Below are 251,164 nucleotides of genomic sequence, written 5' to 3' on the forward strand. Positions count from 1 at the left end.
CATAATACCCTCTAGGTCTGTCCATGTTGTCACAGCAAAATTTCATTATTTCTTTATGACTAATATCCCATGTCTGTCTGTCTGTCTGTGTGTGTATGTGTGTGTGTGTGTGTGTGTGTGTGTGTGTCGCATCTTCTTCTTTCATCCATCAGAAGACATTTAGGTGGCTTCCATATCTTAGCTATTGTAAATAATGCTACCTTGAACACAGGGGTGCAGGCATCTTCTCAAATTAGTGTTTTGTTTTCTTTGAGTAAATGCCCAGGAGTGGAATTGCTGGGTCATACGGTAGTTCTGTTTTTAATTTTTTGAGAAGCCGCCATACTGTTTGCCATAGCACCTCCACTAATTTACCATCCCACCAGCAGTGCACAAGTGTTCCCCTTTCTTTATGTTCTCACCACCAGTTATTTGTTGTCTTTTTGACAACCACTATTCTGACAGGTGTGAGCTGATACCTCATTGTGGTGTTGACATCCACTTGCCTGATGATTAGTAATACTGGCCATCTGTATATCTTATTTGGAAAAATGCCTGTTCAGGTCTGCTGCCCATTTTCAGAGGGGTATGTTGAGTTGTATGAGTTCTCTGTGAATTCTGGATTATCTGGTGCATCATTTGTAAATTCCTTCTCCTTTACTCTAGACAGCCTTCTTGTCTTATTGACAGTATCCTTCATTGTGCAAAAGCTTTTTTGTTTGATGCAGTCTCATTTATCTTTGCTGTTGAATCCCGTACTTGAGGAGATACATCCAGAAATAAAATTGATAAAAGACTAGTGTCAAAGATGCCTGTGTTTTGTTCTAGGAGTTTTATGGTTTAAGGTCTTATATTTTAAGTCTTTAATCCGTTTTGAGTTTGTTTTACATGGTACAAGACTTTGCATGTAGCTGTCCAGTCTTCCCAGTAACAATTATTGAAAAGACTGTCTTCCCCATTGTATATTCTGGCTTCCTTTGTCATAAATGACCATATAAGCATGTGTTAAAAGATTATGACTCATTGTATTTCCATTTTCATTTGTTTCCAGGTATTTTTTTCATTTCTTCTTTGATCTCCTCAGTGACTTACTGTTGAGTAGCACATTGCTTAGCCTCCATGCACTTGTGTTTTTTTCATGTAGTTGATTTCCAGTTTCATAGCGTTATGGTTGGAAAAGATGCTTGATGTGATTTCAGTCTTCTTAAAATCTACTGAGACTTGTATTGTGGCCTCACGTATGATCTCTCCTGGAGAATGTTCCACGTACACTTGGGTAGAAGGTATATTCTGCTGTTTGTGGATAGAATGTTCTCTATATCTATTAAGTCCACTTGGGCTAATGTATCATTTGAGGCCAGTGTTTCCTTACTGATTTTCTGTTTGGGTGATCTGTTCACTGGTGTAAGTGGGGTGTTAAAGGCTCCTGCTGTCATTGTACGACTTTCAGTTTCTCGCCGTCCATCCCTGAGCTGTGCACAGTGGCCCAGCGTGGCCTCCTAACCCCTCACCCTGGGCAGCATGGCTGCAGCACCCTCTGCCCCCAGTTTATGGGGAACCTGACTAAAACCCCCCTCTTTGCTCCCAGCTTGCAGACTCGCTGGTGCCCATGGAGATTAAGCCTGGCATTTCCTTGGCAACCGTCTCGGCTGTGCTGCACACTAAAGATAACAAGCACGTTCTTCAGGTATCCTGGGGAGGCTGGGCTGGGCTCCAAGAGGAACCTCCAGGGCCTGTGGGGACTGGAAGCCTTCCTCCTGAGAAGGTGCCGGCATTCCAGCCAGCCCGCCAGGACAGTGTAGAGGTCAGACTTCCTGAGGGTTCTGATCTGAAGGAAAGGGCACTACTTATTTCTCTGGCTACGTGCCTTGGAGAGAGAAAAGGGAGGAGAAACGATTATTCATAGGGACGGCGCCACCCACCATTCTAGAGCCATCACAGTCCCCGGAGCATCGGCTCCCCCGGTGGTGCTCAGTAGACAAACTCTCCTCAGGTGCCCGTCCTGAGCCCGCAGGCGTGAGGTGGGAGGGGAGGCAGACCCAACAGCAGACGCAGCCCCTGCCCTCGGGGGCCCTGAAGCAGTCAGGCCAAGGGCTGGGAACCTGGGGAGCCCCTGCAGGTGGAGGGCATCTCCCCCCAGCCTCACGCCTCACTTCAAGGCACATTTGCCACCTTGGAGGGCAGCTGTGTGGGCCTCTGTCTGCCCTCTCGTGAGGAGAACCCCCTTCAGGGCTGGGCTCTGCCACTGTCATTCCCCAGGGTTGTGTGCCCATAGCAGCCACTTAGAGCGCTGGGCCCCGGACCCGGTCCTCACCAGCCAGTGTCTTATTTAGGCCTCACAAAGCTCTCTGTACTATCACCGTTGTCAGGGCAGTTGTTCTGCCCTTCATTTTCTTGACGGAAGGACTGTAACTGGTCAGTGTGGCCCCACAGGCTCTGTCCTCAGCCCTGGTACTACTGCTCCAGGTCCAGCTGCCAATGTGGGTTATTAAGAATTTACTTAGAGAAGAGCCTGGAGGGCTACAGCCCACAGGGGTCACAGAGTCAGACACAACTGAATTGAGTTGACTGAAAATTAAAAACGGGTCTTGCTAAAAGGAGGTATCTTTGCCAGCTAAGATAATGATTCTGTGGCTAGGTGACTTGAGCTTGTGTGTACTGTGTGGAGATCAGCTGGAGACGGAGACCCTGAACAGGGCACAGCGGCACCGGGGCAGGCCCTGGCCCCCCCAGGAAGAGGGTCCCGCGGGTGGCCTGCACCGACCTGGGGCTCCCAGGTCATTTCTTAACGAGACCCCTGTTTTCCTCCTGCCCAGCCTCCGCCCAGGCCCGCCCAGCCCACTGGCGGCAAGAAGCGAAAGCGGGCAAGTGATGACATTCCAGACTGCAAGGTTCTGAAGCCTCTGCTGAGTGGCTCCATCCCCGTGGACCAGTTCGTGCAGACGCTGGAGAAGGTGAGCGCTGTGGGCTTGCGCATGTGCTGTCTGACTGCACTGGCGTCCCTCCCAGGAGCCCGTGCGCTGTCCCTGCAGCATCTGCCCACCCTCGGTCAGGGCGGGGCCCGAACCAGGCGGGAGCTGCAGAGTTAAGAGGGGAGCTGACCTTCCTCCCCCACCCCCACTACCAGGCTGCCACAAGACTGCCCCCCAGCCCCGCTTCTTGTGGGAACCAGAACGAGGAGGGGCCTTTCTTCAGAAACATAGCTGTGACATATTGGGCAGGGGGCTGGCCAGGAAAGGATCTGCCCCCTTAGGGCCCCACTTTTGTATGAGAAGACCCTTTGCATGGCCGGCTCAGAGGAGATGCCAGTGTGGTGTGGGCAGAGGGGTCAGGATGTCCTGATCCCCGGAGCTCAGGGAGCGGGGCCAGTGGTTCCCAGACAGGTAGTGGGAGAGAGAAGCAGGCGGTCATGGTGGAGGATGGTGGTCCCTCCCCCAGCTCCTCACCCTTCCCACTCTTCATCCCTGGTGGCTGCTGGAATAGATTTCATGACTACAAGTAAGAGGAAAAAGAATTTATTAACCTGAAAGTGTTTTGTAATTCTGGCCTCAGTCACAGGGCTTCAGAGACCACTCTTTTGGCATCAGAATTAGAGAGTCCTTGACAGAAAAGAGGAGCAGTTGGCTAAAGACAGTATTTTTCATGCTGCTTCTTGTGGGAAGAACTGCAGTTAACACTAAAATCTATTCCAGGAAAAGAGATTTTCTTCTAAGTTGGTTACTGCCTTTTGTCCAGACTAACTCAGTAGCTAAGTGCTTTCCAATCTTAAAGGCTTTGTCTTTGTTGGGAATTTTCTCCACTTGTCATTTAATCTTCCTCAAAGGCAGGGCTTTCCCCGAGTTGTTGGGCTCCCCTGACCCCTAGTGATGTGGGGACACCCCCTGGGGACCCCATGTGCTATGCACACACCAGCGTTCCTCCTGACTGTGCTGCGCCCTCGGCTGTACTGATGGGACTCACGCTTCACTTGTTTCTTGAAAACCTGAAACACCTTGCTTTCCCAGAAAGATCTTATTTACATCTGGCTCTCCCAGGAGTTGATCTCTAGGACCCGACTATCTCCCACTCCAGTTTCTGCCCCCATCTCCTCCTGCAGGAGGAACATCCCTTTCTGTGCCAAAGACGGAGAACCTCCCTCGGCCATGGTTATTACCTATGTGTGTCCTTCTCAGACAAATCACTCTTCTTTCCACTCTGTTTCTTTCTCAGCTTTACATCTGATGTGTAAGGAAATTCTCAGTTAGCACTGGAGGGTCCCTGGAGAAGTATTTGATAGACTGCTGCATCTTCCCCTTCGGGAGGGACTTGCCAGGTCACAAGGTCACCGGTACCTGTGATGAGGAAGGCATCCTCCTGGGACAGGGTGGAGCGTTTTTACAGGGACCCCAGGTGTGGCTGGGAGGTTGGGATGGAACACCCAGCCTCCTGAACCCAGGTGCCTGGATGTGCTCCTCAGATGATGCACAAAAGCTTAAGCAGGTGGTAGGAATTCTGTTGTGTTTTGTATGAGATTTTTGCATGGTTGGGGGCTTCACCTGGAATTCTATTGCGGTAGTAGGTCCTGGGACTGCTCTGAAGAACTGTATTGAGTCCAAAATGCCAGTTTCTAGAATGTTCAGTGTAGCCAACGCTGGAAAGGAAAGTGAAAGTGTTAGTTGCTCAGTCGTGTCCGACTCTTCGCAATCCCATGAACTGGAGTCCTCCAGGTCTCCTGTACTGCAGGCCAAGTCCATCCTTACCGTGTGAGCCACCAGGGAAGGAGCATCTCAGACACTAAAATGCCCTCCTGCCCCTTTTCTCTCGGTGCAGCATGGCTTCAGCGACATCAAGGTGGAAGATACAGCCAAGGGCCATATTGTCCTGCTGCAGGAAGCCGAGACCCTCATCCAGATTGAGGAAGACTCGACCCATATCATCTGTGACGACGACGAGGTGCTCCGGGTCCGCCTGCGGGACCTGGTCCTTAAGTTCCTTCAGAAGTTCTGAGGGGAAGGCCCGTGCCACCCCCACATCCCTGGACCCCTGCGTCCTTCACCGCAGCTGCCAGCCCCCAGCGGCAGAAGGGAAGACCCACAGCTGGCAGGTCTCGGTGGTGGTGGGCTCTCGCTTGAAGAATAAAGAAGCGGCTTTTGAGATACCTTCTCAGGAGTTGCAGCCAGAACCTCGCAGTCTGGCTTCTCAGCACTGTTTGAGAAGCGAGCTCTCCCTTTAAAATTTAGGCGTGTGTCCTTCCCAGGCCTGCATAGCCAGGCAGGTAAGGCAATAGGCTGAGGAGGAGAGAGAGTCACAGCAGCTTTGCATCGGGTCAGTGGTGGGAGGAACACGAGAGATGACAACTGTGGCCCATTTGTCACAGTTTCACAGGCCTCAGGCAGAGCAACTGGTCTTTAATTTTATTTTGTTTTATTGTCTGTAGTGCTGTACCTAGTAAGAAAGACGATGCCAAGAAATTAGCAAAGGTTCATTTTGGTTTTATAATGTGAGCTCATTTTGTTAATAAAATTTATTTTTTATAGAAGTAGCTGTGTTCTGTTGAACTTAAAATTTATGCATTCACTTAGCATCTGTGAAAGGATATGAAAATATACAGAACTGAACTTGGCAAACTTTAGTTTGGTGTGTGCATTAATGTATTTCTTCAGTTGTATACAAGGGTGCTTAACTTGACCTGAGCTGTATCTGTACGGGAAACAGCAGCACAGACTGCTAACACTGACCTTGGCCTTCCGGGGGAGGGCCTGAACTAGGCTCCACTCGCCCGTGTCACTGCCCTTCCCACAGACTCTCCGCATTCCCCTGCGCATTAAACTCAGACGCCTGCATCTACAATAATGGAACTGCTTGCAACAGGTATTTACCAGATTCCATCTAGTCTAAGCTAGCATCAGTTGTCACACTCAGGCCAGTTCTGTACGTATTAAAATGTGGGGGTGGGGAGTAGCGCTCAAGTCTTAGAACTGGCTACAGCAGAAGCAACGCCTACCATCTTTTCAGACTGGTTGAAATTCAGTTGGAAGTCAGTCCTCCAGCCTGGGCATCAGCAGAGCGTCACAGTGGGCTTGAGTGACCCAAGAACTGTAGCATGTAAAACTCTACCTGCTCAGGTTTTACAGAGAGTTGACTGTCAGTTCTGTCTCTGAAATGGCCCTGTCCCTGGGAAGCAGTTCTTCCTTAGAGAAAGGAAAACACAACTTCATTTTTGCCATCTCCAGCTGGGCCAGCCTTGGTTGGATACAGCCATGTTTCCATAGGTTTGTGCTTCCCAAGGTACAGGTCACTCCAGTCGAGGGGCCTCAGATGTGTCCACAATAAACAGTGGGGGAAGATGAACATTGCAACAGATGGACATGCCAGGGCTATGAAAATTTAGCTTGTTCTTAGGAGAGCTGTAAATATGCAGCACATGTAGGCATGCTTCCTAATAAAATTCAAGAGAGAAATCAAGGTAAGTTTTTTTAAAGTTTTAACATCTTGAAAAATGCAAAAGCAGTATAAAATAGAAATCAAATGGTTGTTTTCCTTAAATGTCCTCTAACAGTGAGTGACAGGTCCAGGAATGGCTTGGATTTGTCCAAGCTGGATTTCTGTTAAGGGCTTAAGTAATCCCAAGGGATCAATTCCAAGGTCTTAATCTCGAGAGAGGGTCACTAGAAAGACAAACAGTATGTGAATGTAAATTAGTTGATAGACTGATGGGTGGGAAATAATTAAGAAATTATGAAGGTTTCAACTATCATCACCACCTACTTCGTGGCAGAAGCCTGTCAGGAAGACACGAAGAATCATTTGTTAGAGTAGAGAAACTCTAGATCCTGCCCTGCGGAGAGTTAGGAGACAGCAAGTATGAATAACTGCCTAGAGCTTGGGTATCTGGATACCAAACCAGACTGGTGAGAAGATGACCCAGAAAAAACGGTGGGACCTGCTGTCGGAAATGCAGCCCGTTGATACCAATCTGGGGCAGAGGGTGATGTTTAGAAAAATGTTTATAAAATCCTAATGATTAACCTAGTGATTAGTAATTGAAAAGCCATGAAAAACAGTGAGGAGGAACCTGGTTTTCTCATTTATTTTGATCTTTCTGCAAAACAGCATCTATTGCTGTGTAGCAAATTATCCCCTAATTTAGTAGCTGAAAACAGTGAACATCTAAGTGCTGGATAAGGAAACTGAGGTACAGAGGGTGACTTTCCCCAAAACCCATCGCCAGCAAGTGGTTGCTGCCTCACTGTACCGTCATATGTGACCACCAGGGATCACGAGCTGGCGAAGAGGAGACAGGCCTGTTCGTTCCTTTTTAAGTAAAGGTAACAAACTACTCGTCTTGACCCCTGGACGGCTTGAAGCTTTGGGGCCTCACAGTTGTCCTGTTAAGGCAGAAGTTGGCTTTTTCAAACTACAGGCTTACCTTGGAGATATTGTTTGTTTGGTTCCAGACCACGACAATAAATCTCTCAATAAAGCAAATCACATGTATTTTTTCATTTCCTAGTGCATGTAAAAGTTACATTTATATTGCAGTCTATTAAATGTGCAAGAGCAGTTTTTTTTTACGTGTACAGACCTTAATTAAAAAGTAATGCTGTTGGGGACGTGGCACTGGTAGGCTTGCTCGACACAGGACCACCACAGACCTTCAATCTGTAAAACAAAACGCAGTGCCTGCAGAGAACAGTGAGATGAGGGTTGCCTGTACAATGACGGCATCAGCAGAAATGAGAGTGAAGAAACCTCCAAAGCTGTATGATCACGTATTCGTGTAAGCCCAGCAGCCTGGTGAGGAAAGGGGGCCCAAGTCCAGTGTTTCCCCAACAGCCACGAGGAAAGCTGAGTGCCGTCTCACCATTTCATGCCATACTGTGAAAGCAGAAAACGTCCAGTGCTCACAAATTCACCGCTGTGGAACTGTGGGTAAATAACGTTACTCTTTCAAACCTGGTAGTTTAGTCACGCAGTAATGTCCAACTCTGCGGCCCTATGGACTGTCACCCGCCAGGCTCCTCTGTCCATGTGCTTCTACAGCCAGAATACTGGAGTGAGTTGCTATTTCTTTCTCCGGGGGAGGGGGGGCGGGTAGGCGGGATCTTCCCGACCCAGGGATCGAACCTGGCTCTCCTGCAGTGCAGGCAGATTCTTTACCACTGAGCCACCAGGGAAGCCCCACATTGCGGTAAAAATAACCAATTACAATTCTGAAGGAAGATGCCACTGAATTATGGAGATAGGTAGTGTAGAACTGAGCCAAACTCGTCTAGTCTTGCTGAAGGCTGCAGCCAACACTGTTCCTAGGTCACATTTTAGACTTAATCACATCATAAAAGCATTTTACCATCTATAGATTCAATGCAATTCCTCTCAAGATTCCAATTGCAACTTTCAGAGAAGAAAAAACTCAAAAATTTGTATGGACGCACAGAAGATCCTGAATAGCTCCCCAAAAAAGAGAAAGCTGGAGGCACAGTTTCTAATTTTAAGCTTAATAAAAGCTCATAAAAACAGGCACATGGGCCAATGAAACAAAACTGAGAGCCCAGAAATAAATGCACACATATACACACAGTCAACTAATATCTGACAAGGGAGTCCATGAGACTCAGTGAGGAAAGAACAGTCTTTTCAATAAATGGCATTGGGAAAATTAGATAACCATGCACAAAAAAATGAAATTGGTCCCCCTCTCCCCTTATACCACTCATAAAAATTAACTTGAAAGAATAAAGACTTACATGTAAGACCCCAAACTCTAAAAGTGTTAGAAGAAAATGGGGAAAGCTCAGCACTGGTCTTGGCAACAATTTTTGGCAATGACACCAAAAACAAGCAACAAGGGAAAAATCAACAACTGGGACTACTAGCAAACTAGAAGGAACTTTTTGCATAGCAAAGGAACCCAACAAAATGAAAAGGTGATCACATGGGAGAAAATATTTGCAAACTATCTGATAGAGGTTAATAGCTAAAATATATAAGGAACTCATAGAAATCGATTGCAGAAAACCACCTGACTTAAAAATGGGCACAGGACTTGGATGCACATTTTCCCAAAGATATGGGATGGCCAGCAGGCGCACAAAAGGGGGCTCAACATGACGAGCCATTAGGGAAGTGGAAATCAAAACCCCAGTGAGGCACCATTTCACACGTGTCCGAATGGCTACTACCAAGAGAGGGGAAATACCAGATCTCATCAAGGACGTGGAGAAAAGGCCCTCGTGCACTACTGGTGCGGATGTCACCTGGTGCAGTCACTGTGGAAAAGAGCACTGCTGTTCCTCAAAAAGTCAAACATAGAACTATCGTATGACCCAGCAACCCCAATTCTGGGTATATATCCCAAGGAAATGAAAAAATTACCTCGAAGAGATTGGTGCATCCCCATGTTCACTGTAGTAGTAGTCAAAATAGCCAAGACATGGAAACTGAAGTTTCCCTTGATAAATGAAAGGGTTTTCTAAAATGTGGGATACATGCACAATGGACTATCAGCCATTAAAAAGAAGCGGTTCCTGCCTTTGACAACAAGACGGATGGACCTTAAGGGTTAAATGAAAGGAGTCGGGAGAAAGACCAGCATTGTATGCTCTCACTCACGTAGAATCTCAAAGATGAGAAGAGTGGCGGTTGTCAAGGGCCAGATACAAATGTCCGGCTAGAAGACGGGTAAGTTGTAGCATCTAAGGGACAGCATTGTGACTATAATTAACGATGCCGTATGATATGCTTGAAAGCTGTTGAGAGTAGATCTTAAAAGTTATTACCACAGAAGTGGCAACTATGTGACAGGACAGAGTTAACCTTATTGTGGTAATCATTTCTCAGCGTAATATGCATATCAAATCATGGTGTACACCTTCAGCTTATATATGCTATATGTCAATAACATCTCCATAAAACAGGGGGGACTTACATGTGTTAAACTTCAGCATTTTTTGAGTCATAGAACCACAGATCTTTGAGAGGTGTTTTGCCCACATCTTATCATTAAGCACAAAGAATATTTCTTCTTTCTCTTATATTGTTATTTGAAGCCACTGGGATCGGGGGGAAGAGACGAGTCCTCTGCATGATCACTCTTACGCTAGCAGAATTTATCCTTTACACTTCTCTACAATAAACCATGGCAATATTTTCTAAGGCAGTTTATGTCTTCATGGCATACAACTATGAAATCAGTCACAAATGAAAAGTAACTGCAATTCACATACTGTACAGTAATTTGGGGTTACCACACACATTATCAACTAAAGGTTTCCTAAGGTCATATAAATTTTTAACTAGATTACAATTTTCACAATACTTTCAAAATAAAGACCTTTGATGTTAGGGAGCCTTTTCCAGTCATCTGTGGGCCCTTCTGCCCCTCTGAGCATTTATTAACACCTGTTATACCCTGAGCATTGCCTTGTCTCTGAGGACTTAGCTCACCAGAACAGACCGGGTACAGGTTCCTCCCAAACTTCTCCCAAGGATACAGGGGCCAATTTCCAGGGCTATGAGCAAAAGAGTACTTACACAGAAAATCTTCAGTGCATGAAGCAGGGCACCAAAGCCAGTGCTCTGGGACAACCCAGAGGGAGAGGATGAGGCGGGAGGGGCATTCAGGACGCGGGGGACACACGTATACCTGTGGCCGACTCATGCTGATGGATCACGAAAACCATCACAATGTTGCAATTGTCCTCCAAACAATTTAAAAAAAGAAAATCCTAACAACTACTAGAATTAGCAATATAATAAGTAATTAAAAAAAGAACTTTTTAAAAATCAGCAGTTCCACTCATAATCCTGTGAAAAGAGATACTTAGGAATAAACTTTTGAAAAGATGTGTAAGATCTCTACACAAAAAGCCTCAAAAATTTTGACGATAGAAGTTAGGGAAGATCTGAATACATGAAGAGAGAACAGCATGTTTATGGATTAGAGACTCAGTATTATAATATTTCAATTCTACCCACTGATCTACAGATTCAATATAATCTCATCAAAATCCCATAACAGCAATAATAACCCAGTTTTTAAAAGCTTTTTAAAAAAATTTTATGTGGACCATTTTTTAAATCTTTATTAAGTTTGTTACAGTATTGCCTTTTTTTTTCATGTTTCGGTTATTTTGACCATGGCATGTTGGATCTTAGCTCCCCAACCAGGGATCTAATCCCCTGCCTTGGAAGGCAGAGTCTTCTTAACCAGGGAAGTCCCCAACCGATATTTTTCCAATGGGCAAAGGACTTGAATAGACATTTCTCTGAACAATAAATACAGATGGACAATCAGCACATGAAGAGGGACTGAACATGGTCAGCCATTAGGCAAATGCCCATCGGAGCCTGCGTGAGGCACCACTGCAGCCTCCTGGGATGGCTGCGATTTTAAAATTACTAATCATGAAACAAGTAGTGGCAAGGGTATGAAGATACTGAGCCCTTGTGTGTGGCTGGTGGGAGTATGAAATGGTACAACAGCTGTGGGAAAGCACTTTGGCCGTTCCTCAGGAAGTTAAATATTGAGTTACCGTAGGATCCAACAATTCCACTCATTGGTAGCTACACAAAAGAAATTTGTACATCCATGTTCATAACAGTATTTACAATGGCCAAAACATGGAAGTAACCCAAGTATCCATCAACAGGTGAATGGATAAGCAGTATTTCATGCTATAATTATTTGCACACAAACAAGGAACCATCGTCCAACCATAAAAATGAATGAAATTCTGATACATGCTATAGCATGGATGAACCTTGAAAATATGCTATATTTAAAAAGCCAGACAAAAAAAGCCATAATGCTCTATGATTCCATTCATATGTTTGTCCAGAATAGACAAATTCACAGAAACAGAGGCTGTGTCAGGGGCTGAAAGGAAGGGGAAATGGAGAGTTCTTGCTTAATGGACACAGCCTTTCTACCTGGGAAGACAAAGTGCTAGAAATAGCTGGTGGTGATGGTTAAACATCTCGAATGTTCTTCCTGCCGTTATATTGTATACTTAAAAGTGGCTAAAATGTCACGTGTGAATTGAAGTTAGGACACATCCTCTTACCATACACACAAAAAAATTCAAGATGATGGGTCTGAAGACTTAAACATAAGATACGACACCATAAAACTCCTAGAAGAGATGATAGGCAAAGAATTCTCATCCCCATCAATCCCACGCCTGGGCAAATGCCCAGACAAAACTAATCCAAAAAGATACACGCACCTCTATGTCCACAGCAGCGCTGTTCACAACAGCCAAGACACGGAGATAGCCTACATGCCCACTGGCTGACGGACAGATAAAGAAGGTGCGGTGCACAGATACGGGGAATACTACTGAGCCAGAAAGATAACGCCACTTGCAGCAACACGGATGCAACTAGAGAGTACCATACATGCCGCATGAAGTCAGAGAGAGACAAATGCCATCTGTCACTGATATGTGGGATCTAAAATACAACACAAATGAGCCTATCTACGAAATAGAAACAGAAGATATGGTTGTCAGAGGGAGAGGTTTACGGGAGAGATAGCATGGGAGGTTAGCAGATGTACGCTATTATATATGGAAGAGAGAAACAAGATCCTACTGTACAGCAAAGGAACGACATTTAGTATCCTGTGATAAACCATAATCAAAAATATTTTAAACATATATATATTATTAATTGAGTCCCTTTGCTGTACAGCAGAAATTAACATGGTAAATCAACTATACTTCAATTAAAAAATAAAAGAGGCTAAAATCATTTTAAGTTCTATGTATAAGAAGTTTTTTAAAAATTTAATTCCAGCAGGTTAGAAAAAAATTGACAAACTAATTTTAAAATTTATATATAGAAATACAATGTAACTATAAACACTCAAAGCAATTCTAAGAAAGATAAGCAAGTTGGAGAATTATGCTACTTTTGTTTCAAGACAGACAAAAAAACTACATTTATCCACACAGTCTGGTATTAGCAACAAATCAGTAACAGAAGAGAGAGCTCAGACAGTCATTATGTTGTCAAGAAAGGCCCCAATCAATTCACTGGAGAAAGGAAATTATTTTTTAACAAGTGGTGCTGGAACAGCTAGATAGCACCCCCCAAAAAAAGAACCTTGACTACCACCACACACCATACACAAGTATTAACCTGAGATGGAGCCTGGACTGTACAGCTTTTAGTGGAAAAATTAAAAAAATACCTTCATGACTTGGGTTAGGCACAGGGCTCTCAAGTCACAGAAAGCAACAAAAAAGAAAAAAAAAAGTTATAAATTAGATCTCAGCAAAATTAAAAGCTTCTGCTCATCAGAAGATACTGTAAAGAAAATGGACAGGCGACCTCCAAACTGGAGGAAACATTTACAAAGCACACATGTGACAATGGGCTCCAGCGCTCTGTCCTCCAGAGGTTCACAACCTGGTGTGGGAGGCACACCTACGACGGCGCCGGGCGGCCACCGCAACAGGAGACAGCGGCAGAGAGCAGGTAAGCAGCAGCTTAGAGCAGGGTGGGCTTCTTGAAGACAGTGCTTCAGCTGAGACCTGGATGAGCTGGCATTACAAGTGGAAACGCAAATCAAAACCACAAAAAGGTACCATTGCACACCGGTCAGAAGGGCCATCATCAAAAAAGCCTGCCAACAATAAACGCTGGAGAGGGCGTGGGGAAAAGGGAGCCCTCCTGCACTGCTGATGGAAATGCAAGCATGGATAAAACCACTGTGGAGAACAGTGTGAGGTTCCTTTAAAAACCAGGAATAAAACTACCGCACGACCCAGCAATCCCACTACTGGGCATATACCCTGAGGAGACCAGAACCGAGAGAGACACACAGACCCCAGTGTTTCCTGCAGCACTAAGGGCAACAGCTGGGCCAGGGCAGCAGCCTGGCTGTCCACCAGCAGATGAATGGATAAGGAAGTTGTGGCACATACACACACTGAAATATAACTCAGATATAAAAAGGAGCGCACGTGAGTCAGTTCTAACGAGGCGGATAGACCTAGGGCCTGTTATACAGAGGGGAGTCAGAAAGACAAAGGTAAGCAGACATCAACGCACACACAGGGCATCTTGAAAGATGGTACTGATGGTCCCATGCGCAGGGCAGCCAAGGAGACGTAAAGAACAGACTTCTGGACTCGGTGGGAGGAGAGGGTGGGGTGATGTGAGAGAACAGCGCTGAAACATATACATCACCAAAACAGATAACCAAAGAGAGTCTGATGGATGCCCGGGCTCTGCGGCAACCTGGAAGGATGGACCAGGGGAGGGTGGGGCGTGGGAGGCTCAGCATGGGGGGACACACTTATGCCTACCGCCAATTCATATTCACGTATGGCAAAAACCACAATACTGTAATTCTCCTCCAATTTAAGTTGGTTTTTTAAAAAACAAGTGGAGAAACAGCCACTAAGAACATTCCAGTATGTCACCCCAACAGTCCACATCTCTTGTGTGCCAAACAGTGGGCTCTTCCCATAAATGTTTAGTTTCAACACGTCTTCAGGATGTGGGCACAAGTCTTACCATTTTATAGATGAGAAGTTTAAAATACAACGTGTTTCCCACCACAGTTTAATGGGTTTGAATCCAGTATCCTTAAACACACTTTCTTAACCAGTGTTGCAAATATTGTGGAATCTTCTATTTCAATGACAATAATATCAACCACTAACATTAACCACTTTGGTTTACCTTGTCAAGTCCAAGCCAGAACTAAGTAACTTGGGAACAGAACCCAAGTTAGACGTGTAACCTCTTCCTCTAGTTAAGACCCCCATTTCCACAGCCTTGTGCAACTCCAAGTTTCCCTGGTCCTGGGACAAGTTGTAACAAGGAGATGGATGGCTGGAAGAACGGGACCCTGGCAGCCACAACTCCAGACCTAAGCAGGCATCCCCACCTGATATGACACCATCCTTCCCCCTCGCCTGCCCCAAACCTGCCTCATCAGTTGTCAGCCTTCCTTTCGGAGGAATGCTGGGCTCCGGGCCCAGGCATCCTTAGGACTGTTGCTGTTCAGTCTTCCAGTCACGCCCGACTCTTCGCGACCCCGTGGACTGCAGCACACCAGGCTTCTCTGCCCCTCACCGTCTCCCGAAGTTTGCCCAAGTCCGTGTCCAAACTCGCAACTGCCGAATCCAGGAGAGAAGCACCCCAACCCAGCGTCTCCCTGGCTTCCCATCCTCCTTCCTATCTCCATCTGTCTCCTAGTCTGTGGCTCAGTGTTTTCTCCACAAGGATGGCTCCGATCCTGTGGCTGAGCAGAAGCCTGGGACCACAGGCAGCAAGAGTTAAGCACCAGCTAGATGCAGGTGCTTTTCATGACCCCTAAGTCTGGCGGGGCCATTATAAACCAGCCCCCTGCTCTGGGCGGGAGAACACACAGGGAGCTCCCTAGCACCACGCCACACACATTTACACGTCACCGTGAGGAAGGTGGCAAACACGGGCCCCGTGCCATCCCACGTCCACACTCAAACCAGTTCAGTGACACCTAAGTTCCTCTCGATCTAATCTAGTGACCCATCCTGGAAACGGACACTAGAAATGGGCAAGGCTGCCCATGCCCCCTGACAGCATCACCTGGGCTCAGGCACGCAGGCCACTCCAGGCCCAAGGCAAGCACAGCCGTGCAGGAAGGGCCACAGGCTGTGCAATTCCTGGAACCAGGAGGCACCTTCCCTCAGATCACTCTTCTGTCCTACAGAGAAAAATCACAAAAGACCTCCAAGCTGCTTGTAGTTTCCATTTTTTATTTTTATTTTTTTACAAAAACCCAACGTAAGACCATTGTGCTCATGACTGGAGAAGGGGTGGGGAGGATGGACATGGTGTGAGTATTAGTAGAGCTTGCCCCTCCAGAACATGAGCACTGCAGAAAGGAGCGCCCGCATTCACACCGGCAGGCCGCTCCGGAGGGACTCCTCCTCGGGGCACGGCGCCCGGGCCCTGCTGCAGCGGCGGCGCACACAGGCGGAGGCCCACGGCGCAGGTCTGGTGGGCGCCTCCCCTCAGGTGGGTGTCTCTCGGGAGAGAGCAGACTGGCCCACTGGGGAGCAAGGATGCGCTGGGCTCTGCGAGCGCAGACGGCAGTGGGCGTTCACGGGACAGCTGACACGTCTCGTGTGTCTGCAGGGCTGTGCCAGGCTCCAGGAGTCAGCCAGGTGGCGCAGACAGCTCTGGACTCCTCAAGGTGAACAACAGGCATCAAAGGCACTGGAAGCCTGGATCTGGGCAGCCCCCTAACCCGCCTCGCAAAATGTGACGGCTGTTTTCTGGGAGACCCGACTAGGCCCCCGAGAGCCCTGCCCCCGCCTCTCGCCGTGAGGAGTGTCCTTTACAGACGCAGCCCGTGTCCACCAGAGCCTGCAGTCCCGGCTCCTCCAAGTCAGTGCCGCGCGCAGGTCCAACGGCGCCCCTTGTCTGTGCTGACGTCACCCCCCCCACCACCCTGCAGTGCCCTGTGATGCCATCCCCCACCTCAGAGCACCAGCTGCTCCGGATCTGTCCTGACACTCAGGGACCCCGTGCCCTGGCTCCACCTCGGCGGGTCCTGACACAGCTACTTTCTCACCAGGGACCCCATGCTCAGAGGCAGTCCAGGGGTTCCTCACATTAAGAGAGACAAGATAAAAATAGCAGCCACATTTATAGCTCAAAACACCACACTCTTTGGCTTCCCAAAGGGAAGAAGGCTACTGCTAAAAAGAAATCAAGTCCAGGGTCAAAGAAGGAGTAATTAGAAAGTCAGGAGGCGGGGGTCTGGACCCCTTGGCTGGGCTGCCGAGCAGCAGAGCTCATTTCCTAGGAAGCAGCCTCGGCAGGGGAGACACAGGGAGATGCCAGCAGGGACGTCAGAAAGACACAGCCCGGTCCTGCCCACCAACGGGGCGGGTCCCTCAGGTCCAGCAGCCCTCCAGGGCGGGTGCTCCCTTCAGGACAGAGCTGGCCTCAGGTGACACCTGAAGAGGACCCTCTGGGGGGCAGGCAGGTCAGAGAGGGATGTGTCCCCTGGAAACAGGTGCATGGCAGGTGGAGGTCCGGGGAAGAGGGAGCTGGCTTAAGGCATGTGCGTGCCCAGGACAGGCCCGAGCTTGTGTTCAGTCACTGAGGGGAACCTCCTAGACTCAGCCTCACCGGAGGAAAGGGGGGTCCAGAAATAACGGCAGAGGTCACGTGCTACATCCCAGCCAACGCCAGTGACACCACTCTCTTCAGTTCCCCTACTGCTGCCACCACCAGAAAAAAAAAAAAAAAAAAGTTAGCTTCCTTCTATTTCAGCCCAGGAAAAGAGAGACTGAAACCCACAGGGGGAAGTGGTGATATGGGCTGTGAACACCTGTTCAATTTCAGGCTGGATTTGAGCTTAACCCAACAAATCCTATCCTCCCATCATTCTGACATAGACCAAACCAACCCGGTGGCGGGGCCTGGCACCCACCCGGCGTGAGGGTTCTAGGAATTACAGGATGTGGGTCCAGACGGGGTGGGGAAGGTGAATTTCACCCAGGTATCATCCCAAGGCAGGTGCCTTGCTGTGGCTCCCGGCCAGCCGGGTGGGGATCAAAGGGTGCTGTGCTCACTTGCTCTGAGCTGGAGAGAGTCGGCCGACCTGCAACCAACCACTCAGACCCCCCTGAAGTGTAGCGGCCAGGCATCTGCTCTCTACGTGAGAGAACCTTCAGGAAAGTCTGCAGCCAAAGCACAACAGGTCTTTAAAAGGAGGGTCAAACAAAATGAACCATTTGGGGGTCTGTCTGCGGTCTCGGGCCTTCCTGTCCTCACTCTCAGACAGCGGGGCAAGGGGAGCCAGGCCAAGTACACAGACAGCACAGGCAGCAGAGAGTCCTTGGCCCACCCGTCCCAGGCAGGGAAGCCCAGCTGCCCCCAGGTACGCAGGCCCTCCATCCCACCGAGAACTCGAGTGCAGGACAACTCGAGCCACAGAGCGCTGCTGGCAACAGGAGGCGGGGAAGGAGCCAACCCACAGGTCTTAACTCAGGCAAGACCCCCCGGGGCCACGCCGGCCCTTTCTCGATTCTGCACACAGGGCTCCTGGGGAGGATGGAGACCATCTTTAACGATGAGCCAGGTACAGGAAGGCCAGGATCCTTCTCCACCAAAATACAGACCACCACGGTGGGACCCTCACTTTGTGAGATGGGCAGAAACGCCAAGCTCCCCCTCGAATACATACATATGTATATGTCTGTGAGTGTGTGTGCATATATCCGTATACACCCACATATACACACACACACATATGTGTATATACACACACACATATATAAATAAACCTTGAATGGCAAATCTGAACTTTTTAAATAATAATAATAGCTGTTAGTGAATTAAAACACCACGAGCCAGCTGTGCGGGGCTCCTGAGCTGTGTGAGTGACCCCCAGAGCCCCCGTGGTCCTCAGTGTAAGCTATCGTCAGTGCCCTGTTTAGCGAGCCCTGGTGGCCTGGGACCAGGCTTCCGGGCCCAGGGCCGCCAACTTCCAGAGCAAGGCAGCCCGCCCCTCCCGCCTCCCTGCGCCTCTCCCGGCAGAGGGCCCGGCCCGACCCCGGCGGGCGTCCCTCAGGCCCCCCAGTGTGCAGGGCCGCCAAGCCGCCTCCCTCGCTCTGCTCGTCCTCTCCCGCCGTGCAGCGCCCCTAGATGAACTTGAAGCACTTGGTCTTGTCGTGGGGCAGGCGGGTCTTGAAGAGCACAGAATCCACGCGGAACTGTGTGTACAGCAGGGGCATGTAGCCGTACACCTTGACAAAGAAGTTGATACACTTGTGCCGCTCGTGGAAGTGGGAATCGTCGTGTGACAGAGCCTGAGGGCATCCCGGACATCGGAAAGTCCACCGTGAGGTCACCTGGAGCCGGGAAGAAAGGGCAGAGGGTGAGAACCGCGGTGCTGATATTGACAGAGACGCCGCAGCTCAGTCTATGAGGCCTCCGTTTCCATGGCGACGACGCAGAGCCCAATGCCACGCTTACTCACAGAGTCCTCTTCCTGCCTGGGACATACTCAACATCTACACTGTTGGTAAGGATGTGCTTTCCAAATGGCCCAGACTGAACAGATACTGAAAGCCTTGAAGTCTCAGTGTTTCTTATCTCTGTGACTCTACTTCTAGTATTTCTCCTGGTTGCACAGCCAGATGTTGTAGGTACACAGTCGTTCATTTCATTCATGTTTTTAACAGCAAAATACTGGAAAACTACCCATCAAACGGGGACTAGTTAAATAATTATAAAATACTACATATCCATTAAAAAGAAGTTTAAGAAAGTCATATTTAAAGACAAGGGAAAGTGATCATATTATAGTTTACTGGTTATTATGATGATGAATTTCAAGCAATCAGCAATGTATGCAGAGTAATACAACAGCTTCACCATCAGCAACACAGCAGGCCAGACAATATAAGCCCCCTCGGCAGAGAATGCCCGAAAGGGCAGGATGAAATATAGAACCCATCCCTTTAAATATACTGGCTGAGCTTGTAATGAAAGAAATGAAATCCTCAGAAGTCAAAGGAGTGAGAAGGCTTGAATCCAGAGAGACAGTAGGAGCTCCAGTCTTCCTGAAGCTGGGGCAGCCACTGTCATCAAATCAGATCAGAGACATGCTGAAGCCCTGGGACCCAGCGGAAGGCCACGTGGGTGGGAGGCAGCCCCAAAGAGCAAGGTGGTGAAGCACTGCTTCCTTCTCAGTCTGAGCTTTAAGAGGAGGAAACATCCCCTCTGAGAAACTATAACCTCAAGCCGGCCTCACACAGCTGAGGCTACAATTTCTGTCACCCGTGTGTCCCAATGTGCTAATTTAGCGTGAAGAGGTCTTAAGCAGGGGGTGAGCCCAGGCACACAAGAGAAACAAGTGCAAGCCCCCTCAGATCCAGGCCTCAAAGAAGTGCCATAAGTAGCATCCAAAGAATATGACCTCACAGTCAAAACTCACACAACAGGGATGGGTCACGTGAAGGAGAATATGCAGAAAGAAACAAGAGAGCCAAACGCTGCACGACACCAGGATCCTCAGACAGAGACAGTGACAGTAAATGGGCCTCAGACGCACAATCAAATGCTGCAAGAGCACTCAGAGTCTGATGGAAGAAAGGGACTGTCAGAAAAAGCCCGTGCGGATATGAAAAGGAACCAAATAAGGACTCCCCTAGGCGGTGGTTAACACCACGCTTCCCATGCAAGCAGTGCAGGTTGGATTCCTGGTGAGGGAACCAAGATCCCACACGCGGCATGGCACAATCAAAACAAGAAAAGGAAAAAGAACCAAATAGAACAATAGAAATGGAAAGTACATAAACTCGTTGTGATCATCATCTCATGATGGTTTGTAAGGCAAATCATTAAGCTGCATGTCAATTACATCTCAATAAAACTGGGAAGAAAAAGAAGTACATTGAATTAAATCAGATACTCAGGGGATGGGTGAAGAGAAAATTAGTGATAAAAGTATACTAAAATTATTCCCAGAATGGAAAATACTGCACAAAAGCTTTAAAGAAACATGAAAGCAAGATGAGGAGACAGGGAGGGCTTCCCTGTGGCTCAGTGGTCAAGATTCCGCCTGCCAACAATGCAGGAGACACGGGTTCAGTCCCTGATCTGGGCAGATCCCACAGGCCTCAGAGCAACTAGGCCATGCGCCACAAGCACGGGGCTGCGCTCTAGAGGCGGGAGCCGCAACTGCTGAAGGCCGCACGCCCGAGAGCCCGCGTTCCGCAACACGGTAAGCCACCACAGCGAGAAGGCCGGGCGCCGTGACAGGAGAGCAGCCCCCACTCGCCACGACCCGAGAGAAGCCTGAGCGACAGCGAAGACCCAACACAGCCATAAACAGATAAATAACATTATTTAAAAAAAAAAAAAAAGACTGAGAGACATGGAAAGAGATAACTGCATGATTCCATTTATTTAAAGTTGAAAACTGATCCTGGAACAGAAAAAAGCTATCATTCCCGCAGCTGAGCTCTCCTTCCTGCCCTGAGCTGAGCCACCTGCCTCCTGGGGCCCACTGCACACTCTACCCTTCTGGATAGATCTCTGCAGGAGGGCGTGTGCAAGGCAAGACACTCCTGAAGTACAAGATTACATTAGAGGGGACCTGTCTTAGCAGATACAAAAACTAATTCTAAAGCTAGGACAATTCATGTGAATTTGGCACGTGAACAAACTGGACCAGCAGACCAGAGTAAAGAACCTTTGATCCACGTGCACAGAGACGTCTGCTGGGTGGCCTTCCAGCACTGCACGCCCCTGGGTATGGATGAACTGAGTGTGCAATGGACGCTGTTTAGGAGACAAAAATGAAATCGAGGCCCTAGCTCACATCATACACAAAAATCACTTCCACAAGGATTAATGATTTAAATACAAGGCAAAACCCAAAACTTTAGAAGGGCATGGGGGAGAGCCGACTTAAGACTCTGGGGCAACGAAAATACACTAGTCACAAGCATCACCACTGACTGACCTCACCTAAATGCAGAGGGACACATACAGTCTGATTCCGTTTACATAAAGTTTAAAGACACCAGCCACTTAGAGATGAATGAGGGCGTGAAAGTCGCTCAGTCGTGTCCAGCTCTTTGCGACCCCATGGACTATACAGTCTATGGAATTCTCCAGGCCAGAATCCTGCAGTGGGCAGTCTATCCCTTCTCCAGGGATCTTCCCAGCTCAGGGATCAAACCCAGATCTCCCGCATTGCGGGCAGATTCTTTACCAGCTGAGCCACAAGGGAAGCCCGAGAATACTGGAATGGGCAGCCTATCCCTTCTCCAGGGGATCGTCCCAACTCAGGGGTCAAACCCAGGTCTCCCACATTGCAGGCAGATTCTTTACCAGCTGAACCACAAGGAAAGCCCTAGAGATGAATACATAGCAGTAAAAACGCTTTTCTTTTTAAGGGAGGAGGGGAAGGGGGTTTTTAAAACTAAACTCAGGGTAGCAGTTATCAATGGAGGGAAGCAGCAGGCTGGGATTACCGAGGTACATATATAAGAAGCTGGTAGTGAGAATGTTAAACTTTCTCAGTTTTAGTTATCATTTTTATTGCATGGCTATTTGTTTAAAGAATCAAAGGACTTCCCTGGGGGTCGAGTGGCTAAGACTCCGCTCTCCCAATGCACTCTCAGGATCCATCCCTGGTCAGGGAACTAGATCCCACATGCCACAACTAAGATCCAACACAGATAAAGAAATATCTCCAAAAAGAATCAAGTATGGCTATGTATGTATGAAACATACACTACCATTGGTTTAAAACATATGAATGAAACATTATGCTTAAAGGGGGGAAGAACATAACAAACAAGCAAACCCACCAGGTTTGTCAAATATTGACACTTTGTCCTATTTGTTTTAGGCTACACATATATTTTTCTTTTTTTGCAAAAGAAACAGAATATTACGGAGAGTTAATCCATATGCCACCCTCCCTCCCTCCTTTCCTCTCCTGCAATGTCATGGGGAACAAGACCTTCAATTATACTTGACAAAACCAAACTTTCTTCAAAATCAATGTCCTAATGTACACACCCACGAGCCCTGATCAACATCTGCAATTGCTACACATCCTTACTGCCATCTAGTACCATCACACTTTCATTTCTGCCCACTTCATGTGTATAAACTATATCACATTGTTTTAACTTCCACTTCCCTGATTATTACGGAAGATTAGTATCCTTCCACATGCTCATTAATCATCTAGGTTTCTACTACACAGAACTACTTTTTTACATACTTAAGGCATCAACTGAGTAGTCTTCTCCTTTGGAAATCCTTTATCTGGGTATCAATTCTTTGTCATGTACCAGGACTGCCAATGTCACAGTCTGGATATAGTTTTTTGAACAAAGCTTTCAACTTTAATACATTCAAACCAATCAGTCTTCTCCAGATTTTGTACTTTTTCTCTTTGTCTATATCACAAAAATACTTCTGTATTTTTTGTTACAGGTTTTAAAGCTTGCTATGAACATTTGGTTTATTAACCCATCTGGAATTTACTTTGTGTATGGTATGACATATACTTCTGTTCCATCCAGAAACCAGTTATTCCCAAGAGGCCACCTTTATCATCAGTCAAGCTTCCGTGCAGGCGTGGGCCTGCGTATGCATTCTGCCCTGTACCACTGACTCTGTCAGTCTCTGCGCCAAGACCACAGGCACCTGTCCTGATTATGTACTTTAACACCAAGCCACGCTTTCTGATGGCAAGCTCCCCTCTTCCTCACTAGTGCCTTAGCTATCCTGGCTCTTTGCCTTTCAAAACAAATCTGAGGATATGTTTGTCAAGTTTCACTCCAAGCCAAATTAAAACAAATAAAGTGTCCTACTAGAATTTTTTTCTTTTTTGATGGTGTGATGGTTAATTTTATTGCCACCTAATAGGATTTTGATTAGAGTTACACCAACATTTTAGACTTGGGGAGAACCGCTATGCTGACCATATGAATGTGGATGTGGTCTCCACCTCCACTTATTTAGTGGGTAACCTTGAGAAACCTGTGTGCAGGCCAGGAAGCAACAGCTAGAACTGGACATGGAACAACAGACTGGTTCCAAATAGGAAAAGGAGTACGTCAAGGCTGTATACTGTCACCCTGCTTATTTAACTTATATGCAGAGTACATCATGAGAAAAGCTGGGCTGGAAGAAACACAAGCTGGAATCAAGATTGCTGGGAGAAATATCAGTAACCTCAGATATGCAGATGATACCACCCTTATGGCAGAAAGTGAAGAGGAACTAAAGAGTCTCTTGATGAAAGTGAAAGAGGAGAGTGAAAAAGTTGGCTTAAAGCTCAACATTCAGAAAACGAAGATCATGGCATCTGGTCCCATCATTTCATGGGAAATCGATGGGGAAACAGTGAAAACAGTGTCAGACTTTACTTTTTTGGGCTCCAAAATCACTGTACATGGTGACTGCAGCCATGAAATTAAAAGACACTTACTCCTTGGAAGAAAAGTTATGACCAACCTAGATAGCATATTCAAAAGCAGAGACATTATACTTTGTCAACAAAGGTCCGTCTAGTCAAGGCTATGGTTTTTCCTGTGGTCATGTATGAATGTGAGAGTTGGACTGTGAAGAAAGCTGAGTGCCGAAGAATTGATGCTTTTGAACTGTGGTGTTGGAGAAGACTCTTGAGAGTCCCTTGGACTGCAAGGAGATCCAACCAATCCTTCCTAAAGGAGATCAGTCCTGGGTGTTCATTGGAAGGACTGATGCTAAAGCTGAAACTCCAATACTTTGGCCACTTCATGCAAAGAGTTGACTCATTGGAAAAGACTCTGATGCTGGGAGGGATTGGGGGCAGGAGGAGAAGGGGACGACAGAGGATGAGATGGCTGGATGGCATCACCAACTCGATGGACGTGCGTTTCAGTAACTCCGGAAGTTGCTGATGGACAGGGAGGCCTGGCGTGCTGCGATTCATGGGGTTGCAAAGAGTCGGACACGACTGAGCGACTGAACTGAACTGAACCGAACCTTATCTTACTACTGACTTCAACAGGGACCTTCTAAACTTTCACAATTAAGTGTGATATTTGCTATAGTATTCATGCAGTCAGTGCTGCGTGTTTCGCTTAGCTGTGTCCAACCCTTTGTGACCCCGTGGACTGCAGCCCACCAGGCTCCTCTGTCCATGGGATTCTCCAGACAAGAATACTGGAGTGGGTTGCCATTCCCTTCTCCAGGGGATCTCCCTGGCCCAGGTGTTGAACCCCAGTCTAACACACTGCAGGAGCCACCAGAGAAGGCCCTATACAGTCAATAAATTCTGGAAATTCTCATATTGTATTTTCAAGACTGCCCCTCCCATCTCTCCAGTCTTCCCTTTCTGGCACTGTGTCAGACTTTACAGCCTTCACATCTCTTCATCTTTCTTATTTTCCATCTCTCTGTATCTCCATAATACCTTCTCAGAAATGTATTCACATTACTCACACATAATCTACTAGGTCATTAACTTTCTCTTCAGCTGTCTTATCCCATTGACAAAGACTGTCATTTTAATAACTATAATTTTCAGTTCCAGCAGTTCTATTTAGGTTTTTAAAATCTGCATGTTCTATTTTCTTTCTGAATATTTTTTCCTGAATAATTTTAAAATTATTATTACTATGATAAACTGAGAAAACAATTAAAATGGGATGGCCCATCCTGTTAATTCCAGCTGAAGAATACTCACCACCCACAGCCAGTATTAGCCATCAGAAGTCCAGCTGCCAGAGTTGAAACTAAGGAATGATCATGACCACAGGCCAGGGCGCCCAGGCACACTCACACCAGAGATAAAACTCTGAAGGAGTCATGACCCCCAGGGGTCCCTTCACAGGACTCCACCATCCCCTGCCCGCACCCTCCCACTCCTGGCAGTTCTCTGGACATCTTCCAGGTTACAGACAACAGCGCGTCACTTACTACTCTCCCCATCAGCTTTGACTGCAGCAGGAGACGGATGTCAAGGGCTTAGAGAAGGAAGGCTGTCATCAAACCACATCTGTGTCCAGTATTCTACTCTGTTCTCCCTGTACCTCATCTCAGATGCCAGCACTCAAGGGAAAAGTCTCTTAATAAGACTTTTCTGCAAATGATTCCACTCTGGCACAAAAAGGTATTTATACTGCTTTTATAAGGCATTTTCTCCTTATATATGTTCCTTTTATAAAGGTATTTTCACTGAAGCAGTGGTTTCCAAATAAATGTTTTTAATCATGTAACCCACTACTAAAAAAATGTTGTGATTGCAACCCTAGTACATTTATTTTTTAAAAAAATCTATATATAGGAACTTCCCTGGTGGTCCAGTGGCTACATAATATACATAGAGAGAGAGCTGGGAGAAAACTGAGGGCAGGAGGAGAAGGGGGCAACAGAGGATGAGACAGTTGGATGGCATCACGGACTCAATGGATGTAAGTTTGAGGAAACTCAGAAAGACAGTAATGGACAGAGAAGCCGAGTGTGCTGGAGTTCACGGGGTCACAAGAGCTGGACATGACTGAGCAATTAAGCAACAACTATATATATATATACGTGTGTGTGTATGTGTGTGTGTGTGTGTGTGTGTAACATAAAACATACAAAAAATTAAGAAGAATAAAAATCATATAAAGTGAAGTTTGAACACTTACTAAAGCAACATCATGGATTGTATTTTACACAGGAATAGTTCAAGTAATTTAGTCTAAGGAAAGTTCTGCTTAGTAATGGTAAGGAAAATCCTTAATAGATGTTGAGAACTTACTCGGCATTAATATTAAGACACTTATGTATCCTCTCTCTATATCCTTATCCCATAAGCCATCTCCACTTGTCTTCTCAATGCTTTATGAGTTTTTTACCCTTTAATCTGAATGAAGTCTATTTACATTCTAGATCTCTCCTCTTCAAAAAAATAATAGTACACTATTCAAAGCAACAATATGAAATTAACTCTGTGTGGTTTATTTAGTCAATACTGTCAAGATATTAACGTACTGAAAAGAATAAAGCTATACCTAAAACAGTCGTGCCTTCTTAATTATAAAGGGAGGGGACAGTGAAAATTTGAAGTATTTAAAGCAAAAAAAAAATTACTACTTTATAATATAAAATAGTATATATACCTGATAAAGTTAGGTAAATTAATGAAAATACTGAGTTCAAACTGGTTCTATAATATGAAGTAAATAACTGGACCCAGAATTTGAAGACAGGCTCAACTTACTGAGCCTCTGACTTTAAAAAGTCATTCTAATTTTTCCAGTTTTCACTTTTGTTGTTCAGTCACTAAGTCATGTCTGACTTTCTGCGATGCCACGCTCCCCTGTCCTTCACCATCCCCCCGAGTTTGCTCAGATTTATGTCCACTGAGTTGGTAATGCTATCTAACCATCTCATCCTCTGCAGCCCCCTTCTCTTTTTGCCTTCAATCTTTGTCAGCATCAGGGTCATTCCACTGAATCTGATCTTCACATCAGGTAGCCAAAGAATCATGTATACCATAAGCAAATTATTTCCACCTCACTCTCTACACTGGAGAGATGTTTAACCAATTAAACATTGGCCTAATAACAGAACAAACATGCTTCCATGAGGATGAAAAATTCACCATGTCTGTGAGTGCTTAATGTGACTGATGGTATTATTAGGTACCTAATCACTCAGATACTTTAAATTTTCATGAATAATGTCTTATGATCTACTAGGGAGTTTAATTAGAAAGCAAACATCTGGCTGGAGTCCTGTCCCTGGTTACACTAGAAAGGATAAATAAGGAACAGAAAAGTGCGCCAATCATTAATTTCTTTATAAGACCTTTGCCTGCCTTCCTTAGAATTCACAAAGAAGTATGCTTTTTTATCATCTACTATCAGATCTACCAGTGTACCTGGAAAACGTTATCTTATATAAAAATACTATCATCATTCAGAGTTTTAAAAAAACACACACACACACAATTTGGTGCATTATTTTGCTAATTATTCTTCTCTTACGAGGCTTTAGCAGAAGGCTACAGAATCTGAGAAACTACAGGGTAACCAGGAGTTAAGTTATAACCCTGAGCCACACTTGGCAAAAGGCTGAATAGGTATGAATGAATGCATAAAGCCCCAAGTGCTTCTCTATTTGTCTGTTATGCTTTGTTGCTGGAATAAACATTCTCTAGTTACCACTCTTGCTTAAAACTAAAGATACAGTTTGACCGTCATTATTTGTACAGCCTAGTGGCTACTTAGTCTAGAACTTACATTCAAAATGTACAGTAAGAAGAATGAAATATACACCAAATTATTATTTACTCATGGCCCTAATGATATCCACGAAGTTAAAATTATTTTATAAAATTGAATAGTACGACTTTTTGATGATAATAATATAAGGACATCAGGTGTGCATCCATAACATCAAACACTGACAGAGCATAGTCACAAATACCACTAATTGGCCCTGACAGACTCTCCAGTATTAACTGTTGCGAGGCCTTTACCGTAGCCCTCACCAGGAGAGCTCCCACTTGTCTGAATCTACAATGATGACAGAGACAGTGACGGGACCGGTCTTTATGTGCACCAAGTATGAAAGTGGTAACAGTCTGGTCAGATCTATTCACCAACTCAAAGACAGAGAAAGAACTCAAATTTCTACAATTTGGAGGGTACTTTTATTTTGTATAAATACCTTATGAAGAACTTATGTGCCAGGCACCATTCTTAGAGTTTTACACACCTTAACTCAGAAATTCTCACATTTTGGGCACCAAGGACACATCACCTCCCATTCTGGTTTGGCAATCTGGGGAAGCCTATGGACCCTCCTTAGAATGCTTTTAGACACGTAAAATATAAGAAATTACAAAGGAAATGGCAGAGGATGAGATGGTTAGATAGCATCACTGACTCAATGGACATGAATCTGAGCAAACTCTGGGAGATGGTGGAGAACAGAGAAGCTTGGTGTGCTGCAGGCCATGGGGTCACAAAGAGTCAGACACGACTTAAGGACTGAACAGCAACAAAGGAAAGAGGTAATACTGAAACACAGAGACACATGTACTCTTTTAAAAGTAACACCATCTAGGGAAAAGTTAGTAACTGCCATAATTTCAAAGAAGTGAGGAAAGTTGACAATACTTCACAATAAACATAATGTGATAGGAAAATATCTATGACTTCTTTTTTTTTTCCCCCTCCCCCCTCTATCTATGACTTCTGGTGAAAAATCAGTTACCACCAATCCTCTTATGAATTGCAGCCTGCTTTATAACTGATAAAAGGATAAATTCCAATTCAAGATCAGTGAAAATTAAAGATGTAACATTTCCCCATTCAAATTCCAATCACTGATTTCTATCCATTTACACCCGAGGAAGCGAAGACCCTCATTAAACCCTGAAGTGATCCTATTTGGCTGGTGGCCTCATCATCCCGTTTTACAGATGAGGACTCTGAAGTGCGGTGAGTTACGCACTGCACGACTGCAAAGTAAGTGAACTGGGTACACGTGCACCCCAGTCCCGTACACGGCGGGGCCCTACCTTGATGGGGGGTTTCCGAGTGATGTGGGAGACGAGGAAGTTCATGGCGATGTCCTCACAGTTGATGTACTCATCCACCATGTCTCGGATGGCCTGGGGCATCACGTAAGAATACAGGTAGGCATAATACTGCCGGGGTAGAGACAGAAGCACATTCTGTGTTAGAGGCCACAGTTCTTTGCCTTTCAGCAAAAATACGCACAGGGCTGCTAGGGAGCAGGTTGCGGGGTAGGCTGGGTGTGGCAACCTCCAGGAAGCACCACTGGCATTTAGGGAGGCGGGTCCAGGGATGCTGAACACCTGCAAGGCAGATCTTCCACACTGAAGAATTAGCCCATCCAAACTGCCATTATCACCCTCTTTGAGAATCAAACCTTCATGCAGTCTCCTTGGTACCACAGTGATTCTGCAACAACATAAACATCTAACAAATTCGGTTGGACACTCGTTCAGCTGAACAACGTTCTCTGTGACAAAGCAAGTTACGGTAAGCGAGGGGGAAGGTCCGGTTATCTTCTCAGACCTCAGTAAGTCACTGAGTAATGAGATGGCAGATCCTGCAACGCCGCACTTCTCAGTCTGGGCACAGGCTAGCCCTGCCCGGAGCCACCCTCATCCCTGGCCCACACTGTTCACAGTCTCCTGATCAGCCTCCCTGCCGCCTTCTTGCTCCCTCCAGTCCATCCTCAGCACAGCAGAGCAATCGTGTTAACACATGGACGTCCTTTACTCCAAACCCCTCAATGGCTTCTCATCTCACTCAGATTAAGCCTAAGTTCTTTAAGTGTCCCACAAGGTCCACAGGTGTGCACTGGCTCACACCTACCAATGAATGTCGACTGCTGAACTCTCAGGGATTTTAGGAATTTTGTTATGAAAAACAGCCATTATTAAAAATAGAATTACACGTACTTAAAATTAAAGGGCTTCCCTGGTGGCTCAGCAGTAAAGAATCTGCCTGCCAATGCAGAAGACGCAGATTCTACCCCTGGGTTGGGAAGATCCCCTGGAGAAGGAAATAGCAACCCACTCCAGTATTCTTGCCTGGAGAATCCCACGGACAGAAGAGCCTGGCGGGCTACAGTCCATGGGGTCGTAGAGTCAGACACAACAGCGACTACATGACAACTGAAAACTAAATACATTATATTAAAAGCCAATAAACACCTAAAGCTCATCACTTATTTAACCAGTTAACACAGTTATAATTATTTATTACACTTACCATCATTTTTTTTTTTACTTTTTGGTTGCACTGCAAGGCAGGCAGGATCCTAGTTCCCTGACAAAGGATCGAGCCCTCGCGTCCCCCGCAGTGGACGTGCAGAGTCCTAACCACTGGACCCCCAGTGAAGTCCCACATTTACTGTCTTCTTGAGGCTGTTCACGCCTATTATAACTGTCTGGTGAAAGTACTAGGTAACTTGCATGTAACTGCTCATCTCTTCCAAAAGCCATGTTCAGTGACTCATGTTGTTAACCTGAACTCAGTCATGGCAAGAATATTTACACCACAGAAGTGAACAAACGCCATAAAACACAACAAATGGTAATCGAGATCTGTTGCAATACGCTGATGATGAATGAACAGGTGAGGTGTCCAATAAAACTGACTTATGTATCTTTTTACCTTAAACGGTAAATCTATATAGCAGAACAACCATAAAATTTTTGTACCAAACAGTGGTTTGCTGGTTATCTTGTGACAAAATAATTAAGATGGTGAACTTAAAAGATGAATTATACACCTTTCTTTTACAAAAAGACAGGTTGACCCTTTAACTGGCCACTGCCTATCATTAGCATGCTAATGAGAATATTTATTAATTAAAAACAATCCATATCTTTATCAAGGGAAACATGACATTATAAGAAAAAAGAACTGACTTAAAAGTATATGGTGAAAGCATTATGAAAACAAATATTTAGAAGTATTTCCACTATTATATTATTTTTATGCCAAAAATAATTTTTAAAATACAGAAAAACTTTGTAATCTGTTTAAAAATCTTCTTAAAGTTTCAGTGAATTTAGAACCTACTCTAAAATATAAAATGCAATTTCTGCTCATTAGTTTGCTTAAAAAAATTGAATGGCTCCACAGAAGATGAAAATTCAATAGTTTAAACAAAATGCTACCAAATTGGTAGATAAGCATCAAGACTTTGGAAGCAGGGCAATAAGGTATTTCTTCCAGGGACAGTGATTAAAACGAAGTATCAGAAATGTGCTTAATTTAGAAACAGACCAATTTAGAAACAGAACACTGACCGGCCAGTACACAAAATGTCAAATCAAGATTTTAAAAAATCATAATACATGTTCAGTCATATTGCCTTCACTAAAATTTAAGAATTTACTGAGACTATTATTTTGAAACTGTTTCACCTTTATCTCAACCATATAAAAATTTCTGTAAGTATGGTAGTATAGTACACATACTATAATTTATACATACATATATTTGTAAGGTACCAAAAGTTTTTACGATAGGCTCTTATACTAAAAAGAAAAAATAACTTGATTGCTCTAGACTAGGAAAGACCAACTTAGTTTCTTCCAAAGGCCAAACAAGGAAGCTTTTTGGGGAAAAGTTCAGTTTGAAGTACTAGGGAGAAATACAGGAATATCCTGAAAATAAATTTACAAGTAAAGCTCTCAAAGAAAGGCAAGGCTAGAAATTACCAACTTACGGATGCTAAAAAAAGCCACAAGAGCTTGAGAGGACGTAAGGAGAACACAAAACAAGAAGAGCACTAGGCAATTATACATAAACTAGACAACCAACAAGCACCTACTGTGGGGCACAGGCGACTCTCCTCAGTATTCTGTAATAGCCTTTATGGGAAAAGGATCTGAAAAAGAATAGCTACGTGTGTGACACGTGTATGACATGTGTAACCAAATCACTTTGCTGCGTGCCTGAAACTAACGCAACACCGGAAATCAGCCACACTCATAAAGCCACACTTACATAAAGTAAGAATCAAACTAAAAAAAAAGAAAAGCGCTAGACAGAAGTAGAACCCTGTGAAGAAGTGAAGTCGCTCAGTCGTGTCCAACCCTTCGTGAGCCCATGGACTGTAGCCTACTGGGCTCCTCCATCCATGGGATTCTCCAGGCAAGAGTACGGGAGTGGGGCACCATTGCCTTCTCCAGGAGACCTTCCTGACCCAGGGATTGAACCCGGGTCTCCTGCATTGTAGGCAGACGCTTTACCGTTTGTGCCATCAGGGAAGAAGTAGAATACTTCAATAATTATAGGGAGACAGGGTCCTGGCTGGGTTGCTCAGGAGAGCACGGAGTGATCAGGATGATGGGCCAGGGGTTAACATCTTTGCTGACCATGAAGGGATGACTTAGGAGGTCGGCAGATGGAGCAACAAGACAGATACGACGAGTCTCAAATGCGATGTCCCATGACAAGCGAGAAGCGATTGTCAAGAAGAGTCGCCAGTGAACAGTGGGAATGGTTCTCTCTGCCTGGCTCCAGGGCACAAGTGTGGGGACATGAACAGTCTCAGTCACAGTCCCGGGAAGGAATACAGGAACAGGCTGGAGGGCAAGCACTGTCCTCAGGGAAAAGTCAGGCTTCAACCAGACCAAGGAGACAGAGGAGGTATCCCGTGAAGTGGGGGTACAGGCAGTTTGGCCATCCCAGAACAGGGGCTCTTCACAGCCCAGAGAGGGGACCTGGGAGGGAACGTATGTAGCAGTCCCATCTGTCATTTTCAATTTTCTAGAAGCCACAGTTTTAAGAAATAAAAAGAAACAGTAAAATTAATTGGTAACATATTTTAATTTAACCCAGTATATCCAAAATAACTGTACTTTATAAAATAATTGCACATACAATCATTCCCTGTTGGCTCAGATGGTAAAGAATCTGCCTGCAATGCAGGAGAAATGGGTTTGATCGCTGGGTCGGAAAGATCCCCTAGAGAAGGATACCCACCGCAGTATTCTTGCCTGGAGAATTCCATGGACAGAGGAGCCTGGCGGGCTACAGTCCATGGGACGGCAAAGAGTCGGATACAAGTGAGCAACTAACACTCACTCACCCGACATACAATCAATATGAAAAACTAGTAATGAGATAGTCTACACTCTTTCTTTCATGCTAAGTTTTCCAAGTCTGGTACGTACAATACTTTACACTGAGAGCACATCTCAGCTCTGACCAGCCACCTTTCAAGTGCTCAGCAGCTACATGTGCCCAGGGGCTATCTTACAGAACAGACGATGAGTCAGGAGCAAGAAAACAGAACAGTTTAGCAACAACAGTACAAGAGAGGAGTAATGACTGGAAGGGTCTGCATCCTAAATATTCAACAAAAATCAGGACATGGAGCAACGTGAAAATTAAAAGCTCTAAGGAATCCAACAGAACTTGCAGAGCCTGAATGGACAGAAGCGGCTGAATCAGGAGAGCCATGTCTGGAATGGCTGTGGGGAAACTGGAAAATGTTTTGCCCCAGTGCTCTCAGTTGTACAGAGGGAGAGCCAATGCTCAGGAAGATAAACTGATTTTCTAATGGCCAATGCGGCAGCCTTCCCATCCTGACTTTATTCTAGAGTTGCTATAATCATCTCGATCACTGTCTTTAAAGATGGAAGTACTGTAATTCTAGCAAGCCAGGGATATGTAAGAAGCATCAGGAGAGGTATCTTTATTTAAAGCAGCATTTCACTGCCACACAAAGGCTCAACTCTGACCGAGGCATGCCAATCCTACCGGCCCTCTCTTACCTTGTGGAAGAAGGCAGCACCTGTCAGCACCATGGACAGCTCACACGAGTAGTTGGAGTTGTAGAGCCAGGACTGGTGAGGGATGTCCCACGCATGGTAGCGGCCAGGGAAACCCACAATGCGGTCCCGTGCTTCTCTCCACACCCTCGTAAAACACAAGCATATGCACACACCTGAGTACAAAGCTCTAGGGTTATCAGAAATGTGCAGAATTATTGCCTCCATTTTGCAGGATCTCTCTTTTTGAGCTGTTACTTCTTTTTTCTTTTTAATTTTATATACCAAATCAATCACAAACCAAACAGAATAAAAACAAAGTATCACCCATAGTTTCCTTAATAAGCACCTGCTTATCAATCCTCTAACTTTTGATGCTGGTGGCCAGCATCTCTCCAGCCGTTGCATAAAGAACAAGCTGGAGAAACACGGAAAGGCTCTAAGGAGTCTAAGGCATTTAAAGGTCTCCAGGATGGGGTAAGTACAACAATCTTCTGAGAAGCAGGAAGAAGATAATTTTTATATCTATTTCTTTTTAATATTATTTAATTTCTTAAGCTTTAGTTTTAAAGATTATAACATACTAGTATGGGAAGACATGTACATAATTTATGTACATTGTATAGTATACTTAACTCCTCTTTTACTGAGTGACCCTGATCTAACCACAGGAGACTGCTGCCTAGAGTTGGGTGCAACAGTCTAAAATTCTGATTGGAGCAGAGCTGAGGTGGAAACCTGTACCATGAAAAGCAGTGGTCTACAGAACCGTACAAATGAAAGACTTCGTAAATGTAAGAAATAAGTTGGGAATGTTTCCAGGATAATTTTCTAACATCTCCAAATTACCTTACCTCTAGGTAAAGTACAACAAATAAAATCAGTTTCATAGGCTGAAATCCACGGTCCTGCAGAAGTGCTTCAGGTGTACCATAAAAAAGGATCCATCACCTCCTCCCTCCACCTCACTCCAACAGAGATTCAAACTGCCTAACAAAGTCCCTCATCACCCATGAACCCTCAGCTCCTAAAGCACACAAGATTTCATTTCAAGAGTCCCGCTCCTGTTAAGTTTGAAAGCAACTAACCTAGCCCAGTGGGCTTTCCAGGTGGTTCAGCAGTAAAGAATCCACCTGTCAATGCAGGAGATGCTGGAGATGAGGGCCCAATATCTAGGTTGGGAAGATGCCTGGAGAAGGAAATGGCTATCCCCTCCAGTATTCTTGCCTGAGAAATCCCAGGGCAGAGGGGCCTGGCAGGCTACAGTCCATGGGGTCACAAAGACTTGCCCACGACTGACGATGCATACACAGACACACACAGACACACACATACACACAGTCTAGCCCAGAAGATGAGAAATTACAACTTATATCACAGCACGGCAGCCGTCTAGATGGGCGTTCCGCCACATCCCACCCAAACCCCTACCTCTATCCTCGTTTACCTCCTAACACAGACTTCCAAACACTCACCTAAAAAGCTATGTTTTAATAATATATTTTGACAGTTACAGAATATAAGGATTGTTAATAAATACCAACAGCATATTCGAAGGCTATTATCAATACTCTTAAAAATACTGATCCCTTCAAATGCCTCCAGGAACAGAAACCTACCTTCCAGTCCATGACCCCTCACTGTAAAACTCACTCTTTTTAAAAATAAAGTTTATTGAGATATAAATCACATAGAAGACTCACTTGTTTAAAAGTGTATGATTCGCTGGGTTTATTATTTAATATACTCACAAAGCTATGCAACCATCACCCCTTCGGAGTATTTTCATAACCTATTAATAAAAGAAACTCCATAACCACTAGCAGCGTAGCAGTCATTCCCCACTCACCCCCAACCCCCAGTCTCATGGGAACCACTAATCTACCTTGTGTCTCCACGGCTCTGCTTGTTGCAGACATTTCACATGAACGGACTCACACAGTACATGAGCTTTCGTGACTGGCTTGTTTTACTCAGCCTGTTTTCATGTTGTAGCACGTGTCAGCACTTCAATCCTTTCTGTTGCCAAGTAATATTCCACTGTATCGATATACTACTGTTTGTTTATCCATTCATCAGCTGAAGGACATTCTGATTGTTTATACTTCTCTTGTTTTAGCTTTTTTGACAACTGATTTTTCTTTGGTGTGTGGCAAAACACACATAACATGAAATTTACCATTTTAATTATTTTCAAGTATACAGTTCAATGGCATTAAGTATATTCCCACTGTTAAATGATCATCACAATCATTTATCTCCAGAATGTTTCCATCTTTCCAACCTAAAACCTGACCCATTAAACATTAACTTGGCATTCTTGCCTTCCTTTAGTCCCAGGCCCCCGCCATTCTACTTCGTCCCTATGAACCTGACTACTGTGAGTGCCTCAGATAACCTGAATCATGTTTATACTGACTCTTATAAATAATGCTGCTATGAACAGTCGTGGACTATTTTTGTACAGATACGTCTTTTCAATTCTCTTGGGTCTCTTTATCCATCCCTTAAAAACATACTATTTCCTTCTTTGCTACATAAGCTGAAGTTAGCCAAGATCCACATTATCTTTTGCCAGAGGGACAGTTTCTATGGATGTCTTTATTTATTTATTCTAAACCAAAGTACATCTGATTTACAATTTTTAGGTGCACAGCAAATTGACCAAGTTATATATATTATTTTTCAGCCTCTTTTCCATTAGAGGTTATCATAAGATATTGAATATAGCTCCCTGTGCTACACAGCAGGTCCTAATTATCTATTTTATAGACGTGTGTGTGTCAGTCGCTCAGCCATGTACAGCTCTGCAAAATGACACATGTATAGTAGTGTGTATCTTTTAATTTCAAATTCCTAAATTTAGCCCTCCCCCCATTTTCCCCTTTGGAACCACTAAGTTTGTTTCCTACGTCTGAGTCTATTTCTGTTTTGTAAACAAGTTCACTTGCACCATTTTTTTTAGATTCCACATGTAAGTGACGTCACATGACATCTGACTTTCTGTAACTTTCTTCACTTAGTGTGATAATCTCTAGGTCCATCCATGTTGCTGTAAATGGCATTATTTCACTCTTTTTATGGTTGAGAAATATTCCACGGTATCTATATGCCACATCTTCTTTATCCATTCATCTGCTGATATCAACATTTAGGTTGCTTCCATGTCTCAACTACTGTAAACAGTGCTGCAATGAACATCGGAATGCACATATCCTTTCGAAAAGGGAACCCTCCTACACTCTTGGTGGAAATGTAAATTGGTACAGCCACTATGGAGAACTAAAAAACTAAAAACAGAGTTATCTTATAATCCAGCAATCCCATCCCTAGGCATACATGTGGAAAAGATGAAAACTCTAATTCAAAAGCAAAGTTTCTAGATCAAAGGATGCCCAAACAAATGAGAAAATGCTCAGGGTAATGGAAGATTTGGAAGTAGCGTCAGAGATAATTCACTTGTCTTATAACCAGAGACTAAACCTCAAATTTCTAATGATGGTAAGAGACTCTTAACCACTTGATAATAAAAAGGCAGAGGGTCTGAGCAGACATTTCTCCAAAGGAGATGAACAGATGGTCACTGAGCACATGAGAAGATGCTCAGTGCCATCAGTTATACGGCTTCCCATTATTCTCTCACCACTTGGAAACCTGGTGACAAATGGAAAAGACCAAAAATCTTTCTAAATCAAGAACCACAGAAGATAGCAAACACCAGTTATCTTAACAAGCTTCCAATTCGTCAAAGCAGGACTGCTTATCTAATCGTTCTCCGGATCTAGCGCTGATCGGCAATCCTCCTGTTAACACCCCATGACTCTGTCCACAGCCTCCAGTCCCTCAGGAGGCTCTCAAGTTCATCACGCTGTATCGGAAACACCCCACCTTCCCGTCCCTCCCCGTCACCATCAATAACAACAACTGTGATGGCAAAGGCCCATTTCTGCTATCATCACATGGCTTTTTTCCTTTCATAAAATCAAGGCAAGAGAGCTGGTTACTTATTATTATGGTAATGTGAAATCCAGTGGGATTTTCACAACTGCTAACAACAGATTCTCGCCTCAATAACATAGTGGTAGGAGGAGGTCAGAGGAAATGAGAGGCTGGGTGAGGGAGAGGAAGAACAGATGTTCCACTTTGTCAGAAATGTGCCAGGTAACCACACATGGGCCTAAGACAAATACAGCAGTAAAGCTGCTGCTCCTTTCATCCAAGCGTCTGCACTTACCCACTTAAAGCAGCCAGGCTCTCAGTGCCCGAAACAAAAGCACATCCTGGATCTATACTTCGTTTGAACAAGATCCCCAAGGATATCTACTCCAGTGCTTCCCAAACTATGTGGCGAAGAAGTTAATTTTCCCTGGGCTTGTTCGTGCTTTTGTAAAAATACAATAAAAATGAATTGCATGGTTTCTTAAATATAACACCAAAAGGACAAGTAACCAAAGAAAACCTAGACAAACTGGACTTCATTAAAATGAAAAGTTTTGTGCTTTGAAGGACACCATCAAGAATGTGAAAAAACAACCCATGGAATAAGAGGAAAAAATTACAGATCATTATCCCGGATAAGGGACTTGTACCTAGAATATACAAAGAACTCTGACAACTCAAAAACAAAAAGACAAACCAGTCATGTACACACTGCTATATTTAAAACAGAAAACCAACAAAGACCTACTGTATATCAGGGACCTCTGCTCAATGTAATATGCTAGCCTGGATGGGAGGAGACTCTGGGGAAGAATGGATACACATATATATATGGCTGAGTCCCTTTGCTGTTCACCTGAAACTCCCACAACATTAACTGGCTATATCCCACTACAAAATAAAAAGTTTAAAGTTTAAAAAAAAAAAACAGACAACCCAAATAACAAACAGCAAAGTATCTAAATAGACATTTCTTCAAAAAAGATATATAAGTTATTCCTAACAGACAACCCAAATAACAAACAGCAAAGTATCTAAATAGACATTTCTTCAAAAAAGATATATAAGTTATTCCTAAACATATGAAAAGATGAGCAATATCCTAAGTTATTATGGAAATGCAAATCAAAACTACACTGAAATACCACTTTGCATCCAGTAGGAGGGCTATAAATAAAATACAGAAAATATCAAGTGTCGACAAAGACACAGAGAAATCTCAACCCTCATTCACTGCTGGTGCAATATAAAATGGTGCAGCTACTCTGGAAAACAGGCTGGGAATTCTTCAAAATGTTAAACCAAGAGTTACCATATGATCCAGTAACTCCACTCCAAGGTATGTCTCTATAAACAGTCATATAAAAAAGCATGTGCATGAATGTTCATAGCAGGATTCACAATAGCAAAGAAGCAGAAATGACGCAAGTGTCAAAAAATGGACAAATAAAACGTGTGTGTGTATGTTCAGTCATGTCCAACTCTCTGCGACCCCACGGACGCAGCCTGCCAGCTCCTCTGTCCGTGGGATTTCCCAGGCAGGAACAGTGGAGTTGGCTGCTATTTCTTTCTCCAGGGAATTCTAACCCAGGGGTCAAATCCACATCTCCTGCACTGGTAAGCACAATCTCTACCACTGAGCCACCTGGGAGTCAACAAAATGTGTCCATCCATACAGAATGAAGCACTGACAGGTGCTACAAGACAGATAAACTCGGAAAACACTATGTTAAGTGAAAGAAACCAGTTACCAAGGAGCACTTATTATACGGTACCATTTACATGGGATGTCTGCAACAGATACATTTACAGAGAAACTAAGTACATTAATGGCTGCCAGTGGTTTAGAGGAGGAGTTGGAGAAAAACAGAGCATGACTGCTAATGGGTGCAAGATTTCTCCTGATGGTAATGAAGGTTTCTAGAACCGATTATGGTGACAGCTGCACAACCTTGTAAATACACTAAGAGCCACTGAATGGGACACTTAAATGAGTGAACTGTATGACGTATGAATTACAGTCAATAAATGTTTCTCAAAAATGAATTACAAGAAAAATGTTCACACTTGGATGTCATGGTAAATGTCAAGTTATTTAAAGGCTTCTAAATGTCTACCCTCAGTTTCTGACCTTACCTCACTCTGGACAGGAAATAAGCTGTCCATGAGTCAGCGCCAGGACTGGACACACTCTGAGTGGCCCTGATCGACTCTGTTCTCTCATCTGTACTATTCCTTCAAAGTGAGATATTTAAGTCCTGGGGCTTCCCAGGTGGCACCAGTGGTAAAGAACCCTCCTGCCAATGCAGGAGACCTAAGAGATGTGGGTTCAACCCCTGGGTCGAGAAGATCCCCTGGAGAAGGGAATGGCAACCCTCTCCACTATTCTTGCCTGACAATCCCATGGACAGAGGAGCCTGGCAGGCTACAGTCCCTGGGGTGGCACAGAATCAGACACAGCTGAAGCGACTTAGCACACAAGATGTCTCAGGTACTACCAGCTAAGAAATTCATTTGGCTGCCTCATCCAGGTTTTAAGTTAGTTTCCTGTCACTTGCCAACAAAAGCGTTTCTCGATTAAAAATCAGCTCCTCACCGAAACCCAAACATGATTTCATCATGGCGGAGGTGAGCGTCATCATCAATAGACAGGATGGCTTCTGTCTCGATTCCATTCCACGGCAGGAATCGGTTGTTCAGACTGTTCTTCTCAGTACGAACCACCTGTAAAGAGAAAGGAAAAACACTGATGATCAGTGCTGCACCGCAGAAGGCAAAACCAAGGCTGTCTTTAGGTCAAAGGAGACTGTGGCTAAATATACTGAAGTGAAGAAGAACTAAAGAGCCTCTTGTTCCAATATTCATTGGAAGGACTGATGCTGAAGGTCCAATACTTTGGCCACTTGATGTGAAGAACCGACTCATTGGAAAAGACCCTGATGCTGGGAAGATTGAAGGCAGGAGGAGAAGAGGGCAACAGAGGATGAGATGGTTAGACACAGCATCACTGATTCAGTTAACATGAACTTGAGCAAACTCTGAGTGATACTGAAGAGAGTGGAGCCTGGCATGCTGTGGTTCACGGGGTCCCAAAGAGTTGCACACGATTCAGAGATGCAATAACAACAACAGCAAAACCAAACTGTAAAATCTAGCATACCTCTTACAGGAATAAAAACCACCTTATAACTCAGCAAATTCATAAAGACTTCACACTGTAACCTTTATTCATTTGCTAACTAACTTTCCTGGGAAACAAGCTAAAGCTGAGCATTATTTTAAGTATGCAACGGACACGGTTTAGGGATATTAAAAATAACTTTCCCAAGAGAACACAAAGTGGCAGAGCAGAACTGAGGTTATGATCCTCAGCTCTGGAATCCCCTTGAAACCCAGCTCAGAACTCCCTGGAGTCTGTGTCCTTTCTGAGTCCCGATTCAAGGCCTTTCTTTTCAGTCTAAAACAACAAAGGCGAGCCCGTCCAGCTGGGGTTAATTACTTTGCTTCTGCAACTGCTCCCTGCATCGCTGACTACACTTACAAGAGCCTTTTCTTTCCAGGTGAACCCGACTCGGTAAAACTAAGAGCTCTGTGTCCAGAGAAATTCCGCATTCAAAGAATCTCTACCCCAAGTGACAGACATAAGCAAAGCTGTTTCTTCCCGAAACAAAGACGCAGTGCTCAATCGCAAGAGTTGCGTTATGATTTTTAAACTTATTTAAATGTGCCTCCCTGGGAGGCTTCCCCAGTGGACTTCCCTGGTGGCTCAGACAGTAAAGCGTCTGTCTACAATGCAGCAGACCCAGGTTCAATCTCTGGGTCAGGAAGATCTCCTGGAGAAGGAAATGGCACCCCACTCCAGTATTCTTGCCTGGAAAACCCCATGGACAGAGGAGCTTGGTGGGCTACAGTTCATGGGGTCACAGAGAGTCAGACACGACTGAGCGACTTCACTTTCACTGTTTTTCTTTCAAATGTGCCTCAGATAGTAGCTACTACTAGTAGTAGCTTTCTTATTCACTTTGACTCTGAAACTCGAACAAGGATGAACAGACTTGAGTACTCTGACAGCTCCTTTAATTTTATGGTTTCTATACCAATTAATTCATTGACTAACTAGTAAGGACTCATTTTATTCTCAAAAGCCAGAAACAAAGAGAACGTCTTGAGTAGCCATCTTTCTCGACAGCTGGGAAGGGACATCCTTCTTGCAATGGGACACCTGTACTGAGGCTCAACTTTCCATAACGTGATGACTGTAATTTTATCCAGGGTCTAAAAGCTGAGTGTGTGTGTTCGCTGGTTGGTCACTTTGTGCAGCATGTGGGAGCTCAGTTCCCCAACCAGGAACTGAACCCATGGCCCCTGCACTGGGAGTGCAGAATCTCAGCCACTGGACCACCAGGGACGTCCCTGTGAATGGTTTTAAAGGTCCTCCCATGACCTTGTGAGCACCGTCTCTCCAGCTTAAAATCCTTTCTCTCTTGTTCCTCCACCCCAACTATTCTGCCCCTGAACACCCGGCTCAGACGTCTCCTCGCTCACCAATATGTCAAAAGTACTAATAATCACTTCTTCTATGTTCTTAAAGCAGAGACCTCACATTTCAATTAATTCATTCCAGCACACTTAGAATCCAATTAGTTCAGAGCCAGAAGGGCCTCAGAGATTGTTCAGTCAACTTTTACTTTGCACATGGACAACAGGCCCCTCACAGAGCTAGACTCCTAACTCAGGCCTCCTAACTCCAAATCAGTCTTTTTCTGGTAAACTTAGGTTAAACTTGTAAGTCTCATCTAGCTAAGGCCCCATGAAAAATGCACTATTAATTTGTGTACTATCAAGAAATAAAAATGCTGCCAAATAAGAAAATTATGAAAAATAGTTCATCATTTAGACTGTTTACTCTAGTAAAGAGCTTTTTAAAATTTCAACTCAGTCCCAGAGGAGTCCCTACCAAGTCAGCACAAGGGGAAGTTAGTAACAGATTTGCTGCTACCAACAGCAGACATCAGGGGCAAAGCAAAAGACACTGAAATCCATCTTGCCCTGCAGCACTTCTGAACAAGATAAAAATCTCCGAGCTTATAGCCTGGACCTCCCTAGCTTGGGTTCAGCAGTGACAGAACAAGGGCACTGAAGCCCGGGTCAGGAGAAAGAGAGGAACAAGCAGGGGGAGGCGGCCAGGTGCTCAACCCCCAGGGAGGGGAGGGTGGCCACCGGACCAGGGGTCAACCGCCAACATCCAGCGACGGTAAAATGCCATCTGAGGCTTAAGACACACCCAATTTCAGAGATGCGGAAATGTAAAGTAACGCCCACCCTGGGTCGGTGGACCTCAGCAGTTGTGCACTGTTAACACCTGCCCCCACAAACTACCCCGGGATCTTTCACGTTACTTTCCAAGCGCACCCAGCATTCACTCAACACAGACCGGCAATGCTGCCAGTTCAGCGGAACAGAGCTTTCCCTCAACCCTAACAGGGAATACACATCGCTTAAAATGAAGAAAACAACGGTAAAACATCCGGTTACTGAATGTTCAATTATAGGTTACCAATTCTGTGGGTCAATCACCAAGAGGACTGTCTATACCACAATTAACAATTCAGGGGCTTCCCTGGTGGCACAGTGGATAAGAATCCGCCTGCCGACGCAGGGGACATGGGTTTGACCCCTGGTCTGGGAAGACCCCACGTGCCATAGAGGAACTAAGCCCACACAGTACGACTGCTGAGCCTGCGTTCTAGAGCCTGCAAGCCGTACCAGTAAAGCCCGTGCCCCTGGGGTCTGTGCTCTACGAGAAAAGCGTCCCCAGTGAGAAGCTCTCACATCGCAAGGAAGCGCAGCCCCACTCACTGTAACTACAGAAAGCCCATAAGCAGCAACGAACACTCAGCAGAACCAAAAAGAAAAGGAAAAACAAAAAAAATCCAGCAACACAGCACAGAGCTCTAGTACTCAAAGTGTGATCCCAAGGTCAACAACAACATGGGCATCACCCTGGACTCCGTTAGAAAGGCAGAATTGCCAGCCTTCACTTTCCCTTTTCACTTTCACACACTGGAGAAGGAAATGGCAACCACCCCAGTGTTCTTGCCTGGAGAATCCCAGGGACGGGGGAGCCTGGTGGGCTGCTGTCTATGGGGTCGCACAGAGTCGGACACGACTGAAGCGACTTAGCAGCAGCAGCAGCAGCAGCAGCAGCAGCTAAACCTACCAAGCCAGGACCTGTGTTTTAACAAGATCTCCAGAGTGAGTCCTAGGCACGCCGCACTTTGAGAGGCGCTGGGACAGAGAGGAAAGCGTGGCTTTGGAGTCAACCAGAAAAACGTGAGTTCAGATTTCAATTTTATCACTTACTACACGCATGAACCTGGGTAAGCAACCTCTGTGCTGAGTCAACACAGCACCATGTTGGGCGAAAAATGGGAGCTACTTACCAGCCACACTTGACAACACTGCAGTCAACTCCTTCATCTAAAATTCAGAAACAACAACAGAAACTAAAACCATCATGCTGTGATACCTAGAACACAGCCAAACTTTCTGTCTCATTACAAAGTGAATCCAATCAAGAGGACCTGCCTGTCCTGTGGAAAAGCGAGACGGAGCGGAAGGTCTCTTATCAACTGTGTGTTGGCCTAGATTTCACATTCAGTTTTTTTAGCAAGTTTATCAAAGTTCATTAAGAGGCAGGGCCATTAAGAACAAGTCCTCTGGATTCAGGAATACAGCACGTGTTCTGTCTCAGCTCATCCTGGCATTACTCCTCGGGGCTGGGCAACAGCAAGATCTTCAGGGTAAGGGAGCTGAATCGGAATAAAGGAGAAGGTTTCCAGGGTTCAGAGACACAGAGTCAAGAACGGCGGCAGCCCGCTTGTGGCTAACCCGCGAGAAACTCCGGTCAGCAGGTCTGCTGTAAGGATTCTCAGCGAGGAGTGGCTGTGACCCCCAAGGGGCAAGACAGCATCTGTGCACACGTTTGGTTGTCACCACTGGGTGGCCGGCGGCTTACTTGCACTTAGTGGGCAGAGGCCAGGGATGGTGCTAAATCTCACACTGCACAGGGCTGCTCCCCACAACAGAGAACTATCCAGCCCAAATGTCACTGCGCCATTTTCAGAATCAACCACCAGGAGAGAGCAAAGCCAACTCTGAATACGTGTAATTCATAATGTAAGCAAGTCCCCTCTTTCTCATAACCAAAAAGAGATTTCTGCCTTTACAAAGTTCACAAATACAAACTAAAATCAAAGGGTGAGGGGAGGGTGGGAGGAGTAAAAGCTTTCTCTGGGACTTTCCTGGTGGTCCAGTGGCCAAGACCTCAAGCTCCCAATGCCGGGGGCCTGGGTTCAATCCCAGACCCCACATACCACAACTTACGGTCCCACATGGCACACCTAAGACCCAGCACAGCCAGATAAATAAATTAAAATTTCCTTTTAGAAAAAGCTTTCTTCTACCAGTTTTGCTTCAGAGCTGTAGCGCTTAATGGCTAGACAAAAGCTCAGCAAATCAACCGTTATCCACTCTGGCACCAAAATCAGAAGGACAAAGAGATTCAAGTATCTGTAACGCAAACACGCAGAACAGCCTGGGCCTCTAAGGATCTGACAAAGGGCAGATCAAACGCGAAAGAAGTGAGTCAGCCAGAAGTAAGGTTTCATGTTCAGGAAACATTCTCACTTCTGTTGATGTCGTTTTCTTTCAAATTAAAACAATGCTCCTCCCCACTCCCTCAACACTGGCTATTTTTTTTCACGCCTTATGACTACAGCTTAGTGACTTGTGAACATGAAGACGGACCTTCAAGCTATTGATCTAACTACTGGTATGGCACTAGCCAGAACATACAGGGCACGTGCTGCCATACAGAAGACGCTCCACCAGTGTCCACAAATGAAGACACAAACAGGAAGCAGGACCTAACCTAGCCCAGTCCCAGCCATGTGTTCAGAATAGGGAATAAAGACTTGAGAAGTTTATATGTCAACTATAAACACGGATTATACTGAAACCTCTTAGTATCCAATCTAGTTTTCTAGAGCAAAAAAAAACAAAAATCCATCAACCTACACCAGTCAAGGTCAGGAGCAGTGGTCCCTAACACTCTTTTTCCTGTTTCACACACAATACTCGCTGATGATGGCTCCCTAGTCCTCTATTCACCTCCATTCATGAAGGTGGCCGTCTTCTCACCACAACAGAATAGGGCAACAAGCACAACCTAGACGCCTACTATATGCAAATGCATGAGGTGTCTGCTTCATACAAAAACATACAAAAAACAATCAGTATCTTCAGTTAACATTCAACCTGGGTTCTGAGGAATTCTGGAGTTTATGAATGATACAAGAACTACTACTTAAATAGAATCCTTTCTGCCAATATGTGAACTAACCATTTGGGTTCTAAATTCAGGTAGAATCAGCAAATCCACGTTAATGAGCCAAGTATCAATTCACCCAGTAAGTATTTAATTAGCTATCATGATAAGTCCTTTCCCAACTAGTAGCAAATAGCTCAGTATCTGGGGGCTTCCCCCATGGCTCGGGGGTCAAGAACCTGCCGGCAGTGCAGGAGACATAGACTCAGCCCCAGGTCAGGAAGATTCCCAGGAGGAGGAAACGGCAACCCACTCCAGTATTCTTGCTGGGAAAAGTCCCACGGACAGAGGAGCCTGGCGGGCTAGCCAGCAAGAAATGAAGCCTTTAACGGCCCAGCTGGCAGAGGCCCAAGCCTGAACTGTAATGACTCTTGAGTTAACACTGCCGGTTTCTCCTCCAACCTTCCTCAGCAGACTCCTGGGGCAACAGGACTAAAATAACCACCCTGGCATGACATTAAGTTCCCCAGACAGAACCTGCCTTGTTCAATTCTAGTATCAAGGACTGGGAGAGAGGGGGAAAAGGGCTGAAAAACCACCTCGTATCTCCACAATCTTCTCTTGGGCAACATAGCGCATTCTAGCCTCATCTCCAGAGACCTTGGAGACTCCCACAGCAGTGCGATACACTTCTCTCTGAATCACCATCTCCACCATGACTGCCCCATCCAGGCCACCAGCACCCCTGACCTGGGCTCCTGCAATAGCCTTTCAACTGTGTCTGCTCTCTCCCCCACCATCCCACAGTATCATATTTCTCTCTGCTCAAAACCCTCCCCTTGCACCCTCACACACTGAGAATAAAACCTTCAGTCCTCACCAGGGCCTACATGTGCTGCCTCTGTCTCCTCCGAGCTCCTCTCAAGCTCTACTCTGGATCATTCCACCCAGGGTACACAGGGTCCCCCTGCCATGGCCTGAGCACAAGCTTCCTGCACTTCCTGTTCTCTGTACATCCCCCCAGGATTAACATGGTCCATTCTCCCACTTCCCTCAGGCTTCTGCTCAAATGTCACCTCTTCAAAAAAGTCCTCCTAGGCACCCTATTTAAAGGAGCTGTACCCTTTATAGAGAAGAGAACTAAAAATTAAGAATGGAAGGACTCGGCTGTCAGGGACCTAAAAACAAGCGCGTATACAGCATAGAGATGGACAGTGTTTTCAGCGGGCAAGACTACACGGTGAACAACAAAGTCCCCTTTGGAAAACTCCACAAGGACCGATTTTGATGTTCTCATTTCCACAGGATGCTCCAACAAGGCCACCTATGTACTCTTTTCCAGAATGTAAAGCAGAGTGAAAAAGATGTGTTAGTTGGTCAGAATAAAGTAGTGACTTGAACCAATATTCTGGGTGAGGCTGTGTATCAGACACCAGCTGGAGGCTCCTGCCCACCCAGACGCAGCCTCCTGCTGACGATGATATTAACTCTGGACAAAAACACCAAAAGAGCATTACCTGAAGACACCAGGGTGAGCAGGAGGCGACACATTACGAAGGGGAGCCAAAATTTAGGAAGGAATTACTGACATGGGGAGAATCACCACTGCTTTCACCTTGAGCGTAGACCAGAGCTGGTACCAAGGAGGATAGCTTAAACTTGCATATAGCACCCAAGCTGTTCTGGCCTGAGGAATAAGAGGGAAGAGCCTGGGGCAACCACAACTCCTGGAAGAAAGGGGTTGCAGCAGAGAGAGACCAGATAGGAGACTCCAAGTTCTGTGTATAAACCGCCCGGTCTCCAGGTCACCCCAGAACCATGTAGTCTTTCTGCTGTTCACAAGCAGACCAGCTACAGACAAAAAGGCTGAACTAACATTTGTGCTGCCACCCAAGAGAACTTGCTGTCCAACCAAATTAACTTCCGGCTAAAACTAAAAGCTCAACACTTTTCAGAGAAATAAAACAAAATCCACAGTCTTCGCAACATTCACAATTTAATACAAAACTGTTTGCTGTACAAAGAACCAGAAGAACATGACCCCTAATTACAATGAATACTCAACCCATATGTTGGAATTAGCAGGCCAAGATTTTAAAGCAGCTAACATAACTGCGCTCACTGAAGTGAAGTAGGGACTTCCCGGGTGGTCCAGTAGTTAAGAATCTGCCTTCCAATGCAAGGGACGTGGGTTCGATCCCTGATCAGGGAAATGGCAAGGAGCAAGAAAGCCCGTGTGCTTAACTACTGAGCCCCTACGCTCCAGAGCCCCTGTGCCCCAACTGGTGAGTCCATGCACAGCAATGAAAGATCCCACGTGAACCAATGAAGACTCCACGTGCTGCAACTAAGACTCAATGCAGCCAAATAAATAAAATACATTTTTAAAAAAAACTTTTAAACGAAGTGTTTTCAGAATGGGAAAAAATGAAACAGGAAATCTGAGGAGAGAAAAAGAAACTATTATAATTTTTAAAAACATGGAAATTCTTAAACTGGAAAACACAGTATCTGAAATTTAAAACTGACTCCATAAAATAAAGAGCAGTGGTAGACATCAAAGTCAGTAAACGTGATGACATATCAATAGAAATTATCAAAGATAAAAAATGATTTTTAAACAATGAACAGAGCTGCCAAAAACTGCAAGACAATATCAAAATGCCTAGTATAGCATAATGGACAAATAAAATTGTAAAATATTTTTTTTAATGCCTAGTATACACAGAATGAAGTCCCCAAAGTGGAAGAAAATACCTGAACAATATTGAATAAAAAACTCCCCAAATATAATTTTAAAATACATAAATTACTAGATTTAAGAGCCTTGTTGTTTAGTTGCTAAGTGTTGTCCCACTCTTTGAGACCCCATGGACTGTAGCCCACCAGGCTCGTCTGTTCATGAGATTTTCCTGGCAAGAATACTGGAGTGAGTTGCCATTTCCTTCTCCAGGGGATCTTCCCCACCCAGGCATCGAACCCACATCTCCTCCACTGGCAGGCGGGTTCTTTATCACTGAGCCACCTGGGATAAGCCCTTAAGAGGCTAAGTGAAACCCAATCAGAACACAGATCAAAGAAAACCACATGTATAGAAAAAGTCTTCAAAGTGGCCAGAGAAAAACAACACACTACCTATGGGGAAATAAATATTTGAGAAATCACTGACTATCACTACCAACAACGGCAGCCAGGAAACAGTGGAAAATCTTTAAGATGCATGAGAGTGCTGACTCCCCCCCAAGAAGGGAGCTTTTCAAAAGGCAGGCCTTCAAATCCCCTGGCCCATCGCCACCCTCCCTTTGACTTCCATTAAACATTCATGTCATTCCACCCAAGGAGCTAAGGAGCCCGATTCGACTGCTCACAAATGAGCAAGAGACAGAACGATGCCTCTGCTGCAGCCCTCCCTACCATCCAGGTGAGAGACCCACTGCAGCTGGTGGCACGTACCCCACCTCCCTGTGGGCAGGCTGTCAATTCGCCCAGGCCCCACCCGACCTCAACTGAAATTCTCCTTACATAAAGCGTTCCGGGCAGGAGGGTGGCAGTGAAAATCACACTTACTCTCAGCCAGACCCACAGTAGCTTCCCCCTTGCTATGTAAATAATGGAAAAGAGAGAGGGATTTCACCACAGACCCCAGTAGGTACGCCTGAGACAAGCCTGCTCTCTACCTGAACACCGGGGGCTCAACAGACTTCACAGCCCACAGAGACAGCATGTGTGCCCGCTGCTATGATGGCACCCTGAGAAGAAGAGACCCACAGACTGCCCAACATGTTCTGAAGTGGCAAGTAGGCTCCTGGGTTGCTTCTTTTAGCTCAAATCATCTTCCCTGAAGGAATGGAACCTGAAAGACTGCCTGGTCATCTTAGAGAGATCTACTGTTAACTAGAACAAAATGAACAAAGAGGTCACGTCTGCATTTTCGGTGGAAAACCCACTCTGAGATGGCTCCTAACACTACCTTTTCCCACCGTGGAGGGCCACCCTCCCTCCCAGCCTGCCCTGATAGCTGTGTGCCCCAGAGGGCGGCAGCTCAACTGCTGCCCCAAAACCCTGCCTCTCTTACATACTGAATAGAAAGCAGTCCAAATATTTAGAGAATGGGGTGAAATCTTCCAGCTTAAAAGAGTTTCTTCTTTTTTCACAGGAACTAGGAGGAAAAAAAAAAAAAAGTGTACCACTAATACGGATAAGCTATTCAGAGCTGCCCCCGGCCTGGAGAGTTTCTGGTCCTTTCTGACTAAGCATGGTATTGCTGCAATAAGTGGCTCGGTAATCAAGAAAACGACTTATTTCCCGCCAGAATTAAAATGAAGGACTCATTCTGGCAAGCGCTCCGCTGCACTTCAGACACTGTTAACCGTGGCAGCATCAGCTTCTCCACGCCGCTAACAAATTTACAGAAAACTCAGCAAAATGGAAAACACAGGCTGCTTTGCTAATGAACAGCATCGACCTTTCACAGAACGTTGTTTTTTTTTTTTTTTAATTTTGATGACATTCAAAAAGTTGTAACTAGGAAAGAATATACGTGAAATGTATTTAGGAAGAAGTCTATAGAGAAATCTATAGACTTTTATAAAGCTTTCTTAATATACAAAATAAATTCTGGGGTCAAAAGTTTGCAGAACCCTACAGTCTTTGAAGAGTCTCTGATTATAAATTCAATTAAATAAAATACAAGAAAAGATTAGCAGCAGTAGGAAGAAAGTAGCAGCATTTGTTTAAAAAAAAAGAAAAGAAAACAAAGATTTGTACAAGAGAAGAGAGGTAGTAACAGTTATGACACAAGGGAAATTAAGTCGTGGGTACAAGGAGGTTTATCAGTGAAGTGAGTCCTTAACACAAGCAGAACATCCATGCTGACTTCCATCTCCTTTGACATGAAGGAATAAATAGGAATCAAATAATTATTGAGCACTTTTCCAGTATATTAAAAAGCAGAGACATTACTTTGCCAACAAAGGTCCGTCTAGTCAAAACTATGGTTTTTCCAGTGGTCATTTATGGATGTGAGAGTTGGACTATAAAGAAAGTGGAACACCAAAGAATTGATGCTCTTGAACTGCGGTGTTGGAGAACACTCTTGAGAGTCCATTTGACAGCAAGGAGATCCAACCAGTCCATCCTAAAGGAAATCAGTCCTGAATATTCATTGGAAGGACTGATGCTAAAGCTGAAACTCCAATACTTTGGCCACCTGATGTGAAAAACTGCCTCAGTGGAAAAGACCCTGATGCTGGGCAAGATTGAAGGCTGGAGGAGAAGGGGTTGACAGAGGATGAGATGGTTGGGTGGCATCACTGACTCAATGGATATGAGTTTGAGGAAACTCCAGGAGTTAGTGATGGATAGGGAGGCCTGGTGTGCTGCAGTCCATGGGGTCACAAAGAGTCCAACACCACTGAGCGACTGAACTGACCACTTGTATTATCTTAGTGAAAGAAAGAGAAAGTCGCTCAGTCATGTCAGACTCTTTGTGACCCCATGTACTAATCAGCCCATGGAATTCTCCAGGCCAGAATGCATGGGTAGCCTTTCCCTTCTCCAGGGAATCTTCCCAACCCAGGGATCGAACCCAGGTCTCCAACACTGCAGGCAGATTCTTTACCAGCTGAGCCAACAGGGAAGCCCAAGAATACTGGAGTGGGTAGCCTATCCCTTCTCCAGCAGATCTTCCCAACCCAGGAATCAAACCAGGGTCTCCTGCATTCCAGGCAGATTCTTTACCAACGAGCTATCAGGGAAGCCCTGTATTATCTTAGATCCCTCTTTAATCCTAAAGTCAAAGGACTTAATTATCAAAGATTACAAAATGACTATTTAATCCTAGGTCTCTATTGTGCCAAAACTCATCCTTTCCTATATACCATGATGCTGCTTAGAAAATATTTCATGTGAATTAGCTCCTCAATGAAATAAATATTTTAAAAACTGGTCTAGCCTAAACGTTCCCCTTCAAGGCAAATTCTTCCTAAAAACGACCAATTTTCTTAAGCAAGCGTCTAGCAGTGGTGGCTCATCAGACTTCGGCCCTTCTTTGCTGCCTTTTCTGGAAAGTACCTATGCTGCATGGTAAGCTGTTGCCATGTGGCATGAGACTTGTTCTTAGGCCTCACATTTAAGAGAAATGGGTGATCTCCCATTTCTAGACAGACAAACTTACAACAGAAGGTGGATAAACAAAGTACTCAGAACTAAAGCTCTATCCTGCATATTCAGCTATTACTTTTCCTGTAGAATACGTCATCCTAACCATAACAGAGAAGAGTTTTATGAGAATGAAACTACAGAAAAGGTCCAAGGTCTCCAATTCCTAAAATATCAAACCCCGATGCCAGTCTCCCAGAGGACTTGCAGACAATCCTGTGAAATGGAACAGGTCTCCTTCCTAAACCCTTTGGGAGGTGATTAAAACCGCAGCTCCTGGAATCAGGCACACTAAAAGCTCAGCTCCTCCACAAATGCTAATCGTGACCTTGGGCAAAATAATTAACATGTCTAAGCCTCAGTGTCCACAGAAGAAATCATACTAGCTCATTGTTACTGTAAGTTCTATCAACTCTAAAATTATGAGTGCTTCTTAAACATCAGCTTTTCACTATCATTCTCATCGTCAGCCCCTTTGTAAGGGCAGAGAAGATGTCTATGAGGTCGATGACAGGGTTTTGTGAACCTTCACAGGGCCAGTATCAGTCTCCCTATGGGAACGTCTTAGGGCCCTTTGGAAGTGAGCAGCAGAGAACTGGCAAGACGTGAAAGAACTGAAATAGAAGCAAGGGGAAAGAATCTGAATAGGTTTTTTAAAAAAAGCATCTTTACGGGAAAGAGATCAAGAATGAACTAGCCTCTGGTGCAGTAAACAGACCACTCTCGGCTCTATCATTACCATGATGGGGACCCCAATGTCAGGCCACACCAGGTCCTCTGACGGCAGCTTGGGAGAATTCCACACCACCACGACCTTGTTCAGGTAAGGGAGGCCGTTCAGCCTCTCTAAGGAGTTCATGAGCACCTCCTCCCGCTCGTAAGTCAACATTACCACCGTGAACTGCTCCCGAGGGACGTTGCCTCCCAGCGCCGCCTGAAACTCCTTGCCGGAGCCCCCGACCCCGCCGCCAATGGGCCGGAATCCGGTCCCTGAGCCCAGGAACTTGGCCTCCGAGGGCAGCACGGGGTCGAAGGGCGTGTGGGGGAAGAGATGGAAAGGCCCCGGGGCGGAGTTCCAGCTGCGGTAGAGGTCGGTGACGGTGAGGGTGAAGTTGCGGAGGTACTTGGGCGAGGCGTAGGGCGGCTCGGTCTCCACCGGGCCCAGGTCCAGGTCCCCGGTGTCCGCCATGTTGGGGTCGGTGCCGGCCGCCTTGCCCGAGCGGTGCGGGATCTCGGCCGCCGCCTCCTCGCGGATGGGAGCGGCTGGGATCTGGATGCGCGTCCGGATGACGGCCAGCACGGTGCTGAAGATGCTGTCCGTGGTGGAGAAGTAGGTCTCCCACAGGAAGCGGCCCTGGCGCCGCATGGCCAGCAGGTCGCTGTCCGAGAGGCTCCGCAGCAGGAAGTGGACCTCGGTGACCCGCGGCTTGGGCACCACCAGCGCCGCCTCGCTCCACTGCAGCACGTCCTGGTAGGGGAGCTGCACGTGCTCCCCCAGCACCACCGGGACAGCCCCGACCTCCAGGGCCTCGAAGAGCCGGGTGGCGCACCCCGAGGACACAAGCAGGCGCGGGTCCCCCGGCGTGATGATGAGGGCGAAGGTGGAGAGCTTCAGGAGCTCCAGGCGGTCCTCCCGCTCGCCGCACAGCGCCCACTCAGTCGGCAGGCTGGCTCTCGGCGGGCTCTTGCAGGTGAATTCCACCAGGACCTGATCGAGCTTGCTGTCCTGGACAGCCTTGAGGGTGGCGATGATCCGATCGTCGTAGTCGGCCGGGGGGTCCCCCTCCATCTCCTCCTCAAAGGAGCGGGCCTCCTGAAGGCTGGATCTCAGCGACTCGATCTTCTCGCCCTGGAAGGTGAAGAGGTATTTCCGCTTCACCGGCACCTGTGGTGGGATTTCCATGAAGTTGGGCTCCGACATGGCGTGGACTAGGGGCGACACCACCAAGTCAAAGCCAGGCCGGTACTGGGCCGCATAGAAGGTGGACTGGGCCACCATGGCCCGGCCGGTGCTGACGTTGTACAGTAAGTTCTGGGTGTCCAACTTCCGAGACAGGCTGATGATGACGTGGTTGTGGCCGTCCCTCCGCCAGTGCGGGAGGGAGGACAGCTGCTTCTCCAGGTCGGCGGGCCGCAGCACGGCGGGCTCTTGCATCTCCCCGACTAGGATCACATACAGGCAGGCGATGTCCGCGTTGTCGGTGACGTAAACGTTGGCTCGGGCCGTGGCCTGGAAAGCCTGCTTGACCAAGGGGTCCAGGTAGCTGCCAAAGGCGAACTGGTCACTGTCATAAACGTAGACGGGGAAACCAGAGGTCAGAGGGCACCGGGAATAATCGAAGCAATTGTGCAGCCGGCAGCCCCGCTGGGCCTTCGGGGGCGGGAGGCCAGCATCGTCCTTCTCCGGGAGCAGGCGGATGGGCAGGGAGAGCTTGGGCTGGTTCTGCGCCATCAGCTCCTTGTAGGAATGCTCTGTCTGGCTGATGACGTTCTTGAGCTGAAGCAGGTCCTGCTTGGCATTCTCGATGCTCTTCTTGCAGGCCTCAATCTTCAGGTTCAGCTTGGCGATTTCACTGTTCAGCTCCTGCCGCTTGGCTTCTAGCTGCAGGAGCTCCTCGCTCACCGACTCGCGGATGCGGCAGAGGTCCAGCACGTGCTTCACCTCGCAGAGTTCGCTGCCAGCCCGTGGGCCGAAGATGCGCTTGCCCGCCTCGTCTGCCTCGTCCAGGGTGGTGAGATAATAGTGAGCGATGAGGGGGAAGAACACCAGGATGATGAACAGCGTGAAGCTGAGCCACGTGAGCCGGATGCGGTTGGACCAGCGCAGCATGCAGGTCTGACCTCCGTTCCCCGCGCCCCCATTCCGCAACATGGTATAGCCCGTCATGAGTCCCTCTGCGGCTCCTGCCCCCGCTGGTCACGTTGGCTCACTCGCCATAACCACGGGCTTGTAGTGGGCCAGGCTCAGCCTCTTCTCACTCAACACGCTTTCCGGAGAGTCAGTGTGCTCCCTGGACAAGGCACCAAGTAGAATGGAAATTTCATCTTCCTCAGCTGTGACTGAAATGGTCTCTGACCCTACTCCAGCAGATTCTGAGTTCTAGCTGTAGGCCAAAGAACATGTCCTTAATCTCTGTCAAAAGGCAGAGGGTACCACATGGTTGTTGAGGTGGGAGGGAGAACCCTGATGGTGGAGCCGGGGAAAAACACCCTGGAATCAGACAGACCTCCTCAACTGCCATAGCTCTTGCTCCTTGGTTTCGCTGACCAACACACATGCATAGTTACTTGTCACAGTTATAAGGTAGCTGGTTAGAACAGAAATAAATGCCAGCCTCTTAACAGTGTCACTGCCAACACGCAGGCCTGCAAAAGAAAGAGAAGTGTGTCAGTCTTGAAGACCTTATGCTCAACAACCTTGCTTCCCCACTTCTGAAACTTCCTAGAAAATGCCTAAATCTTTTTAAGACGGAACAATGGTTGGATCACTGGTGTGTGCCTCGCAGAACATTTTAAGTCCAATACAGGTTTTATTTTTTGGCATGGATATTGTACTTGGAGTTATTAATAGTAAGACATGGATTAGGTAAGTGCCCAAAAGCAGTTTCAGACACACCCACTTTCTTCCTATTAGAGCCCTATAAAATGATTAGCAGCTACATTCAACAGAGGGCAAAAATGTTCCTGACAACTTGTTATTTGAGACTTAGGCATCCTCGTGAAACAGAGAAACACCCTCCTATTTATATTCATTACTGACAGGAAAATTGCCTCTTTAAGTTTTGGGGAAAAGCAAAAAAAAAAAAAAAAAAAAACCACCTCTGTGAGGAGCTCCATTTATTATATTCAAAGTGGGGGAAAAGAGCTGAAGAGAACTCTCTGGATCTTCACCAGCAGTGGGTGCAGTAATCCAGAGACAAAAATGTATTCCCCAGTTTGCTTCTCATTTATCTTCTATATAAATAGTAACTTGGTCTTTCAGAAAGAATGCTGTACTTAGAAATGGGGGTATTATTTCTTATCTTTTACAGAGATTTGCTGTGAGACTTTAGGCCTCAGGTTTCTAATCTCCCAAAACAGAGATAAATGCGTGGAGATAACAATACACTGTGTTGCTATAAAAATAAAGGGCGATACTTCAGGTTAATAAATCTTGAACCAGCATTCCCAGTCCTTTTTTCTTACCAAACTTTACTATCACAAGTTATAAAAGTTTTGCACTTGCTTTCTCCTCAATTTCAGTATATCTAGAAAAAAAAAAAAGAAAAAAGGGCTTCCCTGGTGTCTCAGATGGTAAAGCGTCTGCCTGCAATGCAGGAGACCTGGGTTCGATCCCTGGGTCAGGAAGATCCCCTAGAGAAGGAAATGGCAACCGACTCCAGCATTCTTGCCTGGAAAATCCCATGGTCAGAGCAGCCTGATAGGTTACAGTCCATGGGGTCGCAAAGAGTTGGACACCACTAAGAGACTTTACTTCATGCCAAAAATACCTCCAATTTCCTTCATTCATTTCCTTTAAAGAGTATTCATCATACTCTTTTCATGTCTAAGACATGCTAAGTATAAATGTGGGAGAAGCTAGGATGTAAAATAGTCTTTGACCTCAGGGAACTACTTTTAGCCTAAAAAGACACAGACCAACAGCAAGGATACTACCCCAAGACAGTATAAAATAAGGGGTATTTTATGGATGCTCAGTCACTCTCTCTAGCTTCCACCTTTGCTAACCATGTATAACTATTAAATGTTTGATAGAGTCATCTCTCCTTTTAGATAAAAATAGAAAGTGATGACAATGTTACTAAGAGGTTTGAGTACGCAGACCATGAGATAAGGACAACAAAACCCAAATAATAATCAATCATGGAAAAAACCTAAACTTGGGTAATTTAGTTTAGCAGCTTACCAAATATCCATGTAGGTCAATATTTCTAAAGGATTATCCTTTTAATTCAAATGTTTAAAATATCCTTTTTTTGTTTTCAAAATAAAATAATGTGCTCTGCGTTTATGAGCAAATCCTAACAAAGAAAGGATGGGGTGGAGGAAAACAAGTGGCAAGATCCAGGCAACTTGGCTGCCCCATCCCCTGCTTACCTGGTGGCTCAGGCCCCTCCTGTCTCTGACTCACGCAGCACTGCACTTCAGTGTGTCATCTCCTGAAACAGTGAACTCCGGGGCTTGCTCTCCTGATAGGAGAGAGAGAGGTGACAAGCTATTAGGAAAATACTCAATACTGAAGAATTTATTTACTGTCCACTATGAAAAGGCTTCTCATGTATACAAGGCGTCACAGAATTTATTGTTCAAATGGAGACAGTATTTTAAGTGAAAAGGGGTCCTATCAATAAATACACTTGGACAATAAGCATAAATTGGCACTCTCAAAGGCAAACCATCCAGCTATATGGTTAACTGTTTATGTGGGAATAAACCAAAACACTAAAATGTAGAAAACAAAACACTAAAATGTAAAGACGGTTTAAGTCTTTACCTTTTACAAATATATACTGAGATATTTACAGACGATTTATCTGGAATTTGCTTAAAAATAAATAGGACAAGGGTGGTGGTGGGAACTCTGGGGTATCAGTGAAACAAGATTAGTCACGGCCAGACTGCTGTTGACACTGAATGACGGGGAGACACGTGGGTCTGCTTTTATATGTGTTTAACATTTTTCATATTAAAAACTCAGAAATAAACTATACAGAGTCTAAACAAAATGTCTTTAAAAAGTCACCTGGAGACTGACTACACCATCTCATATCGCTAGCACCACCAACTTACAGTGAACAGAACTGGAAAAAGAAACAAATGCCCTGATGGAAACCAGTAATTCAACATTGACTCTCAAATCTCTACCCCCATCAAGTTCCATCTCTTTTACTGCAATTAGGCAAAAGTGTCATGAGTGCTCTGAAGCTGAACTGTCTTTCCCAAACAGCTAAATCCATCACTTCAAGCACAAAAGAAACACAGAAACACCTGGAATCTCTCCTGCCATTCTCTGGAAGATGACAGTGAAGGTACTAGGATCTAGAAATAAAAGTCACAGGAAAACACTGATGAGGAGCGGTCTCCTCACCGACGTAACTCACATGCAGCGCACACGCCTCACTGATTCTGTCACCTGCCACGGCACTGAACGCCCAACTTGTCAGCCTGCGCCCTACGATGCCTTCTGCACGCAGCAGCCAGAAGCACCGTCTTAAACTTTGAGTTCGACCGTGGCTCTCCGCTCCTTAAGTGTTCAGTGCCCTCCCACTCCACTGCCAGGTCCTTCATCACTAGCTCCTCAGTCGCTCAGTCGTGTCCGCCTCTTTGCAACCCCATGGACTGTATACAGCCCTTGGGACTCTCCAGGCCAGAATGCTGGAGCGCGTAGCCTTTCCCTTCTCCAGGGGATCTTCCCGACCCAGGGATCGAAGCCAGGTCTCCCGCACTGCAGGCCGGTCCTTTACCAGCTGAGCCACAGGGCAGCCCTAGCTCCTGACCACCAAGCTACTCTCTCTCTCACACAAGACGTCCCTGCCACACGTGCTTGCTCAACTTGAGCTGCACTGGCCTCCTTTCAATTCCAACCGCCCAAGCTCTCAACCGCTTCAGAAGCTTTCTACCTGCTGATCTCTCTGTCTCAAATGCTTTTCCCCAGGCTCCTCTCTGGCTGACTCCTCCTCACCCTTCAGATTTTCACTTCTTGATATCCCCGTTTAAAGCAGCCTTTCTTAGCCCCTGACACTTTCTGGCACTGACCTACTGATCTCCTTCATGATATCTCTTCCCTGACTTTTTATTACCTATCTTTCCCAACAAAACCTCACTGTTGGGGGTAGGAACCTTGTCTGCCTGGACCACTGCCGTATCACCAGGTCTCAGCACAGTGCCAGGCACATGGTTAGCTTCTCTGTAAACATCTGTTAAATAAATGAATTATATCACCGATCACTTTCCCATTCTACGAATTCTCAACTTTCCCTTGGTTGCCCGTGACACTGTACTCTCTGGTATTCCGCCTTGTCTCCCTGACTCGTCCCCTTCTGCTTTGCTGGCACCCACTGGTGGTCCTACCTCAAACAAAACGTGCTCCCTAAGGCTTCTGACATAATCTGGTAATGAATCCATCCATTCAGATGGCTTCAACCCCCAAAGCTACTACTCCCACCCTAGCCTTTCTGGTCTGCACTAGCAGACCAGCATTTCCAGCTCCCAAAGGAGGTGACAGAGAATGAGATGGCTGCATGACATCACTGACTCAATGGACACGAATCTGAGCAAACTCTGGGAGATCACGAAGGACAGGGAAGCCTGACGTGCTGCAGTCCATGGGGTCACAGAGAGTCAGACAAGATTTAGCGGCTACCTCCTCTAGGACACAGCATAGCCACTTAATGATTCCAAATATTCCGTCTTTACAGAAACTTTAAAATCTGCCCAAGATACTACATTCTTCCCCTTTTACAAACTAGAAACAATGTGATATACAGGAAAGAGTACAGACCTCCTGGCTAGACGTGGATCAAATCGCACCTTAGCAAGCTCTTAAGACGGTCACTTAACCATGATGAGCTGCGATTTTTTCATAAGTAAAACACTCACGTTCAGGATTATTATAAAAAATTAGATAGTAAAAATCACCCTGCACAGAATCTCAATTTTGTAGTCTATTATTGGCTACAAGTCCTGGAGTTATTTTTAGATCTGCCAAACTATATCCATTCTTACTATAATTATTATAGTAATAACATATTTATAATGATAATGTACAATGTGTGCATTTATCCCTTCCTTTATTCTACTGTCTTCACCCTAATACTGGACCATAACAAACCATTTTGCCTAATCTCAATTCCCCATCAATGTATCCTGTGCATTACTTTGAGTCAGAGTAACGATTCAGTAACTCTGCAATACTCAGTATTTTTTTCATCTAGTAAAGCTTTAGCTTGAATAATTTCAACTGATCTGATTTTGTTCACCACACCATTCTTCTGCTGTATCTAGTTAAAGGTTAATTCCACTCAATAAATTCTTAATTTCAGGCATTATACATTTCAGTTCTGGAATGTCCATTAAGTCCTTTGTTAGAGATTCCATTTCTCTATTGAAATTCTTCATGTATTTATTTTTTCCACCTCTTCTATTTTCTTTAGCATATTTATAAGAATAAAATTCCTTATCTAATTTTACTGTCTGGTGCACCTGTAGACTTTGTTCTACTATTTTTCTCTTGACTGTACATCCTGTTTACCTGTTTCTTTGCAATCTTAAGATTTTTTTTTTTTTACTGTGTTCTAGACATTGTTTAAAAGTACTATAAACACAGTAGTAAATACAATTTTCCCAAGAGATGGCATATTTTCTGTCAGGCAGTTAGAAGGAATATAATTATGTAGAGATTCTCATTATCCCTAGAAATACTTTTTGCTTTAAAGTTTACTCTGGCTGATATTAGTATCAGTCACTCAGCTTTTATAAAAAAATATTTGTTGTTGTGATAAAACATATACAACATAAAACTGCCATCTTAATTATTTTTAAAGAGTACAGCTTGTAGCATTAATTACAGTCAAAATGTTGTACAACCATCATTACCATTTCCAAAAGTTTTCCATCACCTCAAGCAGAAACTCTGTAACCAGGAGGCAGCAACTTACCTCCCAGTTCCCTGTTCAGTTCAGTTCAGGCGCTCAGTCGTGTCTGACTCTTTGTGACCCTACAGACTGCAGCACACCAGGTCTCCACGTCCCTCACCAACTCTTGGAGTTTACTCAAAGTCGTGTCCATTGAGTCGGTGGTGCCATTCAACCATCTCATCCTCTGTCGTCCCCTTCTCCTCTTGCCTTCAATCTTTCCCATCATCAGGGTCTTTTTCACTGAGGCAGTTCTTTGCATCAGGTGGCCAAAGTATTAGAGTTTCAGCTACATCAGTCCTTCCAATGAACACCCAGGACTGATCTCCCTTAGGATGGACTGGTTGGATCTCTTTGCAGTCCAAGGGACTCTCAAGAGTCTTCTCCAACACCACAGTTCAAAAGCATCAATTCTTCGGCACTCAGCTTTCTTTATAGTCCAACTCTCATATGCATACATGACCACAGGAAAAACCATAGCCTTGACTAGACGGACCTTTGTTGGCAAAGTAATGTCTCTGCTTTTTAATATGCTATCTAGGTTGGTCATAACTTTTTTCCAAGGAGTAAGCATCTTTTAATTTCATGGCTGCAATCACCATCTGCAGTGATTTTGGAGCCCCCCCAAAATAAAGTCTAACACTGTTTCCATTGTTTCCCCATCTATTTGCCATGAAGTGATGGGACCAGATGCCATGATCTTCGTTTTCTGAATGTTGAGTGTTGAGCTTTAAGCCAACTTTTTCACTCTCTTTCACTTTCATCAAGAGGCTCTTTAGTTTTTCTTCACTGTCTGCCATAAGGGTGGTGTCATCTGCATATCTGAGGTTACTGATATTTCTTCCGGCAATCTTGATTCCAGCTTGTGCTTCTTCCAGCCTGGCATTTCTCATGATGTACTCTGCATATAAGTTAAATAAGCAGGTGACAATATACAGCCTTGATGCATTCCTTTCTCGATTTGGAACCAGTCTGTTGTTCCATGTCCAGTTCTAGCTGTTGCTTCCTGACCTGCATACAGGTTTCTCAAGAGGCAGGTCAGATGGTCTGGCATTCCCATCTCTTGGAGAATTTTCCAGAGTTTGTTGTGATCCACACAGTCAAAGGCTTTGGCACAGTCAATAAAGCCGAAGTAGATGTTTTTCTGGAACTCTCTTGCTTTTTCTATGATCCAACGGATGTTGGCAATTCAATCTCTGGATCCTCTGCCTTTTCTAAATCCAGCTTGAACATCTCAAAGTTCACAGTTCATGTACTGTTTAAGCCTGGCCTGGAGAATTTGAGCATTACTTTGCTGGTGTGTGAGATGAGTGCAACTGTGCAGTAGTTTGAGCATTCTTTGGCATTGCCTTTCTTTGGGATTGGAAGGAAAACTGACCTTTTCCAGTCCTGTGGCCACTGCTGAGGTTTCCAAATTTGCTGGCATATTGAGTACAGCACTTTCACAGCATCATCTTTCAGGATTTGAAATAGCTCAACTGGAATGCCATCACCTCCACTAGCTTTGTTCGTAGTGATGCTTCCTAAGGCCCACTTGACTTCACATTTCAGAATGTCTGGCTTTAGGAAAGTCATCACACCACCATGATTAACTGGGTTGTGAAGCTCTTTTTTGTATAATTCTGTGTATTCTTGCCACCTCTTCTTAATATCTTCTGCTTCTGTTAGGTCCATACCATTTCTGTCATTTATCGTGCACATCTTCGCATGAAATGTTCCCCTGGTATCTCTAATTTTCTTGAAGAGATCTCTAGTCTTTCCCATTCTATTGTTTTCCTCTATTTCTTTTCTTTGATCACTGAGGAAGGCTTTCTTATCTCTCCTTGCTATTCTTTGGAACTCTGCATTCAAATGGGTATATCTTTTCTTTTCTCCTTTGCCTTTCACTTTCTTCTTCTCACAGCTATTTGTAAGGCCTCCTCAGACAACCATTTTGCCTTTTGGCATTTCTTTTTCTTGGGGATGGTCTTGATCACTGCCTCCTGTACAATGTCATGAACCTCCGTCCATAGTTCTTCAGGCACCCTATCCGATCTAATCCCTTGAATCTATTTGTCACTTCCACTGTATAATTGTAAGGGATTTGATTTAGGTCATACCTGCATGGTCTAGTGGTTTTCCCCCCTTTCTTCAATTTAAGTCTGAATTTGGCAATAAGGAGTTCATGATCTGAGTCACAGTCAGCTCCCGGTCTTGTTTTTGCTGACTGTATAGAGCTTCTCCATCTTTGGCTGTAAAGAATGTAATCAATCCCAGGCCCTGGTAATTTCTACTTTACTGTCTCTACGAACTTGCCTTTTCTAAATATTCATATGAGGAATACCATACAATATCTGTCCTTATGGAACTCACTTATGTCACTTAGCATGTTTCAGTGTTCATCTGTATTGCAGCACAGAACTTCATCCTTCTTTTTGACTGAATAATATTCCATGGTGGGTATATGCCGCCACTCTGTTTATCCCCTGAACTCTCGATGGATATTTGGGCACTGCCTGCCACTTGGTCAGACACTCTGCTCTCAGCTAATATTTGCCTAGCTTAACTTTTTCCATTCTTTTCCCAGCAAATTTTCCATGTCTTTCCTTGTATTTTAGGTGCCCCTTAGAAACACTTGAGAACAAGATTTCATTCTTTTAATAGAACTCTAATTTAACAACCTTTGACTTTAAACTAGTGTTTTATCTACTTACACTTTTGTGATACGTTAAGATTTACTAACAGTCTTTTTGGAAGGGGGGTTACTTATCACTTTTTTCTATTTCCCATCTCTTTCTTAACTTTTAGTTGATAAGTTTGTTATGTTTTTTTAAACCCTCTACCACATTACTTTGCCGACAAAGGTGCATCTAGTCAAGGCTATGGTTTTTCCTGTGGTCATGTATGGCTGGGAGAGTTGGGCTGTGAAGAAAGCTGAGTGCTGAAGAATTGATGCTTTTGAACTGTGGTGTTGGAGAAGACTCTTGAGAGTCCCTTGGACTGCAAGGAGATCCAACCAGTCCATTCTGAAGGAGATCAGCCCTGGGATTTCTTTGGAAGGACTGATGCTAAAGCTGAAGCTCCAGTACTTTGGCCACCTCATGCGAAGAGTTGACTCATTGGAAAAGACTCTGATGCTGGGAGGGATTGGGGGCAGGAGAAGAAGGGGACGACAGAGGATGAGATGGCTGGATGGTATCACTGACTCGATGGACGTGAGTCTGAGTGAACTCCGGGAGTTGGTGATGGACAGGGAGGCCTGGCATGCTGCAATCCATGGGGTCGCAAAGAGTCGGACGTGACTGAACTGAACTGAACCAGTCTGGAAGTTATATATTCAATTTATGACTTTAGTTGAAAGTTTAACATTATCTCTAGTATTCTGTCCCTCTTCTCAATTAATAAAAGATCTTTACCTATGACTGGAGCTTCCCTGGTAACTCAGTGGTAAAGAATCCATCTGCCAAGCAGGACTCATTGAGTTCGATCCCTAGGTCGGGAAGATCCCCTGGAGAGGGAAATGGCAACCCACTCCAGTATTCTTGCCTGGGCAATCCCATGGAAAAGGGAGCCTGACGGGCTATAGTCCATGGGGTTGCAAAGAGTCAGACACGACTTAGCAACTAAACGACTTTACCTATGATGACCTCTCTTGACTTTACATCAATATTGACTGCTATTTTAGCTCCACCATGTTTCTACCCACTCAACATTAGCCCTTACTATCATTAATGCGATTTGTGCTTGCTTAGATTCACCCACATATTTACCAAGCTCCTTATTCAGAGCTCCACTCCTTTTTACATTTCATTCCCTCCCTCTGGTTATTTCCTTTTTCCTAAAGTAGTTCCTCCTGTCAGAGTCTGTTGGTGGTAAATTTTATGTGAAACACTTTATTTCACCCTAAATCCTAAATAAGGATCCAACTGCATGCACCCTTCTAGGGTAGTAATTCTTTTCCACCAACTGAAGAATCGTCTGGATTCTATTACTGTTGCTGAGAAGTGAGATGTCGGTCTAACTATTGTACCTTGTGGATAACCTGACTCTTCATGCTGGCTGTATGTAAGATCTCTTCAGCTTTAGAGTTCTGCTGTGTCGACATGTGGAATCTGGAGCAGGGGGCAGGAGTGGGTGGTGAGTGGGATGCTCAGCACTCAAACTTTCTGGTTCTTAAGATGCACGTCTTTCATTATTCTAGAAAATGTTCAATCATTATCTGTTTGTTTGTTTAGTCATTAACTCTTTGTATAGGACCTGTTATTCATTCTCTCCTTTTTGAAGGTATGACATATGTCAGACCTCCTCATTCCATTCTCCATGTCTTTAAACCTTTCCTCTGTATTCTCTCTTTTATCCTTTGTGCTACCATCTGAAATGTCCTCGTTATCTACCCAGTTGGGGGGTCAGGAAATGTTTTTAGTAAAGAGCCAGAGAGTAAACATACTAGGCTTTGGGAGCCACATCCAGTCTAAGTAGAATATTTTCAGTTGTCTCTTTTTTATATCCTTTAAAAATATAAAAGCCATTCTTACCATGCAGGCTGTACAAAAACAAACCACAACCGAGATTTAACCCACAGGCCACAGTGGCCAACTCTTGATCTAACTCATTAATTTTCCCTTTTGTGCCTAAGGGGTTGTTTATCCAAACCACTGGGTTTTGATTTCAATGACTATTTTACATTTCCAGAAGTTCTGCTGGCTCCTTTTTAAAAACCTGCCTTATTTTTATGATAGCACCTACTCTTTCTCACGTTTTCTGTTCCTGCCGTTCATATGCCGAGTCTCTTCTGTCTGCTGATTCTATTATCATCAGCTTTGGACTGCTTTTTATGTCGATCTCTCAGTCTGGAGAGTCTCCCAGAAGCCACAAGGAAATGTAAATTTGAACACAAAACTCATATGAAGGGAAAATGGTTCTGAGTTCTCAGTGAATATTCCCTTCTGAACCAGTTCTGGATCTTGCTAACAGAGACTTTATCTTTTTCTAGTTTACCCATTCCTTTAGCCAGTGTTCAACCTTTTGAAGATCCATACTCTCATCTGGTGTCTGTCTGACACTCACAGACACAAGGCTCTTTCTCTTATTTCTGTGGGAACTAAACTGCAAGTTACCAAAACTGGCAAACACCCTAAGAGACTACAGCATCAGACTGTTCATCAGATGCTTTTTAAATCCCCAACCTCTCCTGCCCCCACTCCACTTTTTAATTTTAATGAGAATTTCTTTCCTGAAAGCAAAATATGCATTGTATTGCAAGGAGTTTATATTAATCTAGTCTGCTATTTTGCCAAAGCCAGAGACCTCCTCCAGTCTTTACTCTATGCATGAATAAACATGCTTACAAAAATGGGACATATGTTCTTTTCTGTAATCTGATCTTTCCCAATTATAACAAGAACAGTCTAATGACCCACATCATTACATGCTATACCATATGATGGTCAATAACTGAAGACAGAAACATAATTTGTTTAACCAATCCTCTTTTGTTAGACATTTGTTTTCAATTTTTTTTTCATTATAATCAAAGCTATAACAACTATTCTTGTAGCTATCTTTGCACACATCCACAGGTATCTCCTCAGAAAAAAAAATTTAACATGGGTCAGTGCAAGAATATCTTACTTTTTAAATTATTGTCTATTAGAAAGATGGCCATTTATCCTCCCACCAACAACACAGAGGGCATCTGTTTCCCAAGAGCTGACCACTCACGGTATGGCAGAGGCGGTTCCTACTCCACGAGTATGATCTGCTCTCCCCCATCTCCCTCTCTGCCTTACAGTTTGGCTAGAATTGGAAGACTAGTTCTTGCCAGAGGAAGCATGAGAAGAAGCAAGGTATCATTTCCCATACAAGGCTCTTAAGAACAGGGATGGATTCTTCTTCCCCCAACTACTTGAGAGAATGAAAGGGAAAAACTCTGAACTATGGAGTGACGAGATTAAAAGCAACCCAGCCCTCTGGGTCAGCACTGGAGAGAGCCACTTGAACAGGGAAGAGTGAGAAACTGGTTATCTCAGGCCACTAAGATTTCTGAGTCTGCCGCTGCAGTTCAGCATTAATTAACGGAACAAATCCAACTGAATGCTATTAAAATAAAAAAAAGACAGTTTGATAAAATGTCATTCTACTGTTTTTATTTACCCTTTATTACTGGAGGTCAACAATTTGTGCTCATTAAGCATCTGTGCTTCTCATTTCATACACCATCAGTTCACCTGCTTTGCCAAATTTTCTACCTCTGAAAGTGTTTTTTTAACCACAACAGTCGGTTGTCAGTATCACTCTCCTGACAAACTTAAACTGTTGCTTAGTTTCATCTAAGCAACTTTTTTCTCTCCAACTGGATGCAGAAACTATTTTTCTCACCACTTTTGAAACCCCTCTACAAAATAACACATAGTTCTGGGTGCCAGGTCACTGCTCAATAAATAATTATACTAGTTGAAAGTCTTAGTTTACATTTTCATTTTCAAACAAGTTTGAGATTTAGAGCCTATGGAGTCTTGGTTCAAGGGAAATGAAACACTGAAAAATAAAAAGAGAGACTTTCACAGCTAGGAGGAGGCTTGCAGGCCATCTGGACTTGCAGCCAGAATCTCTGGTTCAGAACTCAGCTTTGAGATTTTAAGAATATTACATAATTTCCTACTGAAAATCCCTACATACCTCCAGCCTTATTGTGGGGATGAAGTAAGATACTATAGATAGATGGATACTTATGTTAGAAAAGAGGGAACATTTCAGATCAATAACCTAAGCTCCTACTTCAAGAACCTACAAGAACAAAATAAACTCAAAGTAAGCAGAAGGAAAGGAATAATAAAGAGGACAAATCAATGAAATAAAAAACATAAAGACAAAACTCAATAAAATGAAGAGGTTCATCAACAATTTTGACAAACCTGCTCAAGACTGACAAAGAAGGAAGAGATACAAATCACCAACAATGGGAATGAAACAGGATATCACACAAGTCCTGCAGGCATCAAAAGGATAATAAAGGAAGACTAGGAACAGGAGGAAAAGGGGACGCAGGGGATGAGATGGCTGGATGGCATCACCGACTCAACGGACGTGAGTCTGAGTGAACTCCGGGAGCTGGTGATGGACAGGGAGGCCTGGCGTGCTGCAATTCTTGGGGTCGCAAAGAGTCAGACACGACTGAGTGACTGAACTGAACTGAGGAACAACTCAACACACCTAAGTTTGACAATTCAGACAAAATGGACCAATGCCTCAGAAAACACAAACTGCCACAACTCACCCAATAGGAAATAGTCCTACAACTATTAAACAAATTGACTTTGTAATTTTAAAATTACAAAAGAAATGTCCCCCAAAAGAAATGTCCAGCCCCAAAGGCTTCCACTGGAGAATTTCTACCAAGTGTTTAAAGCACTGGGTTGGCCAAAAAGTTCCCTCAGGTTTTTCCACAGCATCTTATTGGCCAACCCAACATAATGATCTATTATATACAATCTCTTCCAGAGTGGGGGGACACCTCCCAGTCCATCTTACCAGCCGTGATACCCAAACCAAAGAAGGCACCAAAAAAACAAAACGACAGATACATCTCTCTCATCAGTATAAGACAAAAATACTGAATAACAGTGAACGGAATTCAGTAATATATAAAAAGAATTAAATTATTAATACATCACTCTTAGGTAGGGAAGTGTTATTTTAACATTGTTGATCTTATCTAGAAGCATGAACATTCATTCTCTCCATTTAGTCACACCTTTATTTCTCCTATCAAACAGTTCTGTCATCCTCATCCCTGCCCCAATGTCTCATATTAAGTTACTCTGTATTTCATATAATTTACTCATCCATTCTCCTGGTCCTCCACCTCAGCAGCTCATCCTCCGGTACCTTTCACCACTCCTTAAGTACAGTTTGTCCTTGGGGGTTTATCCCTTGTCCTCTTTTCTTTTTCCCTATCTTTATTTACTGGAGTTTGCCATCAGCTTCAATTAGCACCCCCTGATTGGATGCCTAAGAAAGTTACCTCTCTAATCTTGATCTCCCTTCTCCAGTGTTCAGCAACACAGACATCAATGTTCCAATGGCAGCAAGGGTACATCTCTGCGTATAAGGAGGTTCCGTTAGTGTCTTCTCCCAGTAAAGAGGGAAAAGTTCAAAATATCGTGTACAGACATTTACCATTCAGATCTCTACTGATGCCATAACTGTTTACTCCTTCCTTAACCAAAATATTTTTGCTGATAAATGGAAATTCTTCATCTGTTAGCCATTCACTGGAAGGCTTGAAACTAGTTACATTCCTGGAAACGGAAATGGTAAGTAACTCAAGTCAAAGGTCCAGGATATACGCTGAGGAGTCGGCTGGGGCTTAGAGTTCTCAGGACTCCAGGTGTCCTTGTCCTGTCCTTTCGCCTCCTCCCTCCTTCTCCTGAACATACCGGTGGCCTCTACCATCACCTCCTCTTTGAGCGCCTTCTCCTCTAACACTGCTTCCGTCTCAGTGGGAACATCACCAGCGGTGAGGACCCTGCTTTCAAGAGTCTGTTGATAGTATAACCATCCTACTGACTCAACTTCTCTTCTTTCACAACTAAAATACTCTGATATTCAAACTTCCTATCATGGACCTGGCATATCTCTGTTCATTTAGGTCTTCTTTAATGTCTTTCAACAAAGTTGTACAGTTTTCTTCATTTAAGGAAAAAAAAAAAAAAAACTAAACTGAGCTAAAGTAAAACACTGGATGAGAGAGAAAAAACTTGGGCTGCATTATGCATATATCTGAAACGCAAAGAGGGAGACTGGGGCCAGAAGCGAGATCCTCCTCCAGATGTCCCCAAATGAAACCTTCAGCTGCCTTTAATCTATCAAATAACTGTGGCAACAGTGAACATCCATTGAATGTCTGCATGTGCTAGGTTCGACCGGCTGTATTCCTTCACATATGTAAACTTCATGACAATCTTATGGAGTACGTACTACAAGCATTCCCACCACGTGCGTGAGGAAACCAAAGCACAGAGGTTAGGAAATTTGCCCAGGGGCATCCATATGGAGTAAAACTTGGACTCAAAGCAGAGTTACTCTAAGGCCCACACTCACTAATGTCTTAACCATTTAAGATAAACTGCCTGTGATGTTAATTCAGGGAACAGAGAGCCCAGGCACAGCGTGCATAAATTATTTTTAAATTACCCAGATGACTACAGCCCCACTGTACACAGGTAATGACAGCTATAGTTAACACACACACAGTAATACTACTCCAAACCTAATGTCAACCCTACATTCATACTGATTTCTCTGCTAGACAAAACAAGAAAACAACGTGCTCAAAGTCAACGACCTACCTGTGTGTCTGTGCACGCAGCAGTTAGTACACGGGCCCATCAAGCAGGCAGAGCCCTATCACAACCCAGGTGCACACTGCTGCTATTACTGCCATGGCCACAGGCCCTTCAAACTACATAGAGAGAGTTCTGCACAAAAGTCATTTCAATAAGGTTGCTGAAAGCAGTATTTCAAAGATTTTTTTAAATTCTGTAGCGACACCAAACAACATCATTTCCTGATTTCCTGCTATGCAAAAGCATGACAAACAGCCTGTTCCAGGAAGACTACCTAGTTTAAAACTCAGGATGTTAATAAGCTAAATGAATTAAACTAAAACAAATTTCCTCATACTAGCACTACTGTTAAGATTCTGAATTCTCTCTTCTATCATTCAAAACAACAAAATGCACTTTTCAGGGAAGCTAACTGCTGATAAAGAACGACTTGTGAAAACTGAACGTAGGCAATTCCCAAGTTACAGGAGAGCAATGTGTGCTTTTCTCAAGACAACCACCATAGTCTATTTACTGGATAAATGTGACCTGGGTGTGAAACAGGGGAAACAGAAAGCTGTTGGTAATTAAAAACCAAAATCAGGTGAGAAAAACCAGTTGTGCACTGATACTGAGTTACTAGTCAAGATTACGACACAACCACAGAGAACCACGGAGATGAGCCACCTTTATTATAGGACTTTGAAAAAAGGAAAAACAAGTAAACCCTGGGCTCAAGAGCAGATTTCTAAGTCCACAAAGGCCCCTAGCAGACACAAAATAAGCATTCCTTCCATTGCTCAACTGTATATAGTGTACTAACAAACAAACATTCTTCATTAACCTAGGTCAAATATTGCTGCATTTAGTCAGTAATAAATCTCAACCCAGAAGTCTCAACTCCAGGATAAGTCCTTGATTGGAAAATTATGCCAATTCCTTTAACTGTTTCCCCTCCCACCAGTTTGATAACATCCCACAAATCAAAATCATGTCTGACAAGTCACTTTTTAACTAGGGTAATACAAAATCAAGATGCACAAATCACCTCAGAATGTTTTCACAAGATAAACCCAGGCCCGCCCAACAGTAACTGAATCAGAATTCCCAAGTATGGGGCTCAAGTTCCTGCCATTTGACAAAGCTCCAGGTGACTTTATTGCAGAGCACACACACAAACTCAAAAGTACTGGTCTAACAAAGAACTGATGACAGTCCTCATTCAGGCTGATGACATCTGAATCCATGTAATTACAGACAACTAAGGAAGCCAAAGAGCAATATACATTATTCACGCAGAAAGTCTACAGACTACAGCATAGACTTCTGGAAGACATGGGCCGGGTGGGGTGTCTTCATCTGTCATCACTATAGACCTACCACTTGTTGTAACTGTACTCATATTTACAACACCCTCCAGTATACGTACTTTACACATACTATCTCATCTCATCCTCACGTCAACCATCTGGGGGATAGGCCTGTTTTTTCTACTTTACTTTGAAGAAAAGTAAGTGTGAATCCCAAAGTCAGGTAACCTGTTTAAGGCCATACAACAAGAAGGTAAGGAGCCCAGATACAAACCCAGGGGCCAGACCTGTACCCCGCTACCCACGGGTTCATGATTTGTTTACTAAAATACTCATTCCGCCTTCATTCATTTATAATAAGCATGTACTACTCTCATAATTAAGGAGGATGGTATTTCCCTGCAGTCACTTTAAAGTGCACCCATTAGATTGTCCCATGTGACAATCAGCTTTTTAGAAAAAAATTAAGCTGAATTCCTGCATGACAAACCAAAACCCCAAATAAGTCCCAGATGAATCTGAGAGGTAACTGTAATAAATGAAACTACAAAAAGAACAACAGGAAAACATAAATGAAACTTCACTTCAGGATAAATTTAGCCACTTGTCCTGGAATCCAAGGAAAAATGGAATCCATGAAAAAATGGAATCCATGAAAAGAAAAGTTCAACAAACTTGATGACAAAGGGATCAAAGGCTTCTGATATTTGTTTATTTTTTTAAGTTGCAATTCAGTGAAGAGACTGGGGAGGCATTTACAACACAGCACTACATTAATAGAAGCAAAGCAATACCATAATAGCCAAAGGAAATAAACAGGAAGCTACACAAAAAGAAGGGGCCAAAGGCTTAACGTTTTTCAATACTTAATCCTCTCAAAAATCAAGGAAATGTATCTTTAAAACAGGACACAGTGACATTTTCCACCTATAAATCAGCAAAGGACAGTAAGATTACAGTATGTGGCACCAACCAGGATCAAAGCAAACATCCCCACACCCCCAGTGCTGGGAGCAGGTACCAACTCTCCTTTCTGAAACACAGTTAGGCTTGAAGCAATAGAAGCCCTGAAACCTGCCTTCACTGACTCTTCAATTCCACTTCCAGAAGTTATTTGTAAGAAAGAGTCGTGAATGCGAACTGAGATTTAATTTCGAGAATGAAATTTTCCATCTGTAACAAGTCCATAAAATATTCACATCTTTGACTCAGCAATTTCACTTTCTAGGAATGCATTCTATGTGAGCAAAGATTTGTATTGTAAACATGCAATCACCAAGCATTCAACAGAAACAGCTATAAATTAAATGTCCAAAATTAGGAGGAAGTTTAAATATTAAGTATGATAAGTCCATGTCATTAATATGATTATTAATAAGCTTTCCAATCAGTTTCAATCAAACAGGAAAATGTTCACAATACAACTGTGAAAAATACAGATTCCACAGTATGGGAGGAGGAGGTGTAAAAACCGGTTGGTTTGTTTGTTTTTCTAAGAAGATCTTCAGATGGATTTTGCTGAAGAATCTTTCCAGAACAGTTAACTTGATGTGCAAGTGCCTAGAGCATAAACTAATTTCTCTAAGAGTTTCCATTTCTCAAGAAAATAGGACTTTCACCTTATGCTATGGAGGCATACAATTCCTATCATTAGGGCTCCAGGCCTCCCTAAATAAGACAGAAAACTCATGCAGCAGTTTGCTAAGCGCAACCTAAATCAGCTTTATGACTTGGGCATCCAACTTCAGCCTTCATGGCTGAATTAAACTTGAGACTCCAATTTTGCCATCCTTTTATAACTAACCATCTTTAAGAGTCATCAGGACCCTTAACCTCACAATTCCAGTCCTTCTTGACTCAAATGCTTCTTATCCTTTTTTAACCCATAAAGTAAAGGGGTGGACTGCATGCGTGTGTCCGACTCTCTGTGACCCCATGGACTGCAGCCCACCAGGCTCCTCTGTCCATGGGACTCCCCAGGCAGGAATCCTGGAGGGGCTGCCATGCCCCTCTCCAGGGGATCTTCCCGACCCAGGGATCGAACCCCTGCACCTGACAGCTCCTGCACTGACAGGCAGGTCCTTTACCACTAGCACCAAAAAGGGTCAACTAAAGGACCTCAAGATCCTTTTAGATTCTGAGATACCACTGACTTACCACTGCCGTGCACACAGAAAGCACATACACACTGGCTCACTGGGGGAGAAATAATACCAACATATAAACTCAAGGTAGCAAGGCCATCCCCAAGACCTCCTTTTGCTTCACCTCCAAAATGTCAAGCATAATGCTTTCTTTTAAGAGCCCCCTTAATTTTCCACTGTTAATAATAATTTAGGGTCCTCATCAACTATTTTCTCCATTATATGGCACAATGTTCTTGCTCTACTTCAGAAACAAAGGAAGTCACACTGGGAAGAGTAAGTCAAGGGTGGAAAAAACCCAGGATACAAAACAAGATTTTATCAGTCTGGAATATCTAAGTACATATAAAGCCAATAAAGGCAGAGTTGAGCACTTGGATCTCAAAACTACAGGGAAATAATTTAGTTTAACAACAGCACGCGCACACACACAGAGCTGTAATTTCAGTGACTATTAGCATCATTTCAGTGAGTCTACTCAATGCTCTGTCGTGACCTAAATGGGAAGGAAATCCAGAAAAGAGGAGTGTACATATACATATAGCTGATCCACTCTGCTGTATAATAGAAACTAACTCAACAGTATAAGGTAACTATACTCCAATAAAAAAATTACATATATACTAATATATAAGACTGATTAGGGAAAAAAAAATTATCACCTTTTTTTTTTGGTCTTTTTTTTTTTTTTTAACAAAGTATGGTGTCAAAAACAAAAGAGTAAGCGTCCCCCCCTACCCTGTACTCTGTTAGATGACACTGTATACTGAATACTGTATGCTGCTCTTTTTTTTTTTTTTTTTTAAAGAGGGACATTATCAAAGTGAATGCAGGGCAGAGGACTGAGAAATAGGTCAGGGGGTTTGAAACTGTCAAATAAGAAACATCTGAAGGGAATGAGGATCGACAGTCTGTGGACTAGAAGACCCAGGAAACAGGACGGTAATCTCAAGGACCACAGAGGACTTGAGAGTGAAGTTAATACAAGAGTGAAGCTGGTAGGCAGAGACTTTAGCAAAATGGACAGGATATTTGGCATCTAAAGGAGACTGCATGCTAACTCACTTCAGTCACGTCCAACGCTTTGGGAGCCTATGGACCGTAGCCCCCCAGGCTCCTCTGTCCATGGGATTCTCCAGGCAAGAATACTGGACTGGGTTGCCATGCCCTCCCTCCGGGGGATCTTTCCAACCCAGGGACTGAACGTGCACCTCTTACATCGCCTGCATTAGCAGATGGGTTCTTTACACTAGCACCACCTAAGTAGGCCCTAAAGGAGACTACTATCATCAGAAATGTGACCTCTACAACACTGAAGCTTCTTTTTCTCAAGACAACCAGAAATAGAGATTTTCATGTGGAAATCTCCCCATTTCTAAGAACTGGCATCCAATGTAAGTTGGGCAGCCCAGTTGTACGCATAGGCCTTTTCTGATCCATGCACACCAATCTGCAACTCATGTCTGGGAAACATGATGGCTATCTTCCAGCATCTGAAGAACTGTCAGAGGTAAAAGGAATAGATTTGTTCTACGCAGCCCCGAAAGGCGACACTCCCAGAGAGGCGAACTGCAGCTCAGTAAGGACAAGCATCCTAAAAACTAGTCTGCAAATTAGAATGGGTGGCCCAGGGGGGTTCACATCACTGTAAGTATTCAAAAAGACACAGGTCAGTAATTCTGCCTTCTAGTACATCTTCTGGCCAAATAACTAAATGCCCACCCCCCACCCCTCCAAAGCCTCAGTTTTCTTTCCTACCTTCCTTCCCTTTCACAAAAAGGAATATTGGGTCTTCCCTAGTGGCTCAGAGAATCCGCCTGCCAGTGCAGGAGTCACAGGCTTAATCCCTGCTCCAGGAAAATTCCACATGTCGAAGAGCAGCCAAGCCCGTGCTCTAGAGCCCATGCTCTGCCACAAGAGAAGCCTCCGCAATGAGAAGCCCGCACACGGCAACACAGTGGCCCCCACTCACTGTAACTAGGGAAAAGCCTGTGCAGCAACGAAGACCCCGCACAGGCAAAAAAATAAATTTTTTTTAAAGGAATATTCTAACACTTAGCCTCCTATCTCTCAGAGTTACTGTAAAGATCAAAATCTACGTGAGAAACAATGTATGAAAGTACAACATGATCGACAAGGACTATAGTAATTTAAGACATTACTGTAATCTTACCACCATCATGTACTGATGTATGTCGAATCTCTCCTACTATACAGATAAAGGGCATATTCCAAATCTAATTCACTCTTTTTTTATTCCTCACTCAGTAGCAAACCTTTGTCGAAAAAACATTTTAAAAAGAGGTTGGAGGAAGAGAGTTAAAATGATGACAAATATAAGAGAATAAGAAAACAAACAGTCAACAAAGCAAACATCCAGGAGGTTAATCATTAACATCACTCACTGGTCAGTCTAAAAGGTACTGGGCCCGTCAAACAGAGGAATATACAAAAGCAATAACGTGTGAGAAGGGGAGATGCTCGCAGGCAGGCACCGGCAGCCAGGTGTCTGTTCTGTAAATAGAGGTACACTGGAAGAGCGTCTTGATCATTCACTTATGGACTGCACGTGTGCTGCACATTTGTCCTGTATGTCTGTTTCACTCTACAACAGCAAAGCTGAACACTTGTAAAGCCTAAAATACTCTCTATTTGGCCATTTACAGAAAAAGTTTGCCTACTTTTCTGTAAAAGTACTCCAGGGTTACAAACCCACAAAGGTGGCTGGATGCTGAGACATAGTTCATCTTCCCACAGCTCCATCCCGTATTTTATGGGTCATCTGGGGGGCATGTGAGCAAAATCCTAGACTGAAAATTACAGCCTAAGTGCAGAGGAGGTAAATGTCACCAAGTGAGGTCTTTGTATTCCTCTGATACACCCAGGATTATAAAAAGTTTAATACTGCTTCTCTTCATCTAGTAATATCACCAAAGAGATCTGAAGAACTCCAAGTGTACAAGGAGTGTGGGACCAGTTCAGGCACGAAAAGATCACGCTTACTGGAGAATCTACCCATTCCCCATGAGTTCTCGAACTCCATCTGCCTGAGCTCCCCTATTTTTAAGGAACCTACAAATACATGAAAAATCCTTTCTTCTTACTTAGTTACCCTATCATTACAGGTTTTCAAAAGAAACAGCTGCAAAAATTAAGAGGAAAGAAAAATAGGGTGGAGATAAATATGTTAACAGAAGTTTTCTGAGCTAAACTTAATATCCAGCAGAAATTAGTGCACAGGTTTATGGCTTTATGAAAGGTTTATATTCCTTGCCTCACTCTGAAGTAATTATATGCAAAGACATTCACATCTCTACCAACAGCTGATCCACAGGAACCTTCATTTTTCTCCTGATAACCTGAATCTCCTTCTGCTTTAGGCAGTATTTCCAACCCTCCCTCCAGGGGGCCACTGTGAGGTCCCAGATGAGATTTACGCTCTTAAGCATTTCTTCCTCCAGTTTACATAGCTTCATTTTCGAAGGCTGGGCTTCCCATGTTGTTTCTGTTTTTTTTTTTTTTTTTAATCTACGCCTTGTGGGCAAGCAGACGGCATGTCCCCCAGGGTTTGCTCAGCCAATGTCTTGTGCTCTGGTTCAGTTATTCTAACTGTACTGAGCGGCTGGGATGGTAACCTGGGAGATCCTGACAGTCTTTCCAGTTAATGCCTCAGTTAGGGACCCTCCTACTCAGCACAGCTTATTGAGCCTGGGCCCCACTCCTGCACCACCCTTCAGTGATTTCACTCAACAGCTAGCCTAAAGCCCTGAGGAAAAGGGCAGCTCCTTATCTAATCCCCACAACATTCTTCCCATGGCTTCAAGCCATCCATTCAACCTCCTCCTTCTCAGGCTTAACTCTACCCCTGACTCATTTCTCTCTATCCTGTTTGCAGGAAGCCTTTTCTCTTCATAGCTTAAAGCTCTGAAGCCTAATGACAAAAAGATTCCAACTACATGCAGAACATTAAATGCCAGAGTTTTCTCCCCTTTGATAGAGGAAGAGGTGGGAACCTGAAGACTCAAACTGGTCAATCATTTATCTAGTAGATATGTCCCCAGAGCAGCAGCTACATCTTCAAGGATTAAATAAACCATGTTTTCAGTGTTCTGAAGATCTACAATTCTAACCCTCTTTCAGAAAGCACTCAGACTAGGTTCCCTCCTAATTCTGATTACTTCTGACTCCTCAGGCTCCCCACAGGAAACTCCCACAGGAGTCGGTATTTTTAATGAACCAAGGAAGAGTTTTAAGAAGATGGGTCGTCTTTCTTTTAAAGTCCCCCTGCTAAAAGTTGCTGAGAACGCTGAGCTCCACTCAAAAGAATATCAGGATCTCCCAGGTTACCATCCCAGCCGCTCAGTACAGTTAGAATAACTGAACCAGAGCGCAAGACATTGGCTGAGCGAAACCGGGGGAAATGCAGTCTGTGTGACCACAACGCACAGATTAAAAAAAAAAAAAAAAAAAACACTTGGGAAGCCCAGCCTTCAAAAAATGAGCTACCTAAACTGGAGGGTGAACTACTTGAGACTTCGTAAGTAAATCACATATGGGAAAAAAGGACAAGTGTCTGCTCCTCCTCCGAAGGAGTGGAACTTGGGGCTTGATGAAGCCCTTTCGAATTTTTGAAGAAAAAAAAAAGAGCGGGTAAGAATCCACCAAAGTCAAGTCTTTTGAGAGCCACGAATAACAATGGCTCAAGCGGTAGAGAAGAGAAACAGCCTCTCTGCAGTCTAGCAGCCCTGCCGGGATTCACACTGCACCGTGCCACACGCTGGGATAACTCAGCTAAGATCTCAGTCGTGTAGACGCGCTCTCCGCAGCCCCTCTCCCGCCTGAGCAGCGCTAGGCCCGTCACTATAGAGCCTGGGTACCAGAGCCCCAGATGCACAGAAGAGCAGCGCCCGGACCCTTCCTTGGGCAGGAAGTGGCTATTCTGATTGCGGGCTCCTCGTGTAAGAAGGTGAGCCGGGTGAAAAGAGGCCAAGATGAGCAGCTGCAGGCGGCTGTGTCTGAATGCAGCGGAAAGCAGATGTGGAAGTGTGTGCGCGCTCAGAAGGGGAGGGGGGGCGGTCCGGATGCCCCTTCGTGGACCGAAGATGCTCTACATAAGCCGCTGGACAAACACAGGGGGGCAAAGGATGGGGGAGGGCTTTGGGGTGCAAAAGTGGCTGCATGGCTGAGGCTGAGCCTTTAGAAAAAGAGGTGGAGGTGGGTGCGAGCTAACCGGGGCTCTAGGGGGCGTGTGGGGGTGGGGAGGTCGCGTTAAGAGCTCCCTGTACCCCGGGGGTGGGGCCCGTTACCAGTTACCCTCCTCGCTGGGGGCTAAGGCCCCGGAGGTCCTCTCCCGGGCCCCCGAGACGTCTGGGAAGGCCTACTCCGAGGCTGCACGCCCCCGCCACGCAGGGCAGCAGCCTCCCCCCCGGCTCCCGCGACCCCAGAGCAGCCAGACCCGGTCCAGCCCGGTGCCCGGCTCTCGCGGCCGGCCCCGGGGTTCCTACCACGAGCCTCTTCCGGGCCGGCGCCCCGGCTGCTCCGGGCTCCCGCAGCCGCCAGGAGTCCTACCGGCTTCCAGTTCAGCGGCGAGCCGCTGCCGCCTGCGCGAGACTCGGGTTCCCAAAAGCCGCTCTCGCCGCCTGCAGCCCGCCTTCCAGGCCGCGCCGGATCCTCCGCTCCCCCTGCTGGCGAGCAACCATTTCCGACCTGTGCCGGCGGAACTTGCCGAAGTGCGCAGCGCCGGAAATGGCCGAACCCAGGCGCTCGGGAGCCTGGGGTCCGGGGTGTGTGGGGGGGGGGCCCGAGGGCAGAAGGGGCGGGGCGAGGGCTTCAGCGGCTCCGCCAACCGCGCCCGAAGAGCCTCGGAGGCCTCGGACCCCCGCAGCCCGGCTCCCCAGGGTCCGCGAGCGGCGGCGCCGGGGATTGTGGGAGCCGCCGGGGGAGAAGAAGCGTGGGCCTGCCTCTCTCGGCGCTCAGACCCGCCTCCTAGCAGTGCCCCAACTCTTTCCGAAAAACCTCTCCGCGGGGTGCAGAGCGAAAGCTCTCCGCCGGTCCTGGAACGCGTTCCGACTCCAGAGCCTCAGCCATTGAACTTCAGGTCTAAAACTAAAGCCGTCCCCACAGAAAAGGCCTTCTTCAATGAGCTGACGCTCTCCGAAAAGGTCTGGAGTTGGGAAACACTGAATATTTAACAACAAAGAAAGGCCGGACGGCAAGAATGCCTAGGGAGAAAATCCCGCGGCTTTGCAGAAACAATGGCTTAGTCCAGTCGTGTTGGCGTGATCAGCCACAACCGAGAGGAAAAGGCGAAGCTGTTTGAAATACTTAAGAGCCAACCTCTCGGAATGGAAAAGTGCACACATCCTACAACTCTTAAGAGACTTGTCAACCTTCACACTTGCAAAGTCAAGACAAGACTTTTCGGAGAAAAATGCTGGGAGTGGGCGAAGGACGCTGGATGTGGAAGACAGAGTGGCTGGAGGTTCGCAACATTGTACAGGAGGCAGTGACTACAACTACCCCCAAGAAAAAGAAGGAACCCCAGCAAGCATGCAAGATAGACCTGATCATTACTGGTCACTCAAAAATGAGTTTAAGTCATTATTTAAAATCTATAACTGCAATATGAGCTGAGATCAAATTTGCTTCAACTTTTAAAAAACATGTTTCTAATTTCCAAAAGGCGGGACTTCTAGTCCAGGGAACCGGAAACACACCAGGACCCGAAGAAGCTGCTGGCTGGGATCCCGGTGCTTGGGTGGTCTGTATCTTAGAGGAGCTAAACCCCCTGAGACCACTCACAGCAGCCCTGTTTCATCCACACACCCTTCTTGGGGGAGCCCAGAGGCCGGACAAAGCCCTGAAGATTGATGTTTCCCATAGGGGACAGTTTGGGCCAAGGATTCCATACGCAAAACAAAACTTAAAAACCTAGCAACCTGTTTTCCAGAGAGCACACTTCCTCTCTCCATACCTATTAGCCCCTCCTTTTTCTGATCCCCCTTTTCTCCTCTTTCCCGACATCTCCTTCCTTATCCCTCACCACACACTTCTCTCTTCTTTTCCCTTTATTACAAAGAACAAACTCAAACCTTCAAAGTCTCACCACCATCATATATGTGCAAAAACAACCCCTTTCTAGCTTTTGCCAGTTTTGTTCAAGAAGGCTGGAGGCAAGGAAGCAAACATCAAAATGTTTTAAAAGTTAAAAGCATGGCAAGAAATAAAAATAGGGAAAACTGTTGCCCAAATATTATGAGTAGCGTAAAGTTGTCCCTTTTTTTTTTTAACAGTTCGTCTGGACTCTCCTCCAGAGGTCTGTGACAGCCCGCCAAGACTGGCAGTGTGGTAGGAGACGCAACAGAAACCAGGGCTGGTTCACCCGGTGCTGGTTCATCACCAGGAGCTGGCTCGTGTGCCCGCGGACAAGAGAGGACCTGCAGGTAGCTTCTTCCCGGAGGACTCAGCCCAGACAACTTCTCCACCTAAGTGACTTAACACATTGCTGCCCCAAATGTTGACTTACTTGATTCCAACAACAGTTCAAGATTTAGGCAGAAAAAGGATATGCAACCAAAATGTGGTGAAGTCTCGACATCCCCGGAGCCCCAGGTGCTCCTGAGCACCCGCCTCCTGTGGGTCCTATGAGTCTCTCCTCTCCCAGTATTGCTTCCTCTCACACCGTTCATCTCACTAACTAGTTATGACCTGGGATTTTGGGGGGGAGCAGAGGGGGCACTACAGGGCATATGGAAAATTCCCTAATCAGGGATCCAACCCACGCCTCCTGCAAAGGAAGCTCAGAATCTTAACCACAGGAACACCAAGGAAGTCCCTGGGCTCCTTTCTTTTCCTCCCCGCTGTCTCTTCTGAGCATCATCTCTACCTTGAAGCAGGTTCCTCACTGCATCGCCCCAGTCTGTTCCAGCTGCACCCGAGACATCACCATACCATCACCATCCTGTGAAGACCTATTTCATGAACACTTAATTGCCAGGCAATATGCTCAACCCTTTGTAAGCACTGTCTCATTTCAATCCTTGCAGGGTGAAATCAGCTTACTGATAGGGAACTGACATGTAAAGAAGCTAAATCATGTCTTCCCTGGTGGTTCAGTGGTTAGGATTTTGCCTTCCAACGCAGGAGGTGTGGGTTTGATCCTTGGTCAGAGAGCTAAGATCCCACATGCCTCTCAGCCGAAAAACCAAAACATAAAACAGAAGTAACAAATTCAAGACTTTAAAAATGATCCACAAGAAAAAAAATCTTTAAAAAGAAAAGAGGCTAAATAAAGAAGGCGCCCAAGATCACAGAGGAAGGCACCAAGCGATCACAGATGCGACTCCCAACTCTCCCCAGCTCCAGAGTCAACATTCTGGACCAGAACAATCTGGCTGTCTCACCAGGCCCTTAAACTTAATGCCTCCACACTGAACTCATCTTTATCCCTTCCCTCTATACTCTCCTCAAATCCCCTTATTTATTGGTTCCCAAAGACTTGCACATGACTAAAGCGACTTAGCACGCACGCATGCACTCATTCTTACCTAACACAGAAATTCAAAACCTGCCATCATCTTTTTTTTGGCTACACCTCAGGGCTTTCAGGATCCTAGTTTCCCGACCAGGGATTGAACCTGGCTCACAGCAGTAAAAGCACCATGTCCTAACCACTGGACCAGCAGGGAACTCCCCTGGCATCATCTTCAACGTCTCTCTTTACCTGCAGGTGAAATCCATTTTCAAGGCTTAAAGCCTTGATCTGCAAGATGTCTACCATCTCTACTCTACAGTCTCACACTTAATTCCCAGGTTCAAGTCCTCACGACTCTTCCCCTGGACTGTTGCCTTAACCATTGCAATTTCTGACTTAGGAAACACAATTACATTCACAGGAGCTCCCTCGAGCAAGAGAGCCAAGGCGACAGAACACACAATGAAGCTCGTCTTCACCGATCTCTCCATACTGCACACCTTTTACAGTGTATTTTTGCACTTTGGAACTTAACCAACATAGTTTTGCATTGCTATTTAACAGTCATATATGTAGTTCTTTCTTTCTGTTTCGAGGACTCAGAGAACAGAATTCAGTGTGCCTTTGGTACCAACAAGCAGGAGCCTAGGAGAAGGCAGTGGCAGCCCACTCCAGTGCTCCTGCCTGGAAAATCCCCGGGACAGGGAGCCTGGCGGGCTGCCGTCTATGGGGTCACACAGCGTCGGACACGACTGAGCGACTTCACTTTCACTTTCACTTTCATGCATTGGAGAAGGAAACGGCAACCCACTCCAGTGTTCCTGCCTGGAGAATCCCGGGGACGGGGGAGCCTGGCAGGCTGCCGTCTATGGGGTCACACAGTGTCGGACACGACTGAGCGACTTCACTTTCACGCATTGGAGAAGGAAACGGCAACCCACTCCAGTGTTCCTGCCTGGAGAATCCCGGGGACGGGGGAGCCTGGCGGGCTGCCGTCTATGGGGTCGCCCAGAGTCGGACACGACTGAAGTGACGCAGCAGCAGCAGGAGCCTATGAGTCTGCTTTCTAGAGCATGGTCATAGGGACTTAGCAGTGCCCACTCTCTTTGGTTCCAGCTTTTAAATTCCAGAAGAGACATGACTGGCCTCACTTGGGTCCCATGTCCACCCCTCGATCAATCAACCTTGGCTAGGCAGCAGGTCAGCCTTGTCTAAATACAGTACATGGAGCTTCTCCTATAAGTAGGACTTGCTCCCAGAAAAGAAGGAGGCATATACCATTCACTCATTTGTTCATTCTTTCATTCTATCAATAAACAGCTATATTATGTGGTAGCTGGATGGGAGAAGAGTTTGGGGAGAATGGATATATGTATATATATGGCTGAGTCACTCTGCTGCGCACCTGAAACTATCACAACATTGTTAATCAGCTATACTCCAGTATAAAACAAAAAAAGGCTTTTTTAAAAAATCAGAAAATAAACAGCTGAACACTTATCAAATTGTATGCAAAGTTCTTTCATAATGCAAAATATCTAAAACATGATCCTGCCCTCATACCATGAAAGTCACAACTTAAAAAGATGAGTAATCACCAGAGAGAAAGCATAACAATATTCATCCATAAGAGATCATCAATCCAGTTACATGTAATGGACGATAATTTACCACACCCTGTATAAGCCTCTGGTGGTAAAAATAATCAGTGCTAACACGTACATGTTCAACAAAACTAGGGATGCACCACTAGAAATAAACTACGGAAATATGCAACGACAGACTAAACAGCATATTCACACAATGGAATACAACAATGAGAATGAATGCTTTGCAAACATACACAACTACTGATGAATGCCTCAATGTTAAGCAAGAGAAACTGGACACGAAAATATACAGGCTATGATCCCATTTATAGAAAGTATAAAAAAAGGGCAAAACTAATCTACTCTTAAGGAGTACTGACTGGAGGGGAGCAAAAGGGGCTCTGTGGGTGCTTGTTCTATCTCTTGAGCTGGGTGTGATTCCACAGGTATGTTCAGTTTCTCCAAATCCATCAAGCTGTATGATTATTATATGTGTCCTCTTCTATGTGGATATTATCCTTCACTTTTGAATGGTTTTTAAAAAGTAATGGTCAAGGCAGGAAGCCTTTAATCACCCTTGAACATTGTCACTATGATTATGCTAGAGATGCCAGTCATTGCTCAGCCCACCCCCACCGCCTTCTCAGAGACACTAAACCCTGTCCATCCGCCAGTCTCCAGAAGAGCCACCTCCCCTCCAGCCCCAGCTGACTGGACCAGGAAACTTGACACCGTGAAGCTGAATCAGGTGATGAAGTGCTTCATTCAATAAACTGCACAGATTTGGGGCAAAGAATTTCTGGACATATGCACACTGATAAACCAAGAAAACTGGTCTGCAGAAAAATGAGCCAACACAACACACGGAAGCAAAACAAACCTGTGGGAGATGGAGTGAGATGCCCCAGAGGCTGCTTACGCACCAGCTCTGGTATGCATGCACCCCACCTGTCACTGGGTATCCCTCAGATTGCTCACGTAGCCTTGCTGCTTAGTTGCTCAGTCGTGTCCGACTCTTTCAGACCCCATGGACTGGAGCCCGCCAGGCTTCTCTGTCCATGAGATTTCCCAGGCAAGAATACTGGAGTGGGTTGCCATTTCCTTCTCCAGGGGATCTTCCCGACCCAGGGATCGAACCACATCTGCTTTGGATTCTTTACCACTGATCTACCTGTGAAGTCCCAGGTAGCCCTATGATTTCAAAAAAGGAAATCTTACTTATTTAAACTAGTTTGAATAGGTTTCTGTTTGTGGCATGTATTATCTCATTTAGTTCCTGTAAAACCCTACACAGTAAGTCCCATTATGATTCCCATTCTCAAATGAGCTAACTGAAGCCCAGAGAGGTTAAGCAACTTGTCCAAATCACACAGCTGGTAGGTGGTGTTGGCAGGATTTGGATCCAAACAGTCTGATCCTGGAGTCTGAAATCTTAACAAATCAACTGCATTGCAGTGAGAGAGAAATACTGAAAATGTCAACATGAACTGCATGTTGCAGTTTAACTAAGGCATCTGATTTTAAATGGAGAAATGATAAAGAAGATTTAAAAACTAGCTGGCCGAAGAAGAATGGTAAGCACTTATTTTTTTTCACAAGGGAATTACAGTTTGAGTTATAGGTGTCAGAGAAATGTAAAATGCATATAACCTGACAAATTATACTAAGCAAGACTGTGTTCTTATACCAGGAAATTGTTTAAAATTTTCAGCAAAATGCTCTGTCAGTGGGTCCCCACTGATTACCTAGTTTCCCCAAAATGTTAATACCCAGGAGAAGGGGATTTTAGTCCTATGGAAATTAATGATTAAAGTTACTCCCTAAGAGGGAGGCAGATGCCAGTGGTCACTTCCCACGATGATGGCCAGACTCACAATCCACTCAGCAAGACTTCTAGATCAGTCACAACCAAGCCATTGGTGACCCCCAGCAACCTTCAAATGGCATAATTCAGGAATTATCAGTGAGTTTAAGTCAGATAAGAACTTGTTCTCTCTGTAATGCTTTGACTTTAGAAGAAAGTGCTGACAACCACCACTCAAGATCTTTTCTATATATAAATGATTGAGCAGTTTTGTGGCTTATATTTAGAACAATGCATGACAATTTCTAGATTAGAGTCCCAAGGTTACTTTTCCCTTTGGTCCATCAATGCCAGAAAGACAAAAGGTCATCTTCTGAGGCTCCAAGGATGGCATTCTTTAGCCTGCTAAATGGCTCAACCCAAAAGTCCTTGCTTTGATGTTACCTTTTAAAGGAGGCTGTGTTTTTGTTTGTTTGTTTGTTTGTTTTTTATAATCTGGCAAAAGGAGGAATGATTTGAGCAGTTCGCGGCTAATTTGTAGTAAGAATACTGAGTTAAACTGAGCTCCAAAACAAAGCACATATTATTATCAAAATGAGGATTTAATTCATTTCCTCGCTACCTTGCATGTGGCTGTGAAAAATGTTTTGCTAATAAGAACCTACTGGATAGCACAAGGAACCCTACTCAGTACTCAGTAATAGTCTATATGGGCAAAGAGTCTACTGATTTAAAAAAAGAGTGGATACAAGTACATGTATAACTAATTCATTTTGCTGTACACATAAAACTAAGTAAATCAATTGTACTCCAATGAAAATTTTAAAAATTATAATAAAGTTTTGTACTAGTTTCACATCAGGAAGCTTAGCCTGATATGAAACTAGTTATCTACGTAAGACATGTAATCTGTAATGACCAATTAACATTCTAAAAATTAGCTATTGTCCAGACTTTCCTAGCAGTCCAATGGTTAAGATTCCATACTTCCAATGCAAGGGCCATGAGTTCGATCTCTTGTCTAGGAATGAACATCCCATAAGCTGTATGGCCAAAGAAGAAAAAAAAAAAACAAACAATAGCTACTGTCCTTCAAATTGGAGTAGGAAATGGCAATGCACTCCAGTATTCTTGCCTGGAAAATTCCATGGAGAGAGGAGCCTGGCAGGCTGCAGTCAGTAGGGTCACGAAGAGTCAGACACGACTGAGCAACTGAGCACACACATATGTCCCTCAGATATAATAGATCTGTCTTTAAGTTCCCTTCTTCCTTTTCTTTTTCTTTTTCTTTTTTTTGGCCATATCGTGAGGCCACACTGGGTCTTAGTTCCCCAACCAGGGATCAAACCCACACCCCATGCATTGGAAGCACAGGGTCTTAACCACTGAACGACCTGGGAAGCCCCCTCGCCTGTGAGTTTTTACTCTCTGCTCACGTTGTCAGCACAGCTTTTGAACATTCAGGGCATCTCACAATGCGATCAGAATTTCCTAAGCTTGCTCCTGAAAGTTCCAGATAGTGCTACAGATGTTCCCAAAGGCTAATATACAGGCCCCCAACACATGCCCTGGTAGGACAGTGAGTGGTGCAAACGAGCCTAGTTAAGCAGAACATGCCACGGCACGGCATGAATGCCTAATTGAAGAACTTGAGGTAATGAGATCTATAAGCAGAAAAAAAGACAAGTCAGGCTGAGTCACTAATGGCTGAGTTCCAGTGTCACGTCCGTAGGCAGCTTCATGACTCCAAGATGGTCCTAATACCAAAAGTCATCATTACACAAAGATTCAGAAAATCAACTGCTCGCTGCTTCCACTTATAAATCCTTCCCGTAAACAAGGCATTCCAACTGAAAATTAGCCAAGTGTCTCAGAAGTACTTAAAGAATACCAATTAGCTTCTTACTTGACCAATCTGGCTGGAAAATCAAAATTCAAAGCGCAAATTCTGAATGTAATATTGCTCAAAACTTTAAAAACATATAACTTTTAAATAACATATGAATTTACGTATTAAAAAAAAAAAAACAGTAGTTTCTGCCAACCAGATTTTCAAAAGAAAAATGTGGAGATTTTTAAACCAATTCATGAAGGTTTGTAACAAGATTTTAAAGAGAAATACTATTTTCCCAAATATTCCTAAATATGAATTCTCACACTAAATGGTAAGAACATGATGCTAGTGGACCCAGTCAATCCCAGAACAAAATAATCACTGACCCCTTCCCCAACCCAAGCCTCCACAGCCTCGCAACTGCTATGCCACAGGTCAAAGAATGGAACCGAATGGAAGTGTGACCACACGTCAACAAATACGTCAATTCTGGAGGCCGAAACTAACAACCCAAACTCATCTCTAACAGAGTATATCTGATATTTCATCCTCTTGTTAAAAAGGGACACCCATCATTACACTATGTAGGTTATAAAGAAAAGCCTATTTATAAAGTGAAGAGGTGATTGTTTAGAAAAAGGATGGCTGACATAAGTGACGTAAATAATCCAAAAATACTTTAACCACATGTGAAATATGCTAATTATGAAAATCCTTTAAAAGTTCAAATACTGCATGCGCTTGTATTATTTTTATGTACATTTAACTATGTTGCAAAGATTCTCAATATTCCTTATATTTCATACTTAATTAACAAATAATAAACAAGTAAATATCAGTGGGAACACAAATTAGCAAAAAAACTCACAAAAATTCATAAATTAAATAATTGCCAATTCTGTGGCTTCCTTCCAGCTCATAAGCACAATTTTATAAAACTACTATCTCTATGTATTATTAAGCATTTCTGTTTCTTCTGTTTTCCCTTACTTTGAATGGACTATATGTTTCTACATGATTCTCATAGTCATCTCTAGAGACATTCTATGTCTGTCTCTGTGGTTTCTGACTAACAGTTTGTAGGTAGAATGGAGTTTTCATCAGTCCACAATTAAATGAGATAAGCAAAGGCAAGGTACTGAGTTTTTAGTAAAGCTAAATTTATTCAATTTACTTTATTGAATTTATTACCTAATAATTATTCTTACAGTTTATTTTGTCCTTTACTTTGAGATTATGTCCTTTCCCTTTTCTTGTGTTAAAAGTTATTTTTATGGAATTATAGTAATGGTACATGGCAGCTTTTTTTCTTCCTCATGTAACAAAATACTGAAACATACCTATTTTGCCCCCCACCATTACCAGTTATTTGATATCTCACTAGTCCAGTAAATCCAAAAGTCAATTAACTAAATATACTCCTTCATGAGATGAACCTATTTGCAGGGCAGGAACAGAGACGCAGATGCAGAGAACGGCTGTGCGGACACGGAGTGGGAGGGAGGAGGGGTGGGATGGACTGGGAGACTGGGATTGACATATGTGCAGCTACCGTGTGTAAAGCAGCCAGCCAGTGGGAAGCTGGTTGTATAGCACAGGAAGCTCAGCTCCACGCTCTGCGATGACCTGAGGGGTGGGATGAATGGTGGCGGGAAGAAGGTTCAAGAGGGAGGGGGCATATATATACACATATGGCTGGTTCACTTTGTTGTACAGCAGAAAGAAAACACTGTAAAGCAATTATACCTCAATTTTCAAAATGAATTAAGCATGATCCCACACAGACACACTTAGAAAACACTTGTGAAAAGACTCCTGTGGTAGCAGGCCTCCAATACGTCCTCAGTGATCCCTGCCTCCTGGTATTCACACCGTGTGGGCCCCTCCCACACCAGGGTACCAGGGATGGTCTGTATGACCAAGAGAACACAGGAAAAGCGATGGCATGTCACTCCTGAGATTGAGTCATACAAGGCTGTTCAGCTGCCACATGGCTGCTCTCTCATTCTTCCATCCCTCCCTCTGCAAGAAGCCAGCGGCCACGTCACAAGCAACACTACAGAGAGGTTCCCATCACAGGGCGAGGCTTCCTGCCCACAGGCAGGTGAGTGACACGGGGAGCAGACCTCTCAGCCCCAGCCAAGCCTTTGGATGAGTGCAGCCTCATGGAAGACCCTGAGCAAGAACTGCCCCGCTAGGCAGCTGCTGAATCCCTGACCTACAGACACTGAGACATAATAAACAGCTGTGTATTGAATGACGAAGTGTGAGGTAACGTGTTACAGAACAATAAATAACTCATGCGACTCCTTTTTCGGCTGCAAGATGAACAGGTCTCTGGCCCCAGCACAATGCCACAAAGGCTTTATGTGTATTCCTATGGATGTTGGGAGAGAGAAAGGATTAGCGAGGTCTATGATGTCCATTATCCTGGCTTCAGTTTGCTTACATTGACTTCTTCCTTCTCCGTTGCTTTTTCTACTTCTCTCATGTTGACCAGAGTATTCAGTAAACTGAAAAATCCAGCTCTAGCAAAGGAATCAGTTTTACAAGTCTGCAGGCTTTAGTTAAAGGAATATTGTCCTATGTAAATATAATATTTTATAATATTTTAGAAAGCTGGTTAATTTCTATTGACAGACTCCCTCATCACGGCTGTCAGATCCTAACTACGCCCATCCTTACCTCAATGGAGGAGCATGTCTCACATTCACAGAGAAAACAGAAGCAACAGACAGAATCTCTTTTATGAGACTGATGGTCTTCCCACTGCACTAAGAAGGCAGGTCAGACAGGGTCTCTCCTAAATTCCCTCTTCCAACTTTTAAACCTATCTATAAATATTGGTGGATGGCATCACCAATTCAATGGACATGAACTTGGGCAAACTCCAGGAGGTGGTGAGGGACAGGGTGGCCTGGCATGAGTCAGACATGACTTGGAAACTGAACAACAACAATGTAAACATTGGGGTGCAAAATTATTATGTTAGCAGTTGATGCCAGGGCCCCTCTTAGGGACAGAAAATGCCTTATTGAGGAAAATACTTCATATGAACACCTGAAATACAAAAGAAGAAAGCTAGCCTTACAATAAAACTGAAACAGAGAGATAGCTAAACAGACTGACATTTGAAAAAAAGAGAGAGAGAGACCAATAAAATGAGGACTGAAAGAGCAAAGAGAAGATGAAATGGGGTGGGGGGCTGGCGGTAAAGAGAGATGAGGCTCAAACAACAATGTGGGAGGTTCAAGCTTAGGGAGAGAGCTCCAGGGATCGGGAAACTGAAAGTACGTTTAAAATAGAAATATCTATTATTGGACTTTACATTGTTGTGTTGCTAAGGATATAAAATCCCCTAAGCCCTCAGTAGTACCTGACACTTGTACCAATGCCTCGTGTGAGTGATTTTGGGGAAAATTCAAGAAAAAAAGATCCGGGGTAGGTCTGAGTTCTCCAGCTGGGTCAGCATGGAACCAAGGAATAAGGACATGGGAACTGAGGTACGAGTGAGACGAAGAATTTGGGACTTTGCTGGTGGTCCTATCCTGTGGTTGAGACTCCCCGATCGCAAAGCAGGGGGCTCCAGGTTCCATCCCTGGTCAGGGAACTAGATTCCACATGTCACAGTGACGGTCAAAGAGAAATAAGTAAATAAAATTTAGTGGAAGCAGAAATGCAAAAGCCAAACAAACCCTAAGATCACCTCCCAGGGATTAACAGAGATCTTGGAGCAGGCACTGAACTCCCCAGTGGGTACAGAATGGAGCCAATCTTACCTAAATCTCAAAAGAGAATGCTACTTCAGCTGACATCTGGGTACCTATCTGGCTTTTGACAAAGAGAAGTCCCAGAGTAGGCACTCTGTTTTTTTTTTTTTTTTTAAAGATCTAATATCTTTCCTTTAGACATGGTTCCATCAACTATTTTCTCTTTGCTACATAAAGGCAGTATCATCCTCACCACAGGGATTTTCCTCTACTGCTTCTACACAGATTCAGGCCTAAAGCATCATCATCTTGTAACACGGGCTTTGAACTCAGAAATGTTGAGATTTTGGATCCTTATTCTATTATTGGTGGTATGCATCCATGCTAAGTCGCTTCAGTCTTGTCCTTTGCGACCCTATGGACTGCAGCCCACCAGATTCATCTGTCCATGGGATTCTCCAGGCAAGAATACTGGAGTGGATTGCCACGCACTCCTCCAGGGGATCTTCCCAACCCAGGAATCAAACCTGCATCTCTTCTGTCGCCTGCATTGGCATGCAGGTTCTTTACCACTGGTGGCACCTGGGAAGCCCCTTGGTGGTGTAACTTTGGGCATGTTACTTAACCTCTCTGCCTTCTCGCAGCTATAATGTCCTCATCAGAAAAAGGGAATAAAATAGTACCTACCTCTTAGGACTATGGTAAGGATTATCCTGGATAATAAATATAAATTGTTAGCCCAGCGCCTGGCAAAGAGTAAAGCCTCATAATGTTAACTGTGATCATCATCCACCAAAATTCTTTCAGTTTTGGCTGCACTGGGTCTTTGTTGCTACACATGTGCTTTCTCTAGTTGCAGGGTGAGGCTTCTCGATGGCTGCTGCTCTTGCTGGGAGCACGGGCTTCAGTAGTTGCAGCATGCAGGCTCAGTAGTTATGACTCCTGGGCTCTAGGCCAGAGGCTCAGTAGTTGCGGCTTGCAGGTTGCCCTGTTGCATGTGGAATCTTCCCATAGGGATCCAACCCATGTCCCTTGCATTGGCAGGCGGATTCTTAACCACTGGACTACCAGGGAAGTCCAACTAAAATCCTTAGAAGAGTAATCGCTACTCTGTGTCCACTTCCTCTACCACCATCCACTCTTTGAACCCAAGAAGGCTCCAGTCTACTGAAATTGTTCTCACAAAGGTAACCAGTGAGTTCCTTAGTCATTAATCCCGATGAATCTTTTCCTTTTGGAATCCTTTTGCAGAATACATGGTAGTCCTAGACACCCAATTTCTTGAAACGGTCCCATTTCAGCGCTCCCACCACGCTCTTCTTTCACTAGCTCTTCTTTCTCCACCACCCTATAAGCGTTCACGTGCCCGCGATCCTGCCCTCAGCCATCTTCTGCTCTCATTCAACACTCCTGACCGAATGCAGTCAAAACTCCAGTAGCCACATCTCTGCTTCCAACTTAGACCTTTCTTCTGAGCTCTTGAGCCAAACTACTCTCTAGATACCTTGTCCCAGGGGGGTTAAAAAAAACCAAGGCTTCAAAATCAAATTCATAGAGCCTGTTAACAAAGTCATCATTTTCTCTAGCTATGCCAACCCTTTCTCTTCCCTATAACCATTTCCTTTATTAATGTCAACTAGTTATCCTTCCTGTCTCGCTTGCTTGCCCACTGTGTCCAACTGGCTATCAGAGCCAGAATCCTATCCGTCCTGTTCCATCCTTCATGATGCTGTGGTAGCTCAGAGTGGGCTCTAGAGTCACATGAGCCTGGGTTCAGATATTAACCATACCATAAGCTGACAATGATTGTTCTTGGCCAAGTTACTTCACCTCTCTGACCTCTGGGTTTTGTGATAAGTTAAATGAGCATGTGCAGAAATGGCCAGCACATAATTGGAATTCAACAAACACGCCCCTGCATCCCCTTCCTCAGGCCTTCGTCACCATCTGGCCTAATGCAATGTCCACTTTGTTGCATGGCTTTACCTTTTCTCCTCCAAACTGCCCTGCAGTTAAGTTCTCTAGAAATTAAATCTGATCCTGTCATCTCTTTGCTTTAACACCATCAACATCTCTTTTTTTTCATATGGAACAAAGCCCAGCTGTCTTCCTGGTCCCTTCTCCCCCATCCTGGTTACTCTAAAATATTGACTCTTCACCAGCTACATCATACGCACACTGGCTTACGTTTCTGACATGCTGATCCCTTTGGTTTTAATTCCCTTCCCACGCCCAGGTTATTTCGTCCAACTGAAAAGCTTCTTCACTCCTCAAGAATTTTTTCAAAAAGCTGTCACTTACATGACAACAAGAACTCAGGCAACAAAAGCAAAGATGAACAAGCTATAAAGCTTCTGCACTGCAAAGGAAACAATGCATTGAAAAAGCTATCTATAGATTAGGAGAAAATATTTTCAAACCATATATCTGATAAAGGTTAAAATAAAAAATATATACAAAGAACTCCTACAACTTAGTGACCAAAAAAAACAAAACAAAACCCACCCATATAAAAAATGGGGAAAAAACCTGAACATTTTTCCAAAGACAAATCATCAACAAGTACAAGAAAGGCGCCAAACATCATTAATCATCAGGGAAATGCATATCAAAACCACAATGAGAAGCCACTTCACACCTGTTAAGATGGCTACCATCAAAAAGAAAGTGTTGCCAAAGATGTGGAACAAAGGGAAACTGTGCATACCATTGGTGAGACTGTGAAGTCATACAGCCATAGGGAAAATAGTATGGAGAGTCTTAAAAATATTAAAAACAGAACTACCGTATTCTGGGTATATGCCCACCAGGAAATGAAGTTAGTACCCTGAAGAGAAATCTGTACTCCCATGTTTGCTACGCTGTTACTCACAATAGCCAAGATATGGAAACAACCTAATCATCCGCTGATGGATACACACAGTGGAACTATATTCAGCCTTCAAAAGAAGGACCTCCCTAGTGGTCCAGGGGCTAAGACTCTGCACTCCCAATGCAGGGGGCCTGGGGTCGCTCCCTGGTCAGGGACCTGGATCCCACATGCCACAATTAAAGATCCGGAGTGTCTCAACTAAGACCCAGCACAGCCAAATAAATATTTTTTTTAATAAAAGAAGAAGAAAAAAATCCCTGACTTCTGTGACATGGATGAACCCAGAGGATATTATGCTAAGGGAAATAAGCCCAGATGCAGAAATTTTTAAAAAAAAGGCATGATCTCACTTATATGTGAAATCTAATGATATCAAATATCAAGAAACAGAGAGTGAAATGGTGGTTTCCAGAGGTGTGGAGGTGGGGGAAACAAGGAGATGTCAGTCAGAGGGTACAAAGTTCAAGATGAGTAAGTCTGGGGATCTAGTGTACAGCATGACAGCTGCAGTTAATAACACTGGACTGAATACTGGAAATTTGCTAAGAGGTTAGATTTCACCACCATAAAAGGTTAACAATTCCAGGGTGATTAAATGAATATGTTGGTTAGCTTGACTGTTATAACCATTTTACTATGTACGTGTATACCAGATCATGTTGTACACCTTAAATATACACAATTTTAATTTAAAATTTAAAAATCGGGACTTCCCTGGTGGTCCAGTGGTTAAGAATCTGCCTTATAATGCAGGGGACGCAGGTTCAATCCCTAGTCAGGGAACTAGAATCCACATACCATGGAGCAACTAAGCCAGCGTGCCACAACTACTGAGCCCCCGTGCTCTGGAAGCCACAGGCCCCAACTAGGGAATCTGTGCAGTACAGCGGAAGCTCGGGGACGACACAGTGAAGATCCCAAGCGCTGCAACTAAGGCGCAACACAGCCAAATAAATAAGTATCTATAAAAAAATTAAAAATTTAAAAGCTGTTACTTATAGGGTGATACTATTTTAACTGGTTCAGACTCTTTAACTACTCTCTATACACACATAAAAATACACATACAGGGAGAGGAAGAGAGAGAGAAAATGGTAAGACAAGTGTAAATGTGATAAAATGTTAAAAATTGGTCAATCTGGAGAAGAATCATTTGGAATTTACAAAAAAAGAAGTTGCAAAACTCTGTATAATTCTGACTTTTATGTAAGTTTGAAATTATTTCAAAGGGAAAAAGAAAGTATGAGGCAATCTAACCACAAGGTAACAATCAAATAAACCCATGCTGAGGTACATTTTACCAGAACACTGACCTATATTCTAAAAATGTCAATATCATGGGGGGGAAAAAAAGGAAGGAGGGAGGGGCGGGCTGAGGAAATGTTCTAGATCAAAGGAGAATAAAGAAACATAACAAGTAAATGTAATGTGAAACCCTGGGTTAGAGGCTCTTCATACACTGGAAAAAATGTGCTATGAAATACATTTTTTGAACAAGCAATAAAATTAGACAAAAGACTCTTTACCATATAATAATAGCACTAAAACAATATTATATGTTGTGAATCTATGCCACGAGCTATGTGGGATCTTAGTGTTCCCCAAGCAGGGATCAAACTCACAATCTCTTAAGCACTGGATCATCAAGGAAGTCCCCAAAGGTCCTTGTTCTTAAGAGAGACATCCTGAGGTATCTAGGGGCAAAGTATGATGATGTCTGCAACTTTAAGATGTTTCAGCAAAATTAATAAAAATAATAGTGTGTGTGTATGTTAAGGGGAACTTCCCTGGTGGTCCAGCAGTTAAAACTCCATGCTTTCACTGCAGGGGACAAGTGTTTCATCCCTGGTCCAGGAATGAACATCATCATATGCCTCCCAGGACCACTGGGGGAATAAAAAGGTGTGTATGTATCTACCTAGAGAGAGAGAGAACAAATACAGCAAAATATTAATATTGGTGAATCTGAGTTAATGCTTACTATTCTTGCAGCATCTCTGTATGTTTGAAATTTTTCCAAAATAAGATATTTTTAAAAAGCTATTACTAATGTTGAAGGTCAGGAAGGGCAGCGGTGAGGAGACACCCCTCATCCAAGGTAAGGAGCAGTGGCTGTGCTTTGCTGGAGCAGCCATGAAGAGATACCCCACACCCAAGGTAAGAGAAACCCAAGTAAGATGGTAGGTGTTGCAAGAGGGCATCAGAGGGCAGATACACTGAAACCATACTCACAGAAAACTAGTCAATCTAATCACACTAGGACCACAGCCTTGTCTAACTCAATGAAACTAAGCCATGCCCGTGGGCAACCCAAGATGGGCAGGTCATGGTAGAGAGGTCTGACAGAATGTGGTCCAGTGGAGAAGGGAATGGCAAACCACTTCAGTATTCTTGCCTTGAGAACCCCATGAACAGTATGAAAAGGCAAAATGATAGGATACTGAAAGAGGAACTCCCCAGGTCAGTAGGTGCCCAATATGCTACTGGAGATTAGTGGAGAAATAACTCCAGAAAGAATGAAGGGATGGAGCCAAAGCAAAAACAATACCCAGCTGTGGATGTGACTGGTAACAGAAGCAAGGTACAATGCTGTAAAGAGGAATATTGCATAGGAACCTGGAATGTCAGGTCCATGAATCGAGGCAAATTGGAAGTGGTCAAACAAGAGATGGAAAGAGTGAACGCTGACATTCTAGGAATCAGCGAACTAAAATGGACTGGAATGGGTGAATTTAACTCAGACGACCGTTATATCTACTACTGCGGGCAGGAATCCCTCAGAAGAAATGCAGTAGCCATCATGGTCAACAAGAGTCTGAAATGCAGTACTTGGATGCAATCTCAAAAACAACAGAATGATCTCTGTTCATCTCCAAGGCAAACCATTCAGTATCACAGTCATCCAAGTCTATGCCCCAACCAGTAATGCTGAAGAAGCTGAAGTTGAATGGTACGATGGAGACCTACAAGACCTTTAAAACTAACACCCAAAAAAGATGTCCTTTTCATTATAGGGGACTGGAATGCAAAAGTAGGAAGTCAAGAAACACCTGGAGTAACAGGCAAATTTGGCCTTGGAATGCGGAATGAAGCAGGGCAAACACTAATAGAGTTTTGCCAAGAAAATGCACTGGTCATAGCAAACACCCTCTTCCAACAACACAAGAGAAGACTCTACACATGGACATCACCAGATGGTCAATACCAAAATCAGATTGATTATATTCTTTGCAGCCAAAGATGGAGAAGCTCTATACAGTCAACAAAAACAAGACCAGGAAATGACTGTGCCTCAGATCATGAACTCTTTATTACCAAATTCAGACTCAAATTGAAGAAAGTAGGGAAAACCACTAGACCATTCGGGTATGACCTAAATCAAATCCCTTATGATTACACAGTGGAAGTGAGAAATAGATTTAAGGGCCTAGATCTGATAGATAGAGTGTCTGATGAACTATAGAATGAGGTTCGTGACATTGTACAGGAGACAGGGATCAAGACCATTCCCATGGAAAAGAAATGCAAAAAAGCAAAATGGCTGTCTGGGGAGGCCTTACAAATAGCTGTGAAAAGAAGAGAAGCGAAAAGCAAAGGAGAAAAGGAAAGATATAAGCATCTGAATACAGAGTTCCAAAGAATAGCAAGAAGAGATAAGAAAGCCTTCTTCAGCGATCAATGCAAAGAAATAGAGGAAAACAACAGAATGGGAAAGACTAGAGATCTCTTCAAGAAAATTAGAGATACCAAGGGAACATTTCATGCAAAGATGGCCTCGATAAAGGACAGAAATGGTATGAACCTAACAGAAGCAGAAGATATTAAGAAGAGGTAGCAAGAATACATGGAAGAACTGTACAAAAAAGATCTTCACGACCCAGATAATCACGATGGTGTGATCACTCACCTAGAGCCAGACGTCCTGGAATGTGAAGTCAAGTGGGCCTTAGAAAGCATCACTATGAACAAAGCTAGTAGAGGTGATGGCATTCCAGTTGAACTATTTCAAATCCTGAAAGATGCTGCTGTGAAAGTGCTGCACTCAATATGCCAGCAAATTTGGAAAACTCAGCAGTGGCCACAGGACTGGAAAAGGGCAGTTTTCATTCCAATCCCAAAGAAAGGCAATGCCAAAGAATGCTCAAACTACCACACAATTGCACTCATCTCACATCCTAGTAAAGTAATGCTCAAAATTCTCCAAGCCAGGCTTCAGCAGTATGTGAACCGTGAACTCCCTGATGTTCAAACTGGTTTTAGGAAAGGCAGAGGAACCAGAGATCAAATTGCCAACATCTGCTGGATCACGGAAAAAGCAAGAGAGTTCCAGAAAAACATCTATTTCTGCTTTATTGACTATGCCAAAGCCTTTGACTGTGTGGATCACAATAAACTGTGGTAAATTCTGAGAGAGATGGGAATACCAGACCACCTGACCTGCCTCTTGAGAAATCTATATGCAGGTCAGGAAGCAACAGTTAGAACTGGACATGGAACAACAGACTGGTTCCAAATAGGAAAAGGAGTACGTCAAGGCTGTATATTGTCACCCTGCTTATTTAACTTCTATGCAGAGTACATCATGAGAAACGCTGGACTGGAAGAAGCACAAGTTGGAATCAAGATTGCCGGGAGAAATATCAATAACCTCAGATATGCAGATGACACCACCCTTATGGCAGAAAGTGAAGAGGAACTCAAAAGCCTCTTGATGAATGTGAAAGAGGAGAGTGAAAAAGTTGGCTTAAAGCTCAACATTCAGAAAACGAAGATCATGGCATCTGGTCTCATTACTTCATGGGAAATAGATGGGGAAACAGTGGAAACAGTGTCAGACTTTATTTTTTTGGGCTCCAAAATCACTGCAGGTGGTGGTTGCAGCCATGAAATTAAAAGACGCTTACTCCTTGGAAGAAAAGTAATGACCAACCTAGATAGCATATTCAAAAGCAGAGACATTACTTTGCCGACTAAGGTCCGTCTAGTCAAGGCTATGGTTTTCCCTGTGGTTATGTATGGATGTGAGAGTTGGACTGTGAAGAAGGCTGCGCTCCGAAGAATTGATGCTTTTGAACTGTGGTGTTGGAGAAGACTCTTGGGAGTCCCTTGGACTGCAAGGAGATCCAACCAGTCCATTTTGAAGGAGATCAGCCTTGGGATTTCTTTGGAAGGAATGATGCTAAAGCTGAAACTCCAGTACTTTGGCCACCTCATGCGAAGAGTTGACTCATTGGAAAAGAGTCTGATGCTGGGAGGGATTAGGGGCAGGAGGAGAAGGGGACAACAGAGGATGAGATGGCTGGATGGCATCACTGACTCGATGGACGTGAATCTGAGTGAACTCTGGGAGATGGTGATGGACAGGGAGGCCTGGCATGCTGCAATTCGTGGGGTCGCAAAGAGTTGGACACGACTGAGCGACTGAACTGAACTGAATGTGAAATACTTTCCCCACTCTCTCAGATAGAATCAACCCTGCCTCCCCTAAGTTGTGTTTTTATTTTTAACCTAAAATGCTCAGTGTGTGTGCTCAGTTGCTTTAGTTGTGTCCAACTCTTTGCAACACTATGGACTGTAGCCCAACAGGCTTTTCTCTCCAGGGGATTATCCAGGTAAGAATACTGGAATGGGTTGCCATGCTCTCTTCCAAGAGATCTTTCTGACCCAGGGAATGAACATGGATCCTTTGCATCTCCTGCATTGCAGGCAGATTCTTTACCACTGAGCAGATTCTTTACCATCAGTTCAGTTCAGTCGGTCAGTCGTGTCCGACTCTTTGCGACCCCGTGAATCGCAGCATGCCAGGCCTCCCTGTTCATCACCACCTCCCGCAGTTCACTCAGACTGATGTCCATCGAGTCAGTGATGCCATCCAGCCATCTCATCCTCTGTCATCCCTTTCTCCTCCTGCCCCCAATCCCTCCCAGCATCAGAGTCTTTTCCAATGAGTCAACTCTTCTCATAAGGTGGCCAAAGTACTGGAGTTTCAGCTTTAGCATCATTCCTTCCAAAGAAATCCCAGGGTTGATCTCCTTGCAGTCCAAGGGACGCTCAAGAGTCTTCTCCAACACCACAGTTCAAAAGCATCAATTCTTTAGTGCTCTGCCTTCTTCACAGTCCAACTCTCACATCCATACATGACCACAGGAAAAACCATAGCCTTGACTAGACGGACCTTAGTCGGCAAAGTAATGTCTCTGCTTTTGAATATGCTATCTAGGTTGGTCATAACTTTTCTTCCAAGGAGTAAGCGTCTTTTAATTTCATGGCTGCAGTCACCACCTGCAGTGATTTTGGAGCCCAAAACAATAAAGTCTGACACTGTTTCCACTGTTTCCCCGTCTATTTCCCATGAAGTGATGGGACCAGATGCCATGATCTTTGTTTTCTGAATGTTGAGCTTTAAGCCAACTTTTTCACTCTCCTCTTTCACGTTCATCAAGAGGCTTTTTAGCTCCTCTTCACTTTCTGCCATAAGGGTGGTGTCATCTGCATATCTGAGGTTATTGATATTTCTCCCGGCGCTCTTGATTCCAGCTTGGCGGAAGCCAGTGTTCAGACTGGGTTGTAATTATTCGTTGAAGCTTCTTGAGATAGGACCTTAAGTTCCCTTTGGAAGTTAATCATGGGAGGGGTATTCTAATTCAACGAAATTTTATGTTGGTCACACGGTTTTACTGTAATATTCTGATGCTAAATTTTGGGCTCACAGCAAAACACAGATGGACATTCTTGAGCTGAGAACTAGAACAGAAAAATAAGCCTCTGGTTCGGAGCAAAGCACAGTGCTGGGGTTAATATGATCAGTGACTCCATTCTGTCCCTTTATGGACTCCTCTACAGGCATAGCTGGAAATTTCTGTGTACTGGCTGCCAGGCAGGTACACAGAAGCACTACACGAGGGAAAGATATTCTGATAGTTGAACCAATTACCCTTGATGCTTGGAATATAACCCCTGGCACTTCCGTCTTCTCACTTCCAAGACATGTATCTCAGGAGGGCAGGCCCATCCTCAGTTGGCCAGAGGTCTGATTACAAACTCAAGGGCTAACAGAGCTTATGGTTGGCATCCCTGGTGGCCCAGTAGTAAAGAAGCTGCCTGCTAATACAGCAGAAAAGCAACTACGCCCATGTGCCACAACTACAGAGCCTGCACTCTCGAGCCCGGGAGCTGCAACAGCTACTGAAGCCCACGATAGAGCCCACGAGCCCACATCCCACAACAAGAGACACCGCTGCAACGAGAAGCCACACTAACTAGCGAGTAGCCCCTGCTCACCACAACTAGAGGAGAGCCCGTGCAGCAGCGAAGTCCCAGTGCAGGCAAAAATAAACAAAGTTATTTCAGAACTAAAAGAGAGAGATTATATAGCTGGAGAGTGATGGAGAAACCAAGCTCTTCCCATCTTCTAGTCTTCTTTGACCAAGAACTTAGACTAGGGACTTCCCTCGTGGTCCAGTGGCTAAGACCCTGCGTTTCCAATACAGAGGGTGCCCAGCTTTGACCCCTGCTCGGGAAACTATCCCACAAGTTGCAACTAAGAAACCCACATGCCACAATGAAGACACTGTGAGTCACAACTAAGACCCAGCACAGTCAAAATACATAAATATGTTTTTAAAAAAGAAACTGAACATTGTTTAAAAACATAGGAAATATTCTCTGTCCACAGTACTGAGAAGACAACTTCTACTCTTCTCTCGACCCACTTCCCTTATTTCCTCCTCCTCCAGGAAGAAAAAAGTACTTCTATGATTAATAAGACTAGGTACAGGGCTCCCCCGTGGCTCAGACAGTAAAGAATCTCCCTGCAATGCAGGAGACTTGGGTTTGATCTCTGGGTTGGGAAGATCCCCTGAGGGAGGAAATAGCAACCCACTCCAGTATTCTTGCCTGGGAGATCCCGTAGACAGAGGAGCCTGGTGGGCTGCAGTCCATGGGGTCACTCACAACTGAGTGCGCACACACACACAGGGTCACTACACACACACACTGCCCATGCCCCTTCTGAGTTTCTCTCTTGGAGATGTCTGTCCCACAGGCCATATACCTTCATCTCTGCTCATGCAGTAGTGAGAAACCAGTTTCCTTTGCTTTCCCATAGCTTAGCCTATGTGTCGGGGAGAGTTCTGTTCATGGAGGAAGAAATGAGATGCCCGTTTTGCCCCCGGGGCCAAGCTCTATCCTCCAGACCAGCGTTAACAGCAAGGAAGGTGATATTTTCATAGTCTGCTTCCTCTATCACCTGGTTCAGAACTCACGAAAAAGAGGGACATGAAGGGCCTCTCAGAACCCAAACAGTACTTTTCTAATCTTTGGGTCTCGGTGCCTCTCCTGGTGCTTGTGCTAGGACCAGCCTTCAATAAATTTTTGTTGTCTTGAACTCAGATACTGTGACACACACCAGCATGTAGCTGCTCACAGCTATCGTCGGGGTGATGGTTGTTTTTTTTAAATCATACAAAGTGACTTTTGAAGCCTTTCTAGTTTGGCTGCAGGCTCTGAGGCTACAAGAAAGTGAGCTTTGGTTAGCAGAGGGGAGAGAGCTGGGGTTTTGTGCTTTGCTATGGTTGCGATGTTAAGGACTGACATCCCAGGGGTGCTCTCAAACAGCTTGACGGCAGTCTAGCAAGAAGGTGGTAGAGACACAATTTTAACAACAATGATCAAACATTTTCTGAAATTTTCCTTTATCCTTGAAATGCCTTGTGTTGCAGAAAGCCTATTCATTACTGAGCATTCATCTGTAGCAAGGCATCTCTTTATGGATCTGTGTGCAGAAGTGACAGGGTTGGGAGGATGTTGGCAGAGAGACAAAGGGCCCTAGGCACAGTAGGAGAGTCAGAGAGGTGAAAGTAAACAGCAGCTGGGGAAGGTGGGAGATAAAAAGGGGGGGGGAGCTACAAGTAAATCCCCTTCCTCAAGGGGGCTTTGGCTTTCACAAAGGACATGAGAACCCACTCATATTTTTCCTGGGACCATTATCACTGGCACCTCCATCTTCTTAGGGCAGTTCCTCTTCTCTCGTCCTTGAATTTCTTTCCTTGACCATCCTCTTTCTCTCCAGGGTGTCGAACCTCTCCACCTCTCCCTGTCTCAGCTATGCCCTTCACCTCCACCTACAATCATGCCCACATCCTCACAACCCCAGATACCTCAAGCCACCCTGCAACCACCAGCCCTTTGCCTTTTCCTCACAGTCTGTTCCAACGCCACCCAAAGGGTGGTCTGTGGACTGGCAACATCACCACCGCGTCAGAGCACATCTGACATGCAGTTCTCATGCCCACCCCAGACCTACCGAATCAGAATCCTTGTGTGTGTGTGGTGGGGGTGGGGCAGGGGGTGGAGGGGTCCCAAGATCTGTGCTGCAACATGCACCACAGGTGATTCTCAAGCACTGCCTCCCTGATGGCTTAGCAGGTAAAGAATCTGCCTGCAGTGCAGGAGATACAGGAGACACAGGTTTGATCCCTGGGCTGGGAAGAATTGCTGGAGGAGGAAACGGCAACCCTCTCCAGTATGCTTGTCTGGGGAATCCCACGGACAGAGGAGACTGGCGGGCTACAGTCCATGGGGTTGCAGAGACTCGGGCAGGACTAAGCACACAAGCCTGGCACATTGCCTGTGCCCCACACCTCCGCTTCCTCACCATCTCGGGTTGCCTTCCTCTGCCCCTTTCATGTCTGACTCCCCAAGGCTCTGTCTTAGCCTCTTTTTTTTTCTCTTGAGTGTCATCCTTTCTCTATATGTGATCTCAGCCACGCACAGGCTGATTTGGTTATGTATTTCTTCAAACACAGGTGTGAGTAAATTTGAGGATCACCCCATCCCTGGCCTCTTCTCTAAGCCTCCAGAATGTCCAGCGGCTTTCTGGACTTTGCTGCCAAAATGGTGCACAGTTTTCTTAACTCAGTATGTCTAAAATGATGAGCCAAATGTCTCCTCGTATGCCCACTCTGCATCGATTTGAACAATCTGGACAGGGACTTCCCTGGTGGTCCAGTGGCTGAGACGCCACCATCCCAACAGGGGCGTGGGTTCAGTCCCTGGTCAGGGAACTAGGTCCCACACGCCACAACTATGAGTTCACATGCCACCACTAAAGGGCCTGAGTGCCACAACTAAGACCCAGTGCAGCCAAACAAATAAATGAATTAATTTTTAAAAATTATTTTAAATCTGGACAGTAGGGCAGCTCTGTCCCCAGTGTGGTCACTTCAACGCTCCTCTCCTCTCCTTCTGGTCAGTTTCCGTCTACAGACGGTTCTGTGTCCACCACCACCCTGGGGCAGACCCTGTCAACTCTCATCTTTCCTAAGCAGTTCATCCTTCAGCGGCCACCTCATGACCTCCGTGGTTAAATCCCTTTAATAATCTCCATGGTTCTACCTTCTAAGCCCCTTAACTGGCCTCACAATTGAGTGTATTTCCCATCCATTCTCCCCTCTGTAAATTCACCACTGGCATTTCACTAGCGCTGAATCACCTCCTGGGAATGGCCCGTGCAGCTTCACAACTGTGTATCCTGACCCATCCTGGTGCCTGAATCTGACACCTTGCTCATGCCTTCCCACCTCAGCTTGTCTTCCTGGCAAACATCTATTCAACCTGCAAAAGCCCACTAGATGTCAGTACCTCTGTGAAGTCTTCCTTATCCTATGGAGTAACGACTCTTGTCTGTCTTTTCTACAAGACTATAGTATCTTAAAAAACTATTTATTATTTGTTTGCAGCCCACAGGCTCTCCAGTTGTGGCACGAGGGTTCAGTAGTTGCCGCACACAGGCTTAGCTGTCCTGTGGCATGTGGGATCTTAGCGCCCCCACATGCATGCTAAGTCACTTCAGTCATCTCTGACTCTTTGCAACCCCAGAGACTATAGACCCCCAGGCTCCTCTGTCCATGGGGATTCTCCAGGCAAGAATACTGGAGTGGGTTGCCATGCCCTCCTCTAGGGGATCTTCCCAAACCAGGGATCGAACCTGCGTCTCTTATGTCTCCTGCACTGATGGGTGGGTTCTTTACCACTAGTGCCATCTGGGAAGCCCCTTAGCGCCACTATCAGGGATCAAACCTGTGGCCCCTGCATTGCAAGGTGGATTCTTAACCGCTGGGCCACCAGGGAAGTCCCAAGATTGTAATATCTTGATGGCCAGGAGCCTGCCTTATGTGCCTCTCTATAGCCAGCACCACACAGAGGCTGTGACACCTAGGGGGATCACAAAATTCATTCACTAAACAAAAATTCACTGAACACGTATGATGTGAGGAGCATCACAGATACAATGAGCAAGGTAAAAAAAAAAAAAAAAAAACTCTGCCCTCTTAGAATTTTTCCTCTAATAAGGAAACTAGCAAGTAGGCAGATAATCTGAACACTGTACTTAATTCTATGAAAGGAGAAGCTTAGGGAGCTACGTGCAGGAACGCCTAATTCAGTTTGGAAGTAATTTCTTTAGCGATATATGCAGTCTTTGGAATCTTCAAGGAACAATTGTTATGTGTACTTTAACTTTTTATTTATACTAGCGTACAGCTGATTAGCAATGTTGCAGTAGTTTCAGGTGCACAGCAAAGGGACTCAGCCATACATATACAGGTCTCCATTCTCCCCCAGACTCCTCTCCCTTCCAGGCTGCCACATAACATTGGGCAGAATTCCCTGTGCTGTACATGTTACATGTGTTTTTACAGAACATCAATATCAAATTGTTATTACTACCAGTAACAGGGATATTTGTCCCTCCTGAGTAATTCTCCCTCCCTCTATTTGATTCTGAGAAGAAAAAATGTGAAAATAACTCTCTCCACAGTAGCTGCTGCCCAGGTAAGCAGCAGGCCCTGAAAGACTTTTCTTTGAAACAGAGCTGGGGAAGCAGTAAGTCCCTCAGTTGCTGACAGTAACAATGAGGGTGCTTAATCACTGCCCACTTTAAATGAGCTTCTTTAATCTCCAGAAGCTCTGTAAGCCCACAGAGGAAGAAAACGCTAAGAGGCAGAACTTCAGTATGAAATCTACCTGCAGATGTCTCTTCCCCCTCATCCATTTCTCCCCATTTGAGCCACAGGAAGCACAACTTCTGTTTCCACCATTGAGCAAACTAGGTCTGCCTGTCCTAGACTTTCCAGAGAGGAACCCCGGATCCTCTTTGCTGCACTATGAAAGGACACTGAGGTATGACACATGTCATTAGTGGCTGAGCCTGCCTTCTTCCAGCCAACAAAAACACATCAAAGGACATCTGACCAACCGGAGCAAGCCTTACATTTACCGCACTGTGATGAAAAGATCTGCTCAGAGGAAGATCGTGATCTGGATAGTTTTGCAGTTCTCTGGAGTTATAATTGGCTGCCTCTCCAGCTTTTGGCTCAATTTCAAGCTTACATACATCATTAGCAAGCAGCTGAACTGCAAATATACCAGGTCAGGTCTTCTCAAACTTGAGATTTACTGAGAAGGCTTGTTATAATGCAGATCTCCGAGACCCACCTCTAGAGTTTCTGATTCAGTAGGTCTGGGGTGAGACTGAGATTGTCTAGTTCTAACAAATTCCCAGATGCTGCTGCTGTTGACCCAGGAAACATACTTTGAGAACTAGTAAAGTCAGGTTGATATAACTGCTATATCCAATGATCATTACCACCAAGAGAAGCTAATTTGATCTGCCTTAAGAAAACTTCCCTGGTGGTCCAGTGGTTAAGAATCTACCTGCCAGTTCGGGGGACATGGGTTCAATTCCTGGTCCAGGAAGATTCCACATGTCTCAGGACAACTAACCCCATACTCCACAACTACTGAAGCCTGCAGACTCTAGAGCCCATGCTCTGCAACAAGAGAAGCCACCGCATGAGAAGCCCACACACCGCCAACGAAGAGCAGCCCCCACTCTCTAACTAGAGAGAGCCTGTGAGCAGCAGTGAAGACCCAGCACAGCCAAAAATAAACAAACCAGTAAGTAAGAAAACTGTATCATAAGAAAGAACTGATGCTTTTGAACTATGGTGCTGGAGAAGACTCTTGAGAGTCCCTTGGACAGCAGGGTGATCCAACCAGTCAGTCCTAAAGGAAATAAGCCCTGAATATTCAGTGGAAGGCAGAGAAAGCAATGGCAACCCACTCTAGTACTCCTGCCTGGAAAATCCCATGGATGGAGGGGCTTGATAGGCTGCAGTCCATGGGGTTGCTAAGAGTCGGACACGACTGAGCGACTTCACTTTCACTTTTCACTTTCATGCATTGGAGAAGGAAATGGCAACCCATGCCAGTGTACTTACCTGAAGAATCCCAGGGATGGAGGAGCCTGGTGGGCTGCCATCTATGGGGTCGCACAGAGTCAGACATGACTGAAGCGACTTAGCAGCAGCAGCAGCTTTCAGTGGAAGGACTGGTGCTGAAGCTCCAAAATATTGGCCACCTACTCATTGGAAAAGATCCTGATGCTAGGAAAGATTGAAGGCAGGAGGAGAAGGCGGCGCAACAGAGGGTGAGATGGTTGGATGGCATCACTGACTCAATGGACATGAGTCTGAGCAAACTGTGGAAGATAGTGGACAAGGAAGCCTGGCATGCTGCAGCCCATGGGGTCACAAAGAATCAGACATGACTGAACAACAAGAAGCATCATAAGGAAAGCAAATTCTCATTACAATGACCCACCTCAAAGCCTCCAGTGCCTCCACACTACTTAAGGGAAAACACAAACCAGGTATGAAAAACTAAGGTTCTAATACACAATCTATTATCTGAAAAATAACTGCAGCAAAGGCAGAGCATCCTACAATAAAGAAATCACTCCCAGGACTTCCCTGGTAGTCCAGTGGTTGAGACTCCATGCTGCCATTGCAGGAGATACAGGTTCAAACCCCGGCCAGGGAGCTTTAAAGCCCCACATGCCATGTGGGGTGGTGAAAAGATTTTTTCAAAATTAAGAAATCACTTCTGTAACTCTCCTGGGGCTCCCTTCTCCCAGAGTGGTGCCAGTGGAAAGAAAAATCTGAGTAGCTAGTACTTTTATCATAATTCAGTGACTGATGTGTTCACATCAGGTGAATCTGAGTAAAGGATCCAACCAACGTTTAAACCAGGAGCTGTGGGGGTGTCAGGAAAAGAATTTGCGCTCATCCTATTCTCTCCTTTCTTTTCGTAAAAGTTGAAGTGATTATCCAAAGACCAAATAATGTGGAGGAAGAAGTATTTGTGATGGTTAAGTTTGTGTCAGCTTGACTGGGCTAAGGGGTAGGGGGGTGGGGGTGCACAGGACCCAGACATTTGGTCACACATGGTTCTGGGTGTGTCTGGGACAGTCTCTTTGAATGAGAGTCACACTTGAATTGGTAGACTAAGTAAAGCAGATTGCCCTCTCTAATGTTGGTGGACCGTGTCCAATCAGGCAAAGGCCTGAATTGGACAAACCAGCTGAGTCAGAGGGAACTCATTCTGCCTGACTGTTTAGCTGGGATATCCGGCTTTTTCCCACCTTTAGACTCAAAACTGAAACACTGGCTCTTTCTCAGTCTCAAACCTGCCAGGTTTTGGACTAGAACTTATACCATCAGTTTTCCTGGGTCTTTGGGCTCAGATTGGAATAAAACCATCAGCTCTCCTAGGTCTCTGGCTTGCTGATTGCAGATCTTAGGGCTTTTCAGCCTTTGTAATCACATGAGCCAATTCCTTCTACTAAATATCTTCATATATAAACAAACACACACACCACATATTGGTTCTGTTTCTCTGGAGACTCCTAGCTCATATAGCACTGGACTAAAATTTCTAACTCACTTCTTTTTTTAATTCAATACTTCATTAAAAATTAGCACTACTCCTAGAAACCAGTAGCAAACTCCCTTTACAGGATGTCTGTACCTTAACATTTTGGTAGAGGTGATTCAGATCCTGTGATTCACCAGTGATTTAAGCCCTGTTTTACTGTCAGCCCAGGAAGAGATGTCACAGTGGAAATTTACCGGAAGGGAAACTTAAAACCTATTGTAATGTTGGATCTTCTCTGTTATTATCCGAGAGTAAAAAATATTAGAGGTGATATCAGAAGCAGAAACAGCACACACGCTCTATGATTTGCAAGGATCCTGTTCCATGTCTGTCCATTGTCTTGACTCTTCCCCATGCTCTCTACAAAAATGACAAGGTTTCCTCTTTTCTCCTCTCCACTGTCCCCTGACTTTGTGCAACACACACACCTCTTCTCAAACTCTTGAAAGCTTGTAGATGTACCTTTTAAAGTCAAGAGGTAATGGAGGACATATCAATTAACAAAAGTAACGCAGAGAGAAGCATTTGCTAAGGTGGGAAGAGCAGGGACCCCCCTGGTGGATCGGGGTTAAGACTTCACCTTCCAATACAGGGGGTGCCAGTTCCCTCCCTGGTGGGGAAGCTAAGATCCCACATGTCTCCCGGCCAAAAAACCAAAACACAGAACAGAAGCAATCTTGTAGCGAATTCAGTGAAGACTTCAAAATTGGTCCACATCAAATTATCTTTAAAAAAAAAAAAAGGCAAGAGTTGACAAGCTCAATGATATTAACACCCCACTCCACTTTAAGTACTGATGCAGGTAATTACTTTAACAATTATGTCATAAAAAAGCATGTCCCAATGCCCAGATGCACCGTATAATTGCAATCAAGTTAGCTTGCCTTATAGTTACTGTAGTAAACGTTGAATTGCCATTCAGAGCAAAAGAGCTAACAGTAGAGAGCCTCAGAGACTCGGCTTTTCTGAGAGCAGGCAAGGCTACTGTATACATTACTGGTACTTAGGAGATATTTGCCAATCTGTCAGACCCAGGGAAATATGGATATTAGTCATGATATAGGGAATACTGTTGGAATTGTCTTGAGAAGATTCAGATGATTTGAATCTGGGTCAAAATAATACTAATAGTAATGGTCAGTTCAGTTCAGTCACTCAGTCCTGTCCAACTCCTTGTGACCCCATGGACTGCAGCATTCCAGGCTTCCCTGTTCATCACCAATTCCCAGAGCTTACTCGAGTAACTCATGTCCATCGAGTCGGTGATGCCATCCAAGCATCTCATCCTCTGTCGTCTCCTTCTCCTCCCACCCTTAATCTTTCACAGCATAAGAGTCTTTTCCAATGAGGCAGTTCTTTGCATCAGGTGACCAAAATATTGGAGCTTCAGCTTTAGCATCAGTCCTTCCAATGAATACTCAGGACTGATTTCCTTTAGGATGGATTGGTTGGATCTCCTTGCAGTCCAAGGGACTCTAAACAGTCTTCTCCAACACCACAGTTCAAAAGCATTAATTGTTTAGCGCTCAGCTTTCTTCATAGTCCAGCTCTCACATCCATACATGACTACTGGAAAAAATAGCTTTGACTAGATGAACCTTTGTTGGTAAAGTAATGTACCTGCTTTTTAATAATATTTAATAATATTAATGACCTAGTTTCCATTTAATGAGCAATGATCATTAGAGTTGTTATTCAGTCACTCAGTTGTGTCGGACTCTTTCCAACCCCACAGACTGTAGCATGCCAGGCCTCCCTGTCCTTTACTATATCATCATTACAGTAATAGTTGATTATCATTACAGTAATAGTTAGCAACTCTAGAAAGAATGGGCTTCCCAGGTGGTACTAATGGCAAAGAATTCACCTGCCAATGCAAGAGATGTAAGAGACTCAGTTTCAATCCCTGAGTCGGGAAGATTCCCCGGAGGAGGGCATGGCAACCCACTCCAGTGTTCTTGCCTGGAAAATCCCATGGACAGAGGAGCCTGGCGGGCGACAGTTACCATCAGGAATAGTGGGCTGCAAGTGGGAGCAAGCAAACTCTCCAGCTCCATAAATGAAGCTCCTGTCTGTCTCTCTCTCCAGACAGTCAGAGGCACTGGTGGTTTTAGAGAATTGATTTCCAGGCAGTCGAGATACATTCAACAATGTATTTGTCTGAGATCCTGACTGTGATGAACAAATTCTTCCGTTCCAGGACCCCTCACCCATCCTAATCTTACGAGGGTATGTTTTCCTGGGCATCAAACAGAAAGAAAGATGGGAACAACTAGTGCCGGAGCAGAAGCAGCGAACAACGCTAAGGACAGATTAAATGTGGTTTTGCGAGTCAGGAGGTTTCAACAGAACCAAAGGGGGCTCAGTAGAGTCACAAACAGACAGGACATGAAAAATATTCATTTATTTATTTACCATGTGCGGCATTTGTGGTTCAGTTGCTAAGTCATGTCCGACTCTTTGCAACCAGTTGAACTGCAGCATGCCAGGCTTTCCTGTCCTTCACTATCTCCCGGAGTTTGCTCACACTCATGTTCATTGAGTCAGTGATGCCATCCAACCGTCTCATCCTCAGTTGCCACCTGTCCTGCCCCCAATCCTTCCCAGCATCAGGGTCATTCTGTGTAGCATCTTAGTTCCCTGACCAGGAATTGAACCTGTGCCCCCTACATAGAAATCTGGAGCCTTAACCACTGGACTGCCAGGGAAGTTTCCAAAAAACAATTCTTGATGATAGATCCATATAGAACTTGGGACTCAGAATGAATTAAAAGAATTAACTGAAAGTGCTGTAACAAAATGCTTTCCATCCCAAGCTATTTTTTTAAATGAACAAAATTCTTCAGTAATTTCACTGAGACATAAAATCAATGAACATGACCCCTGACTCACTCCAGCAAAGAGTAATTACCAACCCCCAATACTGGCAGACTCTATACTCTTGGTCTCCAAAATCACTGCAGACGGTGACTGCAGTCATGAAATTAAAAGAGCTTGCTCCTTGGAAGAAAAGCTATGACAAACCTAGGCAGTGCATTAACAAACAGAGACATCACTTCACCAACAAACATCCATATAGTCAAAGCTATGTTTTTTCTAGTAGTCATGTATGGTAAGAGTTGGACCATAAAGGCTGAGTGCCAAAGAACTGATGCTTTCAAATTGTGGTGCTGGAGAAGACTCTTAAGAGTCCCTTGGACTGTAAGGAGATTAAACCAGTCAATCCTAGAGGAAATTAACCCTGAGTACTAATAGAAGGACAGATACTGAAGCTCCAATACTTTGGCCACCTGATGAGAAGAGCCAACTCATTGGAAAAGACCTTGATGCTGGGAAAGATTGAAGGCAGGAGGAGAAGGGGATGACAGAGGATGAGATGGCTGGATGGCATCACCAACACAATGGACACTAGTTTGAGCAAACTCTAGGAGATAGTGAAGGACAGGGAAGCCTGGCATGCTACAGTCCATGGGTCACAAAGAGTTGAATAGGACTTAGCAACTGAACAACAACTGTGACAAAAAGCCCATCACAGTCATCTAAGGGATATATTTCCACTAAAATGTAACTTTTTATTTACTATTCGCTCATTTGAAACAGATTGTTACTTTTACTAGATGTATTACTAAAACTATAATGACAGCTCCCTCAGAAGAAATTATTCAGTGGTCACAGGAGGTAAGGCTATAGGAAACAAAAATATATTAGTATCAATGGGTTAATATTAACATTTTTGCTTATTAATAAATAAGACTACCAGTAAAGGATTTCTAGCATAAAAATGTATGTAAGGAAAGTCTCTGTGAGAAGTGGAACGGAAATTCAAGTTCAGGGGGAAAAAGGAATGATTAAAAGGTCTGATGTTAAGGAGCACGTGTACTTGTATTGTTCTAGTGGATGACGGTGGGTATCAAACACTATCAGACTCTTCTGAATACATTTAGAAGAATCATGTAACAGTTCTGAGTATGCACGCCACATATATGTATATGCACAAATTCGGATATATACAGACACAGTCAGCCTTCCACATGCTCAGGTTTGAATCTGCGGATTCAACCAACAGCAAATTGAAAAAACAGTACACGAAAAAAAAATTTTCCAGAAAGTTCCAAAAAGCAAAACTTAAATTTGCTGCACACTGGCAAATATTTTTTATATATCATTTACATTGAATTTAAAGCTATCTGCATAGTGTTTACATTGTACTAGGTATTATAAGCAATTGAGAGGTGATTTAAAGAGGGGCTGTGTATAGGTTATATGCAAATATGACACCATTTTATATAAGGGATTTGAGCATCTTTGGATTTTGGTATCTGCCAGGGGGTTCTGGGATCACTTTATATAATGTATATCATATGTGATATATATACGATAATAAACCATCAACATGAACATACTTTGTGGTGAGATTATGCAATTACATACAATAGCCAAAATTTATCAAATCCTACACTTTAAATTGACAGATTTTATTGCGTGTAAAAGAAAAAAATCCCAAGCAAATAAAGAGAGGAAAACTTGCCCCATTAAAATAAAAATTGAGAAAAAAAGGAATAGAGGGATATTTCCTTAGTATGATGGATAAATATGATTTGTGTGTATACAAGCTTAACACATGTAGAAATACACATGTATACAGGTATACTGAACAATTCTTTTTTTTAAGTCAATACTGACAATATAGTTTAAAATATATCCTTTACAAGCTATTTGAACCTGTAATAAATTTTTAGATATAGGCTGTAAATGTGTGAGGGGGCATGTAATCTCCCCAAATTCCTCTGGATGCTATGCAAGCAAGAAACTGGAAGACCACTGGATACCATGTGGGGGAATCCGACATGGTAAAAACTGAGAGGACAGAAAGCCATTAGTGCGCTTTTGCTGCTAGGGTGTAGGGAGAGGAAATTACAGTGGCGCAGTGTTTACACTCTTTGCTGTTTAGTCACTCAGTTGTCTTACTCTTTGTCATCCCATGGACTGTAGCCCACCAGGCTCCTCTGTCCATGGGATTCCCCAGGCAAGAATACTGGAGTGGGATGCCATTCCCATCTCCGGGGGATCTTCCCAACCCAGGGATCGAACCCATGTCTCCTGCCTTGGCAGTCAGATTCTTTACCACTGAGCCACCTGGGAAGATTGTGTCATTATAATTTAATAGATATACAAAGTTAAAAGATTTACATTGTGTCATTATAATTTAATAGCTATACAAAGTTAAAAAGCAGCTTTTTGTTCTCCTGCTTATCATGGGGCAGGCACTGGCACACAGAGAGGAAAAGAAGTGACAAGACAGGCTCTCAATTAGACTGGCTGATGCCAAGCCACTACTGGATTGAATCTGGTAAAATGACACTCCGGGGACTTCCCAGGTGGTCCAGTGGTTAAGACTCCATGCTCCCTGTGCAGGGGGCCTGGATTTGATCCCTGCTTAGGGAACTAGATCCCACATGCTGCAACTAACAGTTTGCATGCTACAACTAAGACCCAACACAGCCAAATAAATATTAAAAAGAAAACAACAAACAAAAACTGACACAGATCCAGGAGAGAAGCCCACGTGTCAGCAAGTGGGTCTGCTGCAACACCTCATCTCAAGATTTATTCCATAATTATTGAAACAAGACCTCATAATTACTTTAGGGAGAGAAATCAGTGCAGCTGAATTCTAACCAAGTATAGAAATCTTTTTATCATTAAGGTTTAATTGGCTTCTTCTCCCAAATTACACTAGAAACAAATTTATTGTACTCCTAGGGTATCATATTGTATTATTTATAAATGCAGACAATTCAAAAGCAATAAAATGCTTGGCCCTTGCTCTCAATAAACTTGCCATCTAATTGGGAGGACAACATCCAAATTAAAACAACTGAAGAACCCTCCAAAGTAACATGTAAGCAGTACCCCCAAGACAAGTATTCTCAGACTCTCCCAATGGAAGGATAAATTGATACAAGCCCCTATGGAAGGAATGTGGGCACAGAGATCAAAATGACAACTGAATTATCTCCTTTGACCCAGTTATGTAACTTCTGGGACTTTATCCTTTAGCCATACTTAAGAAATAACATATATATACAGTTCTTCATTACAGCATTATTCAAAATAAAAGACTGGAAAGAACTCAAGTATCCTTGAAAAGAGGACTAGCTAAATAAATTATGCTACTTATATACAGTGGAAGATTTTGAAGGTATAAAAATGCATGGGGAAGCTTTCATTTTTTTTTTTTTTTTCATGGGGAAGCTTTCAATGCACTGGTATTTTTCAAAGTCTCCAAGATATATTAAGTGCTGGGGAAAAAAAAAAACCCAGCAAGGTATAGAAAATGTGTGTACAATGCCTCCTTTTGTTTGCAAGAAGGGGAAAATGAAAATACAGAATATACTGGATGGTATGTGTGTATACTTATAGCTGATTCACTGTTGTTATACAGCTGAAACCAGCACAACATTGTAAAGCAATTATCTTCCAATTTAAAAAAAATTTTTAAGAATGTATCTGTATTTGCTTTAACATTCATTAAGTAAACTCTGAATGAATACACACAAAAACTAAAAGCTGTCACACAGAGTGAAGTCAGAAAGTGAAAAATATCACATAGAAAAATGGTGCAGATGAACCTATCAGCAAAGCAGAAACAGACACAGACGGAGAACAAATGTCTGGACACCAACGGGGAAAAGAGGGTGGGAAGAACTGGGAGACTGAGATTGACATATGTGCACTACTATGGATAAATCAGATAATGAGAATCTACCGTATAGCACCATGCTTTTGAACTGTGGTGTTGGAGGAGGCTCTTGAGAGTCCCTGGGACTGCAAGATCAAGCCAGTCAATCCTAAAGGAAATCAGTCCTGAATATTCATTGGAAGGATTCCTGAAGCTGAAATTGCAACACTTTGGCCAACTGACGCGAAGAACTGGCTCACTGGAAAAGACCCTGATGCTGGGAAAGAGAATGGGGCGACAGGATGAGATGGTTGGATGGCATCACCAACGTGATGGACATGAGTTTGAGCAAGCCCCGGGAGTGTGTACACACACACACACACACTCTCTCTCCAGCTGAGAGTCATGCTTGGTGAAGGACAGGGAAGCCTGGCGTGCTGCAGTCCATGGGGTCGCAAAGAGTCAGACACGACAGAGTGACTGAACTCAACTGGATAGCACAGGACACTCTACTCAGTGCTCTGTGGTGACCTCCATGGAACAAAAATCCAAAACAGAGGGGGTATGTGTATACACATGGCTGACGCACTTTGCTGTAGAGCAGAAATCAACACAACGCTGTAAAGCAACTAGACGCCAATAAAAAAAAAAAAATTTAAAAACAAGCTGATTACCTGCAGTGAGTAGGGGAGGGTAAGAAGAAGCTGAAGGTCTCAGGGCAGGTGGGAGAATAGCCGTCTAAAAGGCACAGACATATTCTGAGCCACGTGAATGTCTTCCTATTCAAATCAATGAAAAAACATCCCCCAACAAGGTAGAGCAGGATGAGGAGGAAGCTGGCTTCTGCAGGAGGCCTCCCTGCCCTGGGTGGAGCTTGGACTTAAGCTTTGGGTAGCTCAGTGAACACAGGGATACTGGGAGAGGGGAAAGCCCACAGCTTGGGCACCGGCAGCACCCAGGGCTTCTGAGCTGCTGCCAGATGAACCACATCCTCCAGGTGCCCCTGCGCTCTGCCTCCCTCCAGGGGCCAGGATGCTCATGACCCCCCATCCTCATCAGTTACCAGAACCTTCCAGCAGCTGGCTTTAATTTTCACTATGGGAGAGCAGAAAGGGGAGGACAGAGTTGATTAAGTAAACTTCTATTAAAGGAGGAGTGAAGCCCAGGAGGTCAAACAGTCTGGAACAGATACCTGGCTGGTTGCCAAGTTAATCTTGGAAACTACTCCCCCAAGACACCACTGAGAAATCTGCCCAATTGTGAATGTGGCCGGCTTCAAGTTGTATAATTGTGAGTGTTTGTTTTTTTTTCCCCTACTCTTTACACTTTGATGTGCATTCCAATTTTTTTAATGAGTATAGATTACTTTTAAAAACCAAAAAGTACTGCATACAATATGAAAGATGTGTATATTGTATACACCTTGTATATAAAAACCAAGTCAAACCACTATTCTTATGTAGTCCAGAAACTTTGAAAGATGAAGAAAGGAGGGACTTCCCAGGTGGCCAAATGGTTAAGACTTCGTCTTCCTGGGCAGGGAGTGCAGGTTTAATCCCTGGTCAGGCAGCTAGGATCCAACATGCCTCACGGCCAAAGAATCCGAACATAAACAACAGAAGTATTGTAACAAATTCAATAAAAACTTTTAAAATGGTTCTGCTGCTGCTAAGTCACCTCAGTCGTGTCCAACTCTGTGCGACCCCATAGACGCCAGCCCACCAGGCTCCCCCGTCCCTGGGATTCTCGAGGCAAGAACACTGGAGTGAGTTGCCATTTCCTTCTCCAATGCATGAAAGTGAAAAGTGAAAGTGAAGTCGCTCAGTCGTGTGCAACTCTTAGCAACCCCATGGACTGCAGTCTACCAGGCTCCTCCGTCTGTGGGATTTTCCAGGCAAGAGTACTGGAGTGGGTCGCCAGTGCCTTCTCCGTTAAAATGGTTCACATTAAAAAAAAAAAAAAAAAAGCTAATGGAAATTGGGATGGGCAGCATAAGAATTTTACAGTTGTAAACAAGAAATATAAGAATACTGTAATTAAAAAAAATTCTTCTATAATGCTGAAGATGCTACATGACTATAGATCACTTTGACTCACCCAGTCCGGGTGGGCCTAGTGGAACTGTCTACAGTTCCTGGGCAGGAAAGTGCAGTCATTAAAGAGATGTTTGCATCGGTCCTATGCTCTCCAGCCAGCTAGGCTTCGCTGGCGGCTCAGTGGCAAAGAACCTGCCTGCCAATGCAGGAGACCTGGGTTCAACCCCTGGCTCAGGAAGACCCTCTGGACAAGGACACGGCAACCCACTCCAGTACTCTTGCTTATGAAATCCCATGGACAGAGGAGCCTGGTGGGCTTCAGTCCATGGTGCTGCAGAAGAACTGGACAAGACTGAGTGCGCGCGTGCGTGCACACACACACACACACTCTCTCTCTCTGTCTCTCCAGCTGACAGTCATATGCCTTCCTACTGTCTTCCTCTCCCTGGGTTTAAAACTTGACATCTAATAAGTCAAACCACTTTCCTGCCTCCACTCTCTAAACCCAAATGCTGATGATAGTCCTATTTATCTCAGAAACTTAAAAATACATTTTGAAACTCAACCAACTTTTTTCTCAGGTTCTTAGTTAATCCTGAAAAAAGTAAGCTAACATTCAAATTACTCGAATAGGCTTGCACATAGCTGAGGCTAAGTTTCTTACCATTTCACAAAGTTTTATTTAAAGGGTCATCAGTAAAGTTAGTGCTTTAATGCTTGAAAACAGTATAGCAGACATTGATATTTGCAAGGAATCTATCCTAAAGGGTCATCAGTAAACTTAGTCCTTTAATGCTTGAAAACAGTATAGCAGACATTGATAGTTGCAAGGAATCTATCCTAAAGCCTTCCTGAGTCCCAAACTTGGGAACAGCACTATTGCACAAAACCATTCCCCTTTTAGGCAGGACTCTTTTGACTGTAAAATATACTAATAGAAATCCAAATGACAGAAAGGGGAGTGTGCTGGAGGACAGAATTCAAGGAATGGTGGCACAACCAAATTCAGGAAGAGGTGCAGTAAGCTTCCCTGAAAACAAGACCCAGGATACATACACTATCAGGACTCTGCCTGTCTCTCATTCATGCATCTCACTACAAGGCATTTTCATCGCCTACTCTACGTGGCAGGGGATACAGCCACTAAGAGGTTAAGGATCACCACTGACAGTAAACTTCCATCTGTTTCCAGTTGTAAATTCAAAAATCCTGAGACAAGTCTCTGATCGGCCAGTGATGGTCAGGCGTTCACCCTGAGCCAATCAGCTGGAAGAATGTAGAAGCTCCATCTGAATTACGTGGTTGAAGTGGAGGCGCCTCCATTCTCACAACGCACTGGATGCCAGACAGATCAAAATAAGTAAGAAAACAAAGAAAAGTCTACTACACTCCAGTAAAAAGGAACAGTGTAAAACTGAAAAATGTAAATGGCATTTCAGACCTTTATGGGAGTCATTTATTTAAGTTTTTAGGGAGCAACGGTGCAGTCAGTCGAAGAGGCTGAGTGCTTTCAGAGGCAAGACTTCCCTCCTACTATTCACCAGCTTCAGGGCACACGCAATTCAAGATTGTTCCGCCTTAGCAAAATCCAAAGTGTTATGTGTCACCGCCCTCCAATTGCTCCCAGATGGTAAATTATAAAGAACTGAGGGTCAGAATGCCTCTGAAAAGAGCATTTTTGATGACAGGTGCTTCTCTGAAATTAAAAGATTTACTATGTGAAGGGGGCTTCTTTGGTGGCTTAGATGGTAAAGAATCTGCCTGCAAAGCAAGAGACCCCAGTTCTATCCCTGGGTGAGGAAGATCCCCAAAGGGAACGGCTACCCACTCCAGTATTTTTGTCCAGAGAATCCCATGGACAGAGGACCCTGGAGGGCATTACGTAAAAGGTAAAATGGTTATCAATGAGCCTGCAGGCTGACTCTTCTTGACACCTCCTGCTCCTGCCCACCCACTCAATAGCCAACCAACTCCCTTTGTTTCTGTCAACAGCAACCCTCCATTTAGTCTCTTTCCCTCCATCTAGGGCTGTCCTGGTGGTTCAGAACCCCATTGACCAGGCTGAATCACTGGTTCATAGTAGAAAGAGAAATATGATGCCAAGGATCTTGTTTGCCAAATACATATCAAGGAATGAAAGATTTTTAGTCCCAAAATATAGGATTAATGAAGCCAAGACTAGGAAAATGACAAGACAAGAGCAAGGGTTTTGGAACCAGATAGCTCTAGTCTGAATCTAGCCCTGTTACTTACTCTCTGCATGACTATGGCAGTTATCCATGTTATCCAGTACCTCTGGGGCTAATTTTCTTATCAAATAGACATAATATTGTTTAATAGATGTATTATGAAGATTAAATCAAGTGACAGATTTTTAGGTGCCAAGGTAGTAAGGGACTTCAATATATGAGATAATATTAGAAGACTCTTGCTAACCTTACCAAGGTCAACATAAAAACACAAGTGGACTGCAGATGGCTAGGAGGTTAAGTCTGCACCCCTCTTACTGTCTTGCTTTGGTTCCCAAAATATCTGCCTTTCTTCCCTCTAAGCCTGAAAGTTCAGTTCAGTCGCTCAGTCATGTCCGACTCTTTGCGACCCCATGAATGCCAGCATGCCAGGCCTCCCTGTCCATCACCACGTTCAGTTCAGTCGCTCAGTCATGTCTGACTCTTTGCAACCCTATGAATTGCAGCACGCTGGACCTCCCTGTCCATCACCATCTCCCAGAGTTCAGTCAGACTCACGTCCATCAAGTCCATGATGCCATCCAGCCATCTCATCCTCGGTTGTCCCCTTCTCCTCCTGCCCCCAATCCCTGCCAGCATCAGAGTCTTTTCCAATGAGTCAACTCTTCGAATGAGGTGGCCAAAGTATTGGAGTTTCAGCTTTAGCATCATTCCTTCCAAAGAAATCCCAGGGTTGATCTCCTTCAGAATGAACTGGTTGGATCTCCTTGCAGTCCAAGGGACTCTCAAGAGTCTTCTCCAACACCACAGTTCAAAAACATCAATTCTTCGGGGCGCAGCCTTCTTCACAGTCCAATTCTCACATCCATACATGACCACAGGAAAAAGAATATGCTATCTAGGTTGGTCATAACTTTTCTTCCAAGGAGTAGGCGTCTTTTAATTTCATGGCTGCAGTCACCATTTGCAGTGATTTTGGAGCCCCCAAAAATAAAGTCTGACACTGTTTCTACTGTTTCCCCATCTATTTCCCATGAAGTAATGAGACCAGATGCCATAATCTTCGTTTTCTGAATGTTGAGCTTTAAGCAAACTTTTTCACTCTCCTCTTTCACTTTCATCAAGAGGCTTTTTAGTTCCTCTTCACTTTCTGCCATAAGGGTGGTGTCATCTGCATATCTGAGGTTATTGATATTTCTCCCGGCAATCTTGATTCCACCTTGGGTTTCTTCCAGTTCAGCGTTTCTCATGATGTACTCTGCATAGAAGTTAAATAAGCAGGGTGACAATATACAGCCTTGACGTACTCCTTTTCCTATTTGGAACCAGTCTGTTGTTCCATGTCCAGTTCTAACTGTTGCTTCCTGACCTGCATACAGATTTCTCAAGAGGTAGGTTAGGTGGTCTGGTATTCCCATCTCTTGCAGAATTTTCCATAGTATATTGTGATCCACACAGTCAAAGGCTTTGGCATAGTCAATAAAGCAGAAATAGATGTTTTTCTGGAACTCTCTTGCTTTTTCCATGATCCAGCGGATGTTGGCAATTTGATCTCTGGTACCTCTGCCTTTTCTAAAACGAGCTTGAACATCAGGGAGTTCATGGTTCACGTATTGCTGAAGCCTGGCCTGGAGAATTTTGAGCATTACTTTACTAGTGTGTGAGATGGGTGCAATTGTGCAGTAGTTTGAGCATTTTTTGCATTGCCTTTCTTTGGGATTGGAACGAAAACTGACCTTTCCAGTCCTGTGGCCACTGCTGAGTTTTCCACATTTGCTGGCATATTGAGTGCAGCACTTTCACAGCAGCATCTTTCAGGATTTGAAACAGCTCCACTGGAATTCCATCACCTCCACTAGCTTTGTTTGTAGTGATGCTTTCTAAGGCCCACTTGACTTCACATTCCAAGGTGTCTGGCTCTAGATTAGTGATCACATCATCATGATTATCTGGGTAGTGAAGATCTTTTTTGTACAGTTCTTCCGTGTATTCTTGCCACCTCTTAATATCCTCTGCTTCTGTTATGTCCGTACCATTTCTGTCCTTTATCGAGCCCATCTTTGCATGAAATGTTCCCTGGGTATCTCTAATTTTCTTGAAGAGATCTCTAGTCTTTCCCATTCTGTTGTTTTCTTCTATTTCTTTGCATTGATCACTGAAGAAGGCTTTCTTATCTCTTCTTGCTATTCTTTGGAACTCTGCATTCAGATGCTTATATCGTTCCTTTTCTCCTTTGCTTTTTGCTTCTCTTCTTTTCACAGCTATTTGTAAGGCCTCCCCAGACAGCCATTTTGCTTTTCTGCATTTCTTTTCCATGGGGATGGTCTTGATCCCTGTCTCCTGTACAATGTCACGAACCTCATTCCATAGTTCATCAGGCACTCTGTCTATCAGATCTAGGCCCTTAAATCTATTTCTCACTTCCACTGTATAATCATAAGGGATTTGATTTAGGTCATACCTGAATGGTCTAGTGGTTTTCCCTACTTTCTTCAATTTGAGTCTGAATTTGGTAATAAGGAGTTCATGATCTGAGCCACAGTCAGCTCCTGGTCTTGTTTTTGTTGACTCTATCGAGCTTCTCCATCTTTGGCTGCAAAGAATATAATCAATCTGATTTTGGTGTTGACCATCTGGTGATGTCCATGTGTAGAGTCTTCTCTTGTGTTGTTGGAAGAGGGTGTTTGCTATGACCAGTGCATTTTCTTGGCAAAACTCTATTAGTCTTTGCCCTGCTTCATTCTGCATTCCAAGGCCAAATTTGCCTGTTACTCCAGGTGTTTCTTGACTTCCTACTTTTGCATTCCAGTCCCCTATAATGAAAAGGACATCTTTTTTGGATGTTAGTTTTGAAAGGTCTTGTAGGTCTTCATAGAACCATTCAACTTCAGTTTCTTCAGCGTTATTTGTTGGGGCATAGACTTGGATTGTGATATTGAATCGTTTGCCTTGGAGACGAACGGAGATCATTCTGTCATTTTTGAGATTGCATCCAAGTACTGCATTTCGGACTCTTTTGTTGACCATGGTGGCTACTGCATTTCTTTTGAGGGATTCCTGCCCGCAGTAGTAGATATAATGGTCATCTGAGTTAAATTCACCCATTCCAGTCCATTTTAGTTCGCTGATTCCTAGAATGTCGACATTCACTCTTGCCATCTCTTGTTTGACCACTTCCAATTTGCCTTGATTCATGGACCTGACATTCCAGGTTTGTATGCAATATTGCTCTTTACAGCATTGGACCTTGCTTCTATCAACAGTCACATCCACGGCTGGGTATTGTTTTTGCTTTGGCTCCATCCCTTCATTCTTTCTGGAGTTATTTCTCCACTAATCTCCAGTAGCATATTGGGCACCTAATGACCTGGAGAGTTCCTCTTTTGGTATCCTATCATTTTGCCTTTTCATATGTTCACGGGGTTCTCAAGGCAAGAATACTGAAGTGGCTTGCCATTCCTTTCTCCGGTAGACCATATTCTGTCAGACCTCTCCACCATGACCCACCCGTCTTGGGTTGCCCCACCGGCATGGCTTGGTTTCATTGAGTTAGACAAGGCTGCGGTCTTAGTGTGATTAGATTGACTAGTTTTCTGTGAGTATGGTCTCAGTGTGTCTGCCCTCTGATGCCCTCTTGCAACACCTACCATCTTAGTTGGGTTTCTCTTACCCTGGGCGTGGGGTATCTCTTCATAGCTGCTCCAGCAAAGCGCAGCCGCTGCTCCTTACCTTGGATGAGGGCTATCTCCTTACCGCCGCCGTTCCTGACCTTCAACGTGGGATAGCTCCTCTAGGCCCTCCTGTGCCTGCGCAGCCACCACTCCTCGGGTTGCCCCTCCCAGTTGCCACCCCTGACCTCTGAGGTGGGGTAGCTCCTCTCGGCCGCGCTTAGTGCGCCGGCATGCAGCCGCCAAGCCTGAGAAGACTGTTTAAATAATAGTTCTTTGCTTTCTTTATTAAGGACTGTTTTGATGCAGAACCATCATCTAAAAAAAAAGGTTTGGAGTCATTCTTTCTTGGGATGGAGTACAGCCAGATGCTGTATTTAAGGAGACAGAAAAATCTGAGAATGTTAATTCCCTGAATTTTTTAGTAGAATTTGAGTAATTTAAGTCATCTTCCCAGAACATTGTTTAACTTAATGATGGTAGGGGAGGGGTAAGTGGCATGTGCCAGTAAATTTGAATATTTGAAGGATTATGACTAAATTACGGTATGACAAAGAAAGACAGAAATTCAAAAAGTCAAATACCTATTTTCCCTGAATGATTTTATGACACAGATTGTAATATGAATATGCTGATAGAAGATGGAATTAGAAAAGTTACTGCAATATTAAACATGGATTCAACAATAAACTCTTCATGAATTTTTTTTTAGGTCAAATTTCAACATAGGGTAAATCTCACTGTGACCTATTGAACATCATGAGGTCAACAAAATCTGAGATTCTGTAACCCAGACACGCTTATTTTTTTTTTCCTAATTCAAGGCTCCTAAAAGATCATGACTAGGGACACCAATTCTGGTACTAAAAATAAATACTATGTTGCTTTCTCCATTTACAGGTAAATTTTATAAGACTCTACATCTAAAACCTCTTATTTGTATTCTAGAAATGCGCTACTATCTTCCTACTATCCGCAAACAACCAACATAAAATGTGATAAATAAGAAAAATATAAAGCATTGCTGAAAGAAATTAAAGAACATCTAAATAAAGGGAAAGAATCCTGTGTTCACAGATTGCAAGATTTAATGTTGTTGAGATGATAATAGTACCCAAATCGACATATAGATTCAATGAAATGTTTGGGGTTTTTTTGCAAAAATGAAAAATCCATACTGAAATTCATATGGAATTTCAATGGACCTAGAATAACCAAAATAATCTTGGAGGATTCACATCACCTGATTTTAAAACTTATTACAAAGGTAGAGTAATCAAAACTAAGGTACTGGTATAACAAGAGACATATAGAGCAATGGAATAAAATTTAGAGTCCATAAATAAACCTTCACATTTTTAGTCAATTGATTTTGACAAGGGGGCCAAGACCAATAAATAAAGAAAGAACAGTCTCTTCAATAAATGGTACTGGGAAAACTAAATACCACATGCAAAAGAATGAAGTTGATCCTTGCCTTATACTATATATAAAAATTAATTCAAAATTAATCAATGACCTAAATTTAAGAGCTAATATTATCAGATTCTTAGAAGAAAATGTAAGGGAAAATTTTTATGGCCTTGGATTTGGCAACGGTTTCTTAAATGTAACACCAAAGCACAGACAACACAAGAAAAAGCAGATAAATGGGACTTCATGAAAACTAAAAACTTCTTTGCACCAAAAATTTCTGTGCACTATCAAGAGAGTAATGGGGGAAGAGAGGAATGAGGGGAAATATTTGCAAACCGTATATCCGATAAGGATTTGATATGCCAAATACACTAGAGAAGGAAATGGCAACCCACTCCAGTACTCTTGCCTGGGAAATTCCATGGACAGAGAAGCCTGGCGGGCTACACTCCATAGGGTCACAAAGAGTCAGACAGGACTGAGTGACTAAGCAACAGCAACAACAGCACAGGATACAGAAAGAACTCCTAAAGGTCAACAATACCAAGTCAAATAACATGATGTTAAAATGGGCAAAGGGAGGACTTAGAGGGAAGGGAGGGATAATTAGGTGAAGCAGAGAGGGTGTGGAGGGCAGGGAAACTATTCTACAGACTACCATAGTGGTGGATGCATGTCATTATACACGTCAAAACCGAGAGCACATACACCGAGAATGAACCCTAACGTAAACCACGGACTTTGGGTGATAATGCTGTCAATATAGGTGTACCGATTTTAATACACGTACCTCCTCTCTGGTGTGGGATGTTGATTGTGGGGGAGGTTGTGCATGGATTGGGGTGGTGTACGGGAATTCTCTATACTTTTCACTCAATTTTGCTGTAAACTTAAAACTTATTTAAACACAGGGGCATTGAGGAGAGGAGCAAAGGACCTGATTAGACATTTCTCTAAAGAAGATAAACAAATCCCCAGTAAGCACATGAAGAGATGCTCAACGTCATTAATCGTTCAGTTCAGTTCAGTCGCTCAGTCATGTCTGACTCTTTGTGACCCCATGAATCGCTAGGGAAATGTAAATCAAAACCACAGTGAGCTGCCACTTCACACCCACAAGGATGACTATAATAAAAAAAAATGCGGAAAATATGTGTTGGAGAGGATGTAGAGAAATTGGACAAGTCCCACCCTCAGACATTGATGGTAGAAATGTAAAGTGGTTCAACTGCTGTGAAAAAAAATACCTCAAGAAGTTAAACATAGAATCATCTTATAACACAGCAATTCCACTCCTATATAAATATCCAAGACAAATGAAAACAAGAATGAAACAAATACATGTACACCTATGCTTATTGTAGCATCACCCACGAGTCAAAAAGAGGAAATAGCCCAAATGTCCAACATGGGATGAACAGATAAACAAAATGTGGTACGTCCATATAGTGGAATGCTATTCATCCATATAGTGGAATGCTATTCATCCTTATAGTGGAATGCTGTTCATCCTTAAAAATGAAGGAAGTTCTGAAACATGCTACAACATGAACGAAGCTTGAAGACAGCACACTAAGTAAAAGAAGCCAGACACAAAAGGACGGTTTTCTAAGATTATATGTATACGAGATGTTTAACAAGGCAAATTCATAGAGACAGAATGTGGAATGGTAATTGCCAGAGGCTGGTAGGAATAGGAAATTATTGGCTATTGATTACAGAGGGGAGAATAGGAAATTACTGCCTAATGATTAGGGAGTTTTGCCATAACGGTGATTCCTGCATAATACAATGAATGTATTTAATGCTGAGTCACACTTCAGATGGTTAAGATGGCAAATTTTGTCATACATTTTCTTTTTACAATTACATGTAAAAAGAAAAAAGTAATCTGTGCTAACTAATCTGTGAACATAGGAATTAGCAGCTATGGTGAAAGTTTACCAGGAAGGATATTGCTACAGAGTTTAAAGCAGACAGAGTTTAAAGCACGATGGTCTAGATGAAGCCCAGGATAGTTCAAGATCAAGTACTGATGAGTATTTTTAAGGTACTACATAAGCTGGCTCTAAAATCCATATGGAAGAACTAAGAATAACAAAAAATAATTTTTGAAAAAAGAAAACGAGAGAGGCCACCTCTCCCTGTGAGACATCAAGAGATAGATGAAAAGCTATACTATTTAGACAGTATGATACCAGCCCAGGAACAGGTAAAAGATCAGTCGACAAAAGCCCCAAGCACACCCCTGGAAGTATGAAAACCTGGTACCAGACAGACATAACCCATCAGTGGAGAAAGAAGAGGCTATGTGATAAAGGGGCTGGGCCAGCTGATTATCTGTATGGCAGAAAAAGAAAAATAGATCCCTACCTTACAGCAATCACAGAATAAATTCTAGATGGATCTTATGCTTAATACGAAAATCAAAATTTTTGAAAAGCTTAGAAAGAAAATAGAGGAAAATATACACGTGATTTTAGAGTGGGTGGAAAATTCTTTTAAGCAAAACTCAGGGGCTTCCCTGGTGGTCCAATGGTTAAGAATCCACCTTGCAATGCAGGGGACACGAGTTTGATCCTTGGTCTGGGAAGATCCCACATGCTGTGGGGCAACTAAGCCCGTGCGCCACAACCGCTAAAGCCTGTGGCCCTAGAGCCTGTGCTCCGCAACAAGAGAAGCCACTGCAATGAGAAGTAGCCCGCGAGAGAGCAGCCGCCGCACTCCACGGCGAGAGAACGCCAGCAGGAAGTAACGAAGACCCAGCAGGGCCCAAAATAAATATTTTTAAAAAGACTCAAAGCATGAATAATAAAAGATTGCAAAAACAGTTGTCTACATCAAAATTAAACTTATCTGTACATCAACATGGAGAAGGCAATGGCACCCCACTCCAGTTCTTGTCTGGAAAATCCCATGGACGGAGGAGCCTGGTAGGCTGCAGTCCATGGGGTCGCAAAGAGTCGGACATGACTGAGCGAATACCATAAAAAGACAAGCAAGAGACCTGGAGACAATCTCTGCACAGTGACTGGTAAAGGATTAGTAACCAGAATACACAATGAACTACTACAACCAATAAGAAAAATGACAGCATAATAGATGCAAAAGCAAAGAATGTGAACAGACAATTCAACCAAGAGGAGACACAAGTAGCCAATAAACACAGGAAAAGATGCGCAATCTCATTAATAATAAAAACACAAATACGACTGTGAGACACCACTTCACATGCATCAGACCGGCAGTGCATTTTACAAATCAGCAGTAAGCGTGACTGAGGTCACAGAGAGGCAGAAACTGTCATATATACCGTCCACTGGCACAGCCATCCTTGAGAGAAGTGTGGCCGTGTCACTGCAGATCATGACGCCCCAGCAGCATCCTAGAGACACTCCCGCCCTTGCACACAAAGACACACGTATAAGAATGTGCCTCTACGCATCGAGGGTAAGGGTGCTTATCCATGCATTTACATGGAGCGATGATGGGATGAACGTATGCGCTGTAATGATAAGTCAGCACAGTGGTGGCCTCTGGATAGGCGGGAGGGAGGAAGGAGAGAGAACTTGGGAACAGGTACACAGAGCGTTTCAGCTACATCTATATTTTTTTACTTAAAAAAAGGAACTGGAGGGACTTCCCTGACAGCCCAGTGGTTAAGACTCTTCGCTTCCACTGCAGGAGGTTCGAGTTCCATCCTTAGTCAGGGAACTAAGATCCCACATGCCTCTTGATGTGGCCAAAAAGCAAAAATAGATAAATAAATAAAAATAAATTTAAAAAAATTTAAAAACTGGAGCACAGAGGCAAAATGTTAAGGTTCGACAAAACTAAATTGTGAGGAACATTTATTTGTTTGTTTTTGTTTTGTTTTGAATTCTTAACATTTTGCTTTAAAAAATATGAAGTATAGTAGATTTACAATGTTCTGTTAATTTCTCCTCTATAGCAAATTGATATAGTTACACATACACATGTCTATATGTATACATATATACATTCCTTTTTAAAAAATTCATTTCCATTATGGTTCATCATAGGATATTGAACATAGTTATTTGTGCTATATAGTAGGACCTTGGAGAGGGCGATGGCAACCCACTCCAGTACTCTTGCCTGGAGAGTCCCATGGACGGAGGAGCCTGGTGGGCTGCAGTCCACGGGGTCGTGAAGAGTCAGACATGACTGAGCAACTTCTCTTTCCCCTTTTCCCTGGTGGTCCAGTGCCTAAGACCTAGTGCTCCCAAGTAGGGGACCCAAGTTTGATCCCTAGTCAGGGAACTAGATCCCACATGCCGCAACTAAGACCCAGAGAAGTCAAATAAAGAAAAAAAATTTTTTAGAAAAACCTAAATTGTGAGTAGATGATATTCTTTGCACTCTTCTGAATACTTGAACTATTTCATCATAATACTCCCTTAAATTCTAGCAAAATTTATTCAGCCTGACTCTGGGGGGACATGAACACACCCGGTTGTTGGGCAACTGCAGAAGAGCAGAGGAAGAGGGATCTTTAGAGCTGAGGAGCCGAATCTTTCCTAAAGACTGCAAGCCAAGAAACGAAGAAGCCTGACTCGGGAGGCACCAACTCCCCTGCCTTCACCTTAACTGGTAGGATGACCCGTGTCAACACCATTCCGCTGGGAGTCTCCCCATCCCCAGCGACATGCCTCTCTCCAGGCTGCACCTCGACTCCCCCCTCTAACCGTGACATTTTTTCTGAACACGGAGCGGAGTCAGCTGTGACTTCTAACTGATTCAGAGAAACACTAAGCAGAGCTGTCATTTATTCCCTCTCTGATCATCTCCTGCAGGGATAATTAAGTATTTTAATACAAAATGAGAAAAACGCAAATTTCTTTCTTTCCCAACTTCTACTGCAAAGCAAAACATGTTGGCAAGGATGTCAAGAAAGAACTGTAGGCAAAAATGACAACCACCAATGACTCACCAAGCAAAGGCAGGAAGGTGGGGCAGTGAACAAAGCCAGACAACCTGGTCTAAATACCAGCCCCTCTGCTCACTTGCCAACTTCATTTACATAACGTCTTGGAGGCTCAGTTTCCTCAGTTACACTCTCAAGCAACAACAAAAACTCCTACCTCACGGGGTTAATAAGAAAATAAGATTATATATGAAAATCAATTGCACAGTGGCTGGCATATAATACACTAGTAGTAATAACAGTGATTCATATTATCAATAATCATGGATTCAACTACATTGAATTTACTCTTTGCACCTGCTCGAATTTAAGTTCATGATAACAGGCAAATTGGTTTTGTTCACTGATATAATCCAAACACTGAGAGCACTGTCTGGCCCATACTAGACACTCAATAAATGTTTGTTGAGTGAAGAAACGTGAGTCTCAGTATTTGGCACATTGCTGTAGTTGTCATTCAGTCCCTAAATCATGTCTGACTCTTTGTGACTCCGTGGACTGTAGTCCACCAGGCTCCTCTGTCCATGGGATTCTCCAGGCAAAAATATTGGATTGGGTTGCCATTTCCTTCTCCAGGGGATCTTCCTGGACCAGGGACTAAACCAGTGTCTCCTGCATTGCAGGCAGATTCTGTACCAATGAGCCACTGGGGAAGCCCATTTCACACACAGGAGAGCTTATTATGCGCTTGGCATTACACATTTTGTATCTCATTTAATCCTTACAACAATAATGGATTATTATTATTTTACTGTTTATTTGGCTGCACCAGGTATTAGTTGCAGCAAGTGGGATCTAGTTCCCTGACCAACAATCGAGCCTGGGTCCTGTGCATTGGAAGCACAGAGTCTCAGCCACTGGACTACCAAGGAAGTCTCCAATGAGGAATTATACTATTCGTTTTATAAAGGAGGCACAGAAAAGTCAGCTTCCTTCCCCAAGCTCACAGAGTTAAATGAGAGAGTCAGGATTTGAATCCTGATTGCCAGTTTTCAGGTATTTGCTGAATTAATGCATAAGTAATTGTTCAGAATTAACTGGACAATTTAGTAAATGTCCACAGTAGTTAGGGTGAGAATGATGAGTTACCTTGGGTAGCCGGGTGAATTATGGCTAATTACATAATCAATGAATCGTGATTAAGTTAGTATTTATTAATATTATGTGTTATCATGGCTTTGTAGCAGAGATCAGCCATGCTCCAGGCAAGGAGAGAAGCCTGCTGCTATTCTCAATCTCTCTGCTAGGGCTGCAATGAGGAGGGAGTTCACATGTTACAGAGAGTTACTGGATAAAAAGCCAGAAAGCAAATGTCCCAAGTTCTAAAGAGAATTAGCAAATAAAACCCAGCTTACTCCTCCCTTCTCACAAGACTCCAACTTAACATAACTGGATTTAGAATCCACTGTACTTAGGGGAAAAAAGTGGTATGAAGGCAAGAAAGGAAAGGAAATGTTTTCCTTTTCCTAAGACCTCGACTATTAACATATTTATTCTTCAGAGTCCCTTGGACAGCATGGAGATGAAACTAGTCAATCCTAAAGGAAATCAACCCTGAATGTTCATTGAAAGGACTGATGCTGAAGCTCCAATACTTTGGCCACGTGATGCAAAGACCCGACTCACTGGAAAAGACCCTGATGATGGGGAAGACTGAGAGCAGGAAGAGAAGGGGACAACAAAGGATGAGCAGGTTGGATGGCATCACCAACTCAATGGACATGAGTCCGAGCAAGCTCCGGGAGACGGCGAAGGACAGGGAAGCCTAGTGTGCTGCAATCCATGGGGTTGCAACAAGTTGGACAGGACTGTGCGACTGAACAACAACTTACAATCAATTACTTCTGAAGAAAAAGACATATACAACAATGACAGTAATAGAAACTATTTCGTTTGGACTCATCTTTATTTTTTTTTTTAATTTATTAATTTATTTATTTTTAATGGACTCATCTTTAAAGATAACTTTACAGAAGTTTATTGTAAAAAAGTTCAAAGCACAGATGAGAAAAAAAGGCATCTCATTACCACTATATAATCTTTCCACATATACTCCTAGTCATTTCTGTATATTTGTCTTTTAAAAAAATGGGTTGAATTGTATACATTTTATAGCTTGTTTTCCAATTAATAAATCATGACTATCTTTTTGTCATTGTTGTTCAGTTACTAAGTCATGTCCAACTCTTTGAGACCTCATGGGCTTTAGCACAGGCAAGAATACTGGAGTGGGTTGCCATTTCCTTCTCCAGGGGATGTTCCCGGACCAGGGATTGAACCTGTATCTCCTGCATTAGCAGGCAGATTCTTCTGACTCTCTTTAGTATGTCAATACATGGTCACGTATGGATGTGAGAGTTGGACTGTGAAGAAGGCTGCGCTCCGAAGAATTGATGCTTTTGAACTGTGGTGTTGGAGAAGACTCTTGAGAGTCCCTTGGACTGCAAGGAGATCCAACCAGTCCATTCTGAAGGAGATCAGCCCTGGGATTTTTTTGGAAGGAATGATGCTAAAGCTGAAGCTCCAGTACTTTGGCCACCTCATGCGAAGAGTTGACTCACTGGAAAAGACTCTCTGATGGTGGGAGGGATTGGGGGCAGGAGGAGAAGGGGACAACAGAGGATGAGATGGCTGGATGGCATCACTGACTCGATGGACATGCGTCTGAGTGAACTCCAGGAGATGGTGATGGACGGGGAGGCCTGGCGTGCTGCAATTCACGGGGTCACAAAGAGTCGGACACAACTGAGTGACTGAAATGAACTGACATACATTCTTTTTAATAATAATCGAATTCCTCTGTATTTATAGGTTATGCCCTTGAAAACTGAAGGCAGAAAATTCAAGTTGTTCCTAAACCTTTTCCGTTGTAAAGAAGGCTGAGATGAACATGGTAGAACTAAGTCTTCTCTGCATGTGTTTAAATGCTTCCACAGGCTAGCTTTCCAGAAGTAGACTTGCTGGGTCAAAGGGTGGCATTTGGAATGTTTTAATTTAAGCACAAACATCTGTTTTAAATATATTTTTAACTTGTCCTTCGCTTCGTTTTTAGTATCAAGACCTATGGCAAATGCATGGCAAGCCCCCTAGGGAGGAAGGCCGATGCGCTCCTTACTCATTCTCTTTCTCGCTCTCCTTTTCGAAGAAACAATGTCCTTGAATAAGGAAGAAGGAAGGAATAAAGATGAAAACAAAATAATAATGTTAACCCAGATGAGAAAGAGAAGTTGGCCCATAAAGACAGACTAGCTGGTTAGGGAAATAAACTCCCATCATCAGAGACATATGTATAGTATTGCATTAGGCCTCTAAGATTTACAGGAAATGAAATATGTAGGTCCAGTCCTAGCCCTTGAGAAGCTTAAAATTTGGCTCAAAAGCAAAATTATAACTACATATAACAAGTCCACCTACAACAGATTGAAGGGTAGGTAATTTGGTTAACTGAAATAATCAGTTAAAGCAAGAACCATAATGTGGAAGACACGCTGAACATTTTACTTTAAGAGAGTACTTGAAGACATTTATGTAGAGAATAGGTCAATTAATTGAAGTTTCATCATGCTTTGGTCAACAGATTCCATTTTCAGTTTCTTTCGTTTTAAATTTTTAAATAAATTAAATGTTTTAATATAAAATTATTTTCTATTCAATAAAAATTGTCCCTAATATTTGTCTTCTCACCTATACCCAATTCTATTATAATTTTCATTTATTAATAAGATCTTTTTGACGTGGATCATTTTTGAAGTTTTTATTAAACTTGTTACAACTTTGCTTCTGTTTTTTATGTGTTGTGGGGTATGTGGATATGTGGGTCTTAACTCTCCAGCCAGGATGGAACCAGCACCGCTCTACATTGGAAGGCAAAATCTTAACCACTGGACTTCCATGGAAGTTCCTACAATTCTTTTTAGAAAGTTACTCCTACGCAGTCTTTGCCAAACTTCAACTTGTTTTTATGAAAGCAATTCTCTTCTTATGCTCCTATCTCATATGGACATCAGTCAGCAAGCCTCACAGAGAGAAGAGTGGATCTCACAAACAGTTAACCGGCCTGTTACTTCTTTTACACAACAGGAGTGTTCCTCAGATCAAATCCAGATGACAGCCACTCAGTACTCACCCTTACGAGGAGAAATGGGGGAACAAGAGAGCCAAAAGTATAGCTTCTGATTTTCTGTGGGCCAATGGTGTCCAGCAGGGGTCCCCAACCTCTGGGATCAAATATCTGATGATCTGAGCTGGAGCTGATGGAATAATAATAAAATTAAAGTACACAAGAAATGTAATGTACTTGAATCAGCCTGAAATGATGCATGATCCCTGCCTCTGGTCCATGGAAAAATTTTCTTCCACAAAACTGGTCCCCGATGCCCAAAGGACTGAGGACCACTGACACAGAGAACAAACTCTAAAGGATTCTTGGGCATCTACAGACCAGGAAGATTTGCATCCTGATAAAGTGTCAGAATCCACCAAGATGTACAGAATCAGCAAGTGTTAGTCACTCAGTCATGTCCGACTCTGTTACCCCATGAACCAGGCTCCTCTGTCCATGGGATTCTTCAGGCAAGAATACTGGAACGGGTTGCCATTCCCTTCTCCAGCGGATCTTCCTGACCCAGGGATCGAAACTGCACCACAGGCAGATTCTTTCCATCTGAGCCACCAGGCAAACTAAGTCTATCTTAACAAGGAAAACACAGGAGGCTGTGGATGGTAAGATTCCTTTGCGTTAATATAAAAACTGCACTACACTAGTCTGTTAAAAGTAATAATATCATGATGAAGAGAAGGCTGCTCTGCACTAAAAGTCAGGAGTTGAGTTCAAGGCTAGTGAGGCCACCATGAATATCCCCATGGTCTGCACAAGTTACAGAGCTGCTCTGAGCTCCCGCTTCCTAATCTGCCAATTGAAGTGAATTACTGCAGGATGGTTGTTAAGATCCTCTTTAATTCTAAAGCTCTACTATTTTTTTAATTCTTTCAAAAAAATTTTTTTGCTGCACCACGCAGATTGGGAGATCTTAGTTCCCCAACCAGGAATCAAACCCGTGCCACCTCCACCCTAGAAGCACGAGTCCTAACCACTGGGCTGCCAGGAAATTGCCAAACTCTACTGTTTTTAAAAGAGGGCCAATAAGCATATCCTGGAGAGGGAAATGGCAACCCATTCCAGTATTCTTGCCTGGAAAATCCCATGGACAGAGGAGCCTGGTGGCTACAGTCTATGGGGTCACAAAGAGTCGGACACAATGGAAGCAACTTAGCATGCAATAAGCATATGAAAAAGAAAAGCAGTAGACATTAGACTTTCCAGTAGCTTCGCAAACCAAAGTATGATCTAAAATCACCTAGTATGATCACATCCTATTTTATTTTACAATGTCATAAATACTTATCAAGTCTCTACTCTGCCATGCCGGGGATATTTCACAAAACAAGAGAAACATCTGCCTTCATGGACTTTACAGTCTGCCGAGGGGTACAGATGATTGAACAAGCAATGAGGATAAAGTGTGATAATTGCTAAGATGGAAAAATGAGGATATTCTAGCAGGAAGAGTACATAACGCAGTATGGAAGAATTTTCTCAATACAGTTATATCGAATGCAGGGCCTAAATGAATAAGAAGAGGCTCATTAGGTGGCAGTCACAGGAGGGGAAATGGTTGAGGTGGGGGGAGCACTGTGTGAAAAGGCAGAGCTGGGAAGGAGTTAGCTAGTCTGGCATCTGCAGCTGAACTGCCTGGGATGAGGTATAATGTGCAGACAGGAGCTATTTCATGCAAGGCCTTCCAGAACATAACAAGGACTTTTGTCTTTAGCTTCCTATCCACTGTGGCTGGGCATCACATAACACTTTCAAAAGATTATCCTGGCTGTGATGTGAAGAATAGGCTGGAGGGCAACAAGACTCAAGGCAGAAAATCACAGGGAGGCTGCAGCAGGAATCTGAATGAAAAATGGTACCCGGAACTAGAACACCAGCAGCAAGGGTGGGGGCTTCCCATGCGGCTCAGTGATAAAGAATCCCCCTGGCAATGCAGGAGATGCAGGTTTGATCCCTGGGTCAGGAAGAACCCATGGAGAAGGAATTGGCAACCCACTCCAGTACTCTTGCCTGGGAAATCCCGTGGACACGGAAGCCTGGTGGGCCACAGTCCATGGGGTCGCAAAGAGTCGGACACGACTGAGTGACTAAACAACAACGAGGATGGAGAGAGATTAAGAAGGTAGAACAGGACTTGGTGACTAAGATGTGGGGGAACAGGAGTCAGAGATGATTCCTAGACTCCCAGCTTAAGAATCTGGGTAGAAAATTTTCCACTGTGTTTCCTAAGAGGACTGGATATAAGCCAGGAGTTGCTGGTAGGCATCATGCCATCGTTTAGAAAGAAGCTGCCTGAGAATGAAGCCAACACAAAGGAAAACGAAACTAAGGCAGAGACGGTGAAGCTGTTGTGATGTCCTTATTTTATGCCTCTGGACTGGCTATCCCAGATCTCACTGTTGTTCACTAAGTCTTGTCCGACTCTTTGTGACCCCATGAACTGCAGCACGCCAGGCTTCTCTGTCCATCACTAACTCGCTGAGTTTGCTCAAACTCTTGTCCATCAAGTTGGTGATGCCATCCAGCCATCTCATCCTCTCTCATCCCCGTCTCCTCCTGCCCTCAATCTTTCCCAGCATCAGGGTCTTTTCAGTGAGTCAGTTCTTTGCATCAGGTGGCCAAAGTATTGGAGCTTCAGCATCAGTTTTTCAGTGAATATTCAAGGTTGATTTCCTTTCGGGTTGGCTGGTTTGACCTCCTTGCTGTCCAAGGGACTCTCATCAGTCTTCTCCAGATCTATGACTGGATGTTTCGGACACACGGATCACTGAATTTTCCTTGTGATTTTTTGGTGATGGTGGTGTTTTGGTGGGTTGTTTAGTTCAATCTGAGTTGGGATCTGTGGCTTGTAAACCAAAAGAGTTCGGGAAGAGAGGGGACAGTAGGAGTAGAGGGACCAGTGTGGAACCACCACTGAAGAAGCAACACAGGAAGATGAGTGAGTCCAGGGAGAAAGACAGAGGAAAGGAGGAGCCCAGGAAGTCGGGCAGAAGAGAAGTTCTCAGAGAAGCATGTGGTTGGTAAAGCTGAATGCTCTAGAGATAAGGCCGACATGGACCTAGACATCCACATTGGGTTTAGCTGCAAGGCAGGAGTTGGTGACCTCAGTGAGGGTAGTATCAGAGGAGGGATTGGGGTACAATCCAGACTGAAGGGGTGAGGGGCTGAGGTGAGGAAGCAGAACAGAAACAATTCTAAGTCGAGGCACTGAGTTGCCAAGGGGAGGGTTGGGGAGGGCTGGGGAGGGAGATGCTTTCAGATGGATGAGGTGGGAGAATGTGTAAAGGCTAACAGGGAGGATAAAGGAAGGGGGACAGTCAGCTGGGGAAGACCCTGAGGAGGGAGGAGAGAGGAGGGAGGAGAGAGAAGGTCCAGAGCGCAGGCTGAGGCATAGACTTAGAGGTTGGCCCCAATTCAAGGGAAGAGCATCTCTTCACTGGAAATAAACAGAAGGATATGGGAGGAGTTAACCAGACGTCCTGGCATGGCAGCAGGAACTAGATGGCATGACAGTCTGACAGCCTCCATCTTCTCCATGGAGCAGCCAGCAGGATCTTTTGCTGAGACGGAGGAGAACGGGGGCTGGGTGGGAAGAAGGGCAGGGCTGGAAGCTTAAGAAGAATGCAGGCCATCTGAAACTTTGCCGTGGAGGAGAGAGATTATGCGTGAGTGCTAAGCCCCTTCAGTCGTGTCCAACTCTTTATAACCCCATGGACTGCAGCCCACCAGGCTCCTCTGTCCATGGGATTTCCCAGGCAAGAATACTAGAGGGGATTGCCATTTCTTTCTCTAGGGAATCTTCCCAAGCCAGGGATCAAACCGGCGTCTCTTATGTCTCTTGCATTGGCAGGCGGGTTCTTTACCACTGGTGCCTCCTGGGAAGCTCTAGTGAGAGAGAGAGACCAGGAGAACACAGAACTGACTGGAAACTATGAGGACCCACTGGATGACAGAAACCAGTTATCATTGCTCCTCAGAAGGAAAGCTATCACAAACCTAGACAGTGTATTAAAAAGCAGAGACATCACTCTGCCAACAAAGGTCCACGTAGTCAAAGCTACGGTTTTTCCAGCTGTCATGTATGGATGTAAGAGTTGGGTTTAGCAGCATAAAGGTTTAGCCCATAAGGAAGGCTGAGGGCCGAAGAACTGATGCTTTCAAATTGTGGTGCTACAGTAGACTCTTGAGAGTCCCTTGGACTCTAAAGAGATAAAACCAGTCAATCCTAAAGGTAATCAACCCTGAGTATTCATTGGAAGGACTGATGCTGAAGCTCCAATACTATGGCCACCTGATGCAAAGAGCTGACTCATTGGAAAAGACCCTGATGCTGGGAAAGGTTACAGGCAGGAGACGGGATTAAAGGACAGAGGATGAGATGGTTGGATGGCATCACCAACTCGATGGACAGGGGTTTGAGCAAACTCCGGGGGATTGTGAAGGCCAGGTGAGCCTGGCAAGCTGCAGTCCATGGGGTTGCAAAAAGTCAGACATGACTTGGCGACCAAACAAATACCAAACAATACAGTGGTTTCCCCCAAATCAGGTACATCAAGGAAAGGATGGAATCTGAAAGTGAGTATTGGCTTATAGTGAGGCAACTGATTTATAAACGGTCTCATTCATACATTAAAAAATGTTAGGGTGTACTGGGATAGTTTTCATCACTGACCTAAAAGAGGAACTTTTCAGTTTGCTGATAGGATCCCCAGCTTTTCTGCAGGGTAAACTGCCAATCTGGTGGAGAGAAACCACAGGCAATTCTCACAAAATGACATGACAGAGTCTGGAGTGGCCGATAAGATTCAGCAGGCTGGAATATGATAATGAATCTGGGTCTAAAACACAAAACTCAAACTGTGCTTGCAAAATAAAGGTCTCGAGATCTCAGTGACCATCTAATTAAGAGATCGAAGTGACCGGAACAATGCTGTTAAGACCAGATACAACCACTGGGTTGAACAAATACCAAATACCAAAAAGGCCACTAGATAAGGTCCTCTCCAGTATCAAGACAAAAGTTTCAGTTGAGAATGATAAGAGCTCATGTGAGATAACTATATTTGAAGGCCCCCTCTACGAATCACATTAGTCATTTATAGTTTCAACTTTTATCCTTATATTTAGTTTCATCTCAACAAAGTTTTTGGACCATATTTGTCTCAGCCCTCCTGAAATGTCTTTTCTGAATCACAATTACCTCTGTCTTCAGAGAGGTATGATGTAAACACTCTGAATAGTGTTTTGGTTTTTTGGTCTTTCAGAGTTGAGGTGATTTCCTACTAAATTATTCAATATTCTTTATAAAGAAAAAACAAAACCAAAAAAAAAAAACAAAAAACAAAAACAGGCAGCACTTTGCTCTCCAAAATGCTCTCTTGACTGGTTTTCGTTTCTGCCACATTTGTTTTTCTTATTTTTTTTTTAATATTTGCTTATTTATTCAGCTTCATTGGGTCTTAATTGTGGCATGTGGGATCTCTCGTTGCAGCACACAGACTCCTTAGTTATGGCATGTGGGCTTAGTTGCCCTGTGGGAGGTAGGATCTTAGTACCCTGATGAGGGATTGAAACCTGTACCCCCTGCAATGCAAGAGAGCTTCTTAACCACTGGACCACCAGGGAAGTCCCTATCTACCCCATTTCTGACCTCACATTTCCAGGTTCTTAAGCTGGAAAGTTCTTACCTCCTGGCCCTTTGGAACACTCTGACTCTCCTCAGCTTTTACACATCTAGGTTACCACGTGCTAGAAGCAAGGTGACAAACTAAGATTACATCATTCCTAACCTTGAAAGAGGCACAGACTCAGGAACAATGCCAATACAGAGTGACAGGCACTGTGATTAGGAGGCAAAGGAGGCCAAAAGGTGGATGTTATCATCTCTTCCAGTATGGGCAGAGTCAGGAAGGCTTCCTGGAGGAGGTGACATTTCAGCAGAGTCTCGAAGGATGAGGATTTCTCCAGTCAGGGAAGGTGTGGAAGAGTGGGAAGCAGAGGGAATAGCAGAACATTAAAGAAAAAAAGACACATGGAACAGGCTTACTTCCAGGGGCTGTAGGTTGCATTATGGAACACAGGGTGTGGAGAGAGGTCAGAAGATGAGCCTGCGCAAGTGAGAAGGGACCTGGTCTGGGCTGGTTTTAAGAGCAGTTAAGAAGTTTGAACTTTATCCCAGCCCAGGTGTGAATCAATCATTTTTTCCTTTGGCTTAGATTAGATAAGATTAGAATTGTTGAAAAAGAATTTTCCCTAAGCACAAAGGGAAAAGCAAACAAATACAAAACAAAAAGCAAACAGCAAGAAGCATAAAAATGAACAGCTCACAGATCCCAGATTTCTCAGCTCCTTCACAAAGTTCCAGCTCCCGATTAGAACTTGCACACAGAGGGCTCGCCCCAAGCCCTCTTTTCCCTCCTCCACCCGACCGTGCTGGCACCGAAACAGAACAGTAGTCCCTTTGTGCCCTGTGCAAACATGAGGCCGATGGGAGTTTTGCTCCTAGATCCCCCTTCTCAACGTTCACCCCGGGCAGTCTGGCTTATACTGAGGTTCTCCACCGAAACTGCCTCTGGAGGTCTTGCTCTAAATCATGGGTCAGAAAAGGGCCCTTCCAGTAAGGGGCCACAGGGTAAATAGTTCCAGCTTTGGCTCGGTCACAGGTACTCAATTCTGATGCTCCAGCAGGAAAGCGGATGTAGACAATGTGTAAAGCAAAGGGCCTGGCTGTGTTCCAATAAAACTTCATTTACGGACACTGAAATTTGACTTTCATATAATTTTCTCATGAAATATTATTATTTTAAAAAATCACTCATTTATTGACTTCATATGCGAGTATTTTGGGCTGTGCTGGCTCTTTCTTGCTGCAGGGGCTCTTCTCTAGTTGCGGTGAGCGGGGGCTGCTCTTCGTCACGGTGCGCAGGCTTCTCTTGTTACAGAGCGCTGGCTCTGGTGCCCAGGCTCTGCAGTTGGGGTGCATAGGCTTAGCTGCTCCAAGGCATGTGGGATCTTCCCGGACCAGGGATCAAATCTGTCTCCTGCACTGGCAGGTGGATTCTTTACCAGCCACCAGGGAAGCTCTCATTTATTTATTTATTTTTAAAGATGTGGACTTTCAGTTCAATTCAGTCGCTCAGTCGTGTCCGAATCTTTGTGACCCCACGAATCGCAGCACGCCAGGCCTCCCTGTCCATCACCATCTCCCGGAGTTCACTCAGACTCACGTCCATCGAGTCCGTGATGCCGTCCAGTCATCTCATCTTCTGTCGTCCCCTTTTCCTCCTGCCCCCAATCCCTCCCAGCATCAGAGTCTTTTCTAATGAGTCAGCACTTCGCATGAGGTGGCCAAAGTACTGGAGCTTCAGCTTTAGCATCATTCCTTCCAAAGAAATCCCAGGGCTGATCTCCTTCAGAATGGACTGGTTGGATCTCCTTGCAGTCCAAGGGACTCTCAAGAGTCTTCTCCAACACCACAGTTCAAAAGCATCCATTCTTCAGCGCTCAGCCTTCTTCACAGTCCAACTCTCACATCCATACATGACCACTGGAAAAACCATAGCCTTGACTAGATGGACCTTAGTCAGCAAAGTAATGTCTCTGCTTTGAATATGCTATCTAGGTTGGTCATAACTTTCCTTCCAAGGAGTAAGCGTCTTTTAATTAACGTGGACTTTAGATGTAGATTTTTAGATGTGGACCATTTTTAAAGTCTTAATTGTAATTTGCTACAATCTTGCTTCTGTTTTACTTTTTTTTTTTTTTTTTTTGGTTTTTTGGCCACAAGGGAAGTGGGATCTTAGCGCCCCACCCAGGGATGGAACCTGCACCCCATGCACAGGAAGGCAAAGTTGTAACCACTGGGCCTCCAGGGAAGTCCTTATCATGAAATAGTATTCTTATTTTAATTTTTTTCAACCATTTAAGTATGTAAAACCCATGCTTAGCCCACCAAAGCAGGCGATGGGCCAGATTTGCCCTGTGCATTAAAGGCACTGATTCCCATGGCAAAGATGTCCTCTTCTCTTTTATATCATCAGTTTATTATTAAAACTGATACCAGTAATACTAGTGGATAACATTCGTTGAGCACCTACAGGTGACAGGAGATATGTACTGCAGAGAGTTGCTGTGAAGAATAAATAAAATAATGTCTGTAGAGCACTCAGCATAACGCTTGCTCAGAGGTACACATGAGCGCTTCCCTGGTGGCTCAGGGAATCCAGGAAGATTCCACATGCTGCGGAGAAACTAAGCCCATGCACACGACTATCGAGCCTGTGCTCTAGAGCTGGCACTCCTGCAACAAGAGAAGCCCCCACAATGAGAAGCCCTTTCAACTACAGAGTAGCCCCCACTCTCTGCAACTAGAAAAAGCCTGCACACAATGAAGACCCTGCACAGCCAAAAATAATTTTTTTTAAAAAAAGAGGAAACTTAAAAAAAAAAAAGAGGTAAACATCATTATCGTCAGTTACTATAGACAAGAGTTACTCAAATCAAATCTAATCTAATCTCAAAGGCAAAGGAGAAAAGGAAAGATATACTCGTTTGAATGCAGAGTTCTAAAGAACAGCAAGGAGAGAGAAGAAAGCCTTCCTCAGCGATCAATGCAAAGAAATAGAGGGAAAGAACAGAATGGGAAAGACTAGAGATCTCTTCAAGAATATTAGATACCAAGGGAACATTTCATGCAAAGATGGGCACAATAAAGAACAGAAATGGTATGGACCTAAAAGAAGCAGAAGCTATTAAGAAGAGGTGGCAAGAATACACAGAAGAATTGTACAAAAAAGATCTTCATGACCCAGATAATCACAATGTGAGATCACTCACCTAGAGCCAGACATCCTAGAATGTGAAGTCAAGTGGGCCTTAGGAAGCATCACTATGAACAAAGCTAGCAGAGGTGATGGAATTCCAGCTGAGCTATTTCAAATCCTAAAAGATGATGCTGTGAAAGTGCTGCACTCAATATGCCAGCAAATTTGGAAAACTCAGCAGTGGCCACAGGACTGGTAAAGGTCAGCTTTCATTCCAATCCCAAAGAAAGGAAATGCCAAAGAATGCTCAAACTACCACACAATTGCACTCATCTCACACGCTAGCAAAGTAATGCTCAAAATTCTCCAAGCCAGGCTACAACAGTACATGAACTGAGAACTTCCAGATGTTCAAGCTGGATTTAGAAAAGGCAGAGGAACCAGAGATCAAATTGCCAACATCCACTGGATCATAGAAAAAGCAAGAGAGTTCCAGAAAAACATCTATTTCTGCTTTATTGACTATGCCAAAGTCTTTGACTGTGTGAATCACAACAAACTATGGAAAATTCTCCCAGAGATGGGAATACCAGACCACCTGACCTGCCTCCTGAGAAATTTGTATGCAGTTCAAGAAGCAACAGTTAGAATTGGACATGGAACAACAAACTGGTTCCAAATCAGGAAAGGAGTATGTCAAGGCTGTATACTGTCACCCTGCTTATTTAACTTATATGCAGAGTACATCATTAGAAATGCCGGCCTGGATGAAGCGCAAGCTAGACCCAAGATTGCTGGGAGAAATATCAATAACCTCAGATATGCAGATGACACCACCCTTATGGCAGGAAGTGAAGAGGAACTGAAGAGCCTCTTAATGAAGAGAATGAAAAAGCTGGCTTAAACTCGACATTCATAAAATGAAGATCATGGCATCCAGTCCCAACATTTCACGGTAAACAGATGGGGAAACAATGAAAATAGTGACAAACTTTATTTTCTTGGGCTCCAAAATCACTGTAGATGGTGACTGCAGCCATGAAATTAAAAGACACTTGCTCCTTGAAAGAAAAGCTATGATAAACCTAGGCAGCGTATTGAAAAGCAGAGACATTACTTTGCCAACAAAGGTCCGTCTAGTCAAAGCTATGGTTTTTCCAGTAGTCATGTATGGATGTGAGAGTTGGATCATAAAGAAAGCTGAGTGCCAAAGAACTGATGCTTTTGAACCGTGGTGCTGGAGAAGTCTCTTGAGAGTCCCCAAAGGAAGTCAGTCCTGAATATTCATTGGAAGGACTGATGCTGAAACTGAAACTCCATTACTTTGGCCAGCTGATGTGAAGAACTGACTCAGCAGAAAAGACCCGGATGCTGGGGAAGATTGAAGGCGGGAAGAAAAGGGGACGACAGAGGGTAAGATGGTTGGATGGCATCATGGACATGAATTTGAGCAAGCTCTGGGAATTGGTGATGGACAGGGAGGCCTGGCGTGCTGCAGTCCATGGTGTCTCAAAGAGTCAGACACGACTAAGTGACTGAACTGATACTGGTAGACAAGAGGCACCTCTGTTGAAAGTTTGGGATGTACCTCCCTGGTGATCCAGGGGTTAGGAATTTTCCCCATAATGCAGGGGACGTGGGTTTGATCCCTGCTTGGGGAACTGAGATCCCACACACCACAACTACTGAACCCACATGGTACAACTGGAGACGTCCTTGAGGGCCCTGAAGAAAGAAATAGTTTTTTAAAAAGGGGGGAGGGGAGGGGCAGTCATCATTTGAATAAATTGGAAAAACCTGAATGATACTATGGATTTTTTTAAGTTGGAATAAACATGACATCAGATATCTTGATAATAAACATAATAATAACTGACAAAATTGCTAACTACTATTATCATTGCTTATGACTGTTTATACATCTTATCTCTGATCAGTAAAATGACTCATACAAGGCAGATATTAATATCCCACTGAAGAGCAGAAAAATTAAGGAGTTTGTGAAATCACATAGCCAGCAAGCAGCAGAGCTAGGATCTGAAGCAGCTTTATCTGACTTCAAGGACCATGCCCTTTCCACCACAGCACAACCTCCTGTTTAGTTTATGAGAAGTAAAACCACTGGCTTGGTAGTGGACCAGCAGCAGGAATGACAATCCCCAGAGCCTGCCACCTTGTGTCAAGATTGGCACAGGACTCATTCTATTCTTCCTTTAAAGCTTAAGTGCCTGTTGGACCATCTAGCTCTGGTTTCCTGCCAAGAGATCCTCTACCTTGTGAGAACAGCACAAATGGCCAAGCTCAAAGGATAATTAGATGCTTTCCTGCTCAGGTATCCAAGTCAGCCCCCTCTTCTCCAGGTCCCTCTGATGACTCATACTTAGAGAACTTCCTGAAAGTGACTGTCCGGGAATCCCACCGCTACAGCATTATAACAGAAAAATACTTTCCATGCTCAGCGCTGACTCCAGATGGTTTCTACCAAAGGTAAAATCCATTCATCTGCATGACATCTTCAGAGCTAACGACGAAACGTTATTGAAGATACTGTCCACAGCTTTGAGACTGAGATTTGAGATATTCCAGGGAACCCATGAGGTAAATCCTTCCCTGAGTTTAGTTCCAGGGGAAAAAAGCTCTCCTCTAGAGTGGAATCTGTATACTTTATCTTGCCAGAATAATAAAATGATGTAACCATACCTGTTTCCTTTATATCATAACTTCCAAGAAACGTAAAACCAAACACTGTGCCAAAGCATCTCATCTCAGATGCCCAGTAGGACCTACTTCCGCCTTGCTGCTAGGACCATTTTCGTTTTATATTTTGAAAAAAGGCTCTGACAGACAGTGTGTCTCCTACAAGCCAGGCACCCTGCCTCTCCTGATATGCCCTTCCTCCCCACATCATGACAAATCTAGTGCTTGTTTTACTAAACTACCCCAGAGCCTTATTGTTAAAGTTATGCTTTGGGCTAACCTGGTGGGTCAGTGGTTAAGAACGTGCTTTGCAAGGCAGGAGACACCAGTTTGATCCCTGCTCTGGGAAGATCCCACATGCCTCAGGACAATTAAGCCAGTGCAGCACAGCTACTGAGCCTGAGCTCTAAAGCCTGCAAGCCACAGCTACTGAAACCCACGCAGCCTGGAGCCCGCGCTGCACAGCCTGAGAAGCCAGCGCAGTGAGAAACCCAAGCACCGTCTTCGAAACCAGAGAGAGCCCTCAAACAGGAGAGAGAGACAAAATAAAAGAAAAATACCTCGAAGAAATAAATAAACTTATGCTTTACCTTGTATTCTAACCTCAAATCTCCTGGAAGCAGACAGAACCAAATACTCCAGATTTTTTAATAGGCTCTAGTCACATTTATGCACATAGTTATGAATAGCCAACCAGGCTTTATTCTTTGGGGCACAAGATGAGGATGTCAGTCCATAAAGGTTGGGCTTTTTTCCAGATTGCATTGTCTTCCACATCACTCTCTCTTTTTGTACCACTGCCTGTCTCCATGTATTGCTTTTCTGATCTATCTTTTTGGGATTTCTGCTGTGGGCATCACTCTAATCCTCCATGGAGGCATTAAAACTCCAGGCAGCGCCATACTATATACAGAAAACCCTAAAGACTCCACACAAAACTACTAGAGCTAATAAATGAATTAAGCAATGTAGCAGGACACAAGAATAACATTCAGAAATCAATTGCACTTCTTTACACTAACAATGAAATATCAGAAAGGGAATGTAAAAAAAGCAAGAGCTTTTAAACTCTCACCAAAATAAAATACCCAGGAATAAACCTGACCAAGGAGGTGAAAGACATATACACTGAGGACTTGAAAACATTAATAAAAGAAATTAAAGAGGATTCAAAGAAATGGAAAGATATATGATGCTCTTGGGCTGGAAGAATTAATATTGTTAAAATGGCAATGCTACTCAAAGCAATTTATAGATTTAATGTGATTTCTATCAAGCTACCCATGATATTTTTCACAGAACTAAAGCAAATAATCTAAATTTTTATTTGGTACTATAAAAGACCCAGAACTGCCAAAGCAAATCCTGATGAATAAACAAAGCAAGGGGCATAACTCTCCCAGACTTCAGACAATACTACAAAGCTACAGTAATGAAAACAGTATGGAACTGGTTTAAAAAAACAGACATACAGATCAATGGAATAGAATAGAGAACCCAGAAATAAGCTCACACAGCTACAGTCAATTAATCTTCCACAAAGGAGGCAAGAATATAAAATGGGAAAAAGACAGTCTCTTCAGCAAGTGTATTGGAAAATTGGACATCTGTATATAAGTCAATGATGTTAAAACACACCCTCAAACCATACAAAAAACAAACTCAAAATGGCTTAAAGACTTCAACATAAGATATGATACTATAAAACTTCCAGAAGAGAGCACAGGCAAAACATTCTCTAACAAAAATTGTACCATTGTTTTCTCAGGTCAGTCTCCCAAGGCCAAGGCAATAGTAACAAAAGCAAAGATAAACAAATGGGACCTAATCAAACTTACAAGCTTCTGCACAGCAAAGAAAACCATAAAAGAAAAAGAAAAGAGAACCTACAAATAAGAGAAAATATTTGTAAATAACATGACTGACAAGGGCTTAATTTCCAAAGCATACAAACAGTTCGTAGAACTCAACCAAAAAAACAAACCATCCACCAAAAATGAACTGAAGACCTTAACAGACATTTCTCCAAAGAAGAAATATAGATGACCAGTGGGCTTCCCAGGTGGCGCTAACCTGCCTCCCAGTGCAGGAAACGTAAGAGAGGCAGATTTAATCCTGGGTTGGGAAGATCTTCTGGAGGAGGGCATGCTGACCCACTCCAGTATTCCTGCCTGGAGAATCCCACGGACAGAGGAGCCTGGTAGGCTTTATAGTCCATAGGGTTGCAAAGAGTTAGACACTACTGAAGCGACTTAGCACACAATAGGCATATGAAAAGATGCTCAACATCACTAACAAAGAAATGAAAATCAGAGCTACAATGAGGTACTACCTCACACTGGTCAGAACGGCCATCATTAAAAATAACAAATGCAGGAGAGGGTGTGGAGAAAAGGAAATCCTCTTACACTGTTGGTGAGAATGTAAGTTGGTGCAATCACTACGGAAAACAGGATGGAGGTTCCTCAGAAAACTAAAAATATAATTACCATATGGATCCAGCAACCCCACTCCTGGGCATGTACCCAGAGAAAACTGTAATTCAAAAAGAGACATGCACCCCAGTGTTCACAGCAGCACTACTCACAATAGCCAAGACACGGAAACAACCTAAATGTCCATCAGCAGATGAACGGATAAAGAAAATGTAGTCTACAGATACAACAGAGCACTACTCAGCCATAAAAAAAGACAAAATAATGCCATTTGCAGCAACACAGATAGACCTAGAGATTTTCATATTAAGCGAAGTCAGTCAGAAAGAAAAAGATAAACACCATATGATATCACTCATATGTGGAATCTAAAACATGACGCCAACGAACCCAGCTGCAAAACAGAAAGAGACACACACACACAGAGAACAGACTTGTGGCTGCCAAGGGTCGGGGTGGGGGGAGGAACTAGGAGTGTGGGGTTAGCAGATGCAAACTACTCCATTTAGAACGGATGGACAAAAGCTCCTACTACATAGCACAGGGAACTGTATCCAGTCTCCTGGGGTAAACCATAATGGAAAAGAGTACTCAAAAAGAATGTACATATGTGTGTAACTGGGCTTCCCGGGTGGGTCAGATGGCAAAGAATCCGCCTGACCTGCCAATGCCAGGAGACCTGGGTTCGATCCTTGGGTCAGGAAGATGCCCTGGAGAAGGAAATGGCAACCCACTCCAGTATTCTTGCCTGGAGAATTCTATGGACAGAGGAGCCTGGTGGGCTACAGTCCATGGTGTCACCAAGAGTCGGATACGACTGAGTGTGTGTAACTGAGTCACCTTGCTGTATAGCAGAAATTACCACAACCTGTAAACCAAAAATACACAGGCAATGCCCACACTTGGCCTATACCAGGGGTAAGGTCCATGAGCTGGACTCACTGCTTCTGCATCTGCAGCCCCTGGACACATCTCAGGAGACTCATCTAGGGCTGAGCGGCTTCTTCATTGGAATCGCAACTCTCTTAGGCATCTGGCACCTCCCACTTCACCTCAAATCACCTCCCCTCCAGCTCTACCTGTTCCCCTATTGACCTTTCCAGGAATCAATGAAGGTTTATGTAACTTAGGACTTTATGTCCAAGGGAAACTGGCAGAGCACAGAGAACAGAGCTGGCAGATGCTGATTGCTAGACAGACGGTGGAAACTGGAGAGGGATTTTGACACAACAAAGGCCCTCAAATATTCACTATCAAATGAATGAATGAATCAGCAAACTCCATTTATCACCGCTTTCCCACCTTGATACCTAGACAAAGCCAGCAAGCAAACCCCACGTTCTAAGCACCCAGATTTCTTCAAGGATTGGAGCCCTATGAATTTGCCGCAGTAAGTGTAATAACAGTGCAAAACTTGATTTCTCTTTCTGCTTAAAAAGAAAGTCAGATCACACCTCTGCCTGCCCAAAGAGTTTCCTTATAATGACCAGGCATGACTATCTGGCAGAGGTCATGTTTTTGCTTTGTTCAGTGACTCTGGGCAAGTCACTTGCTCCATGAGACTTTTTAATTTTTTTGCAAAATACACGTACAATTGACCATTGTATCCTTTTTTAAATGGACGGTTCAGAGTCATTAAGTACATTCACATTGCCGTGCAGCCATATCACCATCCATCGCGACAACTGTTTACATCTTCCCAAACTGAAATTCTCTACCCATTAAATAGCAACTTTCTATCCCTACTCCGCCTGTCCTTCTGCCTGTCCTGGCAACCACCGTTCCACTTTGTCTCTATGAGCCTGACTGTCTAAGTAGCATCACACACTATTCTCCCTTTTGTGATTGGCTTAATGCACTGAACATGATGTCCTCAAAGTTAATCCATGTTGTACCCTGTGTCAGAATCTCCTTCCTTGTACGTCTGAATAATGCTTCACTGTAGGTACAGACCACATTTTGTTTACCCATTCTTCTATCAATGGACACCTGAGTCGTTTCCACCTTCTGACTATGGTGAATAACGCTGCTATGAACACAAGTGTACAAGTATCCAAGTCCCTGCATTCACTTCTTTTGGGTGTACGCCCAGAAGAGGAATTGCTGGATCACATGGCAATTCTACATTTATTGTTTTGAGGAACCACCACACTGTTTTGTTGAACGGGACTTTTAAATGCAGAGACGGAAGTGCTTAAGGAGCTGGGCGCGGCAGTCCTTTTGCCAAGCTGAGAGATGCTGCCCAGGTGCAGATGTTTCCCGAGCGCAGATCTGCCCAGAAGGTTGTCTTGCCTCATTCTCTAGAGGAGAAGGACCCACCTGCTGTTTGGAGTAAGTCCTGCTTTCTACCCTAGACCTGGGTCTGAGCCTGACCCTGCCTCAGTATCCACTTCTATAACGTGGGTCAATAATACTTAACTTACAGGTTTTTTATAAGGGTCAGGGATGAGGCACAAAGAAGTGAGGTAAGAATTTACAAAATGAAGACGTAGGGACTTCCCTGGTGGTTTCAGTGGCTAAGACTCTGTGTTCGCAATGCAGAGGGCCTGGGTTCAGTCTCTGGTCAGGAAACTGGATCCCACATGCCTCAACTAAGAATTTGCATGCTGCAACTAAGAATTTGCATGCTGCAACTAAGAATTCACATGGCCAAATAAATATTTTTTTAAATAAAAAGAAAGAAAAGAAAATGAAGATGAGAATCTCACCTTACTGACTGCAAAGGGTGGTTGTGAAAACCAAAGTAACAGATGACAGAGCTGGAAAGGGCCACGCATTCTGCAGATGCTAAGCTCTCCTCCTTTCTTTCTTTTGCTACAGCTTCCTGCCCCTGGCCTCTTGAGTCCCTCCTCCACTACAGATTCAGAGTGAACTCTCTAAAGCAGACAGGTTCCTGCCCCCTCCACTTAGGTTTTTACCCTTTACCCTGGCCAGGCCTTTCTTTCTTCAGTCTATTTCTCCCATCTTGCCACTTTAGCCCAAATTTGTTTGGCTGCATCAGGTCTTAGTTGCGGCATGTGGTATTTTTAGCTGGGACATGCAAACTCTTAGTGGTGGCATGTGGGATCTCGTTCCCTGACCAGGGATCAAACCCCAGCCCCCTGCATTGGGAGCACTAAGTCTTAGCTACTGGAATACCAGGGAAGTCCCATCTCCATGGTCTTCTTAATGCTTGTCCCCTCCACTAGAGCACCCTTTCTCCAATCCTAGCTAAAGCCAGTCATCCTTTAATTACTAATTTCCGACATTTCCAGACCTTTTCTGGCTCCACTAGATAAGATTCGAGGCCCACAGCACCAGGAGCAGAGATCTATCACCATGCCAAGCACATGCTTCTTTATAACCATCTGTGGGTTGATTTCCCCAACTAGATCAGCTCCTCACAGTCAGGGGTTTAGAAGACTCATTTCTGCATTTCCGGTCTTAGCACAGTGCCAGGCTGTTTACTGAATAAATAGATGACTATAAAAACAGGGTGGCGTTTTTATTGTAAGAAAGTTGAAATAGTTCACACATGATTAACTCTTGAGTTAATCAGAATAACTGCTTCTGTAGTCTCATACTACATGACTATTAGAGAATAATTAGTTTTACTATGAAACGGGGCATTTTAAAAAAATTGGCACCACGAAGGATGGAAACCAAAGGGTACTTTCAAGGTACTTTTGAGTTCCTCGAGTCTGCACAGTTCTGAGAGATGCTTTCCTTTTCCTAGAATCTGAGAAATATTCTGATCTCTACATTTGTAGTCATGATGACACAACCCCCTGATAAGAAGTCATCCCAAAGCTATTTCTCATCAGTGCACGAAAACAAAGAACTGGCATTTAGTTCAGTTCAGTTGCTCAGTTGTGTCTGACTCTCTGCGACCCCATGGACTGCACCACACTAGGCCTCCCTGTCCATCACCAACTCCCGGAGCCTACTCAAACTCATGTCCATTGAGTCAATGATGCCATCCAACCATCTCATCCTCTGTCATCCCCTTCTCTTCCTGCCCTCAATCCTTCCCGGCATCAGGGTTTTTTTCAAATGAGTCAGTTCTTCACATGAGGTGGCCAAAGTATTGGAGTTTCCAGCTTCAACATCAGTCCTTCCAATAAATATTCAGGACTGATTTCCTTTAGGATGGACTGGTTGGATCTCCTTGCAGTCCAAGGGACTCTGAAGAATCTTTTCCAACAGCACAGTTCAAAAGCATCAATTCTTTGGCGCTCAGCTTTCTTTATAGTCCAACTCACATCCATACATGACTACTGGAAAAACCATAACCTTGACTAGATGGACCTTTGTTGGCAAAATAATGTCCCTGCTTTTTAATATGCAGTCTAATATTCTTGGTCATAACTTTCCTTCCAAGGAGTAAGTGTCTTTTAATTTCATGGCTGCAAACACCATCTGCAGTGATTTTGGAGCCCCCCAAAATAAAGTCTCCCACTGTTTCCCCATCTATTTGCCATGATCTTAGTTTTCTGAATGTTGAGCTTTAAGCCAACTTTTTTACTCTTCTCTTTCACTTTCATCAAGAGGCTCTTTAGTTCTTCTTCACTTTCTGCCATAAGGGTGGTGTCATCTGCATATCTGAGGTTATTAAGTCTGCAACCCAATAGACTATAGTCCTCCAGGATCCTTCTGTCCATGGGATTTCTTAGGCAAAAATACTGGAGTGTGTTGCCATTTCCTTCTCCAGGGGATCCTTCCAACCCAGGGATTGAACCTGTCTCTCCTCCACTGTAGGGGGATGCTTTACCACCTGAGCCACCATTAATCAGCTCCTTTTAAGCTTCAAATGGTGCAGTCTAGTTCTCACAGGTGTTGCTGCTGCTGCTGCTAAGTCGCTTCAGTCGTATCTGACTCTATGCGACCCCAGAGATGGCAGCTCACCAGGCTCCCTCGTCCCTGGGATTCTCCAGGCAAGAACACTGGAGTGGGTTGCCATTTCCTTCTCCAATGCATGAAAGTGAAAACTGAAAGTGAAGTCACTGAGTCATGTCCAACTCTCAGTGACCCCATGGACTGCAGCCTACCAGGCTCCTTTGTCCATGGGAGTTTCCAGGCAAGAGTACTGGAGTGGGGTGCCATTCTTACAGGTGTTGGCAATTATTAATGACTTTTGATTTTATTGTTGAATTTTTAAAATTTATTTATTTGGCTGCGAGTAAGATCAGTAGCTGTGGTGCTCAGGCTTAGTTGCTCCAAGGCATGTAGGATCTTAGCTCCCCCAACGATCAAACTTGCTTCCCCTACACTGCAAGGTAGATTCTTAACCACTGGGCCACCAGGGAAGTTTCCCCAGATTTTGATTTTTATCTCTAGGGTTTACTGCCACTAACTGAGGACCTGAGGGTGAGAATCACTGATGTAGACTAGCTAAGACCATTGTTTCCCTTGTTTTAACCTTTTAAAGATTTGTATCATTTTACTCACAAATACACAATGCTTTTAAGTAAATGTTAACACTAGATATGGAAAATATTTTCCAAATAGAAAATATTATACATAATGAGAAATTCATAATTTTATATTTGATGGAGAACTGACACTTCTGGAAGAATGTACCCAGACATGGTGTTAAGGATCATTGAGAATTTCTGCTTAAAGATTTAGAATCCTTACAACTCCTAGACTTAGCTTCTTTCCTTGGGTGGACACAAGTGAGGTGCTAGCAGCTTGAAAGAGCTTTCTTATTTTTGATTATCTCAAATTAAAAGGTCTGTCTAGTCTAAAAAAAAAGTGGGGGGCAGAATCTGTGTTCCTTCTACTTTTAGAAGGAAAGTTTATCTTTCCAAACTTCTCAGAGGCAGAAATGCTTTAGACCCAAGCTTACTTGATTTCCCATCTGCCTTTTGTTATCACCTACTTGGTTAATTACGGTCATCTGAAGAATATATCATTTAGATGGTTTTCCTAGTTACGATCTTTATTACTAACCAATAAATGAAACTGCTTGGATTTCACAAGTAAAATCAACCAGTTGATATTTACTGGGTGAGGGTTTTAAAGAAAAATCAACCTTTAAAACTATGATTTATTTTGCACTGAAGTTAGGGCACTGAAGTGCTTTTCTAAGCCTTTAGAAGTGGGGAAAGGTGGAGTCACTTTAGACTTTCAGGTTTCACACTGGGATTACTTCAGATCGGCATTTTTACCAAGGGGAGCACTGGGGTAACAGAAAGTAGACCGAATGGACCGAATGTGACCAAGAAACAGGCTGAGGACGACAGACCTCCAACAAGCTTAAGCTGTCCCAGGTGCCCGCAAATTCCAGCGCTTTGTATCTGCCAAACTTTACTTTTTTGAAAAGCTGGGATCTCCAAACGAGGGTCAGCTGTGCTGAGGAGCTCGGGGGTGCGGCGGCACGGACCATTAGGAAGCAGTGTCCTGGCGTGTAGAATTTGAGGGCACCCACCGGCTTAGGTCCCAGGATTGCTACCTCCTGGTGGCTACGTGGTGGCGGAGGCGGGCACGAGACAGACGCCTCTAACTCCCTGAAACAGCGAGGACTCAGGATCCTTACTCACACCAGGTACATCTAATTTTTCAGGAGTTTTTACACAGGCACACATCTGAAGAAACCAGCCTACACCCATAAAAGTTCTCACGCATTCTAACCCCACCCGCTAGTTAGCATCCCTACATAAGGCAGGAGAGATGAACCTAGAGTTTGAAATTACCCTGGCACGGGCACCCGAAATCAGGCTTCCCAAAGCCCAGCGGAGACTGGAGGGCACCGGGAGAATGGGACAGAAACAAGAGTTTTAAATAAATTCTTCGGAGCGAAACTGGTTGCTCCATCCCTAAATTTTAGCAACGTTAGGGCTTCTCCGGTTGGCAACAGCTAAGGTTTCACAGCCCACCCCACCACCAAGAAAAAATAGGATGGCCTGGAAGAGCCCCCCACTACCTTGCTACAGCGCCAGGTGGACAGGTCTCCGAGGCCGGGAAGCACGCGACCGGAGCTCGGGCGCTGCCCGCAGGAAAGGCGCAGCGGCGGGCGACCGAGGCCAGAGCTGCGGCTCTGGCCCCGCCCTATAGCGCCCCGCCCCCTGGACGCCACGCCCCTCGGCCGCCCGCAAACCCTCGGGGCTCGGCCGCCGCAGCCGCAGCTGGGTCACCTCCGGACCCCAGCGCCCGGTGCATTGTGGGAAACCGGAGCCCGCCGCCGAGCTTGCACTGACCCCTGGCGGGCGCGTCTGAGAACTAACCCAGCGCTGGCGGGGACCGTGTCCGGAAACCGGCCGAGGGAGGGGAGGCGCCTGGCGCTATTGCTCCACATCTCAAAGATGAAAATAAACGATGCTTTCAAAGTGAGTAGGGTCCCCTCCCGGGTAGTGATGTAGGTGAAAAACTAAGCAACTGTCAGTCTCGGAGAAGCTTTTTAAGTTAGGAAAAGTAATTTTAAAATCATAAAACTAAGTGACATGAAGATTATGGGAAAACCTGCACAGTTAGTTTTTAGTTCTGTGAAACCACAGATCAGCTCAATCTGTCTAGAGAATAACGGTAATACGGAACATAGACTACAAAAGTGTCTAATCCAAGACTTTTTCTTCTTGGTATACACATCAAGGAAACAGTTCAAGTGGGGTAAAATTAAATTATACAAAAATATTCACAGTGACAAATTATAAAGTAAAAAACAGCTAAAAATACGTGAAAGGCATAAAAATAATACGTGTGTGTTAGTTGCTCACTTATTTAATAAAACGTCGGCCCAGGGATCGAACCCAGGTCTCCTGCATTGCAGGCAGATTCTTTGCCATCTGAGCTAATACCATCTTTTTAAAAAATAATATGTAGCTACTTAAATAAAAATATGAATATCATCACTAACTAGAAATATTTCTATCAAATAATGTTAAAAACACAGAACCCAAGAAAGCGCATGGCCTGTGATTGTATGTGAAAATATATGTGTTAACGAATGTGAAAAGAACCTTGGGAACAATGTATATAGAGTTTAACATGTCGTAAGGCTTCCCTGGTGGCTCAGTGGTAAGGAACCTGCCTGCCAATGCGGAAGATGCAGGTCCGATCCCTGGGTGAGGAAGATCCCTTGGAGAGGAAATGGCCCCTCCAGTATTCTTGCCTGAAAAATCCCACAGACGGGGAGCCGGGCAGACTATAGTTCATAGGGTCCCAACAAGTTGAAAGACTGAGCATGCATACAAGGTTGTTTTATCTTTACTAAACAACTTTTTAAACACTTCTAACTTGTGGAGGACTAGTTCTAATTTTGGATGGAACTGCAGTATTTTAGTTTCCCTTCACTTTACATGATAAAGAAAAAATTCTGAGGTTTTAGTGAACCAAGACAGTTTTGTGTATCTGGAAACCCTGATGTGGCACAAAACAAAAGTAAATTTATTAGGGGAGTGTATTAGTTCACTAGAGCTATAACTACCACTGACTGGGCAACTTAAGCAACAGAATTTATTGTCTCACAGTTCTAAAGACTGAAAGTCTGAGATCAAGGTATTGGCAGGATTGGTTCCTTCTGGGAGCAGTGAGGGGTCTGTTGTTCAGTCACCAGGTCATGTCCCTTTGCGGCCCTTTGCTCAAACTCATGTCTATTGAGTCGATGATGCTATCTAACCATCTCATTCTCTGCCACCCTCTTATCCTTTTGCCTTCAATCTTTCCCAGCATCAGGTTCTTTTCTAATGAGTTGGCCCTTCACATAAGGTGGCCAAAGTATTGGACCTTCAGCATCAGTCCTTCCAATGAATATTCAGGATTGATGTCCTTTAGGACTGACCAGTTTGACCTCCTTGATGTCCAAGGGACTCTCAAGGACTTCTCCAGCACCACAGTTCAAAAGCATCAATTCTTCTGCACTCAGTCTTTTTTATTTACTAATCCTGTATACAGTCTCAAACATATCAAAACCCTGTCAACTTGAACACAGTAAAACTAAACTGATTACAGCATTCTTCTCTCCGTCCTCTAACACCTTTCAGGCTTTCCCAGGGGAACCAGAGATATTAATGGAAGAAGACAGCCTTTAGCTTCACAGATAGTAGATAGATCAGATGTGTCTGACCTCCTGCAGGAAGGGCTTAGAAAAGGTGTGCCCATGTGCCCAGGGAGGAAGGCGCTATCTCTTGCATTCGTGCCTCAGAAACAAGGTCAGAGAGGCTGTGGGTGGCGAACTGTAAGCAGGATCTCATCACTGGAAAACACACACAAACACCCTCCTGTGAAGAACTCAGCTTTCGTTCAGGAGGCCGATAAGAGCCTCAGCTTGGGGATGTCGACCAAAAAAGATGCCCAACTTGAGAGCTGTTAAGTTTTATTGGGGGCAAAATTAGGACTGCAGCCCAAGAGGCAGCATCTAAGATAGTTTTGAGAGACTGCTCCAAAGAAGTAGTGGGGGGGAGGTCAAGGTCAATATATAAGGTTTTGGTGAAGGGGGAGTTCAATACCATTAAGCCCTCATTTTACAAAAGGATTTTTGCTAGTCATGAGGATCTGATGTCACCATGAATGGATTTACTGCTTCTCTAGATACGAGGAGATGCAAGGATTGAGATCATAAAATCTGTTCCTAAAATCATCCATCACTTCATGACAAATAGATGGGGGAAGAATGGAAACAGTAACAGACTTCATTTTCCTGGGCTTCAAAATCACTGCAGATGGTGACTGCAGTCATGCAATTAAAAGACACTTGCTCCTTGGAAGAAAAGCTACAACCAAGCTAGACAAAATATTAAAAAGCAGAGACATTACTTTGCCAACAAGGTCCAACTAGTCAAAGCTATGGTTTTTCCAGTAGTCATGTACAGATTCGAGAGATGGACCATAAAGAAAGCTGAGTGCTGAAGAATTGATGTTTTTGAACTGTGGTGTTGGAGGAGACTCTTGGAGAGTGCCTTGGACTTCATGGAGATCAAACCAATCAATCCTAAAGGAAATCAGTCCTGAATATTCATTGGAAGGACTGATCCCGTCTTCCTGAGCTGAGCCAGCCTCTCCCAATTCATCTCACTACATGGTTTCGACAAGAAGCTTAAAATCATTACTGAGTCCTGCCTCCTGCTTTTGGAGATGATGGGGACCCAGGAGATCTCTGAGAGAACAAAGCTTTAACACCTCCAGTTCCATCTGTTTGTTTGTTAATTCTTCTAAAGGAACCAGAAGCCCAATTAGAGGTATACTGATAAAAACAACTGACTCTCCAGAAGGAAAAAAAAAGCTCTAATTCATGGTGTTCGCAGATTTCTGTGGTGTAAATAAAACTGAGCAGAACCCTGTGTGTCTCCTGGGCATAGAAACCTTTCTGTATCCTCCTTTTCCGAAATAGGCTTCAGCCACCATGAAATGGAAAGTGAAAGTCGCTCAGTCATGTCTGACTCTTTGTGACCCCATGGACTATACAAGTCCATGGAATTCTCCAGGCCAGAATAGTGGAGTGGGTAGCCTTTCCCTTCTCCAGGGGATCTTCCCAACCCAGGGATTGAACCCAGATTTCCCACATTGCAGGGGATTCTTTACCCGCTGAGCCACAAGGGAAGCCCAAGAATACTGGGGTGGGTAGCCTATCCCTTCTCCACTGGATCTTCCCAACCCAGGGATCGAACCAGGGTCTCCTGCATTCCAGGCAGATTCTTTACCAACTGAGCTATCAGGAAAGCCCTAGCCTCCATGACCTTCCCTGAATCCCAAAGGGCAGGTTCAAATAGCTGCTAATCAGGGAAAGGAGAGGCTGCAGAGACAAGGGAGGAGCGGCCAAGAATCAATAGTGCAGCCTTGGTATAGAATCCCAGTTCCACCCTAAGGGATACACTTGGCAATATCTTTGAGCTCTTCTGCAGAACTAGAAGATGTTCTCCCCCAACAAACAGGAGATGTTAACTACTTGAAGCTTCCTTCATGCCAGAGAGAAGGTCACAGTTTGATAACCTCGGGAATCAAAAAGCTCATCAGGGGATCCTTTGAGGCCAGATCAAAGGAACTTGGACCCTGCACAAACCCAGATCCTTATCAACAACCCCACCCTTGTACCGTTGCTATAAAACTCCTCACCAAATCCTCCTGGGTAGGGACACACAAATTTTCAGGTCATGAGCCTGCTGTGTCCCCCTTTGCCAGGTGAAGCAATAAAGCTATAATTTTCTACTTCACCCAAAACTGTCTCTGAGATTCTATTCAGCACCAGTGCTGAGTGGCTGAGTTTAGCATCATAAATACTTACATATGGCTGATTTCAAGCTACCAACAGGAGGTCACTGAATGCAGAGTTGGAGCACCAGCAAGCCCAATACCAAGCCCAGGTAATTGGTTTCAGGGTCTCAAAGCTGGGAGGCTGGCAGGGAGCCGTTTCTGGGAGCAGACAGAAGGGCAGCCCTTGTGGGTTTAGAGCAGAGCCTCCAACTGGGCAGCAATGCTAGTGGGGAGCCATGGGCAGTGGGGCAGCGCCAGGAGAATCTGGGCCCCCACACAGCCTCCAGGGCAGTGAGGGTAGGGAATGGGCAAGGAGACCAAACCCAGCAGGAGAAAGTGCATTCTTTCCGAGCTCAGAGAGGCTCACTCAGTCTGGGTAAGAGAAATAGGACGGGCACGAGTGAAGCAATCAGAATGTTCTCAGCTTGAAGGAAAACACCCCTCTTTCATTTCCCTTCTTAGGGTGTTCGCCCTGAGATGACCTGGGCAGGAAGAGGGACATTTAGGTGAGAGTTTCCAGGGCTCACCCAGCTGTCGTGTCACTGGGCTTACATTCCACAAGGTCGTTCTCCCACTTGAGCTTCTGGTATGAGGCTGAGCCCAGTGCAAGACACACGTGGGCTCCTGTTATAGCCGATAAAGCTTGTGTGAAGGCGGGCAGAGCACATCATGAGAAACTCTGGGCTGGATGAAGCACAAGCTGGAATCAAGATTGCTGGGAGAAATATCAATAACTTCAGATATGCAGATGACACCACCTTTACGGTGGAAAGTGAAGAAGAACTAAAGAGCTTCTTGATGAGAGTGAAAAAGTTGGCTTAAAGCTCAACATTCAGAAAACAAAGATCATGGTATCTGGTCCTATCACCCCATGGCAAATAGATGGGGAAACAGTGGAAACAGTGGCAGACTTTATTTTTGGGGTTCCAAAATCATTGCAGATGGTGATTTCAGCCAGGAAATAAAAAGATGCTTACTCCTTGGAAGGAAAGTTATGACCACGAATATTAGACAGCATATTAAAAAGCAGAGACATTACTTTGTCAACAAAGGTCCATCTAGTCAAGGCTATGATTTTTGCAATAGTCATGTATGGATATGAGAGTTGGACTATAAAGAAAGCTGAGCGCTGAAGAATTGATGCTTTTGAATTGTGGTGTTGGAGAAGACACTTGAGAGTCCCTTGGACTGCAAGGAGATCCAACCAGTCCATCCTAAAGGAGATCAGTCCTGGGTGTTCATTGGAAGGACTGATGCTGAAGCTGAAACTCCAATACTTTGGCCACCTGATGCGAAGAGCTGACTCATTTGAAAAGACCCTGATGCTGGGAAAGATTGAGGGTGGGAGGAGAAGGGGACAACAGAGGACGAGATGGCTGGATGGCATCACCGACTCGACGGACATCGGTTTGGGTGGACTCCGGGAGTTGGTGATGGGCAGGGAGGCCTGGTGTGCTGCAGTCCATGGGGTCACAAAGAGTCAGACACGACTGAGCGACTGAGCTGAACTGAAGGCGGGTAAGACAACCAGGAGACACTGCTGGGTCTCTGTCACTCCAGCTGGCTCTCAGGGGCTCTGTTCCTGTTTACAGTGCAGACTAGGGGTGCACCTGCCCTCCAGCCTGACCCAGAAGCTGCCTCTGCTTTCAGTGTTGTCCTTTGTTAATTCAGTCATTCGTTTGGCCACGTCAGGGCTCAGTGGGGCACGCAGGCTCTTTACTGCATCGTGCGGGGTCTTGCTGGGCACGTGCACTCCCCAGCTGTGTCACGCAGGCTCCAAAGCACTTGGCCTTCAGCAGTTGTGGCACACAGGCTTAGCCGCTTCTCCGCAAGTGGGATCTTGGTTCCCCGACCAGGGATCGCACCCGTGCCTCCTGCATTGAAAGGTGGATTCTTAGCCACTGGGCCACCAGGGAAGTCTCCTCGATGGTGTTCTTGTACAATAATCCCCCACCCTTGCTGGGGTGATTTTTCCCACGAGCAAAGCTGATACATGTATGTTCCTTTCTGCTTAAAAACCCTTCCCTGGCTCGGGTTGACTCTCTTTTGCACAAGATACAGGCTTTTCCTGATCTGGCATCTACTCACCAGCTGTATCTGCCTCCCCACTCTTGGTAACTTCACTTTATCTAAGTTGCCATTCCCAAACAACCCATGTTTGCTTGATTTTAGGTCTTAATACTTGTTTTTCCTGAGTTTATACTCTTTTCCTAGCTCTATGGGTCTCTTCCCATGGCAGGAATCTTGAGTCACATTGATAGTTTTATTATTAAACCCCCAGGTTTGGGGTTTGTTCTTTTCACTATCTTTTATTGTGACAAAATACATGTAATATAAAGTGTGCCATTTGAACCATTTTTAAGTGCAGAATTTGGTGGCATTAGTGACAGTCACAAATTATACAACCATCAGCACTACTTCCATAATTTTTCATCACCCTAAACAGAAACTCTGAGCCTATGAAGCAATAACTCCCCACTCTCTACTTCACCCACTCTCCACTAACATCTAATGTCTAATTTACTCTGTCTCCAGGAATTTGCCTATTCTAGGTATTTTCTATAAATGCAATCATAAAATAATTGTCCTTTTGCATCTGGTGTCTTCTACTTAGCTTATTTTCAAGGTTCAGCCATGTTGTGGCATCTGTCAGAATTCTATTCCTTTTCGTGGCTGAATAATATTCCACTGTGTGAATATACCACATTTTGTTTATCCATTCATATGTTAATACACATCCGGGTTGTTTCCACCTTTGGGTTATTGTGAATAATTCTGTTCTGGACATCGGTTAACACATCACGTTTTTGCCTCCACATAGTCAGATCTTATTACTAAGGTAGAACTGGCTAGGTGCCATTTATCTTACAGAATCATCTACAAGTGGAAAATGAAGGATCAGGAGTTCAAGCTCAAACCTCTGGCCTGCGTCCAGGGATGTTTCCATTTGCCTCATTGAATTACAGACTTTCTCAGATGGACTATCACGTGGAAGAGGGAGGACTGCAGGGAGCAGAGCCTGAAGAGGCTACTTAGGAGGCTCCAGTAACCCTGTAGTTAGAGGTGGGGCTTTACCCAAGGGAGGTAAAAATGGGTCCACATTTGATGCTCATAAATGTCCACATGCAGTCATTCTCAGAAAGTAAAATGGTGTGGAGACTGCTGTGGGTATGTGGATATTAACTGGCTGAGAGAAGAGTGGAAAAGAATGGCAGATAAGATAAAAAAAAAAGATTTTTAAGGGACTTCCCTGACAATCCAGTAATTAAGAGTCTGTGCCAGCGCAGCAGGCATGAGTTTAATTCCTGGTCGGGGAACTAAGATTCTGCATGGCACTTGGTACAGCCAAAAGATAAGTAAATAAAAACTAAGAATGGGATATAAATGGAAAGAAGGGAGATTAGAGTAAGTGGTCATTTGAATACTCAGCAGAGCTTTAGTCAAGCTACCAAATCACTACCATATAATAAATATGGTCCAATAAAGACAGAGTGGAATAGATGCCAACGTGCAACCTTATTTCACATCCTTTTACATGACCTGAATACAAACAAGGGTATACAATGGGTCATGTGTTGAACACCATGATGTAGCCTAAGTTTGGTCAAACCCAGCCCATGGTGTTAACCTGCTTCCTAAGAAATAATCACCGAAAGCCTCTTTGATTTTCTTCCCCTGCCCCAAAGCCTTGAGGCCTCATACTGAATTTTGTCAGCATTTATGAGAAGTTGCAGACATTCCAGTTCGTACACTCAGAAGTCCCTTTATGATCCTAATCCTGGGCCACTGCCAGGTAAAACTAGGAAGTAAACAGCCAGGTGTCTTTCCCTTCCAGGCACCAGATGTTAACAACAGGTATGAATCATCAAGGATAGGATTTTAGGCATGAGTAGGGAAGAAACTTTTTGAATGTGGGAACCCTGTGGGTGCTCCTTAAATCACACCATCAAGACGCACCACATACTCAGCTTGGCTGCAGGGCTAGCTCTGCCTGGACAGATCCTCTCAAGACTGAGACTCTCTGACAGGAAGTGGGCTTTGAAAGAACATCCCACTTCCCGTAGTTGAGCGTAACTGGGAACACTAGGCTACCCGGATGCAGTCCAAGTGAAAAGGGTTTGAGATGATGTGGCTTAAGGAAGAAGCCTGTAAATTAATTTTGTTTTCCCTTCAATTTCATATACCTATAGAGCAAAACCACAGCAAGTTCTAAGACAGACTGCATGGAGCCACTAGGTGGTCACTAGGTTGTTCTGGGAGCCCTCGTGTGTCCCTAGCTCCTGCTCCATATCCAGGTCCACGTCAGTACACAGCTACTGATGAATTCACCCAGAAAGGAAAGCTCCTACACATTCAGGCACTATCAGCCTTGAGCAAAAATCTTAAGGAGACAAGATTTGCCTTTTACCTCTGCCTACCTCTCCTTTCTCTCTGTAGCGCTTCTATCTCCCTTTCTCAGCTACTGACTCATCATCTCTTACAGCTTCTCCATTTCCCTCCACATAAAATTGTCCTTATCTGTTTACTGAAAGGAGCTTATACACTGATTTATACTAAGGTGTGAATGACTGAAAATGGCTTACTATCCTGCCTTTTGCAAGAGTGGTTACATTCTTCAAAGTAATAATTTCACTAGTGATAGATTTGATACAATAGTTTTTTAAATCCAAAAAATGGAGAGAGATACACCACATTAATACTAATCAACAGAAAACTATATATTCTTTATAAGATTATTTTTCCATTATATGTTATTACAAGATATTGAGTATAATTCCCTGTGCTATACACTAGATCCTTGTTACCTATTTTATATACAATAGTTAATGTTAATCTCAAAGTCCTAATTTATCCCTCCCTCCCTTTCCCCTTTGGTACCATAAATTTGTTTTCTATGTCCATGAGTTTATTTCTGTTTTGTAAATAAGTTCTCTTGTATCATTTTTTTTTAGATTCCACATATAAGCAGTATCGTACAATATTTGTCTTTATCCGACTTACTTCACTTAGTATGATAATCTCTAGGTCCATTCACGTTGCTGCAAATGGCATTATTTCATTCTTTTTAGGACTGAGTAGTATTCCATTGTGTATATATACACCACATCTTCTTTACCCACTCATCTGTCTATGGACACAGGTTGCTTCCATGTCATACTCTAACAAATTAAAAAAAGAGAGGGAAACTAAAGTAGCCCTCAAACCACAGTGGACATAAACTAGAAATCAATAACAAAAAGATTGCTGAAAAATTCTAAAATATTTGGAGACTAAACAATACACTTCTAAATACCACATGGGTCAAAAGAAGTCTCAAGAGAAGATTTTAAAAATTTAAACTAATTGAAAACACAACTTATCAAAATTTATCATATACAGAGAAAGCAGTGCAAAATGGGAAATTCATAGCATTTAATACATTTATTACAAAAGAAGAAAGATCTAAAACCAGTACCCTAAATTTATCATATACAGAGAAAGCAGTGCAAAAAGGGAAGTTCATAGCATTTAATACATTTATTACAGAAGAAGAAAGACCTAAAACCAGTACCCTAAGCTTACACTGTGCATGCATGCGTGCTCAGTGACTTCAGTCGTGTCCAGCTCTTTACGGTCCCATGGACTGTGGCCCACCAGGATTCTCTGTCCATGGGATTCTCCAGGCAAGAATACTGGAGTGGGTTGCCATGCCCTCCTCCGAGGGATCTTCCCGACCCTTTCCTGCACTGGGAGGCAGATTGCAATTAGAATAGAAATAAATGAAATTGAAAGCAGGAAAGCAACAGAGAAAATCAGCAAAACCAAAAGCCAGTTCTTTGAGAAGATCAATAAAATGGATACACCTCTGGCCAAGCTAATAAAGAGAAAAAGAAAGAAAATAGAAATTACTAATATCAGAAATGAAAGTGGGGCTATCACCACCTCCCATGGATGTTGTAAGTAATAAAGGAATATAATGAACAAACCTATGTCTACAAATTTGATAACTTAGATGAAATGGGTCAGTTCCTTGAAGATGCAGGTCTCTTTCCCCGAAACTCTTTTCTACTAATAACTCACACAAAGAGAATATATAATATGTACAGGCTTTTCTCTATTAAAGAAAGTAAGTGGATTAATAATTAATAACCTTCTAAAACTGAAAGCATTAGGCCCAGATGGTTTCACTGATGACTTTTAACAAACATTTAAGGAAGAAATTGCATCGATTCCTTTAGCATCTTTCCCAGAAAAGAGAAGCACAGGGAACACTTCCTAACTCATTCCATGAGGGCAGCACTATCTCAAGACCAAAACCAGACAAAGACTTCACAAGAAAAGAAACCAAAACTAGTATCTCCCATGAACACAGGAGCAAAAATCTTTAAAGAATCATTAGTAAGTTGAAGCCAACACTATACGAAAAGAATTTTATACCATTCTTTTATAATGGAATTTATCCTGGGTATATAAGGCTAGTTCAAAACTCTAGCCTTGCGTACCCTCCAAAATCAATGAATGGAAGGAACAGCATATCAGTCTAGAGAAGAAAAATCATATAAACATACTAATAGATACAGCAAAGGCACTTTACAAAATCCAACCCCCATTCATGATACATTTTATACAAAATTAATAATAACCATTCTTCATGAATAGATAATTGTCAAGAACACTAAGAAGATTTGCCTTGCTAAAGTCTTAAAACATGTTATAAATGGACAACCACCCAAAGGGATGAGATTAAAACACCCTGAGAATTTCTGCAGTGAAGACAGATTTTGACCAAAACATCATGCTGCCAGGCGGGTGCTGCCTTTCCTTTCTACCATCAGAATGCTCTTCAGGATCCAGACAAGCAAGCATCAATTAAGAAGGAACCCTTTGCCCTTTGCTGTTGGCAAAGGAAGTGGTGATCCCAGAATGCCACGCCTCTGCTCTCACCAGGATGACGAGGTCTGGGGTGACAGTCAGGCTACTGCAGCTCAAAGTGAACAGAATCAATTCCGTATTTAACCCCGTGTCTCCTTTGACATTTCTCTGGCAAAACTGGTCTTCAAAGCACAAGGATTCAGAAAATGAAAAGCATTTTCCAGAGACAAAGAAAAAGAAGAAACCAAGAGCTGTAAACAAGGGGAACAAAGAAGCTATGTCAGTATCCTTTCTGTGTCTAAGTGGCCTTTCACTCCTGGGTGTCAGGGTAACAAATCCACTCCACAAGCAAGGTCAATTATCCCCAATTATCCCCTCTTGCAGTGAAAGGGTGAAAGTCACACTCTGGCTAAAGCATGTCACTCACAGTATGATTCAAAACTCTTGCTTGGAAAAGTGGAAAATTCAAATGCATTTAGAATCCAGAATATCAGAGTTAGATGAACCCATAAAAATAAAAAATGTCACATTCCATTTAATAAATGAAGACACTCTGGGCCAGAGAGGTTAAAAATCTGCCCCTTAGGTACATGACAAGGTGGAACAATACAGGACAATAACTTCCAATAGATCAGGGTTTGATTCCCAAACACCAAGAAGTCATTGCACCCGTCTGAGCCCTTGTTTCTTCATCTGTAAAATAGGCATAATAGGAATCACTTCACAGATTTGCTGTTAAAATTAAGACTGAAACCTGAAGAGCACTGGCACAGTTTTGCCACATAAGAAACCTCAATAATCATTTTCCTTCTTTCTTTCGGATCTCAGGGTCAGAGCTAGAGCTCAGTGCTGGGCTCTGGAGTCGCAGTTCATTCGTGTTTCCTCTGGTCCCAATGACAGCAACAGGCAGAGTATTTGCAGGTATCAGGTTCAGGCTGGGGATGAAGGGACCCCTAGGTGTGTTACCACCTCTCTGTAGCTCTGCTCGCCAGCAAATGAGATAGAGAATGGGGCTTAGTTTCTGCCTCTACCCTGATAAGCTGTACATGAAAACCTAGATCCACCTGCAGATCAGTTTTTCTATCAGAGAAATAGGGTGTGGGTCTGTTAGTTGCTCAGGCATGTCTGACTCTTTGTGACCTCATGGACTGTAGCCCATCAGGCTTCTCTGTCCATGGAGTTCTTCAGGCAAGAATACTAGAGTGGGTTGCCATTCCCTTCTCCAGGGGATCTTCCCTACCCAGGGGTCGAACCTGAGTCTCCCACGTTGCAGGCAGATTCTTTACTGTCTGAGCCACCAGTAAAGGTCATTAAAAATTGATATTATCTTTGGATATTGATATTTTTGAAGCCTCCTCAACTGCTCAATTCAGTGAGCTTTCCTTAACCTGTATTTACATATATATGCTGTAAGATCCAGAAGTAAGTGTGTGTGTGTGTGTGTGTGTTTGTATAACTGGGGATAGTGGAGGGTGATGGGAATAGATGGGAACGTGGTCTTATTCGCATATTTCCAACATGGAAAAATGATCAGGGTTAATAAGGACTTTGGTCAGCCTATGTCATCATACATACAAAGAAAAAGCCAAACGCATGTACACCTGTGGTGGATTCATGTCAATCTATGCCAAAACCAATACAGAATTGTAAAGTAAAAATTAAAAATAAATAAATTAATTAATTAAAAAAAAAAAAAGAAAAAAGAAAAAGCCAGTAGATGAAGAAAAGAAGGCTGCATGGTCTTAGGAGAAGAGAATGTGGGCAGAGGAAGACAAAAAGGAAGGAAAGAATTAGCTGCTCAATTGTATCGAGCTCTTTGCGACCCTATGGCTCCTCTGCCAGGCTCCTCTATCCTTGGAATTCTCCAGGCAAGAATACTGGAGTGTGTTGCCATTTCCTCCTCCAGGGGATCTTCCAGACCCAGGGATCGAACCCACACCTCCTGCACTGCAGGCAGATTCTTTACCATCTGAGCCACTCGGGAAGCAGAGGATGACAAATGCAATAGCAATTTAAAAAACAGCACTAGGGGATTCTCCCTATAGCCCAGTGGCTCCCCAAATTGGTATTTTCAGCCCTGACCTCTGCCCAGAACTCTAGATGAAGACTTGAATGGTCTCACAAGCATCTCAAATGAACTTGCTCAGAAGAGAACTCTTGACTCTACCTTCCCACATCCAGACCGGCTCCTCTTTCAAGCACCTCGTCTCAGAAAAGGGCAACGCAATCTTAAGCCAAAAATCTAGGGATGTTCCTGGGTCTCTTTCTTTCATCTTCCCAGGGCCTTCGATGGTACATTCACAATGCACCCTAATTCATTCTCTTCTCCACATCTCTACTTCTACAACTCCACCACCATCAAGTCTGGGCCACCTTGAATTTCTGTTTTACCACTGTGGTTATCCACCCTGATCCCAGACTTGTTCCCTCTTCACAAACCCACCAGTGACCTTTTAAAAATATGTGTGTGCATGTGTTAGTCACTCAGTCACGTCCAGCTCTTTGGCAACCCTATGGACTGTAGCCTGTCAGGCTCCCCTGTCCGTGGGATTTCCCATGCAAGAATTCTGGAGTGAGTTGCTTGTCCTCCTCCAGAGGATCTTCCCGACCCAGGGATCAAAGCCTCAATGATCCCCCCTACCCTCCACTGTCTTTCCAACTCATCCCACATCACTCTGTTCATTCACTGGGCTCAGGACAAGTTAGCCTTGTTTCTGTTCCTCAAATGTTCCAAGGTTAGTCCTGGGCTGGGGCCTTTGCACCAGCCGTGCCTCTGCCTGCAATGTGTCCCCTCATATCCTGGCAGGGCAGGAGCCTCTGGTACTCCGAGTGATGTCACTAGCTCAGACAACCCGTGCCAGAAGCCCACCCATTCACTTGCTATTACAGAGACTTATTATAATTCTCTGTGTAGCTCATGTTACTTATTGATGGATTTCTTGTTTATTTCTTTCGTTACTGCCTGTCCTGTTCTGTGAGAACAGAATCTCTGTGAGACAGCAGGGATCTTTCAATCCACCCTGTTTCCTGTCCTGGCATGTGGAAGTCATGCAACAAATACTGTTGTTTGAGTGGAAAAAGGAATGAACTCCAAACCACCAAAAATGAACTAAAGAGCCTTATCTTGGAGGAGTGTTCATTTCAACTGAATCCCAAGACTGTCCCACAAAAATCTGCTAATGTTCAGAAGTGCACTAACCAGGTCTAAGGGAATGAGGAGAGACTGGGCAAGCCCAGCACAAAACCCTGACTCCTTTTCTAAAGGATCCCAATTGTCCGGACCTCCAAAGGCCTTAAGATCCCCTGGAGAAGGAAAGGGCAACCCACTCCAGTATTCTTGCCTGAAGAATCCAATGGACAGAGGAGCCTGGCGGGCTACAGTCCATGGGGTCTCAAAGAGTCGGACACGACTGAGCGACTAAACAGCAGCAGTGACTCATGAATTACCACGAATTCCAGAGCAGAAAACAAGCCGTGCTCTCCTCCTCTCCCCCAAGTTCTAATTTAGCTGTGTCTTCTTGGGCTCGTGCCAGGATAGCAGACGATGGGTGCTGTTAGCATATGATTCGGGGAGACGTGCAAAGCAAGCAGACAGCCTGGCAGATGGAAGCACACTCACCTTGCGAGGGGAACAGATTTGGACCTTCTTCTGCAGTTTCCTCTGCTGTGGGTATAGAAGATGAGCACATGCTCTGAGAAAGATGGTGGTGTTAGCAGTTTCTCTAGGACTCTTTTCCCTGGATTTCCCCCTCACCTTCCACCTCATAGGCAAGGAAAACTTAAGGTGCTAAGACCCAGGCTTTAATTCTACCCACTTAAGTCATTCCGGGCACGTGATACAGGAACCATTATGCCTCTTTTCTTTCCCTTTTCTCTTCATCACTTTTTCACCCTCTTTTCCTCAGGTCAAACTCTGGCCTCCTCGCCCTAGATCTTCCTACTTCTTTTTCTACCCCATCCCTCTGTGTGAACCCCTCTCTCTTCCCAGTCTTCCCATTTATGCCTTTCCTCTTATCATGTGGGGAAAAGATTTTCCCCAACTATTTTCTACAACATTCTGGATTATTTCATTTTTAAAAGGAATTTGGAAAAAGGCTAGATTTTGTTTTATGAAACACCTTTCCCATTGAAACACACATTTACGTGACCATTTCCTGTGGTCATGTATGGATGTGAGAGTTGGACTGTGAAGAAGGCTGAGCGCTGAAGAACTGACGCTTTTGAACTGTGGTGTTGGAGAAGACTCTTGAGAGTCCCTTGGACTGCAAGGAGATCCAACCAGTCCATTCTGAAGGAGATCAGCCCTGGGATCTCTTTGGAAGGAATGATGCTGAAGCTGAAACTCCAGTACTTTGGCCACCTCATGCGAAGAGTTGACTCATTGGAAAAGACTTTGATGCTGGGAGGGATTGGGGGCAGGAGGAGAAGGGGACGACAGAGGATGAGATGGCTGGATGGCATCACTGACTCGGTGGACGTGAGTCTGGGTGAACTCTGGGAGATGGTGATGGACAGGGAGGCCTGGCGTGCTGCGATTCATGGGGCCGCCAAGAGTCGGACACGACTGAGCGACTGAACTGAACTAAACTTACGTGATCACCCGGAAATTGGCTTTTTAACTAGCTGTCACTTTAAAAGTTAAAAAGCAAGTCCTGTTGTAATTCTAGTATGGTGGGCTTGCTGTTTTCCCCCGGTAAAACAATTTCCAGCAACGTTGTTATTAAGGACTGAAAAGATTTACCCAAAGGGAAGGTCACGTAAAATTGCCAAACGACCTCCGCGGATAGACACAACAACAAAGTGCCTAGTGGTGGAAAAGCAGTTACAGGAGGTTTCCTTCATTGCTACCTTATGATTCTCAGAGAGAAGAGCGGGAGCGGGTGAGCGTGGAGGGAGGAGGGCAAGGAGAAAGAAAGACTGGAGAAATGGAAGAGATGCGGGTGGAGACCAGGCTGGGGCTAGAGCTACGCGGTGGGTGTGGACGGGTCTGGGGTGCAGGCAGGAGCGAAGCGCGCCCTCTGGTGGCAGCCGCTCCGCCTTTCCTCAGTTCAGTTCAGTCGCTCAGACGTGTCCGACTCTTGGAGACCCCATGAATGCAGCACGCCAGGCCTCCCTGTCCATCACCAACTCCTGGAGTTCACTCAGACTCACGTCCATCGAGTCAGTGATGCCATCCAGCCATCTCATCCTCGGTCGTCCCCTTCTCCTCCTGCCCCCAATCCCTCCCAGCATCGGAGTCTTTTCCAATGAGTCAACTCTTCGCATGAGGTGGCCAGAGTACTGGAGCTTCAGCTTTAGCATCATTCCTTCCAAAGAAATCCCAGGGCTGATCTCCTTCAGAATGGACTGGTTGGATCTCCTTGCAGTCCAAGGGACTCTCAAGAGTCTTCTCCAACACCACAGTTCAAAAGCGTCAGTTCTTCAGCGCTCAGCCTTCTTCACAGTCCAACTCTCACATCCATACATGACCACAGGAAAAAGCATAGCCTTGACTAGACAGACCTTTGTTGGCAAAGTAATGTCTCTGCTTTTCAATACGCTATCTAGGTTGGTCATAACTTTCCTTCCAAGGAGTAAGCGTCTTTTAATTTCATGGCTGCAAACACCACCTGCAGTGATTTTGGAGCCCCCCAAAATAAAGTCTGACACTGTTTCCACTGTTTCCCTATCTATTTCCCATGAAGTGATGGGACCACCTTTCCTGCGCGGTCCCAAACCTTCGGCTCTCTAACGCTGCATACCACCTCAGCAAACCAGAGTCATGAGTTAATCACTGCCTTCTCCACATTCCAGCAGGACGTCTAGGAGCCAGGGGTTATAACTCCACTTCACCCCCAGAAGCCCATCGTCTATTTCTTACAGCTTTTTATTCTATTCTCCCTAAGAGAAAGTGCTGGATGGGGACCGGGGTGGAAGTGGAATTAACATTCTCCATGTTACTACATTCCAGCAAGGATGGAGAGTCATTAGAGAGTGATGTCTGGGCAACTACAGCTGACCGCATCTTTGATTCAGCTTTGCAGGGAGTTACTGTGGGATACTTCAGAAAATTCATCGTAAGAACATGAAAAAAATCATGCCGTTTAACCTGAATCTCAGTTCTCGTTGCTTGAAAACTAGGGCTGATACTACCTACCACCCAGAGCTGTTTTGAAGGTTAAACGAGAGGCAGCGAGTGGCATACAGTAGGTGCTTGGTAATCGTTGGTTCCCACTCCCATCTCACACCACCTCATCCTATGTCCCTTAAAAAAGATGAGATGGCAAGTTCATTTCTTCCCACTGCTTGGCCTGCAATCAATATAAACTGCCCCTACATGGTTCCCTCCCAGCACCTCGGTAACTGCGTATTTTACTAGGATCCTGAGAGTTCAGTGCAGATGCTTTGACGTAGGAGCATTTTGACAACAGCCTCTAACACCATCGCTGATTCCTCACCGCCAGAACCATCTCCTCCCTTGGTCCCTGAGGCTCCCATGGATGCTGTCCTTCTCCCATCCCTGAATGGATGTCAGTTTTGCACATTACCTAGGAATAAGATGAATGCCCAGGGAACAACAACAATTTTACATCTGGACACTGTAGAATTCTGGGGAGGGAGGAACCTCCCTTTGCACTTCTGGGTAGACCGGTTTCATGGTTAAAAAAGGTAGATATCTGTGTTGAAACCTTCCACCTGAAGTGTCTAATGCTGACCTTTGCCCCAGGTTTCTTCCCTTTCTTTGGGGTGGCATCTGGGGCTGGTCTAAGGAAGGTATTGGAATTAAGCTCCACAAATTCCACCTTATCTTCCAACTTAATTTTTAACTCCAGATAAGCATGGCTCTTGGGTTTTTATTCTAGAGTTCTACCAAGAGATAAAGAGTTCCAGGAAAAAGGTACTTTAGGGGGTTTGAAGCAGGGGTAGTCACTAAGTCATATCTGACTCTTTGCCACCCCATGGACTGTAGCCCGCCAGGCTTCTCTGTCCATGGGGTTTCCCAGGCAAGAATACTGGAGTGGGTTCCCATTTCCTTCTCCTGGGATAATACGAGAAATGAAGTTTCTAAAGTCTGAAAACAGAGACTCATTCTTGCAAGAGATTCTCTGTCAGTTGATTTTTTTTCCCCGAATGTTATACAGGCATAAAACAACACTTTCCAGATGAATAAACTTTACCATTTGAAAATTCAGTGTCTAACTCTCCAAATGTATCTCAAGATGCATTTCAGATTTTTTAAATTACCATAATGGTAGAATTATGCCAGCAAAATACTGGAATATTAATATATCAAAACACTGAAACACCAGAAGGTGGGATTGCAGTCTGTACTCTTTAAGGACAAAGATCCACTCTATCTAATGGTTGAGGAGTCTTGTATTGCTCCGACGACAAAGAGTCTACCCTTCCCTGTTCCCTCTGCCTCTTTCTCTCTGAAGCCCCCCATTCGGGTAGACCAGCAAGCTGCTGAAAGCAATCCTCTTCACGGATTCAAATTCTGTTAAATAATTCCCTTTCTTGCCTTTGGAGGTACCTTCCTCATCTAACGCAACATGCAATCTAAAACTGTGACACTAGGGGGCGCGACTGCCCGCGCGATGTCTGATTAGACCGCGGGCAGGAAGCTATGCTCTCATTCACAGCTGAGGGCTGGGTAAAACGGACCGTCGCAGATGAATTAAAAAAAAAGTAGCCAACAATTACCTCTCGTGAATTTTTTTTTTAGAGAAAAATATCCAGTTCAGTGGCTTTTAAAATTAAGAACTAGGGAAATTAAACCTTCATTTACTGATCATTGTTCAATGTGTGACAATTATTAGTGTTCACTTTTGTATTATACCCTATTTTCAGGGAAAAAAAAAAAAAGATGGCGTGGGGCAATAAGCCAAAGACAGAAGGAGAAAGAGAGAAGGCAGGAGAGAAGACGGGCTTTCCAGACGGCCCTAGTGGTAAAGAGCCTGCCTGCCAAAGCAGAGGACGTGAGAGACAGGGATTTGATCCTTGGGTGGGGAACATCCCCTGGAGGAGGGCGTGGCAGCCCACTCCAGTATTCTTGCCTGGAGAATCCCATGGACAGAGGAGCCTGGCGGGCTACAGTCCACGGGGCCCCAAAGAGTCAGACACGACTGAGCGACTTAGCACATGAGCACGAGAGGAGAAAAGGGAGAGACGCGGATCAGGGAAGGAGAGTCGGAACAGAACAGGAGTCAGAATCCTAAGGGGGCAGCCAGAGTGTCAGAGAAAGCAAAAGGGGGGGAAAGTTTAGAATGATTGTTCTTTTTTCTCAGTCCACTTTGACAACGTGAAAACTGTGGGCTTTTCCCCATAAAATAGACATATTCTTGTATATTCAAGGGATCCATGAACCATAGGTTCAGAACTCCTCGTTTAATGGAGTTCCCTGGTTGCCTAGTGGTTAGGATTCTGGGTTTTCACTGCCATATCCCGGGTTCAAGCCCTGCTCAGGGAATTAACATCCCACAAGCTGAGTGGTGCAGCCAAAAATAGAGCTTCTGGTTTAAACAAGACTGTTGCTGCTTAGTCACTCAGTTGTGTCCGACTCTTTTGTGACCCCATGGGCTGCAGCCCACCAGGTTTCTCGATCCATGGGATTTTCCAGGCAAAAATACGGGTGTGGGTTGCCATTTCCTTCTGGGGATCTTCCCAACCCAGGGATCGAACCTGAGTCTCCTGCTTGGCAGGTGGATTCTTTAACACTGAGCCACCGGGGAAGCCTTAAACAGAGCTACGGAGGAGCAAAAGCAGAGAGAAAGATGCCACGAGGCAGAACCATGGAGAAGCGGGCAAAAAGAGCCGCACGGAAAGGAAGGAAGATGGGCATTCCCCTCGCCACCTCAGCTTCTCTCTCATCTAAACTTACGCCCCGCGTTCAAAGGGAGCACCGTGGTCTTCAAACTCGAAGATGCAGCGCCGCCCCTCTGAGCAGTGTTATCTTAGCAAATCACTCGCCTCCCAAGACCTAGTGAAGGGACTCCCACAGATGGAAACGGACATTTTTGAATCGATACAAGGTTAGCCCAGAAGCTGTCCAGGGGCCAGCGGGAGTCCTGGGTGCCCTGGATGGAGAACTGGAGCCAAGGCTGCAGGAAGAGGAGCTAAGGCTTCTCTCCTCTCCAGTCCCTGTGGCTACAGAACCGGGGGCTAGGATGAAGTGAACCTTCCTCTTCCGGGGAGGGAAGAACCTCCCCTTACGCCTTTGTACAGAGCCGTCTCATGATTAAAGAAGGTTGTTTATGTTGAAACCATCACCCTGAAGTGGTGATGGCTGTGGCTGGTCCAGGAAGGCACTGTGGAGTTGAGCTCCACAAATTCCACCCTGTTTCCCAACTTAATTTTTAACTCCAAAAATATGTCTGGCTGTAGGGGCTTTATTTGAGAGTTCCACCAAGAGACCAAGAAAAATGTATTGTAGGATTTTGAAACAAGGACAATATGAGAAATGACGTTTCTGGATTAGGCCAGCCCTTTTACAGGAATAGGGATACTGACATGATATTCTTTAACCTCATGTTGTTTTCTTAGGGGTTATGTTTCTGAAGCATCTGGGGACTGGAGTGGGGGGGGGACAGGAAGTGCTCAAAAGAACAGAGGCTTTGTTTTGGATGACTTGGAGCAGACAATGTCCCTATTCAAGGGATCAAGGTGGGCTGGGCAAGGGGTAATGGATGAAGGAAGAAAGGAATAGATCAAGTGTGAAAATTCTCTGCCAAACAGCCTCATAAGCTTCCTTCCAGCTAATCTAACTCTTTTCAATGAGAAGGGTGAACTAAAGTGTTGCTTTGATGATCTTTCCACTCCTTTTTCCACAGAGGTGAACATGGTGGAGGCCGCAGGGCCTCTGTTCCTTTGCAATCAAGAGAGAAGGCCCTGGGCCAGACATGAATAATGAGCTCCTCGCCTCCAGTCAGTCAACAAGCGATGCTCATTAGGAAAGGTGACTCAGAACTGCCCTGTCCCTCCCTGGAGCTGCGTTGCACCCACCAGGCTGGCTGGCAGGTGCCAGCCACTTCCCACGTGCCCACCCCACAGCACAGGCAAGCTGCTGCAGAGCCAAGGATTCGGGGACAAAGGGGAAAGGGAAAAAAACCTCAAGAAGTATTCAAAACAACTCATCATCACCTGCTTATTTGTCCTTCTGTGATACAGAGGACGCGCTTGCTGCCTATGGGTTCGAGAATCTATGTGTAGGAATGTCTTTCTAAGTGTGGTCCTCAGGCCACAAGGCATCAGAATCATGTGTGTTTCCAGACTCAGGTTCCTGGGCCCCACCTCAGACCTGCTGAGTCTGCATCTCTGAGGGGCTACAAAACTGATGCTTTCAATTTCTGGTGCCGGAGAAGACTCTTGAGAGTCTCTTGGGCTGCAAGGAGATACTCAAACCAGTCAATCCTAGAGGAAATCAACCCAGAATATTCACTGGAAGGACTGATGCTGAAGCTGAAGCGCCAATACATGGCCACCGGATGCGAAGAGCTGACTCATTATAAAAGACCCTGACGCTGGGAAAGATTGAAGGCAGGGGAGAAGGGGGCAGCAGAGGATGAGATGGTTGGATGGCATCACCGATTCAGTGGACATGAATTTGAGCCAACTCCGGGAGACAGTGAAGGACAGGGGAGCTTGGTGTGCTGCATCCATGAGGTTGTAAACAGTCAGACACAACTTAGTGGCTAAACAACAACAACAAGGCTGCTGGGTGAGGCAGGTCTTGGTGAGAAAACAGTGGTCTCCAGGACGGCTCACACCACTGAGTGCTCCCCACGGCTACTGCAGCCAGTGGCCTTTTCCCCCTCGTGAGCCACAGGCCCCCGCCCCACCACCTGAGAGGAGACCCCCCAATACTAGCAGATCCCGCCATCACCAGCCGAACTTTCTGGGCCATTAAGAGAGTGTCCCAGTGCGCCAGCCGGGCCTGCAGCAGCATTTTTCCCAAGGTAAGCTCATAAGGATGGAGCCATGCCTCAAGCCACTTCAGCCCCCCTCAGAAGAGGATCAACTAGCATCTTCCCACAGAGAAAATCAGAGGATGTAGGGGTGAGCTGAAGCACCCATCTGGACCAGAGACTAAGGAGGACCACATTCGAAGGCAGAGGGAGCAATTAAGAGTCTGACCACGTTGTTCCTCCCCCAGGCTGGCATAGCACTGCCTGAAGAGCTCCCCATCCCCACCCCTCACCTCGTTTCTCTGGCAGGCAAAAAGAGAACCCCAGATGGACACCCCGCTTTCCCAGCATCGTGGAACGTGCTTCCAGGGAGGTCTGTTTGGGTCTTGCCTCAAAGAAATTACATGGGGGAGAGGCAGGGCTCCACCATCAGGGAGCAAATAGACACAGGGTGCCAGGCTTGCAGGGACCTGCTTGCTGCCCTCTGAGAGCCATGCTCCCACTTACCATGCGCAGGAGCAGACATCCCAGCCAGTGGCTTCGCTGGGCGTCCCATCTGGCCAGGGAATATGGTTATTTGGCAATTCCATCTGACCTGAGTCTCTAGTCAAGGGGCCCCACCAGCTCATTCTTCTGCCTCACTTCAGCAGGAAAGCAAATAACTCGGCCTCGGTTCCTGCCCATCCAGGGAATCTGACTGGAGAACGCTGGGCAGCAGCAGAGCGCATCCTGTGGTGCTGGGTGGTCTGGGACCCGAACTGACATATTTCCAAAGAAGATATTCAGATGGCCAACAGGTACCTGAGCAGATGCTCAACATCACTAATTGTCAGGGAAGTGCACATCAAGGGTCCCCTTCCATTGTCTGATGTCACTGTCTTCATATGGAGCCTCCAGATCACTGGTTTAGTATACAAAATGAGGTAATGCAGGAGGAGCCAGATGGGTGAGATGCCCAGAGTAAGGTGTGGGGAGACAGCACAGAGCTTCCACACCCCTCCACGCATGCCACTCTGAGGTAGTGGGCCCCAGGCTGAGAGCTGGAGTCTGTCCCCCCGTGGACAGAGACTCTAAGATGAAGGTAATAGCAGGAGTGAGAAGGAGCTGAGCCTGCCCAGATAAGAGGTGAAGAAACCACAGGGCTTTCACTCTGGAAGTCAAGGCGACCTTCCCAGCTGCACATGCACCGAAAGGCTCCTCCAGGGTCAGAAAGGGAGAGGGCGCCACCCCTTAGTAGGTGATGTCAACCTACTCAGAAGTCTCTTTGCTAGAATCCATCTTGATCTCCTTGCAGTCCAAGGGACTCATAAGAATCTTCTCTAACACCACAGTTCAAAAGCATCAATTCTTTGGTGCTCAGCTTTCCTTATAGTCCAATTCACATCCATACATGACTGGAAAAGCCATAGCTTTGACTAGATGGAACTTTGTTGGCAAAGTAATGTCTTTGCTTTTTAATATGCTGTCTAGGTTTATCATAGCTTTTCTTCCAAGCAGCAAGCATCTATTAATTCATGGCTACAGTCACTTTGGAGCCCAAGAAAATAAAGTCTGTCACTGTTTCCATTGTTTCCTCATCTACTTGCCAAGTGATGGGATCAGATGTCATGATCATAGTTTTTTGAATGCTGAGTTTCAAGCCAGCTTTTTCACTCTCCTCTTTCACTTTCGTCAAGAGGCTCTTTAGTTCCTCTTCACTTTCTACCATAAGGGTGGTATCATCTGCATATCTGAGGTTATTAATATTTCTCCCTGCAATGTTGATTTCATCTGTGCTACATCCAGCCCAGCATTTCTCATGAGGTACTCTGCATATAAGTTAAATAAGCAGGGTGACAATATACAGCCTTGACGTACTCCTTTCCCAATTTGGAACCAGTCTGTTGTTCCATGTTCAGTTCTAACTGTTGCTTCTTGACCTGCACACAGGTTTCTCAGAAGGCAGGTAAGGTGCTCTGGTATTCCCATCTCTTTAAGAATTCTCCACAGTTTGTTGTGATTCACATAGTCAAAGGCTATATTGTAGTCAATGAAACAGAAGTAGATGTTTTTATGGAATTCTCTTGCTTTTTCTATGATCCAACAGAGGTTGGCAATTTGATCTCTGGTTCCCCTGCCTTTTCTTAATCCAGCTTGAACATCTAGAAGTTCTCAGTTCATGTACTGTTAAAGCCTAGCTAGAAGAATTTTGACCATTACTTTGCTAGTATGAGAAATGAGTGAAATTGTGCAGTATACTGTTTGAGCAATCTTTGGGACTGGAATGAAAACTGACCTTTTCCAGTCCTGTGGCCACTGCTGAGTTTTCCAAATTTGCTGGCATATTGATAGAATGATCTCTGTTCATTTCCAAGGCAAACCATTCAGTATCACAGTAATCCAAGTCTATGTCCCAACCACTAATGCCAAAGAAGCTGAACGGTTCTGTGAAGACATGCAAGACCTTCTAGAATTAATATCAAAAAAAGATGTCCTTTTCATCATAAGTGACTGACATGCAAAAGTAGGAAGTCAAGAGATACCTGGAGTAACAGGCAAGTTTGGTCTTAAGAGTAGAGAATGAAGCAGGGCAAAGGCTAATAGAGTTTTGTCAAGATAATGCACTGGTCATAGCAAACACCTTCTTCCAACAACACAAGAAATGACTCTATATGTGGACATCACCAGATGGTTAATACTGAAATCAGATTGATAATATTCTTTGCAGCCAAAGATGGAGAAGCTCTATACAGTCAGCAGAAACAAGGCCAGGAGCTGTGGCTCAGATCATGAAATCCTTATTGCAAAATTCAGACTTAAATTGAAGAAAGTAGGGAAAAGCACTAGGTCATTCAGGTATGACCTAAATTAAGTCCCTTACTATTATACAGTGGAAGTGACAAATAGATTCAAGCGATTAGATCTGATAGAGTGCCTGAAGAACTATGGACAGAGGTTCATAACATTATACAGGCAGTGATCAAGACCATCCCCAAGAAAAAGAAATGCAAAAAGGCAAAACAGTTGTCTGACAAGGCCTTACAAATAGCTAAGAAAAGAAGAGAAGCTAAAGGGAAAGGAGAAAAGGAAAGATATACCCATCTGAATGCAGAGTTCCAAAGAGTAGTAGGGAGAGTTAAGAAAGCCTTCCTAAGTGAACAATGCAAAGAAATAGAGGAAAATAATAGAATGGGAAAGACTAGAGATCTCTTCAAGAAAATTAGAGATACCACGGGAACATTTCATGCAAAGATGGGCACAATAAAGGACAGAAATGATATGGACCTAACAGAAGCAGAAGGTATTAAGGTAGCAAGAATACACAGAAGAACTGTACAAAAAAGATCTTCACGACCCAGATAACCACGATGGTGTGATCACTCACCTAGAGCCAGACATCCTGGAGTCCAAAGTCAAGTGGGCCTTAGGAAGCATCACTACTAACAAAGCTAGTGGAGGTGATGGAATTCCAGCTGAGCTATTTCAAATCCTAAAAGATGATGCTGTGAAAGTGCTGCACTCAATATGCCAGCAACTTTGGAAAACTCAACATCGGCCACCGGACTGGAAAAGGTCCGTTTTCCTTCCAATCCCAAAGAAAGGCAATGTTCAAAGAACATTCAAACTACAGTTGTCTTACAGTCAGTATCTCAAGATATATTCCTGGCTTCTGAGTTCCATTACGCTATAGAGAAATCAGCTTTCAGTGTAATTGCCATCCCTTTGAGACTGAGCTTTTTCCTCTCTGGCTGTGTTATTAAAGAATCTTTTCCCTGTCTGGTATTCATCAGTTTTCCTATAAGAGTCTAAGTGCTGTTAAAAAAAAAAAAGGTATTCATCTTAGGATTCACTGGGCTCCATGTACCTAATGATCATTGTCTTTCAACAATTCTAAAGATTTCCTAGCAATTAATACTTCAAATATTTCTTTGTTCCCATTATTCTTTCTGGAATGGTTAATCTCATTTCATGTTTTCTATCGCTTTCTATCCCTGTGCTGCCTTTAGGATAATTTCTTGAAAATAATCTTGTGTTACTTATTTATTGCTGTATAATAAATTACCCACACACCTAGCTGCTGGAAGCAGCAGACATGTATTACTTCACAGTTTCTGGGGGACAGGAATCCAGGAATGACTTAGTTGGGTGGTTTTGGCTCAGTGTCTTTCACAAGGTGAGGGGCAAGTGACCCTGGGGCTGTCATCAACGGAGGGCGGGACCAGGGCTGGAGGGAAAGCTGCTTCCAGGTTGGCTCACGTCCATTCCTCCCCACAGGGGCCTCCCCCAGGGCTGCCTGAGTAGTCTCTGGACAGACCAGCTGGCTTCCCCAGGCTGAGGTATGAGAGAAGGGAAGCAGCAGCAGGAAGCCACAGCGTCCTTCATGACCCAGTCCCCGAACCGCACACCTTCAGTTCTGCTTTATTCAGTTTCTTAGAAGCAAATCAAGAAGGCTCATCTATGCTTAAGGGAAGGAGAATGAAGCTCCACCTCCTGAAGAGGAGACTATCAAAGAACTCTAAACACTTAAAATTTTTGTCACCACACAGGGCTTCCCTGGCCGTCCAGTGGTTAAGAACCCACACTTACACTGCAGGAGGCAGAGGTTCCACCCTTGGATGGGGAAGTAAGATCCCACATGCTGTACAGCATAGCCAAAAAACAAATTTTTGAAAATCACCACATAAATTTCTCCATGGACAGAGGAGCCTGGTGGGCTAGTCCCTAGGGTTGCAAAGAGTCGGACTTGACTGAACGACTGAGCATGCGTATTCCAGTTCAGTAGTCTCTCATCGGTTGTGTTTAATCTGTTGTTTCTAATTTCAGTTACTAAAACATTCATATCTAGACATTCAGCTAGCCCTCTGTTTTTCAAACCTGCCTAGTGATTTTTCACAGTATCGTGTTATACGTTCTTTGATTTCTTTAAACATGTTAAATCGTTATTTTATATTGTGTGCTAACTAAAAATCTTCAGTCTTTGGAGAATAGACTCTCACTCCTGATGTCTTGCTCTTTAGTGTGTGTGTTGCTAGCTTTGACTATGACCTGCTCCTTTCCCTTGGAAATTTCTCTGTGGAAATTCTTCGGCACCTAAATTAACGTTGTTGTTGTTGCTCAGTCACTAAGTTATGTCCGACTCTTTGAAACCCCACAGACTGCAGCACACCGGGTGTCCCTGTCCTTCACCATCTCTTGGAGTTTGCTCAAGTTTATGTCCATCAAGTCAGTGATGCCCTCAAACCGTCTTATCCTCTGTCATTCCCTTCTCCTGCCCCCAGTCTTTCCCAACATTAGACTGCTTTCCTCCAAAGATGTGCATTTGCTTCTGACAACTGCCTGGAGTAATAAGCAATCCAGGACACTTTGAGTTATATTCTTGGCTTAAGGTTCAGGTCATATGCAGCATATATTTGGACCAAAAAATGTATTGTGAGGGCCATTACATGTTCTCAGGGAGAAATTCCACCACACTTCTGCCAACCAGTGCTAAACTCGGATTCAGATTTCTTTGATGTCTTGTTCTGTGTGACTTTCTTTTCTTCCATCTCCTTTACATTGACGGTAAAATCCATTGAAGTCCCAGCTTTCTAAAGAGATTTATCACAGTCTCCAATTGATATTGGAGCTTAATTTCTTAAGCTTAATTTCTTGCCCCCCAAATATGGTACTGTCTCTAGGGTTCAGCAAAAAACTTGAGAGAAGCTGGTGTTGGTGCTACGTTATCACCAGTGTTTCTTGCTTCCACTGGTTTGACCTTTGTTAAGATCATGCCAGTTTAGCAATACAACCACAAAGATGATTTTTGACTGTCTACATTGGGGGGGTCATTGAAAGTATCTAATCTTCCAACTGCTAAAAACGCAAGTTCCCACTTCTCTCTCCAGCCCACTCCAGGCTGCCTCGCCTCCCACTCCATTTGTTGCTGGAGGTGGTGGTTTTTTGTTTTTGCCACACCACGCTAGTCCCCTGACCAGGAATTGAAACTGGGCCCCTGGCAGTGAAAACATGGAGTCCCAACCACTGGATGGCCGGGGAATTCCCCTTAAGTTGTTCTTTTCAGTATCCTCCACGTTGTCCAATCAAATGGGCTTCCTTAGTCATCATCTTATTTGACCTTTAAGCATCATTTGACTGGCTTAAGGACTCCTTCCTTTATACAGTATTTCTTGCTTCTTCAACACATTCCCTGGATATTCCTGTATCACTGGCCTCTCCTTCTTAGTCTCCTTTCCTGACCTCTTGTCTTCTACACAGCTTCTCTCTATCCAGTCTTCCCAAGGTGATCTCCTATAACCTGATGGCTTTTTATCCTACCTACATCTCGATGATTCTCACATTTTGGTCTCAGGCCAAAATCTTGAGAACTGAGCTCTAGACTTATATCCAGCTGCTTACTTGGCATCTTCACTTGGGTAACGTTCACTTTAAACCTGTCCAAAACAGAACTCTTGGTTTTCCCCTCCAGCATCTATTCTTCCTCGTTTTCTCCACCATAATAAGTGGCCCTGACTCCACCATGCAGCTCTAACCAAAGAACTAGGAGTCATCTTTCATTCACCCTCTTCCTGTCACTATCACATCCAGTATGTCAATCTTACTGATTTTATTTTTATCTTGAAGTATTTGTTTATAAAATTTTATTTAACACCAAAAGCATTTTTTATTGGGGTATAGACGATTAACAATGTTGTGATAGCTTCAAGTGAACAGTGAAGGGACTCAGTCATATATATACATGTATCTATTCTCCCCTAAACCCCCCTCCCATCCAGACCAGTACATAACTTTGAGCAGAGTTCCATGCTCTATACAGTAAATCCTTGTTGGTTATCCATTTCAAATATAGCAGTGTGTGCATGACATTCCCAACGTCCTTAACTATCCCTTCCCTCTGGCAACCATTTCATTTTCTAAGTGTGTGGTACTGACTCTATTTTTAAGACATCCTGAATTTTCCCTTTCCTGTCCATCTCTACAACTGCCACCTGAGTCCTAGTCATTATTATCTCTAACCTGTACTAATGCAGTTGCTTTTTTATTGGTTTCCCTGTGTGCATTCTTGATTTTCATAATCCATTTTCATAGAGCCAGCAGAATAATTTTTTAAAAAGGAAAATTAGTCATGTTAACCCCTTAATTAAAATGTTTCAATGGCACACCTTTGCACTTTGAATAAAATCTGTATTGTTTAACCAAGACCCTTAAGCCTTTCCCTACAGGATGCTTAGTTGTATCTCATAACACTTATTACTATCTGAAACTCATCTGTTAATGTCTTCACTTATTGTCTGCTTCCTCTCTTTAGACTCAAAATTTCCATTATAGAACTACAACAGGACAACTGTCTATTTGTTCCCTACCATAACCTCTGCAATTATTAGGTGATTAATACATTCCTATCGATTGGCGCTTTCATATTCTAATAGTTCTCTGAACACCCAGTCTTCATGGCAAAAGTAACTACTTCCACATTTGTGCTCTGATAATACTTTGAACACACCACCATTATAGTACTCAGGTGTCTACAAGCTTATCTCCTTACTAGAGTGTGAATTTTGTAGGAGTATAAATCATGACATTTTCTCCTTTGAATTTCTAGGGTCTTATTCACTACCTGATAAGGAGTAGGTAAACAAATACATGTTTACTGAATAAATGAATGACAGAGATTTGAAAAATCATTTTCTAAAATTACTTTCATCAACAGACAAGAAAAACAATATGAACACAACCTTTGGTTCTGGAAAAACAACTAAAACTGTGACAAAACAAGCCTCTAATTAAATATGTCATGATTCTGCAAAAATCCCTAACAATGATTAGGACAGGAGAGGAAGCAAAGGACTTTCAGGTTAAATGACTTTGTTCTCCTCTGTATTTGCTCATCAATTTTAGTGTTGCAGCAATGGCTCTAGAAACAAGCCACTTTCTGACAGTCATGTGGCCCACATCATTTTTGGAATTTTCAGAAATGCTTATCATCACATTGGAAATGAAAGAGACTTCCCTCCTTGTTTTTCTGCTAAGGGTTCATTTGGAATCTATTAAACTGATGACTGAGGTAATACCTGTGCCCTTGGGATTATTACCAATAGTGCCCTTAAACTGGCTCCACCAAAGTCCAATCTGTCGCCAGAGAACAATGTCTTTTCTGCCCTTGTAGCCAACAGGCCACGTGGGAAATCAGAAGCTTGTACATAGATACTAGTGCACAGATCTTAGTCATCATACTCAGCAAACACTTTCCTAAAAAATCTCGTGCCAAACACTTCTTAAAAATGTACATGCTTCATTGATTCACTTAAGTGTTTAGATGCTTCTATTGTATTTACTATTGTTCAGCAGCTCATCTAATGTTACTTGAAGTTGATGAAAACCTTCCCTTAGGCTCCTTAAGGCGGCCTTAACTCTCAGCTAAGAGACAGTGAAAAGGGCTCAACATAATTTTTCAGCAGCAAAATAGAAGACAGTCACTAATCAGTACCTTAGCAAAAATCTTTTATTATTTTCAAAATACTTTTGAGTGCCTGCTTAGTTCTGATTTTTTTTCTAATAAATGGATTTGTATATAACCCTCATTTGTGAATTCGTATGCTGCACTGGAGTACTCAGAGACCAGCGGTAAAGCTACGTTCCTTACCTTTTTAATTTTTGGCACACTGGGAAATCTCAACCTTCTCTCAAGCCTCCTCTCATATTCTGCTCCTTATCTCCTTCAACAAATTGGGAGGGTATGCTAGTGGGAGTGTGATATTGATAAAAACATACACTTGATTAGCAGAGAAAAATAAAGAGTATTGTTTAAAAAAGGAGGAAAGTATGATGGAGGAGAAGATAAAGAAGTGGGAATAAAAAGAAAACTGGACAATAATGGTGAAGAAAACTGAAGGATAATATTGGAAGAAGGGCCCCAGAGATTGATCGCTCTTATTAATCTCAGTACCTCCAACTTCTCCAAGCCACCTCAACAGTCTGTTTCATGGCAACAGGCCAGTTCTGTGCAATGTTTCTGGTCTTTAATGGATTCCTTGGGCCACTTTCCACTCCTCGCTTGTTCATTGCCCACGCTTTGCAGATGTGCAAGTGTGAGGCTGAATATTTTAGTTTTCTCCTGCTGCTCTAATAAATTACCCTAAATTTATAGGCTTAAACAACACTTAAGCAACTTATCACCTTCTGTAACTTAGAAGTCTGATGGGTCTCATAGGGCTGAAATGAAGATGCCAGCAGCTCCTTTATGAAGACTTTAGGAGAGTGTTCATTTCCTTGCTCACTTTGCTCATTTTGGTTGTCGGCTGACTTCAAAATGGAATGGAAGGCCTTAGAGTAGTAAGCTTCCTGTTACTGAAATATTCAAGCAGAGGCTTATAAAAGCTGGTTTTGGAGGATGTTGGCACTGGGTTGGAAGTTGAACCTTATGATTTCTAAGGTCCCTTCCAACTAAAGAATGCATGATCTCGGCAAAAAACACTCTAGTACCAGTTTAAGTCTTAATCGGCTGTCCTGTGTACGGAAAAAAAAAAAAAAAACTGATTGGCTTACATGGGTAGGGCTTCCTATTGGGGAAATTGATATAGGTACTTTAATGCATTCATCTTTTTCTCTTGTTATGTACCTGGTAGTGGTATGCATGGGGATATAATAATGAATAGAGATGGGATAGCATTCAGAACGATGCATCTATATTCCAGAGATATGATACAGAATGATGTATCTATATTCCAGATTACTGTGGAGTCTATGCTATTGTGAATGAAAAAAATTATTAATTAGAAAAACAAACCATGAAACCTAATTTAAAAATAGCAGTGTAGATGATGTAGAAAATTACACTCAATCAGGTACTGATGACAAAATAGAGAACAAATCATTTAATTTTTATTACAAATTTCCAATTTATAACCAAAATATACAACCACTACATTTAAAATCAGTTTGTACACTCACAGTTAAAGTGCTAAGTAAAAACATTTACAAAAACTTGACATCAGTCTACTGTAAACAAAATAAATCTACAAGAGCAGAGTGCAAAGCACATCAGCTAATGTGAAAGTACAGTTCATGCTCTAATCAAGCACACTTGCCCTCTATATAGCTCAACAACAGTAAATTCTCCACTCGTTTGGAAATTAATGATTGATTTTAAATACATAAAGAAACATGAAGAACCAATGCCACAAAATACAAATTTTCATCAGCACAGTTTACAACCAGATGCTTATATGGTAAAGCAAGATTAAAACTTTAGATCAATTTTAGGATCACCTCCATCAACTTAATTCAGATTAGGGTCTAAAAACTAAACTGCTAAGTGCCAGCAGTTCAAAAACAATAGCTTTTAAAAATAATGAAAAAGGAATATCTCTTCTACCTTTATATTTCTTGAAAAAGAGAAGGTGGTGGTCATTTCTCATAACAGTAAAATGAGTAAAGACTTTTTTTAAAAAAGAACAAGAATGGAGAATGCCCACCTGTAAATTCAGTATGAGGGAGCAGAGCTGCAAGACAGGCTCAGCTGAAGGTAGGGCAGACTGAGCCTGAAATAGCCAGCCTTTGAACACTGTGGGTGAAGGATATCTAAGATGTTCCAGACACAGTTTTTGAACTGAAAAGCATGAGATCAGCAAGGCCCCTAGTTCTTATGACCCTTAAGAAGAAATGACTGGCTCCCTTCCTCAAGGTCACTGAAAACACACAACACTTTCAGTCATCACACGGGCTCTTCAAAGAGGAGCAGATTCCCACCTTCAGTCACCTAAATGAAATCTCTTGTCTCAAAATAGTTTCACCAACATGGATTGAACTATTTCCACTTTTGTTTAAAAGCTAAATATTTATTCTACTAATTGACAGTCATCTGTGCTAATAACAATGTATTTGTTTTTTTAAAACAGGTGAAAGGGCTATAGTCATGAACACTTTATTCCAAACAAAGACCCCTAGGTTAATTTTGGAGAGCATTAGGTCAGCTCTTGTTGGCTATCTGCTACCCTTATTATTTATAATATTATATATATGAGGAGATGTAGTCTGACTTTGGAACAACCCAATCCGCAACCTTTCAAAACACAGTTCTATTTAAAATTGGGGATTTCCTATGTAGGAGCTTCTCATTTTTATATCCTTTTTTATACTCATACATTTTAATTCTTATAACTTGAAACACAGGTATAAAGAAAATCTTTAAAATGGCATGTTTAGGCAAATCTGTTGGCTACATAACATAATATCATTATTTCAGAATGCATACTAAGAAGACAAAATTCTATAGCTGGCAAAATTGAGTCCATATTAGATATTGGCAGGGGGTAGTTATTTTGCCTTCAAATGATATTTACAGATTAATCCTTTGATATATGACAATATCTCAGTGAATGAAAGCTGAAAAACTATACATAGATTTAATGAAAAAGCTTACATAACTTAAGCATTCCCAAAAGATATTTGCTTCAATTACTGAAGTCATTTTGATTAAATATCTTTGAAAAGTGGGCAATTTAACAGCAAAACAAGCAGAATTTTCTTGATAGGCCTCTGGTTATCTGTGTTTGAATCTTCATAAAGCCTCTGGTAGGTCGGTTAAAAGAGTTGAATTGGGAAGTTAAAATATCTCTTCTAAAAGATCTTTTGTTTGGTTGTTTCTTGAATATGTATTATGAAACTGCTAACATTTGATCAACAAGACCAGCAACTTCACATAGCTCAGAATAATATTACTCAGCTATGGCCATGTAATATGAATCTCCTTGGGCTGATTCTCAAAAACAAACAAAAAAAACATCTACTCAAGAGCCTTCTACTGAGATGACCATGATAACCTAACATATACAATAATATACAACACTAAGAAAATAAAAGACAAAACAAAAAAAGCGGCTAAAAAAAAAACAAACCACTCAAATTAAATAAATGTGAGCTTCAGGTATCGTATATTACAGGAAGTGAAATAACTATTAACTATGATAAACTGTGGGATTCCCTGGTGTCTCAGACGGTAAAGCATCTGCCCGCAATGTGGGAGACCCGGGTTCGATCCCTGGGTTGGGAAGATCCCCTGGAGAAGGAAATGGCAACCCACTCCAGTACTCTTGCCTAGAAAATTCCATGGATGGAGGAGCTTGGTGGGCTACCGTCCATGGGGTCACAAAGACTGAGCAACTTCACTTTTCTGATAAACTGTAGACATATATACTTATATAAATAATCCCAATTCACTATCAGATTAAAATACAGCAAAGTTGGCATTTTCTTAAAAAGTTTAAATGAGAAGAAAACAGCTTCCATAGCTCTTTCAAAATAAAAATAAGACAATTTAACAGCTTTTAAGTGTCAAATGAACTTTTCTTTCTGGTAATGGCAGAAAGCGATTATGGATGGTGTAGCTCTCTTTATCATGCCAAAGTAAATGTTTAAACTGCAGTCACTTCTTCACATATGTAATATGTTTAAACTTCAATGAAAAAATAAAACTTAAAAACAGAGTCTGGCATTTGAAAATAAAAGCAGACAAAAGTTGTTTGAAGTTGGTATTAAAGATTTGTGGAAAAAAAAGATTTGTGAAATGGGATCATTCTAGAGGCATTAACTTTTTTAAAAAGATGAAAGATAAAGAATTCAGATTTATTATGATAATTCACAGCTAAGGTAGAAATAGCACCTGATAACAAGAGAACTTCCAAACTAATGTTTTCAAATCAGAGAGTCCTTTTCATGATTAAAAAAATTAATTTTAAGTTCACATATAAAGAAACTGCAACATTTTCAAATACATATTCAGCTCAGCTCAATGTAAAGAATTACTGTGTTGATCTTGTCTCAGAAACAGAATTATTTCATATTAAACCTTTCTGCCAACAAGAGTAGTTCAAAGAAAAATTATCTGAGGCAGGGCTAAGGGAGGGACGGAAGATATTTATAAACTTAATTTTCAAAACTGAGGAGCAGTCAGTTAGAAAAACACAAAAATGGTGGATGGATAAATATAAACTAAACCACCCTAGGATTATGTTTTACCTTAAAGAATATCCCATTATCAAAACCCAGAAAGTACTCAATGAAATGTTTAGACTTCAGACTCAAGGTTTAACAAATATAATGGCAAAACACACAGAGTCAGAGAGCTGAAAAGGAAGTCGTGGTGGCTGTTCTCAACAGGTGGTTAATATAACACTGTAATACAGCAATGTGTGAATGAGACGCTGGGTATCTAATTGAACTTCTGGATGTCAGGAGAGCTGCCTGATCCAGTGAACTGACCAAAGACAAGGAATCAAGCACAGCCAAACAAATTACATCAGAAACCAGTGAACCTTCCTGTATCCATTTCCATTATTCTTCTCTACCCACCAGACACCAAACCCAGTACCTAGATTGTAAATCTACAGACCAAGGGTTCAAGAGATTGACAGGAGTTAGTGAAGGCAATTAGAACAAATGATCTTTCAGCGTAACAGGGACCTCTATGGCCTGGTTCTCAGAGAACGTAATTATCAATAAATCTACAAGAGAACTCTGTCGAGAGACGGAAGTGATAGAATCTCTACATTTTATTACAGAAGAAGGCTTTACAGAAACATCTTCTGCAGAGCTGAAAAAAATAAAACAAAGAAACCACATTTATCTCTAAGGATATTTTAAAGCAGGACATTCACTTGCTCGTGGCAATCTGGCATCTGTAGTTATGCAAAGAATCTAAGATTTCAGCTTACGGGTAATTAATGAACAGACAAATTTTAATCCAGTCCTCAATTATTTTTGTGTTTTATAATTATTTTCATGTCACCAAACCTAATAGCTTTTTAATTAGTTATATGGGCCATATAACTGTTATATGCTTTGTTACTAATTTTACCTTAATACATTTTGTTTAAAAGTTTAGCCTAAGTAGCTATGCTCATATTTAAGAGAACAAAGACCACAAAATTTTAGATGTTATTTTTTTCTGTACATCAGTTTTAAGGTGCTTATATTGGTTCCTTAGGAGGTTTTTCCCTTGGGAGGAAAAAAGGTCATGTCGATTATTTGTAACCTTTTTTTTACTTTTACAATCTGTAATATAATTTTCCTCCTTTAAAATTACCTAAAATCAAGACTGAAAAACAAAATCAGCAACATAGTTGAATCTTATCAATTTAAGTGCAACTTGCATTAACATTGCAGGCTGATCTAGTATATAGAGTTCATGGGAGGAATAACAAGAATAAGATAATGATTATAAAACAGTCAAGGGATAACCAAACCAGAGACAGGTGGAATCTGAGACATGACCTGGTCTAATCCCCTTTTGCTTTCATTTACAGATGATTAAACTGAGGTCCCAAGAGACAAAATTTTAGTTCCACAGCTCATTGAAAACACTACAAATCAGCCCTCTGACACAAAGTTCTGTCAGATTTAAAAACTAACATAACGTATTTTTACTAAGCATTCAAAAAATCTGCCAATTTAGAAAAAAGAAACGATTAAGCTCCAAAGTTCATTCTTTTAAGTCAATAGCATGTCAACACAATTAAAGTAATACTTGCAAGTTAGCAATACAAACAAGCTGACTCATGTAACAAAAATCCCAGGGCTATAATAAAAATACAGTTCATCCTACTGCAGGAAATATGATAAAAAGCTTGAAAAATATCACTGTCTTTTAAAAATTAATGTTATTAATGAACAGTAATTATGAAAATAACAAAACACTGAATTTTCAAGATCTGAATGACTCTAAGGTAAACACTTGCTTCTCTTGATCAGGGAAAACTGCTGACAGTGGCCAGTGAAATGACAAAAAAAATTCTAAACAGTGCTATCACAACAGTGAAAGTGTCCAAGAAAGGACAAACAGATTTCTGAGAGAAGTGATTATTAAAAACAAAAAAAATTCTGAAGGAAACCATTCTTAATACATTTAAGTAGACTGAACTACTCTCTTTTATAGGAGGTAATGTACTGGCATGGGATTTGACTAAAATGTAAGTGAAAATTTACTTTCTTTTATCTTTATGGCAGCAAAAATGTTACTTTCTAATTAGAGATCACAGAATAAGAAATATGCTTATTAACTTACTGCATTAAATCTTTATAAATCAACCAAATAGGAACGTCTACAAAGATGGCTGGTTCTGGATAAACCTTAATGTTCTCTTTCCCAGAAGACTTCAGATCTTGAGAGAAATTATTATAATCCTATCAATTTGGCTATTAAGGAAGTATAGAATTTAAATTAGGAAAAAATCCAGGAGAGTAATTACAATAAGATGGCAGATAAAGGTTGCTTAGTTTTCCCATTCCTTTCTCAAAAATCATGTAATTGGAGCAAGACAGAATTGAAGTGAATTAAAATATGAAGAGATGTCAACATAATTTTTCAATAAAAAACATAAAAATGACACAAGAATAATGTATAAAATCATACCGCTACTAAGAAACATAGCTGAATTAAACATAAACACCTTTCCTTACTCAGTTGTAAAAAGGCATAAAAGTAGTTTAAGAGAACCGTGAGTTCCTTTATACATCTAGGTTCTATAAAAATGCCCTTTTGTGTGTTTATGTGTGGAAAAGAATGGAGAAATCCTTACTTTATGCAGGTTAAAAAATTATATATACAAATATAATAGTATCACTTAAAATTTAAAGTTTTGCCATGATGAAAACCAATAAGTTACAGTAATCACTAATAAAAAAGAATTACCTCAAAAAGTAACAGGGCCTACACTTCTCTTTATATTTTTCTTGCCAAACTAATGTAGTTATATCATTCCATATCAAAGCAGACATATAACGGATATCCCCAAATTTCTTTTGAAAGTGACCTATAAATTCAACTATATAAATGTTCAGAGTATATTCTGGTACAACATACAATAAAGGGCCAATACAAACTAAGGGCACAATCATTCTCGAAAAAGAATCTCATTTTTAAAGGGTCAGTTGGATTGCTGATTTGAAGACTGTGTCAAATGAATACTGGCCTAACCGCCTGTTCTGTTTTTACCGCTCAATACCACTATGCTTGCTTTCTGTAACCCCCAAATTCTAACAAAAACAAATACTATCAGTGTTTTTTAAAGAGCACTATAATTCTTGTTAGCTCATTTGATCCTCACAATGTCCTGTAAAGCAGGTCTCAGAGCCCCAAATTACCTTATCGTCATTTTACATCAAAGAAATTGAGACAAAGAGAAATTAAATGACCTGTTCAGTTTACATCATTATTATGGGTCTTTTGAATTTCAAGCCCAGGGCAATTTTCATTACACTAGACTATGTTAGTCATCCAAGTATGATAATATATAAGTATACCTTTGGCATGTCAAAAGCAATATAAATATCATCATAGCGAAAATTTGGTATGTTAACATTTTCTAAGCTCCAGCCAATGATCCACTATTTTATCAAAAAAAATTTTAAGTAGTTCCTTTTATTTCATGGGGATATAGTCTACACCAGTAAAGTTACAACTTCAGTTATTTCCAGCTATTATCAGAAAGAAACTAATGAGGTAGGTTAAAATGTAGTTCATTTTCCTCATTTGAAGAGATTCTTAGAATTTTCTTAAATCTGCTCCAAGAAACAGTTTTAGAAAAAGAAAATCATCATTAATAAAGGTTTACTTGAATATTCATTCACCCAACTAGTATACTAATTTCACATAAATCCAACAAGAACCTACTTACTTCTAAAAACTGCTGTTCACCTTTTAAAATTAATATAAAGTGTTAGCATAAGTTTGTATATATATTTAATTAAAATAGTAATAAGAGCTGTTACTCTAGGAGAAATAAACTTTATTTGGTGCAATTCATCGATTATTACTTGCCACATATTATTCTAGTAAAGCAGAGACTCATTTCACTTAGCTTAAATTTAGACTCTTCAAATTTCTTTGAACTGAGACTATCATGACTAAAGTGAGTTGCATAACATTCATTTATTTAAATATTTTAATTGAAAACATACCATGCCCTCTTCTAGTTGCTGAGTTACTAACTGTTCTTTGAAACTAATTATTGTTTTGAGCTTAATATTGTTTTGAATAGGTTGCTTTACTCACTGAAAAAATTCAATACAATATTGCTGAAATTAGAGTACTTTTTGAAAACTTTTTGGTTATATGTTAACATTTTAGAGAGAACTATTATTTTCTCAGTTGTCAACTGAACAAATAAAATACTAAACATTATCATCTGCCAATCACAACACAAATTAAACATATGGTAAGAAAGCTGTCTGGACTTGTTCAAGTTGGTTTAAGCTAGTTGAGACTTGAAACCGTTGTTTTGCTGTAGTTCTTCAACTGTCTCTTTAGAGAAAAAAGTCTTAATTCGGAGCACTAGTTTGATAAATAACACAACCCAAACTAAATACTGTTATTTAAAATGACAGATTAACAATAGTAAGTACATTCTGTGAAGCAAAACTAAGATAGTGAAAGTAACTGAAAGGCCAATAAAGCATTTACAAATATATCAACAGTTTAACTGAGAAGATACAAACGAATATTTAAAAATCAGGAAGCACAGGGTTAAGATTTTCATATTGATGTTCACTTAACTGTCTATACTTGGCCCACAAAGAAACCAATTAACATTTTGGCAATTGATGATATACTGCAGATGGCAATGAATGACAGCATCTTTGAGCTCAAACTGGTACCTTCTATGGTAACTTATTTTTGTGTCTGAATGTTTGTTTTGGTCTTTCATGCTGTTCTCAGGAGAAATTCTCAGACAAAAGCCTCATGAATTACTGATTTATTTATAAATGAGTTGTTACCAATTTGATCTTCAGAGTAAAGTCTACTGTGAGGGAATTCAGACTCTACTTGTCCTGAGTATTAACTCCAGTTTCAAGGATAAAGACAATGAGGATGGAGGAAAAAGTAAAGCATTTGAGCCAAATGTTCAAATATCTCATGAAGAATTAATAATAAATATTAAGAAATATGTACTTTGAAAGGAAAAAACATGACAGGCAAACAAACGATTATTATCAGAAAACTGACTTCTGTGCCTGATGAAAGCTTTTCCAACACCAAATTTCTTGGTACATTTTGTTTTAAAAAAGGAGAGGAAAAAGTCCACATGAATTCAAACACGTGTCAAAGACTGTACTATGGTAGCCCTCAAACAAATATCTTAAATCCTCAATAATCTTAATCCCTTCTAGTTCAAAACACTAAAGTTTTCAAAGAACTTCCAGCTTTCATATGATTTTTCATCTGATACCTATTGACAACTTTGTGAGGTAGGTATTTATTTTCTATCTTCATTCAAAAACAAGGAAACTGAGGCTTAGAGAAATTAACTTGTAAAAGGTCAAAAACTAGCACATGGCAAAGCCAGACCTCTCTGGAGTCTAGAATATTTTTTAAAGCCTGATTCTTGGATATCTGCGTAAGAATCACCTATGATATTAATGTTTTTACGATGACAGATTTTTAAAGTCCTACTATCACCTTTGACTTACTGAGTACTAATTTTTAGGAGTGGGTCCAGAATTCCAGTTGTAGATCAATCAGGTAATAGATATAAAAGCCTAACATTGAGTCCAGCTAGGTTTTCACATGATATAATATGATGCCATCATATTATCAGCAAGAGCAAGTTAGTTTCAAACAGCCTGCAGTGAGGCCTGCAGCAGATTAGAATCACTGGGGAAGCTTTTTACAAAACTACCAGTCCTCATCTCAGTGAGAGGAAGGTGTTGGGCATCGCCCAAGTGATTCTTATCTGTAGTCAGGGTTAAGGATGGCTTGTTTAAATATGCTTGTCTACATAACACATCCAGCATTTTCCAGAATTTTTCTTTCCCTTCCAATCATTATCATGCCTAATAAAGTTTAACATTTTTATTATAAGTTATTTAAATATTACAAGACAAAATGTCAAAGATTTTTGAGTTGATATTTTTAAAGTTAAAAGATACTTCACAGCAGGACTAATCATGCTTCATTAAGCTACAATGAATTTCAACTATCCCAAATTAATCACCACTGTGGACTTGGGTTATATATATATTTCAGCTGTAAACAAGAATGACCCAGAACCTGAAGATAAAGGTGTGGGGCAAAAGCTGTAGCTTATTGGCTACTGGGCAATGCGAGTGTGAACAAGTCCACTGATAGGAGGGGCCTGGATACCAACATCTGGCGGCTTTGGCAAGATTACATTTCACTGCAGAAAACACAATAACAGATACAGAGGAAACACTTTGCTGTTTTGTAACTATGGTTACTACGAAAAGGCTTACAGTGTGTGATGCTTATCTTATTACATGCTTCCATAGAACATATCTGAACATGAAGTTCTCTACAAATCAATACTACTACATGGGAAAAAATGACTAAAAGTAAAAATTTTCCATCATGCATATGGATAAGTTATCAATATAAAAACACAGCCAGTAAAAGTAATATTTACAAAAGTAATAAAAACAGCACAATTACTGAGAAAAAAATGCCCATCTCCACTTTTACTTTGTTGCTAATTCTACTCCTGTATTTATCTGGATAAAGACTATTTTGACAGAATTTCAAAAGAGTCTTCAGTAGACTAATCAGATTCTTCAGTTGATTTTATATTCTATTAGCTAAAATTCCCTTGCTGATTTATCAAATTCTTCTACAGTTTAAAAACACAGTTCTTTTTCACTTAGTGGAAAGAAAACTACAAAGTCCTACTATTCATCTGAGAAATACACCTTGCATAGAAAATTTCTTTAATTCTGAAATTTTGTTTTATTAACAGAACTACCAGAATGTTACCTCACAACTAGTTGATATTATACGAAAGTTCACTATAAAGCAGTCATCATACATTTAGGATTTTTCCAAATATAAAACAAGTGGGTTTATAAAAATGCTTACCAGACAAATAATTATTTTTCATAACCTAGAAATAAGAATTATTTATGTGATGATATCATTCTTAGCATTTTGGATGCCTTGAGGTTCCAAGTTTGATGCAATATAAAAAGCAAAAACTTACTTTTCAATGGACACAGTCTGCACCTGACTGAAAGCATCATAACAGTGAGTTATAGCAATCAGTCATGCAAAGGCAAAGAATAAAATCTGCTTTTTAAACAGCACAAATTTTCCACCGTAGACAGGACAATTTAAGCACTGGTTCCATCTTCTTCAATAACCCGATTCATGCTGGTACCATGTGTGATGTGAGTCATAGGATTATTACTGAGATCTCTGATGCTGCTATGTCGTGACTGTTCATTGAGCCGATGGGAACTACTGTGCCTGGAGTGATCTGTAAGTCGTGACATGCTGCCATGAGGTAGTCTCTCCTCCATTCCTCTGTAACTGCAGGGAGTGTACCTAATGTGGGAGGTAACAGAACACACTAGAAAATAACACTAAAGTTTTTCATGAAAATAACACTGATTTACAAAATAATTTCATGATTTACATTGTTGAATTATTCAAGTGGCCAAACAAAAGGGAGAAAAAATCTACTAATTAGGCTCAGAATTAAGAGCTGCCTTGCAAAAAGACAGAAGCTGAAGTTAAGCAGAACCAACTGATCTAGAACTACGCTAAGTAAGGATACTTTTCTCATTCAGATAAGTTTTGGGTTGTGAGGTGGGTCCCAGGAGAGGAAGAACAAGAACAGAAGAAATATAGCATCGTCCCAGGCAATCTAGAAGAATGGTGATAGTCACGGTACAGCAAACTCCAAATTCACTACAACCCTGGGAGTGGAAAAGGGAGCAAATGAAATTAGAGGAGAAATTAGTGGAACCTTAAAAAAGTGAGGGAGTTGGCAAGCAATGATGATGCTAAGTGTGGACAGTTTCCTTCCAGAGAGCCCAGTTAATAGCTCAATTAACTACCTGTAAATGGTCTTACTTTTCATTAGGGCTTGAGGCTGTCAGGATGCTAGTTCATAAAAGCTACATCGACTTAAACACAACTAAAAACCTCCTAACACTTTGTAACCCATGTTCCCTCAGAAGCAAATTCTCTCCTTATCCCTTCCCCAAGATGCAGCTTTTGAGTGTGTTAACTGGGTTCCATTGCTCATCGCAGGCTGTCCTCTCCATCATTCTATTTATCTTGAAAGGCAGCAGGGGGACCTGTTAAAATTTTTTTTTTGTTGCATTCTGATTCACTGAGTCCCCATCAGAGCTAAGAAAACTCCCAGTCATATATACTATATGTGTGTGCGTGCTAAGTCGCTCAGTCATGTCCAACTCTTTGTGTGACCCTGTGGACTGTAGCCCTCCAGGCTGCGCTGTCCATGGGATTCTCTAAGCAAGAGTACTGGAGTGTGTTGCCATGCCCTCCTCCAGGGGATCTTCTTGACCCAGGGACTGAACCTGTGTTTCCTGTGGCACCTGCATTGCAGGTGGATTATTAACCACTCAGCCACCGGGAAAGCCCCCGTATAACTATACACAGTATTGTAAAAAGCATTTAATTTAGAATAACAACAATCAAAGAAACAACCAAATATAATTAATAAATTAAGTTTTAGTGTATTTCTAAAAATAAAAAGGAGGTAGCAGGTTTTTCCTTTTTAAAAGTCATCAAAAGAACTAGTCATGAACAGCTGAAGACCACCTATTAGTGTTCAGAAAATACCAACTTATCATTTCCCTCAGTTAATGATTATAACAAATTTCATGACTCATTATGAATCATTTGTAAAATTTAAAGATTTTAAAGACTGATTCATACACTACTGAAGTGATCTAGTCTTATATAGCAGTGCTTATCAAACAATGTTTTCATTAGATTACAAAGTTTAAAAATTAAGTCCTTTTAAAATGATAAAAGAAAGCATGTCTTTCTTTTCCTGTTTGAGTAAAGCAAAAAAGAAAATTTAAGAATGAAAAATTACCTTTAGAATATTTTTTTAATTCCTCAAGTTAATGGATAAAAGAGCATTTAATTTTTATTTATTAAAAGACTTCACATTCAGAACATAAAGGTTTTAAATTTGATTTGTAAGTTTTGATTAAATAATTACAATGTTACAAATTAAAATAATGAAAATAGAATAAGCATGTTATTCTAGTTAATAATTATTTTACATAATAATTATTGCCCTAAACTGAAAATTTTTCTATGACTTGCTAGCTAATTTGGAGAACTTTCACCTCTCGATGACTTCATAAGTATCTAATTCATGTAAATATGGCAAATGAAAAAAGCAAAATGTGATGATATCAAAGTAATTAAAAATATTAATCACATTTTCTAAAACTGAAACCTAAATCTTTAATTTCGTGAATAAGACTCAAAGAATACCTTTCTCATAGAAAAAACTTATGTCTATTTAAGTGAAATATACGGTTATTCACAAAATTCTAGTATATGAACCACCTGCCCATGGATAATCAAGACTCAACTACACAGTAAAATGTCACCCACTTACCAAACTAACCACTCATTCTCAAATTCCACCCAGCTACTCATCCATTTCCTTTTCTATATCCTCTCATCTAACTACCAATTACTTATTCTTTGAAGTCGATATATATGTGTAGGTATATTTACCTAAGTCTATTTTATTTTACATAGCACTGAGATCAGTAATTATCCATCAAGGAATCTGGGCTAGAGTGAGTACTGAGAAGCAGATATGTGTGCATATGTGTAATCTCACAGCCAAAATAACACGAGATGATGAGAAAACCATGGCCAAAATATAATGCCAACATGTAAACTTAAAAACTGACTGATGCAGATGCAGAAAGAAATATCCATGAGATGGCATGCCCAAATTATTTCTAAAATTGTTTGACAGATTTATTTGTTTCCTCCTTCGTAGCTCAGTGATAAAAAATCTGCCTGCCAATGCAGGAGACATGGGTTTGATCCCTGGGTTGGGAAGATTCTCTGGAGAAGGAAATGGCAACCCACTCCAGTATTCTTGCCTGGAAAATCCCATAGACAATGAAGCCTCGCAGGCTACAGTCCATGGGGTTGCAAAGAGTCGGACATGACTTAGCAACTAAAGAACAACACAGGGCTAGATACTGTCAAGGGATATACAGGTATCTATCAGCAAGTTCACATTCTCTAGAAACTGCAAACTTAGCTGAGGAAAAAAAAACTGTACTGAAAATAGGTCACACTCAAAGAGTGTTTAAAAAGCAATTAATTAGCTGCCATGGTATGGGAATTAAGCAGAACTTAAAGGATGAGTGTGATTTTAATTAAGCAGCGAGATAAGAAAGGCTATCACAGGAGGTCATGCGCTATCCCCTAGTTTCCATGACACTAAACTTTCATAGAGACCTTTGTGTGTTTATAAGCATGCTAGGCTAATCTTACTGTATTGTTTTCATTACCGTATCATGTTCTTCTCCTAGAAGGGGATGACGGAGGATGAGACGGTTGGATGGCATCACCTACTCAATGGACATGAGTTTGAGCAAGTTCCAGGAGTTGGTGATGGACAGAGAAGCTTGGCGTGCTACAGTCCATGGGGTCGCAAAGAGTCAGACATGACTGAGTGACTGAACTGACGATGACTGATGATCTTGTTCTTGGTATGTCCTTTTTTATTAAGCTTTAAGGAATTCCATCTCACAGCTTTTTAATTACCACTACCTTATATTGAAGATTATAAGCTTTCTTACCTAAACTTTAATTTCATTTAGATTACAGAAGCTAAAATTCTCCTATATTTAACTCCCTTCAGAAATCCTCTGCTCAATATGAACTCATTACTTGTATTACCATTTGCTTACCCTATTTATCTCCTCTGAGACATTTTCAGAGAGGCCAATCTGATCATCGGAAGTTCTATAACTGACACTAACACTCTTAACACTCACAGTTTCCATTACATGGTGGGCTGCCGTCTATGGGGTCGCACAGAGTCAGACACGACCGAAACGACTGACCAGCAGCAGCAGCAGCAGCAGCAGCAGCAGCAGCAGCAGCTTGAACTATTTTTAACTGGTTATTATGTATATGTTCTGTCTTTCCTGTAAGGTTCTATTCTGCTGGAAAGCAGAGATTATCCTTCAGCTTTCTTCTGTATATCTCTTAATACTGAGGATACCACATGCATAAGAGCTGTAGCATAACTGTTCATTCCTTATTGAAAAGGATGAGGCTAGTAATGTCAAATGTCAAACACTGCTGAAAGTCAGTTCATGGAGCCATGCTATGCTATAACATCAGTCATGTCCAATTCTCTGTGAGCTCATGGCAGGCTCCTCTGTCCACGGGATTCTCCAGGCAAGAATGCGTTGCCATTTCCTCTTCCAGGGAATCTTCTCAGCCCAGGGATCAAACTCATGTCTCTTACGTCCCCTGCACTGGCAGGTGGGTTCTGTACCACTAGCGCCAGCTGGAGCTGGCAGTTCATGGAGGCAGGTATTCTGAAAGATTCTCTGGTTTCCTCTCTCTCTATGAGTGTTTTAAGTTAAGAGCTCTAATTTTACTCTAGAAACTTCCCAACTGGGCTTACTTACAACCTCCTATCCCATGCTGTTGTCAAAGTCATCTTCCTAAAACACAGTTCTGATTTTATCACCCCAATGCTCAAAGTCTTTTAATAGTTTCTCATTGCTCTGCTGCTGCTGCTGCTGCTGCTAAGTCGCTTCAGTCGTGCCCGACTCTGTGCGACCCCATGGACGGCAGCCCACCAGGCTCCCCCATCCTTGGGATTCTCCAGGCAAGAACACTGGAGTGGGTTGCCAGTTCCTTCTCCAATGCATGAAAGTGAGAAGTGAAAGTGAAGTCGCTCAGTTGTGTCCGACTCTTCGAGACCCCATGGACTGCAGCCCACCAGGCTCCTCCGTCCATGGGATTGCTCTAGGGAGAAAAAACCCCGAACTCCTCAGCATCTCCTACGGTGGGCCTGACACCTAAATGCCTTTTCGTCCTCCTTGCCTTTGCACGTGCTGTTTCCTTGTCTGAGATTTCCAACTGCCTTCTCTGTACCCTAGTCAAATTAAAGTACTACCTTGTTTGTGGACAAGACTTTCCACAGTGACTTAAAAGGCTTTCTTCTCTGGAATCGCAAAGCACATTGTATATGATTTTATCGTACCTACTACTCTTTTGTCTTCCATCTCTGCGTTCCTAGCACCTAGAAGAATGCTTTTCACTTAGGAGTGCTGAATGAAAGGAAAAGGCAGAAAAGAGAAACGATTTTAGATGGTGGTTTAAAAACAGGTCATTGGTTATGTTAGAAGTTGGGTAAGAAGGTGAAAAAGACCAGAAATACAAGGAAAGATGGATGGAATTGGTAGAAAGGAAATATTCAAAATATTTCAAAAATCTGGCAAGGAAAATAAAAAGAAATGGATATAAGATAGAAAACATGTCAAAGAAAGGCTGCTCCTTTTCAAAACCTAAGTAGCTGACCAAGTTAGACGGCAAAAGCAAGCAAGCTGAGAGGACAAACAAGAAGGTCTAAAAAGACAGTACGTCTAGGAATCCTATCCTACATGACAAGGACAGGGAAGACTGAAAGAAAGGTTGGAATGAGACTGGAAGAATACAGGACAGCCATGGAGACACAGAGAATTTCAGGCATCATAACTTTCATTCTTTCAGTTTTCCAAGCTTAGAAATCTTTAAAAAAATTTTGTTTGGCACATTCCTTCTCTCCAACTGCTTTTAACCCATCACCAACTCCTATCATTTCTTCTTTTTAAATATCTTTCATATCAGTTCTTAGTCTCTTGGCACTGTCACTGTTCTTTCATAAACTTCCATCATCTCTTAACTGAATCACTGCAGAGCTCCTAAGAGGTTGCTTATTCTAGTGTCTCTACCATCAAATATAACAAGAAAGCACATCCTGCCCACTCTCAGACATTCTCTGTGAAGCTCTCTCCCACCTCCTCCCCACCAGATTTAATCACCCCCTTGTCCATGCTACCAAACAGGGGCTGGCCAACTGTGGCCTGCTGGTCAACTCGGGCCCCTTCCTATTTCTGTAAGCAGTTTACCTGGAACACAGCCACTCCTATTTTGACTGCATACTGTCTATGGCTGCTTTCAAGGTATTAACAGCAGGAATGAACGGTGCCAACAAAGGCCATGTGACCCACAGAGCCTAAAGGTATTTATATGGTATTTCATTTATAATACAATATTTATTATATTAGTTATTTTTCTCTTTATAGAAAAACTTGACAGCCTCTGGACTATACCATTGTATTTGCATTTTACTTTAATTATTACCTTATCATATTGATAATAAAAGTTGATAACGGGCACTTACTGAGATGGGCACTGTTCTGAGCAATTAGGTATATTATCTCTTTTTTACAACATTGCTAAAGGGACAGATACTATTACTAATTCCATTTTATAGATGAGGAAACTGAAGCTTATTATTCTAGACCCCATGCTTTCAACTACAACACAAATAATGACTACCCTATTTTTCTTGAGCTTATTAAGAACAAAGATCATGCCTACATCAGTTTTGTATTCCCAGAGACTCACACAATGTCTGACATGGTAGGTATTCCATAATTGTTTGCTAAGTTAATCTTACTAAAATAACCACTTTTACTCTGCCTTCTCTCTGATGTGTAATAAGTCCACATTGCTCACCGCATCACATCTAAACTCCTCTGATTGGCATTAAATCTGACCATAATCTGGGACAACTGAACCTAGCAAAGTTCAGAAAGGTTAATAACGATCAACTTCTGTTTCAGAACTGGCTGTTCTTCCTCGGATGCCATGTGACTCAAACTCAGCACGTGAAATAAACTAAGCTGCCGATAAGACTCACCTGCCATCACGGGACCTGTGCAGGCTGCCGTGGTAGCTGCTCACTTTGCTGTGGACACTCCCTGCTTTGCTCCTCTGGTCATCCACCATGGCCAGCTGCGTGGAGGAAGCATGTGTGGATGTCCCTTGAGTGGAAGTTCCTCTTGATTTCCTTATGATAGGAGTATTGGGATCCCTCAGGAGGGACTGAGCAAAATCAGGTTCCTGGAGTACCTGTCGGCTCTCGTTCACTATCCTAGAAAACAAAATACTAAGTGTAAGATAACAACCCTACAGACCAAAAACAATACTCTGACAGACTGATGTTCTGCAGAGAAAAAGCTCTCTAAATGATGTCTTTAGGACATATGTACAGTAACACTGTCGAGAGAAGAGAGACTAAAACAAAAATCTGTGTCAATCTGTCCCTTAAACTGATATGATGAAAGAGGTTCATCTTAGAATAAGGAAATCAGGATTTTAGTTCCAACTCTATCAATAAATATGCGATCTTGGGCAAGTCACTATCCCCTTTTCTTAATTTTCCTCATATAAAATGAAGGCATACAATTTCATCATTTTTAAAAAGTCCCTTTTGGTTAAAGAAATTTAACATTCTCGAGGTCACTGAAATATTGCAAAGGTACTACTATAAAGTAAAAATATTATTTTCTTGCATGGTTTACAGAAGTAGTGGAGGCCTTATCATGACATGGACTCATTTTTTTTAATTTGTAAGAGCATTTGTTTTTAGGTTACAAGTTGATTTTACGACAGAAGCTGCTGTCTAGTGCTTGAATAAACACGAATGACCATAACTAGAACAAAACGTATGAAAAATTAATTTAAGCAAACATACAATGAAGTCCCAGACATAATAAAGGCTTAGGAAAAAAATAATTAAGGGGATGAATTATGTCCAGAGCTAAAGTTTTTAACTGCTATGAAAAGGCTAAAAGCAGATAGGTGTTTACGTTGATGAACAAAATGGTAATTAAAAAGCCAATTAAACAGGTGCAAAGGTCAGTGTATCAGTTTGGGTAAATAAGTGACTATAAGAATCATAAACTTAAAATTAGACCATATTATTGTTTTAAAAAGTTCCAACATGAAGATTAGATCATAAATTGACAAAGTGCATATATTCTAAGTTTTCAAATTAGAAAAGAATCACTGCTGTTATTGCCATTGTTAGTGCTGGGGTAGAAGGACTCAAAGAAGACTAATATTTGTTGAATACCTGCATAGTGCCAGGTGTCTTACATATATTATCTGTTAATCTTTCTTAATAATGTTTTTATTATGGAGATTAACTCCTAAACAGACATTTCTATGGGGTAGATATCCATCAAGAGTAAATATTGTGATCTCCATTTTATAGATGAAGAAACTGAGGTCACAAGGGATTAAAGAACTTTTCAAAAGTCATTCAGCAAAACAACAGTTGGGGATCAAACTTAAGTTTAAATGTTTCAAAGTGAATCATAAAGTAATGATAAAACATGTTTACAGATATCCTGAAAGTATCAAAAACTAGATAGAAGAAAGAACAACTCAAACATAGTTATTACAACATTTATTCTTCTGTCATCAATGGCCTTGTGCACATGTACATACATCCAAAGTTGCTCTGGACTGCTGAATTTATTTTCTAAACCTATTTTTAAAAATTAGTTCAAACTGACTTCTGGTCATTCCAAAAATTTAACCTACCTTCAAATGGTGAAGGTCTGTCTCCTCATTTTACAAATAAGAAACCAGGGGTCCAGAAAAATGAAGTGATGTGACCCAGATAACTTCAAAACAAGATTTCTAAAAATATTTCAACCAATGTCAGAATTATTAGCATAAGCAACCTTAAATGTGGCTTCACTGAGAGAAAGAACACTAATTTGATGGGCATAATTTTAGAAGCCCGTCTTTCAACAGCACAGTATAACAGAGGGGTTAATAGCAAAGACTAGAGGCTAGGATCAGACTGCTTGAGTTTGAATCTCAGTTCTGCCACTCACTAGCTATTGAACCTTGGTTCTGTGTGCTGATCTGTAAAATGACAATCTTCCTCACAAGGCTGTCTAGAGGATTAAATGACTTAATGCTTAGAACAGTGCTTGGAGTACTAAGTAGGCTCAACTGACTGGAAACCTTTATAATGGTTACTCTCTAGTCATATCTCCAAGGCTCAACCAGACAAACGTGAGAAATGACTGTAGGCTGCTCACACTCTGGAGGAGTGACTCTCTAGCCCAGAGCACAGTCCCAGCTGGGAGGGTCATGAAAATTTTGCTGAGTCAGGGAAGTGGGTGGTCCATGGTTCCAGAAAACCGAATGGAAGGGTTTGGGGGAGGTCTAACCAGTTCTCTGGAAGGAATGATGCTAAAGCTGAAGCTCCAGTACTTTGGCCACCTCATGCGAAGAGCTGACTCATTGGAAAAGACTCTGATGCTGGGAGGGATTGGGGGCAGGAGGAGAAGGGGATGACAGAGGATGAGATGGTTGGATGGCATCACTGACTCGATGGACATTGAGTCTGAGTGAACTCCAGGAGTTGGTGATGGACAGGGAGGCCTGGCGTACTGCAATTCATGGGGTTGCAAAGAGTCGGACAAAACTGAGCAACTGAACTCAACTGAACCAGTTTCAAAAGGATTCTGGCCCAGTCAGGATCCCCCAAAAGGGCAGTGTTGGTTTAGTTTAGCCCCATCTGGAGTTTCTACACAACAGAATTACTGTGTGACAGAATGGCTTGTGTGTGGCCCAGAGGTGACCAGGAATGCTAATTCAAACCCTCTCCTTAGAATTATGTTTTACTGTGATTAAAATACATTTAAACATTTCAAAGAATACACAGATAAATATCCCAAGTAAGGCTGTTCCACAGAAATCAAGGACTTGGTCTGTTTTATTTGCTACTGAACCTGTGCCATCACCGAATAGTTGATGGCCCATAGCAACTACTCATTAATGTCTTTCTCAAAGGATGAATTCCCAGAAAATACATTTTTGTCACTGATGAATTAACCTTTCCCCTTCTTTCCTTCTCTACCCAATGAAATCGCATTTAAAGGAGAAATGCATTGTCTGATATCACTAGCAGCAGTCTCAGATATGGTAATAAGGAATGTATATTTTAAAATTGTGATTTTTATAGATTTCAATCTAATTTAACAGAAGCTGCTAATTACTGATAATTGAGAAAACACAAGATTCTGATAATGTGGTAATTTAAGATGTATTTTAAAAGTACATTAACCCATACAAAACACAATAACATTTTACATATAATCTTAAGACTTTTATAGAAATTCATTTTCCCAAGATTTATTTTCCATGTAACTTAGGTTAAATAAAATCGTAAGAATATGGATTCCACTAACTTAGAGTTTGTGACAATCCAAATACAGTATAAATATTAGCTTTATGCTTAGTAAAAAGCTTGAAGTCATCTGTTCCTTTGTGAATACTGTAGGGTCTTATTTTGTTCTATTAATTAAGGGGTCAAAAACTGAAAGAGTCCTCAAATATGTCCAAATCTTATATTTTACCATGACTCTCTAATATGCAATTTGGCCAACTATGAATTAAAATAACATCTTTAACATATTTATTTTATCTGTAATATTTTACTATTTTGGCTTTAATGTGTATGACTCAGAATAAAATAACATGCTATCCCTTTAAATAATTTATGGTGTAACCTGGAAGAACAATGGACAATTGGGAATGGACATCTAACACCGTGTGACTTTAGCCAAGGCACTGAGCCTCTCTGTGCATCAGTTTTCATATCTTTAACACAGAGATGATAACACCAGTCGTCACAGAAATGTCTAAAAGATCAAAGAAGAATATACATATATAAGCATTCATTTGTTTTTAATTTTAAGAAGATTATCATTTGGAGTTTGTTTTTTTTTAAAGATTGGCTTTCTCTCAAATATTCTGAATTGGTAAGGAACAGGCCTTAAGCCTGGTTCTACTTGGCTATCTTTTCTGAGTTCAGTTTTTAGGTTTAAGATTTAATCATACCTGGTGGCAGCTGAGGTTATAATCTTGTTAGAATATTTCCTCCAAATCCAAATTGTTTCAACACAGTAAACACACACACACAAAATTATGTAAATATGAAGCCTGTGAACACCATGATAATTTACTTCAACTTACTCTTTTTTCCTACGACCGTGGAAAAAACTGGCCCATTCAAAGCAAGTCTTTTTGCTTCCAACCCAAAAAATGGAAGGAATACCAACTATGAGAGCCATCAGGTATTTCATCAGAAAGAGAATCAGATCTGGACGACTCATCTGAGTAACCTACAGGAAGGGAAAGAAGAATATCTTAAATATATAAATAGAAATTTCTCTTAAAGACCACTTTAAAGTCTTTTAAATAGTAAAATAATTATACAAGTCTGATGTCTGCACTTACACAGTCCTATAATTTTCTCATTATATGGAAAAGATACACTGCTGAAAATTTGACAATGACTACAGGTTCTATAGCCTGAGTTCTATAATTTTCTTGCTAGCCCATATTAGATACTGTCTAAAGAAAAAGATTACTAATACAGAAAATAAACCATGAATAGGAATAGCGGCTCAAATAACACCTATATTCTTTTTAGCCAATTTTGCTCATCCTATCTCTGGTTATCACAATATACAATTAGGAAAGTGTTCATCATTTCCCCCATTTTATTAGTTTCTGTTCTTTTATTTATGCGCCTCCTTTCATGTCTGCTTTGCTGGCTGTTTCCAAGCTTCCTCTTTAACCTATGAGTTATTTATAAGTACATTTTTTAGTTTCTATTCAGGTGAGTTTAAGATTTCTTTTTATTGTTGATTTCAAGTTAAATTATTATAGTCACAGAATGTAGTCTATTTGATTCTGGCTACCGTTTATTTTGGAAACTTCTTTTGTGATTTAGGACATAGTCCATTTTTTAAAGTACTCCTTGTGTGCTCAGAAATAATGCTTACTCTCTATTTGTTAGGTACAAAATTTTCTTTATGTATTAGACCAACTTTATTAGTTGTGTTGTTCAAATCTTCTATATAGGAATTCTCAAAGATATTGTAAGTCTGGCTCCATACCACCACAATAAACAAATACCACAATAATGTGAGTCATGGGGATTATTTTGTTTCCCAGTACATATAAGACTTATGTTTATATTATAATGTAGAATGTAGTATCTACTTATGAGTCTAAATAACAATGCTCATATCTAAATTTAAAAATATTTTATTGCTAAACAATGCTAACCATCACTTGAGTCTTCAAATGAGTCATACTCTTTTTGTTGTGGAGGGTCTTGCCTCCATGTTGAAGGCTGCTGGCTGACCGGCGTGGTTTCTGTAGGATAGGATGACTGTGGCAATTTCTTAAAATAATAATGAAGTTTGCCACACCCATTGACTCTTCCTTTCATGAAAAATGTGTCTGTAGCATGAATTACTGTTTGGTAACACTTTACCCAAAGTAGAACGTCTTTCAAACCTGAAGTCAATCCTCTCAAACCCTGCTTCTGCTTTATCAACTAAGTTTATGTAATATTCTAAATCCTCTGTTGTCATTTCATCAATCCTCACAGCATATTCACCAGGAGTAGATTCCATGTCAAGAAATCATTCTCTTAATGCTTACCCATGAGAAGCAACTCCTCATCATTAAAGTTTTATCATGGGATTGAAGCAATTTAGTCACATCTTCAGGTTCCACTTCTAATTCTAGTTCTCTTGCTATTTTTCTACCACACTGTGTGTTATTTCCTCCATCAAAGTCTTAAAGCCCCGCAAGGCACCAGGAGGGTTGGAATTAACTTCTTTCAAACTCCTACTAATATTTGTATTTTGACCTCTTCCTTTGAATCATGAATATTTTCAATGGCATCTAGAATGGTGAACCCTTTCCAGGTTTTCATTTAACCACCCAAATCCATCAGAGGAACCACTATGGTAGTTATAGCCTAAAAATGTATTTCTTATGGGACTGCTCTGGCAGTCCAGTAGATAGAATTTGGCACTTTCACTGTGGTGGCCTAGGTTCAATCCCTGATCAGGAAACTAAGATCCTGCAAGCTGTGAGGTATGCCACTCCCAAAATATATTTCTTAAATAATAAAGCCTTGAAAGTTAAAATTACTCCTTGATCTGTGGACTGCAGAATGGATGTTGAGAAGGTAGGCATTAAACAACATTAATCTTGTATATCTCCATCAGAGTGCTTGGGTGACCAAACGCATTGTCAATAAGCAGTAATATGTTCAAAGGACTCTCTTTTTTCTGAGCCGTAGGTCTCAACAGCGGGCTTCAAATACTTAGTAAACCATGTTGTAAGCAGCTGTGCTGTCACCCACGCTTTGCTGTTCCATTTACAGAGCACAGGAAGAGAAGATTCAGCATAATTCAGAATGGCAAACTAGCATTCATTTTGTTGCTGTTCAGTCGCCAAGTCGTATCCTACTCTTTTGAAACCTCATAGACGGTAGCCCACCAGGCTCGTCTGTCCCTGGAATTTCCCAGGCAAGAATACTGGAGTGGGTTGCCATTTCCTTCTCCAGGGGATTTTCCTGACTCAGGGATCAAACCCACATCTCCTGCATTGACAGGTAGATTGTTTACCACAGGGCCACCAGACCAGCTGCATTAGCCCCTAACAAGAGAGTCATCCTGCCCTGTGAAGCTCTCAAGCCAGGCACTGACCTCTCCTCTCCAGCTATGAAAGTCCTGGTGGTATCTTCTTCCAATAGAAGACTGTTCTGTCTCCAGTGAAAATCTGTTGTTTAGAACCACCACCTTCATAAATGATCTTAGCTAGAGCTTCTGGATAACTTGCTGCCAACTTCTACATCGCCACTTGGTGCTCTGCCATGAACTCTGATGCTACACAGATGACGTCTTTCCTTAAACTTCACGAAATCGACCCCAGCTAGCTTCAAACCTTTCTTCTGCAGCTTCCTCACCTCTCTCAGCCCTCACAGAATTAGAGTTAGGGCCTTGTCTTAGATTAGGCTTGGGTTTAAGGGAATGCCATGGCTGGCTGATCTTTGCAGATCCCAAAACGTTCTCCATATCAGTAACAAGGCTGTTTTGTTTTCTTAACATTCATGAATTCACTGGAGTATCATTTTCAATTTACTTTAAAAACTTTCCCTTTGGATTTGCAACTTGGCTGTTGGGCTCAAAAAGCCTAATTTTGGCCTGTTTCAACTTTCAATGTGCCTTTCTCACTAAGCTTAATCATTTCCAGCTTTTGATTTAAAGTGAGAGGTATGCAACTCCTTTCACTTGAACCCTTAGCAGCCACTGTGAGGTTAGTTGGCCTGATTTCAATATCGTTGTGTCTAAGTGAACAGGGAGGCCCATGGAGAGCCTTTTATACGTAAACCCACCCCCAAAACTTGTGTGACTTCCTTTATTGTGATATTTGTTTTATTGTGGTCTGGAACCAAACCTGCTATATCTCAGAGAAATGCCTGTTAGGCAAGTGTTACCAAAATGTGACACAGGGACATGAAGTGAGCAAATGCTTTTGGAAAAAAAGGCACCAACAGATTTGCTCAACACAGGGTTGCCATGAACCTTCAATTTGTAAAAACTGTGGTGTCTGCAAAACAAGAGTCTGAAATGCAGTACTTGGATGCAATCTCAAAAATGACAGAATAATCTGTTTGTTTCCAAGACAAACCATTCCATATCACAGTAATCCAAGTCTATGCTCTGACCAGCAATGCTGAAGAAGCTGAAGTTGAATGGTTCTAGGAAGACCTACAAGACCTTTTAGAACTAACACCCAAAAAAGATGTCCTTTTCATTATAGGGGACTGGAATGCAAAAGTAGGAAGTTAAGAAACATCTAGAATAACAGGCAAATTTGACCTTGGAGTACAGAATGAAGCAGGGCAAAGGCTAAAAGAGTCTTGCAAGAGAATGCACTGGTCATAGCAAACACCCTCCTCCAATGACACAAGAGAAGACTCTACACATGGACATCACCAGATGGTCAACACCGAAATCAGATTGATTATATTCCTTGCAGCCTAAGATGGAGAATCTCTATACAGTCAGCAAAAACAAGACTGGGAGCTGATTGTGGCTCAGATCATGAACTCTTTATTGCCAAATTCAGACTTAAATTGAAGAAAGGAGGGAAAACCACTAGACCATTCAGGTATGACCTAAATCAAATCCCTTGCGATTATACAGTGGAAGTGACAAATAGATTCAAGGGATTAGTTCTGATAGACAGAGTGCCTGATGGAATCAACTATCAATGGAGGTTCGTGACACTATACAGGAGACAGGGATCAAGACCATCCAAAAGAAAAAGAAATGCAAAAAAAGCAAAATGGCTGTCTAAGGAGGCCTTACAAATAGCTGTGAAAAGTAGAGAAGCGAAAAGCAAAGGAAAAAAGGAAAGATATACCCATTTGAATGCAGAGTTCCAAAGAATAGCAAGAGGAGATAAGAAAGCCTTCCTCAGTGATCAGTGCAAAGAAATAGAGGAAAACAATAGGATAGAAAAGACTAGAGATCTCTTCAAGAAAATTAGAGATACCAAGGGAAATTTTCATGCAAAGATGGGCTCAATAAAGGACAGAAATGGTATGTCCTAACAGAAGCAAAAGATATTAAGAAGAGGTGGCAAGAATACACAGAAGAACTATACAAAAAAAATCTTCAAGACTCAGATAATCATGATGGTATGATCACTCACCTAGAACCAGACATCTTGAAATCTGAAGTCAAGTGGGCCTTAGGAAGCATCACTACGAACAAAGCTAGTGGAGGTGATGGAGTTCCAGTTGAGCTATTTCAAATTCTAAAAGATGATGTTGTGAAAGTGCTGCACTCAATATGCCAGTAAATTTAGAAAATTCAGCAGTGGCCCCATGACTGGAAAAGGTCAGTTTTTCATTCCAATCCCAAAGAAAGGCAATGCCAAAGAATGCTCAAACTACTGCACAACTGCACTCATCTCACATGCTAATAAAGTAATGCTCAAAATTCTCCAAACCAGGCTTCAACAGTACTTGAACTGAGAACTCCCAGATCCTCAAGCTGGATTTAGAAAAGGTAGAGGAACCAGAGATCATATTGCCAACATCTGTTGGATAATTGAAACAGCAAGAGAGTTCCAGAAAAACATCTATTTCTACTTTATTGACTACGCCAAAGCCTTTGTGTGGATCACCACAAACTGTGGAAAATTCTTAAAGAGATAGGAATATCAGACCACCTGAGTCTTGAGAAACCTATATGCAGATCAGGAAGCAACAGTTAGAACTGGACGTGGAGCAACAGACTGGTTCCAAATAGGAAAAGGAGTACGTCAAGGCTGTATATTGTCACCCTGCTTATTTAACTTATATGCAGAGTACATCATGAGAAATACTGGGCTGGATGAAGCACAAGCTGGAATCAAGATTGCCGGGAGAAATATCAATAACCTCAGATATGCAGAAGACACCAACTTTATGGCAGAAAGCAAAGAACTAAAAAGCCTCTTGATGAAAGTGAAACAGGAGAGTGAAAAAGTTGGCTTGATGCTCAACATTCAGAAAATTAAGATCACGGCATCTGATCCCATCACGTCACTGCAAATAAATGGGGAAACAGTGGAAACAGTGACAGACTTTATTTTGGGGGGCTCCAAAATCACTGCAGATGGTGACTGTAGCCATTAAATTAAAAATACCTACTCCTTGGAAGAAAAGTTATGACCAACCTAGAGAGCATATTAAAAAGCAGAGACATTACTTTGCCAACAAAGGTCCGTCTAGTCAAGGCTATGGTTTTTCCACTAGTCATGCATGGATGTGAGAATTGGACTATAAAGAAAGCTAAGTGTTGAAGAATTGATGCTTTTGAACTGTGGTGTTGAAGAAGACTCTTGAGAGTCACTTGGACAGCAAGGAGATCAAATCAATCCATCCTAAAGGAAATCAGTCCTGAATATTCATTGGAAGGAGTGATGCTGAAGCTAAAACTCTAATACTTTGGCTACCTGATGCAAAGAACTGACTCATTGGAAAAGACTCTGATGCTGGGAGGGATTGGAGGCAGGAGGAAAAGAGGACGACAGAGGATGAGATGGCTGGATGGCATCACCGACTCAATGGACATGAGTTTGAGTAAATTCCAGGAGTTGGTGATGGACAGGGAGGCCTGGTGTGCTGCAGTCCATGGGGTCGCAAAGAGTCGGACATGACTGAGCAACTGAACTGTTGAGTCTGCAAAGTACAATAAAGGGAAGTGCAAAAAAACCAGGTATATGTGCTTTCCTGAATAATTTTCTGTTTACCTATTCTTTTTTTTTTTAAGGATATGTATTTATTTGGCTCCATCGAGTCTTAGCTGTGGTGTGTGGACTTGGTTGCCCTGCAGCACGTGGAATCCTAGTTCCCTGTCCAAGGATCAAACCCATGTCCCCTGCACTGCAAGGCGATTCCTAACTACTGGACCGCCAGGTAAGTCCCTACCTAACTGTTTCAATAGAGATATTCTAAACTGCGGGCTCATCAGTTTTCCTCCTAATCCTGTCATCTTTCACTTTTAAGTCTGTGTTAGGTGTTACATAAATGCTCTAGCTGCCCAATATACTTTAGTGCTCACTTTAAACAGTATTTTATCTGACTTTAATATTGCCACACCAGTTTTTTTTTCTGCATCATGCCATCACATTTTTCAAGTGTATTTTTTCCCATTTACCAATGTATTTCTTTCAAGACTATGCTATACTACTGTTTTTAAACAATATACAGTTTCCTCCTACTAAAATATAAACTCAATGAGGAGTTTTCCCCCCCAGTGGTCTTATTCCCAGAGCCTAGATCAACGTCTGGCACAGAGCAGGTGCTCAAAAAATACATACATACATTTACAATATATACTTTTACTTGGCTTTATGAGAAAAAGTTATAGTTAAAAGTATTCAGCATTTTCATCTTCTTGAACAAGACTATGCTCCTAGTACACTTTAGCTACCTAATACTCCTTGTTATTATTTTCCAGAGACTCAGAATAACCTTTACAAAAATAATTGGTCTTGTTATTATCATTGTTAAGTGACTTTGCCAAAAAGTACACCCTCATCCTATCTTGGGGTTCTCCTTTCTTACTGCTAAAGGATGCTCTTTAGAAATTCTTATAGATAGGGATGCTAGAGATAAATCATTTCAGTCTGCCCCAAAACGTCTTTCTCTTGTCCTCAATCTTCAGTGGTGTTTTAGATGGATAAAATTATCATTACTCAGCATTTTAAGGACATCAGTTCATTATCTTCTAGCTGTTCCTGTTGCTGTTGGGAAGCCTGCACAGCTGGTGATCTCTGGGAGACTTCTTCTCTCTGGTGGCTTGTAACTGCCTCCAGCCTTCTGTCTCACAGCTGCAGAGAGTGTTTCTCACTGTGATTGGCTTTTACTTGTGCTGCTTAGTATGCAGAGTGTATTTTTAATGGGAGGTTTCAAGTTTGCAGTTCTGAAAAATTCAGGATGTAGTTCTTTAGTCATCACTTCTTGGTCATTCTTACAGCCCCTTGTTCTAGAACTCCCATTAGATGTATACTGAAGTTTCTCAACCTATTTTTAATATCTCTTAATGGCATAATTAGAATTTTGAGTATTTTATGTCTCTATTATGCATTCTGGGTGATCTAAAGAGTTAGAACGATTTTCCACTTCGCTAGTTCTCTCTTTAATCATGTCTACTTTAGAATTCATTCCATCTATTGACTTAATTTCTATAACTACATTTCTAGGCGAATTGGCTTTTATGTTTGACTATTCTTATTTCACGTCTGCTAATTTATCATAAGTTCTTATTCTTTTAAAGTGCTTTTTATTATTTATCTACTGAAGAATCCTAAACATACATATTTTTAAAATAAGTCTTTAGAAAATTATTACTTTCTATTTATTGTTTTTATTATATTTGGGAGTGAATCCATCTCCCAACTGTTGATTTTATTGAATGACTTTTTAGGTTAGCTTCTTTAATTATGCTTTGGAATTTCTGTTTACAGCTCTTGAGAAAGAGAGTTTTCTCTCTCTCTTGTTCTCTCTCTCACTCCCCCTATTTATCCACCATGTTTAATTCATTTTTGTCTTTACCAGTACCCATGGGGCCCTGGACTTCCCTAGTGGCTCAGATGGTAAAGTGTCTGCCTACAATGTGGGAGACCTGGGTTTGATCCCTGGGTCGGGAAGATCCTCTGGAGAAGGAAATGGGAATCCACTCCAGTACCCTTGCCTGGAAAATCCCATGGACGGAGGATCCTGGTGGGCTACAGGCCATGGGGTTGCAGAGTCGGACATGACTGAGCAACTTCACTTTACTTTACTTTATGGGGCCCTAGTTAAAAACCAGGTCTAATATTATGACTGCACACTCCAGACATTATCAGCTACCACACTCAGCTACTGAGTCATTACAGTTTGGCCCTCACATCTTTAGATAAATATTTTAAGTATTTTTAATGCTAAACACAGCTTCAGGAAAGAGTTGGTTGCACCTTTTATATAAACCTTCTTTTAGGAGCAGGAGAGTCCCATTTCCAACTCCTACTTTTAACTGGTAAGTCTAGTTCTAGTCCTCTGACTCCCATGTAACACTTTTACTTCTGTATACCCATAGAAACTGAATGCCCTAGCCACCCCAGCCACTTCACACCTGGATTCTAGCAGCCCACGTTTTTATCTCCAGTCATCATTTTGCATTTCTATTCTACAAATTAGCTTATTTTGTCTTAAAAGGCTGACTCTGTTTAAAAATTCTCTTATTATACTTTAGCTCTAACTGGCACATGATTATAGCTGGATTGGTCCATACAGTCAAAGATATGGTCTTTCCAGTACTCATGTACAGATGTGAGAGTTGGACCATACAGAAGCCTGAGTGCTGAAGAATTGATGCTTTAGTTCATTGTGGTGTTGAAGAAGACTCTTGAGAGTCCCTTGGACTGCAAGGACATCAAACCAGTCAATCCTAAAGGAAATCAATCCTGAGTATTCACTGGAAAGACTGATGCTGAAGCTCCAATACTTTGGACACTTGATATGAAGAACTGACTCACTGGAAAAGACCCTGATGCTGAAAAAGACTGAAGAGAAAAGGAGAAGCAGGTGGCAGAGGATGAGATGGTTAGATAGCATCACTGACTTAATGGACATGAAGCTGAGCAAATTCTATGAGATAGTGGAGGATGGGGAGCCTGGTGTGCTGCAGTCCATGGGGTTGCAAAGAGTCAGACATGACTTAGCAAATGAACAACAACTACTCACAGATGACAATACCATTTACTGAATGGAAAGAACTAGGGATGGAAAGCAGGAACAGGGTTTAAGAAGAAAAATTAAGAATTGTATTTTAGACATGTTAAGTTGGAAATGTCATATAAACAGTTAACATGTCTGGAGTTCAGAAGAAAAGTTGACCTATATAATACAAAATATGGGACTGAATAAGTTTACCCAGAAAAGGAGGAGAGGAGAAAAAGGGAACCTGGGAGAGAAACTGCATCTGATGACTCCTACAGTACTTTTAACCCACACTGTATTATCTTTCATAAATTAGAAATACTGTCCATGTATCACAAATCCTTGAAATAAAGGAGTGCTAAAAACAAAATCAGTAATAACAGCAAAAACCAAAACCTTCAATTAGGCAAGACAGTAAAGAGGAGAACTGGAGGACAGAGGGTTGTAACATGGGATATTTTGTATTATAAGGTTCTGGCTAAAGACAAATTCCCAGGGAAGACAAGTCAGTACCTGCCATGATAACGATACAATGAGAAAGCAACTCAAGCTAAACAGAAACAGACTCATTGACTTTGAAAACACAGTTACAAAAAGGGAAAGGTAGAAAGGAGGGATAAATTGGGTTTGGGATTAACACATACACATTACTATATATAAAACAGATACTCAACAAGGACCTACTGTACAGGGAACTGTACTCAATATTCTGTAATAACCTATATGGGAAAAGAATATTAAAAAAGGGGGATATATGTATATGCATAACTGAATAGCCTTGCTGTACACCTGAAACTAACACAATATCATAAATCAACATTACTCCAATATAAAATAAAGTTAAATTAAAAAAACACCACCTTAACAGCTGAAAAGCCTCATCTGATATATTTCTTTGGTCTTTTTACTGGGAACTGAAGGAGAATCCCCAACAGAAAAGGCAGACAATCAGCCTCCACTGCTATCCCTATATCTTGGTCATTGTCCTTTTTCTACAACTGCCTGCCTCGCTGTGAATAGCCTACTTTGACTATCTTTTCAACAACCAGTCTCCACTAACACCACTCTAATTTCAATCAATAGAATTTTGCAATGTGAATTTATTTGATCAAAATATGGAAAATATTTTCCCAATTTAGATCCATCATCTACCAAAGACCCTGGAGCTTAAATTCTTTTTAATTAAATAGAAAAAATTATTCATGCTAAAGGGGGGAAAAACGCCTCACAGAAGAAGAAAAACACCAAGGACATATGTATGGTTATTGTGGTGGCCTAAATTCAATGATTGTTTCTGAGACTTTGGCTTTGAATCAGGTAGGCAGAGTCTTTGGCTTCTTCCCCGATCAAGCAGAATCTATTCTTTACTAATGAGACCTGCATTGTATTAGATTTGCTTTCATTAAAAAAAATTCATTACAAAATGTTGGTTTATGGGCATCGAAAGCCCACATAAAAATAAACTTCTGATCAGGCTCATCCATGTTGATAAGTGACTACAGTTCTGGAATTAAGTCTTCTGATTTCAAATTTTGTGCCCTACTACACTGCATAGCTTTGTCTGCCTTTACTTTTATTCTGCCTTGAAAACTCACTTACTCGCCCTATCAGATATGAAGACCTATCAGAATTAGGACAATGGCAGAAGATCAAGACAAGGACAGAAAATGGACCGCAGAGAAGAATAGCAAAATACGTTGCACAAGTGAAAAGTAGATACTGTATGACAGAGGTAGCATCACAAATCAGTGGAGAAAGGATGGACTAGTCATAAACGGTGCTAGCTAGACATCTACGTAGTTTTAAAATGATATCGCCTCCTCATTCCAGATCTAAAAATAAACTCTATAGATAAAAAATCCAAATCTGAGAAGCAAAACTTTACAACTTCTAAAGAAAACAAAGGAGAATATTATTTGCAATATTTGAGAAGAGATTTCTTAAACAATTAAAAAAAAAAAAACAAAGAAAAATAATATATATTAAAAATTTAAACTTCTGCTGGTCAAAGGACACCATTAAAACAATGAAAAACTGAAGTTAGACTTTATCTGTAATGCATAAAACTGATTAAGAAATTATACCAGAATATATTTACCAGAATAATCTGTGTATATACACAAGCACTTCACAGAAGAGGAAATCTAAGTAATAAGTTATTTAGCTATTATAAGTTATATATGTAAGAAAAAGGAAGTTCAATTTCACTAGTAATCAGGGAAATACAAATTAAAATAGCAATGAAGATTGTCAACAAGATTGGCAAAATTTTAAAGGTGATGGTGAGCATGTAGAACAATGAGAACTCTCTGTACTTTCATATGAGGTTCTAAATTGTACAGCAACTTTGGAAAACAATTTGGCAACATCTTGGTAATGCTGAAGATTCACAAGATCTGACAGTTCCATTTTTAGTTATGTATTCTAGAGAAGCTCACATAGATGTACAATATTCATTGCAGCATTATTTATAACAGAATAAAAACAATGTGTAACCTAAATATCCATTAACAGTAAAACACATAAACAAATTTGATATATTCATACAACAGAACGCTGAACAGCAAAGACAGCAAATAAACACACACTGTACGTATTACCATAGATAAATATCATAAAAATAATGAATGACAAAAGCAAGCTACAAAAATACATACAGTTTTGACACTGCAAAGTTTTTAAAAGACTTCAACTAATACAATATATTGTTTACATAAATACATATAAGTGTAAATACACTATAACACCAAGTTCTGGATAATGATAGTTTACAAAGGAGATTCAACCAGGGAGTGGGATCTGTTGTTTTGTATTTCATTTATTAAAACAGTGATATATCTATTGTTGTTCAATGTATTATCCTTTATACTATACATGTATATGTATATAACATATTGGGTTGGCAAAAAAATTCATTTAGATTTTTCATTTTAGTTCAGTTGCTCAGTCGGGTCCGACCCTTTGTGACCCCATGGACTGCAGCACGCCAGGCCTCCCTGTCCATCACCAACTCCCAGAGTTTACTCAAATGCATGTCTATTGAGTTGGTGATGCCATCCAGCCATCTTATCCTCTGTCATCCCCTTCTTCTCCTGCCTTCAATCTTTCCCAGCATCAGGGTCTTTTCCAATGAGTCAGTTCTTCACATCAGGTGGCTGAAGTATTGGAGCCTCAGTTTCAGCTTCAGGTTCAGTACTTCCAATGAATATTCAGGACTGATCTCCTTTAGGATGTACTGATATGATCTCTTTGCTGTCCAAGGGACTCTCAAGTGTCTTCTCCAACACCACAGTTAAAAAGCATCAATTCTTCAACGCTTAGCATTCTTTATAGTCCAACTCTCACATCCATACATGACTACTGGAAAAACCATAGCCTTGACTAGATGGATTTTTGTTGGCAAAGTAATGTCTGCTTTTTAATACGCCATCTAGGATGGTCATAACTTTTCTTCCAAGGAGTAAGCGTCTTTTAATTTCATGGTTGCAGTCACCATCTGCAGTGATTTTGGAGCCCAGAAAAATAAAGTCTGTCATTGTTTCCACTGTTTCCCCATCTATTTCCCATGAAGTGATGGGACCAGATGCCATGATCTTCGTTTTCTGAATGTTGAGCTTTAAGCCAACTTTTTCACTCTCCTCTTTCACTTTCATCAAGAGGCTTTTGAGTTCCTCTTCACTTTCTGCCATAAGGGTGGTGTCATCTGCATATCTGAGCTTATTGATATTTCTCCCGGCAGTCTTGATTCCAGCTTGTGCTTCTTCCAGCCCAGTGTTTCTCATGAGGTACTCTGCATGTAAGTTAAATAAGCAGGGTGACAATATACAGCCTTGACGTACTCCTTTTCATATTTGGAACCAGTCTGTTGTTCCATGTCCAGTTCTAACTGTTGCTTCTTGACCTGCATACGGATTTCTCAAGAGGCAGGTCAGGTGGTCTGGTATTCCCATCTCTCTGAGAATTTTCCAGAATTTGTTGTGATCTACACAGTCAAAGGCTTTGGCATAGTCAATAAAGCAGAAATGGATGTTTTTCTAGAACTCTCTTGCTTTTTCGATGATCCAGCAAATATTGGCAATTTGATCTCTGGTTCCTCTACATTTTCTAAATCTAGCTTGAACATCTGGAAGTTCATGTTCATGTACTGTTGAAGCCTGGCTTGGAGAATTTTGAGCATTACTTTACTAGCATGTGATGAGTGCAATTGTGTGGTAGTTTGAGCATTCTTTGGCATTGCCTTTCTTTGGGATTGGAATGAAAACGGATCTTTTCCAGTCCTGTGGCCACTGCTGAGTTTTCCAAATTTGCTGGCATATTGAGTGCAGCACTTTCACATCATCATCTTTTAGGATTTGAAATAGCTCAAATGGAATTCCATCACCTCTACTAGCTTTGTTCATAGTGATGCTTCCTAAGGCCCACTTGACTTCGCATTCCAGGATGTTTGGCTCTAGGTTGGTGATCACACCATCATGATTATCTGAGTCAGATTTTTCAGTAACTTTTCATGGAAAATTCAAATGAACTTTATGATCAATCCAATATATACATGCATATATATGTTTGTGTGTATAAATACATGTATGTCAGAAACAGTTATAATTTTAAAAAAATAAAGGACAAAAAGGCGGTCAAGGCTCCTATAATTTCAATATACCTTGCTACTTTGAGAGAGGCAGTAGTTTTGAAATTAAGCATCACTAGGTAAGGTAAATAGAGAACTAATTAGTAATTCACTTCTCTAACCAGAACTGTATCTATCAATCAATCTTCCTTTTATTCTAAGTTTACCTTCTCTCATTATTGGACCACCAATTTATTTGTAACCCAGTGAAAAATAGGTATAGCAAGCTGGGATTTCAATTTCCAAGCTTTCCTTTGATCAACAGAAGAAATGACAAACTATAAACTCCACACTACAGATATTTTGCAAATAATCTCATTTTCTTTTCCAAGCACTGAGACTACCTTAAAAGAATGTTGTCTTCTAAATTCAAGAATGGCTAATAGCAATGAGGAAATTAATTTAGATCCTAATTGACTTTACCAGTGACTGCTGTAAACTGTGGGTGATGTCAACTTTTACATAAATAAAAGATAAAATTTAATGATTAAAGAATAACTTTTTATTCCCATTATCTAAGGAATAGACAACTTTCCAAGTGAAAGACTAGCCAGGGAAACAGAGGAGAAAATGGTTTCAGTAAACCGAGAGGAAATAAAGGAGACCATGCCTGATTAGGAAGAACTGACTGGTACAGAGCACACATTCTCAGAGTGTTAATATTCACCACAGATTATCAACATCTCAAAGATTTATTATGACATCTGGATACACTGTGCCTATTATTTAATGAACCTCATGGAAAACTCACAAATTAGGTAAGAAAAGGCTTAAAGCCGAAGTTCACTCAAGAAGTTAAAATGAAAACAAAAATAATAATTACCTCAATTCTACTCCTTTGCTTTGATGACATTACAAAATAGAAAATATTACTTCTTCAGAAGTTACATTTGATTAAGCAAAGGACATCTTGAACTTTCATCCTAATTACAGTAAGGGGAAAATGATCATTACTCTTATGTCACTTTAATCTTATGAACTAGAAATAGCTAGAAACAGAATACTATTCTGTACCTATATACTTTACAATAATGGATGCCATAACTGAGAAACAAATAATTAAAAACTGCAGAATTTACACTTAATCTTGATGTACATCAGTTCAGTTCAGTTCAGTCGCTCAGTCGTGTCCGACTCTTTGCAACCCCATGAATCGCAGCACGCCAGGCCTCCCTTCCATCACCAACTCCAGGAGTTCACTCAAACTTGATGCACATAAAGAACTATGGAATTCATAGTATACTGATGCTCATTCATCAGGTGAAAAGCATAACCTTTCTTTTTTGGATTAAAGTAACAAACTGCTGTTTTCTCAAAACAAATCAAACTGAAGGTGAATAATTTTGAAAATTTCCATTTTCTTTTCTAAATATGAACTGAAAATTAACCAGGAAAAAATTTAAATAAGCTTGTTACTAAGTATAGAATAATGAAACAGAAAATATAGCTTAAACTTTCCTAAACATTACAATAATAGATCAACTTCCTCAGCCCTGAAAAAACTATGGAAAGCCTAGGTTAGAGGGAAGATTATGTTCAGAAATGAGTTCTTTGAAACTCCATAAAACTGTCCTATAATCTCATGATTTACAATAAGAAAATAAGGCATTAGTGGAAAAAAACTGAAGACAAATAAATGGAAAGATATTCCATTCTTAAAGACTGGAAAAATCAATACTGTTAAAATATCTGTACTATCCAAAGCAATCTACAGATTCTTTGCACTGTTATCAAAATTCCAACAGCATTTTTCACAGAAATAGGACAAATCCTAAAATTTATATGGAACAACAAAAGATCCAAACAGCCAAAGCAATCTTGAGAAAAAAGAATAAAGCTGGAGGTATCATTCATGCTCCTTGATTTCAAACTATATTACAAAGCTATAGTAATCAAACAACATGAGAGTCCAAAAATAAACACATGCATATATGGTCAATTAATTTCTGATAAAAAGAGCCAAGAATACACAATAAGGAAAGAACAGTCTTTTCAATAATGATGTTGGAAAAATTGGACACCACCATACACAAAAATTAATTCAAAATGGATTAAAGACTTGAACACCCAGAAGAAAACAAATAGCAAGCTCCTTGACATCAGTCTTAGTAATGATTTAAAAAAAATTTTTTGGATACAAAAAGTTAACAAAAGTAAAAATAAACAAATGGGACTATATCAAATTAAAAAGCTTCTGCACAGTAAAGGAAATCATCAACCCAATGAAAAGGCAACTAACCGACTGGGAGAAAATATCTGTGAATCATATATATGTTAAGGAGTTATTTTCAAAAGATACAAAGAACTCATACAATTTCAATTAAAAAACCCCAAACAATCCAATTAAAAAATGGGCAAAAGTTCTGAATAGACATTTTTCCAAAGAAGACATACAGATGGTCAACACTACAGGAAAAGGTGCTCAGTATCTCTAATCTTCAGGGAAACACAAATCAAAACCACAATATCACCTCGCAACTGACAGAATGGCTATTACCAAAAAGATAAGCAATAACAAGCATTGATGAGGATGTGGAAAAAAGTGAACCACTGTGCACTGCTGGTGGGAATGAAGAGTGGTATAGCCACTATGGAAAAAGAGTATGGCGATTCTCAAATAATAAAAAATAGAACCACCATATGACCCAACAATTCCACTTTGGGGTATTTAAGAAAACAAAAACACAAACTTGGAAAGATATCCACACCTCATGTTCACTGCAGCATTATTCACAACAGCCAAGAGATGGAATCAACCTAAGTGTCCAGTGATGGCTGAACAGATAAAGAAAATGTGGTATACATATACAATGGAATACTATTCAGCTATAAAAGATGTCATTTTGCCATTTTGTGACAATATGGATTGACTCTGAAGGTTTGTGCTAAGGGAAATTAAGTCAGAGAAAAGCAAATACCTTAAGATCTCATTTACATATAGAATCTTAAAAAAAAAAAATACAACCCCCACCCACCTCAAAAAACCCACCAAACTTACAAAGAGAACAGATTGGTAGTTGCCAGAGGCAAAGGGTGGGCAATGGATGAAATGGGTGAAGGTGATCAAAAGGTACATATTTCAAGTCATAAGAGAAATAAGGCATAAGAATGTAATGTACAGCTTGGTGTCTGTAGTTAATAATACTGTACTACAGTTTTGAAAATTGCTAAGAGTAGAGTTTAAAAGTTCTTATCACAAGAAAAAAAACTTTTTAACTATGTATGGTGATGGATGTTAGATTTATTACAATGATCACTTGCAATATATACAAATATCAAATCATTATGCTGCACATCTGAAACTAGTAATATGTAAATTACACCTCAATCAAAAAAACAAAACTAATCTCCAGAGAGTGGTGCATAGTTCTTGGGGGATTAGCCTATTGTGTTCTCTCTTTGCCTGGCAAAGTAATAAAGCCACTCTTTCTTTCTCCTCCATAAAAAGAAAAAATCTAATCTCACATTTTATAATATTTGAAATAAAAAACAATTTGCATCTTGGAAAAAATAGGCACAACTAACCTTTCTGGTTTTATGATATCATATTGTGAAACACCAGAATCACTTTCCAGAAAACATGCAAGGTTCTATTAATCATATTCACATTTTTAAAGTATACTTTGCCTTTTCAATTAGTTCTAGGCTAAGGCTAGGAAAGCTACATGAACTTTTTATTAAGAATATGACATGCATGAAACATGGTTTTATGGTTCCAATTTATGTTATAGATATAAAGCAAAAAATGTGATATTCAGTAGCAAAATTATGGAAAATTATTCTTTCTGGGTCTTAAGGTCCTAAAAAGGTTATGGAGAGAAGGGAACTAAATTTAGTGACCTCTTAGCGTGTGACAGGCTCTTATAATTATGACTTACTTTTCAAAACAACCATGTGGAAAAAGAAACTCTGGAAATACATACAAGAAAGTATTGATATATATGGTGGTTACTGGTAAGAGATGGAGAGAGGGCAAAAATTGAAAACATGAGAAACAAGAGTAGGAACAATGTTTCTTAATATATGTTTACTATTTTTAATGTTCTAAACATTACAAATCACCTATCCAAAAAATTAAATTAAAAAAACCATCAAAAAATTTTAAATCCCTTAAGAACAAGAGGCCTATGAAAAGAGAAAAAAAAAAAAAAAGAGGGTGGGGAGCAGCCATTTGTCAGGGGTCCTAGATCATCTGATACAGCTGATTACAGCATTAACCCAATTCTGGTCTATATATGTTTATTTTTTTTTCTCTACAGGTCTTTAGATTTTTTTTAAACCCCCAAAGTACACACTGTTGTTGGTATTTTATAGAAACATTTATTTAGCTTTACATATATGTTTACAACTTTACTTCATTTCTTCTTGCATCTCCTACTATCGATGAGATTATTTTCATTCTTTTTGAAATATAACCTTTAGAAGTTCGTACAAATCTTTTGGTGGTAAACTCACAGTTTTTGTTTATATGTAAATGGTTTTATTTCATCTCTATTCTTGAGAACAAATCGGCATTTTCCAGAACATGCAGAGATGAAGTCTATTTTTGAGAACAAATCGGCGTTTTCCAGAACATGCAGAGATGGAAGTTTGGGGTGCGAGATATTTATTCAGGAACAGTATCTACAATTGTACAGAAGAAAGTGACCTGCCATGCATTCTCAGAAAAGCCTCAGCCAAACTGGTAGAGAGTTCCAGAGCAAATAAGGACCATCAGAGGGTCCTATGCTGGGCCAACGGCCAAGCCTTCTTAGCCCACCTAAGAATCGCTGGTTGCAGGCCCACCTCAGATAAGGCAGCTTTCCACCTGAAGGATGTCTACTGACCCCACTCCCTGCAGCTGAGAGGCTTGTCCTTCTGTGAAAGCGATCTGGCCATGCATCCCCACAAAAGTTTTACACGGTACAAAATTCTGGTTGAAAAGTTTTTCTCAACATTTAAAATATATCGTTTTCTGGCTTTTGTTATTGTTAAGGACTCTGCTGTCATTCTAATTGTTGGTCTTTTTTAGAAGATCTGTCCCCGTTTCTGAGACTGTTTTTTATGACTCCTGTCTTTGGAGTTCTGCAGTTTCATTGAAGTGTGGATTTCTTTTTACTTATCCTGCTAGTGGTACACAGTTCCTCCTTGGTCTGTGAATTCACGTGTTTAGCAGTTGTGGAAAATGTGTAGTCACTATCTCTTTAAATATTGTCTCTCCTAGACTCTCTCAATTCCCTCCCTCCTGGGAATCTAATTATTGGGTTGGCCAAAAAGTTCATTCAGATACAGAAAGCCCATATCATCTTTTGGCCAACCCAATACACTCCTATTCAACCTCACTCTGCCCTACATTTCTCTTAACATCACTTTCACATTTTCCTTTTCTCTCTTATGACATTCTGGATAGTTTTATTTTCAGCTAATACCAGTTCATTAAATTTCTCTTCAAACAGCAGCTTAAATTGCTGTTTCATATTAAATATTTCAGGAATTCTATCAAATGAGCTTCCATTTCAAAAATTAAGTTTCTAAATTTTTAAAAAATCTATTATTTCAAGTAATTTCTTGTAGACTGGTAACCTGTGACTATATTTCCTATTTCTATAAACATTACATACTTACCTATTCTATCATTCAGTGTTTGACAATTTCAGCATCTGCAGTTCTAAGTTTGATGCTGTAACTCATAGTCATAGTGGCTTGTTTTCTCATGTGTTTGGTGGCTTTATATTCTGAGCTATTTGGTCAATCAATCAGTGGGAATTCTGGAGAAAGTATTGTTCTAGCTGACTGATAGGAGTCACAACTAACCTGCAAACACTTCAGCCTATTGCCCTGGAGATTTAGGCTAGCAAGGGAGTTCTTGGCTCCCTTTCTCAATTTACCAACTGGCCCAAGGCTCACCTTTCACCAATAAATAGCAACCACACTTGTGTGACCTTTCCCATCTCATCCACCTAATAGCCCCTGCTTGACGAGCCAGCCCTATAGCTCCTTACTGGGCTGGTCCCAATTCATAACAATTTTTGAAGTGGCAGACTCTTTGGAGATCTCCCCTCAATCACGCAAGATCTATGATATCTCAAATAGTGAGTTCTTCCCAGATTTAACTGGTTCAGACTGCTCATGCTCCTACTCAAGACATACTGTCAGAAATCATACTGTCTGAGGAAACCTGAGTATATTTAATTATTTTCCTAATGCTCTACTTTAAGACAAACTTCTTAGCTCTTTAACAAACTTAACAACATTAATGAACTCAATGACTTTAACCAGTTACAGTGCACATAGTCATGTCAAGCTCTTTACCACCCCATGGACTGTAGCCTGTCAGGCTCCTCTGCCCACAGAATTTTTCAGGAAAGAATACTGGAGTGAGTTGCCATTTCCTCTTCCAGGAAATCTTCCCGACCCAGGGATTAAACCCATATCCCTTGAGTCTCCTGCACTGCAGGTGGATTCTTTACCACTAGTGCCACCTGGGAAGCCAAATTACCTTAACACATTTTATAAAATCACTGATAAAATACACGGGATTCACTAGAGGGGTCTCCCTGGTGGCTCAGCAGTAAAGAATCTGCCTGCAGTGCAGAAGATGGAGCAGGCCCCACCCACTCCAGCATTCTTGCCTGAAGACTCCCATGGAAAGAGGAGTCTGGCGGGCTGCAGTTCATGGGGTTGCAAAGAGTCAGACATAACTCAAGCGACTGAGCAGGCAGGCAGGCAGGCAGAGGGAATAAAATGGAAGACTTCATATTCAACATGATAAGGTAGGTGGTTAGTAGTCGTTGGAATCAGAAATACAATTCACACCTTAGCTTTATCACTTACTGTAAGAATCCAGATAAATTGTATTTAATTATAAGACAGTTCATTTGTAAAGCAGAATATAATCTTATTGTGCTACTGTGAGAATTAAAGGAGATAATGTGTATAAATTCTACTGAGTACAGAATCTGATGCACAGTACATACTCAGTAACTAGAAGCTTCTATGACCATTACATTATGTTGTTTCTATTTTACTATTCCCATAAACCACTCAAATTTTTCCTTGACTCAAATTTTTCTGGTGTGGTATGACTTCAAAGACAACTGGAAATAAGATTTATTGTCATATCTTTATTATAGTGATGTACTAGAATTTATTGAGTATGTTTAATACCATTATGTAATGCAATGGCACACACAGCGTGGCTGAGAGGAGCTACCCCATGTCTGAGGTCAGGGGCAGAAGCCAGAAGGACCCCATGCCCGAGGGACGGCAGCCAAGAGGAGCTACCCCACGTCCAGGGCAGGGGCAGCAGCCAAGAGTGCCAGGCTGCGACGGTGCAGGAATGACCAAGAGGAACCACCCCACATCCGAGGTCAGGGGTGGCAGCCGGGAGGAGCTGCCTCACGTCCAAGGAGCGGTGGCTGCGCAGGCACAGGAGGGCCTAGTGGAGCTATTCCACGTTCAAGGTCAGGAGGGGCGGCGATGAGGAGATACCCCTCGTCCAAGGTAAGGAGCAGTGGCTGCACTTTGCTGGAGCAGCCGTGAAGAGATGCCCCACATCCAAGGTAAGACAAACCCAAGTAAGACAGTAGGTGTTGCAAGAGGGCATCAGAGGGCAGACACAGTGAAGCCATATTCACAGAAAACTAGTCAATCTAATCACACTAGGACCACAGCCTTGTCTAACTCAATGAAACTAAGCCATGCCCGTGGGGCCACCCAAGATGGGCAGGTCATGGTGGAGAGGTCTGACAGAATGTGGTCCACTGGAGAAGGGAATGGCCAACCACTTCAGTATTCTTGCCTTGAGAACCCCATGAACAGTATGAAAAGGCAAAATGATAGGATACCAAAAGAGGAACTCTCCAGGTCAGTAGGTGCCCAATATGCTACTGGAGATCAGTGGAGAAATAACTCCAGAAAGAATGAAGGGATGGAGCCAAAGCAAAAACAATACCCAGCCGTGGATGTGACTGGTGATAGAAGCAAGATCTGATGCTGTAAAGAGCAACATTGCATACAAACCTGGAATGTCAGGTCCGTGAATCAAGGCAAATTGGAAGTGGTCAAACAGGAGATGGCAAGAGTGAATGTCAACATTCTAGGAATCAGCGAACTAAAATGGATTGGAATGGGTGAATTTAATTCAGATGACCATTATATCTACTACTGCAGGCAGGAATCCCTTAAAAGAAATGGAGTAGCCATCATGGTCAACAAAAGAGTCCGAAATGCAGTACCTGGATGCAATCTCAAAAACGACAGCATGATCTGTGTTCGTTTTCAAGGCAAAACCATTCAATATCACAGTAATCCAAGTCTATGCCCCAACAAGTAACGCTGAAGAAGCCGAAGCTGAACGGTTCTATGAAGACCTACAAGACCTTTTAGAACTAACACCCCAAAAAGATGTCCTTTTCATTATAGGGGACTGGAATGCAAAAGTAGGAAGTCAAGAAACACCTGGAGTAACAGGCAAATTTGGCCTTGGAATACGGAATGAAGCAGGGCAAAGACTGATAGAGTTTTGCTAAGAAAATGCACTGGTCATAGCAAACACCCTCTTCCAACAACACAAGAGAAGACTCTACACATGGATATCACCAGATGGTCAACACCAAAATCAGATTGATTATATTCTTTGCAGCCAAAGATGGAGAAGCTCTATACAGTCAACAAAAACAAGACCAGGAGCTGACTGTGCCTCAGATCATGTACTCCTTATTGCCAAATTCAGACTTAAATTGAAGAAAGTAGGGAAAACCACTAGACCATTCAGGTATGACCTCAATTAAATCCCTTATGATTATACAGTAGAAGTGAGAAATATAAGGGACTAGGTCTGATAGACAGAGTGCCTGATGAACCATGGACTGAGGTTCATGACACTGTACAGGAGACAGGGATCAAGACCATCCCCATGGAAAAGAAATGCAGAAAAGCAAAATGGCTGTCTGGGGAAGCCTTACAAATAGCTGTGAAAAGAAGAGAGGCGAAAAGCAAAGGAGAAAAGGAAAAACATAAGCATCTGAATACAGAGTTCCAAAGGATAGCAAGAAGACATAAGAAAGCCTTCCTCAGCGATCAATGCAAAGAAATAGAGGAAAAGAACAGAATGGGAAAGACTAGAGATCTCTTCAAGAAAATTAGAGATACCAAGGGAACATTTCATGCAAAGATGGGCTCGATAAAGGACAGCAATGGTATGGACCTAACAGAAGCAGAAGATATTAAGAAGAGGTGGCAAGAATACACAGAAGAACTGTACAAGAAAGATCTTCAGGACCAAGATAATCACGATGGTGTGATTACTCACCTAGAGCCAGACATCCTGGAATGTAAAGTCAAGTGGGCCTTAGAAAGCATCCCTACAAACAAAGCTCATGGAGGTGATGGAATTCCAGTTGAGCTATTTCAAATCCTGAAAGATGCTGCTGTGAAAGTGCTGCACTCAATATGCCAACAAATTTGGAAACCTCAGCAGTGGCCATAGGACTGGAAAAGGTCCGTTTTCATTCCAATCCCAAAGAAAGGCAATGCCAAAGAATGCTCAAACTACCACACAACTGCACTCATCTCACACACTAGTAAAGTAATGCTCAAAATTCTCCAAGCCAGGCTTCAGCAATACATGAACCGTGAACTTCCTGATGTTCAAGCTGGTTTTAGAAAAGGCAGAGGAACCAGAGATCAAATTGCCAACATCCGCTGGATCATGGAAAAAGCAAGAGAGTTCCAGAAAAACATCTATTTCTGCTTTTTACTGACTGTGCCAAAGCCTCTGACTGTGTGGATCACAATAAACTGTGGAAAATTCTGAGAGAGATGGTTTATCAGAGCACCTGACCTGCCTCTTGAGAAACCTCTATGCAGGTCAGGAAGCAACAGTTAGAACTGGATATGGAACAACAGACTGGCTCCAAATAGGAAAAGGAGTACGTCAAGGCTGTATATTGTCACCCTGCTTATTTAACTTACATGCAGAGTACATCATGAGAAACACTGGACTAGAAGAAGCACAAGCTGGAATCAAGACTTCCAGGAGAAATATCAATAACCTCAGATGTGCAGATGACACCATCCTTATGGCAGAAAGTAAAGCGGAATTAAAAAGCCTCTTGATGAAAGTGAAAGAGAGTGAAAAAGTTGGCTTAAAGCTCAACATTCAGAAAACGAAGATCATGGCATCTGGTCCCATCACCTCATGGGAAATAGATGGGGAAACAGTGGAAACAGTGTCAGACTTTATTTTGGGGGGCTCCAAAATCACTGCAGATGGTGATTGCAGCCATTAAATTAAAAGACGCTTACTTCTTGGAAGAAAAGTTATGACCAACCTAGATAGCATATTCAAAAGCAGAGACATTACTTTGCTGACTAAGATCCGTCTAGTCAAGGCTATGGTTTTTCCTGTGGTCATGTATGGATGTGAGAGTTGGACTGTGAAGAAAGCTGAGTGCTAAAGAATTGATGCTTTTGAACTGTGGTGTTAGAAAAGACTCTTGAGAGTCCCTTGGACTGCAAGATCCAACCAGTCCATTCTGAAGGAGATCAGCCTTAGGATTTCTTTGGAAGGAACGATGCTAAAGCTGAATCTGCAGTACTTTGGCCACGTCATGCAAAGAGTTGACTCATTGGAAAAGACTCTGATGCTGGGAGGGATTGGGGGCAGGAGGAGAAGGGGACGACAGAGGATGAGATGGCTGGATGGCATCACTGACTCGATGGACATGATTTTGAGTGAACTGCGGGAGGTGGTGATGAACAGGGAGGCCTGGCATGCTGCGATTCATAGGGTCGCCAAGAGTCGGACATGTCTGAGCGACTGAACTGAACTGAATAGAGTAAAATGATGATCCTCAAAAGCAGTAACGAGAATCAAACAGTGACAGTTTTCATGGGAAAGAAATGTGCCATAGGTCACCAACCACTGTAATGAAAGAATTAGTCAAGGTGATAGAGAATAATGCTTGCTGTAGTTCAGAAGCTGGCAAACTATAAGCTACAGAGCAAATTTGCCCCAATTATGTCACTGCAAACAAAGTCTTACTGAAACACTTCCAGTTGTTTATGTATTGTCTATGGCTGTTTTTCTGTGATTGTGGTTTCCATTAAGTCCAGCCTCTGACAGATAAGGATAAGAGGCTTATGGAAGCTTCCTGATGGGAGAGACTGACTGTGGGGTAAACTGGGTCTTGTTCCCATGGATGGGGCCATACTCAGTAAATCTTTAATCCAATTTCCTGTTGATGGGTGGGGCTGTGTTTCCCTCCCTGTTGTTTCACCTGAGACCAAACCATGGTGGAGGTAATGAAGATAATGGCGACCTCCTTCAAAAGGTCTCACACATGCCCTGGGACACTCGGTGCCCCACCCCCTGATCCTGCAGCAGGCCACTGCCGACCCACACCTCCGCCAGAGACTCCTGGACACTCACAGGCAAGTCTGGGTCAACTCTCTGGCTCAAACCTATGGTTTTTCCTGTAGTCATGTATGGGTGTGCAAGCTGAACTATAAAGAAGGCTGAGCACCGAAGAATTGATGCTTTTGAACTGTGGTGTTGGAGAAGACTCTTGAGAGTCCCTTGAACTGCAAGGAGATCCAACCAGTCCATTCTGAAGAAAATCAGTCCTGAATATTTATTGGAAGGACTGATGCTGAAGCTGAAGCTCCAGTACTTTGGCCACGTGATGAGAAGAACTGACTCACTGGAAAAGACCCTGATGCTGGGCAAGATTGAAGGCAGGAGGAGAAGGGGACGACAGAGAATGAGATGGGTGGATGGCATCACTGACGCGATAGACGTAAGTTTGAGCAAGCTCCAGGAGTTGGTGAAGGACAGGGAAGCCTGACGTGCTGCAGTCCATGGTGTTGCAAAGAGTCGGACCCGAGTGAACGACTGAACTGACTGATAGCTGCTTTTGCACTACACCAGCAGAGCTGAGTTGTTGCAACAAAAACCACACGTCTACTATGTGACCTTACAGAGAAAGTTTGCTGTGTCCTGCTGTAGACTGTGGCAAGAACACTGAATTTTTTCCTAAAGATGTATAAACCATTTGTACACTAGATAGTATACATCGGAAGATAGTGAAGGACAGGGAAGCCTGGTGTGCTGCAGTTTATTTGGGGTCACAAAGAGTCGGACATGACTTAACGAATGAACACCACCACCACCACCAGATATATCTGCAGTTAAGACTAAAATGGAACTCATGGTTTAGGCTATTTAGTCTGTTTAGCAGAGGTCAAAATAACTTGTATATTTTAAAGTATTTATCCAAAAGTGCCCCTTGATAGCATTTTACAGCCTGTACATAACAGTATGAATACTTTAAAAATAAATTTAATATTCTATACTTCTAAAATATAATATTTCAAAATATTTTCCTATAAGAGACTTAGAGTATTTGTTCAGTAACTCTCCATCTTTCTCTCTATTACAGGCACTGAACAATTTTGAGGAAAAATCAGTTTGGTGCTAGGAAGTCACAGGCAGTATACTTACCACTTTAAAGATTAGTAGCAGGAAAAAAGAAAAGATTAGTAGTACTTATTATATATTTATTGAGAATTATTTGCTGTCACTAATGTTGGAAGGGCAAAACATACCCATTTCCTTATGGTCCTTAGATAAACAATGTTGATTCCTTTTGGTATTGTTGGGTAAAGGGGAAACACTCTTATCAGAAAATGAATCTAAAGTCGTAAGTTAGATATGTTATTCTTCTATTTTTGGATGTTTCTGAATCAAGATTAGATAAACAACAGACGGGCTGCCTTCTGTGGCTAAAAATAGAAATAATGGGTTTTTTGTTTGTTTTCTACACAAATAATTTTTTTTTAATTCTACAAATGGCTCTAATGTGAACTTGACAGTCTTAGCTGCTTCTATTATGGTGAAACATTTCTATTATTGAAACACAGGTTCTAGTATCAAAATTCCTTGGGCTTACATCATTGGACTAGATGGATGAAAGAGAAAAAAAATGAAGGGGGAAACTTTAGAAAAGGAACAGTTTCTTTTGAAAATCAATGTTTAAAAGACAAAATGATGATTCTAATACAGAATATAAGAACAATTCTTTTCTAAACCTCAGGAATTATGTACTTGCAACAACAGAATAATGAAATTTTTCTTTGTGCAAGGTATTCTAGTAAGAGGCTTAACTTTATTTTCTCATTTAATCTTCACAGCCACCTATGAGGTAGATATTACTATATTTAACATATTATTCCTTGCATTTTATATGAGGAAACTGAGACTCAAAGTGTTACAGACAGGACTTTAAACCCCATGTTTTTAATAAATACGTTACATGTAAATGGATTTCTAGAAATATCAACAAACTTTGAAATGTGTAACTCTTTCATAAAATGCTTTGAGCCTCTTAGAAGTGCCTAAATAAATAGAAGGAAATACTTTAAAAGAAAAAAAAAAAAACACTAAGTACCTGCAAAATTACTGTGCTATTTAAATAATATATAAGATGAAACATATTCTAGGAATAAACTTTACTGATTTTAAACTGTAAAATATACATAATTCTGAAAACTCAGCTATATTTCACAACCAACTCTTTTCAGGTATTACTTTTTCAAGAATTATTTAATACACATTTTTTAAAAAGTGTTCTTGCAAAAAACAGTTGATGTAAAGTATTTTAAAATCCAAGCAGTGTATTCCTGTTTTCAGCAAGGACGTTCATTTTAAATATTTTAAAATACTTTACACAAGCCCACTTTTCTTCAAATCATGGACTTAAACACAAGCAGTTTACCTTAAAAAGTAACAACTGGGTACTTTGAAACAATGTGATCAACTACCTCACATTCTGATTTTTCAAATATTTGAAAGTTTCATTAATTTGAGAAATGACTACAAAGCAACTGCACTGATATTCATGTGAACATATATTCAAATATTACGTTCTCCAAGACACGTGCAGAGGCTACCTCAAGGATAATATCATTGCTTAATACATTTAAAAAATCTCTCATTAGGTATTATCATCAAAACTTAACAAGCATTCTTTTAGGCATGCTCAGTAATAGTAAATCTTATTCAATTATGTATGGATATTATTTCAAATAGGAATTCAATAGCTCTAGTGCTCAATTTACAAGTCTGTATAAAATTCCTCTGAAGTAAAATCCTGAATGAAAACTAATATTAAAATTCTAGTGTTTGAGTTTCATTAATACGAGGTACCCATAGCAGTCAAATTCATAGAGAAATAAAGTAGAACAATGGTTGCCAAAGGCCAGGAGACAGGGAGGAATGGAGAATTGCAGAATTTCAGTTCGGAAAGATGAAATTTCTCTCTCTTTCCTTCAAAGATACCATGACAGAGGATTTTACAGGATGATATACCAACTCTTTCAAACAGCAGACAGTACCTATTCATTGTAAAAACTGTTTCAAAGAACAGGAGGAAAAGACCTCACTTTATGAAGCTATTACATCCTTGACACCAAAAAGGAAAAATACACGGCAAGAAAAGAAAAACTATTATTACCACAGTCTATATCTCTCATGAGTATAGACACAAAAATCTTAAATAAAACATAAGAACTGGAATGTGAGATATGAACTTGGCCTTACTTGCAGCAACAGAATTTCTACAAAGAATATATAAGAGAATTTATACACAATTAGCACTAACAGAAGAGTTCAGCAGGGATGCTCAATGTAAAATATAAAAATCAGTGGCATTCTTGTAGACCAGCAATAACCAATTGAAAAATGTAACAGAGAAAAGATCTCATTCACAACTGAAACAAAAACTGTAAGGTACCTAGGAACAAATTAATGAATACATACATAAAGAAACAAAATGATACTAAAACTCAGTATCACAAAGATAGCAATTTTCCCTGGATTCATTTAAAACCTGAAACAATTTCAACAAAATACAAACTGTTTCTCATGAAGAAATTATTCTAAAATTCAAACAGAAGAGTGCCAGGAACAGTTAAAATAATTTTGAAGAAGCATAAGGTAGAGGAAATGTGGGATTGAAACAAGGTTGTTCAAACAGAGCAGTAAATAAGAGAGCCTAAAAATGGAACTTGTATATTTCAGCAATGCATTACTATTCACATGGGCTATTTGATAAATGGTGCAAAAAGCACCATTCATATGAAAAACTAAAATTGTTACTCATAACACAGATAAAAATGAATTTCAAAAGATTAGAGCTGTGAATTAAAAAATCAAATTTAAAAAACTGCGAGAAAAAAACGCAAACAGGCAAAGAAAACACAAAGTGAAAAGACAAGCTAGAGAGCAGGATAAGATATCTGCAATGCAAGTAACTGACAAAGAATTAAAACAAGAATAACAACAAAGGGCAAATAACCTGACAGAGCAGTGGACAAAGGCAAAAAATAGGCAAATCACAGAAGAGAAACCCCAAACAGCCAATAAACATATGAAAACACTGAGGCATAAGGGAAATCAAAATAAAAATCAAGACAAACTTGAGATATTGTTCTTAAAGCCTGAGAACACCAAGATGGCGTGAAATGGGGAATTCCAACTCCATACTGCGAGTGTAAATTAAAATAACCACTTGAAATACCACAACTACACTTTTGGGTACAAACCCCATGAACATTCTTGGTTCTGTACAAGGAAGATAGGTATTACAATAGTAAAACACTTGGGAACTCTATATCCATCAGCAAAATAATGAGTAAATAAATTAAGTGTATTTGTACATTAAATCTCTCTACTGCAGTTAAAATGAACAAGTTAGTGGTACACATATTGTCATGTATATTCTCAATAACTTAAACATGGCATTTGCTAAAGTTTGGTACTGAATGTTTTTTTTTTTTAAAGTGTATGTATGTATGTGTGTGTGTAAATAACAGTAACAGCAGCAACAATAAATGAAAAAATGAGTAACAGAGCTAACATTTGAGCACTTATTATACAGAAGGAACACTTCTAACTGCATGTAGATGCCTAAAGACAGTCCTAGGAGACAGATTCTACTATTTCTATCTAACACGATTACTCTTTTATTTCTGAGATTCCATTACTCATTCTACAGATGAGGAACTGGAAGTGGAAAGAGGTGAAGTTGATCAAAAGCTATAAAACTAGTAAATAATAAGAGTTAGATATGAAGCCAGGATTCCTGACCCAGACTTTATAGCTTAATAACTATGTCAGTTACTATACCATTTTCTCTTCTTTTTAGAAATCCAACATTATTTCTGTAAGTTGGAAATAAAAAACACTTATAGAACCTATGACTATAAAGAAATGAATACACACACACATTTTTGTATAGCTCAAACTGGTTCTAAATATGCTAAAAGATTCTTAGGAATGTCTTGAAAATAGTGCCATCCCAACTACTCTAATTTACTAATTTACATGTTTGAGGTCTGGTATTTTTCAGATCATTATTTCAGAGCCAAACATTATTTCTCTTATAGTCCTTAGATAATATGTATTTGGAATTCTAGAAACCTTACATAAAGAAGCATATGATGTAATTCAATCATCTCATTCTCTCTCATTAGAGGCAAAATTTGATTACTTAGCTTCAGGCCTGAAAACTCATATTAAGAGTTTTTAATAAGCAATTCTATCAAGAAATATAATACAATTTCAATTATTCATTTTTTATGGTCTCTCAATTATAGGTTGTTTTTTTAAAAGCCAGTAGCTAATATTTATACAATAAAAATTTAATTTTGTGTAGAATTATTTATACCACAAAATAAAAAAGGAAATGGCATTTTCAGTCATCAAGTATTTACGAGAATTGACTACGTGCTAATCACACACTCCTTGTTTCCAGTAAAACTGGAACATTTCTTAAAAATGTCTTTTCTTCTCAATCTACACATTCCCATTCTCAATGCCATCATCTACTAACCTATAGAAAATGCTTTGAAAAAATATGAAAAAGATGTTCTTGCATTTAAAGAGTTCACTGTCTATGGGGGGAAAGAGACAAGTAAATGGAAGTAATCTATAATGCATAAGTACTTTAATAAAGCAAGCAAGTCACTTAACATTTCTAAGCCTCAAATGAGATAGATGTTTAAGAACTCTAAATTATAGAGGGAACTTGAATAAATCATCTCTAAGGTCCTCTCTAGATCTAAAATTCTATGATTATCTGATCTCTTTAAATTAAAAGGTAAATCACAAAATATTCAGTATGCAAAAAAGAAAAACTAAGACCAACTAAAAGATGAAACTATTTGTACAAATGCATTCTAATTTTTTTTCAAAACTGTTAAACTCCCATTCTAAGTATCAGTAAAATTTCCACAGACACTGTCTTTTAATCAACATCTTCCCTTCAAACCTGCAGACTTCTAAATAATCAACAAGCAACTATTTTGTGATAACAGAAGTAAAGTGCTTAAAAGCCCACGGCCTGGACTCACGAAAGTGATCTTTTAGAAGGAAGATGTTAACAGAAATGTGTGTATGACATTCTTACTACAATAAATTTGTTCATTAACTTCACTTCAAAATTTTAATGTTCAGGTTTTTCATGAAGAGTTAAAAAAAAAAAAAGAAGCTAAGATTAGCTCTTTACACTGTTAAATATCCTGAAATTTAGAACAAGGTTTCCCTTACCTGATATGGACATGGAATGTGATATTCTCTGCAGCGTTCTTGTATCCACGTTGTTTCCCAGATGCTGCGGTAAGCTTGCTCATAAAAGTAGCATCCGATTACAACCAAGAGTGGTACGAGATACAGAATGCTGAAAACACCAATCCGGATCATAAACTTCACCAGTTTATCCTGGTTCTCCTTTTCTAATGGAATCTCAATTCGCACTCTGTTTAGGGATATAATGCCGGCTAAAAGGAGTGAAACCCCAACTACCACATACAGGCAGAGGGGTGCAAGAACAAAATACCTCAAGGCATCAACATCGTAGAGGCCAACAAAACACACGCCACTGATATTGTCACCTTCAATTTTATTCATCGCTAAAAGGATGATGGTCAGAGTTCCAGGGATGCCCCACGCACTGGCGTGAAACAGCAAGGCTTTCTTCTCAATAGCTTCACTACCCCACTTTGGCACAGCTGCCAAGAACCACGTAATGGTAAGAATCACCCACCAAACGCTGCCAGCCATAGTAAAAAAATAGAGTACCATAAAAAGCATGGTACAGGCTTTGTTATGAGATCCTTGGGTTACTGTGGAAGCCTTATACTGTGCAGGGCTGGATGCATTGCAGGCAACTCGGTCCTCAAGCAAAAACCCAATAAAGAAAATTAATGACACCATCATGTAGCAGACGGCATAAAATATAATGGGTCTTTCAGGATAACGGAATCTTGTCACATCAATCAAAAAAGTTAAAAAAGTAAACAACGTAGCAGAGAGGCAAATGATTGAAATCAATCCTATGAAATACCGAGCAAATGAGAGCTCTTCTCTCCTAAAGTACATATTTGGACAAGGAGGTGAACAATCACGCACGTGCAAAAAGGAATAGCCAAGATCAGGATCGATTTTCAACTCTCGGGGACACCAAAAGCCATAGTCCCTCTGCACTGCCACTGAGGCTCCTTCTGTAGGATCGCCAGCTAAATTCAGGTCCACCAGCCGAGGATACGGCTCATCACAATCTGGGAACCTAAAAACACAAGACAAGAATCATTTACTCATTGGGAACCTAATGATTTGGATTTCCACATTTAGCAGTTGTGGCTTATTTATGCTTATGTCCTCGGAGAACATTACGATATGTCGAAGAAATAATGCAAATATCTTGCTTGTGGGTCATACAATGAGATATTCCACAGTTGGCAAAAAAATGAAAAATGTATACTTAATTTTGTTTTGGCTTCAAAAATATTACTCTTTATTAAAACAGGCATAGCCATTAATAAACAGTGTAATTAATACTATTTATTTAGGACACACAGTTTACAGTAAGATTTTAAACTATAAATAAGTATATATAGATAGATAAAATAAACGTACATAAATAAAAAGCACCAGTAGAATAGTAGCTAAAAGTTATTTTTTTTAATGTTTAATTACAAGATAGTCCTAAATTTACCCTAGACTCAAATAGAACTTTCTTAAAAATAAGAGGTAAAAATCTTCCCTAGGAGAACAAGATGGCGGAGGAGTCGGTGGACGTGGAGTACATCTCTCTCCAAGGATACATCAGGAATACACCTTCAGACACGGAAGTGCATGAAGAACACCAGCTAACAGTGGACAAGAGTACCTGACCAGTGGAAAAGAATATATAGAACCACACAAAACTTGGTAGGATGAAGGAACTACAGGGAAAAACAGGAGTGTTAGTAGGACGGGACCTGTCCTCGGCTGGGGAACTGAAGCAGGGGTCTGATCCCTACGTGGGGGCAACTGTCTGAGTCGGAGGAGAAACATTGAAGGCTGAGAGTGAAACAGCTGATCTGTGGCAGCCTAAATGGAATGAGAATCAGACAGTCCTTGCAGCGGCCATACATACCCCGGGGAAGGAATGCTGGTCCCCTGGAAGGCGCAGCAGCTGGGAGGTGGAGTTTAGGGATTGTGGAGCAATCCCAGGGCGAAAGCTGCTTTTGACTGCAGAGAGATGGATTAAGGGGATGTGAAGGAGAAGAGACAGACTGAGGGGATATGAGGGAGGAGATCGTGGTGGGAAATGCCTGTGGAGGAAAGCTAGGCAGCCATGGAAGCAAGGAGATACTGCTGAGTCACGGGTAGGGGCTGGAGCCATCACCATAACCTCTCCCCACACGCCAGCATCAGCAGCTGAACAATAGAGAGGCTGGCCCATCAAACGCCTGACACACTGAACAACAGAGAAGGACCCCAGGCAAGGTAGCCCTCTAAGTGCCTGAACAGGTGGAGCTACAGAGACAGACTGGCCAAAGAGGCTTTTTGATCGCCAGCTACAAGAGGCTCAAAAAAAGACTGAGAGGGACATAACTCCTGCAGTGGAGGCAGTCTGTGTCCTTGTACACTTGGTGCTGCCAGGGTCCCTGGAAGCCAAGCAGCTGCGCCACCTTCACGCTCAATTCTCACTGGGGCAGAGCTGCCACAGGCAAAAAAAGTCTTGCGTCTGTGCCCACAGGGTCACTTCGGTCATGTCCAACTCTTTGCTGCCCTGTAGACTGTGGCCTGCCAGGCTTCCCTGTCAGGGAGTGGGGCTCCCCAGGCAAGAACACTGGAGCGTATTGGCCAATACTGGTTGCCATACCCTTCTAGAGCACTGTATTTCCTGCTGCCCTAGCCACCAACTCCCCTGAGTACCTGTTGCTGCCAGAACCCCTGCAACCCAAGCAGCTGCACCACCTCCACACCTGGCCCTCACGGGGCAAACCCAAGCCCTCCAGGGCAGCCGCAGGAGCAAACCCCAGTGGAGGACCCACATGTATAGGTGGAAATAAAACCACAGTTGAAACCCAGTGGCAGTGTGGCTAAGGAAGAAGACCTAAAACCTTATCACCAGCTGTACAAGCTGCAGATTAAATCCACACGATCAACTAGGCAGACTCTGTGTCTATGGAATATATAAAAGGCCATTGAGAGCTCCCACAAAAGAAAACACACTAGTTCTGACAGCTGTGGACACTGGAGGCAAGAACATACAGGAGTAGGACCAGATTAGGATCTGAGCTGCTCACACAGCAGGTCCAGAGATCAGCACAGTGTTGGAGGGCATCCTAGGGAGGTAACATGGACTATGACTCCCAGTGAGGGAAAGGACGCTGACAGCAATGACTCAAGAAAAACATTTATTATTCTTATTTTTTGACATGTTCTGTAGATTCTTTTGGATTTCCCGCCCCCCGCCCCCGCCTTTTCTTCCCCTCTGTTGTAGCTGTCGATTTTACTGGCACTATGAAATCAATTAAGCTTTTGAGCTTTATTTTTTCCTTAGTTACATTTTTTATTGTTGTTATAAACCTCTGCCTCTGCATTGGGCTTTTGCAGTTCTGTGGAGTTTTCCTTTTTTCTTTTCTTTTTTAATTTTAATTTTTAATTTTTTAAACTTTTAATTTTTTCTACATCTATTCCTTTGTTTGCTTTTCCTACGGTTCTTTTCCCCTTGCAATTAATCTTTAACATATATAAATCTTCTTTATCTACCTCTATCTAACTTTGCATATCTATTCTTTCTTTTGGATCTGTCTCTCCTTTCCTCTCAGCATATTTGTTAGTTTTATTTTCAATGCTTTATTCCCCAGTTGGCACCTTGCTTTAGTTTTGTTTTCCAGTTTGTGCTTTGGCTAATTTTGTTCTGGTAGATATAATTTTTGGTTTCTTTTGTTCACTGGGTCAATCTATTGTACTTTATTTTTGTTGGACTTTTCTGATTTTGCCTATGGGTATATGTGTATATTCAGTCACACTTTTTAATGTTGTTATAAACCTCTACCTCTACATTGGGCTTTTGCAGTTCCTTGGAGTTTTCCTTTTTTCTTTCTTCTTCTGTTTTTTTTCTCTTTTCTTTTTATAATTTTAATTTTTTAAAACTTATTGTATTTTTGTACATTTAGCCCTTTCTTCACCTTTCCTGTTTTTTTCCCCTTGCAGTTAATCTTTAATGTTATAAAATCTCTATTTAAATTTGCATATCCATTATTTCTTTTCTTTCCTTCCTTTCTTCTCAACATATTTGTTAGTTTTGCTTTCACTGCTTTATTCCCCACTTGGCACCTTGCTTTAGTTTTGTTTTCCAGTTTGTGCTTTAGTTAGTTTTGTTCTTAACTGGTAAATATAATTTTTGATTTCCTCTGTTTGCCAGATCAATCTACTGTATTTTTGTTGGACTGTTCTGACTTTGCTTATGGATGCATATGTATATGTATATATTATTATTTTAATTATTATTTGTCTGATTTTGTAACTGCCATTTGTCTGGGGTTCATCTTTGGTTTCTCATTTTTGGATATTTGTTTTAATCTCCATAACAAACCACTTGTGGAATCTTTGTTTCTGACCAGAGATCAAGCCCTGAACCTTTGGAGTGGGAGCACTGACTCCAAGACCCTAGACCCCCAGAGAACTAACCCTAGGGAGTATCAAACAGTGAGAACTCACACAAAGGAAACCACCTGAACACAAGACCCAGCGTCACCCAACCACCAGTAGCATCCTGTGCAGGACGCCTCATCTAAACAACAAACAGAACAAAAATACAAATTCAATCATCAGCAGATAGGATTACCACCTCACTCAGCCTTACCCATCAGAGGAAAAACAAACAAACAAAAATTCAGCACAAATTCACTCTACACAAAGCTTACAGAAACCACTGGACCAGCCTTTTAGTTCAGTTCAGTCACTCAGTCGTGTCTGACTCTTTGCAACCCCATGAATCGCAGCATGCCAGGACTCCCTGTTCATTACCAACTCCCAGAGTTCACTGAAACTCATGTCCATCGAGTCAGTGATGTCATCCAGCCATCCGATCCTCTGTCGTCCCCTTCTCCTCCTGCCCCCAACCCCTCCCACCATCAGGGTCTTTTCCAATGAGTCAACTCTTCACGTGAAGTGGCCAAAGTATTGGAGTTTCAGCTTTAGCATCAGTCCTTTGGAGGGCAGAAACCAAAAGAAAGAATTCAACCTTTTTCAAGGAAAGAATTCCAACTTTGCTTGAAGCTTGGGAAATGGAGACTTCAAACACAACAAGTTAAAAAAACTATGAAATGGCAGAGTAATACTACACAAATGAAGCAAACTAGAAACAGAATTCCAAATAAATGAAGATGAAATAGACAAACTACCTGAAAAACAATTCAGAACAATGATAGTAAAGATAATCAAAAACCTTGAAAACAAAATGGAGAAAATGCAAGAATCTTTTAATAGAGACCTAGAAGAATTAAAAGAATGAAAAGAACTGAGGATAGTCTCAGAGACCTCTGGGCCAGTAGCAAATGCACCAACATTCAAATTACAGGGGCCCCAGAAGAATAAGAGAAAAAGAAAGGGTATGAGAAAATTTTTGAAGAGATTATAGATGAAACCTTCCCCAACGTGGAAAAGGAAATAGTCAATCAAGTCTAAGAGGCTCAAAGAGTCCCATACAGGATAAATGCAAGGAGAAACACGCCAAGACACACTAATCAAACTAACAAAGACTAAACACAAAGAAAGAATATTAAAAGCAGCAAGGGAGAAGCAACAAGTAACATACAAGGGAAACCCCATACACTTAACAGCTGATCTTTCAGCAGAAACTCTGCAAGCCAGAAGGGAATGGCAGGATATATTTAAAGTACTGAAAGGGAAAAATCTACAGCCAAGATTACTGTACCTGGCAAGGATCTCATTCAAAATTGATAGAGAAATAGAAAGCTTTTCAGACAAGCAAGTTAAGAGAATTCAGTACCGCCAAACCAGCTTTACAACAAATGTTAAAGGGACTTATACACTCAAGAAATGTAACAGAAGAAAAAAAGATTGAAAAAATCAACCCCAAACAAAGAAGAAAATGGCAATAGGAACATATATATCAATAATTACTTTAAATGTAAATGGATTAAATGCTCCAACCAAAAGACACAGACTGGCTGAATGGATACAAAAGCAAGACCCATATATATGCTTGTCTACTAGAAATCCACTTCAGACCTAAAGACACATATAGACTGAAAGTGAGAGGATAGAAAAATATATTGCAAAAATAAAAAAATAAAAATAAATAAAAAATAAAAAAAAAAAGAAAAATATATTGCATGCAGAAGAGAAGTAAAAGAAAGCTGGAGTAGCAATCCTCGTATCAGACAAAGTAGACCTTAAAATAAAGAAAATTACAAGGGATAAGAAAGGACACTACATAATATTAGATCAAGGGATCAGTCCAAGAAGAAGACATAACAATTATAAATATCTATGCATCCAACATAGGAGCACCTCAATACATAAGACAAACACTAACAGACATAAAAGGAGAAATTGACAGTAACACAAGAATAGTAGGAAACTTTAACCCCCCACTCACACCTATGGACAGATCATCAAAGCAGAAAATTAATAAGGAAACACAAGTCTTAAATGACACATTAGATGAGATGGATCTCATTGATATCTCCAGAACATTCCATCCAAATGCAGAATACACCTTCTTCTCAAGGGTACATGGAACATTCTCCAGGCTACACCACATCTTCTGTCACAAATCAAACCCCAGTAAATTTAAGAAAACTGAAATCGGATCAGGCATCTTCTCCGACCACAAAGCTATGAGACTAGGTATCAATTACAAGAAAAAAACTGTAAGAAACACAAACACATGGAGATTAAACAACATGTTTCTAAATAACCAACAGGTTACTGAAGAAGTTAAAAGGGAAATTTAAAAACTCCTAGAAACAAATGACAATGAAAACAGGACAACTCAAAACCTTTGGGATGCAGCAAAAGCAACTCTAAGAGGGAAGTTTATGAGAATACAACCCTACCTCAAGAAACAAGAAAAACATGGAATAGACGACCTAACTTTACACCCAAAAGAACTGAAGAAAAAAGAACAAAAAACCCTGAAATTAGTAGAAGGAAAGAAATCATAAAGATCTGAGCAGAAATAAATGAAAAAGAAATGAAATAAACAATAGTAAAGATTAATAAAACTAAAAGCTGGTTCTTTGAGAAGATAAACAAAATTGACAAACCTTTCGCCAGACTCATCAAGAAAGAAAGAGAGAAGAATCAAATCAACAAAATTAGAAATGAAAAGGAGAGGTTAAAACAGACAATGCAGAAATACAATTATGAGACTATTATGAATAACTATATGGCAATAAAATGGATAACCTGCAAGAAATTGACAGATACTTAGAAAAGTTCAATCTTCCAAGACTGAACCAGGAAGAAATAGAAATTATGAACAACCCAATTGCAAGCATTGAAATTGAACCTGTGATCAAAAACCTCGCAAAAAACAAAAGCCCAGGACCAGATGGCTTCAAAGGAGAATTCTATCAATTATTTCAGTTCAGTTCCGTTCAGTCCAGTCACTCAGTCGTGTCCGACTCTTTGTGACCCTATGAATCGCAGCACGCCAGGCCTCCCTGTCCATCACCAACTCCCAGAGTTCACTCAGACTCACGTCCATCGAGTCAGTGATGCCATCCAGCCATCTCATCCTCTGTCATCCCCTTCTTCTCCTGCCCCCAATCCCTCCCACCATCAGAGTCTTTTCCAATGAGTCAACTCTTCACATGAGGTGGCCAAAGTACTGGAGTTTCAGCCTCAGCATCAGTCCTTCCAATGAACACCCAGGACTGATCTCCTTTAGGATGGACTGGTTGGATCTCCTCGCAGTCCAAGTGACTCTCAAGAGTCTTCTCCAACACCACAGTTCAAAAGCATCAATTCTTTGGTGCTCAGCCTTCTTCACAGTCCAACTCTCACATCCATACATGACCACTGGAAAAACCATAGCCTTGACTAGACAGACCTTTGTTGGCAAAGTAATGTCTCTGCTTTTCAATATGCTATCTAGGTTGGTCATAACTTTCCTTCCAAGGAGTAAGCATCTTTTAATTTCATGGCTGCAGTCACCATCTGCAGTGGTTTTGGAGCCCAAAAAAATAAAAGTCTGACACTGTTTCCACTATTTCCCATGAATTGATGGGACCAGATGCCATGATCTTCGTTTTCTAAATGTTGAGCTTTAAGCCAACTTTTTCACTCTCCTCTTTCTTTCACTTTCATCAAGAGGCTTTTTAGTTCCTCTTCACTTTCTGCCATAAGGGTGGTGTCATCTGAATATCTGAGGTTATTGATATTTCTCCCAGCAATTTTGATTCCATCTTGTGCTTCTTCCAGCCCAGTGTTTCTCATGATGAACATCTAATGCCTAGTCTTCTAAAACTCTTTCAAAAAACTGCAGAGGAAGGAACAGTTCCAGACTCATTCTACAAGGCCACCATCAACCTGATACCAAAATCAGACAAAGACAACACAAAAAAAGAAAACTACAGGCCAATCTCACTGATGAACATAGATGCAAAAAATCCTCAACAAAATTTTAGCTAACAGAATTCAGCAACACATCAAAAAGCTCATACACCATGATCAAGTTGGGTTTATACCAGGAATGCAAGGATTCTTCAATATATGCAAATCAATCAATGTGATATACCATATTAACAAATTGAAAAAAAGATCATATCATCTCAGTGGATGCAGAAAAAGCCTTTGACAAAATTTAGCAACCATTTATGATTAAAACTCTTCAAAAAATGGGCACAGAAGGAACCTTCCTCAACATAGTAAAGGGCATATATGATAAGCCTACAGCAAACGTTATTCTCAATGGTGAAAAACTGAAAGCATTCCCCCTAAGATTTTACCACTATATTTAACATAGTTCTGGAAGTCCGAGCTATAGCAATCAGAGAAGAAAAAAAATTAAAAGGAATTCAGATCAGAAAAGAAGAAGTAAAGCTCTCACTGTTTGCAGATGACATGATACTGTACATAGAAAACCCTAAAGACAGTATCAGAAAATGAATAGAGCTAATCAGTGAATTCAGCAAAGTTGCAGGATACAAAATCAATACACAGAAATCACTGTCATTTCTATATACTAACAAAGAAAAATCATAAAGAGAAATTAAGGAATCAATCCCATTCACCACTGCAACAAAAAAAATTAAATATCTAGGAATAAACTTACCTAAGGAGACAAAAGAACTGTACACAGAAAATTATAAGACACTGATGAAAGGAATCAAAGATGACAAACAGACGGAGAGATATTCCATGTTCCTGGGTAGGAAGCATCAAAACTGTGAAAATGACTATACTACCAAATGCAATCTACAGATTCAATGCAATCCCTATCAAATTACCAATGGCATTTTTCACAGAACTAGAACAAAAAATTTCACAATTCATATGGAAACCCAAATGATCCCAAATAGTCAAAGCAGTCTTGAGAAAGAATGGGATTGGAAGAAGAAGCAATCTTCTTGACTTCAGATTATACTACAAAGCTACAGTCAAGAAGATAGTATGGTACTGGCACAAAAACAGAAATATAGACCAACAGAACAAGATAGAAAGCCCAGAAATAAACCCATGCACCTATGGGTACCTTATTTTTGACAAAGGAGGCAAGAATTTACAATGAGGCAAAGATAGGCTCTTCCATAAATGGTGCTGGGAAAACTGGACAGCTACATGTAAAAGAATGAAATTAGAACACTTCCTAACACCTACACAAAGATAAACTCAAAATGGATTAAAGACCTAAATGTAAGACCAGAAGCTATTAAAATTCTTAGAGGAAAACAGGCAGAACACTCAATGACATAAAGCAAGATCCTCTATGACCCACCTCCTAAAGTAATGGAAATAAAAACAAAGTAAACAAGTGGGACCTGATTAAACGTGAAAGCTTTTGCACAGCAAAGGAAACGATAAGCAAGGTGAAAAGACAGCCCTCAGAATGGGAGAAAATAATAGCAAATGAAACAACTGACAAAGGATTAATTTCCAAAATATACAAGCAGTTCGTACAACTCAATGCCAGAAAAACAAACAACCCAACCAAAATGTGGGGAAAAGACCTAAACAGACATTTCTCCAAAGAAGACATACAGATGGCTAACAAACACATGAAAAGATGCTAAACATTACTCATTATTAGAGAAATGCAAATCAAAACTACAATGAGATATCACCTCACACCGGTCAGAATGGACATCATCAAAAAATCTACAAACAACAAATGCTGGAGAGGGTGTGGAGGAAACGGAACGCTCTGGCACTGTTGGTGGGAATGTAAACTGATACAACCACTATGGAAGATGGTATGGAGATTCCTTAAAAAACTAGGAATAAAAGCACCATATGACCCAGCAATCCCACTCCTAGCCATATACCCTGAGGAAACCAAAGTTGAAAAAGACCCATGTATCCCATTGTTCACTGCAGCACTATTTACAATAGCTAGAACATGGAAGCAACCGAGATGTCCATCAACAGATGAATAGATAAAGAAGTTGTGGTACATATACACATTGGAATATTACTCAGCCATCAAAAGGAAGGCATTTGAGTCAGTTCTGATGAGGTGGATGAATAGAACCTATTATACAGAGTGAAGCGAGGCAGAAAGAGAAAGATAAATATTGTATTCTAATGCATATATGTGGAATCTAGAAAAATGGTACTGAAGAATTTATTTATAGGGCAACAATGGAGAAACAGACATAGAGAAGAAACTTATGGACATGGGGCAAGGGTAGGTGAGGATGAGACACTCTTTACCACCTCAAATTCTATTTTATTATGCCTGTGTTAGGGCCCAAGAAATCTGCATTTTGACAATTTTCCAGACTTGAGAAAGCATCACATGCACAGCACAGAAAAAACAGGGACCTGCTGCAGACATTCTCACATGATCAGAAGTACTGTTCTCATGAACTTCCTGCATTTTCAGTTTTCTTGGCAGCATCAGTTTCTAAGGCTCCAGACTCCCATCAACGAGATATTCAGTAGTTACATGGATCAAATAGTTTCCAAGAAACTGTCACTGATGCTGCAGGTTTCTGTTAAAACTAAAGTGCTATCTTTCAGTTCAGTTCAGTCGCTCAGTCATGTCTGACTCTCTGTGACTCCATGAATCGCAGCACGCCAGGCCTCCCTGTCCATCACCAACTCCCGGAGTTCACTCAGACTCACGTCCATCAAGTCCGTGATGCCATCCAGCCATCTCATCCTCGGTCGTCCCCTTCTCCTCCTGCCCCCAATCCCTCCCAGCATCAGACTCTTTTCCAATGAGTCAACTCTTCGCATGAGGTGGCCAAAGTACTGGGGTTTCAGCTTTAGTATCAGTCCTTCCAAAGAAATCCCAGGGCTGATCTCCTTCAGAATGGACTGGTTGGATCTCCTTGCAGTCCAAGGGACTCTCAAGAGTCTTCTCCAACACCACAGTTCAAAAGCATCAATTCTTCGGCGCTCAGCTTTCTTCACAGTCCAACTCTCACATCCATACATGACCACTGGAAAAACCATAGCCCTGAAAAGAGAGACCTTTGTCGGCAAAATAATGTCTCTGCTTTTGAATATACTATCTAGGTTGGTCATAACTTTCCTTACAAGAAGTAAGCGTCTTTTAATTTCATGGCTGCACTCACCATCTGCAACGATTTTGGAGCCCCCCAAAATAAAGTCTGACACTGTTTCTACTGTTTCCCCATCTACTTCCCATGAAGTGATAGGACCAGATGCCATGAACTTTGTTTTCTGAATGTTGAGCTTTAAGCCAACTTTTTCACTCTCCTCTTTCACTTTCATCAAGAGGTTTTTGAGTTCCTCTTCACTTTCTGCCATAAGGGTGGTGTCATCTGCATATCTGAGCTTATTGAAATTTCTCCCGGCAATCTTGATTCCAGCTTGTGCTTCTTCCAGCCCAGCGTTTCTCATGATGTACTCTGCATATAAGTTAAATAACCAGGGTGACAATATACAGCCTTGACGTATTCCTTTTCCTATTTGGAACCAATCTGTTGTTCCATGTCCAGTTCTAACTGTTGCTTCCTGACCTGCATAGAGGTTTCTCAAGAGGCAGGTCAGGTGGTCTGGTATTCCCATCTCTCTCAGAATTTTCCCCAGTTTATTGTGATCTACACAGTCAAAGGCTTTGGCATAGTCAATAAAGCAGCAACAGATGTTTTTCTGGAACTCTCTTGCTTTTTCCATGATCCAGCGGATGTTGGCAATTTGATCTCTGGTTCCTCTGACTTTTCTAAAACCAGCTTGAACATCAGGAAGTTCACGGTTCACATATTGCTGAAGCCTGGCTTGGAGAATTTTGAGCATTACTTTACTAGTGTGTGAGATGAGTGCAACTGCGCAGTAGTTTGAGCATTCTTTGGCACTGCCTTTCTTTGGGATCAGAATGAAAACTGACCTTTTCCAGTCTTGTAGCCACTGCTGAGTTTTCCAAATTTGCTGGCATATTGAGTGCAGCACTTTCACAGCAGCATCTTTCAGGATTTGAAACAGCTCAACTGGAATTCCATCACCTCCACTAGCTTTGTTCGTAGTGATGCTTTCTAAGGCCCACTTGACTTCACATTCCAGGATGTCTGGCTCTAGATTAGTGATCACATCATCATGATTATCTGGGTCATGAAGATCTTTTTTGTACAGTTCTTC

At 42.4% G+C, this 251,164-nt stretch overlaps 3 protein-coding genes and 2 long non-coding RNA genes across 9 annotated transcripts in view; 1 reads left to right on the forward strand and 4 right to left on the reverse strand.

Annotated features, from left to right (window-relative positions):
- The window catches only part of INTS9 (integrator complex subunit 9), a 129,809-nt gene extending 124,224 nt beyond the window's left edge, over positions 1-5,585 (forward strand). Inside the window, exons 15-17 of the mRNA XM_040236071.1 lie at positions 1,568-1,666; positions 2,796-2,933; positions 4,789-5,585. Of these exons, the coding sequence (XP_040092005.1) occupies positions 1,568-1,666; positions 2,796-2,933; positions 4,789-4,965 (414 nt within the window). The 3' untranslated portion in view covers positions 4,966-5,585. The remainder of the gene's footprint in view (positions 1-1,567; positions 1,667-2,795; positions 2,934-4,788) is intronic.
- On the reverse strand, positions 3,479-5,280 carry LOC120860341. Its single transcript, XR_005720313.1, has 2 exons — positions 4,719-5,280; positions 3,479-4,609 (listed from the first exon to the last, which is right to left on the reverse strand). It is a non-coding gene; the product is annotated as an uncharacterized LOC120860341 (long non-coding RNA).
- Positions 5,586-15,863: 10,278 nt separating the features above from the next.
- EXTL3 (exostosin like glycosyltransferase 3) lies at positions 15,864-116,086 on the reverse strand. 2 transcript variants are annotated; one of them, XM_040236304.1, is made up of 7 exons: positions 115,987-116,086; positions 57,279-57,370; positions 52,921-55,547; positions 40,290-40,417; positions 33,758-33,902; positions 29,009-29,137; positions 15,864-18,824 (listed from the first exon to the last, which is right to left on the reverse strand). In XM_040236304.1, exons 3-7 carry the CDS (start codon positions 55,066-55,068, stop codon positions 18,615-18,617), a joined length of 2,760 nt encoding a protein of 919 aa, XP_040092238.1. In that variant the 5' UTR covers positions 55,069-55,547; positions 57,279-57,370; positions 115,987-116,086; the 3' UTR covers positions 15,864-18,614. The 2 variants fall into 2 exon arrangements, with proteins under 2 accessions (XP_040092238.1, XP_040092169.1); XM_040236235.1 differs by lacking the exon at positions 115,987-116,086 and adding an exon at positions 79,142-79,291.
- A 7,277-nt stretch (positions 116,087-123,363) lies between these two features.
- Positions 123,364-154,570, reverse strand: LOC120860546. The gene is made up of 3 exons (XR_005720367.1): positions 154,485-154,570; positions 133,696-133,819; positions 123,364-123,523 (listed from the first exon to the last, which is right to left on the reverse strand). It is a non-coding gene; the product is annotated as an uncharacterized LOC120860546 (long non-coding RNA).
- A 31,747-nt stretch (positions 154,571-186,317) lies between these two features.
- FZD3 (frizzled class receptor 3) overlaps positions 186,318-251,164 on the reverse strand; it is an 84,960-nt gene continuing 20,113 nt past the window's right edge. For 2 of the 4 annotated variants that reach the window (XR_005720430.1, XR_005720433.1), the window contains exon 3: positions 207,390-207,477. Coding sequence is in view for 1 of the 4 variants with exons in the window: in XM_040236420.1 (XP_040092354.1) it covers positions 196,573-196,786; positions 203,187-203,420; positions 207,329-207,477; positions 238,637-239,467 (1,428 nt within the window). In the remaining 3 variants the exon portion in view is untranslated. Of the gene's footprint in view, positions 196,787-203,186; positions 203,421-207,055; positions 207,478-238,636; positions 240,837-251,164 lie in introns of those variants that run through there. The other 2 variants (XM_040236420.1, XR_005720415.1) reach the window with 2 other exon arrangements.

The sequence above is a fragment of the Oryx dammah genome, unplaced genomic scaffold (assembly GCF_014754425.2).
Source record: "Oryx dammah isolate SB20612 unplaced genomic scaffold, SCBI_Odam_1.1 HiC_scaffold_1, whole genome shotgun sequence".
Taxonomy (NCBI): domain Eukaryota; kingdom Metazoa; phylum Chordata; class Mammalia; order Artiodactyla; family Bovidae; genus Oryx; species Oryx dammah.

Coding starts and splice junctions, on each gene's coding strand:
- EXTL3 (XM_040236304.1), bottom strand. CDS start 55,068: ATGACGGGCTATACCATGTTGCGGAATGGGGGCGCGGGGAACGGAGGT. Junction 40,418..52,920: donor ACATTGGGGTCCCCATCATG/GTAATGATAGAG, acceptor TTCTCTTTACAG/GTGGTTCGTACTGAGAAGAA. Junction 18,825..29,008: donor CTCGGAAACCCCCCATCAAG/GTAGGGCCCCGC, acceptor TCCCGGCTCCAG/GTGACCTCACGGTGGACTTT.